General features: G+C 38.9%; 7 protein-coding genes and 1 long non-coding RNA gene across 23 annotated transcripts in view; 4 read left to right on the top strand and 4 right to left on the bottom strand.

The window, feature by feature from the left end:
• The first annotated feature begins 3309 nt into the window (after positions 1 to 3309).
• Positions 3310 to 55199, top strand: RUNDC3B (RUN domain containing 3B). Its single transcript, XM_085050642.1, has 11 exons — positions 3310 to 3666; positions 9875 to 9990; positions 17342 to 17475; positions 19548 to 19633; positions 22724 to 22813; positions 25972 to 26052; positions 27733 to 27901; positions 33026 to 33183; positions 49788 to 49934; positions 50304 to 50419; positions 52821 to 55199. Exons 1-11 carry the CDS (start codon positions 3563 to 3565, stop codon positions 52964 to 52966), a joined length of 1347 nt encoding a protein of 448 aa, XP_084906768.1. The 5' UTR covers positions 3310 to 3562; the 3' UTR covers positions 52967 to 55199.
• Positions 55200 to 55681: 482 nt separating this feature from the next.
• Positions 55682 to 72721, bottom strand: SLC25A40 (solute carrier family 25 member 40). 4 transcript variants are annotated; one of them, XM_085050646.1, is made up of 12 exons: positions 72567 to 72721; positions 71524 to 71641; positions 69406 to 69465; positions 68154 to 68260; positions 65992 to 66059; positions 64238 to 64362; positions 62807 to 62980; positions 59432 to 59448; positions 59030 to 59111; positions 57897 to 57977; positions 56049 to 56275; positions 55682 to 55925 (listed from the first exon to the last, which is right to left on the bottom strand). In XM_085050646.1, exons 2-11 carry the CDS (start codon positions 71615 to 71617, stop codon positions 56160 to 56162), a joined length of 924 nt encoding a protein of 307 aa, XP_084906772.1. In that variant the 5' UTR covers positions 71618 to 71641; positions 72567 to 72721; the 3' UTR covers positions 55682 to 55925; positions 56049 to 56159. The 4 variants fall into 4 exon arrangements, with proteins under 4 accessions (XP_084906772.1, XP_084906769.1, XP_084906771.1 ...); XM_085050643.1 differs by having other exon boundaries at positions 59432 to 59541; positions 72567 to 72720; XM_085050645.1 differs by lacking the exon at positions 56049 to 56275 and having other exon boundaries at positions 59432 to 59541.
• A 17-nt stretch (positions 72722 to 72738) lies between these two features.
• Positions 72739 to 87354, top strand: DBF4 (DBF4-CDC7 kinase regulatory subunit). Of its 3 annotated transcripts, none has more exons than XM_085050639.1 (12): positions 72739 to 72931; positions 74045 to 74223; positions 76082 to 76276; positions 77438 to 77488; positions 78029 to 78098; positions 78248 to 78324; positions 79776 to 79806; positions 80083 to 80128; positions 81831 to 81962; positions 84373 to 84487; positions 84791 to 84918; positions 86116 to 87354. In XM_085050639.1, the coding sequence occupies exons 1-12, from the start codon at positions 72886 to 72888 to the stop codon at positions 87179 to 87181; spliced, it is 2136 nt and encodes a 711-aa protein (XP_084906765.1). In that variant the 5' UTR covers positions 72739 to 72885; the 3' UTR covers positions 87182 to 87354. The 3 variants fall into 3 exon arrangements, with proteins under 3 accessions (XP_084906765.1, XP_084906766.1, XP_084906767.1); XM_085050640.1 differs by having other exon boundaries at positions 80086 to 80128; XM_085050641.1 differs by having other exon boundaries at positions 74048 to 74223.
• An 8562-nt stretch (positions 87355 to 95916) lies between these two features.
• ADAM22 (ADAM metallopeptidase domain 22) lies at positions 95917 to 223685 on the top strand. 11 transcript variants are annotated; one of them, XM_085050647.1, is made up of 33 exons: positions 95917 to 96053; positions 96231 to 96394; positions 112639 to 112715; positions 153689 to 153755; positions 167397 to 167479; positions 171086 to 171149; positions 171772 to 171841; positions 176991 to 177061; positions 177548 to 177622; positions 179694 to 179765; positions 180801 to 180967; positions 182888 to 182972; positions 183412 to 183502; positions 185312 to 185363; positions 187429 to 187528; positions 190548 to 190619; positions 191055 to 191147; positions 193588 to 193668; positions 193895 to 193945; positions 194217 to 194280; positions 194800 to 194905; positions 195991 to 196107; positions 196795 to 196963; positions 197947 to 198055; positions 198945 to 199035; positions 200351 to 200368; positions 203221 to 203415; positions 206223 to 206323; positions 206879 to 206945; positions 209723 to 209833; positions 211917 to 212003; positions 219491 to 219614; positions 220892 to 223685. In XM_085050647.1, exons 1-33 carry the CDS (start codon positions 95996 to 95998, stop codon positions 220910 to 220912), a joined length of 2973 nt encoding a protein of 990 aa, XP_084906773.1. In that variant the 5' UTR covers positions 95917 to 95995; the 3' UTR covers positions 220913 to 223685. The 11 variants fall into 11 exon arrangements, with proteins under 11 accessions (XP_084906773.1, XP_084906774.1, XP_084906775.1 ...); XM_085050648.1 differs by having other exon boundaries at positions 95918 to 96053; positions 203221 to 203328; XM_085050649.1 differs by lacking the exon at positions 211917 to 212003 and having other exon boundaries at positions 95918 to 96053.
• Positions 223686 to 224540: 855 nt separating this feature from the next.
• LOC146440942 (uncharacterized) lies at positions 224541 to 228249 on the top strand. The gene is made up of 2 exons (XR_014849729.1): positions 224541 to 227241; positions 227512 to 228249. It is a non-coding gene; the product is annotated as an uncharacterized LOC146440942 (long non-coding RNA).
• Positions 228250 to 231843: 3594 nt separating this feature from the next.
• Positions 231844 to 239779, bottom strand: SRI (sorcin). The gene is made up of 8 exons (XM_085050660.1): positions 239627 to 239779; positions 238720 to 238803; positions 235522 to 235591; positions 234766 to 234809; positions 233606 to 233753; positions 233337 to 233450; positions 232827 to 232885; positions 231844 to 232102 (listed from the first exon to the last, which is right to left on the bottom strand). The coding sequence occupies exons 1-8, from the start codon at positions 239672 to 239674 to the stop codon at positions 232076 to 232078; spliced, it is 594 nt and encodes a 197-aa protein (XP_084906786.1). The 5' UTR covers positions 239675 to 239779; the 3' UTR covers positions 231844 to 232075.
• A 10553-nt stretch (positions 239780 to 250332) lies between these two features.
• Positions 250333 to 255852, bottom strand: LOC146440944 (metalloreductase STEAP4-like). The gene is made up of 4 exons (XM_085050659.1): positions 255335 to 255852; positions 253451 to 253978; positions 252032 to 252196; positions 250333 to 251053 (listed from the first exon to the last, which is right to left on the bottom strand). The coding sequence occupies exons 1-4, from the start codon at positions 255788 to 255790 to the stop codon at positions 250784 to 250786; spliced, it is 1419 nt and encodes a 472-aa protein (XP_084906785.1). The 5' UTR covers positions 255791 to 255852; the 3' UTR covers positions 250333 to 250783.
• A 29731-nt stretch (positions 255853 to 285583) lies between these two features.
• Positions 285584 to 288358, bottom strand: part of LOC146440945 (sorcin-like) — an 8421-nt gene continuing 5646 nt past the window's right edge. The window contains 4 exon segments of the mRNA XM_085050661.1: positions 285584 to 286356; positions 287063 to 287121; positions 287573 to 287686; positions 287846 to 287993. Coding sequence (XP_084906787.1) covers positions 286330 to 286356; positions 287063 to 287121; positions 287573 to 287686; positions 287846 to 287993 — 348 coding nt within the window. The 3' untranslated portion in view covers positions 285584 to 286329.

The following is a 288358-nucleotide window of genomic DNA, read 5'->3' on the forward strand; positions in this document are numbered from 1 at the left end:
ATACTGATAAATCAAACATTCATAGATATCTGGATATGCTGCTAATTAAAAAAAATTTTAGAAAAGCACAACAAAGCAAAAGAAGCCCAAATTGCTTCAAACCACAAAATTTAAAATAGCAAGCATGTATGCTTCCTACATATATTGAATTACAGAATTTTCAGGGTTGGAAGGGACCTCTGGAGATCATCTTGTCCAAACCCTTGCCATGAAAGGGTCACCTGGAGCAAGAGACACAGGAACACATCCCAGTGAGTTTTGAATGTCTCCAAAGAGGGAGACTCCTCAACCTCCCTGGGCAGCCTGTGCCAGTGCTCTGCTGCTCTCAACATAGAGAAGGTTCTTCCTTATCTTGAGGAAAAATTACTTGTGGTTTAGCTTTGGTGTACATAAAAAGCTAGGCAGCTGACTGGAATCCATGAGATGCGTTCCATACTATCAGTATACTCAAAATTATCTGAAAGTGCAGTAGTAAAATGTATCACATTCCATACCCATTTTTGTTTTGCTTCTAACTGAGGGAGTCTTTTGTGATAGCTTGGTATCAACTTCATTCTTTCCTACCATAAATGACCACAGTGCCAACTTGTGGATTAATCCTGACCAGCAGCTAAGGCCCATACAACCACTTACTCACTTCTGCCCAGTGGTATGGGAGAGAGAATTGTAATGGCAAAAGCAGCAAAATGTGGGCTGAGCTAAAGACAGTTTAATAAGTGATGCAAAGTAGCATATGCAAGCAAAGCAAAATAAGGGATACATTCACTACTTCTCCTCAACACATGGATCTTTAGCCATTTCCAGGAAAGTGGGAAACAGTTACTTGGGAAGATAAATGCAGTAACTCAGATGTCCCTGCTTCTTCCTTCTCTCTGAGTTTTTACCACTGGACACAATGCCATACGGTATGGAACAACCCTTTTATCAGTTGGGGTCAGTTGTCCTGGATTTGCTCCCTCATAGCTTCTTGTGCAACCCCAGTGCTTAAATATCATTGCATCAGGATTTTTTCCCAATATCTATCCCTTGTTGCAGCTTACAACGATTGCCCCTTGTCTGTTTGTTCTACACTCCTCAGCAACGCCTGTTCCCCTATCCTCCCATTAGCTAGTTGAAGGCAGTAAGATTTCCCCTTAGTCTATTGTCTTACAGAGTGGCATTAAAAATTCAGGAGTTACTACAGTAAATTTCCTGATAAACTTATTGAGCTTTCCATGCAGTTGATGATATTCAAATTACTATTATTTTTTATTCTTTTGAAGTCTTCTCAAACCTTTTTACACTTTTTGCTTTGATAAGACAGTAGTGGAAGATAAATTATTATTGAAAGAAACAACAATTTTTAAGAAAATTCATTTTCTTAATAATAAAACCTATTAATACTGAAATCAAAAGCTTGGTCCAACAGATAAGCATGATTCAATATTAAATCTCTTTCAAGTATAAAAATAAAAAGTTGCAGTTCCTGGGGAAAAGGTAGAGGAGAAGAACAGATAAGATATTTTTACTTTTGATATATGTAGAAAATTTCTGCTGTTGTTTATTGGGTTTTTTCCCCTCTGGGTTTTTTGGTGAAGTATTAGTAATTACCCAGTATGTTTATTGTCAGTTCAAGAACAACAGACCTTGCAGCTGAACTTGCTCATCTGCAGAGATTAAATGTAATTCAGCCTTAACTTGACCTTAATCAAAAGTTTACTCAATCTGTACAAATCTCTTAACAGAAATTACAGACACAATGGGCCTTAATAAAGTCTCTGAGAAGCAGAATGAAACCTGAAGACAGGCTCTTAATTTCTGAGAGGAAATAAGTAACACATGCAACATTTTCTCTTGATTGTCTGAAAGAAAAAGAACAAAAGCTTCTTTCAGTCTTGTACTAATAGAGCCATTTAATAATTTTAAAAAATGTGTTAGTCTTGATTCCATTATAGAAGGGATATCCTCCTTCAAGTTTACCTGTGCCCCCAATTCTTTATGATGTTTCTGGAGCAGGGACAAAGAGAGGCAGGAAACAGAATTATGAACTACCTTGCAGTGAATTTGAATGGTAATTTGCTTGGGAAAAAATCCACCCAAGCAAAGAAGAAGCTTTACTTTAGAGAAGGTAGAACTGTTTACTTACCATTTGAGATCAAGTTAAATGAAGATAAAGATTAGTTCAAATTTATTCAGTTACATCTTGAGTTCTTATTTCACAGGAACTGTCAGAAATAGCTTCATATCTACCAGTGATATTCTACAACCATAGTCCAGTAGGGATTTGCATGTCAGTAAGCAGAAATTTTTATACTTCATTAATAGGAGTGGATAGGTTGGAATTAACCTTACACATTTAGGAATATTATATGCATAACTCAGTGGAATGAAGCGTTGTGCCAGAATTTATTTCACCATTCATCCTCAATTTATTTCACCAAACAAATAAAGTGATTTTCTTAGGCTGAAAGGGAACTTCCTCTGATAAGGGAAGCAAATCAAATTAATCCATACAGATTCAAATCTCCCCAACTATCCAGCCAAATCTACTCCTTCGCAGCCACAAACCACAATTAGTTTACCGCTGGGTTTTCTTCTGAAGTGTTGTATCTTCCTGTTTTCCAGTGACTTGAACTTCATGCAATTCTGTGTCTTGACGCTGAAGCAAAGCCCTGTACCCAGAGCCCTTCCAAGCACGCCTTAGCTCAGAGCTGCAACAGCTGCAGTTTGGTGGCAAGGTGTATTCCCACTTCATCCCATATTCCCACAAGCATGGCCTCTAATGCTCACGAATCCCATCCGGCACAGTCCAGCACTGCTGCAGACTGCCCAGGGAGGTGAGGGAGAAATCTCACGGAAAAGTTCAAGAAGCGACTGGATGTGGCACTTAGTGACATCTAGCTGACATGGTGGTGTTCAAAGGTTGGACTCGATGATCTCGGAGGTCTTTCCAACCTTAATGGTTCTGCGATTCTATGGTTCTAATTAACGACTGAAGGCACTTCGAACTCTACAAGCTATAACCAGGGAAGTTCTCACCTTCTGGACGCCAACTCGCTAAGAAGGGAAAGAACTGATAACAATTAAAGGAAGACCACGATTTTCCAGGCGCTCGGAGGGCTGCAGGGCTCTCTGGGGGCTCTGACCGAAGGCGATCCCTGCCGCTCTCCCGCCGCCCCTCAGCGCGGCTCCCCCGGCCCTCTCCCGCCGGCGGCGCGCGCCCCAGACCGCCTCGTGCCTCTCGGGAGCGCCGCCAGGCGGCGCCTCAGCCGCGCCCCTCCCGCGCGCTGATTGGCTGGCGGGGCCGGCGCTCTGCGGCGCTGTGGCGGCCCGGCTGCCGGGAGCGGGGGGGCCGAGCCGCCCCCGCCGCGGGGACCCCGCGCATCCCCGCCCGACCCGCCGCTGCCTCGGGGCTCCGGGACCGGGCGGCGGGAGGAGGAGCGGGGAAAACACGGGGGCTTCCTCATCATCCTCCTCCTTCTCCGCGTGTGGCGGCGGTAGGCGCAGCATCCTGGAGAGCGGGAGGCCGGGAACAAAGGCTCCGCGCCAGCCCCGGCGGCTCCACCTGCCCTGCCCAGCGGAGATGGCGTCCCTCGGCTTAGGGGGTCTCAACGTCTCCGCCCGCAGGAAGAGCGTCCCGTCCCGCAACGCCGCGGTGGAGAGGCGGAACTTGATCACGGTGTGCAGGTGAGCCCCGGGCCGGGGCCCTACCCGCCCGAGGGGACGGTGCCCCCTCGCTCCCGCCGCAGCCCGCGGGGCCCGTCCCGCCCCGCTCCGCACAGGTGGGCCGGGGGCAGGAGCGCGGGCGCTGTCCCCGCCGCAGCCCTGTCCGGGGCAGGGAGGCCGGAGGTGCCGGCCCCGCGGAGGGAGGGCAGCCTCCTCCATCCATCCTGACTCAGCTCCTGCGGGAGCGCTCGCGGGATGGTGTCCGGGCGGTGGGCGAGGGACAGGGGCTCACCGGGCAGTGCCGCTGCCTCGGGGCCTTTTTCGAAGCGGGGGACTGAGGGGTTTGTTTTCGGCAGCATGCCTGCGTTCTGGGGCGAGAGGTGATGCGGGAGCGAGGCAGGGCAGGAGCAGCCCTGGGCAGCGCTGGACTCGTGCTGCACAGCTGCTGTAGCTGCCCTCAGGTGACGCGGTCCGGCCGCGGTGAGGGTCAGAGTTACCGTGGTGAGGTTTGGAGTTAGCGGGATGGAGCCGCCGGGGAAGCGGCTGACCGTGCGCTCCTGCCAGCGCGCCGGTGCCGCAGGAGCATCCCGCGGAGGCTGCGCTCCGGGATATTTTTATCTACGAAATCTAGATCAGGAGATCTGCAGTACGGGCTAGAGCTACTGTATTCAAATTTTTTTTTTTTAGATTTTTTTTTGTTAGCATCTTAGTGCCGAGCTTATGCGAGCTTAGTAACGCTTCCTATGACGTTCCATTGAAGCGTTTGCCCTGCTGTCACTGTGGAATTGATGCAGCATTTCCAGGTGTGCAGCACTGACTTGTAACGTCATGGCAAACTTTCATATTCGTGGATATGCTGGTAGCAATGGCTTCATTTGGTCGTTTGTGTCAATTGCTTGATTTTGAAGTTATTAAAGTAATTTGAGTATTATCTGGGAGAGGTCTTCAACAGATTCATGACTGTTATGATCTAATTGTAGTTCTTGCAAACCTTGCTATAGTGCCAGGACAACTATTAGATAATTTTGTACCTTATCACTTAATGCTGCAGAAGTATTTTTAAAAACCCACAAGACCCCATATTTTCCCTCTTTTTCTTCTTTTTTTTTCTTTTATTATATATTGTTAGCAGGTTTTACAAAGTATGACTGTATCATTCATCTCATTAAAGGAATTTGTTTCAATATTCCTTCAAATCGTAGTATGTGTGTTTGAGTAGCATCAGTACTATTCCGTCTTTTCCCAAACTTGTATGCCTATCTCTGCTCCTACCTGTAAAAAGCTATGCAACAAAGAAATAAAAAAAAGTTTTTTATCAAACCTGCCAAAGCAGATAAAAGAAATAAAAGTTTTCAGTTTTACTGCTGTTAAAGAGATACAGATATTGCCAATCTGTGTGCTCAGGAAAACACTGGTTTTATCAAGTAATGACACAATTTTACAGGATATAAACAGTTCTTTTTTAAAGGAATTTATTGTATTCTACAGAACTTGTTATTTTTTTCTGCCTCCCACTTGAGAGGAACTCTTTTGTGCTCTGTGCTGTTACACTGTTTTTTGGTATGATGTCCTTTTCCTGAAGTTGAAATGATGGTGTAATGTATTTAAAAATGCTTAGAAATCTGGGGGAATTCAGTTAAACATATATAAACCGAGAGCTACTACAGAAACTGCTTGAGATTGGTGTATTTTTATTATTTTCAGTAAAATAATTTAATTTTATCTTTATAAAACCTGAAGTTCTTAGTTTGTGAATACACATTAAAATTTGAAAAGGATGTTGAGGAAAAAAGACTTGTATTATTGTGATGTGTGTACATTCATTTATATTTTTATTTCACCCCTGTTAGAGTAAATGTTTGAAGTATTTCTGTGCTTTATTGCAGTTATTATACATATATTATAGAAAAGTGTTACTTGCTAGGAGGAGCCAAGTTACTATTGAAAAGAGTGAGACTGTAGTCCTTTCCAATCAAAATTCTATGAGAATATGAAATATTTCTGGTAAAAAATAGCTCCAATCAATTGACTCAATCAAATTTGGATGGTATGGCCTGCTCTCCAGTGAAGGGGAAAGGTTACAAAGAAGATACTCTTCTGAGTTACCATCTGTTAACAATCTCTGATAATTTAATGCATTATTTTTGTTAAAGCTTCAATTTAGCATATTTTTGCTTACTAGTTAGACCAGACTTTAGGGTTTTCATCTTTTCTTAGAATAATGATACATAACTGCTCCTGCAGATGTGGATAATTTCTTATGTTTACAGTTTTGGAAGGAACAGTTTGTTTCCACTGAATTGTTGAATGTCACTCTAGCCATAGAAAGTAACATAGATACTGAAGTTCTATGCTTGTGAAAATACATGGTTATGTTTTTGTAACTGTTCAGCCATTATTTAAATTGGAATAATTATTAGGATTTGTTTTTGAGTAAGTAATACATGTTCTAAGCTTTGTCTCTCTCCCTACCTGTTTTCCTTTTAGTTTGGTCCCTTTAATTTTCCAATAAGTGGCACTGAAATTTTGTACTAGTTATAGATTGTTCAACTTGTTTTAATCTAGTCTTTGATAAGGTTCACATATAGATACAGAACAACTGAGACAGGCCTTGGAAGTGATGTTCGTGGCTTAAATGCAGAATGTTAACACAGAATTGAACAACCTTGAGGAAATACTTTTTTAAAACAGTGGTTTTGCTAACATGCATAAGACCTGTTGCAGTTACATTGACCCTTGGCTGAACTGTATGGTTTCATGTCTAAGATGTGTTAAGCATAATCTCTCTACTGGCAGTTACTGTACTAAAAAGAACAAATGCAACAAAAGTTGGGGAGTAAAAGTTGTTGCAGTAACGCAGTGGAAAGTGATTGGTAAAAGACATTTTTTTTAAAAGAGTCTTGAAGCACCAGGTAATATAGCAACAGGAGCTACATTACTCATGTGCTCTTATAGTCCACTAAAAAGTTAACCTCTGGTGTATAGGTAGGCTATTGCTCTGGAGTGCAGTGCTGCTGTAGCAGCCCAGTGGAGAAGAGATGGAGTGAGGTGATGCTCAGGCTCTTTTCCCTGGTAGCAAGTGACAGGATGAGAGGAAAAAGCCTCAAGTTGCACCAGCGAGGTTTAGATTGGATATTTAGAAAAATTTCTTTATGGAAAGGGTGTTCAGGCACTGGAACAGAATGCCCAGGGAAGTGGTGGAATCACCATTGATGGAAGAATTCCAAAAAAGTATGGATGTGGCACTTGGGGACATGGTTTAGTGGTGGACTTCGCACCACTGGGTTCACTCCAGGTTAATGTGGGACTCCATGATCTTAAAGGTCTTTTCCAACCTTAGTCATTCTGTGAAGTTGGGAGCAATAAAGGGAACCAAGGAAACAGCTCCAGCTCTGCCTAGTTGGAGTTTTCTTCTTCATAGCTCTTGTGTGCTTTAGACTTGACCTTTTGTTTCTTGACTCTGAGTCTGCATGTGGCTCCACAGTACTGTGCAAGAGCATGGACTCTCTGGTCTGGGGGGCCAAACACTGGAAACAACACGTGAGGCTTCATTCATGACTGAGGAGAATTGCTTGCCTAATGCTTACAGTGTAACCTTTTTTCAAAGGCATAACTTCTAAATACCTAAATCCTTTTTAGTGTGAATATATAACATGCAAAATGTGCTTATGACTTTTAACTTGCACTTAAATATATGTTTGCCTCTTCGTAGTATTTGGAGAAAAACAGACAACACACAAGTATTTGCCTAAGAGGTTTTTTTTTAAATCTCAAAAATATATTTCTAGTGAATCAAATTTTGCTTGGTAGCACTGTTACCTTCCTGGTCTATGGAAGTAAAGTGTACATACTTGCACTCCATGTAAGTTCTTCTAAAAGCCAGTTTAACCAAACTTAATTATAAAGGTTTAGGGTTTTTTTGTGAAAGGGTAGAGAGATGAAAATTAACATTTCTGTGGAATACATAGTGAAAGTAATATGAGCACTTAAAAAGAACATCTGTATTGATGATGAGCTCTTAGACTGTCTTTTTTTAATCAGACCCTAGCTATATAAAAAATTGTTTCCTTAAAAACGAGATTTTTTTTTCCTCAGTTGAATTGCAGAATGCTTAAAAAATAAAATAAATTGCTTATCTCTGACTTTTAGAAGTGTATGTGAAATTGCTCTTAAGTGTTTATTTTTGCATATATCTCCATTTCTGAATCTGTATCCCATACAATATTACCTAGCTAACTTTTAAATATGACATTGAATACAGGAAAAATAGGCATAGCTATATATTGTACTCTACTTTGTTTTTCAGTTTATGGATGATCATGTCTCTGAGTTTTAAGATGATATTCCTGTATACAGGGCAGTGCATCACACTGCTAACTCACTGTCTATCTTGCGTTTGTATCTGTGAGTGAGTGATGTGCTGCACCTTCTCTTTTTCAGATCTGCATGGTGTGGGAGGAGTGATCTTGTTATCGTTAATATTGGCTTAGTCACGGCATTGCTATAGACATTTGTTTTTCAAAATGAAGAATTTTTTTTTGTCAGAAATTTCATAGCTCTGGTATAGCTTTGAGGAAGCAATGAGCTCTACCATTAGAGGAGTCATAGCAGTTAACTGGTGGGCATGCATGTCTCTCACTTACTTAAAACTGGTTAAAATGTGGAGGAGTTCAAAACTGAGTCATAACTTGGCACTGCAGGAGCAGCTTCCTCTCCCACCCTAATTCACTCCTAATTCCTGTCCTGCCAAAAACACTACAACCATAGAACCCTGCAGGAAAGGTAAAATAGGGAGTCTTTATTCAGAAGTTTACTGAGTAACGCATAATTGAGTGGAAACTCTTGAGCTGTGAGTCAGTTCAGTTTGAGCATATTAGTTTTGTGCATCAAGGCTGTGCAGACTCGACTGTGGAGGCAGTTACTGCTGTAGTACAGAGCATTTGAAAATAGTACAGGTGTAAGGAGTTTTATTCCTACCCATGCCTATATCCTGTGCTGCTTCTGCAGCTGTGCCATAGAACTGCCTGTGCTGAGATGCTGTGAAGGATAGTTATTAAGAACATACCCATATTTAAGAGTCACTTCACGCCTCCTTTCCAGTACTGAAAATCTAGAACAGTTCCTAGTGAGCCCCATAAAAAGTAGAACAGGCAAAACTGAGGAAGCCAGTGTGCTCAGGTAAGGGATCTGGGATGAACAGGCAGAGTGAGAATGTGCTAAGTTGCTACTATTGAGGTTTGGGTGTTGTGAAAACTGTCCTCAAGCTCTAGTATAGCTCTGTTAATAGAAACAAGATTATTGCAAAAAACCATAGTAAATACTTCAAATTTAATATTTTTAAAATTGAGAACATAGGGAATTTGTCTTGAAACTGAAAACTGAAGAACAAGTTGCAGAAAGGAAAATAAAAATGGATTATGATTAAAATTATGAAGGCAAAAGAAAAGTAATTTTTGGTCATGTTTGTTGAGGTTTAAACTATCCTCTGAATAAGAATAAATTTGTATAAATGTAGGTGTAACTAAGCACAGCAGACTGACCAGTTGACTAGTTACATCTTGTCTTTTTACGGTGACTTGATTCAGTCTTTCCAATTTTAAATGTTAGAGCATTTAAATTGATAGCTTGTCTAGCATAATAATGAAGTAATATAGTGCTGAATAAGGATTATCCCCATTCACAGGGAAATCAGCCTAAGTGAATGCAGAGTTAACAATGCATAAAAATTCATTGTTTTATTACATGTCTGGATTATTTTTGCATTAGGATGAAATTAGAGTGTTCTCATAATAGGATAAGTTTATAGTTCAGATCCTTGAACATGGATTTGGGGGATAAAAAGAGCACAGACAAAATGTCAAGCAAAAAATGATTATGTTTAGGGTTACAAAGAGAAACTGATGTTGGATGCTTTGAGTGCTTGTTTTCCTACAACTTTATTAAAAGAATTGAGAGAAGTGTAAAATAGTTAGCTCATTTCTATGTAGAAAGGGTGGGGATTTTTGCTTTTTTTTCCTTTTTTAAGGCTATATCCCTAAGACCAACAATGCTGATTGTACTTCCAGACTACATCACAATGTTTTGTGTGTTTGTGATGATCAGACTGAACTTGAAATCATCGAGGTGGTTTCTGGTTCCTCGTTCTTTTGGTTTATAAAAACTGTTGCCCTGCTATAGAGGACCACTAATTATCCATATAATTTATGATTGTCCTGTACTTTTGCTCTAGGTTTTCAGTCAAGACACTGATTGACCGTTCGTGTTTTGAAACTATCGATGATACTTCCCCTGAATTTAATAATTTTGCAGCCATTCTGGAACAGATTCTAAGTCATCGACTGAAAGGTATGTTAAATAACTTCCTTACTGTTCATGATTTTGCCATGAGAAGTTGTTTATACAAAACCAGAGTACATCTGTCCAAACTCCTTGATGCTGAATGAAAGCATTGCCTTTCTTTGTGTCTGTCCTATTGCTGTTACCTTCCTGATTTTTTTGCATTACTGTGAAAAAGTGACTGCAACTGTTTTTGTGAAACATGTTTCCAATGATCTTGTTGGAAGCCTTCTGGGCTGGTAATTAAGCAAGTGGATGTTGCCATGGTGCTGAGCTCTGTCTGCTTTTCTGCTTTATGATAAGGCTGTCCTCTAAGAGTCTGAAAGACAATTGTGTTATCTGCTTTAATAGAAGCTACAGAGAGCATATCTGTGGTGCTGCTCCCTTTTCTTTCTCCCTTCCTTTCTTTTGTTGCCCTTTTTCCCAGATACTGTGTTTAGGTCTTTTCATTCCATTGCCCCACCCTTTAGTGAAGCTGTTTTTAGCTACTGGCATGTACTGGATTAAATTGCTTTTGAGAAAGGTCAGTTGTTGATTTTCTTCTTGTATCAAGTCAGATATTCTCATTCAAGATAATGTCTATCTGTGTTTTCCAATTGTTCTAGAGGAAGCTGCTTTGTTTAAGGAACAGAGTGTGCCTTAGCAGTAGCAGTCACTAGAAGAGGACTCTGGAAGCATCTTCTCATTTCTCCGTTCTGTGTATAGTTTCTGAAATGATTTGAGGATTATGATGAACATCATAATCATCTAAATATAGATGTGTGATATGACAATCTACTCCTTTTCATACTTTTTAATATTCATAACTAAGCTTTGTGAACAACATTGTGTGTAGGCTGACATTTGAGTAGCACAATTACTACCTGCTGGGATTCTGTCAGAGAAGAAAGAAAGAGTTGCACAGTGGGGTAGAAACATAGGGTTTATCACTTTGTGACAAAGATTTTTGGAGTCATTATGAGTACTTAGTAACTTGACTCTGCAGGGAAATTGCTCTGTTTTCTCCTTCTCCCCCAGCTTCAGTGATGTTTGAGCAAAAATCATTATAATTTCTTTTCCCCCTCAACATTTTTTGCTTCGCAGTCTTTTATTCAGGACAGGCTGTACAGAGAAGAAGTCTTGGCAGGTTGGCAAATGGAATTTGCAAGTAAAAAATTATTTCAAGTAAGAAATAGAAAAATTCAAGTAGCTAAATTGTTGTTTCAGTCTTCTTGTAATTGCTAGTATGATTTTCTGAGTTTGCAGAGTTAAACTGTGGATTGTGTTGCAAGCAGGAAATATTTTGATAATAAGCTCATTGACTTTGTGTAATTCTTTCAGATTTTTAAATAATATAACAGAAATTGAGGTAAGAAATGTACCGTTACAGTACAAATTTCAAGAGTGTATATATTATACAACTCAGGGCTTGAAAGAAATTTTATTTTATTGATGGAATTGCCTAATATATTTTTAATATGTACTTTGTGTCAATACGAACACACTAACAGCAGACTGGTGATTGCAGTGGACTATATAAAGTGTTTTGAAACTGGCAGAATGTATTTGAGCTGTTTGTCTATGGTAAGGTAAATAGTTTTGTTGTATCAAAGTTGTCCAGATAATCCCCTGGCAGTGTAGTTAAATGGATGATCCAGATTTGAGAGTTTAAGTATATAGAATTTTACTTCCTTAAGGCTGTGGCAAACAGCAGTCCTTAATCTTTAGCTTCCTTTGGAAGTACTGGGTGAGGAAGGAGGAATAAAAAAAGTACTTACTTTGTGTTATAAAGTATATAAAGCATGAAGTTTACTTTTATTAGAAAACTTCTGCTGGTAACTCTTTTCTGACATTAAATTTAATATATTTTTAAGGAGCAAAGCATAGTCTTGGTGAATTATAGTGACTTTTTCTGCTTATTGGTTTCATGCTTAATTAGGATCAAGACAAAAAACCCCACAAATAAAATCACAGGAAGAAGGATAGGTATTTTAAGGGAAAAAGAGTTCAACTACAGGGGTTAGAAGTTTATGCTTTTTCTAAAACCATTGAAATGAAGAATTCTGAGACAGTAGTTCTCCAAGCCTCATCTTCCTAGATGTCTTGGTAAAAATGCTCATTCTAGCAATGCAAGCACCATGTAAAATGGATTTTCAATAGGTACCTGATCTGATGTAACCAGCTCCCAGTAGCAAAAGGGTTGTAAAATAGCATTTTTGATTTAACCACGAGTGGTTTTGTTGATTTGTTTTTTTACATTCACTCTCATTGAAGAATTAAGTTTGGAAAGTTTCTTAGAATGTCATCCAGTCCAGCCTCTTGTTCGAAGTAGGGCTGTTGCAGATTACTCATGACATTGTCCAGTTGTAATGAAAATCTCCACGACGTTTCTTAAACTCAGCGCAGTTTGCTGTAGTTTTTTATCCTCCCCCTACTGCTTTTTGTGCTTACCTTTCCTGACTGTGGTCTTCACAGAGTCCTGTCGTGAGCTAGACCAAGAAGTCAAGCAGGCAGAAAACTGATGACTTTCCCCATGAATGCACTTTTTTAGTCCAGCTGCTCATTTGCTTAAGAATATTTTGGATGTGGGTGTTTGCTTAATAATAAAACAAGATTGGCAGGAACAAACCAGCTCACACAACAGAGATTGGTAAATGCTGCTTGAATATCAGTATCTGTTAATATGATAGAGAAGACTTGGCACGTATGGCACCAAAATAGTTCTGAAAAAGATGACAATGTGCTATGGCACTACCTTACAGCTACATGTACACTAATGCCAAAAGTAGCAGTCAGGAATAGGCCACTGCTGACAGTAAAAGCAATCTGAATTGCCGTAAGGAAGGAGTTTGAGCAAGCTGAATTCATTGTCTTTTCAGGGATTGCAAGTCATTGACTGCCTTATATGCTCTAGAAAGTGGAGAGCTGTGTCCCTGTACTATGTAATACTACATGTGCAGTATACCAGGTACTTCCTACAAGTGCTGGATTTATTGGGAATGTGGAGTAGACCAAAGATTGTAATGAGGATATAAAGCATGTGTTCTTCTTGTCACTAAAGTAAACCATGTCTTCTCTGCTGACAAGATATACTACTTGACAGTGCATTTAAAGATCTTTAAAAGGTAGGAGAGAAGAAGTAACAGAAAAAAAAAATAAGTGATTAATTACTCTTTTATTACTTCTTAGGAATAAGCATTTGCATGGTTTTATAATACAGCAGAGATTGTGTTGTTCTGGGGGGATACAAAGTATTTGAAGGTCTCTTGACCAAGTAAGACCTATAGTCCTGAAAGGGATTTTACAAATTTTTGTACAAATGTATATGTGTTTGATAATCTGTAAAGCAAGCTGAATCATTTCAGGAGCCTTTTTCTTCACAGATAGTTGTTTGGAATTTTTTCCATTCTTGACCGTTCTGTATTGTGGAGATGAAGTGGTATCTTGTAGTCATCTGTGTGTTTTCTTGTTTTCCTTTCTGGCCACAGATTTTTCAGGTATATTTCCTGTAAATGTCCTTTTTATCAAATCAGCTAAGTGTATATAGTTAATGCAGAAAAGGTAGGGACATGAAAAGTGTTCATGGAACAGTACTTGGGATTTGATCTCAGGTGTATCCAAACTGATTTAAAACCTGAAGTAATTTCGAAGTGGTGTGTATTTTGTTTTTACTGTATCACTAGGCTGTATTATTTTCTGCCTTTTCCTGTCACTTTAAAATAGTGTTGAGTTAGTACTGAAAAACATGAATAGCTATTGTAGATTTCCATGGCCATCATCTCATACATATCTCTGAAAACTTGTCTCGTGGATGTATTTGCTGACTTACTATGTTTTCAGTGTAATATCCTTTACAGCACAATTTTTTAATATCCAAACTGCTAGCCAGTCTGCATGTTTAGAAGTAGTGTTGGTGTATAACAAATAGCTGGGGTAGCCCTTTATTTGGTGCAATAATGCTATATTAGGAGAATAGCTTTTATTACTAGATTTAATATCTATACACACATAGTGCATGTATGGAGAAAAATTGTTAGTGAATATATAATTGTCTTGGAGGACTGGGTTTATGAACTCTTGTAAATATTTAATGACCTATTCTGTAGGCCCAAAATAAGAGTGGGTATCACAGAAATTCCTCAAAGGACTATTATGCCACTTTATTGCTGCAAGTGGTACTAAAACATACTTTTTGCAGGATAGAAAAATTTGCTGTGAACTAAGTAATATAGGGAAATCTGAAGAAAACCTGCTTGTACCTTAGAGCATCCTAGTCATTACTTCTGTGCAACCGTGGAACTTTGTAAATTAAATTGGACTGTAATTGAGTAGGGATCAAACTGTTTAATCTTATTTGTGAATAATTTTTTGGGCATGAAAAAGATCTGCAATAACTGTGGATGTTTATATCTAGTTGTCAGAACAGAAATGGGTTGATACAAGTAGGTGTGCAGCAGTATGCAAAAATGTGGTGAAAGTGCACATTTAGTTATTTATTTAATTTAGTTAATATTTTGAAATCATAGAACAGCCCAGGTTGGAAGGGTCCTTGAATGATCATCTGGCCCAATAATTTGTGGGAAGGGGAGTCAAGATGAGAATACCTGGCACCCTATACAATCACATCTTGAAAACCTCCAATGATGCAAACTCTAGCACATCACTGGGGATGTTGTTCCAGTGAATTTTGGTTCTTACTGAAAAAAAATTTCTTTCTTGGGGTGAAACCTCTCCAGCGCAACTTGCACTTGCTGCCTTTTTGTCTTCTGTGTGGCTTCTTATAAAGAGGGAACCTTCACCCTCTTTAAATACTGGAATAGTGTGATGAGCTCCCCCATTGCACCTTCTCTTCCCTAGAGAGAAAATGCCTAATGCATTCAGTCTTTCCTCATGGGTCAGGTTCAACAGCCCTTTGAACATCTTTGTGACCCTCCTTTGGACGCTCTCTGATCTGATCTTGTCCTTGAACTGTAGAGACCAGAACTGGACACAGTACTGCAGGCACAGCCTGACCAGTGGGAGCTATTCCATTCCTCATTCTTAAAGAGTTCTCACAGCTGTGTGCATGGAGTGCTTTGAGGGCCAAATAGAATTTCATATGCTGAAAGCTGTTAAATTTTAGTGAATATACAGTTTAATATCTTATTTAGTGTTTCTTAAAATACATTCTCACTATTCTCAGTCAGTCTTTTCCAGCATTTTTCTGTGTATAGATAGGTTGAGAAACCTTTTTTTTCAGGTTAATATTAATTAGGAGAGTGTGGGCAAGGTTTAAAGGTATAGGGACAGAATAGTGAAATACAAGAGTCCTTGGTTTACAAAAGGTGCTGAGCTGGCTGTGAATTTCAAGTGAAGAAAATTCCTACTGTAGTCTGAAACCCACCGTACCCTCTTGCAGAGCTGAAGTGAGATAGCCCACTGTTATGTCAGAGGATGTTGAAATATGGCCAGCTGGCTTTGTTGATTAGTGTAAGCCAAATAAGTGCTGATATGTATTTCTGTTGTAAAGGGTTGTTTTTTTTATTGACTCTGTCTTTTTCAGGTGTTCATTTGTAAAAGGAATTGCCTTGCATTAGCAACTTCAGAAAACTGAAGTGAAAGTGTTTTTTGCTGAATCTATCCTGCCCTTAAGGTAGTTTGAAAAAAGCCACAAAAGTTAATACATCATATGCTTGCCTTTATTAGTTGAAACTAGAATTGATGATACAAAGCCATCTTCACACTCTAACTGCGTTTAATTTTGCGAGTACAATCCCTAGGGCAGAAATATTTGGCTCTGCTTTCATTTGGTGAAGAATATGAAAAATATCCATAGCCTTTCATGTTGTGAAAATGCTGTTGAATTTTTGTTGCTGTCCACTACACTTGGCATTTCAACAAAAAAAAAAAGATTTTTAAAAGCACTTACCTTGTGGAAATTCTTTTATTTTAGTCCTTAGAGCTGAGAAGATCTAAAACTAAAGTAACTGAAGCACCTTGGTTTTTTTTTTTTTTCCTTTGGCATATTGAGTGGTATATATTAATTTGTCTTGCTTGTGTGTTTTTTTAAGCCTTTTATCATGCTTTGAATTTAATAAATACATCTGTGGTGAAGTAAACAGATGGACCATAAAATCAAGTTACATGCACCCTTTAGGGGAAAAAAAACCTGCTGCTGGAATTTCTTCAGATCATAGGGGGCAGATCTTTGACACTGCTTTAGCGATGCTTAGAGCTAAGTCTAGTCATGTCAGATAAAACTGCATATTTTGGATTTTATTTTCAGTATGTATGATTTGCAGTATCACTCTAATATATTCTGTCTTGAAATCTGAGCTTTCTACAGAAAAAGTTAGAAGTCTTTCTGATACATTAGTAAAGCTTTAGAATTGCAACTCAGGACTTGAAATAAGATAAAATTATTTAAAAATAAGATTTCATTTTATATGGAGGCAAGGTTTTGCATGTAGCAATGCTGGCAGTCAGCAGAGGGTAATGCTCACCTTACTTGTTCCATACCTGTTTGCAGGTATGTCCAAAGTGAGAACAGTGTGCTGTTCACTCTGAGAAACGGGGCTGAACTATTGTGCCTCTAATGCAATTTATTTTGTGTGAAGATGTTGCAAGTGCTATGTAGTTTTGCCTTTCATTTTCTAAGTGCAGTTCATTGCAGACTGGGAGAAATGCGAAGGATTTTGGGTATAGTTCCAGAAGGGGTAATGATTTGCTTAATTAATTTCACTCAGCTTCTGAAGGAATGTTCTGTGTATACTCAAAAGAAATTGTGACTGCAAAACTTTTTTGTTTATGCATCAGCTTCTCTTCAAATGGAAGCACATCTTGAAAAATTCCAGTCTGCTCCTAAAATAAGGATAACACTACCACAGCAAAGTGGTATTATATACATGTGTGTGTGTATATATATATGTATATATATATATATATGTGGTTTGGATATATATATATGGTTTGGATTTTTTTGAGAACAAAACTCTCTCTACTTGAATGTATTAGTGAAATGTATGTACTGGCTAAAACAAAATGCATCAATACTTCTTGCCTCATATTTTTAAATAACAAGTTTGTGCTCTTCTGTGATTGAAGAGTCCTGTGAAGGACTCTTGAGTATTATTTTAGCATACTATCAAGAGAAAAATCAAGGAAGTACACATACATACACAAAATCCTGAAACTTCTCTTTGTGCATCACTTTCAAACCAGGGTAAGCTGCATAATGCAACTTTTTTACATCTGTGCCAATTTTCAGTAGGAATTCGTGGACTTGTTTGTATAAAATCCTTTCAGTACAGGAAACAAATAGGGGAGCACTTAATTCTGGTTATCTCCAATGAGCAGAGAGGGAGGTTCATAAATCTTGATGTATCTTGTATTTTGATTTAAGGTCAGATCACCTGGTTCGGCTATGAAAGTCCTCGTAGTTTCTGGGACTACATTCGCGTAGCTTGCCGAAAAGTCTCGCACAATTGCATCTGCAGTATTGAGAACATGGAGAATGTCGGTTCTTCTAGAGCTAAGGTAGGGAGCAGAAAGGCTAAAGTGACTTTTTTATTACATTGCTGTGACATTTCTGTACCTGTAAAAAAAACATAGTACTTAGGTTACTCTCTACATTTTTTCGTTGTTTGCAATACTTTTTCTTTTGTATGTGCCAAGTAAATATTTGCTTTTTAAAAGCCCCACTTTTAAATCAGAGTATGTTTCCTCTAGAATTTGGTACTCAGAAGAAAAAAGTCTCAATTTCTCTATTCAGTGATTGCGTTATATTATAAAATTATTGTCCTCACATTTTTTACCTTACATAATTTTTTGAAAACACAGTATATTAAGGGAAATTAAGTTCTTGTGGACATGCCTAAGAAATACTAAAATTGTAGAAATGTGGTGATTTTTTTCTTTCCCCTTCTAATCATTCTACTTCATATAGAGTTTATGCACTAACAGAATAGGTGTGATAAGCTCTGAAGATTTATTTTAAAGCTCTTTCTGAATTCTGAGATTTTAATAGATATGAATATTTAAATTCAGTAGAAAATAAGATGCAAAGTTATTTTCTGAAATATTCTTATTTATAAGTTAAAACTTTCTTTTACTCTGTGGAATACTTCCACAGATAGTAGACAGAGAAGCTAACTTGTGCAGTGAGTGTGGGGAATGGTGTTCAGTTATTTAAGGAAGTATTTTGGATGTCTGGATCTGAAAAGATGGGAGAGCATGTCAACACAAATACCCATCATGGGCATCAGTTTGACTGGTGGTCCAAATAAGTGTCCACCTCAACCTGGAAGCTGTCAGCAAGAGTTTGCTAGTGCTAGTTGGCTCTGCTTTCACTGGAAGTGTGTAGGCTTTAGTCCTTAGCTAAGCAGTATCATCAGTTTGATGGTTTCAGTCATGTTCTAAACAAATGCAACATAAGGCAGCTATCCAGGTAAATGTCCTTTTAATTTTAGTGCACTCTACGTTAAATTTTTTGCTGTGCTATTGGTATTTATGAAATCAATTTTTTTTAACATTTCATAGTGTCATGGAATGGTTTGGATTGGAAGGGATCTTGAAGACCATCTAGCTCCAACCCCCCTGCTCTGGGTAGAGACATCTTTCTACACTCTTAGCTTGAAGCTACTCCCCCTTGTCCTGTCACTACATGCTTTTGTAAAAAGTCTCCATCTTTCCTGTAGGCTCCCTAGAGGTGCTGGAAGGCCACAGTTAGATCCCCCTGAAGTAGGATTATAATCTACTACTGGTTCTGGTAGAATGTTTTCAGTGATAATCAGCTAGATGCCAATAAGCACCAAATATGTTAAGCATAAAGACATCTTACTACTTATATAAGTGTTTGTTAGTTTATATGGGGTACAGGAAATGTTTCTGGTGTTCTCAGTCAGTCATAACTGTGGCAGCCATTGAAATGTCTCCCTCTTGTAAACTGCAATGCTGTGCACTAGACCTGCAAACACAGCGCAACATACTTTCTTAAGGGTTAATTTTTTAAGTTATTGCTGTTGTTTATGGAACTGTTTGAATGAAGTTTTGCTTTTGGGCTCTACAAGATTTAGTCCTCTGGAATTGATTTCATGTCTGTATTTTATGGGCACTTTCTATAATGATGTTGTTACTGAGGTGAAAAAATGCTGCACAACTCATTTTTTTATATAAATCCCACAAATATTTGAATGAACACAGAGAATCGCTTTGAGGGCAAGTTACTGCTGCTTTATGGTGGAACCAACCAGATGTATCCAATACCATTGATTTTAAAATGAAAAGCTTTCTGCCCTGATCTGCTGCCTCTCACATACGTGAGCTTTTCAAAAGGCTGGCACATATAATTAAAGAAAACTCCCTTCACCCCCTCCTTAAAATTTTGGATAGCTTTACTTCTCAATAAACTTTGTGTCTGTGCGAGAATTCATTTTCTATTTTCATTATTGCTGTAATGGAGTACATCCTAATGTACTCCTAATAGAGCTGTTCAGTGGTAGTTTCATTATCATTTATTTACTCAGGTAAACCAATAGTACTAGTTTTCAGATTGTAAAACTGTTTCTTTCTGTAGTGCTTAAATATTTGATATCTGTATTGTCTTGCAGGGTCGAGCATGGATCAGAGTAGCACTTATGGAAAAACATTTGTCTGAATACATTTCCACAGCTCTGAGAGACTTCAAAACAACCAGGTCTGTAAGAATTTTATTTTTACAATATTTTAGTAAATGTTGTTTAAGTGAGGGATTTACATTTGGAAGTGAATGGTGCACTTGATTTGTATAGTAAAGGATGTCATTAGTAAAAGACCTGTAACCTAGTAAAAGATATCTGGAGTTGGTTTTAGCATGGTTAAAGGTGCAAAATTGAAAGTCTTTTTGTGATTTTAAAAATGTGAAAATAAGCCTGGAATTCTTGAAAAGTCAAAAGCAAAAAAAACCTCTCTAAAGTAGGAATTAAATCTGAAATGGTGGTGTAGTAAGGATAGATATAGTATTCCTTTCAAAATTAGGTATGGTTGATAGAAAGCCTTGAGCAATATAGAATAGCAGAATTAGTGATCAGTCATAGCTGGGATTCTTGATATAATAAGAAAAATATGTAACAGATTTTTGTTGTAACTTCTAATGATAAAAACAGGCACGAGAATATGCTTTGTGATGGAAAATACTCTGGCAGTTTTGGACTGGTTTTAGATAATGTGATTATTAGATGATATTTTATCTTGTAATGAGTATTGCTTATAGATTTGTGATGAAGTCATCTGAATACAGGTGAATCTGTAACATGTAGTACTTTATGTTGAACTCTAAAAGTTTATGCTGAATGGACTATTAAAACAACAAGAATTTTCTCTGTAAGAACTTCTGTTCATTTAGAGTGTTGTTTCTGGTTTAATACTATTTGTCCAGAGTTCTCCATGTATTTTGCCATTATTAAGCTGACTTTGAAACACGGCTCGGTAAACATCCTGTTTCATTGCAGTTTCAAAACCTTTTATTTTACCCAGATTTGCTTGCATTCGTAGTAGACAAGAAGCATGTAAAATGAAGACTTCAGGAAAATATTTATTTGTGCTGCCTCAGACTAAAAAGTCACATGGGTTTTTGAGAGGGAGATGATGAGGAAGAGTAGTAGGGTCACAAATTATGTAGTTAAGTAGTACATTCTTTGTCCCTGTTTTGGTAGTGTAGTTTGTTAGTGGATAACAATGGTCTTATTTGAGTAGCAATTTCAAATTCATATATTTGAACATGTTAATGTTTAATGTATTTGAATGTTCTTTCAGTGGTATAGCTTTTGGAAACAACCTCTCTTGCATTCCAAACATAGTAAGTGCTAAGTTTCTTTTGAAGTAATTTTAAAATACATCTAATGGAAGTAAAAATTACGTTTTCAGGTTTTGGTTGTGTGGATTTCAAAGCCACTAGCAACAATGGACATATTCCCTTTTCCCATGTGGAATTTCAGATACCTAATAACTGACCTGATTTTTTTGGTGATGCTTTGCATCATGTATTTAGCATTTTAAATAATATATTTTTACTGTATGCATATTTAATAATTTTTCGTATAAACTATAAATTTCTTATGTTACACATGGGTATATAGAATATACAATTCATCTATCCTACCAATAGCTCCTTTGAAACCTCACTGTTGTGTTTAGGTGCCTGATCCTGGGGCTAGTACTTTAATGAAGCAGCACATTATTAGTGCTGGATGTGCATATAACACTTGGAAGAAGGGCTGGATTAAGCCTGGGCACAGAATTATTTTGCTAACGAATTGGTCAAACTCTTCAGTTGCAGCAGACAGTTGTGTTGTGAGATGTCAAGTGTATAGCACTGAATGAAGATGTGTGGGTTTTCTGAGGGGACTGTTGGTTTCACTGGATTACTGCAGCTATCTGAAGTATCTTAGCCACTGGCACTGCCAGGCTAACTTCTTCATTTCACCATTGAAGGTGTGCCCTGTCATTTTTGTGTGATTTCTTCCTAGGCGTCATTTTACAAGAACATGGTGCAGATTGGTACCTGGCAGTGGTTTTACAAATGCCAGTGAAATGGCTGGTAATCTGCATGTACTGGGGGCACTGCTGTTTGTTCACAAATAAGAGTCACTGTGCTGAATCAGACTGTGGAGTCCATCTAGCTCAGCACTCTGGCCCAGCCAGTGGCTGGTTTAGCCTCTTAGTGCCCCTCCTGAAGTCAGAGAGTAGAGAGCTGAGTTTGTACATCCTAGCCTCAGTATCAGGACTATAATACCTGTCTTCTGAGAGGAAGTCTTATGGATTTCTTGCTTCTACTGAGAACATCCAAGGTCTTGGACAGCACGTTTCCTTACAGTGAATGGATGTCTGTACAAAACTGCAAAAGTGGGACTTCTCGCAGCATGCATTACAACACAATTCAATTTCTGGAGCTGTGCCTCAAAACATGTATTTTCTGGATGTTCACCATACAGCCAACTGGAAATCTCTGACACATCCAGAATCTTTCATGCAGTTCTTAAAACAGATGGAACTTTTGGAAGGGCAATGCTGCTGGTATTTGTCTGAAACATACGTTGTATTCAGTAATCTGGCACCTTCTTGCACTCATCCATTGCTAGAATGTAAAGGTGAGCTGTGCATCTCAGTTCTCAGTGACATTTCAACCTTGCCTTTGGTAGTGAACAGCTCTTGGTTTCCCTCTTGCCACATGTAATTCTCAGGTGAATTCTGGTGACCTTTCAGCATGTATCTTCCCAACATGCAGTACTTTAAGAAAAGGTAAACTACCTGAAAAATAGCTGATTTATGAAAATATATTTTTTTAAATGATCAACTACTCAGAATGAAATTGAAGGTTGAACTTTAAAAGAACCTGCAAGTATAATTGTGAGAGAAAACTTCTTTTCATGTGATGGAATCATTATTTCTTTATGTACATGACACAAATTCTTGCCTTTAAAGGTAAAGTAATATACCCTCATATAAAGTAAATACCCTTCATAATTTTCTTCGCATTTTATCCATCCTGCTCCATTTCTTAGGACTAATTTTGAAAATTCTTTTTGCTTCTATGTGAATTCTTATGTGTTCTAAGATGGTGGTGTTTCGTGCTATGCAGTCTATTAGTTTGCTTTATTTGAAATGAAATATGAATGCCTCTGGGGTTCACAAATCATTTTTATTTGAACTGGATTTCTTCACTTTTCTGTTAGATATGAAAAACATTATTATCATTATTATTTGAGAGGAAATTATATTGACTGAACTAATTTCTTTTTTATTGAAGGAGATTTTATGAAGATGGAGCAATTGTTCTTGGTGAAGAAGCAAATATGCTTGCTGGTATGCTGTTGGGACTCAATGCGATTGATTTCAGGTACTACATTTGCATACTTCATAACAAAATGCTCAGGAAAAGTACTTATAAATCAGTATATTATGGAAAACATTCTTAAATTCCTGTGGTAGTTTGAGAGACAGAACTTAGGCTGAGGGGAAGAAGAGGGAAGGAGAGATCTTGAATGGCTGTTCTAGATAAGAACAAAGTTATGCTGTTGTTGCTATAACTGCATGATTACGTGGTAGTTTTTTCAGGTATCAAAATCCTAAAAGCAATCAGAAGTATAATTGAAGAAGACATTTCAAACCTACTAAATGAAGCTTATAGACATGGAATCTCTTAAAGTTATTTTTAAATTGTACTGAAAACTCTGTGAATAAGGACTTGGTTATGCCCTGGTACTCAAGGACAGCATTGTAACTGCATATGTAGAAGGTAATCTTTAACTTTATCACTGCTAAATTTTAAAATCTTAAACTGCAAATAACCATTTAATATCAATTCCATTTAATATCAATATGTGTTATATGACCTGCAACTGAACTGCTTACGTTAATTGACCTTTGCATTTTCTAACCAGGCTTTTGTGGGCTTCCCTATATGATTAATTCTGTATTTTGAGGTAACAAAGGTGCATGCACACTCTAGATAATATAAAAACCTCAACAATGTGGTGTGCCTATATATGTATATGTTTAAAAAACCCCATCAACACTGTATTAAGTTTACAGTGCCTATAAAAAGATCAAATGTGGCTGGTGGAAGACCTTGTAAATATGCCTGGTTGGGCCAATTTAGCCTCAGGCAGAGACACTGGTGGAAGGTTTCATAATCCAGCACAAGGAAAAGGAGACTGATAATGTTGTTCTCCATTCTTCTGTCAGTTCATTGTTAATATTTACCTTGCAGTAGCATTAACGCTTGTCACAAATTGACATAGGAGGTAGACCGGCAGAAAACAGAACAGCAGCCTCACTGGATGCACTGAGTGATTGATGGTTGCCAAAAGGCCCTGTGGAGATTTATCCCTGTTTATGTACCTTTGTGCCAGGCTTGTTGGACCCTTCTATGACCCATCTTAAATTGTTAAAGAATGAAAAACATACCCAGTAAGAAGACAGTATATTTCTTTTTTTATTAGCTAGTTTGGTTCACAGAAGCATTGTATTAGTGGCAGAGATGATGGGAGAATAATGCTTAGAGAAGAAAAGGAACAAATAGGAATGAGCAATGTTTTCCCTTTCTGGTAGTAATGAGTATTTAGTTCAGCTGCCTGTGGAACTGCAAGTGGGTGGGAAGAAAAAAAGAAAGCAATCTAAAAATGCAGATCTTGATGGCTGCTGAACCATCATGGAGTCAGGTAAGTGCCAGTACCACTGTAAAGGGGGAAATGTTGTGTTTGTTTGTGTTTTAAAAAAGTGGAAAAAATGGGGAGGGAGAGGTTGAAAACACAGGATAGCTTCTTTTTCCAGCATTTTGTCATTAGATTGACTTAACTACATCCTCAGCATATGTTCTGGAAGAATAGAAGTGTGCTGCAGGGTGATAAGAGTGCTTAGCCTTGTGTAGAGCAAAATTCACATCTTACCAGATTTTATTAGTTTAAGCTTTACATAATGTGAAATTAAACTGCTTCAGTGTTAGCCCTATACTTGGAAGGACTACAGCTATACATGAATAAGCATTGCAAGATTAGGTCTGCAGTATGTAAATCCTCTCATAAATAATTACCAGTTGACTGTGTCTCACATAAGCCTCAGTGGAACATACTAGTGTATGAGGGCTTACTTGTATGACTGTACTTGTTCTTTCTTTGTCCTCTGATTTCTAATACAAGGTATCTGTTAATTTTATTCAGAGTAATGATTGGCTCTTGAAGGTGTTTAAATTTTGTCAGTGCAGCTTTTAAGTGTCTAGGAATTTTCTGGGCAAAATGGGAGCTTAGTACTACAGGAGCATTTTTATTGTGCCACATATCACAGAATGTTTGAGGTTGGAAGGGACCACCATGGGCTGTCTGATCCAACCTCCCTGCTCAAGCAGGGTTATCCTAGAGCACATGGCACAGGATTGTGTCATTGTGTCCAGATGGTTCTTTGGTATCTCCTGTGAGGGAGACTCCACAGACTCTCTAGACCATCTGCTCCAGTGCACAGTCATCTGCACAATAAAGAAGTTCTTCCTCATATTCAGGTGGAACTTCCTGTGCATCAGTTTTTGCACTTTGCCTCTTGTCCTATTGCTTGGTGCCACTGAGAAGAGCCTTCATAGTATTGTGGTTTGAATGGTTGAGAAGCCACGGCCATTCTTTGCATGTTATACATATGATCTTTTTCAGTTCAATGTTTCTTATAAATAATTAGCTTATCTATGTGGAACTGTAAATAAAGAGTTGGGGCTGGAGATTAAAGATCTTATGTGAGAGCATAATCTGATTTTTTTTTTTTTCTCCCCTCACAGCAATATGGAATTAGGTAATTGTGGTCTTGGAGGGGTGCCTTTTTGTTTTCTGTGTTTTTCATTTCTTTGGGGAAAAAAACCTGACAGCTCTTTAGATGCACTCCCCAAATAGCACTTAAGTTACTTCATTGTCAAAAATGGCACTTTGCAATTCAGTTAGCAAAAGCTGTGACTTACTAGCATCCGTTTATCAATGACAGAGATAGGAGGAGTGAGGAATATGAGCCTTGTGGAAGCATGATAATTTTTCACTTCTGTGATAATTAAACATGGTTGAAATGCAATAATTTATATCCAGTACAAAAAAGAATACAGTGTAAATGAAAGCTTTATAAAGCTACAGCCATTTAAGAATATTTTCCAGAAGTTCGTTTCATTTGTATTCCTCAACTTACTGCAGCCCAGCACCTGTAAGTGTCTGAAAGGAGAAAGACTCGAAAACATTTTTGAGAATTTTTTTTTTTTACCTAATCGTTATATAAGCACTCTGCAAACCCTATAAATTATGTTAAATGCAGGAAGTTTCAAGTTCATCCTTAATTCTTCTATTTCTGCTGCTTCAGTTAACTTTCCTGTTGTTCCTTTGCCATTTCTCTGTATTTTTCAGAATAAATTGAATGTTTAAAAATTAGGGTTTATAGCACAAAAAAATCAAATTTCAGGTTGGTAACATTCAACTGTCACTGTCCTTTAATTTTCTTGTAATAAACTTATCATTGTTTCTGTTTTATCAGTTTTTGTCTGAAGGGTGAGGGATTGGATGGAAGCTATCCAGCTGTCATAGATTATACACCGTACTTGAAATTCACCCAAAGGTACTTGTTAGCTTTATTCTGCTTTTTTAAAATTTTATTTCATTGGCAACATTTTACTTTATATTAAGCTACTTACTTCTCATTTCAACTACAAAATGATATTAATCTCTAAGTACAAACCCCTTTACACACAGCTACCTCTTTTTTTCTGACTGTTGGAATTGTTACATGACTCATCAAATGTGAGTCACGCTAACTTTGTTTCCTTGGTTTAGAATCACAGTTCAGAAGAAAACAAATGCAGTATCTCCTTTGATGATCACCAGACCAATCTGTCCTTTCTCTTGTGTTTTTTCTGTGTAGCCATAAAATTAAAAGTAGTTATTTTGTAAATAAAAATTATAAGTAAATGTAAGATATGACATAGGCAATATAACCAGTGGCTATGTAAACTGACTTTCTAGCTACATTTTACTCCTCTGATCAGCCTTATGACTAACAGTAAAAAGAATTCTCACTACATAATAAATCAGGTAGCAATTTGGCATCACCAAAAAGCGTGGAAATCAATGATGTGTGTTCTATTGTTAGGTTTGCCAAAATGAGAGAAGCAGTTAGAAGTACTCTTGAAGATGTACAACATGAAACATCCTAGTTATTCCCTTGAAGTTCTTGCTAGCTTACCCATTAGTGACCAATTACAATTCAGTTCATATCATGGCAGGATCATGGGGTTGTGGAAATCACTACTTAAAAAAACCTAGCAAATTCTGTTAGTGTAGTGGGAAGTATAGTTGTAAAGGAAGATTTTTAAGTGGATGTTGGGGTAAATCAGAATCACAGAATTGTTAGGGTTGGAAGGGACCTCTGGAGATCATCCAGTTCAAGCCCCTGCCAAGACAGAGTCACTTGAAGCAGGTGACACAGGAATGTGTCCAGATGGGTTTTGAATGTCCTCATAGATGGACCCTGTCAACCTCCCTGGACAGCCTGTACAAGTGCACTGCCATCCTCAATTGAAAGAAGTTTTTCCTCATGTTGAAGTGGAACTTCTTGTGTTTTGATTTATGGCCATTGCTCCTTGTCCTGTTGCTGGGCACCACTGAAAAGAGCCTGGCACCATCCTCTTGCAACCTGCCTTTGAGATATTTATGTGCATTGAGGAGATGCCCTCTGTCTTCTCTAGACTAAATTAAATTATTGTCTTTGAGACAGATGTCTGCATTCTCTAGCATGCATTGATTCTGGATGATATGAAAATATTTTAACAGGGAGATACATTCTGTGGAGTAACAGGCGCATGATCTTTGCTATGAACATTGTGATACATTCTTATTTAAAGTTGTCTTGATTTATCTGCTTTTTTTTTTTTTTTTTGAAACAAGTAAGATCTGTTTTTAGATACTACTCTTTGCCCTGAATTTGTGAGGAAAAGGTTAAGTCATCACTTCCTTAGATAGCATATTGTAATGCATTTACCCTTTGTACTTCAGGAGAGTAGCCCACATACAGTTGTCTAACTTGACTAAGATCACAAGCAAATTTTTGCCCATTTGTTAGGTGACTATAGAAACAAAAGCCTGAAATACAAGTTGTGTTTAGTGATCTATCATATCCTAAAATGTCGGGGTTTTTTTGGTTTGCAGAGTATTTTTAAGAAATATGATGCTTCAATTTCAACAAGAATTTTCATTTTTATAAGCACAGCTTTTGACTTGGCTAATAAATATGATTCTTCAGTTCTGACAGCATCAGCAGTGATGAAGAAGAGCTAAGAACACTGGGCAGTAGTGGCAGTGAAGGCAGTACTCCAGAGAACATTGGTCCTCCTTTCATCACAGATGAAAACAGTTGGTACAACAAATGCAAAAGGGTAGAACAGAAGTACCGGCTTGCATTGGAACAGAAGGTAAAAGATTAGTTTTGTGTGGGGGCTATGGAACCAAAGCTCATCACCAGCCTGTTGCTGTTGAGCAGCTAGCAGAGTAAAGAACTCAGTTCTCAGTGGCAAGAAAGAAAGACCTTTATTGTTTTGATTTCATCATATATATAGAGTTTTCAAAAGTCACCCAGATTGGTCAGTCAGAAACCTCCCCCTAGGCCTGATTGGCCAGGCCTGCACCGTCCAGATCTTGGGACACTGTTTCTAATAACATCCAAACTTTATCTTTATTTATAAAACACAAAAAGAATTCTCATGGGAAAGACCTGCGCTAGCCACACCAGCCAACTGGTGACATACCCTCTAAGTAAAGGCAGGAAAATATATTAGATATTGTTTAGCTTTGTGTAAGTGGTCCTAAATTTTATGATCCTCAGAGTATCCAAGCATCTTTACTCATTGATTTGAGGGAAAAGAGGTTTGATGAGATGGGAAAGAGAATAACAATAATTCAGAGATCACATTTCACAATCTAATGTAGAAACTTTGGCTTCTTTTTCCAATCTTGGAGTTACAGACGCTGTATCTCTGATGCTGTTAGGTGGTAAGCTTGAAGTTCACATGATTTTTCTCTTCTTTAGAAGCCACAGAATTTTATTGATGTAGGTAGACTGCCAGTTGAAGGTTTTTGTGATGATAGTGATGTTAAACTTTAACACTTAATCTCAAACTAAACCAAAAGGATCAGCAAAGTAATCCATTTAGATGAAAAGCAAAACTATCTTCTAAGTGATACTGAGATGGGTTTTTACAAGATAGGTAGTTTTATGACTTGATTGAAGCAAATGGGAAAGGCAAACATGAAAGGGTGTGTTTGTGTTGGATTTGAATTTAGGTGACATTGAATGTAACTATAGAAACCAAAGAAAAGTATGTTGAGTGGTAGATGGAAAACCTGAAGTTAAAGGTGAAGAGAAATGTATGTCCACATCTTAGCATTTTCAAAGCAAAGTACTTGTCAATTTTCCATAGCAGTAATTACATCTGCAGTAATTACAAGGCGTATTAGCTAGTGAGAGAAGAGGGAAGACAGTTCACAGACACCAAAGAAGTTGTGCACAGAGAAGGGAAGGAGGGATCAGGAAAAATTACAGGAAAAAAATTTAATACAACTGGTTAAATTTTTTAAAATAACTTCTATTAGTATTTTTAGTATTCTAGTATAAGAATTTGATTTTTGTGAAACTCTGAATAGAATAAACTATATGAAGGGCTGGAACCACACAAGGATGCTTGGAGGTATAATTATTTCCCTGAAGACAGAATAAGTAGAATCAAAATTAATTTATTTTAATGCACTTGAAAGAATATAGCTAAAGTTTTTCTAAGTAACAGTGAAAGAGTCAGATTTACTGTGAGATAATAGATGTTTAATTTTTTTTTAAATTTTTTTTTTTACCTGCATACAATTATTGCTTTTCTATTTTGGGTCCCTTAGACTTCTTGTTTTTGAAATAAGACCTGAACTGTTGCATCCAGCTTGCTGGTGCAATCTTCTCCACTAGTATGATACCACTTTCCATATGGAGAGTTCCTAGGGCTGTTTCTGGTACAGAGGGCATTTTTCCTGCTTTTTTAAAACCAAAATATGCTGTTCAAAAGTAATCTTTTCAAATACATAAATTAAAACCTTTCAGTTGAACCTCCAGAAGGAATTCTCATCCTTGCCAGACAAAAACATAGGATCAGTTTGAACTCACACTTTTCCCTACCATGAGGAAATTGTTGTCAGTTCTGGAGAAGCATTGAAAAGAGCAAAATAGGTGGATGGTTATTTTTCTTGGTACATCCAGGTGGTTCATTTCCAAGGATACTCCATCAAAGCTGAGACATACATCTGTAGAAAAAATACTGAAACATGATGCCCAAATCCACAGCCAGAATCATGAGGAACCTTTATGTTTCTAGCGTGAAGGTTATCAGTGGCTGTTACAGCAAACGGTGATTTTGGTTTATTAATGAGTGTAAAATCCAGAATCGTTCCAGTTCTGTGGAATTTATTTGCTGCTCTGATACTGGCTATTTCAAACACTAGAGACTATTACTTTTAGTAAGTCACATTATTTCTTGTAACATTCTCTTAATGAACTTCTGACTTGTTAAGGTTACTTATGTAGGTGTGAATTTAAATCGGTTTTAGGATAAAGCTTTGGAAATTTTGGTGCATTTAAACAATTTTCGAAATGGTAGCTACTCTGACAGCTGTTGATTCCTTTGGAATGCCTACTTGCAATTGCAGCAACAAAATAACTTTTTTTCCCTACAGTCAGAAAATTTTCCATTGTCTGATTTTCATATGGTGTGTGCCTGCCAAGTTCCTATATAATTCACTTCAACTGTACTACGTCTGTTCTATTACAACTTGAAAAAATAACCATTGAGATGGACTATGCAGTAGAGCTCCTTTCCTGAGTGTTTCTCTCCCTTCCCTGTTTTCATGGCAACAAGTTGCACCAGCACCTTAGTTGCACTCAGTGCAGTACCAGTTAACCAGAAACTTTTTATTCAAACAAAGGAGGTTTCTGACACTCTGTGTGTCGGAAAACTAGATGTTGTGACAAGAAGACCAAGTTGAAAATAATTTCTTTAGTAACTGCTACAGTGGGTCTGATGGAACCTTCTTTTGCTCTGTTGTCATTCATTTTGCCCACAGTGATAAATTCCTTTTGTGCCTCCCAAGTATGTGTGCTGCAGTCATTAATAGCACAGGTGAATGGTATTTACCAGGTCACAATGTAACTAGCAATTGGATTGCAGCTAAGATAAAGGTCTCTCTTCTGAGCCATTTGAATGGGAGGGTAGAGTCGGCTAAATCCTAGCTAGCATTGCTTTACTGGATCAGCTACACTCTGCTGGTTTAGACTTAGAGTCCTTGGTTATCCTACTGGTTATCCTTCCATCTTGGGTACTTACCAAAGTACATGTGAAAAGAAGAATCAACACAAAGCACATGATTATGCACCACTTTTCTTCTAATATATTCTTGGCCAATGTATATCAGCTGAGAGACTGCCTGAAGCTGATAAGGTTTGTCTGTGTAGTAACCTGTGATAGACCTCTCTTCCAAATACTTGTCAAATATCCCCTTGATTCCATGTAAAATTTTACCATCCAAACAATTTTTTTTTTGGCAAAGCATTCTGTGAATCTACCATCTGTTGTGTGAAAAAACACCTCCTATTCTGTCTTTTGAATCTGGCTCCTATGAGCTTGATTTTATGGTGCCTTGTGTTTCAAAAAGTTATGAACAGTCTTTTCCTTTCTGCCCTCCCCAGGCCACTCAGGAAATATGATGAGTTCGTCTTTTCCAAGTTGTCTCTTGTCCAGATCAATGACTCACACTTTACACATTTGTTATTTATGTGGAAGTTAATCTCCTCCCTGTTCTGGAATGGTTTAAACTGTTCACTTTTGTATGGTAAACTCTTGAATTATTTTTGTACAGTTTATACTGGAATTTTTATATGCTGTTACTAGTGGAATGTGCATCTCTGTGTCATTATAGATAGACGTCTTTACTGTACACAGAATTATGTTTCTGGTACTGGTGCTTCACGTTTAAAATGTTTCTGTAAAATGGCTTGACTTTTTTTTTTTGTTTTTCATTTTTTTAATGTTTTTGAGAGGCAGGAAATTTTTTATGTCCTAATACATCATTTAGTACTTTCGAAGTGCTACTTAGAACTCCAGGGAGTATCTTAGGAGTCAAGATAACAGTAATATTTGATGGGGCAGAGCTAAGCATACTGAAAAGCTTTCAAGATTGTTTGGAACTTGTACTGAGACTAAAAAGTCCCTGTCAAATATAGATATATCCAGAGGATAGAACTATATTTAACTATAGGATCACAGAATAGTTGTGGTCAGATGGCACCTCTGGAGATTGTCTTGTCCAACTTCCCTGCTCAGAAAAAGGTAGACTAGAGCAGGTTGCTCAAGGCCTTTTTCAGTCAGGCTGTGAGTATCTCAGGGATGCACTTTCCCCAGCCTGTCTGGACAATCCATTCCAGCGTTCATTTAATGGGGGAAAAAAAAAAAGCAAAGAGAAGCTTTCCTATATTTAAATAGTTTCCTGTATGATTGTTTTTCAGGTTGTGCCCATTGTCTCTTTTCACTGGCTATCACTGAGAAGAGTCTGATTCCTTTGTGCATATTCCCTCCCATTAAGTACTGATGCACATTTTTATGATTCTTTTTCCTTACCCTCTTCCCTTCTCTTCAGCCCTGACCTGAGCAATCCCAGCTCCTCCCTGGGAGGAAACTCCTATGAGTTTCCTCTCATATGAGAGATGCTTCAAACCCTTAACAGTCTTTGTGGTGATGAATTATGCTAGTAACACTTTGCTGCCAGCTAATGTGAACCTGTTTTTTTAATTCAACATGAGTTGAGAACAGACGGACCTGTTCTGTGTCTATGAAAACTATCTTGTTTTTAATACCTTTTTTTTTTTACATGTGGGCACCTATGAAACAGTTGCCTGTTTTTCCACAGGTTTCAAGCAATGTGTACAATTTTATGTAGCGTAGACTTACTGGATCTAGTTTTAACTGACAGTTTCTAAGAAGTTACACCTGGACATGCTGGAACCTTCTTTGTCATTTTAATGTGTGATTCAAAAGTTCAAAGAAACTTTAACATTGGATATTTTATTCATAATAATTCTGGATCCCTTTCATTAACTAAGAAGGTCCATGTAGATATAGTCTACTCTTAGCCTTTTGCATTATCTAAAACCCTGCACCTGTTCAGTTGTAGAATTCTGATCTTTTTCTTGTACTTGTGACAGTTGCTTTTGAAAGATGAATTAGTGTTTATGGCTGGTGGCATTTCTGTATCATTTTTTTAATCCACTTTTATATTCCTCTGGAACAATATAAATAAATATATGATTTTCCTGTTACCTATTAGGAAATCTCAAACTAATCTAAAGTCAATTTACTAGTCTGTTTCAAAATAAATAATTTTAAAAACCCTACAACAAACCCAAAGTAAAATCATATGCATCATAAACCAGAAAATATGAACATATGTAAATGAAAGTGGTTTTGTTAGTGTGTTCTTTAAAATTTTCTAACAACTTACATTTTCAGGGTTATCTTGAAGAATTGGTACGACTCAGAGAAAACCAGCTGTCTGAATCTGTCTCACAGAATAAACTGCTGTTACAAAGAATTGAAGATATGGATCTAGCCCATAAAATGGAGAAGGAGCAGCTGGAATATATCATTGTGGAACTGCAAGACCAGTTGTAAGTTAGCATTAATGGAGAAGCATTACCAGAGCAGTGTTACTTAAATAATTTAACTTATTTGACTATACAATATGTAGAGCTTCTGATCCTATGGAAACAAGTCAACTTCTTAAAGAAATTGATGTATTTTAGCTTTTTTTTTCTTCTGACAAGTCTTACATTTGGGAATGGCTCCCTGGAAACTGCAGTAGTGAAAACAAAATAATTCTGAGATTAGATATTTAAAGTTTTCTTAGATCTGAAATAGCTTACGGTAAACTTGCTTAAATTTTTAATATGTTTTTCTAAAATTTTCTTTGTATTTTATTACTTCCCATTTTAAGGTTACCCCTAAAAGTATTGAAAGCAACTTCCTTTTGAAGACTATTTTTTTTAAAGTTAGGTTATAGGGGATAAAAAATATTTTCTTTGTTTAGACTGTAATTTTGTTTGTGATGGCTCAGACACAGTAGAATTTCATCTGGAAGTCCTAAAACTATTCAAACTGGCGAAACAGTTTGCCATCACTCTTCCTTCATTGTAAGACAAAATGCTAAAACAGTAGAAGGCTTATTTTTTTTTAATAGCGTATGTGATTTCAAATATGATAAATATTTGAGTATCTTATGATCCTTATACACTTTATCCTCTCAGCCCTGTCTGTTGTGTAGGGAGGTGCTCTCCTTTTGCAGAGATATTCCCACATTGAATGGGGCTCTGAGCAACCTGGTCCAGTGGAAGGTGTCACTGCCCATGGCAGGGGGATTGGAACTGGATGATCTTTAAGGTCCCTTCCAACCCAAACCATTCTGTGATTCTGAATACCTTCACATACCTATGTTTGAAGACCCAGGTAGATAGAAGACTCGCTGTCTGGTGATAAGTTGCCATGAGACTGCCCCACTGTGCTCCTGCAGCAGTTGAATGTTCTGTTAATAACAAATATAGTTATTTTGCCTTAAATCTGCAATTGTAAATGTCTGAGCCCTGGAGTGACATGGCAGCCATCTGAGATCTTTGAAACAATCCATGATAATGAGAATATAATGACACCATCCAAAAGGGTCTTTTCTACTAAGTACTTCTAGCTTGTAAACAAAGCTGCCTTTTTTTTTCCCTGCTGTTCTCTCTTTTCATCATTTTATTGCCAGTGCTTGCAATGGATTCTATAAAAATGTTCAGGAAAACAGAACTGGCATTTTATTTAGGCCAAATTCAGAGGAAGAAAAAAAGATGTTTTTCCAAGTTTCTTCTTTTTCATGTCTGACTGTAAGTTGTTGAGAGATACCTCTTCTTGAGTCCTTCTCTGAACTTTATTGATATGTCTAATGATTCATGTTGTAGTATTTTGGCATCCCTGGTTATTTGGGAGAGATTGGGGAAGGTGTGAAGTCATTTAAGCCTACTCTGACACTGGAAATTTTGAATGTTCATACCTGCTGTTAAATTTTAGCTGAGATATATGCAGTCAGACTGTTCAGAAAATTTCAGTCTTTCAGGTTTGATTTTGTTGGATGGCTTTATTATGTAAAGGCTCAAACTGTGGAATGACTTCTGTTGTATCTTGACTGTGTGTTCTTGTATATTTGTTTGTGAGACACTGCAGTCAGGAGTCCGAGCTACACTAGATATTTGGAGAGGTATAATTTTACATTTTCATTGCTGTGAGTATAGCATGCCTGTCAGGTGAGAGACAGAAGAAATATTCTTAGCAGGTTTCTAATGGTCAACACCAGTCATAATTAACTTATTTTAATCATATTTGATATTTATGTTGGGGTTTTTTTTAAATTTCGACTAATAGTGATCTGGCAGCAGAATGTGTTGTATCAGTAATATGTCTGTAATGAGGTGTGAGTTTTGGCCAATTGCTTTTTATGGTCCAGCCGTTTTAGAATGATGTTAATGTAATACCAAAACTTAAGTGTTTTGCTCTCCTGCCATTACTAGCATTTTGAAGCAGTGAATGTACACTGTAATCTCATTGAGTTCTTCATCAGCAGATAAGAGCAAGTTTGGGACTGTAATTCTGCCCAAGGCATACTGCACTGCTGTTTGTAAAACACTTTGAGATCTGGTTTAGGATTGTTTGCTGTGTAATTGAAACTATTATAAATAAACATTCTATACTTTCTTTTTAAGTATGCTCTTCTATTCTACTGGCTGTTTTTAAGGTAGCAAGATCTATGGCTTCAAACTTTTGAGTAAGATTTTGTTGAAGTTTCCAAAATGGTATTTCACAGGCGTGCAAAGTGAAACATTTTATGAATATTCTCAGTGGATTTGGCAGAATCTGAGTCTGTAGCTGTTTCTGCTCTCCACCCACCTCCTCAAAAAAAAAAAAAAAAAAAAAAGTCGTGAGGTAAGGACTTGAAGTCTGACTTTGTTGACAGTATAGGTTGTTATTGTTGCTGATTTGGAAACCAGTTAACACAGGATCAACAGATCAACAAGGCCTTCAGGTTAAAAATTAGATTTTCTACAGAGAAACTTTTCTATAAGCACATTTAATAAGAGGGTTTGCTGTAAAGCATGAAATAAATATGGGGATAGGAGGTCAGAGGAACTTGAATGGAGTTTTTCTTTTACAGCTGTTATGATTCATGTTCTGCAATTTTCAGTATTCTTAACTTTGTCTCACACACTGGAATATTCAAACTACAACGAACAACATAGTTTTCAATTATCTGTAAAAGCCATTTTACAGCTCTTGTGAATACCAGTATCTGGAAAATGCTGAAGCTGAAAATTTATCAGTTAGTTATTCACAACAGAGTAACGTTTTTTTGTGTCTCTCAGCTTCATTGAATTTCTTAGCAGTATGCCCACCCATCCGGGGATTGGGCCTCTTACTTTGTTGGCAGGTGTCTGATGGCAAATCAAGTTGGAAAAGTGAATCTTCAATAGACAACCTGATCATCAGTCCAACACATTTAAGCTAATGCACAGCTTGTCAGGAAGAAGGTTCAGACTGGACAGTGGGAACATCTCTTTACCAGAAGGGAGATCAAATACCAGAACAGGCTTTCTAGAGAGGTGCTTGATACCCCCAGGCCATCAGTGTTCAGGAGGCATTACAATTGTGTAAATTGTGATAATGATGAGCCGCTCAGGGCCTTCATTTGCTTTCTTCAGATGTCATCACTGGGAGGCTTTTTTTTCCTGTGACTTATTGTAGTTGAACACTACAGAACAGTACTCTTGGCTCCACTTGTCTATAAAAATCGTGTATTTTTACAGTGAGGGTGTGGCAGTTCTAAAGGCCTTAATGTGCTTAAAAATAACAGCTCACAGGAGAACAGCTAGGAGGAGACTGTCATCCATGGCATGTCTAGATGAAGAAAACAGTTTAAATTCTGTAACATTTGAATTGTGATGGCAGAGGGATCCCAAATCATCAAGGAACTGCATCCTGGAGTATTCAAAATGTACTGAGGCAGACATTCCTCCTCTATGTTTCTGCAAAGAAATGTTGAATGTCTCTTGAAGCAAAGAGACATTTGATTGTGCACCCCATCAGTAAAAAAATTCTAGGCACCCCCACAATGTAGGTATATTTATTTATAAATTATATAACTGTAGTTTTGTGCTAATGTATTATCTAAATTTTTAAACATACAGAAATAGAAATTGAAGAGTCTAAGATAAAGATGAAATAAACAAAATGTTACATTTTTAAAAATTTATTAACAGTACAAAAAGGACTTTTTCCGGTACCCCAAAGGATTGTTTTGTGCATCTCACTTTGGAGAACACTGCCTTGAAGGATTAGTTAGCTCAGTCAAAGATGTGACTGGGTAAAATCTGGAACAATTTGCCCACAATATCCTTGCATTAAAACTCTCTAGCTCAGCTTAAACCATCGTTTTTCCCCCCCTTAGGGTAATACTTAGTCCTTCTTTTGACTAACACACTACCTTGTTAAGATAAACTCTGCTGACATTTGTTTCTTTAAAGTTCAGATTCTGCATTTGAAGTTGATATTTATATATGTTAAATATTGATGAATGATTACAAGAGAGATTCCATCAATTTCCTGAACCACTCATCTCCTGCGTATTGACTCACTGATGTTATAAAAGCTGATCACTTTAACATAGAACATCTTTTTAAACAGAAGGAAAAAGGAAAGCATTGTATGCAAAGCAGAAAAACTCTGAAAATGCTTTAAAATCTTTTTCTTCTGCTGTGTTTTTTGCTGCAATGAAAACTGATTTGTATAATGTTTACCAGCACAGGTTTCCTCCCAAAGAATTTCCTTAGGTTTTAGGGCTGGTGTGCGTGGTACAGCCCCTTTGTCCTAGCTGTTTTGTTGTTTTTTTTCAATTTATCACATGTATGTGAAATTTATTTCATAAATTCAAGGACTGTGCTGTATTTTATACCACCCTGGTTTTTATCTCCCTCTGTTGTTTCTTCCTATATCCCCATGTCGTTCTGCTGTTTTGTGGAGGGAATGAAAGCTAGGGGGAAGGAAAAAGTCCATTTACTGTTTGGAATTCTGTTACTGGTTAAGGCACAGATAAGTGTCAAATTAAATTGTAGGGACACTCCCATCTTAAATTGAACTAAGCTTGACTGTGTAACTAAGAATTCTTTTCCTGTGTTGTCAAATCTTAGAGATAGGTTTAATTTGTCTGGCTATTTATTCAGAATATTAGCCTTTTCTAGGTCCAAGCTGTCCTTGTACTCCATTCTTAATATCTTAATGTAGCTTATGCTTTAATATTAATAATTCTTAATATTTTAATATACAGCAATACTGCACTTTCTCTCTGGATAATACAAATGTCTTTGTGAAGACAGGCAATGACAGTGTACCTGCAAGCCTGAGAAGCAGTTTTTTTTCTGTGGCACTCTTTAATTGTAGTCGATGTGCTGTGTGTGCGTTTACCCTTGAGATGTGCACAGCCTGTCACACTTCCCTCTTTTCCAGGCAGTGACTGCTGGAATACTCTGTCTGCACACCTTTTTTCCCTGTGTTAGAAATCACTGGGTAATGCTCAGGGTAATGCTCTATGCCTTTCAGAAAGTTCCATAAGCTCATTCTCAGCAGCACCTGAATGTAGCACGATGGTTCTGTGAGAGCAGCATGCAGAGTAAATTCATACATGTTTAACTCCAGGCAAAATTAGCTTCTCTGTTTCAAGCACACCATGCCCTACCAGATATCTTATGGAGTAGGTAAAGGAAGATTTACTATATTCTCTGTATAGCAAAGATGCTTTCTTTTCACTGATTTTTCATGCCCCATTTGGTTAAGAAACTTCCTTATGACAATAGTTTCTCTGCTTGTCCTCACTTTGTCAAGATCCTGTTTGTAAATGCTCTGGAGTCTACAGAGTGCTGCCACAAGTGCTCTGGCCGGGAGCAGGCAGGGGAGGGTCAGAGAGGAAACACAAAGCTGTAGAGGATGTGGGCTTTAGTTGTGCTGTCAGGGACAAAGCAGAGAAAAGCTTCTCCAAGGAAACGGAGGCAGGAGGTCTGAGCAAAGGCTTTGAAATTTAGCTTATGTTTTATGTCTCCTTGTGAGTAAAACTTTAATGTGGGTTGCCTGGCTTTGTAATCCTAGCTCAAAACCTAAATCATCTGGAGAAATAGGAAAGCTGGATCAGTTTTCTAGCCCTCTTGCCTTTATTTCAGATAGTCCTCTTTTAAGACTTTCCTTTTTTGAAGAAACTGAATTCCTCAACTGCTTAAGTACAGTAAATCCAATTTGTTGTAGCTGCTTTATTTCCTCACTGAAAGGAAGTTGAAGATTGAAATTTAATCTTTGATCTTGGCAAATTTCTTTCCTAGAATGTGAAAACTGAGAAGGCTAATCCTTCTTTCATTCTAAAGCTTTCATGGATCCTGCTATCGAACACTAATTCACATTAGCCATGCTTTTATTTGTAATGCTTCCTGTCTGTCCTTTGCTTCTCCCTCAAGTCTGAACAGCAGTTTGAAATCCTTAGTATTGCAGTATGGTCGATTTTCAGGTCCTTCTTTTTATAACTTGTCTGCTTTTTTTTTTTTTTTTTTAATTTTTACAACATAGAAAAAGGATTACATATTCTGACAGATGTTAAAACTCTTGTTTAGGCAGTGTTTTGAGTTTCATTTTTGTGTATTTTTTTCTTTTGAAGTTTGCTGCAATATTGTGATCCCATTCTATTTGGCAGGGGTGTGAGTTGACAGCAAGAAGGGAAGTTCTGTTTCCAGTGAGGTGGAAACCCAAGAAGACATGGGTGTTTCCCTTTTTGCAAGTATAACTTAGGAGAAGTTCAGCTGGGCGTAGTACATAGACAGAGAGACTCCTGCAATTCAGAGTGGAACGTACAGAGCAAGGTACAGAGCTATGCAGAATTAAACAACTTTATAATCAAGCCTCCAACGTGATGATTCTATTCTTAGAATCCACATGGGTTTATTGTGCAAGAAGAAACCAAAAGTTTCTGGGTTGATAGCAGCCTGAAGGAAAGGACTTACTCCACAAGATGCAGTAGATCGGGAGGCGTTTATTTTTAAACCCTGATATTTTAATATCTCATTCAGAACTGTTAGAAAGGGAAGTTAAAAGCTTTATATTAAAGAAAACTTAACATTCTAAGAGAGTTTAAAGCTTTAAAGTTATTGATGTCTTCAAGGATAAGATACATTGATATATTTACAGCAAAATGTTTTCTGACTCCAAAATGAAAAATACTCATTTTTGTAAGGAGTCTGTCTTCTGCTCCCTTCTCCCCTGCAGTCCCCTTGTTAGGTTAGAGATCCATAGAGACTTTGGTTTCACCATTTTGCATCCTTAATGACATCAGCATGGCAGTGTGTCCCCTTCTAGGAGTCTATAATGTGTAATACTAAAATCTGTTTTTATACTGTTTTATAGTTTTTCTCTTTTCTCCTGTAGCTTCACTTCTATGGATGAAGACATTCCATAGAAGTAGCAAGCAAGAAAGCTTTAAATAAGTTACTTGGGCATTAGCACTTAATGCATTCCAAATTCCAGAACATTTATGCAATGTAGAATTATAAGATTGGGAGCAGGGGAAAGTAAGGCCTTTCAAATAATAATAATAATGACAAGTATAGAGCCTCTGAAGGCCTCAGTGCAATGCAGTTGCAAATGATGTGCATTTCCAGTAGGAAAGCATATTATGTGGATTAGGAGTTTCTTCCTGTGTTAATATACCTGAATTTATCTGAACTGTGGCAGAAAAATACTTGCTTTGTCATATTAATACAGCAAACATCAGTGTCTTCTAATTCTACAAAGAGAATGATCTCATATTTAGAACCTCAGGTGAGCCATAGACTTTGTTTTCATAAATGGGTTTGAAAAACTTGATACTGCAAATGGAGGGGTTAGAAAAAAACAGGTAAAAAATATGGTAATCAATCATGGTGCATAATCATTAACTGCTGGATTGCAATCACAGAGACTGAATTTGATCTCTTTGTCCTTTATCTGTTTAGATAAATAACCTTGCATTACCATTTGCTTCTGAGAGTCACAGGGTTTTTTGCTTTATTTCTTAACCTTCACACTTATTTACTGTGTGTTTGCTTCCGTATTCCAGAGTATACTGATGGGAAAAGCAAGTATTTCATATTACTTTTGCATAAATGAGAGAAGTTGAACAGAAGTTAATTTTTATGTTGTTCTAATGTATTTGATGCAAGTAACATGAAGTTCAATACCAAACTAAATGGGATTTAAATGACAAATAATAAAAAATATCACCAGCTTTTTAGGGGTGGAAGAACAGTGCCAAGTTAGAATGGGGAGGAGAGGCTAGTTCTGTATTTGCAGACATACTACTTTATCATTGATATATTGAAGGAATATCTCTGCAATTCTTGAGACAAAAGAAATTGATATTTAAATTATCCTAAACTTTCAATTTATTGGTTTAAATAAATCAAATCAGGAATTAAGTTTCATCCAGAAAAAAAAGATTAGCAAATCCTTTTTATACTTTCGAAACAAAATTACAAGTTTCTTTAGAATACAACTAATTTGTCCAAAAGAAAGGTGAGTTACAGGTCAGTGTGCATGCACACACAGTTGCAAAAAATATTTGAGGTGTTTTAAAATTATGGATGATATTTGTAAATTTAGCTTACAACTTGTTTTTCCAGTTTTAAGGCTACAACTTGATGTCTTGTGTTTCTTCAATATTTTGGTAAAATAAAACTCAGTTTAAATGAGTTCTGGAAAGGCTTTAAATAGATAAAGTGAAATGTCTTAAGTTCTAACCAAGAAAATACAATCAGTGTGTTACCTGATTCTTGAGCAAGAAGCTTTTATTAGCTGCTGTCCTGTGTTGGGTAGCAAGTGCTTGAGATATAGACAGGTGTTTTTTCTGTTTGCCATTGAGATGTTCTTATGCAATCGCTTTAAACTGTAATTTTTCAGTATGTTGTTATCCAAATTATAACTCAAATTACATTGGCAAACATTTTTTTTTTGCCACCAGTTATCCCTTCCCATGTCTCCATTTCTCCTGTTTGTTACTCTCTGATTGTGTATTTTTGTTCAGTTTTTTTTTTTCCACCCTGTTGCCCTTGGATCAGACTTTTTCCCTCCTCTTTTTTTATTCTGCAATTGTCTACATTTTTGAAGCTCTGCCTTACTGTTTGCATCGTTTGGCAGCTCTAGTAATTCACATTCATCTGCCAGGAAGAACTTGCATTACTCATGGCTTGCTGTTAAATTGCTTTTATTTTTTTTTTTGTAATTAAATGGCATTCTGAAAGAGCTTATATGCTAGTTTTGGCAAATACTTGTCTATGTAGAAGATAATTCTTACACTGTTGGATATCTCTGCTGAAACCTGAAACTCCTGCTGGCTTTACATGACAGCAGAATTTTAAAGAAAAAGTGGTTTTTCTGTCAACCACTAGTTACTCAATCATTTTGCACTTGATTCTCCTGTTTTTACTGAATTCAAAGGAATCATGCTGAAATGGCAAAAAAGTTACTGAGAAGACCAGTGGTTTTGGAGAAATTTTCCTGATCTGTTAAGAAGGAAGATCTTCATTTATTTTTTCCCCACACCCTTGTAGAAATGTTTTTTTTCTTTTTAAGGAAGTCAACTATAAATGGATATTTTGTATTTACATCACTGACATAAGGGAGAAAAAAATCCATAAATGACAAGCTGAGTTTGAGAGGATATTTACAGAAGGCAAATTAGACAATCTGTCAAGAAAAAGCTTGTTTGCTAAGAGTCCTCCATTTCCCAGCAGAGATGATCTGAGAGCTGAAGAACTGACTTTAAATCTGCTCTCTACTTTTTCAGTAGTTTGGTTGCAGATCAAGTTCAATATTCTTGTTTTCTGTCAAGACCTATTATCTGGGGAAACTGGTTGTGTTGTGCCTGTTACCCCTCCAGAGAATCACACCTGGTTATTTCTCCAAGGACATGAAGAGTGTCAATCACATGCTGCAGTGCTATTTTAGTGAGCAAATGCACAGTAACCATATTATGATATGTTGTGATCCATTCTGGATGTCTGTGTATTGAAACTAGGTTTCCACTGCAGTTAGACCAGAACTCAAGAGTCAAGCTGCTGGTATTTCTGACAATATAAACTTACCCAAGTTACCCAAAGGTCAAGAAAATCGAAGGCTGTATAAAATTGCTAACTAATTTTGTTACTGGAAGATATAGTTCAAGATCTCTCTAAGAGACAATGATGGAGGAATACTAAAATGCTGAAGAAGTTTAAAGGGTATCTGTTCTGTGGCACAAGTAGTGCCATTGCTCTGACACAGAAAGATCTGTTTGTCAGTGAGAATAAGAAAATGTGTAGTGGTAGGACATTCCTGCTTTTTTTCACTGCAGCAACTGCCTTTAGAAACTCTGCTGGGATCTAACTGCTCTAGCATGTAGTTTGGGGAACACTGTGTCAGTGTAGAGAGCACAAATCTGAGAGAGGTGATATATTGCAGCATCAAAAGCTACTGGTAAGTAACTCGTTTTCATGCCTGCTGATCTAATTTCTCAAAGTCCAAGGACATACCAGTCCAGACAGCTCACTGTTGTGTTACAGTACTGACAGCTTGGGAGTTCCCTTTTTATTTTGGAGTTGCTTTTACAGATTTTAGTTATATTCATGTATGCTATTAATTTGAGTTTGCATTCCATATTTCCTATCCTAAATAAAGGTTTTTAAAGCTTGTTCTTACTCAAATGCTTTTATTTTTTTAAGCTTTTATTTTTACTTTTACTTTTCACTACTCAGGTAGTTCTTGAACTGGAACACTCATCTGATATAATTCCCTTTCTTAGGGAATTAGTCTGTTTGGTTTATTTCCTGTCTTCATCTGCTGGTAGGAGGCAAATTGCCGATTGGACTGGCATTTTCTGGATTTGGAGAAATTAAACTTGCAGGTAAGAAGTCACTGGTTTTCATAGGTATAATTGGAAACAGAACTGACTTTCAGTTTATTAAACAAACTTTTGGAACTTTTGGAATAGGTTTCCAATGAATCTGGATTTCATCCAGGGGGAAATTGGAAATCCAGTCTAGTTGAAATGAGCCTAGAAATTGTATCTGGTTATATGGATTTCCTATAATCCTTTATAGGAAAGGCATTTCTATATTAGCTTGGACTAAATTTGAGATGAAATTTTGTTTACTTATTTATTTTTAATTTCCCAGAGGTAATATAGTTACAGTATAGTAAGTGACCAAAGATAATCACTGTTTTATTTAATTTCTGTTGTGCATGCAGGAACCCCACCTACAGATTGTCTTTTGTCCCCCTCCCTCACTATTAAGTCAGGTCACACATTGAAGATGCAGAGAAGTCTTAGATGTGTTGATTCAAAGCAGTAATTTCCTAGTCTTTTGAGAGGCAGCTGAGCTGCCAAAAGCAATTCTAGTGCAAACAGAACTGTTTGTGGGGTTATCTTAGGAATTAAACATAAACAAACACAAACAACAACAACAACAAAAAAAGCTTCCTTTAAAAAAATTAAATAGCTAATTTTGATGCTCCATTTTCACAGTGGCTCCTAACATGATTGTACCAGAACTGAAAAGGCAGCAGGAGTGGAAATGGGCAGTAATTGGTCAATTGCATTTTATTTTTATGTGTGTACCTTACAAAAATATATCCTGCCTGTGCTTAATAAATCTCAGAATAATAAACCATTAAATAAACAGCTCAAAATAAAAGTTGAGGAAATCTGACCCTGACAAACAGGGTCAGTGAACAGTAGAGGAGAAGGATGTTTATTTGAAGTCTTCACTAATCTCACATTTCCCAGCCTCTTAAATACACAATTCAAGAACTGAAAGTCAAAAGCATGCAGAGATATTTCTGGGAATAGCTGTGTAAACCTGATGAATGCTCTGGCTGCTTCTGTTATTCTTGAATAAAACTAAGTAAATTTACAGGTCTGGAGGGAGCATATATATCTACAGACACTTATTTCCAACTTGGGAGTATGTTAGTATTGATTAGTTAATGACTCATCAGTAGCCTTTTGTAATAGGCAGGAATTCATTAGTAGGATGTTTTTACTGAAGTCTTTTTTTTTTTGTTTTGAAGAGGCGCTTAATTTTAATAGTAGGTCCTGGTGTAGAAAGCAAAAAATACCAATGTAAGCCAAGTATTCATCAGTTTTTAGTGATTTGTTCTAGTATTAAGATGTCCTCATCTCTTTTGCTGATTGTTTTGCCAAACAAATTATTACTTGCAATAGTATTTTCAGTTTCTGTGGAGTTTTTTTTTTTTTCCAGATATTAAAAACATCCCACCACAATTTAAGTGTCATAAATAGGGTATCCTGGGACAACATGGTGAGACTGTATATTTTACTTCTCATATATATATATGCATTATGGAAAAATTTATGCTGTGAAGTAATGAAAAAGATATTTGGTCATTTTAAAGAGACATGTCCTGGTTTCACCTGGGTTAATTTTCTTCCTAATAGGTAGTACAGTGTTGTTTTTTGGATTCAGTTTGAGAATAATGTTGTTAACAGACTGATGTTTTGGTTGTTGTTGAGTATTCTTTCTCTGCCTGCTATCTCTTCACTATTTCATTATTTTTGTAATGTTTGCAGAACTTGAAACACTATATGAAGTTGTCTTACAAAAGTGTTGGTTGGGGTAAGGACTGCTAAGGGTACAACTGTTTTCTTTCTGCAGATTATAAAACAGCTTCTGCTACTTTTCACCAACATGACTGTAAGGAGATAGAAATAATTGTAGACACAGAAGATAGCAGTTAGTTGGATGAGAGAGGGGAAGTTCACAGACGCTGACAATCAAGAATTTTTTCATGCCTAGGTTAGAGAATGTACTGTAAATGGGTTTAACCCCCCCAGTCTGATAATAAGTTCTTACATATTCTTCCTACACTGCACAAAACCTGCACTCTGCAGTCTCAGTCTGTTAGTCCAGGATAACCCATTCAGCTATATCTCACAGACTGCCTGTCTTTCATTCAAAAAACAATCACAATCTCTTACTGAGATCCACTGTTTTCTCTATGTACCAACTGCCTTTCTGAGATTACTACTTTTATCTACTGTTTTTGTCTTCTTTTCCAGATTGAAGAAAAGGAGTTAATGGCTTGGTGTATATGCCTGTTTTCACTCAGATTTAATAGTATTTCCTTATTTTTTTAACTTCTCTCTTTATTAAATCCTTTTGTCTCTCTTACTTTCCTCTTTTCTATTTGGAGTTCTTGCTTTTACTCTGGTATTAAATGGCTTAACATACTGTCTGCAAACCTTATTTTGCATCATCCTTAAATCCTCGCAGCTACAAAACCAATAGAAGCATATTTTATTGAACTTTATTTAAAATGAGAACTACATACTCATTGCACTCCTGGCGATGAGGAAAAGTCCTGCTTCAAACCCTGTAGCATCTCCACCCAGAGCTGGCCAGCGCTGGTTACAGTGTTTGCATTCTGGGGAACAAGAGCACTACTGTAGAAATGCAATATGCCTTGGTAAAATAAGTTGTTGTCCTTTGAGAGCTCCTACCCTCTAGAAAGTGCTTCTTTTGTCTGAACAAGAGCTGGACAGCACTAGATAGTCTTGCACAGGTTTTTCACTTTGAGTTTTGAAATTTGTATTTGCTTTTTTCATTAAAACTTGATGATTAACAGTAAATGTTTTTGTATCCACCTCTTTTCCTGGTTTTGGGTATTTATAGCAGGATCATCTTTCCTCATGGTGATTAAGATTGTGAGATTCTCTATGCTGTGTAGACAGGGCGCTTAGGGACATAGTTAGTGGTGGACTTGGCAGTGGTGAGTTTGTGGTTAGCCTCAGTGACGTTAAAGGTCTTTTCCAACCTAAATAGTTATATGTTTCTGCTGTGACTCTTCAAAAAAGTCTGGTTAAACAAAGGAAGTACCAGTTTTTTAATATCAAGAGAATTGCTGTCTGCAGGCAGTGCCTTTATAATTGCACCCTGCTGCTGTGGAATCTTACAATACTTGAAAAATGGCTGCAAAAGAGCAAAGAGCTAAATAATCTACAAAGCTGATAAAATAGGTGATAACTAATAGCATCTGGTGTGAATATTTTGTCTAACTTTCTGTTGCCTATACTACCATTTTATATATGTTTGATACTGTGGACTGATTTTATAATTTCAAATCTATTTTTACATATTTTTAAAGGTTCAAAATAGAAGTTTTAAGAGGAGAATAGTTAGTTCTGTATCCTACTTGATGCCTGGTTTTCTTCATGAGAGAGTTTCCTACTGGAACTATCTTTAAATGTTATTTTAGAATGCCTGGAGAAGTTTGGTGAGTGTTTGCTCCAGAATTTCTTTGTTCACACAGGAAGTGTGAAATTTCAGGTTACTGTAGTATAAAGATTTGTGGAAAAAGCCTCAATATAGAATGCAAATATCAAGTGCAAGAAATCCACTCTTAGCAACTTGTCTGTAGATGCCTGTCTGTGCTAACATGTCTGTGATAGTGTAGAGGGGTTGGCCAAATGGAAATTTGCATATATGTGTTACATGTGCGAATTTGCATTTAAGGCACCGTGTCCTGTTTTGAAACTTCTGTGGAAACATTCAGAATGTCCTTCTGAATAAGGAGGTGGTATAATGTACCTAGCAAACCTCATAAGAATTTGCTATCTCACTGTTTCAGTTTCCTCAAATCAAACCTGTAACAGGCCTATGTAATGCTTGGTGTTCCCCATGGGATTAGGGTTGTTACATGGCCAGTGTAAACTATACATGATATTTGGAATTTTATTGAGAGCTTTGGCTTAGCAAAGTGGTTATTCCTGTAGATTTCTTAGAGAGGAGGGTGAGGGGGTAGATCCTTGAGTAAAAAAGGTTGATTGTTTACTTGTATGAATGCTGAGGGAATTAGTCATCTTTAGAGAAGTTTCTTGAAACTAGTTTTAATCATGGTGGTGCTTCATCCCCTTCTCATGCCATAAAGCTCTGAATCTGTCTCCTCTTTCAAACTTAGCTGCTAAAAGTTCATTACTGAGCTTACTTCTGTCTTTGTTTTGTGGGAAATGTTGGCTCTTTGGGCACTGTTATATGCTCTTACAGAGATTTTTGTCTAAACAGTTCAGATACCACCAGAATAAAAACTGCATTGTAAAAACAGACCTGTTGACGATGTTATTGGAAAATTCATGTAAATGTATGTGTGCCATGAATAGTTATTTAATTTGCTGTGCAGTTTGGCATTTCAGATTGCAACATGGCATTTGACTTTGAACTTTTGAGTACATTTGGTATGGAGATGAGTAAATTAGCTTTTTGCTTCAGGCCAGAGATAGTAAAACTTGTTGTACAGCAACATTTCATGGTTGTCTCGTATTTTGTGGATAGGAAGACTTACAAAATCCAATTACAAAATGCTATTAATTTTTATTTCTAGTTATTCTACAGCAGTATAAGGGCACGTCAAAGGTTGTCTTGTACTATTGGAAATAGTCTTGTCTTGGAGCCTGAGATGTACTTTCCTTATTTCTGTATGATTTTTGGCAGGTGATTTCCAATATCAGCAGATTAGCTTCCTCATTTCCAGAATTTTAGAAAACTGGTTTGCTTCATTGGAAATATGAGGCAAAACTAATTTGAGCATTTCAGGTATTCAGTTTACACTTTTTCTATCAGTTATAGACATAAGTTACTAGAAACTGTAAGGTGCTAGAAAGCAGAATAACTATGTGTTATATTTTGCCTGAAAGCATACAATGGAGTTAACATGTCTGGTTTTTAAGTTTATTCTGCAAAAGTATTGAAGGGGTCATGAGAGGGTGTTCAAACTGCAAAAAAAAATGAGAGGTGGGTGTGAAGCACATTACATTCCCACAGTGGGCTTGCAAAATAGCTGGCCTGTTAATTACCATTATGCTGGCAGAAAGAACCTTTTAAATGCAGTTACTTTTCTTTGTTGCTTTTGCAGATGGATTTAAATTTCAACTTTTTTTTTTTTTTTGTTCCTAAATATGTCTCAATGTGTTTCTAAGTTGCTTCCCCTAGGAAAAATTAACAGTTTAAAGTGCTTTGTGAAAATTGCAGTCTGTTGGTCACTTAAAGTAACATCCAGATGGTCACTAGTGGTGTTCCCCACCACTCAGTTTCAGGGTCAGTCCTGTTTAATATCTTTATTGATGGATCTGGATGTGGAAATTGAGAGCACCCTCAGTAAATTTGCAGATGACACAAGGTTGGGTGGGAATGTTGATCTGCTGGAGGGTAGGAAGGCTCTGCAGAGGGACCTGGACAAACTTGATCAAGGCTGAAAACAGCTACATGATGTTCAATAAGGTGAAGTGATAGATCCTGCCCTTAAGTCACTACAACCCCATGCAGTGCTACAGGCTAGGGAAGGAGAGGCTTGACAGCTGTTTGGCAGAAAAGGACCTGGGGGTGCTGGTTGACAGGTGGCTAAACATGAGCCAACAGTGTGCCCAGGTGACCAGTGGCATCTTGGCTTGTATCAAGAATAGTGTGGCCAGGAGGACCAGGGCAGTGATCACCCTCTACTAGCACTGGTGAGGCTGCACCTCAAGTTCTGTGCTCAGTTTTGGGCTCCTCACTCTCAAAAGGACATTGAAATGCTGGAGTGTGTCCAGAGAAGGGCAACAAGGTTTATCAGGTGTCTAGAAACCACATCCTGTGAGGAACATCTGGGGGAAATGAGGGTGTTTAGTCTGGAAAGAGGAGGCTCAGCAGGAACCTCATCGCTCTCTACAAGTACCTGAAGGGAGTTTGTACTGAGGTGGGGGTCAGTCTCTTCTGCTTTGCCTGCAGGGACTAGACCCAAGAAAATGGCCTTAATACGAGACAGGGGAGATTCAGATTAGATATTAGAATTTTTTTTTTCATTATTAAGGTGGTCAGGCATTGGAATAGGTTGCTCAGGGAGGGGGGTGGTGGAATCACTATTCCTGGAGGTATTTAAGAGCCATCTGAGTCTGGCACTGGGTGATGAGGTTAAGTGGCTTATGGATTACAGTGGCAATGTTGGGTGATGGTTGGACTGGATGATCTTGAAGTTGTCTTACAACCACGATGATTCTGTGATCAACTTCATGAGGACTATTTGTCTTGGTTTTCCTTTATCTTAACAAATTGCATTTAATAGACTGGGGTTTACTTTTCTTTCGTATTCACAGAACTGTGCTAAAGAATAATGACTTGAGATCAAGACAAGAATTAACTACTCACCTCACCAATCAGTGGCCTTCCCCAGGAGCTCTGGATGTCAATGCTGTTGCCTTGGACACTCTACTCTATAGAAAGCACAATCAACAATGGGATGAGTAAGTTTAATATTTGTTTTGATTCCCCGTAGAGGAACAGGAAAACTGAAAATGACACATTTTCCTTAGCGTATTTTGGAACATATCCTATTGGAGTCACTTGTTACAATGTACAAGGATCAGCTGGTAACTAAAATCACTTTCTCTTCCTTACCATAAAAATTTTCTTCCTTTGGATTAGTTTAAAAAAAAAGGGCAGAAAAGAAATCATTGTTTTAGGAAAGAACTGGCTTAGAAAATAAACAAAAATAGAGTTTAAGAGAAGAAAGATTACCTGCCTAGGTTTTTTTAGGAAAACTTTTAAGGAGAGTTGATGATACCTAGTTAGATCTTTAAATATGTTGCTATCAAATATTACTTGCTTTGCAGGAAAAGTTTCCAAAGTCTGGATCAACTTTCAGCAGAAGTTAGTCTTTCTCAATCCTCTCTGGATCCAAGTCACTCACAGGATGGGAAACAAGATGGAATTAACTTGTTAAATGAAGGTATAGAGCCAGTCTAATGTCTTCCTTTAATTCTGTTCTTCATAGCTCTGAACTTCAGTCTGTGTGAGACATGAATTTTCAGTGATGAATTTTCATATTTCACAAAATATACATTGCAAAAACATATTTTTCATTGTTATGAAAAAGTTTCAGTTTCCCTGAGGATGCTGCTTCAAATAAATTTGGATTTGTGAAGATACTCACCCCACTCCTCTGTATTAAAAGCTAAGTTTTAAATATACTGCATATCTCTTCCTTCCCTGTCACAGAACCAGTGAGCTTCACTACAAGGAGGATCTTCTGACACCTTTCTGCTATAACAAACTCTTTGGTTTTAAAAGTATGATTAAAAGCACTGGATTTGCAACTACCACTGTCATTCTTACATCTTGCATTTAACATTTATCTGTGGAGATACACCCTGATGGTGTTTCCATTAAAACAGAGAGAGGAACATGATATGAACTGTGTATATAAATGTAATCTATGCGCACACTCCTTCCTTTCAAACCTATATGCTTATCAAAGCTTAGCTGCTCCATCTTGTGGGCAATTGGGAAAAACAGGAACATGTTGGAAGATTTGTGAACTAGTATTTTGGGTATAGAATATAAATTGCTATTAAAAAAATCCTTTTTGTATCTTATCAATTGTAACCTTTAAATAGATTTGCCAATACATAATCTTAGTATTATATAACTGCTAAAATTTCTTTGGTTTTAAATATCAAGGATGAAAAATGTAGAATTTTTTAAAAATTGTAAGCAGTATTAAAATCTAATTTAATTAAAGTTATCTTAGAGAAAGTGAAACAGAATCAGCATGGCTATCACAGAGAGTTCTTGTGCAGATGCACTTTCAACGTTTTTTGCAATGTTTGAAGTTGCACTTTATTTTTTTTGTGAATTAAATTGTGGCAAACCCAATGGGAATAATAATTTAGGTTTTGATTTCAACACTGTCTTTAAAGGTAGCATAACATCTTGCTTCTGAATCAGTGAGGTTCATCAGTGCTCAAGCTTTAATGTAATTTTGTAATACGGAGATCCTGCTGTGATATCTCTCATCTAACTCTTAATATGGCAGTTTTAACTAAATGATTAGAAGTAGTAAATCTTCACATTTCTCTTAAGCCCACTCATGTAGACAGATTTTTAGCTTCACAGTTCTTGAAATGGAGGGCTGTGCCCAAACAGTTTTACACTGCTCTGTGTATATTATGACCTCATGTTGAATGTAGTTTTTAAATATCTTTCTAAAAGTGAAGACTTTTGAGAAGAGCTAGTCTAGTTCATTCTTTAGGGAAAGCTATTCAGTCACTTGAAAAAGCTTGATAGAGTTTTTTCTGCCAAGTCTGAAAATCTACTGAAAACTGCTAGTAAGAACCATAAACAATGCAAGAGAACTACATTTTACTATTTTTTTTTCATAATAAATTATTGGGCAGGGCATGGTTTCTGTTGTTTGGGTTTTTATCTTACATCTTTCTCAGGCGAACAAACCTTTTCTGACAGGAATATGTGAAACAATTTTAAGAAATGCTACCTTATAAATGTGATTTTGAAAAATTCAGGTAGACTGGCCTATCAGTAAAATCTTGTACGTGTGACCTTTTTGAGTTCATTTTAATGTCTAGTTTAAGGTGATGTTTCTATTCTATAGCTAGGAGGATGAAATACATAGATCAAATTCTTCGTAATGTAATTTATTAGCAGAGTTGGTACAAAGTGAACAGATATTCTCAGAAGGGAGGACATAAACAGAAAAAATGTCCAGTGCAGTTTCATACCTGTGGGTATGCTTCATTTTAACTCCCAGGTGTATTTGGATGACAGGGCAGATATGTGCACTGCTGCTCCTGTGCTGTAGGGCTTCTTCCAGTTATCAGAGCCTAATGCAATTCAAATTACCAAGGTTTAAAAGAGAAAATGTGTTTATTTTGATACAAATATATCCTGGTTCCAGTTAATTCTACCTCTTTCTGCAAGATTTAAAATTACATCTTTAGTACTGACATTGTATAAGTAATGTCACTTCCATTTATATAGACTGGACTTTATATACAATGAGTTTCCATTTATATACAATGAACTGCTGCTGGAATGAGTAACATCAGTTCACTGTGTAGTCGGTGGAGTCTCTGGATCTGCCTCTGCAGAAGACTGATTACAACTCAGCCTGTAAGGCATGGACAGGGATCTCTGTACCACCTGGACCGGGAAGGTGTGGCATAAGTGGCATAAGCCTTCCCCATCACATTTATGAAACATGCCTGTGCTGAAGCATAGTAAGGAATTCACAGTAGTGCAGATTAAACAGCTTTTTCTGTTCTCTCATTTTTTGTGGTCGAGTAATCTTGTGCTGCAAAAATTATTAGCTTAATTCTTATTTTTCTTAACAGGAAAGGAAGACACTCCATCATTGCTTGGTCTTTGTGGCTCTCTTACATCAGTAGCAAGCTACAAGTCTCTCACAAGTCTGAAATCAAGTGAATACCTTGCAAGTCCCACAACAGAGATGACAAGTCCAGGCTTAACACCATCTTGAGATACACACCAGAAGGAAAAGCTTTGTGTTGTATGCATTTGGTTTATGTTCCATAAAATGACTTGCAGTGAAAACTGCTAGTTCTGAGTTAAAAAATAGGCTGCTTTATTTTTTATTTTCATGGTTACCGTTATAATTCACAAATTTGGTCAGTTTTCATTTCCTTTTTTTTTTTCCCCAGAGGACTTTTCAGATTTTCTATTTATTCTGGAATTATTTAAAGCCTTTGGTCAGGTATAGAATGTATAATCTGATGCTTATGACTGATTTTTAAAATTAAACAGTTGGAAATCAGTCCCATACTTAATTGCCATCAGCTTTGTTTCTCCTTGCACTAGCCTGCCCTGCTCTAGCCACTGTACTCTGCAGTGCTTTAAATATCTATCAACTTTTGCAGACCAGACAGGGAATCCTCAACACCAGTCTTTGTAGGCAAATAAACACCTAACAATCGAGCTTTTCATCTGTGTATGTTGTGTAGGACCTCAAATAGCATATTTAACCTATCAACAGCTTTTTTCAAGTTGACTCAGTGTTAGTTTTTGGATTCCTGTGACTATCACGGCACTTAGGAGATGTCCCAAAGGCACTGAAGAATCACACTGAAATGCTCTTGCAAACTCTTGAAATTGCATGTGAATGACAAATGTAACTTGATCATATAAATCAAACATACCTAGCAATTTGTAAATGGTGAGCAAACTCACTAAATGCTTTTAAGTGGCCTGGGTTACAGATAATGTAACATTATACAAGAAATTTCTTACTGAAAAGATGGGGGCTGTGGATGATGGGGGTTAGCATCTTGTGAAGTTTGGATTCTGTGTTTATTAGCAAGATCCCAAGGAGAATGAAAAAGGGGAAACAATGTAATGATTGTATTTATGTGTTAAAGACTTTTCTCATCCCTGTAGTAGTGCAATAGGTATTTTTCTTGCTTAGTTAATGCAGCAAAACTTATTTAGGTCAGTTTTCTCAAATTACTTGCCGTTGACTTAAATTACTGATAGGAGAAAAAAAAAGGAGGCATTTTTTAAATACAACTAACTTTCCAGATTACCCTACAGTTTCAAAGTTTGCAAAATAATTTTTGAATTGCAAACTATATTCTTAATTCTTTGTAAGATACAATGGATCCTTTATGAATTTTGCTAATCAAGGTAATGCTTATCAGTATGATTAGTAACTTTTTAAACAAAACTGAAATGCATGTAAGTATGTTGTATTTATAAGTGCTAGGGAAAATGCTTTTTTGTGCCAAAGAAGTTTCATAAATTGTTTACATGAGTAGCTGCAATACAAGACAGATTTTTAATTATTGCTTACTCCTAGGTGTTTACAGTCTGTCACTACACTCTGTACAGGTTTAGTTGATTTGCCTCTTGTGATGGTACCTTGGCACTACTACTGTGAACTGGTCATCATAGGGTGGGCTTGAAAGAAAGAGGATTTATCCTTACCGTTACAGAAACTACAAGAAATACTTAGCCTAAGTATGAGGCTATTCATTTCTGGAACTCAAGGCACTGTTGGATTTAGCTGGAGGAGGTTAAAAATCCATCTCCTCAACTCTCTAGTCCATGCTGCTAGAGGTCACTGCATCCATAGCAAGGTACACAACTACTGATGCTATTTTAATGCAGAATTTTAAAACAGTTTAGCAAAATCCACCAGGTCTTTCAAGCCTTCATGTACCCACCCAGTTAATTTCTCTGTAATAAACTCTGACCATTAAATCCTTTCATACACCATCAGAATGTCCATTAATTCATGGAACTGTTTTTTGTTATCACATTAAGCACCTGTTTCTTGAGTAACATTATGAAATATAAATTTGTAAACTAGAGATGCATTTTTACTACAAATAAAATGAGGGAATCCAGATTCCAAAAGTTAAGATTCTACATCAATGTACCGTGATTTAATAGTCTTGTTTGCTGTTAAACACTTCTTACACTACATCAGTATTTTGAAAGGGGCAGTAATCATGATCTTCAGTCATGTTCACTGATGGCTCTTTTCTTAGAGCTATGTGTCGTTTCGCTGAAGTCTTTTATGTAGTCTGACACGTGTTTCTGGGTGTCATTTTGTGCATGGGCAATCAGTTATGTGCATCTTTCTCATTATTCATTTAAAAAAAAATTTTAAACCGCCAGAACTGTATGTTTTGTTGCCTTGACGTTCCATAAATGTTGCATGTAAATTAAACATTTTGTATCATCACTAGTTACAAGTTGTTGTCTCTTTTAATCACACAGGATAAAATAAGACTGTTCAGTAAATTACAGTATTACTGAGCTTATTAGCTCTTTTCCTACAAAATGGGGAGACTGGTTTTCTTGCTGTATATTACTCAGTGGCACCCAGTATCTGCTGTTACTATTTTCTCTTAGGCCTCATTTTGTAAATTTACATTCAGAAGTCACAGTAGAAGAACAGTGTTAAGCATGTCCTCTTGCCAGCACCATGGTACCTAACATGGTACTTAATGTCTTTAGAAGTAGAGTGTTTTTCAGTGTGTGAGGAATTTTCACCATGAACTGAAGTCCATTTCTTTGGTAAAGGACACCCAAATGACCTGAACACTGAGTTGCTTTTGTATCAGCACACCCCTCATTAAAGTACACCAGAAAATTAAATTCAGTAATTTCATTGAAAATGGCTCCTGTGCTCCAGCACACAAGAGGTGGCCTCTACTAAAAAACACATATCAAGGAACAAAAATAAATAAGCATTTATTGAATTCATTCTGTATCAGCCTCCTTACTGAGAAATAAATATATCTTACAATTGGAAACCCAAAACATTTTTAACATAATTTTAAAACCCAACAAGAATGTTTAATCATGACTGAAAATTTAACACAATGGAAGTCATTCTTCATTGGTATGTCCAGCCTCAATTTTTTTTTCTTCTCCTTTCTTTTTTCTTTTGTTCTTCCTTTCTTTTTTCTCTCTAGCTGCAAGAGAAGTCACAAAATCTTCAATGATAGCGTTAGACTGATGTGTATTTTCTTAGTCTTAATAAAAATAATGAATTAATCCTTTGTAAAACAGTTTAAAATGAAGCTTTATTTAGTTACCAAATGTAATGGTAGAAGTTCACTGGGAATTCTAAAAAACATCTTCACAGATTTAAATTTGGCACAACTTCCATCGTATGCTTTGACTTCACACATTTGAATGGAGCAGAATTAAGGACGTTGATTCGTTTTTTCATTTAAATGGAAAAAGAAAGACTTTCCATATTCGTATGTGCTGATCATTATGGCACAAGCAGGAGCAACTTTAAACAGCCGGGGAGTAATACCTGCCCAGAAGAGAAAGGGAAGTATTCACTATTATTTGTTTCCAGACCCAAGTGCTGCAGTACAATTTGTTTATCACAGTATATTGATACCATAGTATATCAGTTTAGAAGTGGGATTCTACCTGCCCACATTCCTCAAAATACTGAATTTGGTGGCTGTAGGTATTACCAGTGTAATGACCTTATGCCCTCACCTATGCCACCTTGTGTGGTCTGCTTCCCTCAAATCCTTTGTGTCTCTGCCCCTTCTGACTCCATGCAGCTGGAGCACCTGGACCTGCAGGACTCCTATGCTCCAGCACACCAGAGGTGGCCTCTACTAAAATGGAAGAATCCTAGTCACATGTATAAATGATAGAATTTAAGTGGTAAATGTCTCCCATAAAAGTCAACTGTGATCTTGTCAGTGGAGGTTAGAAAGTGATTCAGTTTAGAGGAAAAGAAATAAGGCTGAATCCCCTTGTCCACACACAGCCAGCCATCTAGTTCCACTTGAAATTCAAAGACATCTGCAGGGAGCCAGCACAGATGACACATGACCTATGGAAAACTTGTGTTGCTTTGGAACAGCAGCAAGAAGCCAGGCAGACTAACTCCAGTCATCTCAGCTCCATGTGGGCAAACTGAACCAAACTAGTGGCTGATGAAGCAAGTATCTCCAATCTCTGCTACTCATGTGTCACGACCTAAGTGTAAGTGTTCTAATCTATTAACTGAATTCTACCCAAAGTGGCTAATAATATTGATACTTTGTTGTGTCTTGTATTCTGTTGGCACCAGTGCTTTGAAATATGCAAATCTTGTTACCCAGCTACACCCTCACTGTACAGCAAGTAAAGCAGTTTAATCTCTTTCAGCAAACACAAGTCTTGCAAGGATTAACCAACTGGGCAGCCATTCCCACAAGGCCTCCAGTGAACAAGTGCAGTGTGATAAAGACTAGTGAGTATCCTGGGTTAGGAATGTCTCTTGCAGATGGTCTTTTAAGTATGAACTGCTATAGGCTTTTATCTCAGTATCATTTAAATCTCAGTATCTTGTCATTTCCTCCTCAGCCTGCCAGAGTCATGCAGGAAAGGCAGTTGTTTTCCCTTGTCTTCCTCTGATCACCAACATACCAAGAAGCTTTTCTTGTAGCCCTTGATGTCCCTGGCCAGATTTATTTCTATCACTGCTTTACCTTTCCTAACTTGATTCCTGACTGTATGGACCATTTCTCTGTGACAGGTTACCTGTCCTTGCTTCCACCCTCTGTCAGCTTCCTTACTGTGTCTGACTTTGTCCAGGAGTTCCTTCCTCCATACAGGCCTCCTGGATTTTTCACTTTTCTCTTTGCTGGGGTACGTTGTTGCTGAGTCTGGAGTAGGTGATTCATGATTATCAACCAGCTTTCTTGGGCCCCTCATCCCTCCCAGGCTTTATCCCATGGTACTCTACCAAGAGGATCCCTGGAGAGGCCAAACTCTGCATGTTTGTTGCTTTATATATGCAAACTATTGCATAACTGACAGTGTTCAGAGAAATGGAAATATTAATTCATGCATGTCAACATCTATAATCACCCACTAATGATTAGAGAACTCTCTAGTCTGAATTTTTTTAGAGATAGGAAAAAAATTACCAGCAAATAATCCAGTAATCCCATTTCTAGCAAGAATTTTCTTCATAACTGCCCAGGTTGATGTACCGTCCCTCTGTGGAACTCAATATAGTACAAGACAACAGTGAATTAAGCAATCCATACAATGCCAAAAGTAACAATTTTAGAAATCAGAGACAGTCACAGATGTAATTGTTAGGTTTAACTCCTTTTATGTTAATTTTATCCATCTTACAGATACAGTATGTCAAATTAATACAGTATGCAAACACACAAGTTGAAACAGCACGACATGGAAAAGACCTGTAGTAACACCTAGAGTGAGATATATGAACAGCTACAATAGTCCTTACTAGATTGCTGATACAGGTGAAAAAAAGTCAAAAGTTTCACAGAATACATTTATCTGCTAATGAAAGTCCCTCACAAATGCAGATCTCAAGCAATGGAAACAAAAGGTGTTATATACAACTTCAATTTGTGTAAAACACAGGGATGCTCTACTGACCAGAACAAAACAGAAACCTCCTCTTTCATTCTTTAAAGATGTTGGGACATTCACTAATATGCCCTCGAAAATATTTTTTTGGAAATTACATGAAAAGAAGGTAAAAAATACACAACCTGAGCACAATGCTTTCTCTTTCTAGTCTAATATGTATCAAAAGAATATTGTTGTGCAGGAGCAAGTGGTAGTGAGTGCTGTTTTGAAGACTTTTTCTAAGAAGTTAAATTTTGCCTATTTAAATACAACTTACTTCAATCATCAAATAGTTTGGGTTCAAAGGCACATTTACAGGTCTAGGCCAACCTCCCTGCAAAATGCAGGGTCATCTTAAATTTGCAATTGGTCTGCCTAAATCCAAAGCTTTGGATTTGTTTCAATTTTATACTATCTTATTAAGCTAAATTGTACTGAACTCACACCTTTTCCCTCTTCCATGCCATTAATGAAATACAGTATTCTCCCTGGACATAAAAAATATCTTCCTTGATACTACAGTTTGGAGAAGAAAAAATTATTGAGTGATACAATGTTTACAGAGACTTTAGAAGTGACAAATACTTAAAATTCCTACCAAAAGCCATACTCAAACACTAAGTTTTATTTTTAGAAACACTATAGGATTTTTTTATTCTTACCAGCAACTTACTTTTTAAGGTTTCACTCTCCCAAAGTTGAGTCTGCCTATGTGTTTTCACTACATCAAATGGCTGAGTTATGACAGATGCAATCTATCAGGAAATCAGTTTTGATATTAGTGCCCAAACAATTAAAATTTAACCCTAAAATTTTTAAATTTCTAAATAAAAGTGCACACAATTTAAAACTAGATTTGATATTCCAAGCACATGATATTAAGTTTTGTATGTCAGAACACTGTAGTTTATTCAGATTTATTTAGTCAGGTTGAATGCCACACCACATGTGTTTGAAGTACAAGTACCCCAAAATATACAACATTTCTGAGAGAATCATCTAAAATCATAACTTTTAAACAGTTTATTAGTGCTAATAATAAAGAGTAGTACTAGAAATGAAATTATATACTTACCGAGCCAGATGCTGCTCCTGAAGTAAAAGAAATAAAAAATGTAGGTTCATTTGCACCAACTTCCTTGCACATCATCTTCTTGAAACGTTCATAATTATACCAATACAATGCTATGATTACAAAAAAATAAACTTGCATTACAACAGATTTGTATGTCAAATACAAAAATTCTTCATTAAGTCCACATGTAAGAATTCTACTGTGGCAAAAGAAGCAAACAGAAGGAAGAGCTGAAAGCATAAGTATCTTCTGTGATAAGCCATGGACAGATTGCCATGTTCCCCTTATTCTCCATATCCCAACTTTTTTCATATGATAAAGAATTTGTTATTCCCTTAGGTAACCCCTACCTTGACACAATCTAACCCAAGCACTATAAAACTCACATTCAATTTAATATAAATCAAAATGTAGGCTTCTACTTACTATGTTGTCAGGCATATTTCACATGTTTGATAGATCTCACTAATTCTATAAAAACACATTTCATACAAAATGAAATGTTGTTCAGGACTGCCTCACACTTTTATGAGGCACAGTATAAAATTTAATTCTGAGAGAACCAAAAAATATTATTTTGATCCCTAGAATTACTGATATGGGAATGCCTCTGTAGGGACTGTCAAAGGCAAGTCCAGCAAACAACTTTTAGGAATAACATCTGCTTCTGTGACCATTTGCTGAAAAAAACAGCACTTTTTCTGCTTTCTTACTAAAACTCCAAACTATATACTACTGGGCTGAATTATAGAGTAATTCCTCATGGCAGACGGTTGAATAAATAGTGCAAATGACAGCTCCATATCCTGAAAGGTAACTATGCCTCATTCAGCACTGAGTTCTGGAGATTGTGCCAGCAGAAAAAATTCACAGCATTTTCTTGCCATGAAGACTACCAGCACATATGCCTGGCCTCCAACATTTTGCAAAAGTAAAAGCAGCCAGTATCTCAGAAGGCATTCTCAGTATTTGAGGAAAACCTACTATTGAAATATACAAACCCCTAATTTAATACAAATTATCTAAATCCAAAATTTTCTTAAGCACCTTCAGGACTCATTTCCTTGAATACCTGTCTGCATTTGTCTGCAACACTGCTTAAAGGATTCAAATATTATTATTAAACCAGTTTTTGTGTTTATAAACATTGACAGCTTAAGTTTTGTTCAGTCTGGCTAATGTCCCAAGGAACATGCTTGAAGAATGTAATGAACACTTGGGCTAAGAATAGAGTGGTATTCTAATTATCCTAGGCTGCTTGAGGCATGCTGTACTGTTTGAATATTCACAGAGGACCTGCTTTCTGATGCAGTGTAACACTGATTTTAACTCTTGAGATAGCTAACTTCAGCTACCTGCAGCAAAGCTGCAAACTGCACTACAAGAACACCAGAGATTGAGCTGCTGTTGGGGCATCATTCAAACTGAAGAGCTAAGGCTGAAGATACAAAGGGAGCACATCATAGCAGACAGAGAGCATTTATAAGGAAAAAAAAAAATCAGGAAACACAGTTCGAAAAAGCATTAAGCAGTATTAAACACCCTTAGCTTTACATAATCAGAATTTTGTTGCATTTTTTTAATACATTTTCCTTTACTCATGCTTCTACTTGCCTGCTCACTATTGGTTGAGTAGTTCTCAACATGCAGCTACTGCCTTACAGGTTAACTTGTGCCTCTACCTTTCCAGCATACCATCATGCCCACTAAGTACTGGGCACAGATGACTGAATGCACTGGCTGTGCAGGGAGTGCCAGAGCAGTGTAGAAACCAACTTAAAATCAGCAAGCCTGTCTTGGATCAGTGGAAGAACAGCAGGTGTGGCACAAGAATCTGAAAAGGGCTGAGAAGAATGCACATCACCTTAGTGCCCTCTTCCCTGTGCACTCCCTCACAGTGCTCTGATCGTCCCACTCTGTTAATAGCAGCAGAGGGAAGGAAGCTCACTAGCTCCAGCCACACTGCTACAGACAAAAATCAATGAAAGAACAAGAGTTTCTACTTGAAGTCAGACAGCAGGAACGAGATGAAGAATCTGAGAGTTCCCTTACAAATCTTGGCAGAACATCCTAAGAGAAAATTGCAATTGGCAGAAAAGTAAGTAAATTTAAAAAATAAATATTGAGTAGGAAGCACTTCGGACAAAAGATTCAGTTTAATTGTGGCAGGTATTTTCAGCCTTAGTGAAGCCATGTTGTCATAGGTTCAGAAACCTTTCCTATCCCAGAAGACTAAATTAAGTCCCTTGAAGGTACTGGATCTTTAAAGCAGGAAATACATTCCAATGACAATTTTCAAACACCTCCCAGTAGCCAAGTGAAAGAGAACACAGCACTATAAATTCTGAAAAGAAAACAGCTGAAGTAACTTAGTTCTGTTAATCCACGTAGCTACCAACTGCAATTTTTACCTAAATATCCTCATCACACCCCACTTATGTCTCAGTTTGGTTCACAGCCCATTTAACATTTAATCTGGGTACACATATCCCACAACAGCCCAACCAATAGCTGGTCCACTAGATTGTGTAGAAACACAAATTAAATTGGATGTCAGATTATCTTAAGAAGGAAGTAGGAGAACAGAGACAGCAGGTTAAATGCTTCAAGGGTTCTCTGACTCCAAAAATAGGTCTGAATAAGAATTTTTCCAAAAATAGGTTTGAAGAATTTTTGTGGGCCAACATGAAGTGTTCAAAGACGTTATTCCCAGTACTACCCCAATGACAGAAACTGCTTAAATGACAACTGATGTCTGATGATCCAAAAGTGCTCTCACAAAAACAGGCCTTAAAGGACAGGGGCTTTCAGGTCCTTTAGCAGTCTCCCCTGGAACATCTGTCATAGTTATCTTGAGGAATAGCCCTAGGACTAGCTATGCTTTGAATCAGACTTTTCTTCTTCTAGGCTTTCAGTTTTGGAGCTTTGCTAAAGAGCTTTTTGGAACATTTATATGAATTCATTTTGATTTTTAAAAAAATAAATCTTGAAGACACTACTGTGTCACTCTCTGTACGCATTTTCAAAATTATGTAACAGAACACTTAGATACAGCATGTTTATCAGAAAATAGCCACTGTATCTATCACAGAGAAAAATTCCAACTGAAAGTCTTAAAAAACAGTTATTGTGTAAGCTAAAGTTGAGAAGAAAGAGTCTACGTATAGAGAAAGGGAATGTAACAATGAACCCTATCTGGTATCCACAAACAAAACAGGGTGAAAAAAAATCACATTTTCAGAGCATTTATAAATAAAAACACTCAAAAGAGAACAAGTAAATCTTAGTCATTCCTAAAGCTAACCACTAAAATTACCTAAAATCACAGAAAAATAATGTAAAAACATAAACACCTCCACAGAAAATAGACCCTACCTGAGAAAGGTACATCTCTCAGAACAGTAGAACTCCAACCTCCCCACAGGGAGAACCATCCATCTGCAGCCACTTTGGTGCTGACACACAGGTACAGCTGCTTGTAGGACATCTTGCGATACTGCATTTGAGTTCTGATCAGCTCCAGGGGATTCACCACAGTAGCAGAACCAACTGCAAAGGAGGGAAACACGGCTTTTTAAAAAAAAAAAATCAATATTTAATAGTACAATTTTTTGAACATTCAAGTCATGTCTCACCTTTCCTTATATATTTGATTCTTTTCAACTCCCATTTTTCTTGAAGTAATTCCCAAACTAAGTTTCTTTCCAGATAAGAAAACCAAGCCTATTAACAGTACCCACATTTTCTGGTTTAGGGGTTTTGTTCATTGCCAGCACATTGTAATCAACGTGTTAAGAAACCTCGTTTTCAGCTTTAATTCGTAAATCGGCTGAAAATGTCAAGTACTTAAACTCATTAATTTTCAATAGTTGCCATTTTAAAGTGTAACTTGAAGGAAGAGATCCTGAGGTTTAAGGCTTTTTTTGTGTTAAGAACAAGAATTGTGGTTAGAGATTTAAGCTCTTATTGATTTCGAAGCATCTTTGCCATTCTTATTTTAAACTATTTAAGCTATCAAGAATAATTAGCAGACAATATGTATCTGATAAAGTATCTCTTGCAGCTTGCACAATGGTCAGTGAGTCATCATTCAACAACAAGCTACCATCACACATCTAACATTAAAAATTTTACTAGATCCAAGATTTTTTCTTCTGTTGCTGGGATAATGTTTTACACATTAATTTAAAAGCTGGAACAGCCTAATAAGAACAATGTGCTACACCACCACAAAACAACAATTCTTTTTCCACTAGTCTTTCAGTGCCTCCATGGTTGTCACATGTAGAAGATGAAAATGTATCATCATCCCTTCTAAGAAAGCCCTAAAATATATTATCTGAGTTAGTTCTACAAAAATAGATGAGGAAAAGGATGAACAAAAGTAAGAAAATATACAAACAAATTCTGTAACCTCACATCATACAGTAGTAAAACCAATACAAATCCAATTTTCATCTTCCTAACAATTACCTGTGTAGCTTCCATTATACAAAATAATTATGTTTGGTACTAGATTCATGGCAGAACACACTTAAATTAAACTGTCCTTGGTAGAAGTCTAGAAATATAAAATTTTTAACAAATTACAAATGTACTGAAAGTGTAATGGCAAAAACAAATCACATTATTCTAGGCTGGAGGGTTTTGTTGCCTAAGAAATACTGGATAATTACAGTATTCCTTCCTATCCCTCATTTAAAGCCACAACGTATTTACTTTTATTTAAAGTCAATGAAACAAACCCAATAAAACAGCATACTGGTATTGCATTTCAGTTTTCCCTTTAAACAGATGACAACTTACATCTGCTTAAGGAACCTGCAAGAACTGGAATGTGTTTATCATCCTTTCCCAGTCTATTTTTCAAGGCTTCAGACAGTTGGTCATAGCAGGTAAAATAGATTACTGTGGTAGGAACTGCCATTACCCTAAAATATAAGAGAGGAAATTTAAATTAATACAAGGAAAGCAGGAGAATGAAGTCAACTGTCTTGTATGGATATTTTACTTATATTAAAAAAAAATTTCAATCTCCAGCTGTGTGTAATGGATTAATAAAAAAAACCCAAAACATTAATCCCATGGCTTTGATTCACTGCTTCTAGTTCAGAGTCTCAAATCCACAGATTTCGCAGGTTTTCATTTTTTTAGGGAAAACTGCAAGTAAAATGATGGTAGATTATTACAGTCAAAATCTATTTAGTACCAGCTCCAGAACTATTTTGATAAAGATGGGGAATTGAAAGACCTGAATATGAAGAAACCGAACAAAATATAACAGAACTTAATTTTTATTTATGTAATAATTGGAGATTGTGCTCTCGATCTTAATCAACACTCATGATACTCACTACTTGAAAGAAATTGTGGTATGCATAAATGTAAGTTCCTTCCACACCAGCACAGTACAGACTACAGCAACAACAGCTAGATTTAATAATCACTCAGTGTAGGGATAAAGGACCACATCTTACTATAAAATGGCAATTACACTTCTGTGTTATGTCTGTGCCAATACAATATGTAACATCATTACCAAAAAAACACCAAGGAGTGTCATGCTTGGGGAAAGCAAAATGCTTTAGAGTTAAGATCTTCTCTTAAATCTGTGTGTCCCTCTCCACTCAAGATGTTAGTTCTCTGCTTGTGAACAGAACACATATTTGTAAAAACTGTATTGACTGAAACAGCTCAGTCAGGTCCTAAGGGTTTATATTTTGGAATTGCCACATACTGGAGGATAAGTAACAAGGCTGAGCTCCACCATACCTTGCTTTTTTGTGCCTATACGATGAGCACTGTCTGCAAATCGAAAGTGTACCAGTGCTTCCCACTGAGCAACACTTTGTACCTTACAAGGTTAATATACATCTTAGATTTGACAACTTTCTTGGTTTAGGGAGGAGAACATAATCATAGAGGTCTTAATTTCTATCTGTACCAGGTTAATATGAATAAAAAGATAAAACAGTTGGGGGCTGTTAAGACTAAAGAGAAGACCAGGAGGAAATCAGATTACAATGTTTAAATATGTAAATTGCTCTTGTAGAAACAAAATGAATTATCTATTTATCCAGACAGAATAAAACCCCAAAGTTCTTTGAAATAAAGAAGATGATTACAAAAATTAAGTGAGGGTAATGAGGTGCAAAACCAGTGTCTGGAAACAGCTGTGCTGCTGATAGCAAGTCATTAGTAACAAGATACAACAGTAAGAATGTGTCAAAGACTGGCATTCTCCAGTGATCAGGTCTGATCCTGTGATTCAGTGATGCTATCAAATGGTAATAGTACGGAAAAAAAAAAGCAGAATGAGAAGTCTAATGTTCCTGCTTAACTACTGACAATATATATGAAAATTCTCAGATCTGCCAAGTATTATACTGTCCCTAAATGTTTCTGATCAAACTGATTATTCTGTAACTTCAGAATTGACCAAATTTTAAAAAACACTTGGAAATAAGCATAATAATTTGTCTAAATAATTAAGTAATTTTTTAAACAATAACTTATAGCATGTTACAAAAAAAAAAAAAACCAGAAACCATTCAACTTACAGTGTTGGGGGAAGCCCACTCCACAGTGACTTAATTCCCTCTATTCGAATAATTTTCACAAATGCATCCTAAAAATATAACCAGGCAAAGACCAAGAATTAGCTACAAACTTCTGTAGTTAGTAATAAATTTTAGCTGGCAGAACACAAAATTAATTTTATTTATTTATTTAGAAATATAAAGTACATTTCTAAAATGGCTTGCCATTGTAAGATCCCAGTTTTGTAATTGCTTACACAAGCCATCATACTTAATCATGCAAATAGTTCCACTGAGCTGAACAGAATAAATTATTGAAGGAAATTAAGAATTTCCTTCCATCCTTAAAAGACCTAAGTAGTAAGTGTTTATCAGTGACTAATAGCCCTGTAAATAACTATTTTCAGAACTAATAAGGCATTTCAGCATCTTGTGGAAACTTCCCCAAAATAATCCATTAAAATATTTTTTCAATACATAGCAAAATTTCTAGGCATGAAATAACAATTAATTCCCAATGATTCTTCAATACTTGCTTTCTCTGACAATGTGACCACATATATGCAATGTATACACACTATACCATATACCAGCTTGCAATTATTATTACAGCTGTCCTCTATATTCCTAGAAGACTGACAGCAGGGGTGTGGCTAGCACAGGTCTTTCCCATGAAAATTCTTTTTGTGTTTTATAAACAAAGATAAAGTTTGGATGTTGTTGAAAACAGTGTCTCAAGATTAGGACAGTGCAGGCCTGGCCAAGAAAGCCTAGGAGGAGGTTTCTGGCTGACCAATCTGAGTGACCTTTGAAAACTCTCTATATATGTTGGATTCAAACAATAAAGTACTTTTTCTATGACACGCTGAGAATCGGTGCTTTCCTTCTCTGCTAGCGGCTCAACAGCAACACAGGGGAACACTGAACCTTGAAGATCATTCAACTGAAACCACTATCAAAACAACAAACTCTGTAATATCAGGATAGCTAATTTTCTTAAGCTAATTTTCTTAAAACATCTCATTTAATTTTCTTAAAACATGAGATCTGATGGACTAGAATGCTCCCAAGACCAGACATTATCACAGGGCCTCAAAAGATACAGAGTCCGGCAGACCACAAAATGGTCTCAGAGGAAGAAAAAGGCAAATAGCTTTAGAGGAGACAGACTAGATACACTAATCCTCTGAGATACAAAGCTGAATGGGAAAAACAAAGAAACGGTTTATTGTAACAAACCTGACTAGCTTTGAAAGGAAGCCAAGAATCCCTGAATATCCTAACACAATTTGAGAAAAAAGACCCTTTTATACTAGCTAATCAATATGTTTATAATCTAGCTTCAAGAAATTTACAAAACAGGAAGTTATAGACAGAAGATTTGACTAATTTTTTTAAAAAGGAAGAAGATAAAATTATATGATAGTAATTCTTCTTTAAGAATCACCTTGTTACGACAAAAATGGGCATAAATTCACGTCAAACAGAAAACTAAGAAACTTTCTAAAATTACATAGTAAAGCTAATGCAAAAAAAAAATCACACTTGCGAAGTTATTAATTAAAAAAAACAACCTGTAAAACCTGTTGAAGACACCTTTTACATCAACATCTCATTCTCAAGAATTTAATTCTGAAAAATCCTTGATCATAGGTTTAATTTAACAGCAGAGTCAAACAAAATCTTGATTAATGAACCAGCATGACAGTCTTTGCCAGCCAAGTCTGTTTCAAGTGTCTGGGAAAAAGCAAGTCCTACAAGTTTCATTGGATAAAGAGCTTGACACATGAACTTAACTTTAAACACTATCTGCACCATTAGTTCAGCTCAGGAGCATACTGGGAGATCTGTGGGCAGAAGAGCTGTAAGCAGGTAAGAGAAAATTATTACCTGCAATCAGCAACTACTGCTGATATAGCTCAAGTGGGGAAAATAAAATCATAAAGCCAGTAACCTGTGAAGAAAGCTGTGCAGCTGCCTCCTTGTTCTTCTCTAGAAAGGACTATGGATTTTATTGCAGACAGTAGAAGGTATCATCAATCACCATATAAATTACCCAGTCTAACCACATGAAGACCCTTTCAAATGATAATAGATTGCAGCAGAACCCCAAAAAACCCCAAAAACTTTACAGTATGCTACTTTAAAATGTACAGTTTTATATACTTGTAAAATATTCTTACCAATGTCCCTTTGAAATGCCCAGGTTTTTTATACCAGGCTTTGCTGTCCCCATTTTCACAAACACATATATGATCCATAAGGCCATTGGAGTATACAAAACACTTTCCTAATAAAATGGTGTATAAGAATATAGTTAATGCTTGTAAGATTGTTTTTATGCAGCAGCAATTTCAAATTTGATATAATGGCAACACAGATTTATCTCTGGTTAGACACACAGAAGCAAAATAATCTTGGTAAGTCAGTAAAGACAAATTAGGTCAAAGAAAAGAGGGTACAAATGTACCTCTCAGACTGCCTGACGAAATGGAACTGCCTTCACAAGGCTCCAAGAGATTTTTATGTTATAATACCATCTGCTGAAAGCTAAAACTAACACAAGCCCTGAATGTCACTATTGTATGTAACTGTGAACATCTTTCAGAGTTTTAAACCTTTTATTAAGTAGTCTCAGCATCCACTACAAGTGGAGGTATTATATTTTAGGCTGGACTGTATTTATACTAGATGATCCCCTCTACTTTTTTTTCATTTCTTCTACATCATGTACTTTCAACCTATTTGATAAAATATTATTGCCATTACAAACACATACTTTGAGCTTCACATTTGCAGATTTCTGAAGGCTTTAGAATTACTAAAGATGAGGATAGAAGGCACAAATATTTTTCCTAATTTAATTTGCAAGTGTGACTGCAAATACTCACCTCCACATTCAGCATGCAAAATCAGTCATCTTTGTTCCTTTTAAATCTCATTTACTAAGTACAAGTAAATAGTAGGAACCATTAGCACATCTTTGAGAGCACAATGTCTTCATCTATTTAGAACTCAAGTGGCAAGTGACTTAGGTAAGACTTCTCCTTTACAAAAATCTCTGTATTCTGGAGGAGATGAACTTTGATATAGCATCCTGATCACATAAATCCTCTGATGAAATATTTACTAATTTAGGAATAGCTTTTTACTGTTTAACTCAACTCAGCATTAATTGTACCATCTTCCACAATGAAAATATTAAGACAGACAGAAAAAAGAAAAGCCTGTTTAAAATGGTATGGATGTATGAGATTTTTTCTACTGTGTCTGTTTGAATATACTCGTGTGTTGCTTTCCCGCCTCCCCACTTATACTGGAGAAACAAACTGTTGTGAAACAAACACAAACATTCTGCACCTCAGCACTATCAGCTAAGTACAAGAGCAGAAAGCAAACTGTGTCCCCCATTACACTACAGATTTTTTTGTTTACCTTTATGGAATGGACTGCGTTGGGCCTGCAGTCGAGTTTTGATGACATCAAGAGGAGTTACTAAAATGAAACAGAAGTCATTTAGAACACCCTGCATGACCTGAAAATGTAGAATTTCACGGATGCCTTATCATGAACTTCTCCAGAGGACAAAAAGAGACCAGTTTTTACAATGTTATCAGGCAGAGAGAAAAGGGATATAAAGGGATGTTAGCAGATAGAGACAATTTTATCAGAGACAAATGAGAAGTACACACCCTGTATGGTTTGCAAGACATCAAATGTGTCTTTTCTAATTTACTAACGGTTGCACAGGCATCAGATATTAGAGATACACAAAGCTCATACAAAAACCACTGTGTCATGTTGTCTGAAATTGCTAAAACTCGCTAACCTTTCATAAGTAGCACACCACAAGGCATACGAAATCAGATTTTGGCCTCCAGCATATAAAACAACACAGCATTCTTCAGTTGTTTATTCTTTTCCAATAAACTGGCCATAATACAACATTCAAAAGAAAAATGTTAAATTCATTACGTACTTTTCTTCTTTGCTGCACATAGATAATATCTAAAACTTTGGGGCTCTTGAAAAGTTAATGAAGGTTTAGTGAACATTTCACTGCTTCCACTCCAGCCCTTACAACTATCACAGCCTAGACATGCTCAACGCTACAGTGGTTGGGCAGCTGGACCACCTTCCTCTGATTATATAGGCTGAGGGCTTGATTCAGTTGCCTGCGTACAGGCAGCTGACGCCATCTGAGTCTCTAAGGTATCCAAAATACATACATGGTTGACAGAAATGACACAGGAACTTTGACCTTACTTATCAAGTGTCAGCCAGAGCCTAAAGTCAAACCCTCTAGTCTGTATCTCGCTGAAGACACTACTATGCACAGGCAATGCAGTCACACCTTAGCTCTCTAGTGCTGCCTCTCAGCTCACTAACAGGAGGTTGAATACTTGGCCCACTCTGGCATCTAAATGTAGGCATCTAAATGTGACTCTTGCAGTTTAACTAAAGTCCTTAAAGTTCTCCATCTAGGAGCATCTCAGCCAGTTACATATAATCTAGCTTGTCACAGGCTGGCACTTCAGAAAGGTGCCAGTCTCCTATACCTCTCTAGAATACCAAGACCTGTACTAGAACTGTGAGTATGTACACACAATTGAAATCCATCTTGGGAATCCCACAGGTCGGATGTACAAGACACATACTGAAACAGAACAAAAACACTATGAATTTGACAGGTTCCTGGTAAGATCCTATTTCGTAAACATTTGGAGATTTTGTTGGGGGAAATCATGCTTAGAAAATTGCAGCAGCTTAGCCCACATTAAAACCAAAGTCAAAACCAAAGGTTATCTTAAAACAAAAAAGTAACAGAAACACAAAGTACGAGCTAATGAGCTTGGAGAATTCCAAGAGACATGAAGTGCTGAAAGTAACCAACCAATGCCTCCTTAGGTACACATGGGAAATCACATCCTGAGTGATGTGACTGAACATGAAGCAGAAGATGAATTCCATCTACTATCCAGAAGTCTAATAGAGTAACAAAAAGGTATCCTTAAAAGCAATGTTTAGAGAAAGAAAGAAAAAACCAAACCAAACTCAGCAACAAAAATCTTTGACAGGGTAAGACTTCAGAGCAGAATAAATTGGTACTACGAAAGTGGTAACATGAAAGGGATGGCTCACACAGGGACCAGCCTTGCAGGATTTGCACCTTGTACTGTAAAGCAGACTTTTATTTCAAACCTTTTCTTAAGCAGCAGGAAATACATAAATTAATTTTATTAATAATTTTGGTTTTTCTCAACAAAAAGCAATTAATAACAACACCAAACAGAAATAAAAAACAGAAATTAAAAGTTAGTAAATATTATTCTTATTTTCAGAAAGGGTTAGAGATTATCAGGAACAGAAAATATTTAAATTAACCATGCTTTTTAAAAGACACACAAAAAAAAAAAGAGAAAACTAACAAAAAAATATCTTTGTTGAACACATTAGTCGAAACATACATAAGCAGACATCATGCTGAGTCAAACTGAAGAGTAATCACTTTGTAAAGATTCTCTCTGTGGCCAGCCTCATAGTTTGCCTTACCAACTAATGATGTAATTATAGCTCCACAACAAGAGGATATTGCTTGCTGGACAATGGTTAGTTTTTTTAAATTGATATCACTCATTACAGCCATGGTTCAATCCCCGGAGAAGAAAACCTGTTGAGGAACAGAAAAACATATTGTAAGACTATGCTCAAAACTTGCAGAAAGAAATCAATGGAAAAATGTTTTAAATTTTTATTACTAAGTTACGTAGAAGCAGCAATATTAGTTTTCTACGTATATACAAGCATCTCAGTAATTTTTGAGAGTATATGAGCCATGTTTTGCAAGTAAGTTTTCTAAAGACAGTATCAAAATCCTTACATAAATTACAACATTTATATATTCTTGCAAACTACATTAAATATTTAACACGTGTTACCTTTAGTTGCAATGAAGTGCTTACGAACATGCAAATAATCCCTACAAAGATGAATTCCCAGCCTGCAGGCTATAAACTGAAGCACTGCAGAACCATTCCCCCAGCCCTTCTCTTGCTCCCACTTCTCCTGAGAGAACCAGGATGGTCTCCTGGTTGATCCAGGAGGCACAGCATGCTAGTGATGACTGTGTCCCCTGGCATGCTCCTCGAGGAATAGACAGGGACGGACCCGTGAAGATGGTACCAGCAAATATTAACTCCCTGAGCAAATCCTGCTCTGCGGCTGCACGGGCATGGCCACAGCAATTGAGGAATGCACTCACAGCATCTGCAACTAGCCAGGACAGGAGAAGAGAAAAAACAAAAATATTGCGGAAAATAAAATCCCCCACCAGAGGTGTCTCTTTCAAAATACACCCCTGTGCCTAAGTGCAGCCCTAACTTCACTAGCCGACATTGATCTAAGCTTTTCATTGGCTTTACAGGAATGTTTTGTTATTTTCACCAAGTCTTCAGTTAGAGATAAGAAAGATTAAGCTGCACAAAACAACTGTGGCCTCTCAGGTGCTAACAACTGCAGCGGGGGGTGGGGATACTGTCTATTTTTCACGAATCTTTAACTCCGAAGCGGACCGCTGCCCCAGATCGCGTACATACCCGTTTATCGGTGGCGCTCGGCCGCGCTCCCGGGGGCAAAGGTCTCCGCGATCCAAGCACGGTCCCTGCAGCGAGGCCAGGAGGGAAAGGCGCTGCTACGCCTACCCCGCCCCCCGAGCCAAGGCCGCCGAGCTCCTCGCCCCGGGCCTCCTGCCCTGCCTTCGTTCCTTCCGTGCCCTGTCCCGCCCCTCGGCAGGAGGGGCTCGGCCGCGCGGGCCGTTGGTGAGGGCGCAGCAGCCGCCGCGGAGGCGGGAAGGGAGGCATGGAACGCTGATCGGGGCCGCCGGCGGAGCAGAGCGCGATGTGACTCCGCGGGAAGATGAAGCCGAGCGCTGCCGAGGCCGCCGACAAAGGAGCGCGTCCCGGTGAGCGGCGGGGGGCTGTGGGCAGCGCGGGGACTGCCGCCGCTCGGGCCTGCCTCAGCCGGTGCCGCCATCCCGCCGGGCTGTGAGGCGCCGCAGCCCGCCCGGTGCCGGCTGTGGGCCCGAGCCGCCCTCGGGCTGCCGCTGGGAGCTGGGGGCAGCTGAGGGGCCTTTGTGTGGTTTGGGAGTTAAACGTAAAAGCGTGACCCTGGTGTGTGGGCGATCGCCGGGCCCTGCTGTGCGAGCAGCTCCCCGGGTAGAGCTTCGCTAGGATTCGCGTGGAAGGCTCCTTAGGCCCGAGGTGTGAGAACGCAGCCGCTTTGCAGAGTAACTGCATTGTTATTGCAGTCCTGCCAACTCGCTCCAAACTTTTGATTATCCCTGAGAAGTTTATTATGCGTGGTCCAATACTAGTTCCAGTGTTCAGTGTGTTCATTTTAAAACTGCCCTGACTTGTGTGTGCTGAATATAACACCATATTTTTGTCCCTGATCATCCACAGAATTTCCTTGCATGCTTATCATCCATCTTTTCTGTTTAGGTTCTAGATCAGATACACCAACCTATACCTCCCCATTTGCTTATTTCACTTGGATTTTTTGTCTTTCAGATCCTTCAAAGCTGGCTGCTGTTCCTGCCTCACTTAGTGTGCTCATAAACCTTACTTAGAGAATTTTGCAGCATGAGTAGTGGTTCTGCTCCCTTTCCTAAGACTGTTTCAGGGAGGAAGGGAATACTTAACAGAGGCAGTGTTTTGCATGTTGCCTTTCTGTCTCCAGAAGAGGCCTGCTCACTTTCTGTAGCAGCTCCATTGTCTTGAGCTTCTCCAGAAGAGGAGCAGATAGGGGCAAGTCAGTGAGGAATTAAAATATAATGTAAATCTATCATGTGTAACTGTGCTTCGAGCAACATGGTCTAGTGGAAGGTGTCCCTGCCTGTGGCAGGGAAGTTGAAACCAGGTGATCTCTAATGTCCCTTCCAGCCCAAGGCATTCTATGATTTTATAGAAGCTTGCTGCATCCATTTCCATAATTTAGGAATTTTCCTTTTTGAAAATAAAACCAAAACCCAGTACTGTTTAAATTGACTCTTCTTTTCTTTTTTAATTTTATGTAGCAGATGAAATACAAGCAAAAACAGAAAAGACAAGATCTTCCCTGAAGAATGTGAAAAAAGATATAGGAAAACCAGAGAAACTCAACTTTAAGCCACTCACCGGGAAGGTGTTTTACCTCGATATCCCATCAAATGTGATCTCTGAGAAGTTAGGAAAGGACCTCAAAGAGCTGGGAGGGGTAAGTTAATAATGGAGACCTATATGAATCTAGAAGGAAGTTACACATGTGGAATACCTCTTTTTGTGTTCTTTGTGACTGCATTTTGCTGTGTTTGTACTTTACCTGAGACCTTTATTTTTCTATGTTTGTCTTAATGTTTAGTACAAACAATGAGCTTATCAACAAATTATTGTGTTTTTTCAAGAGAAGCTGCTTTGCTGATTGTAACAAAAGTTCTTATCAGAAAGTTTTCAAGCCAAATGAATAATCAACTGAAAACAAATCTCTGAATTTGTTGGGTTTCGTTGTTTGAGGTGATTTTTCTTCTGCTTCTTCTGACTGTATTGACATATTTACAAGTTACAGCTAATGGTTCTCAGCTGAGCCTGAAAGAGATTAAATGAAGAGTTTTGCATATGTCAACTGTAAGTCAGTAATTTCACTAAGTACTTTTTGCAGAATATCTTAGTATTTTGGCTACTTTTACATTAAGTAATAAATTCTATAAGCATCCTACTGTTTTTTTCCTAATTTTCTGTTCTGTATGGAAGGAACTCTGATACAAGCAAGTACAGGATATGACAGTAACACAAGCAATGCCATTAAAAGTGTTAAACGCCTTTTAAGCACAGAGACAGAAGGGATCTGCTTAAATTGCTATCTGTTCTGAACATTGCTTTGGCAATACTTCTTGACCTCAGAGGGACACTGAACAGCTTTATGAAACTGGTGCTTGTAAACCAAGGTGTTGTCTGAAATCATAGTAGCAGTAAGGATTGGCAATAACATGGTTTTGGGTTAAGCACATTGTTTTACACTACAATGTTTAACATAATTTTAAACACTATATTGTTTAACATCAAATATAAGTGCATGCTGTTGTTTGTCTTTCTCTCTAAACCAGAACTTTAGGAATTCATATATGGAAAAATAAGGTTAAAAATCAAAGACTGAAAAGGAAGTTTTATTGGCTTGTTCTGGGGAGTAGATGCTTGAATCTGAAGTGCTCAACACCCTGAACATCAATTACTGTTCAGTTGTTGCTTGTGTGGAGTGCACTCAGAAGTGCCTCTCTCTGAGTGTCCTGTTTCTGTAAAAGGTACATAGAGCAGAATTGAAAGGCACACTTTCAAGCTATGTGATTTGTGCTTTCCACGCTAATCAGTGGAAAAGAGGAAAATACGTCAAACTGACATAAAATAACAAGGTAAATAGCTGATAATCACACTGTAGTTAGCAACAGAAGACTGAAGGAGCAAAATGGAAGAGAGTCTACACAGAATAACCACATTTTGATATTGCTGAGTATGAGAATATGAATCTACTTAAGACTTTACTTTTCTGAGAAGTGTTATGAATACTATAGGTGTGAAACATGGTAGCTGTCCTGAAATTTTAGTTTTTCTGCTGTTCTAAACTCAATAAATTTATAGCTTCTTGCATACTGTAAATTTCATTTGCAACCAACTGCCTTTGACTTTAGGTGAGCACTTGTGTGTAATTTCTGTTACGTGAAATTATAGACAGTTGTTTTCCTTGAATTAATTTGTTATTTCTTAATGTGGTGTTTCAGTTCTTATGTTTAGAAAGTATTAAAGCTAGATAATACAAAAATTACAATAATCAAAGCAAAGATCTTTTAATGAAGATTGCAAAATTAAGAAATTAAAATTAGAATTTGTGACTGGTAAGGCGCTAGTACAACTTAGTTGTAATTGTCATCCAGATATTTAGAAAATACATTCTTCTTAATTCAATGGTTTTGAACTTAATTGTTTTAGGAGTTTTATCACTTTCCTTTAAAGTATGCAATGTAAAATTGACTTACTGATCTATTGTCCTGAAATAATTATTTGCTTTATGTCTTTATATTTAGAGAGTGGAGAGTTTTCTTAGTAAAGATATCAACTATCTGGTGACTAATAAAAAGGAGGCAAAATTTGCATCAACTCTTGGCCAGATTTCTCCAGTTCCTACTCCAGAATCTGCACCTAATGGAGGAAATGGTTCACCTCATCCTAGCAACCAAAAAGATCAGCATGATGGAAGTTCATTTAAGATAGTAGATACAGTAAGTTTCATAGTAATAGTACTGCAAATCAGGTGTAACCCATGGGATATGTCTTAAATTTTTTCTCCTATTTTGTTTCCTAAAGGTGGCAGCAGTTACTTGGGTGAATAAGGGCTTTTCTTTCAAAAATATTTTTAAACTTATTTAGGCTGACTTGTTAAACTTAACTAACCAAACAAATTCAGCAAATTTTCGGAAACTAATTTTAAAAAAGAGTCATTTTTTCGAATAAGCAGAGTACACTAAAATATTTTCTAATGGGGTATATCTGACTTAATAACATAGATGTCGCATTCGACAGCTGCATCAGGCATATATGGAATTCAGTGATTGCTGTATTGCTAAAGAGACAGCATATTAAAATCTGACTGATGTGGTGTTGTTAATGCTGATATCTACAGAAACTCTCTGATAGTAGTAGGAAATAATTAAAATTGAGCATTATGAATATTAAGTTTTTCTGAGCTCATTCTTAGAGGATCACATTAATTGCAACAGTATGTGAATTTATGCAGGTTTATATGAAGTTTCTTACATGGGCAAGTCTTGCATCCTTTCAAAATACAGTTGAAAATAATTAGCTGTACTACGTACATAGTGCTTATTTAGAAACATGACTGAGTCAGGCTGCAGGCTGGTCTTTGCATTGCATAGGTAAGGTCAGCTCATTTTGCAAATAACCTGGATAGGTAAAGGCAGCTCATTGTGAATAAACAGCAAAAAACAAAAAACAGATGCACTGGTGATAGAAAAGCAGGGGATAAGACAGAGGCTATGATTATATTAACTGTTAGCTTTATTTTCACTAGCCCTGCTGATGAAAGCTCTTCTTCTGGTGCATGCCACTGGGTTCTTATTCCCACCATTAGTTATTCCAGTACTAATGCTGGAGCAGCCTGCTTTAGCCATTTAGCAGCTAGTTTAGGCAGCCATTTTTAGCAGCCTTTAGCCATTTAGCCATTTTTAGCAGCCTGGCTAAAAATGATTGCTTGTTGAGGTTATTTTGGTGCTGAGTTTTTTCCCCTTTGATTGTATCAACCGTAATCCTGTGAGAAAGATGAAAAATTAGCAGTACAGTGAACAAAAGGAGACTCTTACAGCTAACATACGTATTTGTAAGTTGTTTTACTTTGCTACAAGTGTGTTTTTGTTTTAACATAGGTACGTATGAGCAGAGGAAAATCCTTGGTTGAAAAAGCAATCAAAGAACAGGTAAGCCACATAATCAAAAAACTTGTGCTTCAGAACCTTTGGTGGTTTGTTCTTCTAGAAAACAAGCAGTAGTAAAAGTGTTAGTGGTTTTAGAGAAAAATCAGTCATGGAATGCTCAGGCAGAAGTTGAGGGATTGTCCGAAGTAAAATGTCAGGTTTGTTTTGTGGGTACTTCTGGAAGAATTGAAAGTCTGTGGAGTCTTAGGATGAGTATTAAAATTTGTCAGGATTGCTAATATAACTAGCATTTGAGAGATGCTCATGAAGTTAATGTATAAATTCACTGTCTTCAAATTTTACTATAAAATGTGACTATGAAGAACAGCTTTGGCTTTCTGAAGGTTTGAATATATTCTTTTGATGGTGAGGTGCTGTAATACAGAGAAGAGGAGTCTAGGAGAGTTCTAGTCTTTTGGCTAGAAGCAAAGCATCTGCATTTTAATCTCAGTGTTCATACTACATGTTATAATAAATTCATAATGATTTTAAATAATCTACTATGTATTGCTTAAGTTTATTAATATAATTTGTTGCTTGCAGGACTTAATTCCCTCTGGTAGTATACTATCCAATGCTTTGAGTTGGGGAGTGAAGATACTTCATATTGATGGTAAATATTTTCGTAAGACGAAGCCTGACTTGAACTTCTTGTAACGTTCATTTTAATTATTCTTTTGTTGAATTCAAAATATTAAAAATTACATCAGACATACAAAAATAAAGTCTACTGGGTATAATTCTCCTTCTTTCCTTTGCCAGATGTTAAGAATTGCATTGAACAAAAGAAAAGAGAGCTCTATCTAATCAAAAGAGCAGGCAGTTCTTCTAAAGATGTGGTAAGTGGCCCTTTGCCATTTGTGAAAATGCCATTTGTTTCATTAACTAAGAAAACAGTAAGTACTAAAGTACTAAGTACTGCCTACTGTGAAGCTTGCAGATTTTATTTAAATGAAGGTATTGCTCGTTTTCAATTTTTCACAGACTAGTATCTTTTGTGAGTTGATTTAAAAACCATCTTTCAAAAATACGAAGAATTTGCTGTATATTTCAATGTTATTTAAAAACAACTGTAATAGTAGCATTGATTCCATAATGTGTAGACATGTGCTCTTGCAAAGGACATGTAAGAATCAGAAGTGCTGAACTGTTGGAAATTTCCATTCTGCCTGCCTCAAAAGTAATAAATAATAAAATGTATTTTGGTTTTAGTATGATGTAGATGGTGGCTAAGTTGCTTTGTATAATTTTCCCTGCAACACAGTTATTAGAAACTTTCATTTTGATGGGCTATTTTGAAAAATCATAGTTATGTTTCCTGGAGAAGCTGCCTCTATGAGGAATCTGCAGCTCTCCCTTCCCAAAGAATGAGCATGAAGCATCTTCAAGCTATTCTGCCAATCATGTGCAGTTGGCATGTGAATACCCCCTTTTCGCAGGTTTTTAGTCTATGATATAGTGAGACATTAAAGCTCACAGTTCTTGTGTGCTCCATCTGCAGCTGCTCTGTAATTTAAATGAAACACGTGAAGTTGTACAATTGACTAGTTTAGCCGTGGGGCCCTGATAAGTAAGTGGAACCTCAGTGTATATTATGTTGTTTTGGAATACAATATTGGCTAGTTACTCAGGCCACATAAAATCCTCTGCCAAATCATCATTTTGTTCATGGATAGCGGGTGAGGTTTTTTTGCAAATAGTATAAAATGAGTTTGTACCTCTGATGCTTGAATGTAGACTTCATTTTTTTCTGAAGACAAAATATTCCTTTTAATTTTAGTCTTTATTGCTAAGAATAATAAAGACCCAGCCTGTGTAAATCCATTCAAATGAAAGAATTGCTTTTATTGGAGATACTTGCTGTTCTACAGGTTTTGGTGGCATTTTGCAGCTTGCAGTTAATTAGGATTTATAAAATGTTGTGAAAATGTTAATCTGTATTAAAGACTGAACTTTCAACCATGGCAAGGTATTTTCAGGGTGGAAAGAGTAAGTGTATAAATTTACCTTTCTGAGTTTCTTTGTTTAGATATGCTTTTAGAAAAAATTACTGAGGCATCTGAAGGAGAACACTTCTTTTTTTCACTGTATAAATAAATATTTCTTTAGAAACGTTACCTTATTTCAAAGTACTAATGAGCTTAGGTTCCTGCAAAATTCATCGTGGCTGTATGAAGTCATGATTAACACAGGGAGACTCTCATAACTTGAATTATCTACAGCTAAATCTTTAAGTAAAGTGCAGAATAATACTCACGGGGATTTTATACTGTCTCTCTTTTTTCAATAGGAAAAACACGTCACTGCTCAAAAGTCAAAAAGTAAGTACTTCAGTAATTGTAGAGGTTTCTGGCTTGACTTATTTTTTGAATGCTTGAAAATGTGCTACACTTCTCGTGTGGTCAAATGTGGTGCTGTACTCCAATTGGTATGTCCAAGAAAAGCATGTAGAAGAACTTGGTGGAAATCAAAGGGTTTGTCAAAACCTTTACATAATGAGTTCTAAAATAAGGTCTGTTTATTTATTAAGCTACTGGAGTAACTTGATAAAGGATGAAAAGTAATTCTGTATTAATTTCCTCTTCTTCCCCCTTGAGCAGGTAGACTGAAAAGACCATTTATCAGGGTGGAAGATAGGAGTCGGTAAGTGTTCTCTTCGAGCATTCAGTAATGTGATTCTCAAACTGAGTAATTCAGAATTACTTGAGGAAGTGTGTCCTTAGATCTCAATTTCTTTCAATTTTCTGACTTCAGATGTCAAGTATACTGCCCTCTTATAACATGCAAATGTGTTTAGCCACCACATTAGATTGAGCAAGTAGTAGTATAGTAGGGAATATTTGTAGTTGGTGATGGAAGTGGCAAGTTAACAGGTAACTCCAGTTTGTAGGTCATGAGAGTTCTTTGGGTTACTTCCTGCCAACGGCTATATGAATGAAAGGGAAACCTGAACCTTTACATCTTTTCTTAGATCCAAATCCTGCAGCCCAAAAGGCTGATAAAACTTTGCATAATATATTCCAGTCCTGTAGTCCCAACTCAATTACATTCATCTCCTGCTGAGACCCTTTAGATGTAAGGAAAGAGAAGTTTTTAGTTAAAATAATTAATTGACATTAGGTTTAATTTCCCATTCAATCACTTCTTTTTAAAAGGAAAAATTACAAGCTATTAATCTGATTTCAGTATCCACAGTAGCATGAAATTTGATACTTTCAGCCTTGAAAAATGTCATGTCTTTCTGGTCCTGTAATCAATCAGTCTTGGTTGTGTAAGAAAATGCCAGTTAGCCAGAAGTTGAGAGAACAGTGAATTGTGAAAAAAGGTTCGGTTCTACACAGCATGATTTGCACCTTTAAATTCCTAACTAATTTCTGAATTATGATGTTGTTTATAAGCGCTAAATTCTTTGACCTGATTTCTGACACTTTGCTGAATTGAAAGAGAGATCTAAACCTGTACACTGTGAGTTGGTGCAATAGGTATGAGGGACATGAGTGTAGTGGGGGGAATTGGACCAACACAGTTGTAAGGACAAGAAATAAATATATAAATATATGTGAATTTGACTTCAAAATGTAGTGGAGCACTAAACACTCAGGCTTCTAAATATTTGTGTAACATAGTTTTTTAATGTTTATGCAACGTAAGTAACGGTTCAGAAGCAGAACGAGATGCTTAGCTGTCACTATTATGTTTTCCAGACTTACTCTTCTAACAGGTTTTGCCTGGGTAGCTTATAATAGTAATGTGGGGAAAAAATCAGAGTGAATCCTGCCATCAGCATTTCAATCAAATGATTATTCAGTATGTGAATTTTCAACATGCCCTATTTTAATAGTTCTTAATTTTTTCAGAGGTCTGGTATGGGTGCTGGTTCTGGTATCTCTCAAAGTACAATGGTGTACAGGATGACTATTTTTCTGAAAAATGAAGGGGCAGTTTTTATATTTTGAATGCTTAATTGATTAATTTTTTAAAAGAAAATGGTAAAATAAAAAAAAAAAAGAGCATTGTATGTTGGGAACTGCTGTAGCTACTTCTCAGGAGCACAAATGCATTGTTGTCCAAATTGTTCTTAGGGTTATTGGTTCCCAACTCACAAAAACTAGTATGCACACAAGTCATATCCCATAGAATGTGTAAGATAGCTATGGAAACTAAAAAAAGGTATCAAGGAGGGAATTAATGACTTATTCTAAGATACCTGTCTGCTTAGTGTTCTGTGTATGTCATATGTAGAAGAGAAGCACTTTTTCAAGATTGTGGACCTGGTGTGATGTATGCAATGAAGTCCTTTTTCTGTTTTTGATGGTTCTCATGTACTTGTTTTGTCTTAATACAGCCAGTACCGGCCATTTTATCTGCAGTTACTGAGTTTTCCATTTCTGAACTACTGTGTTCCAAAGCCATATAGTCCATTTGAGGTGGATAAGAAGTATCCTGCTGGTCAAAAACAAACTCAGTCTAAGCAAAGGTTTGTTGAAAACTTGTTATTGTGGTGTAGGTAGAGGAGAGGGTTGTTCTCTAAATTATTTCATAAGTAATTTTGTTCTAAAACAATTGCTTTTCTTCTAATTTTCTGTGCTATTTAATACTGTTGGTGTCTGTCTGTCTATCTGTACCCTCTTTATCCTGTCTTTAGTCCTTTTTTTTGGGCATACAGATGCATACATCTAAAATGTGGCCTTCTCCTTTCGCTGTGGGTCAGCATAAGACTTTTTTTTCCTTTCTGCCACTGGTTTCTTCTTTGTCATCATCTTGGATGCTATTCAGTAAGTATTTCACAGGAAGTGAGTTTCTTACGACTTCTTTTGTATTTGTCCATATAGTGCTGAAGTAGGTAGTTAAATTTTTTAAAGCAGTGATATTCAATCACAGTGCATAACCATTGTTGATAAAAGAGCGTGTTTTGTTGATAAATTTATAGAAATTAGACTGCTAATACACCTTCAACTCTCCAGAGATGAAAAGTGGATGCCAGCCGCCCATCTATTAGATGCAGTTGGTTTTACAGCGTTTATGTAGCATTTTGGCATTCAGGTTCTGTTTGAGTACTACAGATGCAGTTAGAACTTCAGCAAGTCAATTTTATGAATTGGAGCTATTTAAGAGTCTTAATTAACTGGTTTTAGTGAATCAGTGTGGATTTTAAAAATTTTTTCTACCTAGCTTATTTCATTGACTTCTAAAATTGATTCATGTGAGAGAATCAAGATATGTAGGGGAGAGATAGCTTTGCTGCATGTGCAACTTTCTGTATTTAGTAAGTTGCTGCCTTTTCTGTTCTTGGGGCTGAAGGTTTACCTAGCTGTGATACCTGTTTTCTTTATAAAATGGCTTCTCCAGAGTTCTGTCAAGTCTTGGCCTTAATATGGTGCTGGAGGTTTCAGCAGATGTTGCCATGATGCTTTTTTTTTTTTTTTTCTCTAATTGCAATGAAGGTAGCAGTATGAAAAAGCGAAAAACATATATTGCAAGGGTTACTGCTGTATTAGTAAGGCAATTTCTGATTGTGTCTCTTCAGAGGAGATTTGGAAGGCCCATTCTTTCTAAAGCATTAAAAAACAAGAAGAAAAGGTTTCAGGATTTATGTTTGAATTAATATTCTTAATTAATATTTCACATGGGCACATACCAAAGAGATGTTTAGGTGGAAAATTGTTCAATACTCAGGAGGTGAATGTGAACATCAGTTTTGGGAGGGGGGTGGGGGGGAATGTTCACTTTTTTTATCTTTACCTGGGAGAAAAGCTTGTTGAAGCAAAGTTGTTAGTTCTACTTGCTTCTGCATTGGGCAAGACCTGCAGACTTACTCAGTCTTCAGATGATACATTCTATTGCTTATATCCTGCTTTACTGGTACTCTGTGAGTTTGACTGTTTTCCAGAGGGAAGGTGTGAAGACTGGTGTAACAGTAAAAGCACACGCTAGGGTTCCCCATCCTGGGGAACGCAAGAAATGCTGGGGCAGGTGTTAACAGTGCATTCCTATGCTTTGTAAACTAGAGATTTTTCAAGACAGACTTTTTTGGTGTAAAGTCCTGAGCTTACATCTATGCAGATACTTGGTAAAATCTGTCAGAGTGATTTTTGGCTAAACAGGGAGATGGCACTATTCCTTTAAAGTGAAAGGGAAGTAGAGACTAATGACTTTGCTTTACTGCTGGCATATCAACCTTAAGTGGTTTAGTACTAGATTGCTGCAAGTAGTAGCTTTCCCCAGATGAGGACTCAGATGATCATGGAGCAGCTGTTGAAAACCTCTTCATATTTTAATCTCCAGGAAGAACTTTAAGTTCCCTTTTTTGTATTCCCACCTAGCCTGTACCTAGAAAAATAGGACAAAATGGCATTTGGCCAGCATATTCAAAATCTACTTATAACCAACAAATATGGCTGTTACTTTTGCCACAGAGTCAGGGGTCATCTGTTAGACCAGGTGTGTATTTTCTAGGCTTCAAAAATATTGACAGTGGGTGTTAAAATACTTTTTTTTTCTGTTTCTAGTTTGGGTTTTTTCATCTGTGCACAGAGATTTCTAAATGTCCTTTGATTATTTGTTTAGCAATCTTGTATTATTTATTCTGAATCAGTAGTAGTACATCTGTAGTAACCTGGATGTTATTTGCTTTCATGCCATTCCACTGGCTCTGCCTGTCTTCTTGCAGCAACTGTTTCTGTGTTTTGTTTGTTTGATTTTAAATCTATACATAACTTTTCTCTTTGTTTTTTCTAAGTGTTGACTAAAATAATGTCAATAGTTTAAGGGGAAATAAAGGTTTGTTTTGTGGTTTTATTTTTTAAATGAATAAGGAAGAGCATACTGTGAGGGGCAAGTTGAGCACTCAGTTCCATATTTAAGACTCATTAATATTCTCTTAACAGAAACAAAATAAACAGTGACAAGGACTGTGGAATACCTGCTCAGTTTCCTCAGAAGGACAAAAAAAAGAGAGGATATTGTGAATGTTGTGGAAAGAAATATGAAGATCTGCAAACAGTATGTGAAATGTCAAATATATGCTTTGATACCATCATATCTCTTAAGTGTGGTATCTCTAGAGGTTTCTTTATAATGTTTTATTTTAAAATATTTTTCTGAATAACCAGTAAGTGGGTATTTTCCCCCATGTTAGAAGTAGCAATTAGGAATTAAAACCTGTCTATGATGGCTGAAGGCACTAGTAATTCGTGTACTGGAGATGCTGGTAGTAAATGAATGATACTTGCTTGCTCCTTGTACTGATGACTTATATATTCATACTGTCTTCATATCTTGTTTCATGTTTTTTTTTCATTGCAGCATCTTGAAAGTGAACAGCACCAAAATTTTGCACAAAGCACACAGTATGAAGTTGTTGATGATATAATCTCAAAGCTAGTTTGTGAGTTTGTGTCATACAAAGATGATGATACAGAAAAAATTAAAAGGTGAGTTGCATGTTGTAAATTTCAAAGATTCTGTGAGTCAAAACATTGAACATGAAGATAGTTCTGAAATTCTTGATCTGACTAGAGTGGGATAAATTCATGTTTTAAACTCTGAAATAAATAATGGAAATTTGCAATGCAGCTATACCTGGCAAATCAGTTCTGTAAAGCTGAACTTAGGAAAAAAAAATCAGAAATGCAGATGGCATCAAAGATGAGACTGAAAGTTGCCAGAAGTTGTCCTACCTATCTGCAGCTTTTGGAAAGCAATATCTACTGTGCTGAAATATTGCTAACAGAAAGACAGCAACGTCTGGACATCTTGCTCTGAATGCCTTCTGTCACTTTTAGTCTAGGGACAGCAAATCAGTCAATCTGATCTCCTTACCTGTGGAAAAACTTCCTTCCTATACTCTAAACCTCTTAGCTTCTGTGCTGCCTGTGCAGGACAATGAAAACAAATGTTCCTTTCTTCGTTGTTGCTCAAGAACTTGAAAGGATGAGAAAGGCTTGTTTGGTGTCTTGGACTGTAGGCACCAGGGTCTTTGTTGTGTGAAGCAGTAACACTGTTCAAGGGTGCTCTGATTTTTTGCAAAGGAATCAGCACATAAGGAGTAACTTCCTTTTTTATTTATATTTTTTAAAAAGAAAAATAATGAAGAAATAAATATATTATTGAAATCAAAGGAAATGCAAATAGAATCAAACAATTGATAGCCTAATGAAAACAAGCCTCTTTCTTTTGTGATTTCAAAATACTCAGATTTGTTGGGCTTGAAATCCCATCAAGAAAACAATGTTAATTTTGTGTGTATATATCACTGAATATTTGTAAGTATTTATAGTCATTGCATTGTATTCATTAACTTTTTTTGTTCTCAATGCCACTGGAAATTGAGATTTACTGAAATAATTCTTTGTGTGTTTTTAGAACAATTTTATGGGATGTAGAAATCAGTAAGAAAACATCAAAACTGTAAGGCACCCTGCTGCTGTAAAATAGTGTTACTACCTTAAATACATCTTTCCTTGTGTGTTGCTACCCTAAATATATCTTTCCTTGAAGAGTAAAAACAAAAACTCCTTTGTCAGTTCAGTTGCTTTTCTAGAATCAGTTGCCTATGGAGTTATGTTGCATCGGGTTTTTTATGTTTTGTGTTTTATGTTTTTTAATATTTTTAAACAATTTCATTGTAGGACAAAATGTAGCACAGGATGTTTTTCTCCTATTATTGGAAAGATAACCAGACCAGATGAGCTGAAAGAGCGACTGAAAAAGCAACGCATTTCTTTAAAAACTTATTCATGGAAGGATACTGCATTGCAGGCACTCAAACTGGATTGCCAGCCTGCAGAAGTACAACTGAATTCTGTGCCAATACCTACCCCTGTTTCTGCATCTGTCTGTTCAGTTCTTTATTGTCACCCATCAGAACCTTTGGAACCAAAAAGTAAGTTCAGAATTAATAATGAAAAGATTCAGACTGATTGCTCCTGTGCTGTGAACTCAAGAGAGACTGTTGTAGCATCAAATTCCATACAACCACCCCTTCAGAAAATTGACAAAGTGTACACAGAGAGCTTGTCTCGAGCTTCTGAGCCATTCAGCAAGGAAATACTGGAAGCAGATGTAAGTAAAAAGAATGTACAGTGTTTTCAAGAAGGAATGTATACTTTATATTCTCATTCCCAAGTTACAGATTTCAATGAAAAAGACAAAAACTTATTGCAGCAAAAACGAAAATTAAATAATTCAGTAGTTCTACCAGCAAAGTGTTTGAAAAAAACAGATGCCAATCCTACGTTTGTCAAGAAACATCATGATTTATGTGATAATCATCAACAAATGCAGCACAATATCATTCTGGAGGCTGAGGTATCTGACACTGCTGTGAACAAAGAACTTAATGCATCAGCTGCCAGCAATGCCCACAGTTCACCGTCTGGAAAGCTGCACAGAAAAGTGAAGCCTAACTTGGGAAGGAACAAAAGAGAAACCCAGAAACATAATGTGGAGTTATGTGTAAAGAATACAGATGGACTGTCTGTTCCTGAAGAGAAGAGAAGCACTTGTAGCTCACCACTGCAGACCCTATTGGAATTATTTCAGACAAGTGAAAGAAACTCAGAATTTAGAGGTTTTTCAAGTTACACTGAAAACAAATGTTCAGTGGGCATAAATGATGTATGTGAAGGGCAGAATACAAATGTTATGTGGTCATTATTTTCCTCTTCATCCTCATCCCCGTTTTTTGGATTTTGATACTGGTTTATTTAATATAGTGATTTTTGTAATTGACCTGAAAATTTAAGATTCTGTTCATGAAGACTTAAATTGCTGTATTATATGTACAGGTTTTTTGGTTTTCGAGTTTTTTAATGCAAAACTTCTGCATTTATATGTAAATATAAAAAATAAAACAAAGTTTGGTTTTGGTCATGTGTATTGGAGTTTTTTGGTCATGTGTTTTGGATATTGCTTTATCATGGCTGCTAAAAGTCTCTGACCCCAGATTTGGATTAAATGAATTGCTAGGCAAAGCATGATGCAGCTGCATTTAGATAGAGTAATTTTCTGAAATCCTTGATTATTATACATTCCAAGTAACCACGTTAAAAATAACTGGATGTTCCATTGTAAATAAGGTAGCTCATTACTCACAGACCACTGGGACATTTGGTTGCTTCCCTTCCCTGTTTCTTCTGCTGCTGCTTTAATAGAGAACCCACTAACAAAGATGTATTACAGTCTTTGACTACTCTGATGTATTATGATAAAATTAAAACTAGATCTAATGTCTATTTCAGTTAATAAGAAAGCAGATGTATATTTTCATTGGCAGGAAACAAAAAACCAACAGGGCAGGTAGATTTCTGATCGACTTGGGTTGTTTGGTTGATTTTTCTTTCAGGGTAGCCAGCCTGTCAGACTGGCTTACTTGGAGGCTGAGTGAAAGATACAAGTGAGAGTTGGGAAGAATTTTTTTTTTTTTTTTTTAAATAATGCAGATCTTTACCAGAGCTGATTTCTTTCAGAACTTCTGTATCTGTAAATCATGAGAGAGCACAAGTATGAAATTACAAGAGGCAAAGCTTTATTAATAAATGTAAAGTGTCTTGAGGTCACGTAAGAGATCTAAACCAGCAGAAATTACTTCCATTATTTTTTGTGTAAATTACTTCTTTGCATTTTCATCTCTTGCCCATTTAATATTCTCAAACCTAGTGCTCTTATGGTTAAAGCGCTTTAATGTTGTGTGCTATTGTCTGTTCTTTATAGGCTTTTTTCTGTGAGGGGTAGGTAAAGCTGCTTGGAGTGCAGGAATGGGTGAGGGAAATTACATAAAATTACTTTCCTTTAGAGAGCATATGAATTGGTAGCTTAATGATGAAAGTAGCTGCTTAGGGAGTTGCTGTCACCGTAACGGTGACGTTTCTTATTCCCCTGTTAATGCAATTTCGTGTACAGTCTGCTAAGGACTGCTTTTGGCTTCTCCACCTTACTGGTCACTGATCTGGATTCACATCCAGAAAATATAGAAAGCCATTACAAAAATGAGCAAAATTAAGATTTTAAAAAGGAGTTGATCTTGCATGTGTATGTCTGTATTTATTTTTTGCCTGTAAATTACCAGTATGTAGTGTTCTAGGACTGGGATTTTAAAGCAGAACATTGAAGCAATTACTTTGTTCTTCATTTTGAGTGACACTTTAATGATTGCTCTCTGGTTCAATGAATGCAATATATTTTAGGAACAAGTGTTTTGACTGTTTTTCTTCTATTGAGATAATTTTGTTTGTTTGGATGTTTTTTTGTTGGGGTTTTTTTTTTTGGTTGGTTGGTTGGAGTTTTTCTGGGTGTGGGTTTTTTCTAGCTTTTGGTTCAGTCTTAAAACTAAAATTAGAAATATTTGCATTTTCCCCCAACACAATCTGCAACCATCTGCCAGTGAATATCTCTTGTGGCCACATCCCTGCTCCCATCCCTGAGGCACACACTCCTTAGCTGGTGTGGCAGCCTCCCTCTGACTGGGATGTATGTGCAAGGCTATTGACAAACAGAATGTGTATAAATATGCCATGTTAAGTATGCAGGGTAGAAGAAGTCACTAAATGAGTTGGTAAATCTACTCATCAGATAAACTATGTTTTGTGTATGATTAGGTGCAATCCTAGAACATGTTAGCTCAACGGGCACTGCAAAGAAGAGTTTTAAACATGATGGAATCTGGCTTTAGAATCTTGAAGGGAAAAAACGTCAGAGATTTGTCATTAAAATATGAAGAGTATTCATTGCAATCCAGAACAAGACAGGAGAGTCACTACTACTGGTTGCAAAAAGCAGTTTTAGTCATGATGCAGATTTTTTTTACTGGTCACTTTAGTGTGCTTGTTAAGAGTTCCCTTCGTAGTATATTCAGATGGCATCACAAGCCACAGTAAGCCTATTAACTATTTCCAAAACAGATTTACTCAGCATATTTAATTATTTTAATGTATTTATTATCTTTTAAGCTTGTTTGTAAAAAAACCAACAGTTTTTACAAAAATTTGAAAATATGTCACAATTTGAAAAAATTAATATGGAAGGGTAGTTACTAAACATCGGCCTCGACTTCCTTACAGAGAAGAGAATTGAGTATTTTCAAAACATGGGGCAGTGATTCTGAGAAATGTCAAACAGTTCAGACAAAGACAACCACAAGTACCTCTCTGGTCACTAAAACCACTTCTAATGGCAAGCCTTTATTTTTTGGTGAGTACGTATTTGTGATAATTTGATATTATATAATTAAAGTTTGAAGTGTTCCTAAGTACCTGCATTTCTTCTAATGCACTTCATTTTTTAATTGTCTTGCTTTCTGTGGCTTTGAGAAGCAGGTGTAGGTAATGTTTATATTCAATTCAGATGCAATCGTTAATATTGTAACTTTTGCTTCCTTTTTGTGGTGGTTAGACACATTTGGAGCTCTATTCCCATACTCTCTGCAGCATACACTGATACACAGTGTGAGATTCCAAGTTTTAATGAAGCACACAAACCTTGAGTACCAAAAGAAAAGACGGGAAAGCTTTAACCCTTGTGTAGAGCAGACACTACTTTTAAGGTCTGATTGAAAAAATACCCCCTAGAATTTTAGATCATAAAAGTACTCTTATTTAAGTGATTATCTTGTGACCAGGGATAGTCCTTGTTTCATAGGTGTGGCAAGCACATTTCTGGGGATTTGAAATGTTTTTTGATATTTAAAATGTTACATTAGGAGGTATGTGCAGACACACATACACGCATGCCAATGCTGAAAGTCTCTGCAGACTGTTTAGTACTTCAGTGTAAGGTTGAGTTCAGACCAGGGGAGAAAGCAAAATGATCTTCAGTTAAAACTTTTAATGTGGGAACTGTAACTGGAAAATGTAAGGTTGGGATGGTAGTAAGAGCATCTAAAGAAATACAGGTGTTGAAAACTGCTCTTAGAAGTGTAATAAATGCAGGTATGATTTGTGTCAAAAGAAACACGATATCTCGAATGTTGATGCACTGAGTGTAAATTAGCCCTAGCACCCATTGGCACAGAGGACTGCCAGGAGGAATGGGAGATTGAGTCGTCCTTATAAAGCATGAAAAACTAAATTAAGATATGGACCACAAAGATTGCATTGGCTATTGTGTAACATAATCATGTGCTAATATTTTGGCTATTGTTAGATTGTATTGGCTATTTTGTAGCTCAACCGTGTGCTAATATTGCATTGGCTGTGTGCTAAAATTACATTGGGTATTGTTAGGAACACAATGAAAAAGGGGGAAAGGGAGCGATGAAGACCCACAGCCTTCCTCCTCAAACGACCACCAAAGGAGTGAAGCAAGCAAAACGACCCCCTAATAACAGTGGACGCAAGCGCAGAAGACAGGGCATGGCATGGAAAAGAAGAACTTAAGAGGGTGGAGATACTGGAGAAACAAAACCTAATAATGTATAAAATGGGGAAGGTTAGACCAAAGTGTCAGTGTCGTTGGCAGAGCGAAGACTCCCTGGCACACCCAGTGCTGCTTCCTTATTGCCTTCCAGCCTTATATCCTAAATTCTTAATTTCAATTATTTTGTAATCTGCTTATTATTAAAATTTTGCTGCTAAATTCTGATTGACCCGTTGTCATTTATAACAGAAGTGAAGCATTGGAAGAAGTAAGTCATGCTTTACTTGAATTACACCTACACCCCAGGCTTGGGTTTTTGCAGTGGATGCCCAAGCACTGCATAAGGCTTTGCTCCATAGTATGTGTTTATCTGGAGCAGAAATGTGTCTATTCAGGTAAGTCATAGTGTAGCTGAGAGGGTAGAGTTCCCGATCCATGTGTGTGTGCATGGGGTGTACATACAGACAGTGCTCTGGGGATTAGCAACTCCAACACCACGCAGATGTGAGGAAGTTCTGCAGTAACTTCTGAGATTCATGCGTTCAAGTAAGCCCTATGCTCTGCAGCAGGATTTGTGAGCAGTAATCTCTCTTGCCCAACATCCAGCTGCAGATCATTTGATGCCAAGCAACAGGTGACTGCAAAGCCAGCTTTCCCATTGGCGTTGCAGGGAAGTTAGTTACAACCTGACCTTGTTTGAGTCCTTAGATGCACCTGTGAACGTGTGTGCATCTTCATCCTGCATCTGAAGAGCCTCAGCTCTGAAGCACTCAGCTGATGTAGCTGGTGATGGTGTCTGTGAAGCTTTTGTGGCAATCTCTGAGTGAAGGAATGATGAAAAAATGGTAGCTGCTTTAACTGGTGTAATTACAGTGAGGCATGTAGACACAGGATAAAAATAGGAATCCTTCCATGTTCTCCAGCTGGAGAACCTTTGTGAGCTATGTGGTCCATGTGGCCTCTGGGCTGGTGGCTCATTAGCACCAGGGGCTGATAAAGGCTGATCATGGTGGGCTTTGTGGTCATGTTGACAGTTGATACCACAGCAACATCAAATCACAGTCTACCTTGGACTTACACTGAGTCTTCTCAAAGGTGGAGAGCACTTCCTTGCCCTAGTTTCATTCTGTAGGTGCTTAGACTCTGAGAACTTTAGGACATGCAATCAGATTGTATAAAGAATTATGGGAAGTTCCTGAAATAGTGAAGTGTAAGACAAAACTACAATCAAACGTGATCAAGTGTTCATATCCTTCTTGGGTGACTAGTTTAGAAGTTACTTGCATCACAGCAGGAAATGGGTGCCCCTTTATCCCTCTCATTTTTTCCATTATGTTTCATCTCATGAAAATATTCTTCTGGAAAATAAGCTATTTTCTTTCAAGTGCTTACTGCCACTCAGATTTAGCTGTAACCTCTGTATGCATCTAATCACCACTCTTGAAGGCAAACGAGGGGAAATTTTAGCAACCAAATAATCCAGAGCAATTGTACAGCTTATTTGTACAGAATGTATGGAGGTAGACTAGAAACTGAATAGAAAATTTATTTCTTAGCACAACTAGTCCTCTGGACCCTGTAAGGAGATTGTTTTTGCTATTAAGTGCAAACATAAATAAAGGAAAATCCTGTTGATAATACCACAGAGTCACCATTGATACCTGTAGCAGGTGAAGGTAAATGTGAGTAAAGTTCATTAACCAGCTTACCATCTCTGAAGGTGATATGAGATGAATGTTTTGGGGTATTTTACCATGAATTCTGCAAATGTTACTTTTTGTTTCTTTGCTTTAGATAGTGCAGCTATCCAAAATAAATGCTGAACACCCTAGATATAGCACTATAAAAAGTCATGACATGCAAAGCAGGTGTAGTCCAACTTCATTTGTGAAAAAGAAGCTGTAGATTCAGGTGGCTGGCTGACATACTGTTTGTTTTTCTTGTTTGGGCTTTTGTTTGGGTTTTTTTTGTTTGTTTGTTTTGTTTGGGTGTTTTTATTTTTAGTTGAGGGGAGATCTCACTTCAAGATTCAGTGTCTTGAATATTTGTGGAGTGTGCAAATAGCTGGCTGTAAACCCCAGACTTCCTCTGTGACCTTCAGTACTGCAGGCAGTGGAATGGAGATGCTGATCTCCTTCCTCTCTCTGGGGCACAGAGATAGGACACAGGGAAATGGTAGGAAGCTGCAATTGGTGATGTCCAGATTGGACATCAGGAAAAGGTTCTTCACTGAGAGGGTGATTGGTCACCGGAACATGTTCCTCAGGGAGTGGATGACACAGTTAAATGGTGTATTTTTAGGTAGTCTCATGAAGACCAGGGCGTTGGACTTAATGATCTTTACAGCTCTCTTCCAAAGTGAGATATCCTATGAGTTGCTAGAGGAAGAAAAAATCTGTCCCCTGATGTGAAAGAGCTCACTGCTCAAAGGTGGATAGTCTGCCACAGTCCGCAGCAATGTTGAGGAACTCCTAGGAAAGTAAAACGAGGAGGTGAATTTTGGTCTCTTACAAATTAATGTGAAATCACCATCGATAAAATTTAAATATTATTTCTCTGAAGGATTAGGCCTGTCAAATCATCAATTTCTAATCCATGTATACAATAAGAAGGCACTTCAGACATACACATCAGGATTTACTTCCTTGCCATTTAGATCCTTCAACATGATATAGAAATTTTCTGCAATTTAATTCTTCTCTTTAGAATTAATTTTCAGTGTTTACCATAGAAGTGATAAATAAGCCAAATAGTAGAAGATGTAAACAAGAGAGGTTTGCAAGGAGAGGAATGTGAAACCTTTTTAGGCTCTGTTTTGGCTAATTGCTTCTAGCATGCACACTTTTAAAATGCCTTTATCTCTGTATTAGTTAACTGTGTTTATAAAAAAACAAAACAAAAAACCCCCCAACCAGTTATAAATATTATTCTTAAAATTAGTGAAGAATTTGACCAAAATAGAGTTGGCATACTAAAAAAAGGACTGCATTTATGAAGCATATGTATCATACCTCACCATATCTGCTGAGCACAGACTGAATAAAACTCTGCATTCATAGTTAGCTTAAAGCAGCCAAGCCTTGGCTGGTGCTGAATTGGTGAACCTTCCATGTGTAACACCTACACTAAATCTTAACACTGGTGAGCAAGGGAAAAAAAGAAATATATGATGTACTGATCGAGGAAATGAGTGTATAACTGTACTGTGTATCTACTGCCTAACAGATGTAATATATACCCTATGTCATGAATTCTTACAGAAATACTGACAGAAGCAGCTGTGAAATAGTGGGCAGTGGGAAAAGTTTGGTCTGACTGAAATAACTGCAGAGGTTGGCTGCAGCCTGAAATGTAAGGATTTATGACTTTTGTAAGAAGATTGAAACATCATACTATAACACTGATTTTTCTTGCTATAAATAGCATTTTCTCATTTTCTTTACCCAGCACATGCATGGTCTTTTTGACACCCCACAGCACAGTTTTATAAACTAATTTTGCACTATTTCAACAGCTGCTTCAGGATTTAATAGATACTGTGAGGTAATATTCCATCTTGCCTGTAGTGCCTGATTGCAGTGTAAGCAGGACTGCACAAAACTTATTAGCTGATTTCTCCTCGAAGTTACTATATATTTCCAAATGCAATCCTCTGCTCTTCATCTCGTTGGACTGTCATTTTGTCTGTTTTAAATCACGGGAAAAAAACCTGTGAGAAACTAAATTTTCTTCATCTATCCTCTAACCGGTTCCTTTAATAAGATGGTATGTGTAAGTAAAGTAAGCCCTACAGAGAAATGGGGCCAGGAGCGCCGGCATTCCCTGGCGGGTGGCTCCGGGGAGCCAGGCAGCAGCTGCCGAGCCGCTGTGCCCGGAGCGTGCTCCTTCCCGCGGGGAGCCGCGCAGGACAGAAGGCAGCGCGGCGGGTGGAAACGCTCCTGAGAGCAGAAATGGAGGTGCCGGGTGTCCTGGCTGTTGTCAGTGCAAGCAGTGCAATTAATACGGATCAGCATCATGGTTTTAAGGCGATGAAAAGAAAGGTTTTGTTTGTTCTTTTAATCTTCGAGGCTACAACGACCAGCAGCTTTCACATCATTATTTGTGATGCCACCTCTTCCTTCGTTATGTGCTTACAGCTGGCACAAGCCTTGCAGTGAGGAGTTACACCTTGTGTTCTCTCGCCTGGGTCGGTAGAGAGCTGCATCTGCCGATGCCCTGACATCCTCCTCCTCTCTCCCCTCACCTCCGCTGCGTGCCACGCCAGTCCTTGCTATCGCCCCTTCGGAAAACGGCGGGGAAAGAGGTGCCCTAGGCAATCGTCACTTTCGTCCCATTTTCATAAAGAACTGTAGTTAAGGAAGGTGCGATACACCGTGCTGAGAGGCAGCACTGCTGCTCTCGGCTTCCCGGTAGGTGGGAGTGTAGAATTGGGTTGCAGATGCAGCCATCCCTCCGCTGAGGGAGAATAATTCTCGCGTTTCAGGGAACGGACATCGTGGGGACTCCTTGACACTTCTGCCTCTTGCTTAGTCCAGGAGAGCGTGTTGTAACGCGAAAGGAATGATTCTGCGTTGTAATCCTTTCCTACCCTCTTTGTTAAAAGAGCGGGGAGGGAGTAGAAATTTAAGAAAGGGAAAAAAGGTCATAGAGAAGGAAATTAAGGTTTGCTCTGAAAATGATCCCTTAGAGGAGAGAGGGGCTGGCGGCGGTACGGGCAGGGCGGGAGGGAAAACGCCCCGGCTGCCTCCCCAGAGAGCCCCCGCCCTCACCGCGGCTCCGGTGGAGGCAAGTTCTGCGGCGGGGGTTCCCTCGGGCCCGGAGCAGTGCGGTACCGGGGCGGTGCGGTACCGGGGCGGCCCCACGGGGCGGGGGCGACTGCGGAATCCCTGCGGCGCTCCCCGGCCTCCGGGGCTTCCCTGCGGTCTCGCCCCGCTCTCTCACGCCCCGGCGAACGACTACATTTCCCAGCACTTCCCTCTTCCGAGCGGGCTCTGCGGGGAGCCTCGCCGGCTCTCGCCATCTCCTTCGCAGGCAGGGGGCTCGGCGCGGCGGCGGGGCGGAGCTCGGCAGCCCCGGCCCCGCGGCCCCGCAGCCCCCCCGCCCGTGCAGGCGCGGAGCCGGCGGCGCTCGGCGGCGAGCGGGGCGGCGGGCAGCGCCATGCGGGCTGCCGCCTGCCTCCTCTGCCTGGCGCTCGGCGCCCTGACAGCGGCCCCAGGTGAGTCGCGGGCGCGGGGCAGCGCCGCCGGGCTCGGGGCGGGGGCGGCGGTGGCGGTGGGGAGGGGGGCACGCCGCGCCGAGGCTGCTGCGGAGCCCCATGGAAACGGAGCTCCGCCGCAGCCTGCGCGCCGGGGGCGAGGGCGCAGCCGGGTGACGGTGCCTCTCCCCTGCGCAGGAGGCGCCGGGCCGGCGACGGCGACAGCGGGGCGGCGGGGCCAGAGCCCCTTCGCGGAGCGGGAGAGCATCAGGCCCCTGCGGCTGGTCTCCGGCGAGGGCGGCGGCGGGGCGCGGTGGCCGGCGCTGAGCACGCGGGTGCGGAGCGAGGCGGCGCGGACACAGGTGAGCTCCGGGCGGGGGGACGGAGGGGCCGCGCAGCAGGGCCGGCCGTGCGGAGCCTCGCCGCGCCCTCCGCCGGGGCTGTGCGCGCCCGAGGGAGCCGGCGCGGAGCGATGCTCGGCGAGACGCGCGGCTGGCTTTCCCGCAGGAGCGCCGGGAACGCCAGCCCTGCTGCAAGGGCGCCCGAACGAGTTAAGATGGTCCCCGGGGCTGTCCGTGCCTCCCGGCTGTCAGCGGGGCCCGGGCGGCACAGCCCTGCCTGCGGCGGCCGGGCGACCCGAAACGAAACTTGCGGTGCCTCTGCGACAGCGGGGCTTGAAACGCTGCGGCTTCATTCCGGCTGCTGGCTGAAGCGTGGGCAGGGTGGGTTTGTGGTCTGTGGACTCAGATGTGATTTTAAAAATAGAAATTGGATATCGGAAAGGGATTGCCTGAAATGTAACATGTGAACTAAACACAGCGATTTAATGTACATATTGCTTGCTACCCAACCCGGGGTATATTTTCAAATTCCACGGAATCATAGAATCGTTAAGGTTGGGAAAGACCTCCAAGATCATCGAGTCCAGTCATTAACCTGACACTATTTGTGTTACAAAATATATTTCTATTATATGAAGACCAATCCGTATAACTTCTTACAGTCCCATTTTGTATTAAAATACAGTAATTTTCATATTGACCCCTTTTGTTTGAGGTGATACATGGCTGTTACATCCAAAGGAAAAAAAAAAACCGTTGAGTCTATGTTGTTATAGAAGAACATAAAATTTGAGCATTTGAGGTAACTGCTGACATCCAAGATGAGTTGCAGGCCTGTGTTTCTTCTTTTTCCAATTGAGTACTGTGCATTTAAGAAGCAAAATAGGTGAAAAAATTGTCTCATCTTTATTTTTTATAATCCATGAAGTATAAGCACTGATAACTTGCATTCTCTTTGCGCAGTTAAATAATAAACAAGCTTTTCATAGCATATGTGTTTGCCCCTGAATGAAACTTACTCTATGTAAAGATTTTTCATATATGAAAACCACATTACAGTACAATAAAACAGGATTCTTAAAGTTCCATAATGCTTTGTTTGCAAAAGGAAAAAAAAAAACCAAAACCATCCTGTAGGCATTCAGGATTCTTTGAAGACCCTTGAAGAGTCACCAGTTCAAACACTTTGTGACATGTCTGTTTAAAACTTAGTAATGGTTGCATTTAGCTTTAGTATTACTATTAGTATTAGGATCAGTACTGGTATTACAGAACAAATGGCTAATTAATGGTTTTTGTGTTTCTGAATGTCTCAACTTTTATTCACCAAATTTTATGCTCATAGAATTTTCAAGTCCTGGTAATCTAGTTAGGTTGTTAGTATGAATATTACTCTTAGCAGAAAAAAATTATGTATGAATATTACTCTCAGCAGAAAAGAAAAAGTAACATGAGTGGTTTGAAAAGGGTTAAATGCATTTATTTCACAACAGCCTCCAGAGTAAACCACTGTAAATGTGTAAAAGCTATGATGTAAATGTGTAAAGCTACTACAACTTTTCTTCCTGATCAAGAAGTTTCTTGCTGCTGCTTAAAGAATTTGCACCCTTTCCCATGGTATCTGATGGTTGTTACTCATGGAAGGATACAGTAGCTGACAGTGCTTTGGACAAAGAAAATTGCCAAGCAGGCCAAACCGAGTGAAGCAGTACAGATTTTCTGTGATTCTGGCACTGAGCATGGTTACATCCTAATTGCAGGATATTGCATCCCTTGCCCAGGGATCTGAGTCAGCTCGGCGGTAATGGAGCAGCAGCGTGGCTGACTTTGCTTAACTGAAGTTTTGTAGGAGCTGCATTTAGGAAGGTACTTACCAAAGTTATGGACTGACTGCACAGAGTTAACTTTGTGGTTGCTTTTGGGTGTCTGGTGGATGGCACATGAAGTATAAAGGTGCTGGGTTCTGCTGGTACATGAAGAGACACCTATGCCTGCCCTGAAGGGTTAACAGTCAGTGGCATATAAAGCCTAGGGAAACAGAAGTGCCCTCTCCATCAATAACATTTCCATATGTATTTGTTTGTGTTATGATTAAATACACTGTGTCTCTGTGCATTGTTCTATCCATTGCTAATGGTCTTTGTATAGCTGTATATGAGAGTTAAAAAAACTGGCCTTGAATAGCGATTTCAAACCAAAGCCAATGGCCTTCTGGATTAGTTAACTGAGGATGCTTCTTTGAGGAGGTAAAAGTGTTCAAGAATAATCTCTGGTGAGTGAAGGACTAGCAATCATGTCTAGAAAAACAATGATACCTGAGTGGGAAGGTGCAGTCAGAGAACTAGACAACAAGGCTGTAGCTGAATTAATGTTGAATTAATGTAAAAGAGTGTAGTTGTGTTTTGAATCGGATAAAGATAAAAGGGGGAGAGAGAGATAAGCTGGGGAGAAGGAAGTCACATTAAATCGGATTGGATTCCTTTAATTCCTGGATGAAAGCTTTAGCTGCAGAAAGGGCAGAAGTTGAACAAGAAGGATGCAAGCCTGAGTTCAGAACTGCACAAAGGGAAATGAAGATGATCATGCAGGGAAATGCAGAGAAAAGCGTGGCCTTTGCAGATCAGGAGTTTTACAACAGGCTCATGATGGAGTTGAGCCAGAAGAGTGTAATATGAGAAAAGGGGGTGAAAGGAGATAATTGAAGGCAGAAATTACTGGGAAGTGATGGATGCCAGATTTCTAAAAATTGATGGTTTGTTTTCAGCATTTGTTGAGGTTTTTCTCTACCAACCTCCTTTGCTTTGTTTGTTTCGGGGTTTTTGGGCCATTGCCTTAAGAGTTGAGGGACTTCTCTACATGCATGCTTTACTATTAAATAGTAAAGGAAATAGTCTATACACTCATCCTAGAAACCCAGAATGTAATTGCTTAAAAAACATAATTAATGTGCTCACAATTGTGCTTGTCCAGGATTGCTGTACTTCAAAACACAGCACAAGGCAAATGTAGGCTATTACATGTTCATGTCATTTATGCTTTAATGTACAGAGTATAGAGTTCAGATATGTATATAGTGGACAGTGAAGAACTCATGTGACTTTGGGTTTCTGCTTTTAATTCCATTGCAGAATAGAGTCACTGCTAGTATCTGTGACACTCCTGTATTTCAATTTCTCTGTTCCTCCAAGGGGTTCCTGTTAGCAGCTGCACAGCACTTAGTCTATAGAATAATCAAGATAAGATATAGCTAAAAATACACTTATATTATATTATCATTAATGTAATCCAGGATCTTAGCAATGGACACGTAATTTACTGTTGCATAAATAAGCCTATTAGAAGATGAAAGTCCTCTATGTCAGGGACATTCAGTGAAGGCTAATCTAAGATTTTTTTGTTTTTAAAGGAAGGGAAGTTCCCACCTGGAATATTTGTAAGGAACCTTTAACTCCATGCCTTAAGCCATATTTTGGTATTGTAAGAAGCACGTGGGAAACCACGAGTTTTGTAATATTTTCCTTTCGTCAATACTATGCAGGCATGTTCTTTGTTAAAATGTGGGAATGTGTAAGCATCCCTCCCCACTGCCTGTATTTGTTCTTCTGCCTGAGAGCAAAACAAAGCACAAAGGACACCTTTGCAAATTTGGGTTTGGGTTCTACATCAGCACCTGGCTTGGGGAACCTTTTTCTTTGTAATATTTATTGGATCAAGTGTTGTGGTTGGGAAGATGAGTTTCATTTTTCACCTGACGATTAGAGTGAGATTAGAGACCATTACATGCCTTCACCCAACAGATGCCTTCCCTCAGCCCTGGGTGTAACTTCATAGGGATCTTGCTCTCAGCTGGAGATTGCCCCTCAACCCCAGCAAGGGTCCCAGTTCTCCTTAAGGCCAGCATTTTGTGGTCATGTTGTAGGTCTGCACACACAGTCTAAGGACAGCGTTGTTCCTCTTGCAGCTTTCATTGCATTTTCCGTTTTTGATATATCTAGGTGTTACATGGAAATTTGTGAGATTTGCTGTGATTTTCAGTGGGAACAAGATTCTGACTTACTGTGGACAGAGATTCACTCATCTCTGCTGGTTGTGCAGGACATTCCCGATATAGCAATTTCTGTTTCAAAAGCTGTTTTTCACTTGCCCATTGCCTCTTGATATGAGGGTATGCTGTATTCCTTCTGAGAGAGTAAAAGGGGTGACCTGGTTGTGGGGAGCCTGCTCTGAAGGGGCTCCAGGACTGAGCTGTGTCTGGAGACAGAAGTACATGTTGTTTGCAGTCCAGAGTGAGTCAGTAGTTTTCCGTAAAGAACTTATTTGTTTTCCACAGCCTGCATTGTTTGTGACCAAATGATACAATTGTGTACACTGATTTGGAATCATGGCTTGCAGATTTCTTAAATGATTTCTTATTGCTAATGATCAATTTCAGAGAAGCTTTGCTCTGTCATGCTGAGTTTGCATAGCTCTGCTTGCACTTGGATTTGAAATCTTCCTTAGTTATTCAGGTGTTGCCTAGTCTTTGCTATTGGATTCTCTGATTTCTTGTCCTCTCCCTCTAGTCTTCAAACAGGATATCCCTGTTCTTTGCAGGTGCTTCTGAAACTGCTGACTCTTGCTTTCTCTTCTGATGCTGTCAACTTCGGTTGGTATTTTAAGTTACTGTGTTTGGTAGCTCAAATGAACAGCAATTTTTTTCTTTAAAAAAGAGTTGCTTGTAAAACATCTCTGGAGTTTAGGACTGATGGATGGTGACTGTTGGAAAGAGAAGTATCATGAGAAATTGCCTAATTTAAAAATTCTTTTCTGCCCACTTAATCAAATGACTGCTGTCTCTTAGAGAAACATAGGCACAATTTTCGATCATCCTAACACAAAACTAAAGAGGAGGAGGCTAAACTGGGAAAGGGGTTATAGTGAATAATAACATGCATTTGGTTTATTGCTGAATTTGGTTTTCTTCCTGCCTTGTTGCCTCTTCTCTTAAGGTTTGTAAGGCATTAGGCAAAATGTGTGTGATACTTTATGTTTAGTGTATGCAGTTCTGCAATATGATAATTCACCAACATAGCAATATTTTATGAATACATGAATGGTGGTTAGAATATTCATATTCTTGATGAAAGTCTTGCCCTCTTAAAGAGGAAAAGAGTCCTGAAAGTCAAACTTTGGCATAGATTGTGTTTCAAATGATGTAAGAGCATTGAGAGTGTCCTTTGATTTCTGATAGAGGAGGCGCTTCCAGGAGTACCTTTTTATAAAGTATTCATAGCGTCTTTTGGTATTTTATAGGCAAAGACTATTTCAGATTCCTAATTTATCCTTCTTTGCAAGCTCATATCAGGAAAAGTATTTCCCTGCTCAATAATGAGATTTGTTATGACAGTAAATGTACAAGTCCAAAAAATCATTGAGCAAAAAGTCTCTGTTAGCTGCTGCTTCAGAGTTCGTGTTGTTTTGTGTCATCTTCTCATGCTTGTGTCATAGCAGAGTGGAAAAGAGAGATATTCCTAAAGCTATGGCTGATCCTCATAAAACAGGCTTATATACAGCCAGAAAGCATCTTAAAGGCTCAAATGTAACAATTTGTATAGAAGGTATTTTCTCAACATTTGCTCATTGCCATGATCAGTGTTGTAACTGCAAAGGCTGACAGAGGAGTCCCTTCCAGCTCTGACGAATGTATCAGTATTCACTCCTGGTCTGTGCTTGTGCCCCTGAGTATGGGATCACGCTGAGTATTCTTTCTGCCACAGTTTCACTGTATACCTGTTTTGGGACCCTTACAGTGGCTAATCAGCTATATCAGCTACAACACATTCATGGTGTGGAAGTGTGTTGCATCCTGAGTGGTGTTGTGATAAACTTTGATGAGATTTAGCCATATTCTGGAGGAGCTACATGTGAAGTTAACGTTCACTCTAAAATGTTTGCCGCAGGAGCATTATGGACATATGTGTAAAAAGGTCATGGTAGATACATTATCTGTCTGGTAGTCCAGGTCCCTTTTGTAGTTTTTCCAATAATCATACCAGTCTTTAAGTGACTCAAAACTAACAACTTTTTTTAGGGCTCTGCTTGTGAAAACATTATCACAGTTATCCTGTCAAACACTGCTTAAAGGTCAATCAAACTGTATAAAACCTTCAAAAGCCTGATAAGGTTCAGCTCTGTAAATTGTGGGCCCCTCTAGCTAGCACTGGCTCAGTGCTTTTCCCTCTCCAATCAGCTCAGCTGAGGTTTGTAGTCCTTCCACTTGGTGTTGCCTCCTGCTGGGTTTCTCTCCCTGGAGAGGATGGGAGACAAGGATCCTTGTCTTCCATTCCCATGGATTGGGCTGCATCTCCTTCCAAGCAGACTGTTCTTCTGCTTCGTGGGAAGTAGCTCACATGTCAGATGATTTGGTTGCCAGTGCAGGCCCATGTGTATTCTCTCAGTCTGGGTAACTATGGATGTGGAGGGTGAAGCCCAGTGCTGTCAGAAGATCAAGACTGGACAGAGGATTGTGGTGTCTTCCTATGCAGTATCTCTTTCTCATTCATCTGATATGGTTCAGTGTTTTTGTCATTAGATAATATTTTTCCACAATCATATTTTCAAGAAACAGTGTAATTGTTTGTTTCTTGCATGTTAGCCAAAACTGCTGTGTTTAACATCCCCAAAAGTCACTGTGACTCTAATCCTGTCTTCCTTTTCTCTAGTTTTGACTTAAGTAATTTGTTTTAAACAATGTCAAACTTGCTCTGATTGTCTGTGGAAAACTTTCAGACAAGAAAGCCTTCAACGCCCTCTAGTTACCTTCTTTCCTTTGGCTTGCCAGTGCTCTCCTAGATAGTGTGAGGCTATGCTGTTCTGTGCAGTTGTCTTTTGGAGCACATATAGGATCACCGAGACCGTCAGATGAAATTGTGCTTGTCATAGCTGCAGATGCTCCCTGATAGCACTCCTCTGAAGCCACTGCAATAGTTGCACACATCTGCAGAGGAGAAATCATTGCTGCAGGGATGAACTGTGCAGCAGCAGCTGTGCTGAGCCACAGCCAAGTGTGGATGTGGAACAGCAGCTCTCTCCTCAGATGGAAGCATGTTCAGTACAGATAAGAGCTTTGGACACTGAAGATTACATCTGTGCAAGCTTTTAATACTTTAGTGGGAGGACAGTGTTAGGGAAGGCTTATGTTTTTTTCCCAGAAACCTTATTGTTAAGCACTGAACAGCAAAGGTGGCTGACGTGCACATGCACCTGGACAGGATGTGTTCTGCCAGGCCAAGCATGGGTTGCCTGGTTGGGTAAGTCCAAGTGGAAAGCCAGTGTCACCTGAAGTTAAAGAATTATGTAGAAATGAAAGAAAGTGGCAAATGATGTAGAGCTGTTTTAACCGTTGAGTCACCAGGACTCCAGCTTGCAAATTTGATTTAGTTAAAGTTAAGAAGCATGGCATTGCTGTTGGGCATTTGCCCTCAGACAATGAAATTTGGTGATTCATCTGGTAATTTGACCAGCTCTGATTTGTCTCCGTACACTAAATTCACTCTAAAGTTTCTCTCTCTTCCTTGTTTTTAAATGAAATGGGTGTTACTAGACCAGAAAACCGTAGCAAGGCACCATACTTCAGAAAAAACATATTGCAGACTGTGGTAGTCTTAAAAAGTTTAGAAAAAATCGTGTAAATTTGGGTAAATGCCTTTTAATGGAAGTGTGATGTATAGGAGCATGAAGGCTACAGCCCCGACTTTCAGCTCAAAAATTGCCCAGAAGAATAGCAGTATGTAGGAATACACTCTGTTCCAGAAATGTCTCCTTAAAGTATTTCAACCCCTGAAATTCTGTGGGAATGAAAAAAATCCATCCATCGCTGGTTTCAGAAAATATATACAGTGAAAATGTTGATTCATTTTGATCTCCTAGGCTGTATCAAGGGGAAAAGGAGTTTTGAAATGTGCTTTTCTTGCATTTTCCAACTTTGATACTTGAATGTAGAGGGTGAGTCATATTTAAAAAGTATTATCTGTGGAATTGATTGAGCAATGTATTGGCATGCCTAAGAGTCTGCAAGTTTTGTCAAGCTCTTCTTAGCCTCTGATGCTGACAAGATGTTAATAAACTTGGTAGGCTTTAGGTGTCAAAGAGGGATTGTCACTTTCAGTGGGCAGAGCTTATCTTTTGGTAGTAAACTTTCATTTGTATGTGAACTAAAGGTAAGACCAGTTGAAAACATTTGGAATATGTCAGTGTTGCTGAAAAATGTTTTGGTCACTGTTACTTGTGTAAAGGAGCAAAGTTAGTGTGGACTGTTTTTACTACATTTGAATGCTTTATTTGTAGTGTAAAGGTGTCTTAATGGAGGGTTTTTGTAGATTCCTCTTGTAGTGGAACTCTGTTCCATCACATCTGAAGACTACAAAACATGCTGGAAAGGGGGCCTTTAAATGCTATTGATTCCTTCCAGAGCTTGGAAAACACACAGCTAAAAATGACCTCAAGGCACCATCTGCTTCAGCAAAGGAAATGCCTTCAATCCTCCTGACTGTTGGATCGGTTGAGTTTGCCTTCTTGCCTAAATGGTGTTCTTGAGACAATAGTCCTTTCTCCAGAGAGATGACACAGTGATCCAGATGGGTTCATGCTCAAGTGCTGCCCATGCCGTGTGCGTCACTGCCCTTGTTTTGCCTTCTCTCCCCCTGCAGATGGGTGATGGTTGTTTGCCTCTCACACTGCAGCTGTGCACCAGTAGAGCTCATTTGGGTTCCGCCCACCTGAGACTGCCAGGCATCCCTGGGAGAGGGGTATTTCACCAAGGGTAGATTGTCCTTGTTGGAGTCCTTTCCCTCTGATCTCATGCTTCTTCACAAGGAAGTAGTTTCCCTGTCTGATTGCAGCCAGCTCCAGGGCTGCTGACTGGTACATTGCACTGCTGCTGTTGTAGTATTTTTTCTGACTCCTAGACGTGCTTTTCCTGTTGGATCTGGCTTTCTGAAAGCTACAGTCACTGTGGGGAGCAATGGAAACTGGTGTTTCTGGGTCACAGGGTGAGTCTCTGTTTGCTCTGCTCCCTCTCTTAGTTTTAGAAGTGTGATCTTCAATGGCCATCAAAGTTTTTACGAATTATGTCAGGAAAAGATTCTGAACTTGGCAAGTTTTCATTCATGACTTTTGTTTTCTATATGTAACCCTATACTTGATTAATCATGCTTATAATAATCTATTTTATCATACTTTCCCTAGCCATTAGTATTTGATGAAGAACCTTACTGAGTGCATTTTAAAAACACGAGGTTGAGCAGTCAGCAATTTTTCTGGTTTTGCCCCAGTAGTGATATATTAAAGACCTCTTGCACATTAGTTGTATGTAACCTTTTATATGTGAATCTTTGCTGCTTCCCTTTCAGCAAAAGAGGAAAAAAATAAATATGTCTTCCCAAAAGTTCTTGCAGTTCTTCCTTTCACAGTGATTTGAAGACTTGCAGTAATTAGTCTCATAGGAAATCAAAAGTTATCAACAAAATTTTAGAATCAAATTAACATCATCCTCTACACTTAAAAGCACAACGAGTGTGAGATCCGGTGCCACGGGGCTTTCCTGCTGCTGGGAACAAGTGTTAGATTGCCTCTTGGGAAGCAGCTTCTTGCCCATTCAGTTACTCAAATTTGTCCTGTTAGATTTGTGAGATCAAATGGTAACTCTTGCTAAGTTTGCTGGCAGTGACAGCCCAATAGTTTTCCTATCTTCATTGTTCCATCATTTAACCTTGTGTGAATTTTCAAGAAAGATGAAGTGGAGGTGAGGAAGGAGAGGAAGAAGAGAAGCTTTCAGGCATCCTCTGCAGGATCTCAGAATGATCCATGCTGCTCCCCAGGCACTTACTCTGCAGCAGTGACACCTGGGTAACACCTTGCATCAGTCTGTGCTCGGGACTTTTATTCCTGGTGCTGTTCCCCCGTATAAATTGAGTAAATTCAAACAGTCTCTTTTCAAAAACACAAATAAAATTGGTGTGGTTTGGGTTTTTTTTAGTTCGTTGTTTTTGTGAGGGTTTTTTGGTGTGGGTTTTTCTTTTTTTTTTCTTTTCTTTCTACTAAGAAGACTAATTACTGGCATTTTAGAAGAACAAGTAGTTCTTCTTCTGAGTTTGAGTTCATTGATACTATGATGTTGATATGAAGAAAAGCTATTTTAGGTCATGTTTACGACCGCAGTGAACTGGGCTTTGGCACTACACTCCAGCTGATGGTGTGTAGCTCCCCCTGTGCTCCACCCTCTCTTGGCATGGAGAGCAGATGTGTGATCCAGGATTAAAAAATGAACATGGATCTACTAAAATATTTTCTTATTTCTAGCTTTTCCTCAGAATAAATAACTGATTTAGGAAATGTGCCCCAAAGAAGTAGTTGTAAAAGCATTTTCATCAAACCGTGATTCTATTCTGCAGTTTTTTCACTAAATAAACTCCTCCTCACCAAATGCCCCAAAGATATTTAGATTTATGCATTGGATAAAAAGATAGAGAGCTTGCATGAAGAATGTCAAACAATGATGATTAATACAGTAAATGAGTGCCTATAAATATGAGAATGCTAGAGAAAGTAAAAAAAGAGATTTTGCAGTTGTTTAATATGCTGTGATGTGTGGATCCAGTTCAGTGATCCTGAACTTTTGATTAAAATTAGATATTTGCAAATGGCAGTAGAGAAAGCCTGAGGAAATAATGTTGCAGTTATATTTTATTTTGTATTTTTTAAAGAAGATTCTTTCACTTGGGATATATATTTTTAATATTAGACCTAGGCTTATTTCTGAATTTTGTCTCTAAGTAAATTTTAAATTTTTTTTCTCCCAGTACAAGTAAAAAAGTAAGTTTTTAAACAGATTTCTTATTTTACATAAAGCAACAATATACTGTGTAACTCTGGATTTATTACAACACTGAAGCTGAAAATTGTCCTTGCAGAGTGTGTATATTTTATGTGTCCTTTTATAGTGTGCTGTTTGGCACTGTATTTCTCTAGCATAATTTACTCTAGCATAAATTTACTTGTAATGATTATTTTCAAACCATCAAATGTAGGTAAATCTACATAAAATTTTTAGCATATTTTAAATTTAATTTAATGAATATATTTAGTTTGATTTCCCATTGGCTTATCTGTGTCCTTACTGAACTTAAGAAACAGTTGTTTCATACACATTTAAGGGATTGTTAGCAAGCTGAGGTTTCTGTTCTATGACATAGAGGGGGGAAATTAAATTAATAGCTTAGGAATCTATTATTTTGTAAATGTGACTGGCTCCCCAAATGTCTCTGCTATAAAATCTCATTGTTCTCACAAGCTCTGAAGCACACATTTTAAGTTTCTTTTTTTCCTTTAACATCTTGTATTATTTTATCACTTGATTCTCTTGATGCTTTTCTTTCAAGTCTACAAATTTGATCAGAATCTTTTAATTAGAAACTACAGTGCTATAAATAGTAGCAAGTATAAAATTCTTTACATCAAAGGACAAACATATAAATATGATTTTCTCCTCAAATTTTTTTTATGAAAGGCTTTGTTCTTTTTTGACAGAAATTTTTGTAATCACTTCCAGCAAAACTTCTTAAAAAGCATCTTAGTACTTTATTAAGGATACTTCTGGAGGAAGAAACATGTTATGAGGAATTGCAAATTGCATCACAGCACGTTTTAAATTATTTTTCCTTATTTTCTGAGAAAAAATGTTAGTCATCATGTTACTGTGTTGCTTTCAATACTCAGCTAATTATACACAATATGAGGAAAATATCTAAATTTTTCCTTTTAAAATTCTTGTTGGTTTGATTATTAAAGAAAGTGCATAGCTCGTAAAAGTGGTGGTTAAGATATTTGACCTATTTGAAATGAAAATCTCTGAAATGTATTTAAGGTTACCTCCAGAGCAGTGCCCTGCTGTTGATCTGCAATGATGTGTGTTGGTTGCTGTTGATGTACATTTGTTCCCTTTGCAGATGCTCATTCTTTGGGGCCAGTTTCTGGAGAAAGCTGATCCCCAGCAGGAGTACTGAAGGGACATCATTATCCTTTATGTTTCTTAGTAGTAATAGATAGTGATATTTGGTACTGATTGTCCACCTCCTCTATTAGTGCAGTGATCCCTGAGGCATGGAGCAGGTGATTTAAAATAATTGGAATCATGTTACTCTTGGTTTGGCAGGAAGGTTTGCATACCACTTTTGTTTTTGTAGAAGTCAAGCTTTTAGGCTTTGTTTTAGATAAAATATCTTTGTGCTTAGTGATTTGAAATAATCTTTTCCACTCCATTTACTCTTAATTCCTTTCAGACATTCACTGAGATGCTTAAACTTCACAATCTTTTACAGAAGTTAGCTCTTGCATGGTTGAATTAGGTGCATGGGATGCACAGTGTTTTCTGTAGCGGGGCTTGCAGAGCTGTGCAGTTTATGTACCACTAGAAATTGCATCTGAAAGTACTGCAGCTGATTTCAGAGCTGTTATTGATATTTTTCTTCTTCAGTTGCATGACATTAAAATTTCAGAACTTTTTGATTCTGTTGGAGGCATGGCATTGCACTCTTCCATTAAGCTGTTAGAGTTTCCTTTCCTGGCTCTTGTTCATGTTCTGCATTGAGTGCATCTTCTGGTCTGCAGGAACTCCCCTTTAATTGTCAGCTGTTGATGTGTCAAGCCGATGGTTGTTACAAAAGCCTCAAATTTTCTGAGAAAGTCCCTGCGTTTGAGAACTGACATAATTGATTGTCTTGCTTCAGTGGTTTAGAGAAGCCTTTACAGGTGTCTTTCTTGTTACTTCTGCTTGACTGAGGTGGTATAGATGGAAAAACACACATTTCCTCTCTTTGGGTTTTTTTATTGACATATGACTGTGGATGTAAGCTCCTTTGCAGCTGACATTTTACCTGTTCACTGAGCGGGCAGGTAGATGTGCTTAAAGATAATGTGGAGCTAACTTTTTAAAATCCATTTCTTCGTTTTGTGGCTCTTAACCAGATATTTAGAAGAACTGTTACTCTAAAAAATGCACAGTCTGGAGTTCTTAAAGTGCAGTTTTTTGTTAGGCTGGATGAGACTTGTTAGCTGGAAGGGGCAATCTGTCTTCCTCTTCACTGTCTCTTGTGTATCTCCCCCAGCTTCCTTCTATTGCATCTACCTTGTGGTTTATTTAGATCAGCTGATTTGGGTGACAAAAACCAGGCCCACTCTAAGTGGTGATTAATTTTCTGCTGCTGATGTGACTTCCTGGCTAGCCACATGAGCTGACAAGGGAGAGTAGGTGGGAACACGTGTCCAGGATGGGGCAAACTGTTTGTTTTTGGCAGCAGCCTACGGTGTGCAGTGTGATGGTGCTTCACAAACATGTGTCAGGAAGGGATGCAATTTCTGGAAAGGGATGAGTTTGTCAGGCTATCCAGAATGTCTTGGTATCTTGGTAGGTTTGAAATACTCTTGAGATACAGTTGATTGCCCTTGAGCTTAAACTTAATGGTGAATTTCTGGGTTTGCACCATGTGTCTTGGGGAGTGGTTTCATCTGTGTAATGTTTTTCGTATTAATTTATTAATACTTATTTTCTTCCTTAGATCCACATTAACAGTTTCTGTCAGAGAATAACTGTGGTCCAGGGTCACCTTAGAAATACATTAGCCTTGTAATTGTTTATCTTGGAGATGTGTTCAGGAGAGGAAATCTCCCAGACCAAATCGATATGGTGCAATATACCTGGCAGTTAGAAGCCAAACCAAACCAAAACAGTAGTCATTTTTGCTGTTATGGTCTGTGAGGTGGATACATTTTAATGACAAATGTTACATTTAATATATGTACATTTAGAAATCCAAGTTAGGCTTTTTATATTCTTTCTTACTCGCTAATTCTCTTCTGGTACCAGCATATGGTCATATAGAAGACTTGGTTATACTGTAGATGGAGATCTAAATGATGGCATATGTAGCTATGTTGTTAACAAACAGGAGTAATAAAGTGCTGTAGAATGTTCTTTGCATTTAATACTGTAATGATGAGAATCAAAAAGCTGGGCTGCTGTTACTGCTTTGATCAGAAAGTAGTTGTTGCAGTGCAGGTGGATGAATGAAGGTTAGTTAAGGTTAGTTAAGGTTAGCAGACAGGCTGCAGTGGAACAAGGGAATGACAGAGCTACCATTGGTCCCTTGTACCTGACTTGATTCTTGCCCTGTCACATCCAGTTTGTGAACAGCTGCCTAAAAACTCACATCTAGCAAGAGAAGATGAAATTTTAAAATCATTCAAAGCAGACTCTGCTGCCTGAGAGGTGGAAAAGGAACAGCAATGGTAATGTGATAATTTGTTGATGGTTGTTTTTGCTGTATTTGTGGTTGCACTACTGCTGCAGGCCAGAAACAGTGAAGTGATGGTCCTGCACGTGGGTCCCATGTGTGCTGTGGGTGTCTGTCATCACAGATGCCAGCTGGCCATGTCTTTGTTTGTTTATTTGCTTTTTTAAAAATATTTTTTGATAGAAAGTAGGCTTTTAATTTTGGTTATAATTAACCACTGGAATTATTTACCCGGACAAGGTAAACTATGTGTAAAATATATATTCAGTTGGTCAAAAACTATACATTTGTTCAAAAATTATGATATTAAATTTTCCAGAAATGACAAGAACCACTTAGCATGACTGGGTGGTCTGTTCCAAAGCAGGTTAGATGTGGTGGGGATAGCCGAAAGGATATCTGGCAGTGAATTATATCTATTGAGGAGGCTTCTAAGGAGCTTTCCAGTTTTACTGAATCCTTCTGAAGTGTAATGTAAATGTGTGGAGTTTCTTGTCAGGCAATTTTGTGTGCACATCCACTGGAGTGACACAGCCAGGCATTTTTATAGAGAGCCCTCAGCCTGAGCATCCCCTTGTAGGAGAAACTGTCCTGACTTACGTTTTATTTTAAAAGGATTCATCTCTTTGTGGATATGTATGCATGGTTGTTGTCTTTTTTATTTATTAATACTTGTGCTTATATATGTAGACATAAAAACAAAGTTTTGTTGTAGGGCAACTAAAAATGTAATAAACAAAAAAGTCATGACTCCCTCAACTTTCCTCTTTGTTGCTGCTGTTCTTTTCCAAGGAAGTTGTATTCTCAGCTCTTCTGGATTTAATGCCTATTGAAAGCCTGCCAGTAGTTTTAGAAAGAGTGAATTTGATGATTCACATTATCCCATCCTGTCCCATGTTTCCCAGAGTTTTCAATAAATCATTTGTTACAGTTGTACTGTCCTGTATTGTGTTTCTTTGGAGAAGTGTAGTTTAGAGTTCTAAGTGGTTCTTCAGTGTTTCCTCTTAGGTCCTCTGTCTACATGCTTCGAAACTTAATGTGCAGATTTCAATTGAAAGAAAATAAGAACAAAGTTGATACTGTTCCAAAATGTCTACAAGTAGCTTTCCGTATTAATTAGTTAAATAACATGGTTGTTCTGTTTCTTGGGAGTTTTCAGGTCTACAAACAAGTGTTGCATTTCTGTTGGATGGCTGAGTGTTTTCTTCCACTACTACTAGAATAAAACTCTATTTCTGGCAGTTGGGAGTTATGAAGTATTCCCATGTTTGCCCTCTGCAGGACTGAATTAAAGGAACTGCTCTGAGGAGAATATATGGCAAAGAAAGGAAGAAAAGAAAGAAAGCTGTTTCTCTACCATCCATTTTTCTTTGGTTTTAGTAGCTGCTCAAGGGTTTGGAGTTTTGGGAACCTTTTAGAGGCTTGTGAGTCAGAGCTTTACAGAAAATTCACCACTGCTATCCCCTTGCTATATGGACTTAAATGAGAGTCTGTCTGAATGAACAGTCTTTCAGGTAGTGTTGGTGAGATTTGTGCATCTATAGTTGTCTGACCAAGCCAGTAATGTCTCAGCTGTTCTCTCTGGTCTGTGTCCAGAGTCAGGGTAGGGAATATATAAGCCAGGGGAGATCTCACTTCTCTTTGCTCAGTTTTGGCCAGGATGGGAGTTCAAAGAGCCATTTCCTCTGGTGTAGAAGGGTTGAGATGGGGGATTACTCTGAGTCACTCTGTGTTATTGGGAATTCTTGAATAAGCCTGTAGATTCAGAAAACTGATCTTTTATTCATTATCATAGACTGCTTTGTCTCTTTCAATGCAATTTAATTTGGTTAATGACATATTTTTACTTAGTGTATATGTTTTGTTTCTGCATTCACAAACCTGTACAACAGGTTTTGCCATGACTTAACAGTAATTCCAGTCTTTTCCATATTGCAGTCTACCCACATTGCTCGAGCCAGCTTCCAGGTTGATGCTTTTGGATCATCTTTCATCTTAGATGTGACGCTAAACCAGTAAGTAATGATTGTATCTTACTCTGCATTTGTCCAAGACCTGGTGCCTGTGAAATGTAATTTTTCAGTGGATGTTTTAGAGGCTGTACTATAGCAAAAATACTTTTTTAGGTATTGAGTTCCTTTGTAGAAGTATATTTTAGGTTCTTCTATTGCTTTCTTGAGTATCACTCCAGGCTTTGATATTCCCATTGTTACTACTTGGTAGCTATTCCAGTATGACTAACATTTTAGTAGTATAATGGTTCAGGTTGGAAGGGTTCACAGTGGGTTGTTTGATCCAACCTCCCTGTCCAAGCAGGGTTATCCTACAGCACATGGCTTAGGATTGTGTTCAGATATTATTGAATATCTCCAGTTAGGGAGACTCCACAATCTCTCTGGACAATCTGTTCCAGTCCATGGTCACCTGCACAGTAACAAAGTTTTTCCTCATATTTAGGTGCAAATTCCTGTGCATTAGTTTCTGCCCATTGCCTCTTGTCCTATTGCTTGGCACCACTGAGAAGAGCCTGGTCCATCCTCTTGACACCCTTCCTGCAGACACTGGCAGACACTGCTGAGGTTCCCTTGCAGTCATTTCTCCTCGAGGTTGAAATGGCCCAGCTCCCTCAGCCTTTCCTCCTAAGAGAGATGCTCCTGTCCTTTAATCACCTTTATTGCCTTCTGCTGGCCTTGCTTCAGGAGCTCCAGGTCTCTCTTGCTCTCAGGAGCCCAGAACTGGACTCAGCACTCCAGTATGGCCTTGCTTCTGCCAGTTTATCATAAAGGCAAATCACTACACTCACACAGAGCCTCACTGGATATTAAAGGATGGATTTGCCAAAAACTGGTAGCTCTGAGCATTTTAATATCCAAGTGCAAAATACTGAAGATACAGCAATTTCACAACAGCTAATCCTCAAAAAACAATGAATAGCTGGGAGTGAAGTTTCTCCAGGTGTGTTTACAGCCTTTTGGGAACAGAGAAGCATTATAAGGCAGTAGCACTGTGAACTTCAATCCATGAGGCAGGATTGAATAACAGTAAACTTACAGTGAAATCTGGTGTGTGGCTTTCAGTAGTGAGTTTTTGAAGTAGTGTTTTAGCACAGCTGTTTTAAAATAGGTGTTGCTTTGCTTTTCTGTTCTGAAGTGAAAAGAGAATAAATAATATAATAAATAGAAATGTTTTGTTGAGTAATTCAGTGCCTAATAATTGAAGACAAGGTTTTGTGGTTTGGTGTAAGAGGTTGTGTCCAATAGCTGCAAATTTTTCTGCTGTAAAGATGAACCGTTCATGTTGCAATGACGCCTGCTCTAATTTCAGTTTTTTTCACTTGTAGACATACTTGAAACAGTGGCAATTTCTTTATATGCACTGACCTTAGTTAAAAAGCACATGTGAATCCCTGCTGGTTACAGACAGCGGAGACACTGTGCTGCTGGAAGGAGCAGGAAAGAGGCTGTTTTAGAAGTATGATTTTATAACAAATGTATTTTAAAACAGTTACAGAGGGAACATTTTCTGCTGAAAAGCACCAAATCCTCAACACTGAAATGCTTCTTGGAAGTAGCAATTTTGTACACATATTTATACCTTGCTGAGAGTGTGCTGCACAAACCTCTTTAAATTTGGCAGGTTAATGGTATGGTCACGGTTAGTTTCTAAAAGATTGGTATTGTCCTTACAGTATAAATTTCAGGTAATCATCCTAAAAAAAAGTAAAAACATTTACTAATGGTCTGTGAAAAGCGAAGTTAAGGCAGTGATTTTATGAGCTGCAGCTCTGTATGATAAGGAAATTTGTAGGTAGATTTTTTTTGTGTATGCACATAGACACACAAACATATGTTTAACATTTTATTTGTTTTGAGCTGAGTGCTATTTTTATGTAATTTCTTTATTGTCTTTGATTATATTGGACAAATATTTGTTTGGTAAGACTGTCAAAATGCTTTCTTATGGTTATTAAGAGTGCCAGAATTCAACTAAGTATGAACTTTTCTTGAAGAGCTACACTTTTTACAATATGAAAGAAGCTCTATCACAAATTGTGCAAAATGAAAAGAAGAAGGCTGCAAGGAAATCAAGATGTTTGGTTTCTATCATGATATCTAAATCAACTTTTTAACTACCTCTGAATTATTTGCAGATCATCAAGTAAAAGGAGTGCCAGGTATACCAGAGCAACATTTAAAATGTATTTTTAATTATCCTTCCTGTGAAAAAATCTGTTTCATTCAGAAGGTTATAAATATTTTTTTGGAGTTCTGCTCACCATGTTATGTTCTGTGTGTATATTTAGACCACAGTAGCTCTGTAGTTGAAAAGTGGTTAAACTCTTTTAAGCAGCAAGGTTCAAGACTGGAGTTATCATCTGGAAAAAATATCAGTTTAGTATTTATAATTGAACCTCTGCTAATATCTAAAGCATACTGAAGCAGGCCCCTATGGTAAAGTTCTCTCTTACATGTAGTACATGTTTGAGAAATGTTAAAGGAGGTGTTGGGGACAGAGAGGGGAAAATAATTAAAAATACATAGGCTGTCAGAAAGGAGGGACGCTCCCTGCCTATGTCACTCTCCTTTCTTGCAGTCTTCATGCTGTTTAAAGCTTGATGTATCTGAATGTGTCTGAGCATCTGCGGTTACAATACCAGTGGTGGTCAGTCACAGTGAAAGTGTTCATTCTCCCACATGGCTCCCCAGTCTATGGAGCAAAAACAGTTCAAAGTAAAAATGAGAGTAGCAAACAGGGAGCTTAAAAAAAAAATCAGAAATTAAAATATGCCCCTGACTCCTGATATTTGTCTGCAAATAGTTTTTCTTCTTTTCTGCTTTCCATGTGGGCGGTATTTTCTCTATTCTCTTCCAATCCATCTTTTTATCTGTCAGATTCTCCGTTCCCTCTGCTGCATTTGCCTGTGCTATTTTATATATACTCCTGTTGTATAGCCTGTTTTATTTTAGGTTCTGTTGTGTCTGTGTATTTTCCATCTCTGTTCTTGCTCAGTTCTCTAGAGACACACATTTCTTTCTCGTCTTTTTCCCCCAGGAATAGTTGTCCACTTTGCCATCACCATAGATACTGCACCAATTTCTTATTTTTCTTCAGCTTTTTCCATGTCATCTTTGTGCACACTCACAGTTGAGGCTGGCAGAAATGTTTATGGCCTCCCTCTTTTCTCTCTTTCCCCCACTGCCTGATACCTTCTGTTTGACCTCTTCACTTCACTTGCTACTGTTGATTTGGGGTGTTAGTTGAAGCGACTTTCCCTTCTTCTGCCACCTCTCACAGCAGTGGCCTGCAACCAAAAGCTCACAGATTGCTGCAGTGAAACAAGCTGGGAAGACACAGGAGCTGGGCAGGAAAATAAAGCAGAGCTTACACCAACATTTCACACATCAGGAAAACTGAGGCCCAGGACTGGAGCATTCTGCAAGTCCTGGGTGCAAGTGAGAGGAAGGAAATGAAAAATTTCCAACTGGCATTGAAGTGTGGCAGTCTAATTTAACACTGAAATCTGTGTGCTTTCTTCTTGCTCATTGTGGGTCTCAACCAGTTTTAATGTGCATTTGTTCACATTAAATGCAGATGTAAAATACACTGAAGTATATCCTGGAATGATAATAAAAAGTAATAATAAGCTGTTAAAATTACAATGTAGTTTCTTTTTTTTTTGTTCCCAGTGATGGTGGTATTTTCTCCACATAGATCACCATTCTTTCTCTCCTTTTTTCCCCTGAGTTGCCATAGTGTCTATAAAATAAGCTTTTTTAAAGATACAATGTGTCTTTCTAACTTTCCTTGCCTGTTCAACTGGCTGAGGCTTTTCCAAAGGAGCTTTCAGATCGAATCAGCTGTATTTTTAAAAACGTTCAATCCCTTAGGTAGAGGTTAGGGATGCATTAGTGGCTTTGGTGTGTTTATGAGTCTGTTGCCTCAGTATCCTTACGCGTTCAGAGCTGCACAGAATGGAGCTGATTTCTCTGGCCATCCTCATTAGTGCTGCCTGAGCACTGGCAGAGCCAGGGCTGGTCAGTGGCACAGGCAGGTGCTGCTCCAGCCTTCCCACCCTCCACATGTGTCCAGCAAACATGCCTGGGCCAGGGCATGTTTGTTGGTGGTGAAGCAGCTGAGACCTGATGCTGGGATGGCCCAAAGCAAGCTGTGCTCATGGGCTGGGCTTGGAAGGAGTGTGCTGCTGGATGGTAATCAGAAAAACTGCAGTGTCTGTGCTTGTCTGGAGGGTGGATGGGCTCTGGCATGGGGGGGATCACCCCAGGTTCACTTTGTGAAGCCGTGATGGGCAAGAAATATGATGCTGCAGCATCACTCTTTGGATAAAGGTTGTGGTGTCTCCCATCGTGGAGACAAGCAGAGAGTATTTCTTAAGTGTGAGTTTGAGACCACACTTTAAGTGTGGTCACTTCTGAAGTGCAGTGTGGACACTGAGGAGGTGCTTGGCCTTCAGAAAGCTCCCTGAAGCATTTGACCAACATGCATGTGTCTTGGCTTCTCATTTTGTAACAAGAAGAGCCCTCCCTGATGTCCTTTTTTTTGTGAGAGTGAACACATTGATACCCTGGGATCTTCGTGTTTGTGGTGTTGGGGAAGTGCTCTGAAGGGTCACAAGCTTATATTCAGTGCTTCAGGGCTGCTCTGTCCTTCCTGCTGACAGATGGAGCATAACCATCAGCTGCTTTCTTTTCTTGCTACACAAATTTCATTCCTGTGGTCCATGTTTTAGTGGAAGATGATCTGTACAGAAGTAGTAGTCTGGCTGAGATGTGGTCAGAAACTCTGCCACTTCAGGAAGCTCACACATCATCTGTTCCCACTGAGCACCTGGCCATGTCCCCAAGGAGTACCAGCACACACGTATAAATTGATGGTTGTGATGATCAACTACTTTCAGAAGGCAGAAGGATTACATATGAGGCAGTTTTTAAAAACTCTTCAATCATTCTGTTCTCTGTGGGGAAAACAAACACCTTTAGTTTATCAAAAGGTAGGCAAAACAAAAAAGGCTTATTCAGAAAATATTGGTAGATTTTTTGTGTATGTCAATCTTAAATTATTTCTGGTTACTGATATTGGAAGCTTCCTGGTACTCCAGGAGTTGAATTGTTTCGCTTTGCCACTGAATGTTTTTTACTGCTTCAGCTGAGAAAGATACAGACATTCCTCATGTCTTGTGGGGAATGTTTATTAGGAATGTCTTTTAACTAGAGGTTTGCAAACCTTACAGGATCAGATTGTAAACTCCATCAAAAAATCCTGAAAAGAAAAGCAAAAGGCAGCTTGACAGACAAGTGCCAGTTTTTTCATGAGACAAACTGCTGAAACTTTGCGTGTAATTTCTCTTGGCAAGTGGTCTCCAACACTAATATCAATGTGTCATGTAAGCTGTAAATGAAAAACATATTCCTGAATTTGCTCTAAATTGTAAACATTTGGCTCTGTGGAATTAAAATGGATTAATTTGCTCAAGTGGTTTAAGAAATGCAGTTGCACTGTTTGTAATTACTGTGGCTTTTGGTGAGTTGTTCTCGTATGCTGCACCTGTGAGTCTTGTGCTTCTGCTGGTCACCCACAGGAAGGGAGTGAGAGAGCCCTGAGAGAACCCTTCTGCCTTTCCTGCTCTAAAAGTGCTCTGTGCTTTCTGGTCTCTGCTACTCTTGTAGTGATGCCTGGGAACTGTTTGGGTAGCTGTGTGTGGTAAGCGATGGTCAGATCAAACCTGAGGAGGAGCAGCTCTTCCTTTGAGCCATTTTGGGTTCCCTACAGTCCAATTCAATCCCTTATTAGTTACTTTAATGAATGTCTTGGCTGCACGCAGTCCCAATTTTTCTCACTAGTGGCTGGAATTTACTGGGATCAAAGCAATGCAAGCTCTGTTCACTTTCCTTGTTCATGCTGCATTCAGGCTGAGAAGCCCCACTTGCGTATGATCACATTTTAGTAATTGATTCTTACTTTAAATAATGGCCTTGTCACCATATGAGAGTACTCTGAAGATTTAATAGTAATATTTATTACCAGTTTATGCATAGCACGATACAAACTGGGTTCAGGTCTTCTGAATGAGGTACTGAATTGTGTTCTGCACGATCTTTGAATTATTTTTTAAGCAGTGTTTATCATATGCTCTGTGATCAGGACCCCAGCTAACCCAACAGGATTGTTTTTTCCCAGTCCTCTTTTGAAGTCATTCTTGCCCCATCTCAATCTGTGATGGAAAAGCATCATGTAAGGTCATAAGTGCAAACCAAACTTGAGATGAACTTTCTTGCTGCAACTATTCAACTGTTGCTTAATTTCAAATGTTGGTTTTGTTCTCTGGCAGGCAATTATTCTGTTTGTTGCTAACACATATTTTGTACAAACTGGTTTTGAATGACTTACAGGTTTTTTATGCTTATTGAAAAATGTTGATTCTGCAGAGATTTCTGACAACTGATTCTGTTTGGGCTGAAAGACAAAGAAGGGTTAGGAAGAAATTCAGGGTTTTACTAGTGTATGACTAAACATCCTGAGACTGAGGAAGATGCCTGGGATTATGCAGTTAGACCTGTTTGTAGCATCATCACTCAGGGTTTTTGTCTTTTTTTTTTTTTTATTTTTGTGTTTAAGACATATGAGAATTAACAACTTGTCACAATGTAAGTTGTTTTGATAGCTAATTACCCTAATTGCTAAACATTTGAACCATAGTTTCATTCTGAAAGAGCTCTGTAGCACTGAGTTTTCCTCCCACCTCGGTATGTATAGTGTATCGGTTCTTTTGGTTATATTCAAAAGCCTGAGCTCTTGGATCTCTGATAACATGGCACCTTTTAAGTCCTTTAATAATTTCTGTGCCTTTTTGATGACCTCCCCAGGGTATCAGTATCCTTGCTGAACTGTACATTCACTACTGCCTTTTGGCAGTGTCATGTATAGAGGTAGCACAGCTGTTACACTTCTAATGGATATCCTTCTTTGCATTGTTCCCAAAATTTGCCCAGGACTTAAACTTTTTTTTAAACTTTTAAACTTCTTTTTCCAATCTTAGAATCGATTTAGGAAGTATTTAGTAAGCAATTGTTTAGTAAGTATGAACTATATTCTTTGATCTTATTGTATAATCACTATGACTATTGAATTTGTGATTCCATGCAAAAAAAAATTAACAGGTTACTTTGACAAGAAAAATTTTCAATAAACCTATGTTGATTATCAGTAAGTTAAACATCTTCCTTCAATTTATTTTGTACATGGTTCTTTTATGCTTAAAACATCTCTTGAAAGGGTAAATTGCTTTTGATAACTCAATTACATTTTATTTTTTATATTACAATTTAGTTTTAGGTTAACAAATTTCTGTTCTCCATTATTTCCCTGTTATTTTCACTAGATTTGTTGATTTAGTACCAGGTACTGGTAAATGCTGTTGAAATCAGCACAGGATTGCTGCTGACTTCAGTTGGATATGAAAAGTTCAAGTGATGTCTGTGAAATTCCTGTGAGTGCTTAATTGGCATCCTGCTTAAAATGAGAACAAAAAGTAATTTATCTAATTTACCTGTTATTTCCAAGTGTGTCACTGTGCATCCCCTCATAAGATACTTCCCTGGCCAATTAAAAAAAGATTCTGAAAAGGTCAGTCCTTTGTTTTCCTCTCAGTGAATGTGATATTCACTGAATGATGAATTCTCAGTGATGAATTTTACTGTGTTTAGGCAATTGCATTTACTGGAAGCAATGTTTGTTGGTTGAGAGTAGAGTAATTAAACATATGGAATTATCAACACTAAGTAAATTGCCTTTCCGTGGTCTGAATTTTTTTGACCCAAAAATAATTATAGAGAATGTATTACTGTATATTTGTGAGTGTGTGTGTGTGTGTAGGAAAAAAAGATTAATTACTCTGGAGAGATATTGTCATTCTATTAGCATAATGTTTTTCTTTCATGATGATATACCTTAGATTACCAGGTTATTTAGGAGAAACATATTTCACAAACAGTCGAATAACTTCTAGGCATTGTGTGAGATTTTAAAAGAAAAAATGTATTTTTGATTTAGCCTGTAAAAGGGGCTATGGTAGTTAAAGTGTAATTTCTGGATTTAGTGTTGAAATGGAATTATATCTTTATATGCTAATATGAGTTTAAGCACCAGAATTTTTTCTTGACTGTTTGGTTTGTATTTAGATTACTGCCACATTTGTAAACAATACAGAACAAGCCTTTGACCTTTCCAACTATTTCTTTATTTGGTTATGGTTTAACAGCTAGAATAGGATTCATGTTTACAAAAGCAAGTAGTGGCCATACAAGTTGGTCTAATAGGAACAATAATTTTTTTATTACTTGCTTTCTGCCACATAGATTTTCAGACCATTGTGACTACAACACCACTACAGTCCTGTGAATTGGTACTTATAAATAGTTGGCAGAGTAAAACATAAGAAGTGGATAGTAAAGAGGAAAATGCATGAAATGGAATGTGAATAGCAGGTATTTTCTCTACTATCATTTATAGGGCATTTCTTCCCTGACTCAGCAGCCTTCCTGCTGATACAGTTCCCTTCATATGCCTCTACTAGTGCTGTCCAGCCACTCTGCCCTGTTTTTCACTTTCTCCTTGAGAACTCCTTTGGCATCATAACCTTCTGTAAAAATAGCACTTACAGAAACAGAGGAAGTGCTGGAGGACTTTTAGCTTTGGGCTTAAATAATTTCTTCAGCTAAGCAGTGAAATGAATTGGAATTTACTTTTCTAGACAAGGAGTCAAGGGATGCACAGAGCTATGAATGAAGATTTGAAGAACGAAAATAATAAAAATTATTAGACTTTCTAGCAGGGAATTGGAGGACCTAATAGATGGCTGGAAAACCATCAGCAAACAAACTCATGGTCTTTAATTCTGTAAGATCATTGTATGAGGAATAGGTTACTCAGTGCTTTTCCACTCAGGATAGTGATCCTTCTTAAGAAATGTGTTTTTGGTCTAGAAACTGAATCAACAGGTGGTATTAAAACAATATGTTGTTAACATATGGAACATCTGATCCAGCAAACAACAGTGCTCAACTTGCACACACAAACTCTCCTGTACCTGAGCATTGGAATTATTTGCTTTCTTTGCATATTTATTACAGATGTAAGGTGCACCTCCAAAGCCTACAGCTATTTCTTTCTGTGGTTGTGTGAAATGTATACAGCATTTTTAATGTGTTTTGTTAGTAAGATTCAAGATGGGCATGCCCATGTTGCCTCCCTCAGTGGCTGGAAACAGGCTTTTTTTGGCCAGACATTCTGTATGGTGTGGTCTTTAATGTAATTGTTTGCATTTGGTTGGGACCTGCTAGTGGGTAAAACTGCATTTGCAGACAATTGTATCACCTTAATGCAGAAAGAGTTTCCTTGAAGAAAACCACAAATCAAATTCTGCACTTTGCTTTGTCAGGCTTCACACACAGTGCTCCAATTTTCTCCCTGTATTAGCATGAGAAGCAGCAGGTAATAACCCCAGTGTAATAAACCCTCTATGTGGGTAGACTTCTTTCCTCTTCCAAAATATGGTCAAAAATCAGGTTTTCAAATCCCAAAGCACCAATTATTGAATGCAAATCTGGCAGGCAATAGTGCTCCTGCTCATTGCCCTGTTTCCCAGGGGAGCTATGGCAGAGGAAGGCAGAAGCTCCTCTCAGCCACTGTGTCCTGTCCCACTGCTCCCACTGCTTCCAGCAGCTCGCTGGGCTGAGGCAGGGGCATGGCCTTTTGTCAGAGGGTTTTCACCCTGGAGGATGCTTTGGAATTGTAGACTGGCTTGTGATAGACAGATATTCTACTGGTAAACCTCTCACTTCTTTGGTATGACCAAAAATACTGTGTTTAGTACTGTAGATGAGGGTTGGCTTGGCTATAACATGATACTCTCTCAATTCAAACCCCTGGACTCTTTTGATGCCTTGCTGGCCTTTGAACTTTACAGTTTATGGTTCATTGTTATTGTGATTCTCCTCTAAGGGCCCATCTATTTCTCTATTTTCTTTCAATTGTATTATAACAAAATCTTCCTTTTAAATAATCTTCTGATTTGAACAGAACTCACCATGTCTCCAAGAATTCTTCAGATATCTAATTACTTCCTATTTGGTTTTAGTTCTTTATTGTCCAAATTGTATTATGAAATAGTAGTAGATGAATGAAGCAGTGAGAAATACCTTACTTGTACACCTTATCAAGATAACTCTTTTTTAGCTTTTCTTTCTTTTCAAGTGTTTTAATGAAGGGTTATGGAATCTGCTAGTGTTACTAGGAAATCCAAATAAATTCCTGTAAGCCAAAAAACATCCCTTTATCAACTGACCAAAGTACTGGTTGTATGATAATAGCTCTATTTCTTTAAAAAAAAAAAAAGGCAAAACAGTGTTACAAGAGTATTTATCTTGTGTCCTTATTCTGTTCCATTTACTTTATTTCTAGCATCCCAAAGGAAATAAAATGCTGTCATCTAGTGTGATATACAGTGAGATAAAGAAGAATCATCTTGTACTTTTATTAAAGATGACCCACAAAGACATATTTCTTCTAAATTGGGCTCCTGCCCTTTTTTGAGATGTAAAAGGTCATTTGAAAAGAAAAAACATTTTTTCTCTTGATCTTCTTCCCATCTTTTTCCAGACAAAGAGAACCACTTAAAATACAGCTTTTTAATAACTGAGCTTATTTTTATCCAGAGTTGTTTACCTCATATCAAATCTCCTTGTTCTTGCTGAGGAATCTATTGGGAAGGGATAAACATACAGGAAGAATTGCAAATGCATGGGCTGTGCTCATCTCCCAAAGTAAAACCCCTCCTGATGACATGCTAAAGGTTGGCCTAAATATCAAAGATGTGAAATTTGCTTCAAAAGAACAACATTAAAGCATTCACGTCCAAAGGGCATGACAGATTTTGGGCTCTTGGTTGTGTGTTATCAAATACACCATAGTGAGAGTTCTGACACTAAATCATGGTAGAAATAACTAAATACCTAATCTTAAAGATTTTCTCTCTGCAAAACAGTTTGGTTAGAGCAAAACTGTGCACTTTCTGACTGTAAATGTGGTAATTCTGTGTGGCACCCATTCAACCTTCCTTTCACAGAGACAGCCTTGGTGGCGACAGTGAAATTGCAATTGTCTCACTGGTTATTATTGCTCTTGTAATGAATCACACTTTCCGTTTGGTCTGTCAAATTTAGATAGCATTCAATGAGGTTTTGATGAGGGAAAGGAGACAAAATGAGCTTGATGTAATATTTCTATAATAGAATAGACTTATGCATGTTTTCAGAGCAAAGAAGTAAGGAAATTCTGATGTAGCTCTGCTTCCTGAAGGGACAGCTATTTCTGCATATCATTGAAGGGACAGAAAGCTTTTTGTTTTGTAGCCATATGTTTTAGCATCATCTCTGTTTTTTCTTAATTATAAAAGCAAGGGAATTCTCCGAATTACTTGAGAGACAATAATCCATCCAAAGGCATCAGGTTATCAATGAATTTCTGCCTATGTCCGGTGGCCAGTTTGATTACAGAGGAAACTTCCTAGAAATTAGCCAAAGAAAAATAGTATATTGTACTTCACTCTGGAAAGCTGCTCATCAGTAAGTGGCAATAACGAAATGTGAAACTGCAGAGAAACAGCAAGATTGAGCTGAATATGATACTGTAAAGAAGCTGCCAAGTCTAGCTAAAGAGATTAATATAAATACATTTCCAGTGTTAATGAAAGATGATGGCTGGAGCTTTTAATTTGTATGTGCACAGCCTTTGCTTTGGTACAAAGTTAGACGATTTCTTTTGTCCTTCTCTTTTTGGAAGAATAGTTAAATCTTGCATTACATTGTATTTTCTGAGTTTGCACACTGATCTTTAGCCTCTACTTATCCCCAATCATTCTTTGATCTTCATTTCTTTTTTGCTATAAGAGGATGTATTTCTCTTTGGTGGTTTGCCAGAACGTCACTGCTAATGGATTTCTGGTGTGCTAGAATTTTTACAATAGACAGAAAATTATTCCAATGGCTGCAAATATGTAATGTGTTGCCACTTGAATTAGGCAGCTAAACTGTCATCATATTTTGCCATCACTTCTTATGGAATGTGGTTTTTTTCCATATTTGGTGATATGATTGATACAATTTTGCATCTGGGAATCTGAAGACAGGGAGCTGATACTTCTGAATATCTGCCTTTCCCTTGAGGACCAGGTTCTTGCATGTGTTTTTAGGGGTTTTGAGCTGTGAAGCTCATCTGAGTTCACCTTAATCCCAGTCCTGCTCTGTCAGGACAGCAGAAATGAAACATTTTAGGCCTAAGCATTCAGCTTTGCTGTCTGATGTAATTTCTGCCCTTTAAATACAGATTTCACTGACATCCTTTTTAGTTTCTTCCAAAATGTCCTGTCAAATTTTTTAATTCTTTTTTCTTCGCAAACTTACTCTTATTCCTAGATGGACTCATTGTTGAAATATAGTAATAAGAGTTTGACATTAAATGTTTGAAAAGTTTATTTTCTTTTCCTCCTTCCTTAAAATCTCATATAAACATCCACTAAAACAAGGTTTTCATGTGAGTACAAACAAGGGAGAAAACTTTATTGAATGTCCCCTTAAGCTGCAGTATAAATTAAATTTCAGGGATATAGAGCACTTGCTGCTTCTGTTGACTTTTTGGACTTTGTACAGAAAATGACCTTCAATCAAAGAAAAAAATAAGGCAAAATTTAGCGTATTAATATATTTTTATCTTGGAATTGCTGTGATAGCCTTCATGTTGGTGCATGGAATTGTCTAGACATTTCTGAATGTGCAGACTGTAGAGCAAGGTAGGTAATGCAAATTCTGGACTTGGCTTCTCATATGGGAGATGAACTTGAATATCGACCTCCTAGTGGGATTTTTTCAAATTTTCTGCTTTCTGTTTCTGTCCCACTCCTGACCCCAAATGAGCAGATGGAATGAGAGGGCACTTTGGCACTTTATGAGGAGTAAGATCTTTACAACTTTTGTTTCTTTTGGAGATAAATTCTAAAGGGAAATGTTTGTGGTATTTTTTTAAAATACTCTGCTTTTATTTTGGTTTAGTTTTTCCACTTTGATAATCATGCAGATAATTCCTGAGAGCAATTCTCATTTCTCACGAAGTGAACATGAGAAAAGCAAGGCTAATACTGCATGGTCCTTGCAAAACTTGTCATAAGAAAGGGTTTGACTTCAAGTGCAATAGTTTGGCATGATGTGATTGAGATTTTTTTTGAAATTCTCTCTACACTTCTTTCTGCTACGGAGAAATCAAACCAACAGTATGCTGATGCTTTACTGTGCCAGCAGGAATAAGAAAAGTATTCAAGCTGACGTTCAACAAGGAAAAGATGTGGACATTTTCAATATTTTTGTTATATGGAAAGCAGCTTTAAACTGTTTTCAGAATCATTTGCAGGTCAGTGTAAATCACTGAGGACATAATCCCTTCACCCCATGTTGCTGATACCATAAGCTCCTTCCACATGCTGGGGGAAGGAAGACCACCATGGTGCTATCTAATTGGCAGTGTGGGTCTTGGGGGAATGGTGGGGAATCAACAAATCATGAGTTGTTCTCTGTACTGTTGGCCACAAGTCCTTCAATATCTCTAGGCAGAAATCTGTGTGTGATTCAAACCAAAATACTTCAAAAGATGTATTAATACCCTTGTTTCGGCTGTGTCACCCCACGGAAGAAGAGAATGGTAATGGAATTGCACAAGGGCTATGGCAAAGTACATCATGCTCCTGCACCTGAACTGCTGCCTTTCAGTTTTGCTTTATCCAAATCTAGTAGCTGGTTTTCAGTTATGCATTTCATAATATCTCTATTTAGACTTGTATATAGCATAAAATCATGTTATATGTCAAATTTTGCCCTTGGGTGAACATTAGTACTTCTGGTTGACTTCAGCAGGAGCTGCAAGCAAACATCCTAAAAAAAGAACTTTGCCTTGGACCTAAAACCCCTTTTGATGCATTGCATGTTCCACAAATGTGCATCTCCCTGCTTTCAAAATACAGAAGTTACAAGAATTATGCTCACTTGGGCACTGTGTTTGTATAATTTTTAAGCTGTATTTTTTAATTGTTATCATATTGTAACTATGCAGTCAAGTTTTCCCATGGGTTTCTGAATTCAGCTAACTAGCTCTGCTGTGGATTATTGTTGTTACTTAGGGGAAGAGGCAGAACCCAATCTGTGGGAGGCACCTCACTGCTGTCAGCAGTGGAGCAGGCAGAGGAGCATTTCAGAAATCAAGAATCCTTTCCCCTCCACTTAGACCATATGGCAACCAAAATCTTCCAGTTCACTACAAAGGAGCCATGAGACAAAGGAATTTCAATTGCCAGGAAAAGACTAAGCCAGAGCCAGGAATAATCAATATACAGAGAAACCACCTGGAGAAGCTAAAAGGCTGAAGCTGTGTTAGGTATTTCACAGCAGATTCTGATGATATTTTTATGCTGTTGTAAATAGGTAAAGCAGGATTGCCTGCTTGCTGGTAAGCTGGGGATGCAGCTGTCACTAAACTGAAGCTTCAGTGAGAAATGTTTCTGTGTTTCTACAAGTTTCTTCATTAATGGGAAGGAGAATTCCCAGTGCCTGATGTAGAACTTGGACCAAGTTTGCCATCCTGACTGGGGGACCAGAGTTGCTGGCTGCAGAATTTGCCTTTCGGGCATGATGGTTCTTGAGCATATATAGCAAATCAAAAGCTTTCCAACAGCCCAGTCTTTAGAGCTACCTGGGATGTGAGAAACCTGATTTGAGGGGGTTTTTTCCCCAGCAAATCAGCCTAAGTAGGGATTTTTAAAAGAGGTCTGCTAGCTGTCTTGTTTCCTTAGGTGTCTGTTACTGTGTGAGAATTGACACAGCATGGATTCTGAACTGAGATAGAGAAATGCTTCAGTAATCTGTAGTAGCTGTTTAGTGATTAAGCTTCAGTATCAGTGTGAACAACAACAAGAATTTGCTACTTTAGTGACTAACAAAAGTTGCATTCAATTAGAGGGTTTGAACAGGTAAACTCCTGTTTATTAATTGCTTTTTTTCTTGCTTTTCTTTTCCTTACAGATACAACAGCTGTGCCTTGAAACAATTGTTAATATTCAAAATATGACCCTTTTTAGTAACTTGCAAATAAATGGACATATTCCCAATTTGTATAATAAATGGGTAATGAGATTATTTTAATATAATACCAGGGCTGGTTTTAATGATGTGCATGAATGCCACAGTTTGTACTCTCATTCTATAGCCATCAATGAGTGATTGAGTTATTATCTGCCAATGAATGTTTTCAGAGTTTGTTATTCTGGTAAGGATCCAAAGACACCCTCTCCCTTTAGTGCAAGATCGAGTAGTCCTGTCTAGTCCCCTTTGTATAAAGGTAGTTTTCTTCCTTACAAAAAAATTAATGTCTTCAGAGTTATTGGAGTTTTTAACTGCAAAATGTTTTTTAAAATATTTTTTTAAATTTAATTTTTTTTAATTGTTAAAAATTTAATTTTTTTTTATTAAACACAAAATATAGATAGAAAAAATCAGCATTAAAATAATATCAACAGCCCCAAAGTCTCAAGCTGAGCACCTGGTAAGAAACCAGGAGAGGTTTAACAACTTTCAGAAAATGTCATTGTTTTTCAGCTGATGTCCAGTTCTGAATGAACAGGATCTTATAATTTTCAGTTGACTTTTCCATTGTCCTTTAAGGAGGCTTGGTAGCCAAAATATCACATAGCTTTTGGCCTCTTTCAGCATCAGGGCCCCTGTGCTACAGAGGAGGCAGCTGATGCTGCCTTGTTGATCCTGTCATCTACTTTCTCACTCTGGTGTTGCTAGATCTCAAAAAGTTTGGAAAATAGCTTGCTTTTTCTGTCCTTGCTGTAACTTGGTGCAAGCATTTACCTGCCACCACTATTGCTCTTTTCATTGCATCCTTTCTATACCTGTGTTGCTCCCATTGATTGAATTTGTCATTATTCGGTATGAGTTAATTTTACTTTTTTTAGAGAGAGAGAGTACATGCATATTGCTCTCCTGGTATCACACTGAGCCTGGCTGGTTGTTGTTAACCCAGGCACAGGTTTTCTGCTTGTCAACAGTCACATGCACATGCAGTTGAACTGTATAGCTAGAAAAGCGTTAATTTTCAGTGTCACACAGGTGTGCTGTCTTTGTGATAAATTTTTCTTCAGCTCCATGATACTGAATGTGACAGGTCTCTGGAATTAGACACTTACCAACTGTTGTGAGAATACTTGATGCAGGAAAGTATATTTTTTATCAGGTGTCCCTTTGAACTCTACCAGTGTGAGTACTGCAGTTACTTGGCTTGACATCAAGAGCAGCATGACATTGCTCTTGCAGTCCCACAAGTGACTTTTTCAGCAATGCCTCTCCTCCTCTTTCCCTTGGGACTTTGCCTGACTGTCTTCTTAGCTTGTGTGTTGCCTTGTATCTTCTCACATATGGTTATTTTTGCTAAGGACATCAGGTCCAGGACATTTTTGTCCCTCAATTTTATTGCACATTAATTTCAAATTGCATTTGCACTTGGAAAGAATGAACTGTCTCCACACTGGGGACATAGGGCTCTAAGTAACCAAAGGGGTTTTTCATCTTGCCCTCAACATTTGCTTAAAGCTTTAATGTGGTTCTCTTAAATTTTAAATTTTCAGGTACCATGTGGTATCAGCTGCACTCTGGTGCTGCTGTGCTCTGTGCAGATCTTAGTCCTGTACCAATTCTGCCAAAATACTGCAGAGCATATTTCTGTGTTCAAAAAGAGGGGATTTCAAGGTGACCATACAGGTATATTTATACACAAACATTGTTTTTTCTGTTCTGTTTTTTCCTTACCTACTGTTATGTTTAGCAGCCTCATGGTGTTTCACTGCATGCTCAGCACTTCTGCTACCCCTCATAACTTGGGGGTGCCTCTATGACAAGGGGTGACTTATGAAACAAATCACCTATTAGTTCAAGGTGACAGTCTCTATGCTTGCAAACTTGTGTAAGGAAAGGACTCTCTAAGACTCCTCAGTGCATAAATATCAAGTCATTATCATAGCAGCAGCCCCAGTGCTTTAATCCTCATCATCCTCCCTTGAACTGTCCAAGACCTGTGTCAGGAGCTTGATGGTGGTGGTGGGTTTTTTGTCCTCAGAAGTCTTGGGTTCATTTGGGGTTATTTTTATGTTTTCAGACTGTTAGAACAGTCTTGTTGTTATCCACGGGCTTATTTACATAGTGGTAGCTTTGTTTTCTTGCACCTTTGTCATATAAGGTGTTGCCCATACAGGTTTCTATTACTTAATCTTAACAGAAGGAATACCTATCACATTATGAACTTTGAGGTATATGAACACCCTGCTACATTTTAAACAGGATAACCTTTCCTGCCTTCCCTGCTCTCCCCTTTTCTCCTTTTTCTCCTTTCTTTGGGAGTAAACATTCACAAACACCATTCAATGTAGTGTATAAGATCAGTACACAGCTAAACTCCAGAGAAATGTTTTGGACTAAAATCAACATATTTATGTTTCTCTTGCAGTGTAAAACAGTCTTCTAGTTCTGACATGTACATGGTTTTAAAATGAGGATTGCTCTTTTCCTGTTGTGGAGATCATTGCTGCTACTTTTATAAACAAAAGGTTATTAAGTACTGCCAGGCCTGTCTTCTGGATTTCAATTTACAAATAAAATAGAGAGTCAGGATCATTGTTGATTTTAGATTGGTCTCAGATACTTCTAATTGCTTCCTGGTGCCTCAGGATGTTCATATTCTGGTCCCACTTCTGTTTCCTGTCTCCAGTGTCTGAGGAAGGCTTGGTGCTTGCCCCAGGTAGCTGTTTGTACAGAGCACAGTCAGTGTGTGCAAGAGCTTCTGGGTTTGAGCAGAAGCTTGCCTTGGCAGCCCATCCTGCATGTCCAGGGGTTGTTTGCAGCTGAAGGGAGAGCAAAGGGGATCCAGGAGCCAGAAGCACCCCTGGGGTGGGCAGTCCCCAGATCTACCCCTGCTTCACTTACAGTCTTGGGCAAATCACTTCACCCTGCTGTGGCTTGGTCGGTGTCAGTCAAGCAGGGTAGTAGACAATCTGTAGCTTGAAGGGTTGTTGTGGGCATTAACATGTTAAAGACTGTAAGCTGCTCACCTAGGAGGTGAACACAAAACATCAAAACATGGGGTTGAATGCAGACCTTCCAAACACAAAGGCTTTAACTTAGAAAATCTGTCTGTCTGTCTGTCTATCTGTTTATTTATCTGTCTGTCTATATCTATCTATCTATCTATATCTATCTATATCTATCTATCTATCATCTATCTATCTATCATCTATCTATCTATCTCTATCTATCATCTATCTATCTATCTATCTATCTGTCAATCATCTATCTATCTATCTATCTATCTATCATCTATCTATCTATCTAATCATCATCTATATCTATCCCAGGACCTAGTGTGGTAGTAGTTTGCTGTCTGAGTGGTGCACAGAGACTTGTAATATGCACCCTCAGGAATGAGCTGTGCTCAGATACTTTGATGGTGAAAATGGGTGGGCATATGTCAAATACAACTACTAAATTGAAATGAAAACGGGAGAAAGCTGTGATGTCTTGCATGCTGAAACAATCGGCGAGAGAAACATTCGGGCTTTCAGCTCACTGCTTTTTCCATTTTCCCTTGGCAGGTCTGAGCTATTTTTAAACACAGTATCTTTTAAATAATGCATAAGTTAACAATAGAGAGTTATAGTACTGGAAAAAACCACACGAGTGAGCTTAAAAAAACCCAGAAAATCCTACCCAGACTGCTTCCAGGAGGGTCTCTGGGAGGAGCAGAGCACACTTGTCTCTTCAGTTTCCAGACATCTTTTGCAAAATTCCTTTTTTAGAGCAAATCTCCTGTCTTTCAATGAGATTTTTCATTTACAAAGTGCCTTCCCAGTCAAAACAACCGAATAAACCCTCTGCTGAGAGAGGTACATCACTTTGTGGGCCTTAGATTTTGACATAGCACAGCCCAATCTGGCTGTGAAAGTACCTTGGCACCTTTGTATGTCAGAGGGAAAAACCTTTTCCTCAGGGAATAGTACGCTTGGATGGTTCGGCTGAGCTCTGCAGCTGCAGCTACTCTTGTTTTTCCAAGCAACACCAGATCTGTGGTCCATGTGCTCCGTGGCTATCCCATGCACAGGCAGCCAAACCACCACAGCTCGTATATCCATGAACCTGAAGCACTAAATGGCTGCCTGTGGAAAAGGAAAGCCTAGGAGAGATGGCTAGCAGGGGTGGTTACATCCACATGGCTTTTGCAGCCCTTTTCCAGTGGCCACGCTTTTGTCTCTGTAGCTGGCATGCATCCATGGAGAAGGATCAAGGGAGAGTGGTGGCTGTGAACATTGTCTCCAGCAGACCAATTTATCTGGCCCTGATGGCTCTGAGAAGCAAGGGGCTGCAGGGACTGAGCTGCCGGGCAGATTAATTGTCCTGGCAGCTCAAGGATGTGTGACCTCTGCGGTCAGAGCCCAGCGGAAGCCACAGGAGCCTGAGTGTGAATCCTGCCAGCAAGCAGAGACCTCACTGATCAGACAGGCAGCTGATTTTGGTCCCTCTCGCCTGTAACCCCCAAGAGCTGCTGGACATGAGCTGCAGGGATGCAGCTGCTCTGCTCTGCCCAGCAGGGCTCAAGCAGTGAAGTTAGAGGTGGAGGAGGACTATGAAATTAAGAGCATTCCTGGGGGATTTGGATCTGCTGCATTTTTCATGTAATCCAGATCTAGTTTTGCTAATGAGACCTCTAAGTGAAGGAAAGGGAAAATGTCAGTTTCCAGTAATCCTTGTTTGCTTTTTTTTCCTAAAAAGTGAACTCTAATGATCTTAAGGGGAAAAGAGGGAGAAGCAGAGTATTTAGGGATCCAGTATCAATCATGTGATTTTATTCCCTTTCACTTGTGTCAGTTTTATATTATCTTGTAGAATGTAATAAATATTCATGTGGGTGGAAAGATAGCACTTTTTTTTTTTTCCTCCAAGTACATTTGGAAATAATTTGCACTCTGGTTGTCTGAAAAATTACAGTTCTGTGCTGGTTTTCAAATACATTATTTTAATACTTTGTGAGGTACTTTGGGTGAAATGGTTAGTGACTTGGAACTGTTTCACTGTAACCATTTCACTTTTTTAAATCTCTTTCCTTCACTTTCCAAGAATATCTAATATAGAAGATTTTACTGTTGATTGTCTTTGGAAGAGAAGGCTTACTAATGAATGTCTGTTCTTAAGATAGTAATGAATTAATATTAAAGAAATAAAAGGAGTACCAGTATGTTAGTCATAATCCATTAATTGATGTAAGAGATAAAAATAATCATCAACCTTATACCAGCTCAGCAAATTCTTTTAAGAATGTTTGTAATCCCTTTTTGTGTCACTGACAGGGGTGGCAGTTTGTGATATCTGTTTAATTTAGAAAAATTAAGCATAAAGTGGTGGGTGTAGTATATGTAGTTTTTCAGGATATTGCTCATGGTTTAGTGTCAAGGGGAGAACTCTGAAGTGTTTCAGGATGAATCTCAGTGGAGAGCTGGAGAACATATTCTTTTGTTTGTATAGTAAGAGTAAGGAACGAGGGCTTCAGTTAAAAATCATGTGTCAATTACCAAGTGTTTTGTAGAGGTTGTGAGGAAGGGATCAATTTGACTCCACGTTGCAGAATGTCATACTCTGTTTTTGTAGCACTGCATGTATGTTTTTCCTGTGAGTATTTACCCAGCTATACCTCTGGGCACCTCAAACAGCTGTAGTGGGTGGGTTTTGTCTTTTGTGTCTTGCCTCTCCTCACACTGGAGGGCTAAGGACACAAAAAAGTGGTGAGTGCTCCCCGCTGTGCCTCTCATCCAGCTTTGCCTGTATTTTAGGATGCCCAGCTGGTCTGCAGCTGTTCCCAGAACCTCTGCTTTTCCTCCCCCTTTTCCTGCCCCTTTTTGTCTCAGAGAGTTGCACTGTTGTTTCCTCTTTCTTCAAGCTTGTGGCTACAGGTGAAGTGACACACAGCAGTCTTGTGGCCCCTGCCCTGTGGCCTGGAGAAAGACTTGACACTCCACTTTGGCTTTTCCAGGTTGCTTGCCTTCAAATGGAGCACTAAAAATTGTTTAGTGTCTTCAGGTTTTATGTTGTTTGTAATATTTTATTAATTTTTAGACCTAGAGAGATGCTTTAGACCAAAGTCCAAGTTTACCTTGAGGAGAAATCCTTGCCCTCAGTCTCTAGTCCCAGGACTGTACACAAAAGCTAGAAGAACATTAATGCCTTCATGCTTGGAGAGGTCTTTTTCTCTGAGGATGTTCCCAAGAAAGAAAACTATCTGCAGCATCTTTGGGAAGGCTATCTTCATTCTGTTCTCACTTCCTAGGCGTTAAAACTTTGCAGCCTCACAGCAGCAGTGTCCATTTTCAGCAAGCTTCTCTCTTGGGGCATGATGCATGGACCAACAGCACAGGCAATGATCAGATGCCCCTGAGCCTGTGCCCAGCCCTAGTTATTCCCCTAGGAGAGACATAATGTGGCACCTCACACCTGCTGCTGCTTGCATCTTCAGAGTCACCCTGCAGTGACTCAGTGTGCTGGGGGGATTTCTTTCACACACCGTTTCTGAATAGACATAGATGGTATCACATAGCCATTTCTTTTTTATGACAGACAGATTGAAATTTTATTGTTCTTATTTAGACTAAAATAAAACCCACTGTTGATGTATTTTTTTTTTTTTTTTAATGGAAAGCCTTCGGGTCCTTGAAGATCTTAGAGGTACAAATCTGCCTCACAGTTCTGGCCAGCTCTGAACAGGTCATGGTAGAAATTTTCAATCTGTAAGATAAATGGTTAAAAGTTGCAGCAATTTAAATTGGAATTCTGTCTAATTAGTTTTTGGAGTTGTGTGAACTCTGTTGTAAAATTCTGCAGTAGGCTTGCCAGTGATAATCTGTGTTCTTATCAAAGCTGAAATAAATAATTGCTGTAAAGCGAAGATGATTTCTATTAGAAAAACAATGTGTATGTCTGCCAAAATACTATCTAATTTATCAGCTTTTCTGACAAAACCAGCAGCAATAATGGAGTTTGGGCTTATTTTTGGCAATAGTTTCTTTTTTTTCTTGATGAGTGAGAAACAGCAACAGTGGGAGGAAAGGCAAACAAAAACATTCCTTTAAAAATTGCAAAAGCTTTTGAAATCTTGACCTAATATATATATATATATATAACATTTTAACACTTTCACAAGTTTTGACTTAATGAACTAGTTTACTTTTGTGCTTATTACTCTTTTGGTTGTATTCTATTTCTTCAAGCTTTCTTTTTTTTGTGTCTGGATGAAATATTGCATTCTGTGCTTCATTTGCTATTTAGTCTGTTGTCACCCAGTCACTGACTTCTCTTCAGTTGCAGTGTAGGGTTCTGTGCTGCACAACTCTGAAAAAATTCAGTTTGAGACAAGAGTGTTATTGTGCTTTTGGAAATGATATTTTGTGAGCCTGGGGTAGTAACTCATGATTTTTTTCAATGTCCTTTTATAGATTCATATCAATAGTACTGCTAAAATATGTATTTGTATCCTGAATATGTTGCTGGGCCTCAAATGGGCAAGTAGCAAAGAATAATTGCTTATTTTGAATTGTTTTCCAATTCATTACAACAAGTTGCTCATTTAGCAAAGATGAATAAGTTTCTATTTTGGTGTATTTCTCTTATTTAAGTATCTTTGAAGATTAAAAAAGGGATTGCTTTTGTAAAAAGAGAAAACCGATTTGGAAAAAAATGTTAATACACTCTTTCTCATTAGACAAAGGGGTCTGGTATTTGTGCTGAATTACCACTAGAGAACGGAAACTCCTGATTTAGCTGATAAAACGTAAAGCTTGTGTGCTATTTATGGTCCATTTCAGGCATGGCAAAGATGGTAACAAAACAGAACTTTCTGAGCTCTCACTGTATGGTACTGTCTGTGTTTTAAAATACACTGGAAAATGAAATGATTTTGGGATATAAAATTATGGTACTGCACAGAACTATATCAATATACTGAGGGCAAAAGCCTTTAAATACTTGGACTGTGTTTAGACAGTGGGGAGAGAGAATGCTGGTCAGATAGCTTAGGGGGTTTCCTTTGGCTTCAGGAGTGGGGTCACCCCTGGGACATGGAATGGGTTTGCTCTCTGCTCCTGTCTTTTCCCATTTTAGTTTATTTGCAGTTCTACACACCTTGTCACCTTTCTGAGGTGACAGTATAAATAATACTGCTTTATTATAGTACAACTGGAGTAGAAATAATATTATAATAAATATATAAACACAAATAAATATAGATAATAGCTGTACAGTATAAATAATCATTCTTTCACCATCATTTCTGTTGAGTGTGAGGCTGAGGTTCTGCCTTGCTGCAAGGAGCAATTCCCATGCTGTACTGCACACAGTGCTTTTGAGTAGCAAGTCTAAGTTTACATTTTCTGAATAAGTGTCACCTTCCATTTCATTTTCTGTGAATGAAGCTAAAGCACATGGGTGCTTCAGGCAGGCATACCCAAGAATGCTCACAGACCCATTCACTGTAACCTGAAATTAAACTGGCATGAGTGTTGCCTCATCTCAGAGGGTGCAGGTCTTCCAGGGCTGAATGCCCTTGGCTCCCACTCATTTAAGTGGGAATTGGGCACCTTCACGTTGTGCATGCTCAGATTACATGGGCTGAAGTACGAACTTCATGTCTCAGAACAATAACGTCATCCTGTGTATTAAGAAAATTTCTCAAACAGCTTGCAATACCTAGAATAACACTACTTCATCTCCTGCTCAGCTACCTCATTCTAAGATGAAAATGTTTTCTCTTTTCACCTTGTCCTTAATGTGTGCTTCCTGCTGGTATTACATATTAATTCTGCAAATGCATTATTGAACTTCAAAGAGCATTTTAGGCTGCAAACGGTTAGCATTTTCGGCTGCAAAAAATGAAATGGTGTGTGATAGGATGTTTGAGTTATGGGAGAATACATCTGCTCTATTTTTAATTTGTTTAAATCATGTTAATTTTATACTATTTGTATATATGGATTAAGACTTCGTGGAGAATGTATCATTGCATTTCAGGAGTTTGCTTGTGTAAATTGAGTTCTATTTGAGGAGATTTTAAACTCAAATTCAATACAAGACCAAACCCATTTATATTTGGATAGTTTCTCTGCTATTTTTCATGCCTTCCACAACAAAAAGCTGTAGGGTTTATTGTCCCAAAATGAAATAAGCTTTGAAAATGCTGGAATTCTCCATGAGAAATTTGCCTATACCCCAGAGACTGTGCACCTCAATGAAGAGAAAGCCTGTTGTATGTAGAAAAGGGTTCTGCTCTGTTAAGATTTGGCTCCCTTAAAATATTTCATAAGAAAGTGTAATGTGAGTAGATTTCAGTGATGACAGGCATTTCTTGTAATGCAGAAGGTGTAGCAGGTCTTTGCTCTGCTCTCATAACCAAAGTACAAACTGTTGTGCAAAGTCTGAACTCAGTGAGGTGATGATACAGATGTTGTAAGAGCTGGAATCCCCCTGTTCTGCAGCACATCTGCCACTGGTTTAACCATATTTTCCCACAAACTCAGTTTCCTTTAAACTTGGGTATATCTCTAGGTTTCCCTTACACCAAGATTTTGAATGTTTTAGCACTTGCATATTTTGGCCAAAAATATAAGTCTGATATGCACAATGCTTATTCTGGATAATGAGCTGATTTACAAAAGTCCCATGTTTTCAAAAGTGCTTTGTTAATGGATATAATGAATCCTTAGCAGCTCAAAATATCTCGTATGTGTTCTTGAGAGAAAATGTCAATTGGGAACAAAGAGGGAAGAAACCTGACAGTAAGTCCAGGAGACTTAAAGCAAACCCTGTTGTATCTTAGATATGCCAACATTTTCCAGTTAGTCTTGTTTTTGCTTCCTTTAGTCCAATGAATCACTTGTATGGGACGGAGTGGAAATCATGGAATTGATTACAATCCAAGTGTAGTCTGAAGAGCAATGATTAGGTTACACATCTCTTTAGAGATACTCTAGTTATACTCCTTGATCTGAATCAAGCAAATCAGGGCTTTGAATGTGAGTGTACAGAGTGGGTTCTTTGGCTACATGTTTTTTTTTTTTTTTGAAAAAAAAAAAAATTGTTTAATTGTTAACATTTTGGATTAAAGTTTCAGTCTGGAAAAGCTGGAGAATTTTTTTTTGTGAAAAACCATTTGTTGGAAATTCCTGGCCAGTGCTAATTAAAAGATACGTTTTCAGGGCATCTGAGGTGTCTCAGACATCTTGCTATCTGTCCTTACACTCTAATTCTCTAACTGCTATACTGCATAGTTGATTCCACCTTCACACACCACTGGTCTGTAAGGAAAACAAATCTAAAGGGAGAATGCATTTATTCCTGTGAAGGCATTCCTTAAACTTAGGCACTTTACTTCTGGATTATCTTTTTTGTAAGTTTCTGATTATGGCAGTCAGTGTTAGATTATTCATCACCCCTCCCCAAACACTGACAGCTATATGCAGGGTCAATATGCTTGGAAGAAAATATTCATCAATGTGTATGTCTTTGTGATTTAAGAAACATCTATATTTATTTTTCTGAATTGGAGTTTAATTCTCATCTCCAAATATTAAGCTAGAGTGATGCAGATTTCAGTTGTACTGTCAATGTTACCAGATGTACTGAAAATATTCCTATGAAAAAGCTTTACAGAACTGATTAATTGATAGTAGAATTGTAAATATATCCAGCTCTGGTTTTTTGAGGGGGGAAAAAAGTCTGGGTGTATGAAAATATATATGACCCTGTATGTTTTCTAACATAAAAACCATTAGCATCCTTGAAGGTTGGTTAGCTTTAATTTATAGTTTAGCTCAGAATTAAATCCTACAATATTACGTGGAGCTTTTGGAAGACTTTTTCTTGTTCCCCAAGCCACATTAGCCTCCCTGATGATTGCTTATCAAATACATTGCACTCTAGAACTTGAGTATTAAATCCAGCTTTTATTATAAGTAACACATGACATGTTAGGAGAATTATTTTTAGAAGTATAAATAATTTAATGTAGAATCTGAGCAAGACTCTATAAATATGTTGTAAGGACGATAATAAGGATATCCTTATGCATTTTTGTACTGAAGAGGAGAATACAGTTTTGAATGTGTGCTTGTCAGTGTGAGCTGTAGCTATAAACTGTGGTGCTCTTTATCTAAATTAATGTTGTCAAAATCTCACATGATGTTCCTTAAGAACTGATGAGCACTGTTGTGAGAGGCTCTTGAACTCTGCTGAGGTGCTGGGTTGTATTCCCAGGGTATTCCCCCTGCCTGATTTTCAGAGGTGCCTAAATTAGGAAGCACTTCTCCCAGGATACTTGTAGCCAGCAGGGAGAGTGTGGGCTCCTGCAGAGGTGGTCAGGGCAGGAGGCTGGTGGGAGGGTAATGCCTTGTCTTTGTGAACAGCTGCTCTCTGTCTCTGCTGGTTTTGGATAAGGGCATCCCATAGGGACCAGCTCCCAGTTGGTTGCCCTGTTTCACCATGGCTCAGCAGAGTGAAGAAAGGGGAGGATGATTTCCTTGTCTCTTTAAAATGTCCTTCTTTATCTTTGTTCTGCTGCAGAGGTTCCTTTAGGACATTGGCTTACCTCAGGATGAGGACAAGGGAGGAGCTGGAGCAGTTCTTTTGTTAGAACAGCGTGAGCACATCACTGAGATTGCCAAGCAAAGATGACAGGAGATTTGAAAGTAGGTTTCTTGTAAAAATGCTTGGTCAAACTCAGACTCGTCATTCATTGAGCTGAAATTTTAATTAGAGCAGCTGTATGTTCAGAGGCAGATCATGGCTAGAGCCCTGTGCCTGTGTCCCTGGCTGAGGGGATGCTCTGCAGAGGCTGGGTGCTCCCATCAGCTGCCTGAGTCTCACAGCTCACTGCTGGATTCGTGAGTGCACCCCCGGGTGAGCAAAAGGGCAGGACTGCAAAGAGGAATGGTGACTTTCAGAAGTGACACTGAGGTCTCTATACCCTGTCTCTTTGCTGAGGAGGCTACTAGGGGCCTTGTGATGAGGTGCTCTATGGAAGTAGCCATTCAGGATTAGAGCAAAAGGCTCTGAGGGGGAATGTATTATTCTATGCTCTTCAGGGCAGTTATTTTGTTCTTTCAAGGCTTTCTAACACACTGCTATATAGCATTTAAAAGGGTCTGCAGATGTTCTGCACATTTAGCCTATTTTTTTAATGGACAAGCATCTGGCTATGCAGTTGCTTTATGAAAATTAACTCTGTCTAAACAGACTTAAACATCTTGATTATATTCAGCTGTTTAGAAAGCCATGAACTTGGAGCCCTTTGAAAGAAAAAAAGGCATATGCCAGAATGGCAGAATATGTTCCTTCTCACTTCTGCATCTGCTGGAATTGATTGCACACTTCATCTCCTCCTGCAGGATGCACTTTGCACCATCACTGTAGTGCTTTGCTATGCCTCCTTCAAAATGTAACTGTTTGATGTCAGATAGTTGCCAGATTGCAAAGAATGCCCAGGTCTGAAAAGCCAGGTGCACAGCCTGACCTACAAAAAATATGACAATCCTGGGAAGGAAAAAGGAATAGGTAAGTAACCTCTAAATGAAGAGGTTAATTCTTTGAAAAGTAGTGATTGGAGCTGGCACACTCAAGAATGAAGATCCCTTTTCATCCTGAAGAGAATACTTCACGATAAAAATAGATAAGATTAATAGATAATAATAAATAAGGTATTTCTTGGAAATCTATTCTCATTATAAATGGGTTTATAATGTCTCTGTCTATAGCCATACCATGGCTGAAAGATGAGAGGCTACAGGAAAAGACAAAATAGTCATAAGGATTTGCATTATCACAAAAAAGAAAATGTTGAGTCTCTGCTGGAATCATAAGCCTCCTTCATTGTGGCAAGCATTCTGGAGATGTAAGGAGGTGGTGATTCAGATTTAAAACTCTGTGGGAAGAATTCAGTATACTTGGATCTGCTTTGACCTGCCAGTTTTTCTATCCTGATATATGTATCTTCTGAAATTTAAAGGCTTCTCATGGCTTAGGTGGCAGCATGAGAAGTTACAGGTGGCTTATTTTTGAGCATGACTGAATAAAAGATGTCAAATGCTGAAAATGTCTGTTAGCACATTAGACACAGTGGTAGGTATGCAGGATAAAACAATTTGGTTTGTGTTTGAGTCAAGAAAGGGAGCATGTAGTCTGCTATTTTCTAATAATTAGAATTTTGAGCTGGAGTTCTCCATACAGACAGTTCTGCAAGCAAGGCTATGGATTGGTCCTTATTTAAGAGAGGATGACATGAAAGATGAGGATAAAGGGAGAGGAAAAAGATTTGCTAGAGGAGCAAGAGAAAACAGATAAACAATCTGGATGTCTCACTGTATATCAACATAGTGTATTGTTGACAGATGCATCCTAGGAAGGTAAAATCTATCCTATATAAATTTATATGGATATATAGTGTATAGAGGACCTCTGTGTGTGTATATATATATATATAGGAAATATATATATGCATGTGTGTGTAGAAGAAATGGATGGTAGCAGCAGAGCATCAGTCAAATGAGAACTTGTGCCAATGCTGTGTGACTGAACTAGCGACAAACTTTAGATTTTTAACTTCTTTTACCAATTAATGCACCAATTTAGGTGGATATATGATCACCACTAGTAATGCCAAGGATTTCATCCTGTTCCCTTTCTTACTGCTTAGAAACCAGCCATAGTTATGCCAGTTACCAGCACAACTGGTCTTAATACAGGGTTTTGTTGTCTTTGAGGGTGTGAATATGGGGAGTTTTGTACATAGAGGAATGACGCTTGTTTTAGGGTAGGAAAGATGTGATACCTATGATAAGAAAAGGGGGAGATATTTGAACCTGCAGGAGTTTTGCTGTAGGATTGTCAGTATGAATTGAATCTTTGTCCCATCCATGTAGCAGCAGATGGAGAACTGTCCTAGCTGCATTTACAGAAATGGATCTCCAGTTCTAGGTGTGGAGCAGTCTCTGCAATGGATGCAGCCAGCAGGGTGGTGCTGTTCACTGTTGCTCTGTACACCTGTGGAAGGTTACATGATATGCATATGAACCATGTATTTAATGTCAATCCTGTGCTAATATGTGGAAAAGCAATTTGCATCCTGTAAGCACAAAGGTATTTTCTCTCCATTTCAGAAAATGACTTTGGATAGAAAAGTAATTTTGAAATATCAAATTACTGCATTCATTTCAACTTAAGGAGCAGTGACAGTGAATAAACACGAAGGAAATGAAACTGCATCATACCAGTGGTCCATCTGTCCTGGCACTGGAAATGGGAAAGGCTGTGAAAGAGCACATGTGCTGGGCCACTTTCAGGCTCCATTCCACTCACCCCCCAGCATTCATGACTGTTTGGCAGATGCCAGAAGGCATGTCCCTGTGTGTGCCTTTTGTAAAGTGCCTGTTTATGTACCTGTTGTCCATGACTTCAGTCCCTTTCAGAGATACCCTCTGATACTGTTTGCCTGTGCAGCCTCCTGTGGCAATGTGATGCAGAGCTTCACAGAAATTGTTGTGTGACATAGTGCCTTCTTTGATCTGTTTTAAATTGGTCTTCTAATTTCTTCAAGTACTTCCCTATTTTACTAATGTGGAATTAGGTGAATAACAGCTTTGCAATAATTCTGTCTATGGCTCACATGATATTGTAAACCTCTATCATATTCCCCTATCCTCTCTTCAAATTCAAGAGCCTTTTGAGTTTAGAGAGGATGATTTACTGGTAGGTAAAACAAAGGGAGGCAAAGTAACCTGCTGGGTCATCAGCAATGCCAGAGCCATCTGGCAAGCCAGACAAATTTGACTTGGAACAGCATTAGAAAATGGATTTTTTTGCCTCTCTGAAGCTAGCTGTACTCTTGTAGTTGTGTATGCTAAATGAAGATTGATGATTGTAAGTTTGAGGGAGCTGTGATGATTCCTTGGACTGTGGTTAAGTGATTAGTTTTTGTCTCAAAATCTGGCTCCTGAGGATTTGGTGGTTAAGGGGCTCTTGTGTTCCCACTCTTCATTCATTTTTAAGATGTGCCATGAATTTTATTTCACAAACTTTTGTGTCATTTGTCATGTGTGGATATTTTGAGATTATTTTCCCAGTAATGCAGCCTACTTCTTCAAGACACTCTTTTCCTTGTCTCTCTTAACTGTGCAATTGAATTTTTTTTGCATAGTTTCAGGCTAAAATCTTGGTTCACCCACAACTGAAGTGTGAGACCTTTGACTTCTGATCCACACAATGATCTGTGCTATTAAAATTGACCTTCCTTATCAAAATAGAGACATTACAGTGCTACAGGAGGTAATTTCAGCTTCTTGCTCTTTAATTTGCCTGTCATGACTCATTTTTTCTTAGTCCCTCTGCCAATAAGAGACTTCTTCAATGTCTTAGAGTTTCAAGCCCATTTCTGTCTTTTTGAAATTCTTGCATATTGCCTTTTTCGGAATAGGTCTGGAAACTAATCAAGTTCATAGATTTAAGGTTTGCTGTGTTTCAAATTGAAACTCTTTTCAGGTATACCCTTTTCTAAAGTTAACATATTTTGTGAACAAAGATAAAAGTAGTGGTAAACATGCTTTTCTGACCTTTTTTTCCACTGAAACTTCTCAGGTACTTCAGCAGTTGATGCAATCACTAGATTAACAAAAAAAACCTAACTTCTCTATAATTTTTCAGTCCATTTATGTGAATACTCCATAATTATATAAAAATTCACATTGTTTAGAAGAAATTATTCTTGATGACTACTACATAAAAGATTCTTGGGGCACAAGCAGCGTTTCAAATATCAGGATAAAATGCAAAGTTCAGGCAGCAGGTAACCATGGATGTTAAGGGGGAAATCATCCTAAATGCTTATAAAAGAAATGACACCACAGAGGGGGAAAGCTTTGCTGTCATTAAGGGCACACATTTTAGGATGGATATGTTCAGTTTTAGTGCCAAACTGTATCTCCATTGAAAAGATGCTGACTCCTTTTCTGGTCTTTCTTCTGGCATCATGCAGAAGTGGGAAGCAGTGGCATGGAGATTCTGATTGGTGAGAAGGGGTGAAGGGCTGGGGAATAAAGGAGGCAGAGGAACATGACCAGGGACAGGGAGGTATGTATGGCACGGGGGAGTTTGGAAGAAGGGGATGAAACAGGCAGAAGTTGAAGCAGAGCATAATTTGCCCCCTTTGTATTCCTATTTTCTGCATCTTAAGGTTTTCTGATTTTATTTCTGTAATCATGCACTGTTAGTTGCCAATGTAAAGTAGTCTGGGAGTGAAGCAAGGCTGTGCTGGCAAGGAGGTGGTTTGCTGGACAGCCCCAGTCTGCCTGTTACTGGGTTGTAAATTATGGATGTGCAGAGCAAGTGGTGATGCCTGGTCGCTTTGCCAGGGTTTTTCTGCATGGCTCTGGACAAACATCCCCCAGATTGGAGCCTTCACCATGTGTTGTACTGACAGTTCCTTGTTCTTCATCTGCACCATAAGGAGGACACTTGGGATCAGCTCTGAAGAGCTTCTGGAGCTCCAGAGTTGTCCAGGCAGCAGCACAGGGCAGGACACATCTGAAATGTCTTGAGATGAAAAAGACACTGTATTTCTTCAATATATGTCTCTGTCAAGTTTCAAACTGGGTACTTGAAGCAAACAGAGACTTCACAGCTTTTCTAGTATTGAAAGAAATGCTAACTTTCCTGAAGGGCAGTATGTGGAGGACTCAGTGTCTGTGTTGTGTGAATAGTTTGAGACAGCATCATGGAAATTTCATGAGTGCAGGAATAATTTGTGTATTTGCTCCAGGGTACAACCATGTATACAGTAACTAAAATTTGAGGGCAAATCTTAAAGGAAGCTACCAAATAAAAATATTTAATACAGTCCATTCACTAAATAATACAGGTGTCCTGTACAAAATGTGTGCTTGTTTTTAATAACATGGAGTAATGCCAGGGCCATGTGTAATACACATTTAATTCTTCAGTTTTTCTCTTTCAATATAGCATTTGTGGACAACACATAAAGAGTTGGAATGAAATGTGGTTGAAATCACAAGTGAGTTTACTTGAGAAATGATTTTCCATGTAGTAGAAAACAGCTTGGCTGTATGCAGAGGCATATTAAAAACTAGGATTAGACTACACTAGTACATTTGTGCAGGAAAATATGTAGCCTGTGCTTCTCGTGTGCATTCCTCTTCCCTTTCCTATTAATTTACCATGCTCTCAAATACTAAAATCAAGTGGTTTTATCCTGACTTCTATGAAACGACTAAATGAGCAGAATGGCATTGAGGAAACTGCTTTGTAGTAAAGATATGAACATGATCAAAAAATATCTACCCATTTTAATAGGACTTCTTCTGAAATTTTTGTAAGGAAAAAAGAAGTAATTGCTTGAAGAAATACTGGTGTAAATTATTCATCAACAAAAACAGAGTGAGGTTTTATTGATACTTGCATTGCCATCACTACTGTAAGGAAAACTGGGTAAGAAGCAAAGTGAACTTTACCCAGACTACTTTCAAATCTACCTGTGAAAACAGAAATTTAGAGCTAGAACCTTTCTGCCTGACAAGAATCTTACAGAGACCTGCTCTCTGCACTTTCTGCTTATTAAACTCTCTAGTTTAGCACTGTGGCATCTTGAGTAGCAGTGTCTTCCCATGGACACAGAGAAGGATCTTTGTGTGTGCAGCTTCCTTGTTAGGACAGTAGATTAAATCTCTCTGTTGTCTGAAAGAGAAGGCTGTAATCACCTTCCCTCCATCACCAGCAGCCTGAATTAACTGCCCTATTGAATCTGTGCACTTTGCAGTGCTTGTGCCACAAAGTATTTTAAAATACCTTATTTTTAAAAAAAGTGCTCACAGCATATCGTATCAGATGCTATTTGTCAATTTCAGTATTTGTGTTAGGAAGCATTAATACTGATGCAAGAAATAGAATCAAATTTTTATTAATATTTAAGTCACCATAAAAAATAGAATTTGAAATTATAATTTCAGAGCTACTTCAGCTATGTTTTGCTCTTTGCTTGTTGGGGTAGGGAGCATTATTCAGATTTCCTTAAAACATAGTGGTAAGAAACTTGTGGTGATATGAGTAAATGGTTAGTTTGTAAATATGGCTCTTCCTAGCTGCAGAAATGAAATACAAGCTTCTAAGTTTTTTTTCACCTGGAAAATGCAAGCAGTATCTGTTCATCATTATATTCTTATAAAATTGCCTCTGTGTTCATTTAGGAGAAGTTCAGACTGAGTTGCAAAGATTGTGAAGGATGGGCCAGAAAGTCTGTGGTGTGGTGACTACAGATGGAGAATGGCACCATGGAATGGCACTGGATGTGCTTCAGGTGCAGCTCACCTGCACAAGACATGTCCAGCAGGATATGGTCATACCAGCCTGAGCCTTCCAACTACCTCTGTTGCTTTACAGGTTTTCCTTGCAGCTTTTCTTGTGTACTCTCTCCTTTTTTGTGCTAGTAATAGGAGCCATGTGTGTAACAGAAATTTGGTGAAACTAAGGCAGAATGTCTTCAACCTGCTTAAAACTTTCCTCATCAAGAAACGGAGCCAATTCAGAAATGAAACACATGCTGTTAGCAAGCCAGAACCGTGAGACTCCTTCCCTAAAGCCAGAGGTGGAGGCCCTGCTCAGGGCTGCAGAGTTGCTCTGCAGTTTGCTGTCTGCAGCAGAGCACAGGGCAGTTACTCTCCTGTCCTGCAGGCAGAGTAGCAATTAGGGGATAAAGTCACCAAGTGCATTTTCAAGTCAGATGGCATTAGGGATCGAAGTGAGAAGTCCTGGAGAGGAAAAAATGTGAGCAAATGTTGGTATTTGGAAGAAACATCGCCAGAGATCCAAGCTGTGTAATATTGTGAAACATGAAATTAAACTCCAGGAAAGGACTGAGACTGGGTACGACTCAGCATTTGTATATAATCCTTTGAGGACTTAACCCATTCTTAAGTCCCAAATTTCTTTTTTGAAGAAAGCCCTAAATAGTTAGTAGGAGTAGAAACATTAAGAAATTTCTTTCTTCTTTCTCCCTTTCAGAGTAGCTGCAATAAGGACAGAAGAGTACTTTAAGAATATTCTAAAAAGGGGTGGAACTTCAATTTGTGCAGACAAGAACCAGCTCTGTTTTTCTCGGTTGTTTTTTCCTTCCTCTGAGGAGACACTCTGAAAATTGCTGCCGTTATCTATGAGAAGCTATCTAATTCTGATTGATTAGTCCATTTGACTAACTTGACAGATACAGTCATTAATTAAATTAACCAAGCACATAAAAAGAAATTCAACAATTCTTTTGATGGGAAGGAGGAGATGAAAGTTTCAGAGCTGTGGCTATTAAAGCAGATTGGTTCATGGAGTATGGAGATAGCTAATCCCCTTGAAGTGCAAAGAAAGATCATGTATGAGCAGAGAGGAGGTTTCTGGGTAGACTTGAGGATAAAGGAGAATTAAAGTGTCCCATGTAGTGAGATACTAGTGAGTAATCGGCCCGCTAAGTAGCTTTTTTGAGCTTATTTTGCTGTATGTTGTAGTTAGCTCATGGCTGATACTGAAAGTGTTTTAGGACCATAGTGTAACAATACGAGTTGTCCTTTGTACTCTTACTGACTGGCAGATAGAAACATCTATTCTGTTTCCTCTCATCCAGTTTTCTACTCTCTTGCTCCTTGTTTTATGATAATCAACCTGCCTTACCTTCCTTGGTGTACAAGATGGGCTGTACTAAAAATCTCTGATAGACACTCCTTTCATATTTATTATTCCTGTTAATACTTGGTAGAGGATGTACACCACTGGGGGAAAATAGTTCATTTTATGGGAAGCTTCCTCATCCTCATGTGCCTGGTACCCAACAATGCCCATTCCCTTCACTGCAGCCCTCTCAAGCACGATGTTGTGGGAGGCTTCCTTCTCACAGCTTGCTCTGCCACATGGGCTAGCATTAATTTTGCAGTTGATATGGCATCAACCTCTTATCAGTGTCTCCATCATTTCCCTGAACCTGTTGTTTTCTCTTGAAGGTCTCCATATGTCTGTTGATAATTTCCTGCTGGCATTGAACCCATCCAGACCTTTCTGCTGATATCAACTAAAACCCTGTCTCCCTTTTCAGTAATGCATCTTACCTCAGATCTCTCATTTGATGTCCTTGTCTGGCACCATATTTAATCTGAAATTTCAGGTGTACATAATGGAGAGTTGTGGAGACAAAAATCAGGGTGAATAAATGATAAAGAATTCCTACAGTGTTCAAGGATACACAGAAATGGTATCAGATATCATGAAGCCAATAATTTCTTTAATTTGTAACTGTGATGCTGACAAACATACATTTTAGTACTATTATTATAAGCTCCTTTATTTCTTAACTTTGTAATTCTTATTGTCTTTAAAGAGGACCCTATAATTTCTGCTCTTTTTTCCCCCTAACTGTTACTCTTTTCAGTCTTTTAAATCAGGACAGTTAATTTTTGTTCTGATGCTGACGATTGGCATTTTCCTTCTCTGTTTAAAAGTGGAAGTTTCTATTAAATTTACAGGGATAATTCCCAGGTTTTTCTCAATTTCATATTCATATGCAAACCTCTTCCATTTTCAAAAATCTTTACTCACCTCTTTTTTTCTTCTTTTGACTTGAAATGCTTTGTGATCACTTGTTTTTCCTTTCTGTTCCTTTAAACACTTGACCTGTTCTGTCCTCTTTTCTCTTACCACCACATTTTTTTAACCTTTTTTTCTTCCTTGAGCAGCTTCTTTCTGTTGGGAAACCCTTCTATATCCGAAGCTGATCTGTTTTCCTGGGTTCTCAATCCCAGCTTCATTTTGGTAAACCTCAGTTGATTCAAGTTGATTCAAGGTAGAATTTAAGTGCCTTTATATGCATCATCTTGTATAAGGATAATTTCCTTAGTTGGGACCCTATTCTGTAATAAAATTCTCCCAGCTTCTGCCTCTTGTGTTCTGTTGTGACTGGGAAAGTTGGAAGAGCAAAGAGGAGCTTGCTCATTTTTTTGTTCTGGCCCTTATGCTGTTGAGTCTGTAAGGGATAGACTCATATGGACTTAAGATAATGCTTAAAAAATGCTGCTGCTGTAAACAAGATGGCACTACTTAATTTGTGTACACTAAAATAACAGACTTCTGAAAATGGAATTGCCATTATTAGCATAGCAGTTTTTTCCCTTTAAAAGCAACAGATCACATGTGCTTTTTTCCTGTAAATGTTTTATTTTTAGGTCTTAACATATGCAGGTTTTTGCCATGCCTTTTCAAAAATTTTGTACCAATGCCTCAGCAAATGTTCTGAAAATCTCATTCTGCAATATTGTCAATTATAGTGTTGGTGTTTTTTCTCTGTAATTTCCTCCATCCCTTGTGTTTCTAAGTATTTTTCACAATCTGGTTTTTTTTTAAATTTTATTTTAACATGCCAGTTTTATTTATAATTAATACTGAAACTACCACTTAAGCCGACAAAGATGGTTTCTAGGATAGATTGGCAGGCAAGCTAAATTATTCCTGTTTCATTTCTACCATAGGAAAGGGTTTATTTATTTATGGTGAAATGCATATTATTTTAATGCTGATTATCTTATCTTGCTTAAATACTTTAAATCATGTTTCACAAGTATTTTAATCTAGATTTTTGTTTGTTTTAAAGTAAGGACTTGATTTAAAATTATGCTGTTATGTGTCTGTACTGTTACTGCAGACAAAACATGACTCCACCTATGAGTTGGTATCTTTTGGCCTGAGTTTCCAAGATTGTGTGTAATGGTTGCATTGTAGCTTAGTTTTTAATAGCATTGATTGCATTATTGAATCTGCAAGAGTGTTGTTTTTTTTATGATATTTTCAGTGCAGTGAATCATAATAGTAAAGCATAACATGGCTTCATTTATGGGTTTTTCTACTCATAAAATCTTCTCAGACATATCCTGCCATGTTACTTAGGATAGGCTTTAAAAATGTCTCTAAATTTCAGATCTGTGGTCTGTTTGCAAGCTCCGGACTCAGCTCCCAGGAGCTGTGCAGGTTGGTGACCCCGTGGTGTTTCCCTTCCAGACAGTCTCATTTTGGGAATCAAGGCACTTGTGACAGACTTGAGGGGTGGGGAAATGCCAGCAGCTCCCCAGCTGTTCCCAGTCCTTTTGTCCTTAAAGTAAGGACTGAGCAGGAAGACAAAATAGATGGAGCTGTTTGGATATTTTCTCTTGGTGTACTTTGAAAGTAAATACAACTTCAACAGGCTGGGTATGTCCATCACTGGGTGGTGGGTGGGAGAAGAGCAGCTGACTGACCATCAGCAGCCCTGGAGCTGGATGCCATGGACCCTGTGTAACCTCCAGGAGAAATAGGAACCTTCCAGGGTGCAGGCAGAGCAGCCCAGGTCAGGTCAGAGGGGCGCTTGGCCAACCTCCCTGTCCCAGTAGCCCAGGGCAGATGGTGAGGGAAAAGTGGAAGAGCTGAGCAAGCATGTGTGAGGCTCCTCCAGAGCCCTTTTCCAGGACTCCAACACTGGGAGTCAGGTAGAGTTTCTGTGTGTTTGGCAGCTCCCAGTTTCACCCAGTAACTTGTCTGTTCCCAGCTTGAACCAGTTCAGACCTCTAGCGTTCATGCTTTCCTGCAACATGTTGCACATTGTAATCAGCAGCTGTGCCAGAAAAGGGTCTTTTTAATTAGTTATCAGCTTACTGACCTCTTTTGTTGTCTTCTAATTACTGTGTTGTACAAGGCAGAGAATGATCAATGTCTTTGTTTTCTCATGCCAGACACAATTTCCAGATTTTTGAGAATGTAACATATGATCTTCCGGAACATTAAAATATTAGCAGCAGTATCTTTTAAAAAGCAGTAATTTTTTCAGACCCACATGAGAAGAACCTGTGCTTCTCCTTGTCATCTCTCCAAATACAACTGTAAAGTCTCCCTGAGTTAAGCCATTCTGTTTGATCTCAGTCTTTGTACTATATTCTTACTTCACTATCTTACATTTTATAATCTCTTGCATCTCTCTTGGCATGAGAACCTTTGTGTCCATCAGATAAGGAGGATGACATTAGTTTAACTGAGTCCCCCTGAAATAATGAAGAGTAAAAGTAGAGCCCTAAGCTATAAAGGAATCCTTATTAAATTTATGGAAGCATAAAATTTTGCTGAAAGAGTGTATGTGAATGCTGGGAAAGTATATATCTAACTTCAGCAAGCTAAACTAAATACATTTTAGGAGAGCATCTGTCTAAATTTCTAAATCTGGAAAATGCATACAAGACCTTATAGAAGTCTTTGAGCTTCCCCCAGGGCACGAGTATCCTAAGTGTTTAATATTCACTTCTAAGAAGAACTAGAGTATTGTAATCAGTAAGTCAACAGCATCTCTTTGAGGTGCTCCTCAATAATGGATCATCTGCAGGCAGCTGAGCAAAGCATCAATATGGATATTGGGCCTGACCAGAATTAAGGGGGTTCATGCTGGTTCTGCAGTGGCCAAGGTAGTCACTGACTCTTTCTTTCACCCTTATTGAGAGCTGCTCATTCCCTCTTTTGCATCAGGTCTGGAGCTTATTGTACCTCTTCTCAAGGGATTTCAGTTACCTAATGCAGCAAAAGCAGGGGTTTGTTGAGCCCTCCCCAGTGTACTGAGAGTGTTTCGATGAGTGTTTGTGCTGACACAAGGTGGGTTCAGTGCTTGTTCCTGAGGGGGCATTGAGACTCTCTGCTTTCAGCAGCACCCAACTGTGAACTCACTGTGGCTGAGGAACCCCAGCTCCATGGACAATGTCCATGGATACTCCCATTCAGAAATTTCTTAGCCTCCCTCTTTTTGTTGCCTCTGTCCCTTACACTTTGATACAAAGTCTTTTTTTTTGTAACATCAAATTTCCATTGACATGTTGACAGTCCTTGTACATTTGAGGTTCTGCTATCGTCTTCTATAGCCTAATTAGTTCCTTTTATATCTTCGTGTTTAAACTCTGATGCATTCACATTCCCTCACAACTCAATTTTTTGCTAGAGTTCAAGAGCCTCTCTGTGCTTCCAGGTAATGGAACTTTGTAAGCAAAGCTGTCCAGTACCTGTCTGCAGTATTTGAAAAGAGGTCTCCTTTGGGCAGTGATATTAATCTTACCTCAGTTTGACTGGAAATACATCTTCTTTGATGTATTCTGGGATGACAGTTGTGTTTTTCAGGAAGACATTCTATTGATCTGGCAAATCATTTTACCAGAAACAAGTGTGGTCATGTCTCTCTTCCTTATAAACTAAGCCCTCCAAAAACATAATAGAAATTCCCTCCAGCCCTTAAGTGCATAAATTTGCTGTTTGTACGATTGAATTTGATCCTATTTTCAATATCCAGTTCTGAAGATCATCCAGGTCTTCTCTATGGGAGTTGTTTTCGATCTTCTTTATTCTCCATGCTTTCCAATTTAATGTTATCAGCATATTTCATTGGAATGCTCCTGGGTTTTGTGCCTGGGTAATTAATGCAAATTCCAAGCTGGCAGTTTTTAGGGCTGATGTTGGAGGACCCATATTTCCAACCTTGTCTTGCTTGGGGCTCACTCAGGGCAGTCACCAGTGCCTCTGTGAGCAAAAACGTCCATGGTCCTGCTGCCTGTTTGGCCAGGGTGAAGCTCTGGAAAGCTGAGCAGCCACTGCCCTGAGTGCTGCTCTGCTGTTCCTGCCCTCCCTCCCCTCAGCAGGTCACTTTGTGTCTAGCTCAGGTGTTGTTCTGTTTGAGGGAGAAATACTCAATTTTTTAACCTCTTCTGCCCAGCAGGTGTGTGTTCACTGCCTCCTGCTGCCGTGGCCAGCCTGCCTCTTGTCAGGTTTTTTTAACCAATTCTTCATCTTTTCCATCACCCCTGAGGTGGGACAACAGCAAGACTATACTGATTTAATCTCAGTAAAATTTTGTAGTCTTTGAACATGCTTAGTGAAATTTATGATGTAGATAATGTGTTTTCTCCCAACCTTACCAATTCTGTGATTCCGTGGTTTGCTTGCCTAGAAAATAACTATGAGGAAAAGGATTTGACTGGTTTGGCATTCTAGTGTCTTAGTAAATACAGCCTGCATTTAATTTATATATGTTTGCCTGAGGTCTGATTGTTTTTTCTCCTTGGTGTTTGTTCCAAGTCCTTGTGTTCATGGAGGCTGGGATTGCTGTTGCCCAGAGCCTTTTCCTCTGGCATTGCTGGAGCTGCAGAGCTCCCAGGGAGTGTGTGCACCTGCACTGTGAGCCTGCCTGGACTACAGCTCCTGCAGCCACAGCTCTGCCTGCCCATGCAGCATGGACCTGAGCTCACCATGTTGGTGTTACAAGGTCATTCTTGTGCCACTGTGTCCTTTGAAGCCTGCCAACACAGCTGCTGCTTGCCCTCAGATTCCAACTGGTTTCTCCTCCTTCTGCTTTTTTGTTTCTTTTGAAGTTCACCTAACTTTTGTGCTGTTCACTTTTGGCAGCAAATAGAAAAGTCTCTTGAATTACAGTCAGTGTCAGTGGTTGGTTTTGAGCCTTCCATGAAGAAACTCCCCTCAGTTTTCCTTGTTCCACCTTCTGGTATTAAAACTCAATGTATCCCATGAACTGTGTAACTCCATTGGAGGTGCTTGTTTCAGTGATTTTTATGAAAATTTTAGGGAAAGTATCCTGCAGGTTTTGCCCTTTTTAGATGTAAATGTTTAATCAGTGCTTGCTGAGAGGAAGTACAAGAACACATGCATGAGGCTTATGGTTCTTTTCTTTCTTCTTCTTTCAGTGACCTGCTGTCTTCTGAATATCTTGAGAGGCATATCGAGCAAGGTGGGAAGACAGTGGAAGTTAAAGTAAGAATTTCCTTTTTATGCTTTTCTTTTTTAATTTACTTGGCTTTTGATGTTAATGCAAACTCAAATATTTTTGTGAAAGGAGAGAACTGATTTTTCAAGTGATTTGTTTTACTATTCTGAGGCAAGCATGTTTCATGTTTTCTAACTTTCAGCTTTAAACAAGGCAAATGAACTCCATTGTCAAATTTAGTACATTAATGTTTATATCAAAATGATATCCATGAAAAATGTATACATAATAGTTCTTTTTACTAGCAAATATACTCTACTTTTGATGCCTATTGAAGAAAATATTTTTGTTTTGGTAGATAGCCTTTTCTCATTGTACTAAACCCCAAGTTTGTTGGTTTGTTATGAGCTTCTTTGTAAATTTGAGAATAGCAAGATTTATGGTATAATATTTCCAAATATCTAGTCACCAGTTACAGGTTTATATCTCTGTATGTTTGTTGGCATGTTGACTACAAGATGTTATTTGTTGCTGTTGTCTTGCTGTTGTCTCGTGTGAAATGTCCCACAGCCTTTGCAGAAGTGTTTTGTTGTTTGCATGCAACATGGGAGATTTTTCTTGAGGACCTTCCATTTATTAGGACTTACTTTGTAGATGTCAGCTATAATTTTTGTATCAGTTGCTGTAGATTACATGCTGTGTATTATATGTGGTACAAAATGGAAACTCTAAATTTGCCTATTGGGTAAATACCAGGTAAAATTTTGTTCAAAGTGTACATTTTATTAAAAAAACTACCCCAAATTGTTTTACCAAATCTGCGATCACTTAAATACTTTGAAACAAATGCATTAACCTCTGCAGCAAGAAAATGGTAATGGAAATGGGCAAAGCAGTCCTTTATCGACTGGGTAGCTGAAGATACACATTTCCTTTGGTTTATCCCCTTCTGTCATTTGCAAATAGGAAGTCTGCTCTTCCACTATTGTCAAGATAATAGTCTGCATACATTATCAGACTGAGGCAAACACATACGTGTTCCATTAAATTGTAAAGACTAATTTCTCAGTCAGCTCTGCTGTGCAGTCAAGAAATCATGCTTGACTGAGATTCAGAATATGAGTCAAAGTAGAAATAAAGATAATAGCTGATATTAATAAGAGCAAAACAACCCATTTGTCTGCATTGAGGTATATATGTAAATTAGCTAAGTTAATCCATCCAAGCCCCATCACTGAATTGTTCCTGATGAGCAAGCCTTAATCAAGCAAGGAAATGTTTGAAATCAGTGGCTCTTCACATCTGAGTACTGCTTAATTGAATGGGGAGTTGATGGGAGGATCAGGCCTTTCAGAGGAAGGGTCAGAAAATGTTCTTGGCAAAACAGCTCCCAGCCTCAAGGGTCACAGAGATTATTTCCCCTTCATTTAGATGCTGAGCCAGGGTCAGGGTACACCTTCAGGGATGGTATCACTGCCTTGCTTAGTATTCTCAAATCTGCTTTGAGTAGAGAACTAGCACTGCTGCACTGAGCTTGATACTCAAGGTGAGCTGAATTGGGAGTGAAAGCAGCTGCAAAGACTCTTCTGCAAAGGAGAGGGTTGCTGCTCAAGTGATGAGTTTCCCTCTCCATGCTGCCTTGTGCCTTGCATACCCACGGGGCAGGGGTGCAGGGGTGGCTGAGCCCTACAGGTGTGCTCTTCTGCCCCCTCCTATTCCACTGCTGCAGGAGTTCTGCAGGAAGCACGCTAGGAAAGATGTAAATTTTTTGCTTGTTTTGTTGCATCTGAGTGTGTGGGATTGGCAGGGAGGGAAGCAGCTGCTGTGACTAAATGACATAAGAGCCTGGTGGCCACAGTCATGGGAACATTTTAATTAAAGTTCAGATATGAAAAGATTTTTGGAAAAGTGCAGGCTACCAAGTACATTTTAATGCCAGACACTGAGTGAGGCTGATTTCAGTACTCAATAGCTGTTTAAAAATAAATCTGGTTCCCTCTGACCAGTCACTATTTTTCAGAGCACCTGTAAGTGCATAGGAGAGCTCTGTTTGTCTGTCAAAAAATTTCTGAGAAGACTGACAGTATCTATTTTGCATTTGAGAAACTGAGCTCTGGTTTTACATAAAATGTTTTGAAAATCTTACTGCAACTACAAGAAATTTCCACGATGATGTTTTATTACCTTCGATTACTGTAGGAATTGTTTACCATAACTGGTAACATAGTTATTATACTCAGATTTAGGGATTGTGCAGATTGCTTAGATACTTATTTAAAAATAGCTAGTAAAAGGGTGCAACTTATGAATAAATCACAAAATATGCAGTCTGCTATGCAGCATACTCTTTAGCAGAAGCTGAAGAGGTATTTCAGAGAGAAGCCAGGTTTCTCTCAGTTGCTTCAACATGCTGCTCTTCACCCACCTCTGTGCAATTTGTCTTGGGCTGTAGGCAGAGACAGAGGCGGCCTGGCAACATCGCTCTTGCTGCTTTGTTGGGAGAAATGGTGGCAGAAAGAAAATGTCCATCTGCCATCCACTGCCAGCTGCAGGTTTTGAGCAAGCCTGTTTATACAGCAAAATAGCCTCCTCTGTTCTTGGCCTTCTTACTGGAGAGGTGTATTTTAAAACACATACATACTCCCCCTTGCATTTGTCTGTGCAGGGAGACTGCACAGACTCACAAATCATCAGTGCTGCTGTTGTGCCATCAGCAGTATGGGAGAAGCCAGGAGCTCTGAGTCTCTGTGAAGGCAGCTGTACAGCACTCAGCAGCTCAGCAGTGTTACAGCCATGAATGTGTCTGGGAAGCGGATCCTGCCTTGGCTCATCTGCAATGTGGAGTTGATAACTACTTTTGTCACTCCTCCCCCTCTCCTTCCCTCCCAGCAAAACTTCCTGTGCTATAAAGTACATATGGATCTTCTGCCATTACTGAGGATGCTTCACAGAGGAGAGGGGGGCTGGGGAAGGGAGAAACATTCATACCATAAAAAAATACCACTTTTAAGTGGCAAAGGCATTTTTACTGTGGGATGAATCCTCAGTTTAACATAGCTTTTTCATCATAAGAAGTTGCATTACATTTGATTTCTGCGTAATAATTAATACTTTAGACCATTGTGAAGGTGGAACATGTTACACATGTTTTTGCAGGGAGCTAGCATTTAGCTGCTGCAGAGGAGAGGCTTCTTGTTAATTTGGCACAGTTAGGCAGCACCTTAGGCATTCTTACTAAACCAGTAGCAGTGTGCAATGCCTAAGAAAAACAAAAGGAGGTAGATGTTTGAATTATTTCAGTGTTTCCCCCACACCCTCCTTTACTGTACATCATGTCTCTAACTACTAGGAAAGCAGCAGTGTTGGCCTAAATTCCCTCTGGTAGCAAAGGGAATAATCAATTAATAAGAAAGAGAAAAACCCTTGTTGGCATTGCCTTTTCCTGATTGTGTCATTCCAGATCATCCTATGCTCATAGCACATCAATACTCAACCTGTGTATACCTAATGTTGTTGCAGTATATCTCTGTGTCCTTTTATCTCTCTCTCTCCCATTTTTTTTGGATGTCATTCTGCCACTGATGCTGTCAGTAAGATGAAAGGCAAAAAACAGCTATGGTGCTGAGTAATTCACATTGCTGGATTTTTCTCCCTCAGAAGGAACAACTGATATCTATTCAGTGATATTTTCTCAATAAAATGTTTCAGTTTTCCTCTACAGAGTGTGTAGAAATAAATATTTCTGCTTGTATTTCCCCAAAACATCAGACAATTCTGTGAGTCCTTAGAAAATTGCTTTCTAAAAAAATTAAGCAATGAAAATAATTCAGATTCCCAGTCAGAAAACTTGCACAGGTAGAGATGTAGTAGATAAATACCAGAATTTTTTAATGGCCTGTTTAAATATGACTAGAAGGAACTATATTTCATAGGCAGTCCTTAAACCCTGAAATTCTTCAGTGTGGTGGTGTAAACACAGCATGTGTGTTATGGGCACAAAATTACAGCAAGAGTGCTTTCAGCATAAACCTCTGCTTTTTGCTTCAGCCTCGCAGCATGTTCATACCACAGCATTGAGCAACATGAATGGAGACACACCAAATGCTAGGTTCTGTTTGTTGTAGTGTTGACAGAGAAGCTTTGGCTAGGCTTGTCTAGTGTGTTAGGATTGCCGTGTGGCTGTGTCCCCAAGCTGTACTGCTGGTCCCTGCTGTGCTCACACCCTGCCCAGTGGCCTTTTCTCAAGGTGCCCACAGCCATCCTGTCCAGCTGGGGTACCCAGCACAGCCTCCTGCTCTCTGGGGCTCCAGCAGAGGGACCATCATTGTAGTGTGGGCAATGGGGGGTTTGTGGCAAGTGTGTTTTAATGCTGCACAGCAAAGCAGAGATGTTAGCTTGCAAAAATAGTCATGTTCTGTGCATTGTTTGACTATTAGCATGTTCAAGATGCCTGTTACTATAGCTTACAGCTATTTCAATGCCTCTGCACAAGAGGGGAAATGATTTTTCTCCATTGCCTTGCTGTGCTTAAAGCCTTGGCTTGTGTGTGCCATGGTGTGTATTTGAAGGGATATTTAAATGCCCCTTTTTAGGAAAATAATATATAAGGGAGAAAAATACTAAAATCTTGGAAGACCAGAGGAGTCTGAGTACCCTTGATGTGGTAGATACTGCTTTTTATGTTAAACTTTCTCCTTCAAATCTGGTGTGTTCGAAGAGCTGTTGAGGTACAGTCCCTTTGCTGAGGGCAGTGTGTGTGTCACACCTTAGTGCCTGTGTTTGATCAGACCTTATCCTAAGCAGCATTCCAACATTTCGTTGTTATCTCCACAGGTACAAACTGATCCTAAATCTGCAATAATTTGTGGTGCAGCCAGAACAAACACTTAACCAGTGAGCAGGTCATTTTAACAATTGACTGCTGTGTTTCCAGTCTTACAGCAAGGCGCTTCTACTATCACCTTCCATTTAGGGCATCCACTGCCTGACAAGAATCTCTTATTTTTGCTCAGGTTTTGGTAACTCACCCTTTTTGTAACCAATGAGGAAGGTGTTTCAGTTGCCAGAAAAGCATGTATGCTAAGCAGGCTTTCCTGTAAGGGATTACATTTTCTCTTGAAAAGCAGAGTGCCAGTTGGGCTGGCAGAGAATGGGATGGGAGAGCAGGAACACAGCCCTGGGAGGCTGGAGCCTGAGGCTGGTGGGGAGCTCTTTGTGAATGTACCTGGAACTTGCACAATTTGGTGATGAAAACTGAAAAGGAACAAATCATAAATAATGCAGGAATTATATATGCCTGTTTCTGGCAGAGCTTTTTTGGCTGTGTCCAGAGATTAGAGAAGCCGTAAGTATCAGAAAATCACTCTCTAGCTTGTTTGAGAGAAGACTTTGAATAAGGGTTCCTGTAATGTCGTCAGATTTCCTCTCTCTTACGCCCTCAACAGAGCTCTGCTTGCCTCATGGCAAATTATTAAAAAATCTAGGCCATAATCTACTTTTTAGTGATAGCAGTAAACTAGCTGAAGAAGGGCTGACAGGGAGTCTCTGAGTCTGACGCAGTTTAGCAAGGGGCTCCTGCAAGACTGATCTTCAGAGTGCTCTCATCAAATGTTTTCATTAACGACTTATGTAAAAAAAAGGTATGTGGATGTTAATGAAGTTTGCCAACAGTGCAAAACTGAGCAGCATTACAGTGCACAGAAGGATCAGCTGGAGAACTGGCTATCTTTGACCAATAGAGTAAATAAAAACTGAATAGAACGAATGGCAACTTCTTACACTTAAGGACTAATTAGAGATGTTTTTACTGTACAATGAAAATTCATAACACAAGAAGGGGAAGATTAGAGTGTAGTAGTGGAACAGGGAAGGGGAGGATGGAAGCAAACTGCTGTCCCAGAGTATACTGGTCAAATTACTTCCTGTAGGTTTTGACTGGAAATAATGTATGTGTCTTGATGAAGAATTGACTTTTTTTTTTTTAAATTTCTGAGTGTTTTCAGTTACTCTGGACATCTTTTGTTTCAGCAGTGTCATGCTGTCACATTGAGTCAATAGGCACTGAGAAATATCTCACTTTCCTGTTGTAGCATTGTTTGAATTCCGGAGACCAGCCCTTTGGGGTTTAGAAAACATAATATCCTCTGTGGGATACCAGGGCAAGATAATCGACCCTCATATACAATGCATTTGCCTGACCTAATGATCCTGCAGGTCTGGCACTTTTAATGTACATTTACAGTAGTTTTTTTTTCTACCTGATTATCTCCCAGCTATTTCTAGCTTACTTTCTACATACATCCTGCTACCAAGAAGGAAGAAATTAAAAGCAGCAGCTTTCCATATTAGGAGTCATTCCCAGGTCACGGTTTTGAATATACTACACTAGAATGAATCCCAGATCATGATTCATGTAGGATTTTGCAGGTTTAATTATCTTGTCTTCCTTTTCTTTATGACATAAAAAAAATAATCCTATGGGTTTAACTAGTCCTGCAGAGGAAAAAAATTGTCAGAAAGTAGGAAGTCTTCCAGATCTTAAAAAGTACATTTCACTGATGTGGACCCCAGTGATGGTAGGTGGTTCTGCTGAAGTGAGAAGTCGAGTGACTGTGTGACCATCGGGAGTCACCTCTTGAGTACTCTGCTGCAGTTTTCTCATGTTCCAGAAGGAGGACAGCTTGAAAACAAAAGTCTTGCCTGACTTTGTGCACCTCACAAGTTATTTTCCATGAGCTACAATACACAGCATACATACCCAGAGAGTGGTGGCAACCAAGTGTTCTGTAATCTCTGACCATACAAGGACCAAGTATGGCTAAGAGAAATTAATTACTGTTATAACATTGAAGAACATAAAAACACTTTGTAGATACTCTTATTAAAAAAATAAAAGTATCTTTTTGGGTTTAACTTAATCCCTTTGAGGGGGAATTAAGCTAAGCAAACAGAGGCTGCTGTACTTCTGAAGAAGCGCTTCCATGCAAGGCTTCAGTGTACTTTAGTTTGACATCTTTACTTTCTTCATCTTGACTTCTGTAAATAGCTTTGCCTAGACATGTCTGTTGTGCCCTATGGATACCAAACCAGCACTGTATTATAAACAGTAGGTTAATGTTTCTAGACACAGCCTCAAGCACTCTGAATTTTCACTTAAAGAGAAAGTTCTGTCATTCAGAAATAATGAGCCAATAAGGATATCAGAGTGGTATTGTTTTCTATTTTCCTCAGAACTTTATCTCCTGCTGACTGATTGGTATCCATGTAGGTGTTGTGTTGTGTTTATAGTGATCTTGTAAATCACATTCTTATACCTTGGCTTCTGACTCAGGGTAGGCTGATGAACTGATATGGCAGATTAGAATGGGTACATTATAAGGACTTTTCATACTGTCCCTTAAAATGTTTGATCCCATTTCCCTGGAACAGGCATGAAGGAATGGGACAAAATGACTGTCATTAAAATGAATTGTATGCCATGACTAAGAGACACTAGCCACTGCTACAAAAGCTGTCTTAAAAACAACATCAGAGTAGGCAGGAAGATGTAACCTGTTCTCCTCTGCCTCATATTTGTCTGGCAGCTGATGAAAAAAAATTTCCCTAACACCAAGGTAAGTCAAGGCAAGTCAAGAGGCTGCTTCCCAAGCAGATGCCAAGACAGCTTCCAGAGCAGATGGTGTTGTGTTGGCATGAGCTCTCAGTCCACGCCCTGCAGCTATATTCATGGAGCATCTTCCCTCCTAGCTACTGGGCAGTAAACACAGCCCTCATTTGGCCTCTGAACCGGGAAGCTGGGCTGATATCTTGTGCCATCTGCTGAAGGCTCCTGCTGTGAGTCACTGATGGCAGTTGGAGCGAGTTGCCTGCGCGCAGGATCCTCTCACGTACATGTGTGTCTCTGTTTGTTAAGAGTGCTGCCAACAGTCTTTAAACATGGGCATTTTGTGGAGAAGGCTTGGAAGCGACTGTGCCTTATCCTAATTTTGGAACCTGTATCTGTGATTTCAGAATCTGAAACAGTGTTATAACCTAATGTCACTACGGCGTGCCGGCTCTGAGTTACATGAGTACATGTGCCAGCCATCCTCCTACAAAGGGAGAGCACTGCTCACATTTTTGGAACATTTGGCTTTCAGGCGTCTCCAGTCCAGAGACTGCTCTGCAAAGAGGTGGTGCCAGGTCCCTGGAGTTGTTACTGGACTGAGTGAGAGCAGAGCCCAGGGCTCAGCACAGCCCCACAGCAAGGCCCCTGCCAATTGCTGAAGGATTGTCAATTAAAGAATGTTTTCTTTTGTTGCAGTTACACAGGTCAAAGTGCCATTTTGACTTATCTATTTACAAATAGAAACACATCCGTAAAAAGTTGTTTTTTGCCATGGAAGCCAGTGAGCAAGTGTGCATTTCCTTCTCCTGTTGCTATTTCTCATGCAGTCTTAGTTATGCAGTTTTGTATCTAGTGGGCCCACAATGGGCGACTCCTTAAGCAGTTTATCATTATCTGGCAGCTAATCATTATCTGGCATTTGCAGAATGGTGGCTTGAGCCTTAGCTGGCCTTTTGGGAGCTTTCTGCTGCAAGGAAAGAGGGAGATATGTTACTAGGATTTGAATTAGACCAGCAATCTCCTTTCCTTTGGATTAACGAGTGTTGAAATAGGAATATGTAGGAGAAGGAAGGTATTAATTTTAGGGCCAGTGCCCAACTGTCGCATGAGTTCTACTGGCCAGCACCTCTCTTAATTGCAGAAAATGGCTTACTTGGAGATCCAATGTAGAAAGCAGATGAATGTGCATCCTTGTTTCTCTCCCCTGGGAAGGTCATAGTGTCTGTGAGGCGAATAACAAACCCTGCCGGTATATGGTCAGCAGATGCTTTCTGCACTGTGACTGCAGAGGAGAGGGAACTGCCACCATTAATGACTGCTGGGGCTGTTCTTTTGCTTTACTTATTTCACCCTTTATTAGGAATATTGGTTAATGTGTTTTTCATCTCTTTTGTGTCTACTCAGCAGCTGGTGCCTCTCAAAGCAGGGACCAACTATTTTAAAGGATAAAAATGGGGATGGATTTTACTTGCATTGCTGACATCTGTGTCTTATAATTTTTTAGTATCTTTGCCACACTACCTACCCAACAGGCTGCAGAAAACTTGTACTGACATGGACAAAATGGTTGCATCTGGTTAGAGATGAGCTGTAGCAGTTCACAGGGCAAATATTCCTAATTCAGAATTTTGCTATAATTATCCAACTTAAGCATCAAGGTGAAGACTGTCTCATGAACTGACCACAATAATAATGATTAACTTATTTTAATTGAATCTGGGTGCATTCTGGTTTTTATTATTTTTGTAGGATGTTATTACATTTTTGTCTCTCCAAATCAATAAACTTCTTATGCATTTTCTGAACTGCCCTTGGACATCGCCAGTAGGCTGTCCATCACACTGAGAAGGTTCATGCAAGAAGGATAACTTACTGATCCAAGGAAATGGACAACAGAGTGTCATGGGCATTGGCAGAAAATTTGTATTGCATGGTGCAAACCACAGCATGAACAGTGGCTGTGTGCCTTGTGGAGGCAAAACTGTTGAACTTCTCTCTGCTGGAGCATTTGGATATGGCATGAGTGTGTGCCTGTGTGTGTTACAGGTTTGTGTTGCAGCCATTGTCACCAGGCTGACCTTGGCTCATAGGAGATGACATTTAGCCTAATTTTCTCCCAGACTCTATAGTGACCAGATTCAATTTTAGAGCAGAAATGGGTAAATGTTGCTCATGTTTATCACTGGCATATGTTAGAAGAGTGGTCTGATTTCCTCTCATCTTACACTGAGCCAGTAGCTGACAAAGGCCAGTGTGTAGGTTAGACTTGCTGACATGGGCAATTCCTGCTTTTGAGAGAGCAGAGAGAGGCTCTATCAGCTGCAGGAAGCTAACAGCGCTTCACAAAACACCCCTGATGTTCTTGACTGAACTGTTGTTGGTGCTAATTTCAGCTCTTAAGGGAAGTCTTAATTTTCATACAGGAGCAGAATACTTTTAGGAATTTTTTTTTCCCAGCTTTTGTCTCATTGCTACTGATACCAGTAGGTAAGAGAGACAAACCCAGTCCTTCAGGGAGTGTTTCCAAGAGCAGAGTAAAAGAAGATAGAAATGATGATTATGTTTAGTCTTTTGGTGGTCTTAGATCTACCACATACTGCGATTTCTTCTCTAATACAGTGTATTTTATTACAACCCCCACAATAAAACAGCTTTAGTTCATGTCAAACCCAGCACAATTTCAGCCTCAGCATTATAGTGAGGCAATAACAGTAAATTTCTTATGATACATGCGCTCCAAAAAAAAAAATTGACCTGTAGAGTCTCTTCATGTGTTCTGACTCTCAGTACAGAACCATACAATCATAGACTCATTAAGGTTGGACTCATTTAGTCCAGCCTTTGACTGAACACCACCATGCCAACTAAAGCATAGCACTGAGTGACACATCCAGTGGTTTCTTGAAGACTTCTATTCCCAGAATTTATAGCTTTAAGTACCCATATAGGGTTAAAACCCACAACCTCGGTGTTATTAGCACCATGCTCTAACCAACTGAGATAATCTCATGCATAAAGTACTTGGAAAAAAAACCCCACCTTCATTTAAAAATATGAAAATAATTTTAATTCACTTAAGTTAGTTTTATTAACTGATTTGAAGTGACTTACGTTATAGTGATAGGAACATAAGTACATACATGAAAATATCTTCCAGATGTTAGCATATAGAAAGGAATATTTTGTAGTGATAAGAATTGGTCTGTGCGACTGAGATCAGAGTTATGTTTCTGTCTCCACCAGAATTTTCATGAACTCTAGTAGATTCTTGAGTTGAATTAATTTGACTAAATAGCATAGAATTTGTGTTTCTGAGTTGTATTTCTCCCAGACAAGAATTTAGGGCTGTTTTTCTTATATTTTTCTTTTCTAGATCTGTATGCATATTTTTTCCCATGGATTTATTACAGAATAAATTAATTTGGAGGTACTGTCATGGGGCATTTATTTGATTCTCATTAGGAAGATCAAAACACACTTTTGAGCCACAGACTGGATTTTTAGTATGAAAAAATGTTCCTCCTGGTTGCAAAGACATGGTTTTGAAAACTAATGGAGCCTGAGATTCTATTTCTGGTACATATTAACTACATTTTCTGAGAACAAAACAATTTGTGTAATTACTCCAAATTCCTTCCACAGCTAGAAGTCTGTACAACTCCCTACTGATAGTCTTTTCAGTATTATTCCCATATTCATGCATTTACTCCAGTTATATCTTTTACAGGAATACTACCTCAAGAATTCTCTTTTGAGAGTATTTTATTGCTCACAAGGTTTTAGATCATCCATATAGTTTGAGTGTTAGTTTTGTTATTTGCTGACTGGAGTCTCTCTTAGTTCAATTCTTATTCATGTATTCCAAAAGGACCTGAAAGCCTTAAGCAGTCCCATGATCCTGTAGTGGGGGACACCCTACAGACTGAAAGAAAGAAAATCTCAAGTGAAGACAGCTTAAAGTAGCTAAGATATAGGAAATAAATAGGTGTAGAAAAGGATAAAAAGCAGAAAATGAGCCAAGGTTTCAGGAAAAACAAAGTAGGAAAAACAAAGTCTCTGTAAAATAAAATTAACATAGGTGGCTACAGTGTACGTGAGTGCAAAGCAGAAATTAAAACCATCTCCTTCTCACTGGTACTTGATCTGTGCCCCAAATTCTTGATAATCCTGAGAAATGCTGGTCCCAGGGTGATGAGTTATACACCTCCTGCCAGACAGCTTGTTGTAGCCTGCTGTGGGTCAGCCCCAGAGCTCCTTACCAACGTGAGACAGGGAGTCCAACATTGTCTGTGTGGCACCAGCTTCCCTTCAGACACGGGAGCAGAGAGGTGCCCACGGTGGGAGCATGGTGGTGCTTACTGTGCAGGTCAGTCTGGTGAAGGCATTCTCTGTCTGCACCAAAGACAAAGACTCCAGGGTGGATGGTCAGGGGAAGGGGGCTGCAGTCACTGCAGCAAGCAGAAGGAAAAAGTGGTATGTCAAAGAGAGGAAATAATGAGATTGAAAGAAATTGGCGGGGAGAAAAGCTGTAACACTTGTGATTGAAGATACGCTGCAGGGATTCTCTTGCAGAGTGAAGCAACAAGCCTGGCAAGGAGTGTCAGAGTCACAGTGTGAGGGTCAGGGGCTGCATTTCTCCACAGCACTGCTGCTGTTACTGGTTGTGGCAGTGGCATCTGCCCCAGGTGTGCTGCACTGCCTGCCCTGGGCTCCAACAGAGAAGATCTTGAGGAGCAAATAACCATTTCCATTGACCAGGCTGAGATCAAGTCTGTTTCCCTGTGAGCATCCATGCTCTGACAAACAGGCTCCTATACTCTCTTAAGGAGTGCACTTCAAACCAGAGGCACCCATACTTTGTAGCTGCTTTCAACAATAGTTTCCACATTTTGTAGAAAATAGAACAGGATTTCCTGATCAAAACATGAAACTACCAACATATCTCACATATTTTCTTACCTTTAGCCTGATCTTGATTAATTTTTTTCCTATTTGTAAAATAAAATCCAGAAGCATTTAATGTCAAAGGTCTAAAATGACTGTGCTATGCATCATGCAAGAGACTGCTGGCTTCTGAAAAAGCTGTAATTGTAATGCCTTTCCCTCTCTGCAGTAAATGGACATAAATATTCACAGGGCTGGGTACATTAGGCTAGGTAGATTCATACATTTGCTGGAACAAGTATTTACAAATAAATGTATTTTTAAAAAAAAGCCCTGAAAATCTCCTTCATAGTCCTTTGACCGATGTTAGTGCATTACAACATAGCTGAATTTGGCAAGGCACAAATAGGGAAGTTCTTCTGAAGAGTAGATGGCAGTGAGAATTTAAGGGATGTTTGAATTGTTTTTCTAATTTTACATATAAATATTGACATTGTGCAATACTGAATACATTTCTTGTATTGTATGCAGTGCATGTGCAGTAGGGCTTACATCCCTATCAGTGAAACCGGGGGGGATTTTTTGAGTAAAGTGTGCCAGATTTTATTTGAAAGGTTTACATTTTATTTGCAGAAGAGAAGAGGCAAATATTCATTTTCATTGTATTCCTTTACTACTAAGTTATTTTTAGAGTTTCCCTTAGTTTTGGAGCACTAGTGACTATTCTGATTTGGTCTTTTTTGTCAATCAAGCATTATTATTATTTGGTAAGCATACCTTTCTCCTCAGAAGAAGGAAATTGCTTCACCCTCAGAGCAGAGTTCATCTTGTCTCATGTAGCCATATGCAGAGCAGATGTTGAGTCTAAGCCCCCTACTTCAGCTCTTTTTCTAGTCAATGAAGAAATATGAGCACTTCTGGAGTAATTTGTCTCTGAAATCCATTTCAGGATATCAGGGATTTTGCACTGAAATTGTGAAATACACCATTTGGTGTAGAGTGTCAAGATGATGGTGTTTGTCTAAGTACCGAATCATGGCTCAAAGAAGATGGGGTGAACATCCTTATGAGCAATAGTCAATTCTTGGTGGCATGCCAATGGCTTGGCAATGTGTTTATGAAAAAGCAGTCTTTGACTGGATGGAGTGTGATACTGTGAGATGTCCTGTGGATTTACAGTGTCAATTTCCAATTACAGGGAGGAGAACATTGCTATTATCAGGGAAAAATTAGAGGAAATCCTGTATCATATGTTGCCTTGTCAACATGCCATGGATTACAGTAAGTCTGCTGTTTTGTTTCTACTGACCTTTGTTTATTACTCTTTTAAGCACAATCAAGTTGTTTATAATAATACATGTACATAGTAAAATAAGTGCTGTTTATTTTCCTACTAGTTTGTCACCAGTATTAAGTACCGAACAATCTTCAGAATTTCCTTTTTTTCTCTAAAGTGAGGACTTATGGCAGTCGCCAGGTATTATTTTAAGATAATTTATTATAAAGATAGCAGAGTAGAAGTAGCTGAAAACTTTCTATTCTCCAAGAATAAAAATAATGCCAATGAATCATTTGGAAATTGAGTTCTTTTCTTTTTGCTGTAATGGTATATATTTTATTTCTTTTCTAGTCTCATTACAAAGAGAATGTCATTTTAGAGTTTAGCTTGCACTGTCCATTTTTTTAAACAGAATTTCTGACCTTAAGCTGTGTGTATGGGATAATATCTTGGATATAGTAAAATCTTGAAAAATCTAGAAGAAAAGGTATAAGAGGGTACAATAATTTTTCTTTGAAGTGCATAAATTTACTGATAATTAAATTTACCTCTGTCAACTGAAGGTTACGTGAAGCTGTGTATTGATTGTACAGCTTTTGGTACAGCTTTTGGACCTGTCTATTTTTGGCACTATTGAATGATGCTAGTCAGGTTTTCAGATCAACCAAGTGCCTGTCACATCTGGGAATTCCAGGGTCTCAGCACTTTTAATACTGACATCAGCTTGAAAATTCATGGCTGCAAGTGAGCCTGTGTGGACATCACATGAGCTTTACCTTTTTCTGTGGAACCAAGTTTTAGCTGATGGAAATCTTCTTCCAGCCTATTGTCTATCTGCAACTATTCTGTAGTTATGGTATCAGCTATATAAGTACTTTTATTTGAGTAGTGTCTTTCTTTTATAGTTGTATATTCTTTTTTATGAAGGGGAGAATGCATGCAGAAGGCTTGTCATCCTGCACTTGTCTGATTTACAGCTGTGCAGCTCAAGAAACTTGAGCCCAATTTGAAGTATGGACAGTGAGCCTAAAAATAGTAGCTTCCTAATGCATCCTGTGCCACTGCATGGCTTCCATTATCAGTGATCCATTAGGTCTTGGCCCTGCTAACTCCTAGGAGAAAAAGCAGATAGGAAGGAGAGCTTGCATATGTCTTTCGTTGCCCTCTTTTTGTGTGTTTGTGCTTAAAACTAACTGTTCTGCTGCTCTGTATTCTTAAATGGCCTGATATTCATATTGGTCCCTTCTGAAGTTGCATGATGAATGAAGTATTTTTTCATTGTATAATTGAGCTCTCCCTTGAGAGGCATCTCCCTGTGTCCCTCCCCAGGCTCCCCCCCCGCCCCCCCCTTTTTTCCCTGATATAATAAAGTTTCAGCTGAGTTCCTTCACCCAAGCTTACACTAATCAGGCTGGTTTCCTGTTATTGTTTCCTGCGCTGTATTAAACTCACATTCTCTGACACTGCATTTCCATCATTACAATTAGCTCCTACACAGTCGATTTTAAATGATAAATAATTACTAGAAAGTCACACTGGCAATCAGAGCTCCTTAGCTTCAACCACAGTTTGGAGCATCTTGCTGGAATAAGGGTAGCTGAGCAGAGTTGCCTTTTATAAAGTCTGCAGGGCAAGACCTTTGCTTTAATGAATTTTAGGAAGTGTATAAGACAGAAGAGATGCCTTTAAGAGAATAAAATGCTTCATAGTTCTAAAGGTCATGCCAGTCTCTCTTTTGCATATCAGTACCTTTAGATCTCAGCCAGTAACAGCAGAATTTTTCACGCATATGAAAAACTGTTGGGCTTCTTAATCATAAATTATGGATTCTTGTGTTGGTAATGTCTGCTTTGTGTCCTTCCTTTTATTAGTTAAATTGATCACATGACTGGCTGACAATACCTGAAATTATGGATGTCTTCTTAATGACTTGGCTGATGACAAGTGTATCTCTGCAACCTTAACTTGGAGCAAGCCATTTGGCTTAGATTTTTGTTTTGTTTCTGTGGGATATGCAGTAACCACGGTTTCCTATGAGTTAACACAAAAAAGGCTTGGAATGCAGACGCCAGCGGTTGCTGGGATATAAGTGAGCTGTAGTGCAGGTTTGCAGCCCGGGCTGGGAGGTGAGGGCACCTCTGGGATCTTGCTGCCGGCTGCTGGTGAATGGAAGAACTGCCGGCACTGCTGTGAATTAGACTTGCACGGCTGCAAATGGATTGTCTGAAGAATACACACCATCCAAATGCAGGCTCTTGAAATGTTTTGCTATTGCTTGGTCTTTAACACATCCATGAGACTGTGGTTTATTCAGAGCACACTGGGCTGTGGTAGGTGGTTGGGAAAGAGCCATGAATGCTCTGAGTGGGCAGGTCAGGTCTGTAGGTCAGCTGTGACTATTATTCTTGTCACTGTAGAGTGACTTGATCAGAGGTCAGTGCTGCTGGGAGAAGCAGTCTCACGAGAAGCTCTTTGCTGACAGAGCTTCGACTTGCAGACTCTGCTTCACTAAATCTGCAATTAGAGGGAAGGAGGTTTTGCCTGATAAAGACCTACAGGATCTTCCCCAATCTCTTCTTATTCCCAGGCAGAGAAGCTTCATCAGGTGCTAGAATACTTTGCTGAGGTGTATAGACAGTATTTATTTATTTATTTATAAAGAACAGGCAGTTTGAAAGGTGAAACAGCTTTACATTGTCGTTATGGTCACTATATGATATATGCTATACAATCAGTAACCCTGGTTACTTCTGTGAATGTCATCTCTGCTGATTAAAAAAGATGCTGCATAAGAAAAAAGTATCTGGTTTTTTTGCTTATAATTTCTTTTTGTTTTGGGTGTCTTTAAGAGTAATGTAAATAAATAAATGATCTTGCTTTAATGCTGTTGTTGTGTGCCATGTGCCAAGTTTGATCGTACAGCTCATATTTATGGCCACGCTTAGACACCTTGGTAGCTGCCCTTTGAAAGGGACATGCTGATACAGCCTAATCCCAACCATGTGTGTATGCCACTGCAAGAAAGGCAAAATTATTTAAAAAATATTCTGGTTTGGTTGAAGATCAGGATGTATTGATATAAGAAATAACCTTTGTTTTTCTGCTTTTACAGAGTAATACTTTTATCAAGACTTTAAATGAAACACTAAGGAAAGAGTAAATAAAAAACCCATTAAAACCCAAGGATAATTCAATTCAATTCAATAAAATTTTTATTTGGGGAAAGCTATATGTATGGTCCAAATATGTGTGTTCCTAAAGACAGGTCCCTTATTTATCTGTTGCAAGTAGTTATCTCTTGCATGGGAGTGGGGAAATTTAACTGGATTTTCAACTGGCTAATTAGTCCATTTTGTGGTGTTTATATGTGTTGTAGAGCAGGTTTGTGGAAGAAAGAAGAGCCTGCTTCACCACAGGAGAAAATCTTTCTTTTTGTAGTGAAGAAAAAAAAGATTGATCCAGAGTTGCATACAGTTTCTGAAACCATTTTTAACTCTTCATTTTCTAAATATTTAAATTTTTAAGGTGTATGAACTTTAAGAAGTTACTTCCATGTAGCACTAGTATTTGTTTATTAAATCTGTATTTGCATTTCCTGCTCTTGACAGTGGGATGTTCTATGATGGAAATCATACTTACCTTATTGAGCCAGACGAAAACTACACTTCAGATGTAAGTAGAACTTACAGTAGTCCTGCTGTGCTTGTTAACTACAGTCATCCATGGGTACAGGCATAAGGCCATTGGACGAAAGGTTCATCCCCTATTCCCAGCTCATGTACCTTGTATGTGAGACTTCATCTTCACCGATGGAAGTAGATCTCCAAAAGTTAGGCAGTGGTGTGTCTCCATGTGTGTGCTGGGTAGTGCTTGGCGGTAGAGCAGTGCAGCACCAGATGAGGGTCCCTTGGAGCCAGCAGCAGAAGCCTGTGAGTGCCCTGTCCCCTTCGCTGGCACTTCCTGCTCTGGCTTTGTTATATCACTCTCTTTGTGGTTCCTCCTTGACTCCAGTTCTGCAGCTCCTGTGGCTCTCACTGACTCTCCATGGGCTGGAAGCCTAGCTCTAAGCGTGCTCAGCCACTGTACTTAGATATTTCCAAAAAGATGATTAACTGTGGCGTTAGCAATCTCGTTGTGGTTGGGAAAAGAAGAATGTAGAGTAATGGTGCCTTGCAACTTGCATGTTCACTGGTGTATATGTTGGCTGGCGAGACCCTTTGGAACTGTCTGTTTAATGCTCTTGAGATGGATTAATTTTGCCTGGTTTAATATGTGCAATTATTTACAATTTCAGGATGACTTCCATTTCCACTCTGTTTACAAATCCAAGTTGTTTGAGTTTCCTTCGGTTGACCTGGAATCTGGTATGATTTTTTAATATTCGTGACTTACTGAGTGTGTTAGTCCAAGGCCAAATTTGTTGATTGTATTTGACAGATCATCTTCTGATAGCATATTTGTTTTTTTATATATACCTTTGTTTTCTCATTTAAATAATAAAGCACTGAAAAAAAAAAATTGAAATGGTGGAAGCACTGGAAAAGAACCTGAAGTGCTGAAAAAACCCTGAATAAAATGAATTAAACTTCTCCTAGACCTTCATGTTGTTTCTCTTAACAAGTCATGTGGTCTATGGGCTGTATTATGTGCTGGTAGTCACAGAAAGGAAAGGACTGATGTAGACTAAAGATGATGAAAATAAACACCACATTGCTAGTGGTTAAAAACTCCTAATGGATTTTTCCTGTTTTGAGATAGAGGGTGAATACCATGGTGTGAGCATAAGCCTGGGAGACAAGAAGTTGCCAAATGTCATTGCTGTTCAGTGACTTTCATCTCCAGTCCTATCAGCATCTTTCACAGTACTAGCTATGATGAGGGTCTTGCATTTCAGTGCAAATGAATTTGGAGGCAGAAGTGGTTTCAAGTGCTTGTAGTGATGAATGCCCGTATTGTGTGTGGAGGGGGAAAGGTTTTTTAAAAAAATGGGTTTTCATCTGAGAGGTTGGCTTGTTAATTGAAGCTAAAATTACAGTATTGATGACATATCCCCATTATATCAAGGATTTGCCAGTTTTACAGATGTGTTTTCATGATCTACAGTATATATCCTAGATAAATATAACTGTCCTTCATAGACACTGACATTTTCATAGAAACCACCTCTCAACCAATTTCTTCAGGGGAGTTACAGATGTTTGGTCATCTTGTTACAAACTCTTTGTCCTTTGGTAACATTTGGATCTGAGATCTTATGGTCCTGAGTACTGCACGTAGATGGGTCCATCCCTGGGGCACAGTTTGTGCAGGTTTGCCAGTTTTTAAGCGAAGTAGAATCATTCAGGGAGCTAATGAGGAAAAGAAAAGGGAAATTGCTACAGCTGGGCCTCCTTAATTTCAGTTCTGAAGAAGGAATATGTCAGAACCTAAACAAAACAGTGTCCCAGTTTGGTGCCTCCTGTCCTGTGATGATTGCCCAGGCGAGGTGGAGGTGACGTTGGGGTGGAGGGACAGCACAGAAAGCTCGTGCATTGCGTGCCATTGATATCTGTGTCACAAAAGTTCCTAAAAAAAGCCCACAAAACCTTCCTACATAGCTGCACCTTACACACATACCATGGTTACTACCTGGGCTTGCAGGGATGGTAGTTTAATGAGAACAATTTATTGAACATAAGGTCAAATAATAGAGTGTATCTTTTATCACACTTTCTTGAGGACATATCATTTAAAAGATTGGAAATAATGCAACCAGTAGTGAGTTTTAAATAAATCTTCTGTCTCAGGTAGTTAAACTGGGAGATTGCTAGCACTGGTACTTACTGGATATCTATAAGCTGTTTTATAAGATTTCCTAAAAGTGAATTTTTTTGTTTTCAAGGTTTTGGAATAGGACTGTTTTCTACTTTTAAAATTATGGAAGAGGATTAATTGCAAGTAAATGCCCCAGTTTCACCTCCACCAAAGCTTCTTGATTAAAAAACCCCCTGTGAAACTAGAGCTTCATTGTCTGTTTTGTTTATTTGTTTGTTTATTTGTTTTCTTGCAAAAATACAGACATTCTTGTACAGTTTTGATTTTACTATAGATAACAAATAAATAGTTGCTGGCTTTGCTGTACAAAGCCCAGCATGTGACATAATGGAATACGTAGCCATTAGATTGAATTCGAACCACAGGATTGTAGAAAAGGTTAAAATGGAAATTCAGTTGCAGAGTTCTAGTCTTCTCAATTATACAAGTATTTGTCATGTTACAGGGTGCTAATCTTCCATCACATTATGTTTGGGATCCCAGGTATGGAGAAATAAACTTTAATTCTCAGTCTGTTCTCCCACATGGCCATACTTGTTTTTGTGAAATAGTTTGAAAAGGTGTTTCTGATGTTTGTAGTGAAAATTACAGTAGATGTATTATATTATATCCTCATTAGGAAACCTGCCATTTTTTCTCTAGCTGTGATTATTCAATTTATCTCTGTCTAAGTCATCCTCCATGCACAGTCACAGCTCCAGAGGATGAGAGCTCCACCAGTATCTCTGCTTGGTTCTGCCTCTTCTCCACCAGTCTGGAGAGTGCTGACTGCTGTCTTGACTTGACTTTTTTTCTTAAAATAACATTTGCAATTAATTGCTAGAAGTATTATTGTGATTGGTTTTTTTTTTAAGGTACTACAACAAAATTATTATGAATAGTAGCTAGCACTGTCCTGGGCTGTGTCATCGGTTTTTTTTATATTCCTTACTACTCCCATAATTTATCAATTTGACCAGCCTAAGGAGATTTTCCTTGAAGCCAAGATTTTTCTCTTATCTTTGAAAGAGTGTGTGTGTAAGGTAAGAGTTCCACTCAGCACTGCATTAGGAATGAACTGAATAGATCACCAGCTTCAATACTGGTTTTAGAAAGGGCAAAAATTTCACGTAATAGGGATTACTCAGTATCAGTGGTAGTAAAAGCACACACTATTATATCATGGTTCAATAGCGATGTACTTTATATGTTCTTTTGCTCCCTGGGTATGAAAAAAACCCCACAAGCTGTTGCAGAAAAGAATTTATTGTACTGTACTTTGCAGTGGTCTGAGGAATAAAGAGGATTTTAAATAAGGAAAGCTTGGACAGATGATTGGTATGTTTAGAGCATTTGACTTTGTGTTTTTAGACTGTGTTTTTTCTCACAATCTCTGTTGAGATCTACAATGTCCTGACATGGTCTTAGATAACAATATGTTATCAAAGGTGCTGTTTTTCAAATAATACGTAACAGGTGTCCTTTTCTTTTGAGGCCAAATGAAAAATATGTAGACAGGACACTTTTTAATGTGTTTTAGTGGGACTTGGAACTATTGGGTTTATGGTTGGACTTGATTTTAGCAGTCTTTTCCAACCAAAATGATTCTGTGATTTTGTGAATCTTCATTACTGTTTTTCAAGGTAATATATTCCCATCAAAGTATCTGCTAGGCTCTCTCAACCAGTAACATTCCCTGTGATTTTGCTGGTCATGTTCTTTTGCCTGAGGGCTTGGCTGGAAATGCACCCTGTGTGGGTTCATCAATCTTGTGGATTATGAGGCTAATATGTGTTAAGGTGTTAATGGTAATGGCTGCATCATTTCCCTCTAGAGATGACTGACTTCCGACGGTGGGTAAAACAATCACATTCACTGGTGAAGTTATCTGTACCCTATATACATACTGTAAAATATGATTTTATTGATTGAAAAGTGTTATTTTTACCAGCTCCATTACCCATGTTATAAAACAAAAAATTACAGGTTGAGATCCAGTTGTGTGGCACTAGAACACAGTCTAAACTAATTAACATGCATAAAGCATAATCAAAAACAACACTGTGAAAATGTATTCAAGATTTAGTTTTTCATCATTGTAAGCTCCAGGGTCTGCAGGTCTTTAAGCAATAAATAGGGAGCTTTGGGTGTGATTTTATTTCTTTTTGGTCTTTTTTTCTAAAGAAAGTCCTCAAGTGCATTGGTGTAACCATGAAAACATTTTTAAGCAGAGAGCCTTTTACTGTCCAGGTTGCCCCATAAAAAGATATCTGCAAATGTCACGTACCAAAATGACACTATAGTCATTAACCAAATTACCCAAGACAATACCATTTAGTCATGCTTCGTTTTCCTGATTTCTCTTATCAGTAATTTGCCACTCCTGGTTAAGATTAGCACTTAGGCCTGGCCATGTCATGTCAGATGGGCAACTCAGCTTTGTGTTTCAAGATTTTGCTGATGTGGCAGCCCCAGTCAAATTCCTATCAGCATTGTTTTTAATCCCATTTTTGAACTTCATGCAGAAATTGTACAATTAATGTACAGCAGAAGAAGTGAACCTGTGAGAAACCTTCCTATATCACCTATATCAGGTGCAACTGTACTGGCCAGGAATTTGTAGCACAACCAAAAGCTGTGTTCAAATATATGTAAACTGAGAGTCCCATAATTTACACAGCTCCATAAACCCTATAGCACTATAGGGGTGCTCTGTAAACCCTATAGGACTATTTACTTCTCTGCAGGACTGGTAAAATCACTCTGGCATACTGAAAGTTTTCAGTTCCTGGAGATTGAAAGGATGTCCAAAGCTTCAGAAAGCACAAAGGAGTGAAAGCAGTAAACGGAGAAAGACATTATTACAAACTAAGCAACTGCAAATATTTAATTTACATGTCTCAAAGAAAGATCTTCTTTGGGGCAATAGCAAACACATTTATACAAGACAGGCAAAGAGGTTTATTTTGTATAGGGACAAGAGAGGTAGGGACTATGGATCTGAAATTAAACATGGAAAATTACTTCTTGGACATTTGAAAGGGTGAGAGTAAGTGTTCTCTTCTGCTTAGTTTATAATGTGTCCTTTCCCATGAGTGGTTAGTAATAAATTTGGTGAAAGGAATTGGCAAAAGAATAAACTACTTGATGCTTATGATTAGAGGTTTAAGAAATTAATGACACAGTGAGATTAGTGGGGAGGAATATTGAATTGGTAAGTGAGCACTGCCAAAATCTCATAAGGTTTCTCCCAACTCTGACATATTTTGCTTTGTGAATATAATCGTCTTAAAGCATTAATTCTGCCTTCCATGCTCCTCTTATTAATTTAGGTAGCTATTGCAAGAGCTCTGTGAATGTCTGCTGAATTCCCAAAAATGAGATTCACTCCATGGAAGCACTATGCTAATAATATTTCATACCCAGTATTGGTGAAGTTTTGGCATAGAACATCTGCTGTGCTTTCTGAAGCATGACACCCACAGATCATCTGTTTGAGCAGACCCAGATTATCACTAGCAGAGTTTTTAATAAGAGCCATGTTACTGGGAAGCATCTGTAGCCTTGCCCCCCTTCTAGCTGGAAACTTGAAAAAATGAGTTGTTGCCGCATCTGAAGTGCTAAAGAATACCATGCTACTGTCATGCTGCATCAGGGTCACTAATTGCTGGGTTATATTTTTGTAAATATTCAATGTATTTGTCTGTGTTTTCTGCTTAGAGTTCTGGCAGATGAATACTACATCACAGAGTTTTGTTGTAAGGCCAAGACACAAAAGAAGGAAAAGGCAGGTATGTGCCAATATGCTTGTTTTTAAGTAATATGCAGTCAAGTTTGTTTCGTGTCTGCTAAGTTAATTTGTCCAGATGGAGCTCTGCTCCTCCTACTGGTTTGGCATGAGATCTCTATATCAATACAAAAAGAGATATCTAGTGTAGGCTAAACATTGATGGGTTCTCTTGGACATTCCCTACCGGAAGATTTATGAAATTTTCAAATACTGCTACTTTGCAAATGAAAAATTAGGTAAAATATTTTTGCTCATTTTGAGTGTTGATTTATCAGAAACTCCCATTTATGAAACATTTTTTTTTTTACGTTGCAATGGCGACAAGTAGCTAGTTTATCTCACTTTATTTTGTTTCAAAATAGGTATTCTAAACAGAGGCTTCATTCCCTGTTTATTGAAGTGGGGGAGCCACTAAGTGCAGATGTTTGTTACCAATTACACTCTCTCTGTATTGTTAGACTCTCTTAGAGTTACATTCTCTCCGTAGGTTCGTCAGATTCCACGTAAAGTTGAAGAGGAAACAAAATACATTGAGCTGATGATTGTAAATGATCATCTAATGGTAAGACTGGCACATTTCAGCATCTTACAATTATAATTAGCATCAAATTGTCTTAATTTGTCCAGAGAGCATAACAATAAAGAACAATATAAGGCCAGAATAAATTCAATAGTATGTCCTTAACAGAAGAGATTATTGTCTCATTAATGATTGATGAAGTTGGTTTTGAATTTTGGCAAGTTAATTTCACCAAGAATGCAACTAGGCCTGAGTATCAGAAAGGGTCATAAAGTAACTAATGTCAGTGTGACTTAAGCTGATGATTTTCTTTCTGGCTTTCTTGAGCATTTGTCTTAGTTACAACCACTCAGCAATCAATAGTGCAGTTATTTCAATTGTGCAGCAGCTGTTGACAATGGAGAGATTAATCATGACTAGATTTTTTTGATGTGTCCCAATCAATGTAGAGAAAATTATTCTGTTAACTTGTATACTTTCTCTGGGAGAATACAGTAGGGTTTTTAACATAGTGGAAAGAGACATAATGGTTAGTGTATTGAAGAAAAGCCAGACTCATTCGAGTGGGAAAAGGCACAGATTTATGACAGTAAAAATGATTAATAATTAGTGAAGGGAGTATCAAAGGAAATGGTGAATTCCTCATCACTTTTACTGTTCAAAAGTAGTTTCAAACACAAACAATAGGATTCAACCTTGAAGTAATTGGATAAGGTTCAGCCTGGTAGTGCTCATACGACTGGTGACGTTAGACAATTTTATGGTCCCTTATGGCTGTAAAATCAAAATATTTATGTGAATTTTGTCTACCCTTTCTGCAACGTACAGCAGTTCTCTCAAGCAATACCTGAATTGCCAAAAATAGAGATGAGAGTGTACAAGTGTACAAGGAGTGTGCAGCTGTCCTTGGACAGCATACTCCTCCACCAGCTCAGTTTGGTGAACACAGCAATAAATTACTGGATTAAAGCTAATAATATGGCATGCAAATCCCTAAATTGGTGTAACTGTGTTTGAACCTAAAGACCTGAAGTCACAACTTTTCCCTTGGGACCTTATCTTTTCAGGCAGATTTTCTTCAAGGACACTATTTCCTAAATTTGTCTAATCACAGTTACTGCAAGAGTCAGTCCAGTTAGGAGTTTATTCTCTGAGGCAAATGCCAGTGAATGTACATGATCGAAGAAACCAAATAATTTCCTCCTGTGAGAAGGAAGTATCATTTGCTGTGGGCTTAACTTTCTTATTTTTCCCCCCTAATTCTGATTGAAAGGATGCCTTTCCCATGCCCTAGTCATGGGGAACTTCTTGCCCACTAAAAGATCCTAATGCCCAGAAAATATGGACAACTTTAATTCCAAAACCAAGTGTTGTGGGGCACAAGATGGTTAAACATTTTTGAAAATCTTGTACACTTGGTCCTAAATTCTTCTGACATACCTGTGACTTTCATACCCATGATGCTCATTCATAACTGCTTTTTTTCTGCAAATAGTAGCACCTGGACAGCTGTCTTCAGTGTCATTTTTATAGCACTGCATTACAAATTTCAGTAAAGGTGCCATTGGAGTCTGATTGCGGAAGTGATTTGAACAAGTTACTGTGGCGTTATGGGAGTGTGAAATTATACAAGAAGAAAACCAGAAACAGCTTAAGAGAGAAAATTGAGAGAGAAGGGAGTCTGGTAGATTAAAACACAGATGTAGATATTTCTGTAATAACATCTCTAGAGGAGTCTCAGCTATGGAAGATTTTGTTGCTAATTTATGCACAGGCATTTGTGATTAATTTTAAAATTGCCAACAATAAATATAATGAAGGGAGTAACAATGTATTCCTATTCTTGTAGCATTTTCCAGTAAAGATCCTAGGGTACTTTCCACAAAGGAATTCATAAATCCTAACAACAGCTGTTGTAAAGTATATCAGTAATGTACATTTCTGAGCAATTCCCTACTATTGCTTATTAACATTGCATTCAACACTGGAGACAAAACCTTGCACAGGGGTTGTATGGTTGATGCAGTTGCTTTTTTTTACTTCATGGTGTTTTGGAAATGTACCTTGTTTTTCTGAAATCTGTACATGTTACTGGTCTGTGCTTGTTTCACAGTGTAAAAAGCACCGCTTGTCAGTCGGCCATACTAACAGCTATGCTAAATCAGTTGTGAACATGGCAGATTTAGTAAGTATCACTCAACTATGTGTTCTTTTACATGTGAGATGACTCATAAGATTCTCCTGGTGATAGATGCAGGAGTTGTCAGTTCATGGTATACCAGTGTAATATATGGAAGATGACAAATTTTCATCTAGAGCCACAGTCAATCACCTATAAAGCCTTTGTCTAACATAAAGCATTAGAGTTTTTTTTTTTTTTTTGTGGCTTTAAACATTTAAGTATCCTGCTGGATCAATCTCTTGAGTCTGAGCTTTAAAGAGTGCCTTAGATAGGACAATTTCTAGCACAGGATCCCTGTGTTGACAACTTGGAACCCAAAAGACAATCTGAAATTCTGATGCATTAAAATTTCTCCAGAAACAGTGCACTTGAGCAAATGAGTTAGAATAGGGACATACAGGGGGACTATGTGGATTATATTTGTTATGCTGTATTGGATGAGATGCTGGCTCTTGTACCTCACCCCAGGAAAGTATTTTTAGACAAAGAAAAGTATTACTAGAAAAAGAAAATGCTTGAAAGTATTTGGTATGGAGTATTAACACTGAGCATTGAAAGGAGACCCTTTTTTGTGATTTAGCCAGCATGAGTTGAAATACTCCAGTAGATGTATATAACAATGAAAAATACGGTTTTATAATTCATTATTCCACATAAGAGAGCCCTCATGTGTCTTTGGGTGAGCTGGAAGTTATAAAAGACCCATTAATTTAAAATCTTTGAACTATTTGAAATGCAGTAATTTTTCAAAAATCCTATCTTTCTTCTATGCACCTCTGCCTGTGTGGGACCTGCAGGGGATCTTTTTGAAGGCTAAGAGAACTAATTGAAGAATTAGGCATAAAATTTTGGTTTTACTATGTTTTTGTGTTTGTTTGTTGGTTTTAAGGCAGATAAAATCACCTAGGAGAACCTAAAGTGTGCTAGAATAAGCTAAATATTTGGTTACGTAAGAATACAAGCTATTACAAAAAAGGGGTAAACCTCACGTTTGTTCTATTTGACATAATATATTTGTTCATTCTGTTAATGTACTAGATATATAAAGAACAACTTAACACCAGGATAGTATTGGTTGCCATGGAAACCTGGGCTACTGATAACAAGTTCACCATATCTGAAAACCCCTTGGTGACTCTACGTGAGTTTATGAAATATAGGAGGGATTTTATCAGAGAGAAAAGTGACGCAGTTCACCTTTTTTCGTACGTAACCTCGTGTGATGTTTTATTACTGGGGATTTTTCTTTCCTTGGGGGTTGCTTCTCACAAATGGCTGATGCATCTCCTTTCTGTTGTGTGTGTAATCCACGATAATTCAGAAAAGAATGTGTTGGATGGGGAGGTGGGAAAAACTTAATATACAAACGGGCTGCCAGTGCAACTAGACATTTGACTCTCATTTTAGTTTTAACATACTAAGCCTGAGCTGCATGCGTTCTAATCCTTTGTTATTCTGTGCAATCACCTACTCCACAAGCACAGCTACCTGAAGGGTCATGCATGATTCCGCCTTCAAGGTTGGCTTCTTCAGCAGTAGAGCACAGATTATTCAAAGGAGGAATGTTAGTTTTGAAACCAGTGAGGTTTTTCTGCTTAAGTGCACTATGGCCTGCTTTACTTCATTGAATGACCTGCATGCTGCAGGATTACTGAAGTGTTTCAGATCCTCAAAACAGTTTGTTCTCCCAAGATATTTGAGCTATAAGAAGACTAAACTGAGAGGAATGTTATTTTCTCTAAATGTCTTATTTTTTTGGAAATAAGATTGATATAATAAAATATATCTACAAAGATACAGGAGAGGTTCATGCCTGAGATTTTTGATCCACATGACAGAAGAACATCTCTGTTGGAGTCCTTTTTTCTCTCTGCTGACTGTTTTAGAAGCCTATAAGGATAAACTTAACCTAAACATCTCACTTCCTGTGACTTCAGTAGGGTTCCAGGATACCCAAGCCCAATATCCACCCTCAGAATTTTTCTATGTGCCTAATTATTGCCATTGATTTCTGCCTTGAAGAAAGCTAGTAAGGCCTGCAAGTGGTGCTTGCAGATTTTGGTTTCTTTGTGTATCGGATCTTCATCTCTTAAATGGGAATCAGGTTTTCTCATATCCCTCGTGTATCTTCTCTGGTGACATTGTAAAGTCTTTGGGGGGAATTCCTGTTCTTGTAAATGTGCGTGGATTGACTAGGACAAAAGAGTGCCCGATTTGGCCTGTGGGTGGGACTCTGGATACCACTGAAATGATAATTCCAGTGCTATCCACAGCACCACCACCAATGGTGTTTGAGGTATTGCATTCATAGATTGTTTAGAAATAGCAATTTCTGAAATTGTGTCTGTGAGTGAAACACAGCTAAGCTGGGAGGTGAGGGTAGCTGGTGTGATAGTACGGTGGTTACAAATGAGCTTCCACCTTTAGCACGGTTAGCCCATTGTGATACTTCTTGATGTTTTTCTGTTCTCACTTGAGAAAAATAATTTGCCCGGTGGATCAGTACTCTCAGGTGGAGCGGAGTATATTTTGTCTCCAGTTACTGGCAGTCATTCATGCTGATGTGGTCAGCCCCAAAGTGGTGATTAGATTTAGGCTCAGAGTCCATCTGTTCCTTGGATGGGATTGGCTGTAGTTTCAGAGTTTTCACATATCTTTGCATCTTACGCTAATGCATCTCCCCTTGAGTTTTACCACATCAGCACTGCCCAGTTAGATGTGTGTTGTTTCACTAGTCCCATGCATTGGCAGCATGGTGGCCTCTCCTGCACTCTGCCTGGAGCATGTGCCAGCAGAAGGCACTCGCTGCAGTAGGATGTCAAGAAACAAAAGGCTGGGGGAGATCCAGGTGGTTTGGCAAAATAGTCCCCTTCTTATATTAGGTAGTCTGAAGAGGTGGGAAGTTGTGATAACTTTTCTGGATATAATTTGTCATATGAGGTTTGTGAGTGGTTTTCTGTTTTTCCCATTTGCTTTTGCATAGTTTGCAGCGTAGTGGTGGCATCCAGCATTTGCAAATGCCAGCTTCTCATTGGGAAATTAGAAGGGCAGATACTGGAATAGGCAGGTGCAAAACTCATGGACTGAGCAGAGTAAACTTCCTTTTCTTTTCCTTTTTGCCAAAGGGGGAGTCGATTTCAGAGCAGTCGAAGTGGTGTAGCCCACACTGGTGGAATCTGCTCCTTGCTTAAAGGCGGAGGTGTGAATGAGGTAGGTGGGGATACTGGTATGAGCAAAAAGTGGAGGAAATTTATCTGCACAGAATTTATCAGTGCAGACATGTTCCTCAAAATATTTTGCTCTTATTTTATTGATGCAGAATCTCAGTGCAGCTCTGTAGAAGGGACACTTCAATGAAGAGTGATGAGTGAATAAAGTCAATATGGATTCAAATACACATTTCAGCAAAGTCTGCAATATTCTGTCATTCATATTTGCAGCCACAATGCCAAGAAAGAAACAGATTTTCTATTACTTAGCTTGTCTATAAGCCAGGGTTTAGTTTTCATCTAGCTACCCTGAAGTAAGAATTCTAACACTATGTATCTGATTTTGCATTTTTTTTGCCTTGATATGAGAAAAATTTTCCTTGGATCTGAGATAGCTGTGTATTACTGATTACTTTTCCTACCTTGCTTGTTTCTTTCAGTTTGGAAAACCAGACTTAATGGCAGTTACCCTGGCACAGACTTTGGCCCAAAACATTGGCATTTTCTCAGACAGAAGAAAACTTCTAAGTGGTAAGTTTATTTGCTTTTTCACTCTGTCTCAAGAGGAAAATCTTAGGAGGTGGAGGATCTTATTACTGTCTTTCTGATGTGTACTTTTTCCTTCTGTTTCTCACAGTGTTGAAATATTTTTATTTCTTCCAGTTAAACAAGAAGGGACTGACATAATACTTTTTCCTCTATTTGAATAAATACATAATGCTTTTCCTTATAATTTCTGGCAGCACTGGTGTCACCATTTCATCCAAAATAGACCATAAAGGTGCCTGCCACTTCCATTCATCTCAGGGAGACTGGTGTCCCACCCACAGACTGAATGTTGCCGTTTTATGACACAAGGGTAGAAATATACATTAGACCCGGGGATAATGAGGAGCCCCATCAGTGTTGTTATATAGAACAGTTCTGACAATACAACTTTTAATCTGTTTTCCTGGATTGATTTCCTCTTACAGATTACCCAAATCCCCTGTTTCTCTTGTAGATTACCCAAATCTCCTGTATTTGCTACCCTACTACTACCATTTCTCTGCTGTAACCTTGGTATTCAACTTTTAGTTATCCCTGTTTACCTGAAATGCTTTAATCTCCACCACTCTGCCTGCAACAAGCACCTCCCCTTCCTGCTTCCATGTTATATGAAGTCCCAGCTTGATATGATTAAATAAAAATACAGTTTTGAAACAATTTAGGTAATGAACTGGAGTGCTTACTTACTGGATCATGTGTGCTTATGTGGCCTACATTTAAAAAAGATAAATTACTATATTGAGTAGTGAAACTCTGCTTGGGTGGATTTTGTTTTCAGGCATTGTAAAGACAATATATAATGCAGAGATATATCTGCATTTAAAGGACAGAAATGTAGGATGGATGCTCTATCCTACAGACATGTTCAGTATTCATTTTCCAGCCACATATTTTTGAGCTGATGTAGGGGCACAGTAAAAGTGAAAACTATAGTAGTGATGATTCCCTTTCTTTATGGCTGAGAGGGGCAGGACATGTTTTGGTGGGGAGAGAGGAGAATGCAATTGTTGGACAGAGCTTCATTTCCTTTCTAATTGTACTTTTAAAATGGAAGCAAGAAACTGATGTTCATGAGCCCAGTAGGACAAGTTACAGAATGTGTAAGTGGGGAAGCATTTCTCCTGAAACTGAAGCAAGACAGCTTTGAACATGGAGGATTGAGACCAGGGCAAAGTGATCCCAGTCAGCTGGCAGGGCAGAAGGGAGTTTTGTGAGGGAGGAAGGGAGGGAGGGAGAGCAGAGGAAGAAGCTGATAGATCCTGCTCTACTACCTTGTGTTCATTGACCATTCCATGCTTTTTTTGTCTGAATTATTGTTTGGGGTTTTTCAAGTGAAAATTTTCCAAATCGCATTAGTATAGTCAAAAAAGAAAACTAAAAAAAAAAAAAAGAAAAGTTAAAATGATTCTTTTTTCCTAACTCTGAAAATCTGGGAAATGAGTATCATCACACAGGAGAAGATGAGAAAGCTGACTCATGATTTGCAAGTGCTGAAGGCTAGCACTTTAGTTTCCTCTAACTTCACTTTAAGAGAAGGAAAGAAAAGCAGGACATGTTTTCAAAGCTCAGGATTGCATAGAATCTTGTAGAGTTTTTAAAAAGGGTTGGCAGGGTGCACTGATACACTTAAACTAAGGTGTGCAATAAACCAGCAAATTATTCTTTTCAACTTGTCTTGAAATATGAAATGGAATTGAGTACAGTATGCTTTTTATGATAAGAAATTTATTATTTTGGAGTCACAAGACTCAAGATGTAACTTTTTATTTTATCTTTTTTTTTCATTGTTAGGTGAATGTAAGTGTGAGGACATGTGGTCTGGATGCATAATGGGAGATATGGGGTAAGGCATTTCACTAGAGGAAAGTCATGTTCTTTATACAGTGACATAAGTGAAAGGTGTGAAAATTTTTCTCTTTTGTGGTTCAGCACAATATTTTCGATGACTCATTTTTCAGAACGTAAGGTATTAGCCTATATACCATACAGAGACATCTTTGAAGAAATGTGAGAATATGTGAGTTAATGAGAAGGGTATGTGAAGATTTTTGGTGAATCCTGATTTAACTTGCAAAGCACAAGGCTCAACAGTCAAGCCAGGTTATTGCAGAGAAGCAGAAGCAGGTGTGGCTGCTTTTCTCATGCAAGTTTGCAATTGAGTTGTGGGAACAAACAGTGACACACCCTAATTCTTGAAATCCTATGATCAAATTTCTGAGTTGGTGTGATATTGTTAGAAAAGCTGCCCTCATTGGAGGCTGAGTATGTTCATACCCATGTGTAGTGTCACTGGAGAGATTTTATCCTAATGACTGGTGAATCAGCAAATTTTTGCTGCTGGATGAAATTTGATGCTTTGTAAAGTGTATTCAGACCTTAATGCTTTTTATTACAGGCCTGTCTTTCATCACGTGATGAATTACATCGTAGTCTAGTTTAAATATAGATAATGCCCAGTTTTTAATTAATTAAAAATGGATCCATAAATTTTCACAATAGCTTCGTGGTCAGGAAAATTTTGAACAAAGAAGTATATCTCATTTGAATCTCTTTGAAGGTGTGAATGTATGCCCTTTTAATCTTGATATACCTGAAAACATACCCGGTAGGATTTTTCTGATTTTTCGTATGTTTAAAAGCCAGTCTGAGAAGCATTTTTGATTCCTATAAAAGTTATAAATTCTTATGTTAGGGTCTTTAAATTATTTATCTGAAGTTCAAACCTTTCAAATATCTGGGTGCACAAAAAAACCTTGTATTTACCTAGCTTATTGCTGAACGTTGGTGAAATCCACAACCTCTGTAGTGTTTAGACCTAATTCATGAGCATTACAGATGGAAAAAGCCAATTATGTTTTGGAAGCTATTCCTCCCAGCATTGCAGGATAGCACTTTGGCTAATATTTTTATATCCAGTGGTGAGCTGATAGAGGAAAGCCCTTGAGACTCCAAAATCTCCTTGAAGCATAAGTACTTTCATGACTATAGACCTGAATAAAAAGATCACTGCAGTTGTCTTGGGAAAAGTTATTTCCCTGTGGAAAGGATCCATGCAAAGATTCTCTGCATCATGTTGTTTTTAGGTGGGGCACTGCGTCTCAGGGGGACTCTGTACTCAGCTGAAATTTACTGACTGGGACACATGACAGAGAGAAGCTGAAATGTTAGGTGGTGTTTGTTAGAAGCATGTTTAAAATGCTATAACTGTACTATATAAAAATTCTGTGGGTCAGGAGAACCATTTCCTCTACAACAGAAACAAACTGTCTTTGTCTCCTGCAATGTGGCTAGCACAGACCTTTCCCATGGGAACTCTCTTCGCTCTTTTTCCTGTGTTTTATAAACAAAGATAAAGTTTGGATGTTATTAAAAACAGTGTCTCGAGATTTGGACAGTTCAGGCCTGGCCAATTGGCTCAGGGGGAGGTTTCGGACTGACCAATCTGGGTGACCTTTCAAAAGTCTATATAAGTTGGAATTAAATAATAAAAGACACTTTTTTATGCCATTGAGAACCTGGTCCTCTTTACTCTGCTAGCGGCTCGACAGCAACACTGCAATTTGTATGGGAGGAAATGAATGTATTTCTGAGATCAGACCTGTTAGTAGAACAAGTCATACTTGTGAGAACTACACACTGTAATCAGATTTGTGGTGTTTGGCATGTAAAAACTTAGTGAAATGTTCTAGGCCTCTCATTTTCCATGAGCTCTCTGTCATTGTTGAAATTTCCTTGTTATTTACTGAAAGGATTTTCAAATTAGACTTACAAACAGATAGTCACTGATTCTGAGCAGCATGCTTTAATTATTTTTCTAAAGTATAATGTTATATTTCTCCTATTTTGAAAAAAGAAAATACAGTGCAAAAAGCACCAGAGAAAGTAATCCTGCTACCTTTTTCTGGTAGGTACTATCTTCCAAGCAAGTTCTCTGAATGTGATATTGAAGAGTATCATGAATTTTTAAACAATGGAGGTGGAGCCTGCCTTTTCAATAAACCAACCAAAGTAAGTATTGCCATTATTGTTGAATATTACTTCTACTCTATTGCTAATTTAGATGAAACCAAGAAAAATGAAAATTATAATGTTGGAAAAAACACCTGTGGTTTTGATAGTTCTGGTTCTTTCTAAGTCCTAACTATTCTGGTAACATATGGTTGTAAGTAGATTATTTTAGTTCATAGAAATTTAGAAATTATGTTTAAATAAATTTTTATTAAAGTGGTTTCATGTCCAATAGAGTATCCACAACCTTTGACCAAGAACCATCCCTCATGCAATTTATTCTGAACATTTCAAATACAATACAATTTTGTATTATACTATGTTATATTATTAAATTAAATTATATGTTACAACTGAATGTATTTGCTGAGATTTCAAGTGCCTTGGTAAACTTTTGCACAGCTTGAATTCTAATTTGCATTGAATCAGTGTCTTTTGGTACTAATCTCTGGAAGCTGAAATGGGATTGTTTTTATGTCACATCTGTCCCAAGATGCTTTTTTAGCTTCTGCAGGGGGGCCAGTGCCCTACCACCAGACGTTTAGGGGAGATAAATGCAAAGCAAGGCTGAAAAACTCCAGCCAAGATGCAAGGTCTGCAATGGAGGATTTTCAGCAGTGGTTTGGTATATTCCTGCTCCGTTTACTGAAGCATGTGTTAAAATGTAAAGCAAGCAAGATAACGGTCTTGACTCTTTACTATATATAATAAGTGTTACCTGTATTTAGTGGCTGTCTTTCAACAAGCAAAGGAAAGAGGCTAAGGCAAAAAGACAGTCCAATGTGGGAAAAAAAGCCTTATCTGGTAGCTGAGGTGGTCACAGATGTAAAAGAGAAGAAAGTCAATTCAGAAGTGGTGCATGCTCCTGCTGGTGAACCTGAGAAAAAGCGCATCTTCTGACAATGACAGAATTTCAATAAGTGTTAAAGAAGGGAAGAGAAAACATCAAATCTGGACAAGCTGAGCCTGCTTATCTCTTAAAGGTCTCTTTTCATGAAAGAGTATATTATTAAAAGTGGACAGAAAGCATTGTAATTCATCAATAAGATGTAAGACTTCTTACTTAAAATGCACCTGAATTTTAGAAGTTTGCTCATTTCCATCTCATTAAAGGTGGAGAGAAATACTGGTAGATTTATTTATTTGCTGAGTTTATTGTTTATATAGTGCAATGTGTCTTGTTTGGTTTTATTTTAGTAATTATGTTCATTTACACATCTGTCACTTGGGAAAAAACCCTATTACTGTTCTTTCAATTTAGTTTGGCAGCACTTACAGGTTTTTGTTTTTGGTTTTTTTTTTTTTTTTTGATGGCATGCAGAAATGTGAGTTGAGTGTGGAAACCAGGCTGATTTAGTCTCCTTTATGTATTGTGGTTTGGGTTGGTTTAAAAGTTTTGTCAATGGATGTCTGTCTAATTAACAAAGCTGTCAAAGACATGTTTCTTAGCGAGGGTGGTGTGACACAGACTTTATTTTGCTTTTCAAGCACTATGAGATAAAGGAAAGCTGATGTGACAAGGTGCAGTGCTTGGCAGTGCTCCACTGTTAGATCAGCTATAATCTTGAAAATCACATCAATGGCTGCTGGAGCAGATTGAACATATGCTCTTTTCAAATGAATGGATGAATTATATGACTTTGGGGAAAGGTGATCCAATTTGCTTTAATGTTTGGGGCTTTTTTTCGGTTTCATCTTTAGCTGTCCCTATGTACTGCAGCAAATTGCCCCAGTTTTTTAAGGCAGAATGCTCTGTTACTGCCATCTCCTTGTCTCTGTTGTGCAGCAGACCAAGAGATATTGAAGAAGTTAAGATATTTGGAAAAATACATAGGAAACAAGCAGCTTTAACAACTCTTTAATAATTCCAAAAGCTTGCATACATTTTATGTTAAATTCTACATATGCACTGCATGCTGCTGTCAAATTTCCATTTCAATAGGGGGATCTAATAATAGCACATCAGCCTGTGGTGTGTGGCACAGTGAAGTATGTGGGGTGATGCTCCATCCTGTGGGCTTCTGACAGAAAGGCAGCAGCCAGAGAGAAATACTCTACACCATGAACCATGTATTTGGGCAGATGGCTCATGAGCAGAGTGTTTTTGGAATGGTCCTAGTTTAACTGGAGAACTCAGAGGACAATCTACAAAATTTTAGTCTCTTGACACATGTAAATGCCTTCACATTTATATAATGAAAACTACTACTATGTTTTCTTATGTCCAAAGAAAAAAATATTATTTTCTTTTAGAAGAGCTACCTTTAAAAGTTTTAGGAAGACAGTAAAAATTAAGCTGGAAAGAACAGAATTTAAGTGTCCCTTAGAAGAGGTTATAGCATACAAATATACAAATTTTGATATTTTAAGTTACAGTCCAGTGGCAAGGCTGAAAGAAAAGGGAGGAAGCCTCACCAGCAATACTTCCTGTGCACATCTGCCTGTCATACATACTTACAGAAAACTGCTGGAAGTTCCCAACTCTGGTAGGGGAAGAGGGAAACAAAAATCCAACTGCAACAAAAATTGACAAATCCAGTCTCTTGCCTTCCCAAGCATTTCTGAGCCACATAAAAGGACAACTTTTCATGGCAATTCCTTCTGAACTTATAGTGCAGGCTTTAACCTTTCAGCCCTCATCACATGAACTCCAGAACAACAGCAATTGCAACCACTGTGAAGATAATGAAATTGTCATATATTTTAAATTTTTTTCCTTTATTATCACACCTTTTCTTTTTCATTGTAACTTCTGCTCAAACTGAATTTACTGTAAAGCTGACACCTATGCACAGAAGAGACCATGTGACTCAGCAGTGCTGCTGAATTAATTTGCAGTAGTGTTCATTCTCAGTATGCTTCAGTTGTGTTGTTTCAGTCTGTGTCTCCCTGAGTCGTGGGTACTGTTTTTCGGTAAATGCATTTGGAGTGCTAGCTTAAAAACCATGTTGCACAGAGTAAATATGGCAATGATTCCCTTAGGAGAGACATGCCCTTTGATTTCTGAATTTCCATGCAGCTTCTGGATCCTCCAGAATGTGGAAATGGCTTTGTGGAAGATGGAGAAGAATGTGACTGTGGGACAATAGCGGTAAGTGCAATATACTTTTAAATTAGCAACAAGATTTGTCCAAGGGTTGGTGTACCCATAGCTGCCATTAACAATAAGTGGAGGAAGACAAGCAGTGGGAATGTGGTGTGCCAAAGGATTCATAGTAATAGCTGCCTGTGCAGAATCAGGCCTTCAAAGACACTGAAGAAAGCATTTTTCTAGATGGAAGCACCGGTCAGTGCTAAAAGGTTAGTATTTAATGATTGCACTATGAAATAAGAAAAATTATTTTCTAGCTTGCACAGGAAGCAGCAGTTTCATACCCCACAAATACGTACCTCTTTCTGCCTCCAGGTGGCTAAAAACCTGAATAAAAATCCATTCAGGTAGCGTGCTAAGGTGAGAAGTAATAAGAGCTTGGGGTTCATGTGCTTTTCCCATGTCTTGTGTTCTCTGTGTGTGTGTGTTCCTCAGGAGTGTGCCAGCGAAGGAGGAGAGTGCTGCAATACCTGCACCCTCACCGCGGGCTCCCAGTGCAGCAACGGGCTCTGCTGTCGGAAGTGCCGGGTAAGGCTAGTGGTGACCTTCACTGCAGAACCCGGCTGGGAATGCATCCAGGTGGCTGCAGGCACTACAGAACATGTGTTTTGCCTTGAAGACCTTGTGATTACTCTTCTGAAAGCTTACCTTTTAAAACTGGCTGAAATCTGATTTTTCTGGGGCTGTACTCTGTCATTTAGGCATGGCTTTTTGGGGCAGGGACTGTCATCAAATGCAGAGTTAAATTAAATCCTTCCAGTTTTAGACAAGTTTGAATCAGGTTGAAGTTCTATGAGATGCCGTTGGACATCCTTGTTTAAATATTAGATTAATTAGCCATAAAGATTTTGTTAGATGTCCTTGTTTTTTCACTGTGAGAGTGGTGAGGCACTGGCACAGGTTGCCTAGAGAAGTTGTGGATGCCCCATCCCTGGAAGTGATCAAGGCCAGGTTGGGTGGGGCTTTGAGCAGCCTAGTCCAGTGGAAGGTGTTCCTACCCATGGCAGGGGAGTAAGAGCTAGATGATATTTAATGTCCCTCCCAACCCCAACTATTCTGTCATTCTGTCATTCTGTCAAGATGCACATCCTTATCCATGTGCCACTCCCAAACCCATATGTGTTGCTCTGGATTTGCCCCATGAGACTGAATAGGAAAATCATACCACAGAGTGTCTGGGAGAAGGATATAGTAAGAAACCCAAAAGTGCAGCCAGCAGAATTACTCGGAAATGTTCATCTAAAAGACACCTGACTTCAGTTTCAGTTTGGTCTGCCTGTGTCTCCTTATGTTTGGACTGACTGAAATCCTGTTGAGTAAAGGGAATCAAGCCTTATGTAAACTGTAAGGTATTCTTCTTGATACATCAGTAAATAGTAAAAGGAGGTTTAACCAGATTGTGGCTGTAAGGGATCCCTGCTAAATATGACTTCAAATAGTTGTTTGTGCTCATTTAGTAATTAAGATAATTAGTATTAATGTAATTAAAACTGTGGTGTACTATGTGTGATACTTTTATCTTTGTCTGTGCACATTTGACGGTTTCATTTCCTTAGGAGGATCATTAATAATAACTGTGGACCACGTTCTTGACTTTGTGCTCATCCTAATGTTAAAAAAAGAAAAAGCACAGATTATGCTGGAACAGATCACATTTCCCTAAGCACATTCCTTTTTTTAATATAGTAAAAAAAGAAAAAAAACCCAGCAGATTGCCAGTGTGGGTGAATTTTGTTTAAAAATCCAAGTCACATAGACACCATATTAAAGACTATCAGAACAAAATGAAGCTTTTGTATACCTATCTTACTGTTTTGCAAATGAGAAAAGGATTTATCTGCTTACAGTGTCACAAGGGTAAGTGAATGAACAGAAAAGTAGAATTTTACAGAACATATATAGCTAGGAAGTATTAATCAGGACAACTCCAAAGACTGTGTATAACAGTTCCCAAACCTGGGGTTACCTTCCCCTGTAATACCCTGCCTGATGGCAGGAGTGAAGGAAGGATTGCAAGCAATACATGGTGATTATACATCCCAGCATCCTGTAATGTCTCCGACAATGTTCATGTCTGTCTGCATTTTTCCAGAGATTGGTAGAAAAAAGAAGCAGAAAACTGAGAAAGTACCACAGTTTAGCTCTTCCACTGATGTGTGCCTGTTCGCACCAGCTGTAGAGTTAGCAGTTGTTCCCCCAAAAATGTATGTGCATGTAGATAAAAAAAAAAAAATCACAGGGCTGCAAAATGAACTGGGTATCACAGTCTTAAGAAAACTTTGAGGAAAAATAAAGAGCCTGTAGTATGTCCATGACCAGAAACCCTAACAATTGCCTCAAATGAAATGTTTTCTTGCTTTTCTAGGTCTTGAGGCAAACCATTCTTTAGCCAAAATGTCTATATTAGGTCACTGGTACATTTTTCATTGTTAAATATCCAGTTCTTTAGAAACTGGTGTCAAACTGTGCAGAATTCAGTACATTTATTAATAGTTCCTGTTCTGCAACAACAATGGGGGATTAAAATAACCAAAGTGTTTATACATAGAGCTCTGCAGTGTTCTTCATCCCTAGAGAGAAGATTGGGGTCACTCCTATTTTATAAAGAAGAGTAAAATGATCATAAAAGGGCACAGTGACCTGGTAGGATAATGCTGCAAGCCACTGCAGTATTGGTTTGATAACCCCCAGGGGTCCTGTGTCCTGGGAGAGACTTCTGCTCAGCCCTGCAATTGATGCCCTTGGGAGGAGGTGCCTCAGAGAGTGCTACCACTTGCACCAGTAAATGGCTCCAGTGGTGCAACATGTACACCAGGGAAAACCTTCCCACTTCAGTCATTGTGGGAAATTTCCCATTAGGAAAAAAAAATCCCATTTTTTATTTTAGATAAAATTATAAGGAAGCATTGCATTTAAGGCAAGATGTGGAAAAGCCAAGAAACTAATTTTCTGTCCTTTTTTTTTCCAGTTTGAACCTAAAGGAGTTTTGTGTCGAGAAGCAGTGAATGATTGTGATATTGCAGAGAACTGCACGGGAAATTCCAGCCAGGTGATTTTTGTCTTCTATCCATGAGACAAAAACCCTCACTTGTAGTCTTGAAATTACTAAGAATGTTACTGTTTTGTATAGTAAGGTGTATAAAAATTATGTAAAACCTGTTGATGTTGAAAAAACCAGAATGATACCGAAGTAATTTTTCATATGACTTTTGTTGTATACTTTGCTTTCATGCCTGTCTGATCTATGATCTATTACTTATTTTCTCTTTCTATAGTGTTCTCCTAATATCCATAAAATGGATGGATATTCATGTGATAACAGACAGGTAATTAGGACTTCAGTTTGTTTTACATTCTTTCTGCTGTTATGGATTTTTTTTACTGATTTTCTTTGAAGATCTTTGGAAGTCACCTGGGACAGTTCTGCTAACATTCATGAGTTTTGGGTGCTAGTCACGTTTTGAGTGAAAAGAAGATAGGATCACATTTTAGTTGCCTCAATATAAAGCATGTGAAAAATCTTTATATTAAGGAAATATGTATTTTGGAAAATCATGTAATTTGAAATATTTTCTGTATTCTTTTCTTTCTTTCTAGGGTATTTGCTTTGGAGGAAGATGTAAAACCAGGGACAGGCAATGTAAATACATCTGGGGTGAAAGTGAGTGAATGTAACTGTTTCTAAGTTGGTTGTAATACATGTGGCTTGAAAACCTATCTTAGCTAAAAAAAATTATGGATGAGACATGTTGAGAATCATTGAAAACTTCTAGAACTGTATGTCTTCCCCGTCTTCCTCCATCATTTTGTCTTTCCATCGTCTTTTACAGCTCCCCCTCCAGTGTTGGTTAACTTACTGGTGTTTGTTCTGAAGGCTTAAACCACCTGGGGAGCTTATACTCATGTTCATTAGTTTATTTCAGTGGCTTCTGGACATTTTTGACCAATAAACCCTTATCAATCTGAACAAAATTTTAAAACAGTCCTGTGGTGCCATCATAAAGCTTTTAACTGAGAACATTGTGCAGAGTTTCATGGGCCACCTGCAGATCATGGTGCTTCAGTTGTCAAATTGGGAAGCTATGCTTGCTTTGATTGTGTATCCCCATTTCCCATGACATGGCTTTTCAAAGTCATCATCATCATCTTAGAAGAGATTTGTTTCTGTTTCTGTTTTTAGAAGTGACGGCTGCTGACAGGTACTGCTATGAGAAGCTGAACATTGAAGGGACTGAGAAAGGAAACTGCGGAAGAGACAAGGACTCTTGGATACAGTGCAATAAACAGTAAGCTGATTCATTTAGAAAGCTACTAGTATGAGGTTTCTTACCCCAATCCATTTCTTTAGCTGGTGTGTAGAGGCTCAAAAAGCCTCTCTGTGGATCAGACTTCTGGCCGTCTTCTGCAGAGCTTTGTGCAAGAAATTCTGGAGGGAGCAGGGTGCCAAGAAGAGATGAGCTCTGACAAGAGAGCACTATTTGAGCTTGGGAGAGCTTGGACCAAAAGTGGTCCTAATACTCTTGGTTAGGCTTAGCAGTGCAGAGGAGAGCAGCCTGTGGTTTCACATCTTGGTGTGGTGTTCACTTTTTATGCTGTGCCATTGCATTGCTAAGTCGTGTTCACTTTTCACGAGATTGTAACTTTCAAAGTATATTCCTGCAAGCTGCTGCCTAAACTATGTTTTTTGCATTCTGTATATAGGCAGTTGATTATTTCTGCGTACTTCTGAACCTTTTACCAGTCCTTATCAAACTGGTTTTTTTGAGATTTTTCCATTCTGTCAATGACTTTTGATTTCTAGTTCTGCCTACAGGTGAACTAATGTCCTTCCCCACCTTTTTATGCAGATTTGGTAACGTTACTTCTGTTCCATTACAAATTCATAAGTAAAAAATATTCAGTAATATGGGAGATGTCTGACCCTGCTATTCTATCAGTGCAGAAGTCTCCACACATGAGTAGCAAAGTCCCTTCAGCAGTTGAATTAAACTTGGTATCTATAGTTCTCTTACATATGTGTCCTATGAGAGTATAATTAAAACCAGTATCTACTGTTGCTCCTCTGTGGACCAGTTACTGTATCTTAATAGATCATTAAATCAATTTGATGTGGTCTGTTCTTGACAACTCCCTGCCTTTTATTACTCCGGGCATTTTTGATAATGCATTATAAAACCAGAGTTTTCCCAATCTAAGTTCCAAGGAGAGTAATTTTATTGGGAAACAGTATTATTTATGGGGGAGTTATTGTCTGTGGGAGAAAAGCAAGGAATAACAAATAGGTTACCAAGCAAGTAAAGAAAACCTCATATTTTTGATTGTCCATTTTCATTGGATTTTTTATGAGTACCTGTTTATTCTTTCAATGCAGGGATGTACTTTGTGGATACCTTCTGTGCTCCAACATATCCAGTGTGCCCAGACTTGGAGAACTTGATGGTGAAATCACAACATCAATCTTGCACTATGGAAGAGTCTACAATTGCAGGTAATTGCAAATCCTGAAAAGAGAACAATCACTATCCATCTTGCATAGAGAAGCAGCTTTCTCATTCTTACTGGAGAAAAATGGTTTCCGTTAATTTTTTTCCTATTAACACATAGCCATTACTTCAGTTCAACCTTTGTTAAGCTTCAGAAAATTATCTGCCTGTGGGGAGTGCAGCCGTTTTGCAGTCCCCTCTGTGCAATAGTTAATTTTGCCTGTGGAGATGGAATGCTTTTCTCAGGCCCTGTGATTTTACATTCTTTAATATTTGCAAAGTACTTCATGTACCCAAAATACTTAGACATATACCTGCACGGCCAAAGTTAACTGGCAGCTAATTTGTTGCTATATTTTAGCTGAATTCTAATTACAGATGTGGTATGTTTTCATAGCTTCACACAACCATAAGATGAATGAAGTCCTAAACAAGTAACTTAGGGTTTTATCTAACTATAGCTGTTTCACAGGAAAAGTGGTCTTTGTTTTCACCACTGCATTTGTTTGATGTAGAGACACTGTTTTGGTTTGTTTCACATTTGGCCCAGTGAGATCACTAAGCTAATGCTTAGTCTTATCTGGTCGCGGGCCTGTGTAACAGAAATAAAGGCAGCAGCCCAGCGCCCAGTTTCTCAAGCAGTCCCATCTAATCCCAGCACAAGTCTCCAAGTCCCCTTGGCTGTCTTGCAGTGGTGGCCACGTGAAGCTGGACGAGGACACGGACCTGGGCTACGTGGAGAATGGGACGCCGTGTGGGCCGGACATGGTGTGCCTGGACCACCGCTGCCTCCCCGCCGAGGCCTTCAACTTCAGCACCTGCCCGGGCACCACCGACAGCCACATTTGCTCAGGACATGGAGTATGTTCTCTCACTCTTTAACGCTTTTTGCTGCTTTTGCTGAGTGCCTGGCCTTGTGTAGTGTGTGAGATAGACCTCTCAGGAAGCCAGCTGTGTGACTCTAGAAGTCATAATACTGGAGAAGTTTTTGAAAGGGAAAAGGGAAGGAGGCACATAACGTTCCAGTCAAGGCCTCTTAAAAAATGAGTCATAGTTAGTGTACATTTGCTTTACAGAAGTTTGATCAATCAATGTTTTTGCTATCAGTTTTGCTAACTTGATGGATATTTCCTCAGACAATGTGCTGGAGAAGAAACACAAAGGTTTTATGAACTGGGAAACTTGGGTCTCTGTTCTTCCAGAGACCTGCTCTTTCTAATTCCCTCTTTCTTGCATAAACAGCCAAGAAGATTCATCAAGCTGTTGATGATGTTGGATTTTGTTGGCTGGGAGCTCCTTTACTCTGAAAAGAGGGCAGTGAGCTCGCTTTTGGCTGGTGGCGGTTACTCTGCTCAGTGTGCAGTCCATGGCTTTGCTGTGGCCCTGGCGAGTCCCCTTGTCCCTCACACAGTTTGACATGATGTCCAGGGCCCTATGACTGAGCTTAGAGCAAAGCCAGTTGTTCTCTCATAATGTCTTTTGTCTTGTGCACTGCATTAAAACTTCCTTTTTTAATCTGAAATCGCCCACTTCATCATATTTTGAAAAAAAAAAAGTCGTTAAGATCAGTCTCCCAAAGTAATTAGAAATGGCTCTATTAAATATAGATTACTTTAAAATATGTACTGAATAAGTATTACAGCTATTTATATAACATATAATAGCATATTTAATGCATTTATATCCAATATATAAATTAAAAATCGCTGTATATTAAAAATTATTTTGCAAAATTTTGTGAGCAGTCAGAATCAGGGCTTTATCAGTGTACCTATACTTTAGGTATTAATTACGGGAATGGATGAATAATCTGATTTTTTTCTGAGCTACACTTTTGACTGCAGGTTTGTAGCAATGAAATAAAGTGTGTCTGTGACCGATTCTGGGGAGGAGATGACTGCAGTTCTCACATCAAAGACGATCTATTTTTTGATAAAGATGCCATCAATAAAGGTATGTTGTTATAATTTTAACCAACAATGGAAAAAGCTTGGATTTGAGAAAAGTTCATTAAGCAAAACCAGGTCTCCTACTCTTTCACTTAGTATACCACAATAAGCTGTAGCATAAGGAGCCTCTTTCCCCTCTCCTCCTCCCACAGCAGAAGCACTCAGTGTCTGTAAATGAGGCCTCAGACAGTGCACCTTTGAGAATTGATATCTACCTTGCTTGTCCCAACCATCTGAGTGGACAAGCAAGAACTTACTGGGACATATCATATCTAGATGGAAAGGTAATGCTACCCACATGACTGTTTTTTATTTGTAGTGCAAATTTTTTATTACATGGCCAATACGCAGCATGTTGGCACACAAATTCTTGACTTTCACATTTTTTGAGTGAAAGTTTTTATTCAGCTTTAGTCTTAGATACAAAAGAAAGATATATTGTGGAAAAATGAGCTTGTAAATGTTTGTTATTAGAAATCCTTGTTGGGGGGATGTCTTCCAGAATGTCTCATTTGATTAATTTATTCAGCTATGGAAGAGATTTGAGTAAAACCAAACAAGTAGTCACTTTTAGTCCAGGGTAAGCATATATTTGCTAGGGCAGGTTGTAGGGATGTAATCTACAGCAGTTAATTGATAATATTGTACTGACATACCTGGCACAGGTTTCCCATGTAACAAGGGTTCAGCTAAGGGAAGCAGACACAGAGGTCAAAGCATGACTTACAAGTGATCTTTTTATGTCCATGCTATACTTCAAGAGTGTATCACTGATTACAGTTAATCAGCCTAATCTGTTGTTCAAACTGGTTATTAAAAGATGGTATATTTACTGGTTTTGTGTATTTTTCTCCTAAAACCATGTATATTTTTCCTCTTTCTTATGTTTCCAGGCGTGGTTAGCACAAATATAATAATAGGGGCTATTGCTGGCACCATTTTAGTGTTGGCTCTCGTTTTAGGAATAACTGGTTGGGGTTACAAGTAAGTAAATTTTGTTCTTCTTATTACAGTTTAAAAATATGTTTATTTCATTTGATAGCTGATTATGTTATGAAAAGAACAATTAAAAAAATCGAAAAAATCCAAATTCAACAGTATTTATACAGTAACGTTTTTATTGTATTAACATTTTTCAAGCAATTCTTACATTTTTATGTGGTTGTAGAGAGCTTGATTCAAAATTTGAAATTTAATTCTCATCTAGTATTTTTTTTCTTTTTTTTTTTCATGATCAGATTATGATTTTACTGTATGTGACAAAGGAAATACAACAATGTGATCTGATTAAATTATAAATGTTTCCTCATGATGAGGTAAATATAGCAAGATTAGCCTTCAGTCAGTCAGCAAAGCATTTAACGATAGGCTTCCTTAAACAGATGATTATATTTAGTCATCTTAACCTGAAATTAATTCAGGCACATTTTTTAGTAGGAAAGATCTACAATTTGCAAATAAGGCTCAAGTTGTCTCCTGGATTAGAGCTGTCAGTGCTTGCTGAGAGGCAAAATGGATTATATTAGCCTGACTGGTCTCTTTCAGTTTTACTTCTTTTGTGAATTTCTTATGAAAACAGAGGCATTTATGTTTTTTGCTTGTAGTACAATACTGACTTTATCATGTGTGTTTGGGTGAGAGTGTCTCTCAAAGCCATTTTCCCCCAGGTCCTTGGTGTGCTTGGAGAGCAGGCCAGGTTCAGCTGCAGGCAGTGCTGGGGCTGGGGCACAACCCCAGCAGTTTGGCATAACCAAGTGGCACAGCCCATGCTGGTTTGCTAGACTGAGGTAGGCTGAAGGCAGCTCGGAAATATGTAAGGAAAGAAGCATTTGAAAAAATGAAGATTAGGATAGTAGAAAGGTAGGTTATGGTGTCTTGCTATATCACCCTCAGCTTCTGGTGGTATCTGAAACTCCAGACTTTTAATTAGAGCAAAAGTCTAAAAGTTAAATGCTCATTTTGAGATCATGTCTAGCCAGTGGGATTAGTTTTTGGAGGTTCAATACAAGAGTGCACCTTTCACTAGCAGCTTCTCAATGAATAGGCTTAAATCCATCATGAACTGCACCTTACCCTCAGCACTGACTTTAGCCATCAAGACGAATATATTTTTCTTGTTTATTCTGATTTTGTATATAAGTATGCTTATTTCAGAAGTGATTTTGTAGAAATATTTTGAGCAAAAATTTCATTCTGTATACAGTGCTTTTCTTTTTACATTTGTTTGGTCTTACTGACCGTGTATACCTGCATACTAAAAACTCATTCTTCTCCCTTTCTCTTCTGTTTATATGGAAAGAAACTACAGAAGACAGAGGTATGTGATAAAAGTAATGGAATGTATCTTAGAAGTCTCTGAACATAGCTTTTCTTCTCTTGCTCATTTACATGCTATAAGGAAAATATTGTGATGGATTATCATATTTTAAATAATATATGAAATCAGTATTCTATAAATGCATTGCTTGAAATCCTGATTTCACTGGACTCAGTAGCAAAAATAATGTTTTTTTAATACTTCTGCAATAGGCTATTTTATTTAGGAAAACAGGAGAATATTTCCAATAAGAGAGACTGAAAATCGGCTATTAGAGATGAAAGTGTTCTTGGGAGGCTAAGAACTGAATAATTAATATTAACATGATGTTCAGGAGCCTTTTGAGACAAATTAATTCCTGGAGCTTCTTTGCAGTTAAAAATATAATGCAGTTAAACTGCTGTGTAGACGATGAGCCCATTTTTTCCCATCACCTTGTTCGATTGATTCATAGCTAAAGCACAGGACTGGCTTCAGCACAGGGCTGAGCTTTCACCATTTCAAGCTTGTGGCCAAAAATAAACCATCTTCCTAGTGACTTGTGTTTGGCTCCTGGAAGACCACCTCCCTTTGATCAGGCATCTGCCTGGCAGATGGGTCTTGTGGGAAGGAGTTGGCTCCTTCCGCTCCCAGTCCCCCACAGATAAGAGGATTTCTCAAATTCCCCTGTTTTCTGCCTGTATCTTTGCCTTCTGGTCCAAGCTGCTGCTTTGTTTGTTGCTGCTACCCGTTGTGCTTGTTCTCCATTTCTCCTTGTGTAGCGCTTTCTCTGCCAGGCTCAAAATACTTGTAAAAAGCAGAAAAGCACTGCCAAGTGCTGGTTGTGTGCTACAAGGTCAGACAGGCCACAGGTACAGTAACAGGAGAAAGGCAACGCTATTGAAGTCAAGCCTCATGCAGTGATTGGTGGGTATGGAATGCCACCCAGCACAAGGAAGGCAGAATTTAAGGGTTTGGTGCTGCTTAGTGGGAAGTGATGTACCTATAAATGCAGACTAACATGGCCATCAAGTCATTCTGCTGTGAATGTTTCAGTATTGGCTGTGGACAGAGCAGACAAAACCTTGAAACAGAGACCACCTCATGTATGTTTGCACTGGAATATTAGAGAATTTAACTTCTTTAGATATCCTCATCTCCAGAAATTATTTTTTGGCCTGAGAACTGTGAGTGTGCCGCTGGTCTGTAGCTGTGTCTGAGAGCACAGGCAGAGTGGAAAACAGCATAAGATGAGGCTTCTGAAGGTAATAGAGGACTCCATCATTTCAAAGGTGGTGGAGATATTTAGTAACTAAATCTCCTTCATGCAGAAAATGAAGTTCTGTAGGCTGACTTCTAAATAGAATAATTTTGGATAAGAACAAGCAGTGCACCATAAATGGAATACAGACATCCACCAGATTGTCCAGACTATCCCTTAAAAAAAATTGTTTATGATTACTCCTTAAATAACAATGAAAACAAGCCATTATGATATTTTTGAGCATGACATAAGGATGATACTTGGTACTAATAAGCAACTGAAAGAAATAAATGAAAGTGGTAAGAAGAGCCAATTAGCAAGGATTCTGCCAGCTGGGATAGTGTGGCTTTAAAGGGCACAGCTACATGGGAGAAGTTATTTCTGATGGAGTAGCAAGAGAGAAGTTTGCTAAAGGAACCCTGGAGAGCAGAGCTGCCCACACTGAGGCAACTCTGAACACACCCATGTACCAGCTGAGGAATAGGACGAGAACTCAGGAGGTGTTAGAAGATGGAGTGTGGAAGTACTGCATTGCACTAATGATTGATGTGCCATATAGTTATATACTTCAAATACTTCAGAAACATTAGAAATTCAGCTATGGAGTGAAGAAATCCCATTTCAGGTCTGTAGTTGGACACAATCTGAATGTGAATCAATCTGATAAATATGCATTGTAATAGGGGCAGACTGAAGCAAAAAGGCCTTGGAGAGTGCAAAGTTGAATAAATACTGATGCTGATGTTATTAAATAGTCAACTGTCAAAGTAACTACTTGTACTTGGGAGGATTTTTAAACCTGGTGGAACTATAACTGGAATATTTGCATGGCAGTTTTTTTCTGCTGGTGATGAATTCACCATCTGCAAAAACTTTGCATAACTTGATTAGAAATTTCTAATGCACAGAGTTTTATGCACCATAACTGAGCTTCTAGTTCTGGAAAAGGATAAACTATGACATTACTTCCGTGTGTCTTGGCAGATTGAGTCTACTGCTGTGGTAATCAGGAGTAGCTGAGAATCTCTAACACTGGCATTAGTTCCCTTGCAAGAGAAGTCAGTTTAAAAAACTGGAGGTTTTTATCCTCCTGAGGTTTAAACAACTCAACAGGTTGCTATTCTTGAATTCAATAATGGTCATAAAAGTTAAATGGAAAGCATCTATCTGAGAAGGAAAAAAGCCTTCACTTTTCCTGAACTCCGATGCAGGCATGTATTCAGCTCAGGCTCAGTACTAGTGCTACACCTGAGGGTGCTTTTTGCAACCAGCATGAAGAGCCATGTGAAATATCTGAATTGGTTATCCAGTGTCTCAAGAATCACAAACTGTTCACTTTGAAAGCTGTGATCAAAGTTTACCAGTGAAATATTCCTTGTTTTCCCTTTCCAAAACCACGTAATCCACTTTTCTGCACATAACAGAAGCGTGTGGGAGTTTTCTCTCAGATGGTTGAATTATTTATTAATAGCCTTACTGTGTGTGGTTAACAGGTTTTCTCAAGGATTTCTATCCTTACCTCTTTCTTTTAAACTAATGTTCATGCATGTTTGTGTGCGTGCTAGTTCCTGTCATGTTTTCTGACTCTACAATGTTTATTATACTTTAGACAAATACCCCAGGGAGATTATGTAAAAAAGCCGGGAGAGGCCGACTCTTTTTATAGCGACATGCCTCCTGGAGTCAGCACAAACTCTGCATCTAGTTCTAAGAAGAGGTCTGCTTTTCTGTCGCATTTTCAGATTTCTACCTGTTCCATCACCCATTATTCCATTAGTCAGAACATTTCATTGTTTTGCAGCAGGTTTGACTCTTTCTTCTTTCTTTGTGGAATGTTTGAAATAGCATCCTTTTTCCTTTGATTACTGATTTTCCTCCTATGTCCTGGGCTGGTAATTATTATGATTAAGCCAGAATAAAAAATTCTGCATTGTAAATTAATTTTTTTAAATAAAATTTTCATAATCTCCCTTGAGACTTGATAATACACTTGAAAATTGATTTCAAATAGATAATCATTGCTGGCTGAAAAAAAATTAAATAAAACTCCAAAAACTTTTAAAATCGTGGTCATGTAATCAAAGAAAAGGAACATTGTCTTGCTTCAATAATAGTTATAAACATAAAATGTTCAATATGAATGTTATTTTTATATCTTTATTTGTCAGTGTCATTAATTCAGTGTGTTGACTTAGACTTCTGCTGTCTCATATTAACAACGGTAGTGATTGTATTTTATTCCACTTACTAGACTAGTATACTAAATGGTCACCAAGCATTACCATAGAAAATAATTCTACAAAGACTTTCTGTAGTTTTCTGCTTGCTGTCATTAGATTAGAGAGAATTAGATTTTGCCCTTGATCAGATTTCACTAATTCTGTTATTGTTCCAGTTGCCTAAGAAATCCAACATTTTAAAAGGGAAGATTCACTAAAAAGCATTGAGAACCGTTTGTAATTACTAAGATAATGATGCTCACTGTTCCTCTGCAGCTAGAGATCTTTTATATTAAAATCTCCAGCTAGCACTGTAGAACAATTTGTGAGAAGCACTGTGTCCTAGGAGGGATTGACAGTCGTGAACTGCTTCTTAGGAAAACTGCAATTCTCAATTCTTGTCTCATTAAGCAGCCTACAACTATGCTGTTGATGAAGCCATTTTCTTTGCTGTTATTTCAATGAAAGTAAAGACAAATGTATGGAAGGGACTCATATGCGGTGACATTTGCTATTTTGGTATAGCAGCTTGATCTTATATGCAACTTCATTTAGTTTGTCTTAGTGAATGTTTTTAGGAAAACTCCAGCAGTGATTACTTAATGATTTCAAATTTTTAAATTCAGCTTTTTAGATGTGTGGGTTTTTTTTTTTTCAGGAAGCAAGCATTCACCTTAAATGACACACTGTTTGTGTTAGAGAATCTTTTTTAATTCGGATAAAATTTTGAAAAAGTCTTGGAAAAGCAAGTTTTCATAGCTTTGTGTATCAGGTTTAAATACCAGTTTAAAAAAGTTGTTTTTAAATGACTGTAATTTAATATGTTTCTTCTTTCATTCAGTATCTGTGTTTCTTTTCATACTTCATTTATTTCATATGTCTCTCTTTATTATTTGTTCCAAAAAGCTAATGGTTTCTAAGGTCTGTCTGTACTAGAGAGTTTTGTTGTTCCCCACCACCAGTTCAGGTATGTTGTGCCACTGTCAAGTCTGGAAAAGTAAGTCTGACAAATATTCCATTAACGTTGTGATACAGCTGACATAGTCCTTCCATTTTAATTCCCAGAGTGCTACTTTCTACCTTCCAAGCTGGTTCTGGTTTGCTCTGTGTGCCGGTATGGATGGCATCTCTTGGGAGATGTTAGAGTGACTGGGCCTGCAGCTGCCTGGACTTCTCCATGCTGGAAAGCATTATGAAATATTATAATAGTTGGTATTCAGAGGATGTTCAAGGACTAAGACATAAATTTATGATAACTCTTGCTATTGTGAAATAGTGAACACCAAAAGCAGTATATGGCAAGACATTCCTGAACCTGAAAGAGACCTTGAGGACAGGGAAATGTTTAAAAATCTGTCAGTGAATCTATTGTTTCTCAGACCTTTCATTATGTGATTAAGTTTGAATTAATGAAACCCTGAGCTTACTTCAGTGTGGCTATGATTAGCCTGATCTTCTGGAAACTGAAGAGCATCTCTTATATGCCTGCCCTCCAAGGAAGGCAGAGACTGAAAAATGCGAGTATCCAGACTTGAAAACTACAAAAATTGTTCCTTTAAGCAAGACTTTTTTGTAATAAGTAAGCCATCTATTAATGAATTTTTCAACTTCTTCTTCTCTTTTGGAAATAATTGTAGATCTTTTGGCAAACAGCTGAGTGGCAGCTCTAGCTTGACAAGACACAGCATGTTGCAAAACCCCACATGTTGGACATCGCCACATACATATCTGGCTCTTAGAGGGAATACAAGAGGAAAGAAATTCTTCTGTTTGCACCAAGCACCTAGATAAAAAGACTGGTTTTGGCTTTGAGTTTAGCATTAGAAGTATGTACTTCAGCAATTGGATGATGAAAGTTCAAAATTAGCAAAAATGAGGCAGAGTTACCTCTCCCCTGGCACTGCCAGCTCTGGGTGGGAGGATGCTTGTCACAAACTCCTGAGCCCCTGGGACTGATAGCAGTGGGGTGAGGAAAGCTGTCCAGGCTTTCCTGCAGCATCACAAGGAGGGAGTGGGCAGCCTGCAGGCAGGATGTGCTTGACTGTGAGATGAAAAAGCCTTGAAATGAGCACAGTTGTAAGAGCATCTTCCATCTAGGAATTGAGGCAGAGCTGCAAATCCAAAGGAAATCTGGTGTGTGCCAGTGTTTGTGCATTCCGCAGCAGACAAGTAAGAAAGCAGTGCTGATGCCTGGCTCTTGAACGTGGGCACATGGTACAGCTGCAAGGCATAACCGCAGGGTTTAATCAGAAATCCTGGGTGCTCTGCTAGTGCAGACAGACCTTAGGCTGTGTTTTGTCACTGGCCTCGGGAATGTGACCAAACCGCTGAGCTAACATTGATGTGAGACAATACCCTTAACAATAACCGCATCTGAGCCCTCCTATTCCAGGTCAAATGGATTATCTCATTCCTGGAGTGAAAGGATCCCAGACACAAAACATATTTCAGACATTTGTGAAAATGGGAGGCCTAGGAGTAATTCTTGGCAAGGTAAGTGTGAACCACTGTGCTGGCCATGGTGGAAACCAGCCTCTGGACCATTGCTGCTCTGCTGAAAGTTTAGCTATCTTAGGACAGCAGCATGACTCCTTAAAATTGTGGTAATTGTTATTAAGTTGGAATTAGGATTTAGCAGCACCCTGCATAAGTGCCGTTTTTGCACAGTGCTTTGTCACAAAGAAATTACATTTAATTTCTCCCTCCAGTGTGAGCTAACATGGAAAACTGAGAGAAGTCTATTCACTATTGCCAACTTCTGTGATTTCATCAGGCAGTGTTTAGTGTTTTTCTTGAAGTGTAGTGATTTTGTCAAATAACAGCTGAAATTAAGGACTTTTTTGCTCTGCACAGTTGCAGCAAAAAGTAGAGAAAGGTAACCTAAGTGTCTGAGGTAAATCAAGAGGAATGAACCTGTGAGATTTAAATGGTTAAAGTTAATGAGGTAGCAACTCCTTTGCTATGGATGCAAAAAGAATATACAGTTTGGCATGGGGCGCAGGTGAGTTTCAAGTTGTTTTACTGTCTTTGTCCTTTGATTTCTTTCAGGTAATATAGGAGGAAACAGAAAGAAAGTCAGAGGCAAAAGATTTAGGCCACGGTCTAATTCAACTGAGTAAGTCTGAATTTAAAAAAGCAAAGCCAAAAAGTAGAGTTTTCATATTTGTGTTTTGTAGATGGAAATTAAGGGTACTGAAAAGTAGACAGCTGCATTTTTGCTCTGTGGCCCATTCTGGTTGCTGACTGATCTGGTAAATGGTTTGGCTAATGCATTTCAACCTTTTTTTATGTATTCTTTAAAAATTAACTATCAATTTTCTTTTTTATGTAGGCTTCCTCAGTCGTTCCCATAGCAATTCCCAATGATGGTGGCAGCCTGCACCATCACCGCAGGCTTTTGTCTACAGTAAACTGCCATTGCTGAATGTATCCTGGTTCAATACTGAGTTTCTGATAACCTGTTTCCTGCCTTTTTCCTCACCTTGGGTGGGCCATTGCAGAGTTAGGATTTGTATCTCTGCAAACATTCCTGGAGGTTTTAGGAGAGGTATCTGTCTGCTCTGAGAGTACCTTGAAGTTTGCCACTGTAAGCCTGAAACAGCCAGTCTTGAGTAAGGCCTGTGATGAATGGGTAATTAAAATATCTGATCCCCAGTGACTGATCCCCAGACTTTTCCAGTATGGCTTAGAGTTGCTGGCTTATTGATTTACTGGTTACATTTCCTGAAGAGCCCATGTGTGCAGTGCTCCCCACACAGAAAGAGCCTTCCTTATGTACTGAAGCCTGTTGGTTCAGGCCACTCTTGTGAATGAATGGTGAATGGCTGGAAACCTCTGGGCTTGTCAAAAGCACTGGCCTGCTCTTACAGCACTTATGCCACATGGGAATGGCCCCTTCCTTGACCATGGTGGCAATGACAATGCCCCTCCCCATATCATGATTACTAACTTTGCACTTTGATGGGCAAATGGGCTTGATACCAACCCTGCTGGAAACTAATAATGCTAACTGCTCTCTGGGCCCCACTTTCTTTGGTTTGGGGATTTTGAGTTTGTTCTGAAACTTTTCTTTCACCTGCAGTGCACTGTCTTGAGGTGAGTAGGCTCAGAAAGGGTTCATAGGAAAAACCCTATATTACAAGTTACAGAAATAATACTTTGATGCACATTGCAATTATAACATTGCATGGTCAAAATGGCATCATGGAACCAGAAATTTTAGCCCTTGGAGGAGTTTATCTCAAGGGTCTCTATACTCTTTGTGCTGATAAACTCTTACTGAAATGCTATTTTGCTCGTTTTCTTTTCTCCTTGCATGAGATAGTTTGAGAAAATCAAAATTAGTCAGGCCAAACTGCCAAGAATACAAATGAGATTTGCTCTGAGAACTTTGGAGCACTAAATAAGTGGGCAGACAGAGCTATTGTGAGTGGGAAATCTTTCTCCCTGTATATTTGTTTCTCTTTTAAAGGTGCCCCTGAATTTCCACTGCTTTCCTTCTTGCTGCTTCTTTCAGTGGTCTCTCAGCCGCAGCAGCCCTGATGCTACAGGGAGAACGCTTATACTTCCCAAGGGCCATGCAGCAACCTTTTGGGGATGAAGCACAGCGTGTGTGTGCTCCTGGGAGAGGCCTGCCAGGCAGGACAGATCTCTTTCTCCTGGTCGGGTCTATCCAGGACTGCACAGGCCCAAATGGCTTGTCTGAGTCTCCTTGGCAGTCCTGTCACCAGCTGGAGACAGAGCTCCCACTGAATGATCCACATGCTGTGTCAATTCAGTGGGGAATGGAGAGAATCGCTGAGGGCTATTAGAAGGCAATTATCTCCCTGGTTAGAGGGACAGCTTGCTTTGCAAGGAGAGAAAATTGACTGAGAATGATACAACTGTGACCAGCATTTACTGACTTAGGGAAAAAAAGGCAACACCAGCTGCTTTGAGGATGCTGCAGAATACATGGAGGCTTTTCCCACACCAATTTACCTTTCTGCCTTCTCTGGGAAATACCGAATAATAATGAAATCTGTTCTGAAGCAGTATTTGGAAAGTCTGCCTGTATGGCCCCTAGGAGTCCAATAAAGCACACTTGTTGAGATGGAAGAAAAAGGATAACAGTGTTGGTCTCCTGTAATTAGCAGAGTGTAGTTAACCATTAGACTATTGGGTTCATTAATGCCATAACTTGGCCAGAATTCAATTTTTTTAAGCATTACCACACTAGTGTAGTTGCCTACAAAAATACTTGTTGTATGCGTGAGTCTGCAGTAACTGCGCACACTATGCACAGAGTTCTTTTTTTTTAATACAGCCAAGCATCAAATAGACTTGTGCAATTAATCATTTATTCAAAATTTCTTAAAGACTGAGCAAGGTTTGAAGTCTGCAGCCTTCATGAGCAGGACTGACAGGGAGTTGCAAACACATTGGGCAGCTCCTGAAAAAGTCCTGCTCATGCCTTTGCAGGACCCTTGAACCTAACATACATGAACAAGGCTTATGCTAAGCATAGAGCTCTGAGGAGACTGCTAAAGATATTTTGGGACATTTTAAATTTTTCTTGATGTTTTAAAACAAAATTAATGTTCTTTACTAAAGGCAGATGGTTCATTACCTGTAGAAGGAATGCCAAAAGGCCAAATGCTTTTTCAGAAACATGATGAAATGGCCTGATAAATAGTTCTCTGTTAAAATCAATTAGAATTATTCAGGAATGATGAGAGTTTTCTGAATAAGTTGAATTGGGAGCTTGTGTTAAAACAGGTCCCAGGAACAGATAGCAATTCCGACCATTGTTAATTTGCACTGCTTTTCCTATAAGCATTTGTCTTCCTCATTGTTGTAAATGATACAAACATCTTTGGTTTAGACTTTCTATTATATATTGTCTTTTTGCAGCCGGGTAACCCATGCATCTGAGCCTGGGCTTTCTCTCGCCCACCAAATCCCTGCCCAAGGCATAAGCCCAGGGGGTTCCGACCACCCCCAAACAGGGAGTCGGGATCACAGGTCAGTCTCACCTGCCCCTGCATTCTGGGCTGCTGTTTTATCCTGTCAAAAGTCCCTTCCCTAGTATCCAATAGTTTCACTGTGGCAAAACACCGTGACTGCTTGGAGGTGCTCCTGCTGATGCAGCGCTAGCTACCCTTCCTCCTCGCCAGCCTGAGGAGTATGAGTACTCTTGAGCCCAGGTCTTTTGCCTTGTTGCATGTTGCGCTACGAGCCAAATGGAGCTGTCGGTCTAGCTCTAGGTTTATGTGTAAGGACACCTTGTTTTAAAGCAGAATTTCTCACTCTAAGGAAATGCGGATTCTGGCTGTTACTAATGAACATGTGGCCAGAAAGATCAGCCTGAGAGCTTTCCAATGGTATCACATAGTGGTCTGCAGTAACTCGAGTTTAACCTTTCTGTAACAGATGGATTGAGGTGGTGAATGATGGTCTGTAATACCCCCAGACCCAGGAAACCCTGCCCCATGGTTGCGCAACAATTGCATGCTTTGATACCACCTTACACTGTTTTCTAATACAGGAAGCCAGATTGGGAGTGTTTCATGGTTACCAAAGGACACTTTCAAATGAAAAAAAGAGCAAGTCAAAAGTATTGCAGCGAGTACAAGAAAATGTACAATTAAAGCTAAAGCAGAAGTTTATCAGTTCCTGGTGATGCTGGCATCGGCCTGTTGCTTCACTTGTGGTTCATCTCTTTTGCTGCACTACCACTTTTGACGTTTTCTTTCTCTAAGATCCCAAGCTGGAAAGCATAAAGCACTCCCGATTCCTGATAAATAAGCAAGCTGAGGAAGCTAATTAGAAGCACTTGTGGCTGAGGGCGAGTACTTTCTGAGAGCTGTGGCTGTGCTTGCGCGGGGTGGGGAGGAGACGTTCCAGAGCAAAAAAGGAGCAAAAGAAGTTGAAAAAGTGCTGCTGCTTTTGTTGTCATCGTGGTTTGAAATATGGAGGGGGTTGAATGACATGATTTGGCCCAACTTTTATTCATCTGAGCAATCTATTGCAAGGCCTGTTCCCATGTGTGAGGTTGTTGGAGTCACTCCCATAAACAAGGGTGGCAAGAACTGGCCCAGAAGTATCAAAAATAACTTCAAGAGGAAGTTTCTTTCCCATTTTCCTTGGTTACAATTTGTTTCCTATTTCACTGTGTTAGTCTGTATTATATAAAGATGGTGATCACAAATAATCATTTAATTCTTGCCATTCGTACATAACAAGAACAAACTTTAAGTTGGACCAGGCAGACTCTTGATTTCTGCATTGCCCTTTTTTCTTAATGTGGCAGAAGGGGAGGAATTTGTTTATCTTGTTATTGGGGAAAATTTGTTAAAAAAGTTTTTCCTCTTCCCTGGTAATTTGTTGTCAGATAATTAAAACTCACCTTTATTTCACAATTTTTGTGTAACTAATATGAGTATACAGCTCAGACTTTTTTACCTAAAAAATACGGTTTTGGTATCAAGATTGCTTCTGTAAAATGTGAGATAACTCTGCAGCCCACCTCCATTAAAGCCAAACTAAATGAACATTGAAAAATCAGAGGGTTGTTTGCCTATAAGTGTAAAAATTGTCACTATAGTGGCAAAAAATTCAAGCCTTTTAACACACTGAGGCTGAAATTCATTCCTGTAAAAAGGGTCAAGCCCAAGATTCTGTGCTCATTTAGCCATTTTCTTGCAATTTATTCTAGATGGGTGTGAAAGTGTGTCTTTGGCAAGCAAACTTCATGACAGAAGCCAAAATGCCCCCTCATCATTATTTTGAGATCATGAGGGAGTTCATACCATGAGCTTAATGCTGGCCCTCTGCATAGGAGTGAATTTTACCCTTAAGACATTAACTGAATGATGCATCCCAAAGGGCTTCCAAATTAATCAAACGTGAGAGTCTTGTTGTAGGTCAGATTTTCTCATGCAGTTGTACACATTGCCTAGTCCTCACCCAAATCCATACTGATTTATTTGCCATATTCACTTGCATTTTGGGGATGAAAACATCCTTGCTAAGCTTGTGCTGTGTGTTCTCAGATTTTCTATTCTTGTTCTTCTGCTTTCTCTGTTCCTTCCATTGCTTTCTGCAGGTATTTAAACCCATGGTTCAAAAGAGAATATAATGTAGCTAAGTGGGTAGAAGATGTGAATAAAAACACAGAAGGACCATACTTTAGGTATTTTGTAAATTAATTCTATAATTCTCATTTTTAAGAGCTATTACAGCATATACAAATATCTTGAGACTCCTACCTTGTATAAATCAATACAAGTTCCTGTAGGTGCAAAGGGCCCCTCTTCTTTTGCTGCATTTTGATGTGTGTTTTTGGCTTCATGTGCAATTTACGATTCTTTTTCTGAATGTTTTAATGAAGCCATTGAAAAGGGTGTGTGTAGTGCATGCGTTCCCACCATCATCTATAGCTTGTAGTAGCTTTCTCATCATTTTATGCCAAGTAGTGTTTTATGGGCATGAGACATTTTTCACTAATAAAGTAGTATTAACTTAAATAGAATGTTAATTTACTGAAGCAAGTGGTTTCATAACATATTGACTCTATGTACTGTCTTATATAGTGCATACTAAAATTTAAATGAAAAAAGAATAAAAAGTAGGGGTATTTTACCCTCAGCCTGCAATGAAATAATTTGTATATTGTAATTGGAAAACTAAATATATGAGAATATACTCTGTGCTCTAATTATCAAAGTGCTAATTAACTTGTTACAAGTGAGATAGGGTTCAACCAAAAACATCACTTTTTTTTGAGAGGGAAAAGTGTGCATTACCTGACACATTCCAAGTTACAGAGAAAAAGCATGCATGAGGCTAGCCCCCTGTTGGACATGAATCAAGAGACTGAGAATGTTGCAGTAGATTCCCAAAAGACACAGTCCCACAACTGAGACAGATCTCTGCGTGAGCTGAAAAAATCAGCCAACATAGGAGAGAATGGAAGACAATTTATGACAAATAACGTAAAGCATGAACAAAATCCATGAAGCTGTAAGTTGACATATCAAAAATGAAGATAATTATAGAAACATAAATCTAAGAATAATAAGCAAAATCTACAGTGAAAACAGTGAAGGATGGTACAAACAAGTAAATAGAATCTTAATAATTTTGCTACATGAGTAGGTGTAATAATAGTGCAACAGGGCAGAAACATACAGTAAATGTGTCCAGTGTGCATTTGGGGAAAAACTGTGATGGGAGTTGTGTCACAAGATACTAATGAAACACTTTAATCTAACAGTAACACTGGCAGACGTTAAATTGCAAGGTAGGAATTCAGTCATCTCTAGAACTAAAAATGTCCTGAAGTCTTAAAAGACTATAAAATAGTTACTTTTGAAAACCATCTATGTTTGCTTTCAACACCTCATAAATCCCAGAGTAAGCTGCAAAAAAGCTTTCTAGTGAACAAATAAGGAAAATGAGTAAACTTCAGGTTGTCAGCCCTGATCTCAGTCCGGAACAGGGAGTAGAGATCCGTGATGCAAGAATCCAAGGCTTACAGGAGGTTGTTGTGATTGTGCCAGTCAGTATCAGCCAGGTCTCCATGTTGGTGCTTGGACATTCTAGCAGGGAGTTTTGTGAGTCTGGCTGTTTTAGCACTGGGATACAGAGTCCCCTTCTGGTGTCTGCAATTTGGCAAGCACTCTCTAGAACTGGGGAGATTTAAGCCTAGAGAAACCACAGAAAGGGCTGCAGGGCTTCAGGCTGTTCAGTTTAATGGAGCAGCTGAACACTTATCTGATCATGGAGTCCACATTGCTGCAAATGGAGCAAAATCTTTGTGGGTCGGAGGTCCTTTAGGCTAGCAAGCTAAGACTGAGAATGACCAAAGGTCACTGGAAGGTGAAATTAGGCAAACTCACATAAGAAGTGAGGTGTGTTATTATTACCAAACCTTTTTCTAAAAATAGCCTCTTGACCTTTTATTGTTCAGGCACCGTAATGCAACTCCATAACTGTCTTTCTGGGCTTTTTTATCAGAGGCCCTACAGTAGCAATAAACAGAGACATCGATGCAATATGAAGCTAGCGCTGTTTTAAAATAGGTTACTTTAAATGGTTTAGATAAAGAGGTTTAAAATTCTGTGTGCATACTCATGATTTGGTTTTCATCTTTTAATATCAGTATATCTTGATTTAGTAACTAAATTAAATTGATGGAAGTGTACCCTGCCCCCGAGGGTATTCAGCTGTTATGCTGAATGAGTCACATTTCTAATTGTATTTGAGATAAACCAAGCATTTTTGGCATGTAGATGAGGATTAAGCTGACCCTTGTGAGTTTTAAAGACTATATATCAGCAGAGATGAAACATAAATTAAAAATTTTGCACCATAGAAGCTTACTAATTACTGTCTGCAGCAGTTACCTTTAAAAATGAGAGAGCAACTGGAATAAATTTAGAAACCTGTATTGTCCTAATTAATTGAGGTAATCATAGGGAAGTATTCTGCAGACACATTATGGAAGACAAAGGATCAAATCTCCTGAGATGAGTTGCCCTGGGTTTACAAGAGTTTGAACTAACAGTTTTTCCATGAAAGTCAGGTGCAATTTTGTTTAATGATAACATGGACAGGAAAAAACCATTCCTAAGCATGGTGTTTCAGAACATCTTGTGGCTAGGTTTTGAGTTTGAGGTCGTGAAATGATTGGGAAACAGAACAAAACAGATCTTGCTTGATAAACCAGAAAGTCAGACTGTCCAGCTGGCACTGTATTTTAGGAGTCAGAGCCCCAGGATAAGACATTTACACCAGATACTTCTGAGTAATATTCACGTTGCTAATAATCTTTGATTTCTCTGTTTTTTAAAATGTGTCCTGAAAGTAATACTGCTGTATTGCTTGTTTCTCTGTAGTTTTAGGAATAATATGGTGCTGACTGGTGCTGTTGTAGGATTAGTTGAAATAGAATGAGGAAAAATGATAAAAACACTTCCTACAATTCCTAGGAATGTTGCAGATTTTCAGAAAACAGAGATATTAGTCATCACAAATATTTTTTCCCTCTGCTTCAAAAACCCTGTAGAAATCATAATTTGTCTCTCTAACACCTGATTTCCTAGTTAATCTTTTTTCTAGACTACAAGTCTGATGGGTATTTCTGTATAATTACTTTTTATTAATGACAGTATTAATATTAGCTGGTGTCTCTGGCACCAGAAAGCTCCCAAGTGGGATTCCCATCTGTATGAAAATAAGATCTGTGAAGAAAAATGTCTTTTTCCTGCTCCAAGTCTAGTCTAGGTTTTAGTTTTGCGTACCGGGGTATAACTGCGTAACCCCAGCAATAAACTCAGACAGGAAGCGTTTTCCTGATTTTGGCTTTGCTGTAAGGGGCATTATTTGATGAATGTGCTACTAGTGCTTATTCTTGTTACTGCCAATTACAGTGTTCACTGCACAGGCTGACCTTGTGAAGTTTGGGTAAGGATTACTCAGAATTCTCATTGAATCTTGAAAGACTTGGGAGACATGATGGAATCAGAAGACAAACTGTCAGAAGCCCCAAACATGGCATTTCTGTAGGTAATTATACACAAAAAAGACTAGAAAGCACCTTCTAAAGCATTGAGCTGCCTACATTTGATTTAATGCAAGTATTTACAATAAGTTATATTTTATGAGAGTTATTTAAATACAAAAGTAGTTTACAAATAAAAGGGTATTTTTAGAGAGTACATAACTAGGAGGAAAATAGCCATCCCATATCAGAAGGGCACCGAGAAGGGGCATGGAAGGAGGAGACAGTAGGCTGTCATTTCCCTTCTATTTCTAATGTGCTTTTGTGTCCTTGATTTTTTGTCAGTTCCTCTTCAGCTGACCATCTCCATTGCCTTCCTCTGTGAGCTCGCTGCTCTTGCTGAGGCAGCTCTAGACTATGCCTAAAGTAAAAAACAAACAAACAAAGCTTTTCCCTATTACAACCAAAGCAAAATACTGGTATTGTTGGCAGACAATGAAAAAATGCCTACTGATGTCAGTAGGATCAGGATCAAGACTTAGGTTGAAGAGTTCAATAAAGCATGTGAGTATAAACGCCTCAGAGCTTCAATAAAGCTTCTGAGGCATTGTTCACTGCTCCAAGTGACAGCTCAAGCCATGGCCATTGACTGTTCTGCAGCCCCTCCATGAGCCTCCTCTCCCCTCTGCTGCTGCTCTTTCTGAGGAAATGTGTGCACATCTGTGGCTTTTAAAAGTAACTTATTTTAAAATATTTATCCACACCAGTGTTTTTACAAGATCCTAACTTCCTAATGTAGGATAATGTAGGCTGATGATGTCCTACAAAGAGCTGAATCCACAGCAGCAAAGGTCAGATTAGGCTGATAGTATCTATATTTGGGCTTGAAATGCTTTCACCAGGTTAAATGTTAATTGAATTTCATTAAATTATTTCAGTCTGCAGAGGAGAATCATGCACAGATCATGAACAGTTCAGATCTGTCAGGGCCTTGAATTCAGCTAAAATGACACTCCAGATTGCAAGATGTTTAGTTGTGTGACCAGGTCACACATTTGGCACTGTTTTTTGTGGGCCAACATTCCCTGTTTAGGGACAAGAGGCAGAACAGACAGGCTGTGCAGGGATTGCTTCCAAATGTCTTCCTGGTGCTACAGTGCTTTGTTGTGAATCACAGAATGGTTTCCCCACACTCTTAGTTTTAGATTCCAGGACAAAAAGACAGACAGAAGATGGCCATTTTATCTTGCTTTCTGGTCAAAAATTGGGATTTTTGCAGTTGAGGTGCATGGCTTCATTTGGGGTTGGCAGTAAAACCTCTGAGTCTCTGTTGTGCCGTGTATTGGTTTCTTGTGTAATTTTCAGCTGGAAGCAACATTTGGCATGAAAGCTAATGGATTTGATTGCAGGAGAACTAAAACCCTAGTGAAAGCTAAGTGGATCCCACCCTTGACCAAAACTGACAAGTTTTTCCTACCTTTAACCCCAGCATTACCTGCAAGTGTCCCTGAATGCTGTCTCTCCATCCTGTAAATGAGAAAGAGCCAGACATGCCCTTTCTCATTTAAAGTATATGTAAATCTGGGATACACAGCACATACACAATTGCAGGGCAGAACTTTAAAGGTGATCAAAACCATCTCAAACAACTTTGTTTATCACAGAAGACGCACTGTAAGATTTGTGAGCATATGCTGAGTCGTGTATGTTCACAGTCTCAGTAGCTGGCACTAAGGATGACAAAAACCAGCACGTAACTCTATAGCAAACGTAAGTGGTGAGGTCCTGTGAGGGGAGGGCAAGGTGATTTCTGTAAGTGTGCAACTGCATTCTCCATGTATTGGCTGTAGTGTTGCAGGTGCAGCTGAGCAGCAAAGCTCACATCAGTTAGACATGCAAACTGCAGGTCAGCAGGCAGTACACAGGGAGTTTGAAAAGAAGGAAATGTAGGCAGCTACACTGGGAGCCAAATCTTTGGAAAAGACAGCATTGTGTTTGAGTTATGGTGCAAATTTTCCTGGCTAAAAGGCTCAGTTAGGGATCCTGGTCAGAGGATCTGCTTGTGCAGGGAAAGTGCTCAAAGATACCCCATCCTTTGGGGAATTATTGCTCCTTCCAGGATCATCTGCTCAGATGGATGGACAGGTAGATTGGCTGTGGCTTTTCCTCTCACTGTGGTCTTCTCTTAGAGTGTCTAAAATATGAAGAAAAGCCTGTGGTGTGTTGGAGGTGTTGTGCCTGGTGTGGTGAAAGAGATGGGAGATGCCTTCATTCTGTGTGCCACAGCCTGGCTGTGCTATCTTAAAAACAGCTTTCTGATCGGGCTTGTCAAGTCAGATTCCACAAACCTAGTTCCTTGCTTCTAATCTCCAGGTGCATTGTTGCAAATTTTAAAACGATAATTTAAAATTCTACTGCAGCAGTGGGGCAAAATTTGTGAATAATTGAATTACTAATAATATGTAAAATCTGCTGTCCTTATTTTCCCCTCTCCCTCTTCTCCTTATATTTTTCAGTCTAGATCCAGAAATAGTTTATTAGTGATCCATACTAGTCCAGGTGGGGGCAGAGATGAGAGCACTTGTATGGGTAGTGAACAGCAGGGCACTGTTGACAACCTTTCCCTGGATTTTTTTTTTTTTTTTAATTAACCTGTTGGATGCACAGTTTGGTGCCCAGATCTATGATGCTGGACATTAAAAAATCTTGTTTTATACTGCAATAACTGTTTCAGGTTTTTTTTCTGAAAACATTGATGTATGTCCAGTTCATCTTAATGGGTGATCAATGTGCACATGCTGAAGATGTACACTTCCATGTTTGGATAATTGTACCAATGTAAATCTTTTAAGTGCTGTTGAACTTAGAGGCTACCATGTGAGGCATTAGAGGATCATGAGCCAGACTGGAGAGCTCTCATCATATAATTTCCATTGACACCTTGTTGCTTGTGTCTACCATCAGTCATTGTTGGTATGGGAGGCAAGAGAATGTGCTGTTGTAGGGAACTACAGACACAACAAAATGATAAGATAGTCCAAAAGAAAAGTACAATTATTTAAAGGTTAATAAATTCCATTTATTATGATGGAAACTTTCCATCTTCAGGGACACATTAACTCAGAAGACATTAGATAGCAGTGCACAGGGAGGGCTGAGTGATGTGCCTGCAGTAGTAAGAGGCCTCCTGTAGTAAATGCCCTTCTTCTGCAAAAGAGAACAAGGTGGCCAAGATAGCTCAATTTTTCTACTGTGAGGCCTCTTTTTCATTTTACTCTGCCCAGATTTAGAGCCTTATAGGAACCTCTCAAGTGGGAAAAGTGCAGAATCTCAAAACAGAAGCTCAAAACATAAGAGTTTTTCTTGGGTATAAAATTTCAGTCAATAATGTGCTACTGCCTTATTGACATGAAAATAATGCCTTTCATGTGATACAAACATTTACTTGCTCCTGCTTACTCTACTCACCTTGTACAGAAATGCTGATTGCCATTGACTAATCAGTCCATTTTTGTATATTCTCATCAGACTCTTTCTTTGGCTGGAACAATATGCACTGTATGATGCTTGCATGTATAACAATTTGTTATTAGCACTTTGTATATGCATTTGTTACTTCACAACTAACAGTTTGGCCTCCAAATGCATGCATTTGTGTAAATTAATGTTACAAAAATAATAGATTTATTTTCTATGTTTGTATCAATTTAGGAGATGTGTAAGATATGCATAAAGACACTGATAATTGCCATTTAGTCACTGGGAGGAACATTTGTTCAGCTTCTATTTATACAATTACTGTATCTATTTAGGCTTTATAATGCCATGTTTATCTTTTAGTTCTGTATTTATTAAATTGCAGATTTGTTTTATTAATTTTATAATGATTAATTACAGTACCATATAAAACAGTTTAAGAAATAATTTTTGTTATGCAATACAATTCTAATAAGAAGTAGCAATTTTTTTTCATCCAGCGTTCCTGAAATCTATAAATACCTTTATTATATAATGAAATTATTAAACTACTGATCAAGCAATTTTATCCTCCTGATATTGAGCTAATAATAAGCTATATACTTGTCTCTGAACCAAGCTTCAGAGTAATGGCAGTTGCTGTTGCAGTGCTAGAATGCAAAGACATCACATTTATTTTGTGTGTTTCAACATCTCAGGACGCTGTCTCCTGCAAAGTCTCCATCTTCATCCACTGGATCTATTGCTTCCAGCAGAAAATACCCTTACCCGATGCCACCACTTCCTGACGAAGAGAAAAAAGCCAACAGGCAAAGTGCCAGGGTATGTGTCCCTCTTCTCTCTGCATTTGATCAGTGACTTGATTTACTGGTAGTTTTTCAGAAGGAAACTGTGGCAGATTAACACCTTTGACCAACAGGGAGAGCTGGAGTGGCATTTCCTTTGCACCCTGAAGTTCTGAAGCTGCTGAAGGCTGAGCCTCTGGCAGCAATGAAGGCCTGGGTGGCTATGTTTACAGACAGCTTTTCAGGTTGCTCTTAAACGGGCCCTGAAGCCCAGATTTCACTACTTTTATTATTTCAAGCTGAGAGTGTGCCTGGGGCAGCCTGTGGGCTGCGGAGGACAGGCAGCCCTGGAGCAAGTGATACGTTTGGCTCTCCTTTCTTACCTCCTCTCCCAGCAACTCTCATTCAGGCTGTGGGGATAGCTGCTTTCCAGCTTTATGGAAAGGTAACAGAGTTCCCGTTATGGAGTATGTGGAGGGCTTGCAGACCTGGAGGGACTTCGCTGCTGTGTGACCTGAGCCCACCCTGGCCCCCCGACAGGGAGCAGGAACTGCTGGAATGTATGGTGGATAGTGATGCTCCATTCAGAGAGATTTCTAGCTGCTCCAAAAGGCTCTTGCTTCCTTTGTGTCAATTCAGACACAGCAGGTATTTGAATAAGCAAAAAACTCCTGAAATTTGCTTTAGGAGCTTTACTTGCAATACCTTTGGTTTGTGTTGCTGATGCTGATGAGATCCTCATCACTGTTCTCTGTCTTTTTTTGCCAAGAAAAAAGGAGTGGAGTGCTGCTGAGGGAACCTGTGATCTGCTCCCCCAGTGCTGCTTGGGGCAGAAGGTTGTGTGAGGTGCAGCACAGGGCATCTTGGAGCCTGGGCTGTACTGATGTGTCTCAGCCCTGGAGCTGCTTTGGCTGCAGCTCAAACCCACAGCAGGAAGTCATGCTGCTCTGAGCAAAGTTAGGCAGATGAGAACGGGAAGTTATCTCTGCGCTGTGTTAGTGTAGTAATATTAGTGTAACTGTAAGGTAAAAGCTGTCTAGTCAAGTTTGATGCTACACTGACATTTTTCCTTCAAAAAGAAAACTTTGAACTCCCAGCCATGGTCATTTACTATGCCGACTGCAATTCATGCTGAAATGCTCAAGACTGTCTGCTGACTTGGTGAACAGATACCCACCAGAGGCTGGGAGGAGATTTGGTGACCCAAGTGATGTAGATGCAGTTCCCCAAACTAGCTCTTTGCACAGTTTGGGTAACAGCCTGTTTTATCTTGGTATTCAATGTGTGTTTGTGTTCATTTTCCCCCATCTCCAGCTATGGGAGACGTCCATCTAGATGCACTGTTTTCCTGGGGTCACATCAGAACTGTTTACTTTGGATTTTATAGAAACTCAGCATCACTGAGTCACTGCACATTCATCTGCTCTTCAGACAATTTGAAAGATCAACAGAGATGCCCATGATATCGCAGTGAGGACCTCCTCTCATGTGGAAAGGAAAAAAACAGTCTTTTTTTTCTTTTTTGTTGACTGTGTTTTATGGATTTGATGAACAACCAAAATCATAACATTTGACAGAGAATTATTAGCCCAGATGTGACAAGGCTGCTCCGCATGGTGACAAATACACTTACCTAGAATCCCAACTGCAGTCTATTTGCCAGTCCTTTGTAAGAGGTTTTTCTCTGGTTTATTGCAGTCCTGAGTCAGACCAGAGTGGAACTGGGAACGTGCCTCACGGAGAGCCCAGACGATGTAAACTTGTACGCTGTGTGCATGAACCTTGTGTTCTTTACTTTCCACATGTAAGAGAAAAACAACATACTGTAGTAGAGAATAGCATGCAGGAGTAAGAAATATAGGATTTTTTTTTTGTGACAGGATTTCAAGCTTTGAAAGGCAACTATTTGACACAAATGTCAAACAAACAAAGATTATATCTTCTTTTTTTTACCTTACATGTTTATAATCTCAGTATACAGATTGTATATATGTAAACATTAAATAATGTCAAAAATAGCTGTTATACGTAAGTGTATTTTGCCAAATGCCTAAAGAAACAGTCATGACTAACATCATCACACTTCAGATTTTCTAATATTATGAGCAGACATCCTTGGAAATACTGAAAGTACAGTACTGTAAAACTGTGTCTCTCAGAAACTGGTGTTTGACCAAAATCTATACAATTTTTTCAGCATCTTATACTGTCTTGACAATCTCAATTGTACAGTAGACTGTGTAAGCCAGTACAGCAGCACTTTTTCTTAAATCATCATAAGAGAAACCAGCCAAAATCCTGTGTTTAGTGAGATGACCACTACATCCTCTCACAGATGTAATCAAGAATGATTCAGCAGACAACAGTCTTAAATCATGTGCAGCCCAAACTTACTGGACGTTTGGGAATACTTCTAAGTAGTCAATTCAGGATGTGGTGATGTGAAGTCCGTCTGTTAGAGTTGCTGTGTATTTTGATAGAGCATTTCAGAGACTGTTTTAGAAGGCAAGGCATAGGCTTATGGGACGCATAACAATTTCACTGCACTAGGTAATAACAGTGCTGGGCAAGTGGCCAGTTTCATTGCTGTCTTTTAATTTTTATTCTTTACTGGAATCGCCTTTACCATGTGCTTGAATGCTATGCTTGCTGCCCCTCTAGCCCCCTTTACAATTATTTGGGGCATTAAACTGAGCACAAGTGAATTTAGCTTAAAAAGAATGGGGTGGGGGGAAACTACTCTTTACCATGTTAATCTTGTGTGTAAGTTGATGGTTATATTTCTAACACTTGAGACTTCTAAAGGTTGTTGTAAAACATATACCTTCTGATTGGGAATTTTAAGTCAGTAAGAAACTGGACCATATTAAATCAGTTTATAATTCTCTGGTTTTTCAAAATTGACTACTTCTTAGCTTCAGGTAGTACCATTGCAGAATAAAACACCCAACTCTGTGTGGTGCAGTTGAATACCCTACCCAACAGCTGTGTGATTAATTAGATATTATTGTAATGGGAACATCTATGGTGTTTCTGAATCTTCTACCTCTTTCATGTATTTCCTTTAGTAAGTGAACCCAACACTTGCAGCCTTTTAATGTATTTTTTTAACTTTCACGTCTCTCAATAAAGTCAGATATATGTAAGATTAAATTAAGAAATGTTTAAAGATGATGGCAGCTGTAAAGTATGTAAGATTTTTAGAAGCACTATATTTTATGATTAGGCTGTATGTTGGATTATGACAAAATATTGGCCTTGGTGTTCAAATGATTTTCCTTCACAGTCGACAGGTTCTGGTAAGTATTTGGAATAAGACAAATATAAGTGAGCACAAGTGGGTGCAGACTGACCATCTGGAAGGAGCCAGTCACTTGTAATTGCCTTAGGGAAAGATGCTGCACTTTTGTGAAAGGTAAATATATCAATCAGCACTGAAGAATATTTTTTGCAAAGATGTAGATATCTGGATTAAAGATCGTTGGTAGCATGTAGCTCATGAAATTTGGGTCTGAGCCATAACTTGAAATCAGTAAGTCTTTTGTTGATTTTGCTGGACTTTGAGCAGGACCCTCAAGAGGTTCACCCATATTAGGACATTATGCTAACCTGATAGTCACTGTATTACTCTGTTACCTGGAAGCTGGTTTTCCCTCCCATATTCATATCTTGTCTTTAGTAACTGGACTGTTCATCATGTGCCTTTTATGGTATTTTTTTGGATACAAACTGGCATGTAAGTTTGAATAATCCTGTTAGATTTCTGTGTATATCTTATGTTTACCACTGTTTACTCTTCCCTTTCCATTTTGGCTTACCAAAAAGCAGCAAGATTTGGCAGACAGAACTGGATATAACATACTGGCTCTTTCTGCAATGTTCATAGCTTCTTGTTTTGCAAACAAATGGCCCTCCTGACTGTATTTTCAATGTAGTATGTACTTCCAGCTTCTTTTGTTTTGGTATAATTCATTTGTAGCATATGATGTTCCAGTTATGTGTGTAGTGTACCTTTAACAGTCACCTTCACATTTGGAGATATGTAGTGACTTGAAGTCTAGTGGTGAGCACCAAGTTTAAGTTAAATAAATGTTGACTTTCACTTTGATGGTCTGGAGTGAGAATATCACAGGACCTGGGTTTTTGCAAAATTCTTCTGCAGAGAACTTTGCATCATGTTGGTAACTTGGGAGACAAGAACTGGCAGAGCTGTGTGAGCCTCCCAAGGCAGTAGAGGTTGGAGAGAGAAGTTGTCTGCTTACAAGCTGTCATTTCCTACTTCTAAAATGTAGTGTGTTGGAAAGCTGCCAGATTAATAACCTCGGAGATTGCAAATATTTTTATCCACTGTAGTTAGTTACACTGGTGTTTTGGGTTAATGATAAGATTCTCTTTTCTGAGAGCGAAGGGTTCTGACACTCTTTTTCTTACCCACAACAGAACTTTTTAGATGGAAGTGAAGAAAAAACTATTTATTTAACAAAACTACGCAGAGTGCTTTACAAGGCACAGGGGAAGGGGAAAAAACAAGGTGAAAGGTAGTTATTTAACTTGATTAAAAAGTCTGTTTCTCAGACGCAGCTCTTCTCCTCCTCGCCCCCCACCCGGGGCCGGGTGGAGCTCCTTGGAGAGCTCTGTTGTTTTTTGGCTTTCTTGGGTCTCTGGGTGGTAAAGCAGATTGAAGAGAAGGGGTTTGAACGAGGAAAAAAGAAGAAGAATGGAAAAAACGGGAACAGAGCTCACTCTGACCCCCGTCTAGCACGCAGTCTTTGCCGGGCGACGAATCTTCTCTCGGAGCGAGGTTTGGAGAAAATGTTTTTAAAATAACTCGCGTTTTTTTCTGCGGCTGGGTGCAGTTAAAGAGACAGGACTACACATTTTTACACTTTTTTTTCTTTCTTGGGCATATAAGCCAACGATAGGGGATAAAGGATTATCATATCATCAATCCAAGACAACTGGCAATAGCAATATAAACTGCCACATAATACCTCATCCAGACTAAAACAAGTACTTGTCACTATGATAGCTCAGTCATTTTGACTCATGGAGACTCATGCTTTTATTTTGGTTTTATTTTAATAAAAGAAGTAGTTATTACCAGCTATGCTGTAGATGTCTGTTGAAGTAGGGAAACTATCAGTTCTCAACTAGAAGTAATTGTTCATAGGAGCACAGGACCTGTAGGATGAGCTATACTTAAGTTACCTTTATGTATTTCAATACATAATGTGGAATCTTCAATGTGGGAGAACAATCTTGTGTAATTTATAATAAAATTAATATGATTAACTGATGGAGACTGGAAAGTTGAGATTGTATCTAAAAATAATGTTGCACAATGATGCTACAGTTAAGCAAGTCAAGATTTACATACTAGTTCTGGATTTATTGATTTAAGAACTTCAGTAATCTCAGGCAGTATACCAGAAATGGTAGTGATTGGTAATTTTCATATAGTTTTGTTATATTTAAGTAGATTAAAGAAGATTATTAATTTTATACAGCCAATCTTTGCTTAAGTTGTGAACTTAAGTCACTGCTTGCCAGTCACCTGAAGTGTGACTTGATTTTGAAGATGGCTTCTTCCGAATGATTTGAGTTCCTGATTTATAAGATGTTGAACCTGCTAAGCTCATGTGCTCATGAAATAATTTTGATTGTGCTACTGAACAAGTGGACCTTTGAGCTATAGCCTGAATTAAAATCAGAAAGAAATTGTGTTAATAGTGTACTGAAATCTTCTTACTCAAATCCCAATTCCTGGTTTGGACTGTTTGGTCTCGTCAACAATAATGTGACAACTCTTTTCAAAACCAGAGCTAAAAATGGGTACATACACTATTATAGACGTGTATATACTACAAATTCTGACTGAATTTGCTGTAATTTCATTAATGAATTGATTAAGGGATAGGATGTAATGTGAAAGAAGGATGAGACTCCATAATCCAAAAGCATTATGCTCTTCAATTAGGCCTTAGGACTTCTCTGTCATTGAATCCCATACCTAGTTGTTGCAAGCAAAGTTATCACATTCCATTGTGGAACTTGGCGAGCTCCTGTACTCTTCCATCCCCTTTTCACTCCTACTGAAAAGCATTTTCATGAAACATTCATTTACTAAGCCTCTGTGAGTTGGCTGACATCAGAAAGCTGCTGAGTTGGTCACCTTTCCACACTATGTCCTGGATAGCATCTTTCCAATGCTGTTAATAATAGTAGGTTTAGATGAGGTATTTAGGAAGGAATTCTTCACTGTGAGGGTGGTGGGTCACTGGAACAAGTTGCCCAGAGAAGCTGTTGATGCCCCATCCCTGGAAGTATTCAAGGCCAGGTCAGATGGGGCTCTGAATGACCTGGTCTAGTGGAAAGTCCTGCCCCTGGCAGGGGGGCTGGAACTAGATGATCCTTAAGGTCCCTTCCAACCCAAACCATTCTATGATTCTGTGATCTTTTGCTCTTGCTATAATCAGATGATGATGCCTCATATCTCATGGATTTTGTACTAGCGTACAGGTTTTGCCTGGGGATGAGTTAATTTCCTTCACAGTAGCTGGTACGGGGCTGTGGTTTGAATTTGTACTCAAAAGTGTTGATAATGCAGGGAAAATTTTAGTTACTGCTGAGCAGTGCTTTCACAGAGCCTAGGCCTTTTGTGCTCCTCACACTGTCCCCACCAGTGAGTGCTTGGGGTGCACAAGGAGTTGGGAGGGGACACAGAAGACCCAAGGGATATCCTATACCATATGATGCCATGCTCAGCAATAATCCAGGGGGAAGGTTGGCAGTGAGGAACTGCAGCTCAGGGACTGGCTGAGAATTGGTTTGTTGATGGTGAACAATCGTTTCCATTTGCATCACTTGTCTTTCTTGGGTTTAATTTCTGTTAATTCCCTTTTCATTAATTTTTTCCTTATTATTACTACTATAATTATTGAATTGTAATTATTAAACTCCTGTTATGTCAACCTGTGAGTTTTCTCACTTTTGCCATTCCAATTCTCTTGCCCCATCTCACTGGGGGTGGGGACTGAGCTTTTCTGGTTTTGGGCTTAGTTACTTGTGGTTAAAGACTACTGGTAAATCACTTAGTGGCTCTGCCATCCTCTGTCTCTCTCACCTTCTAGCATTGTTGAAGACTAAGCCTCTAATCACCAAGTCTGTGAACCTAACAGTTGAACTGTTTCCTGTTTCTCTTGCTTCAAGTGTGAAGATCACCTGTTTGTTTCTCTTACATTGAGTATCAGTGTCACAGGATAACAGTGGACTGTTTGGACCACTGTTTTCAACCACAGTGTGATGTTATTTGCCTCATTTTTAAAGAGCTTGTGCATTTTAGTCTCCACTGCATACTTTTTTCCAAGAATGGATTATCCGTCCTACTGCTGAGCTGATGACCCACTATTTGCATGGCTTTCAAATCATATGACATTTATCAGCAATGTGGGATTTGACTTTGATCACAATTTGATGCGCTCAGTTGGTCAGAGCATGGTGTTAGTAACCACAACCCAAGGTTGTGGGTTCAATATCCACACAGGCCATCACTTAAGAGTTGGACTTGATGATACTTGTGGGTCCTTTCCTCAGAATATTCTGTGATTCCTGAAGACAAAATTTAATAAACTGCACAAATACCCATAACTGCACGGTGGGGTGATGTCGCTGTTGAGCCGCTAGCAGAGAAGGAAAGCCCCGATTCTCAGCGTGGCATAGAAAAAAGTACTTTATTGTTTGAATCCAACATATATATAGAGTTTTCAAAGGTCACCCAGATTGGTCAGTCAGAAACCTCCCCCTAGGCTTGATTGGCCAGGCCTGCACTGTCCAAATCTCGAGACACTGTTTTTAATAACATCCAAACTTTATCTTTGTTTATAAAACACAAAAGGAATTCTCATGGGAAAGACCTGTGCTAGCCACAGGGTGAGGTTTCTGTGTGCACATAACTATTGTCCTAATAAGGCAAGAAAAAATGAAACAGTGAAACTGATTGTGTAAACACAGCTGCAGTACAGACAGGACTCTCTTAAAAGTGTGATTTCACCAGAAACAGGAAAGGAAGTAATAGTTTCTATCATCTATGCTAAAAATCTCTTTTGACATGAGTATTTTCTAAGTCTGCTTATGAAAACAATTTCTGGTGTCTCAAGTATGGATGCTGATGTAAACTGGAGCTTTGGAAACAGCACATGGTATCTTGTCATTCCACAAGTTTTCTGCAAGTATTTAGAGAAGCACTACAACAGTCAACATTTCTATGTTATCTCAGCCAAGTAAGGAAAACAAGCAGTAAAAATAAGTTTAGAACACAGAAAATGCTCATACTTGACACAGTGTACCTGGTTTCAAAATTGGCTCACCTAGCCAGGTCTGGCAGTTCTCGCTCTTCAAAATCCAATCTAGATCAGTTTCAAAATCACTTCAGCTAAACCAGCTTTAAACTGTTTAAAAACTTTTGCTACTTAAGACAGGCCATAATTGCAATATAACTCAGAATGAGATGAGGAAATTTTGGGAAAATAAGCACAGAGCCATTAAAAAGAAACATGTTTTCTAAGGGAGAGGTAAAGGTGTCTTAAGACAAATTTTAATTGCTAGAGCATAAAATGTCAAAGCAACAAGCTTTTGTTTTTCTGTTTCTGTATTCCTCTGAATAAAAAAATAAAGTTTTTGTTGATAAAATCAACATGAGGCCTTAAGACCTTATATATTCTAACTTTAGCATGGAGAGTCTATTTTTACAACCATGTTAGAAATTCTGTATATAGGCCTGACTGACCTTTTAAGTAGAGTGGTGCAAGCAGCTAATCATGCAATATTGTAAGGCTCTATATAACAGCAAATGCTGATTTAGTTTGATTATTGGTAAAAGAACTCCTGCTCACTGCCTGTGTAGACTGCATAATTTATGCTTGGAAATACAGTCCAGAACATACTCAAACTGTGAATATATAACCTGATTTTTCTTTTCTTAAGGATAAAAATATATTACAATAGGTAATGTTTTATATAGAATACAGTACTTATTTTTATTGTTGCATAAATGCAAAATATTTTTTTCAGAATAGCAAAGCATTACAGAATTTTTAATCTGCTGGAGAAAACACTATTTACTGTATGACCAGTTCTTTCAGCAAAGCTTCTGGGGTGGTATATACCAACTGGCTCTGCCAGCTTCATTTTGTGCTAACGTTTAACTTGGGCATTGCTGTAAAAAAAAAAGCTATTTTTTCACTCATACTAGCCATTATTGAGAGAAGCAATGAGAATTGTTTCACCACTGTGGCTGGGCTAGTATTGGCAAAAACTATGATTTGCATCATATCGTTGTCTTTGCTGGTTAAAATCCTTTAAAAATCATAGCTGATGTAATAAAAGCTTAAGATTTTGAGAAACATCAAAATGAAGGATTGCAATTTACAACTTTCTAGCTTTGAGTGTGATATTTTTGTCATAAACTTTACAGGCATTGGGCTGTTGAATGAATTTGGCTTTCATGTAGCTAAACAAAATGTTGCTTTTTATAAAATCAAATCAATGTAATTTGGGGTTCTAAATTCCTGCTCACTTTTAATAATAACAGCGTCACAGTATCCACTTCTACAAGAGTATTTAATACAAATGCCTGTTGTTTTCAATGTTACTAACATATTGTAACATCAGTAAAGTGACTTTCAATGACAAAGCCTGTTGTGTGCATTTTGTTCTTCCAGGCTGTTGTATTTAGCATTTTCTATTTAATAGGTCTCCGTTTAAAAAAAAAAAAAAAAATGTTGCATGCACGGGAAAAGAAAAGGCTAATAGTTGAATATAGGTGTTATTTTTCAAATTCCAGGTTTGAAAGTGATCCAGTGAGCTTCTCAAATCTTTGTCTTAGGGGCCTACTGTTCTCAAAGCAAATCCAAAATTACTACTCCTTAGTTAGTGTTTTTGAGAGCAACCTAAAAAAAAAAATCTATTTGAAACTATGCCCAGTGGTTTGCTCAGAGGTCGAGAACAATCACCCCACTTGGTGTCACATAAGTATCCTTCCCAGTATACCTTGTGGAAAAGAGAAGCCATTAGTTCTGAGAATAACTGTTTCTCTAAAGCAGGTAACTTGCATATTCGATCTGTCCACTGAATCTGCTCTTAATGGGGAAGCAATTTCAACATAGGCTTCAGGTGGCTTTTTTTTAGCTGTGACAGCAAACTCTGTAGTAAACCCTTACCATCTTGCAGCATTTCACTGCCCAGTCTGCTGGGTGCTGCCAAAATACCAATTCAGCCTGGGGCAATAAACTGAGAACGACTTCAGTTTTGGGTCCCTGAATCTTGAGTGCTTTGGCCCACTTTAGTCAGCTGTCCTCATTGAGTTCCCTCCCCACCTCTTGCCCACTCAGCCTGTTCACTGTGATTGCAGTGAGAAACTCAGAAGACCTTGATGCTGAACAGTGCTTTCACAGCAACAGCTGAAACACTGCTGTGTTATTGATGCTGATTAGTCACAAATCTGAAACACAGCAACCTTTGGGCTGCTGAAGAAAATTAGTTCTGTCCCAGCAAAGCAACTACAAGACAAGAAACACAACTAAGTAGAAAAAAAGCTGTGTGTGTAATTACATTTTGGTAAAGATGTCTTATCATTTTTAGGGTAAAATTAACAGTGTAAGGAAAAGCACTGTATTTATACAAAATACTCTCATCAAATCCCTAGAGGAAGAACAGCCTTTCCTCCATACTCTTACTAACCTTGTCAGCTGTCAAAGTTTTAAACTGCAGCAGAACTGATGTTGGCTGCTACACTCAGACCCTCAGTCCTTTACAGACTTCGGTCATTCCATCAGAAATGCTTTCTGTAGTATCCCATCTATTTCAAACTTTATGTGCAACAGGACAGTGTACTTACCAGAACGTGGATGTATAATGCTGTCTATGCCTTTGAAATTTCATTTTTGAGGGTGGAAAGAGAACTAGCTTCTGAAATGAAACTGCATGCAATATCCAAAGGATTCTAAATTTGAGCAGTAAGTACAAGTTGCATCTTTAGGTGAGAACAACCCACTTTGAATTTATAGCCCAGAAACTAAAGACCTGGATTTCATAGTCATCTCCACAAATACAGTATTTTGACTGAGATTCCTGCTCTGAGGAACTTGTTTGTCCAATAATGTACATGAATATGTACCTATATATATGCACACATGTATGGTTTTGCTTTCATTCCTTGATGCAAAGGTTCCTCTCCAAAAGTGCCCTAAACTACTAATTTAAGAAAGATATTTCTTTTAACATTCTTGTAGCATTCTTTGCATTCACAAACAGTAAAACAACATCTATCACTCCTCTGTGGTAAGAAGAAGTGACCAAAATTAACAATAGTTTCATTAACTTATTTCATTGGAAAAAGGTCTAAACTACCTCTGTACAGTTATGCTGCTCCCTCTTTCCATCTTCCCCTCAAAAATCCCTACAACAACAACAAAAACCCCACCAAAGTACCATCAAACAAAAATCCCATTTTTTTTTTCTCCTGGAAAACCTCAGGCAAGTCAGTATTGTTTTCATGAACACTCTGAAGCATTGGTAACTACTGCTGTGATCTGAAAGAGTGATGTGGCAAGAATTTTTTCCAAGTGGGTTATGGCCCTTGTATTTGGCATACTGAGGCAGGAAGGCCACTTGCTAGGGGTTAATGTGGAGGAGACAGAAACATTAATTTCCATGTAACTGAAGTCTGTCTGTTTGCCTGTGAAGGGACAGTTGATGCACAAACTGACACAGCACAGCTTTTGTATGGTTAGAAGTGTTTTATAAAGTGACACAAAGAAAGCAAGATTCCTACAGAACAAAGACCCCTGAACCTGAGCACAAGGCTAGAGGAGTTCTCTGCTATGTGTTGTCACATCCCTGCTTGCAAGAAGTGCTAGCAGGAGCCTTACCCTCAGTGCATGGTGTCACAGGCTTCATCTTCAAGAGCTGACAAAATAAGCAACTGAAACTTACTGATGTTCTAACAGAGCAGTGCAAAATGGCCACTCCAAAAGCCCTTTCAGTTTGTACACCTGTCTTACGTTGTCAAAGACAAAAGAGTGTATCCTCTGAAGTCATACACATGCTACTGTTGGAGTCAGAAAAATGTAAGTTGCATTCCAGAAACTGATTTTAGTGAATCATGGGAAAAAAAGTGGACACATTACTGAAAATCTTACCATTTGCATGATTTGAGTTATACATAGTGAATTTCAAGTTTATGAAAATAAAAGCATCTTTAATAATCAGTACATGGGTAGTTTATATTAATTATCAAGACTAAAAAATGTGTGTAAAGCAATACCTTCATAAAATATGCCATTTCCAATATTAAGATACACAATGATTGGAGGACTTGGCAAAGCAAAACACATACTGGAATGTTAAATCCTGATCATCCATGGTTTGCTTCCTTTTGATTTAGATGCTCATAAAACTGGAATGTTAAATCATGATCATCCACGCTTTCTTCCTTTTGATTTAGATGCTCATAACACACTGTATGAACTGAAAAGAGAATAACCACTTATTAGATGTATGGCAGAGAACGAGTTTTTACTTTTTCTCCTACAATGCTCATTGTCACTACACTTTTCTGTAAAGAAATTCAGTCCACAAACAGTAAAGCGTTAAAATACATATGAAAATAAGCAAATGGTTAATCACAGCAAAGAATCTCCTCAATGATAACAAGAGTAACAAAAACTAGCACACAAGACCCTCATTTCCCCCCCCCGAAAAAACCCCCAATCCTCAAAACACCCAGATCCAGGATGACTTGAATCTAGTGTTCACTTTCTGCTGTCCAGATGTGGCTAGGAAGCCAAGACCTAAAAGCCTAACTGAGTGTGATTTGTGTCTGTTCCCATCAGACCTCCACCAACCTTTCCTGGGAAGAATGCTTACCAGGCATTACATAAAAAATGAAACAAAAAAGAAAAAGAAAAAAAACCACAGAAAGTGATGCTAACAAGTGATGTAGCTTATTGGATCCTCTTGAACTAGGCTGGTAAGAAGTTCAGAAAAAAATACACAACATTTTATAGAACTCTGTAAAATACACCAAGGCTTTTTGAGACAATACTCAACAAGCTCCAGAAGTTTTGGATTCTCACTGTATATGTAGGCAGAGAAGCACAGACTCAAATCATTAATGATTGTCTTCAGTTTTAAGTTTTTCTTTCTTTTGTTTTACCCTGGAATTTTAATAGATTTCTTAAAATTCACTCACATCATCATAGTGGAAATTCACAAACCCCTGCTGAGTTGTATCCCTTCTTCTAAAGCAATCTGCAAAAATGCATTAAGAAAACAGAAACCAGGTAAGAAGAATTACAGAGAAACAATTTTTGTAAAGTGTATAGTATTTTCCTAAAATTCCCCAAATCACATGAAGGAGAACTGATGAACAATAGTGCAATTCCTTCCAAGACTTAATTTCCCATTCTAAATTTTTGTATTTATCATATACAACCCTTTATGTTCTGTTAATAAACAGTTTCCCACTTTTGGTAAAATAATTCTTGCAGTCTCTGGAGTAAACCCAGCATTAGTCTAAAGTCCTTTACTCACGGGAATTAAAACAATCCTTATCTATAATTGTTGCAGTTCTGCCTGTAGACGACTGAAAGAAACCTCTTGTAGTACACCAAAACTGAACTTGAGATAAGTGAACAATCAGGTTTTATTAAATAAGAATATATTATGGGGATGACAGGAACCAGGCTATAATCCAGCATACCAGTGAGAGCTCTGAGTTTCACACAGCAGGCAATGTAATCATCAAATGCAATCTTTCCTTGAGTGCTGTATCGCTTTGTGATTGCAGTCACAGCCTGTGGGCTCAGTCTAAATCCTGTTTGAAAATAAAAAGTCTTATTTAGGAAAGACAGGTAAGTTAACAGAATCCAACACATGTTGTCATTGGAAATATCATGTGTTAGTTACTGCAGGGTAACTGTTACTGGGAAATGGTATAAGTGTCAGAAGCAAGACCATTTCACAACTTACCCATAGTCATCAAGGCTTTCTCCAGTTCCTGACGATCCACTGTGCCACTTCCATCAGTGTCAAAGCTTACAAAGTGTTGCTTCCAGCCATTGACCACAGCCCAGAGCTCTTTAAACTCATTAAATCCCAGTGTGCCAGACATATCCCTCTGATTTCAAGGCTAAGAAAAACATTTCTTTACTAAACAAAAACAACAAAGACAAACAAAAATAAGGCATCTCTCTGTAGTTAAAAATTCTTACTTGAAAGTCAGTATTAGTACGATCTTACTATTATTAATTTTTCTTGTAGAAAACCAGCTAAAGCATCCCCCAGCAGAGATGGAGGTAATACTGCCCAAAACCTAAGGTCAGAGAACCTGTTCTCCCATATCTTCCCAGTAAAACCTGCTAAAGCTATTTTCTCTTTGTGAATTCTACTTAGTTCACACACTTCTCTTTTACCTGCTGCTATAGAATTGTAACCAATTAAATAAATAGCTGAAATAAAAATAGATGCCAAAGAATAAATTGTTATAGTATCAGTTCTCTCGTATTCTAAGCAGTTTGTTCAAGACAAGCTAAGAGCCCTTCCAGTTTCATTTCTGCTTTTTCTTTTTTAGCAGTAAAACTTTCAACTCTAGTTTTGGCTAAAAAACCTCCAAAGATTCCAACCTTACACATTGTACCTAAGTCTTCCATAGGTCCTACTGCTGAATGCCATATACCATTCAATTAGATAGTCAAACCTGATTCATTCATGGAACAGGATTTAGGGGGAATTAGATTGTATTCAGGCTGAGTAGTACAAAATGCTTAAAACTACCCATCCTTCAGCATTAGGACGGATGAGAAATTGGAAAGTTGTCCTATTTGAAAAGCACAGTAAGTGATTTGCACAAAACTGTTCTGGGCCACTAGACCTGAACCTTGATACATTCAATGCAGAAACAGCTCTAGCTCCTTGCTGTAAAAAGATTGGTCACCGAGAGCCTCATTTATTATTTCTTCATTCTTCAAAAGTAGTAAGAATGGAGTTCTGTAGCTCCCCAATCACAATGATTACAAGAATTATCAAGTAAAGTCTGAATGGGAACTACAAAGCATTTCCCAAATTTTTTGGCACTCTCTTATCTTAGCTTACATAATGCAAAAATGTTTACATTTTGTAGAAAAGGATACATCCAGCATTGAGATCATAAGTCTGCAAGTCTCTAAGTTGAAAGCTGTGAAAATTAGAAAAAGGAAAAATGAATTATGTTAAAACCCTAATTTTCAGTGTTGTCTAAATACAAAATTTCAGGCTTATAATAAATTTAAATTATATATTTATAATATATTATAATGTATAAAGTATTATGTAATTGGTTCCCCTGTATACAGCCATACCATATTTTGATCCAAGTAAGAGCCATTACTTGTTAGAAAAACTGACAGTAGACAATCTGGAGGTGATTCAAGTTATATTTTAAATTAACTTGCTCTTATCTTAATCCACAACAATTTTGGGTTTCAAAGTGGTCATTTACATTCCCTGCCACAGACACCACTTGAGCAAGCCAGTTTCAGTCACAGAAGCTGTAAACTGAACAGGAGCTATCCTAGCAGAGGGGTTCCTGCCACAGATTTTGGTCAATATCAAAGCTCAGTTGAAAGCAAAGCAAAGCACTTTTGGAAGAACTGCCCATCCATTTCAGAACAAACCACTTCAACTCTGCAGCCCAGCAGAGGGGGGAACTAAGAAGGCTGAGAAGGCAAGTCTTTGGCACACAGAACAGAATACAGAGAATTTACATTTCCAAGATGTGGGAAGAAAACCCATTTGCCATGCACAGAAAACCCAGCTCTGCAGAAAGCACAACTACAAGCGTTTTCTAGTAACGGGCAGAAGAATTAGAGTGCTTTAGATGTGCTTGTTTATTTAAATCATGAACTTACGTTTATAGGATCCTGCAATCCCTGACTGGGTGAGACATCTCTGTAGCTCATCAGCATCTATTTGTCCATCCTTTCGATAACAGAACATGTATCAGCTATTGTTTTAATATCCTCTCCCAGGCTGCTTATTCCCAGTACCCACTCCCCTTCCAGTGGCATTCCATTAGTTACCCTTCTCAAGACATCCTCATAACTGACAAATGTAAAAATTCCTGGGTTTTTTTAAATTTTAAGTTGCTAGCAGAACAAGCAAAAGCAGAAAGCAAAGAACTTTGAAAGAAAACCAAAACAAACCCAAAAAAGATACCTATCTACATGGTTTGGAAAATGCCTCAGTTCCAACAAATCCTGCTCAGGGCCAAATAGAGAAAACAACTTCCAATTCAAGGAAAGCAATGAGCTGCCAAAAGTGGAGCTGGAATTCTAAGTTTTATTCCTCACATCCCCAACATGAAGTTTGGTTCACACAGAGTTTAACTGAACCTCATTCAGGAATGGAACGTTTTATCTGTAGACATAAAAAATGATGCCACTTCTGTAAAGCATTAAAAGATGACAAGTTGACTCAGGGGAGATTTAGGTTGGATATCAGGAAAAGGCTTTTCACCCAGAGGGTGGCTGAGCACTGGAATGGGCTTCCCTGGGAAGGGGTTACAGCACCAGGCCTGACAGAGCTCAAGAAGTGCTTAGACATTATGCTTGGGCACTTGGTGTGACTCTTGGGGTGTCCTGTGCAGGGCCAGGAGTTGGACTCAGGGATCTTTGTGGGTCCCTTCCAACTCAGCATATTCTATGATTCTGTCTGCTACAGCATTTTCCTAAAGTTTTTAAACCCACTTTTGAAAGCTCTTTTTTATTTTTTTTTTAAGAACAGAGATATACTACTGAATGATATGGTGGGAAATGCACAGCCTGATAACTTTCAGAAATGAAGTATCATTGGTTCTAGGAAAAACAGTAGTTCTATGTTAAATGGTATTTCACAAAATTGGGGGGAAAAAAGCAATGTTTTGATTCTGTGTAAAGTTAATGGCAGCTACACCCAAAATTGCTTCCAATCTACTCCATCAATCTAATTATACAGATTTATTTAACACTTTACATTCACAAGGGGAAAGGAAAAGAGATTTGAAATAGCCATTAATATTAAGTACCTAATCTCTTCAAAGGCATTGTACTTTCTGAAATAAAGAGAGGAACTACGTAAGTTTAGAATAGAGGAAGATAGAAAAGCACGACTGTAATCAAGATTAAAATTACCAAAATATGCTTGCCTCTTTTTTTTTTGTAGAACATAAGCAGGTAAACTAGAGAATGCATGTGGGCTTTGCAAACAGGCTAAAAAATAAATTACTACATCCTAAAAAGACAGAATTAATTGAATAAAAATTTGAAACAATAATTTTGACTTTCTTAGGTAAACAAAGGACACTAATTCATCAAGTCAAAGACAAGATTCCTGTTGTAAACTGCTTCAAAGAACGCTCAGAGAAAACTTTATGTATTATATAGGCATAAAAACAACAGAGAGAGCAGCAAACCATAACCAAAACATACTACTTCTACAATAAGTACACATGGATAACTGAGATGTGGCTTTTTACAGAGTTGCACAGATGGCCATAAAAGCAACTGATAATTTATCTGTTCCATTTTACTGTCCCCTTACAGGGCTTTTACTTCTGCATTGGTCCCTGAAAAAGACACCTCCAATTTCAAGGATGACTTCAAAAGCTACCAAGTTTATTTCAGTACGGAATGATTTCTACCAACAGAAGGTGTTTCGGAGTATTAACTTCAGAATACTGAAGTGCTAATTGATCATAGCCATCAACCCACAGGCTCCTCAGCTTCCAGCATCCATGCCTCACTTGAGAAGCCTGGGCACAGTCTGGTCTTTGCTGAGGTCTAGCTGCTGCCACCTCATCTCCCCTGGGCTGTATCCTGTTTGCTGCTCCCTCCCTTTCTCTTTACAACAGGAGCTTATTCATTTCTCCAGCGTCAGCTTCTGCCTCCACTGCTAACTGCTGGCACACATCCAGAGGCACCTGCACACAGAGGCTTCTCAGCTGGCAGACACATTGTCAGCACCTTCAGCACAACTCAGCTCTGGGCTCACCCTTCCCAGAGAGGCCTCACTACACACAGGTCATTCCAGTGTCCTCCTTTATTACAAAACAGATGGTGCAACATTTTCATAAGCAGTTAGAAGGAAGTCAGATATACACTGCAAGGTGCATTACTAATTCAAAAGAGTAACAGAGAAAGCAAAACTACTCCAAGTTACAGTGGGAATCTGAACATCAACTAGTATTGCTGAATTCAATTTTCATGTTGTGGTTGTATCTACCTGAGGATAACAGACCCAAGAGCAGAGTTTCAGATCTGCACACACCCTACAAGTGTGCAATAAATAGCTAAAATATAGCCAACAAACACAGAGCTTCAGCTCAATAAACCTAACTTAATTGCTCATAAACTATGCAATACACTTCAAACAGCACTTATTTCTAGTAACATACATGATCCTACAGAAACAATATATACCACAAAATAACAGGAAAGAAATTAAAAATGCAGTGCAAAATTACAGGGAAAAAAAAGTAGTTGTGAATGCTTTTCCTCAAAAATAATAATCACTCTATGTTACCAGTAAACCCAGAAGCTGGCCTAACCCATGAGAGCTTTTCCATTTGTGAGTCCATTAAAATCATGTAATGACCTCTTTCCTAGTAGCATTTCCTGCTCTTAGCCAGGCCATCTCCACAGCCCACACTTTCCACTGTTTCTGGTTTCTTTCTCCTGAATCTGGAAGCATTTACCAGCACAGAGCTGAGTCACAATTCAGTTACGAAATTTTATGCATGTACATATTTCCTGTATATACCTACACAGGAAATATAGGCATACATGCAGATGTTTGTGTATGTATGTATGTATGTATTTACACATACAATATAGAAACTAACAGCATTATTCAATCTGTATAGTACCTGTATGTGTACAGCTACAACACAGACCAAATACAGCTATATATAGCAAACAGGCTAAATAAAATAATTTTGGACTTGTTTTTTTTTTTCAACTTGAACCATCAGTTTTTCTCACTGCAAATACTAGGCATTCCTCCTTCCAGAAGTAGAAAGTATTCCCCAGGAAAAAAAAATGGAAGAAGTAAATAACATTTTATAAGTTTACCTGGCCTCCTATTGCAGCAAAATAACCATACAGAGGATCCTGAGCTTGTCCAGGGAATGCTGGTCCTCCTGGAGCTCCTCCATACTTTGGAAATCAAGAAAAAAATTAATTTTAAATCAATGATTCAGTTAAGGATCTGTACTTATCAACTTATGTTTTTCTGTGCACACCACGCCAAAGGGAAAAAAAAATCAAACCAAGCAAAAAAGAAACTCCTTATGAAAAAAAACCAACCCAAACCCAACTCTCAATTTCAGCATTGATATACTAATTTATTGTAATGTAAGCAGATCAGTGTGAAACCTGGCACAGGAGCAATCCACTGATCTAGATACAGCCTAGTCTATTTCACCTAGGGTTAATTTTATTCTACCACTAGCAGAAAACGGCGTGCTGAAGAAACACTGAGGCACTGCAGATTTCTCTTTCCACTTCAGTGAAGTTGAGCAAAACAGTTCTGTAGTGGAAATACTTGGAAGAATATCCATTAACTGTGAAAAGCTTTATGTGAAACTGATTCTTAAGTGAAAATCATGGAATGACACCCTCAGCACCCTCAGCAGCTGCGGGATTTGCCTCCTCCCTGCCCTCACCCTCGGGCACAGCTCCGAGCTGCCGCCTGAGCTCCCGGCCGGCGGAGCGGGGCTGGAGGCGGGCAGAGCCAGCCGCACACGGCTGCCGCCGCTTCCCCGGGCCCGGGCACATCCCCCGGGCACACCCCCCCGGGCTCCGGGCACATCCCCCCGGGCTCCGGGCACATCCCCCGGGCCCGGGCACATCCCCCCGGGCTCCGGGCACATCCCCCCCGGGCTCCGGGCACATCCCCCCCGGGCTCCGGGCACATCCCCCCCGGGCTCCGGGCACATCCCCCCCGGGCTCCGGGCACATCCCCCCGATCCCCGCTCACCCCGCCCTGGTAGAAGCCGCCGGGCGCAGGCTGCCCAGGAAACGCCATCTTCGCCTGGCTCCGCTCCGGCAGTCCAGCGCCCCGGCGCAACCACCCGGACACAGGGAGGCGGCGGCGGGACGCGAGCTCCGGGAAGGGACGGCGCAGGAAGCCGCCGGGCGGGCGGGGCGATCGGCGACCTTCAGTCACCGGGGCAGCGGGCGGTGCCGGGCGGTGCTGCCGGGAGCTGAGGCACAGCCCTGTCCGACCTCCTGCCTTTCAGGTTCCCCCTCCATGGCGGTGGTACAGGCCTATAGCCCCGCGGCGGCTTTTCCCGGCGCTGCCTCAGGCCCGCCCGGATCGGGAGGTGTGGCGTGGTGCCGGCAGGGCAGGGCGGGGTGCGGGCCGGGAGCGCTGAGAGCGCTGCAGTCAGCGGGAGGTTGCCGGCGGTTCCCGGCCAGCAGCTCTCACACACCCGCGGGCAGCAGCGGCCACGGGGAGCAGCGCTCCGCTGAGGGGGCGGAGCAGGCTGCGCCTCAGGAGCAGCGGCCGCGGGCAGCGGAGGTGTAGCCGATCGATCCGTGGCGCGTTTCGGGACTGCCGCTCTGGGGAAAGCGATGTCCTGTGGCGGCTGTGGCCCTCTGAGGGGGCAGGAAATCTCCTGACAGGTTCATCGGTGATTCGGCTCAGCTGATATCAGGTTGTTTCAAAATCACCGCCTCGTGATATACTAAAAGTCCTCAAGGCTCATAAGCTCAGTAGCTCGCACATCTGTATTGTGTTCACAAAACACGTCCTTATATGTTCTCTTTTGGTACCGCAGCACTTTCTTCAAAGTCTGTCCCTGTTCCCAGAGACAGAAAACAGGCTATTTTCAATTCAATTCAACTGTTAACAATTGCTGGTGACATGAAAACAAAACGGTGGTGTTCTGTGTAATTTAACAATCAATAGAGTTGCCTAATGAGACAAATATTTAGTACCTTCATCATACAGAATAGCATATACGAAGCTATGAAGCAGCTGAGAAAGTAGTGACCCTGACTAGTTTTTTGGCTTAAGAAGTGCATATCTCACAAGGGTATTTAACTAAGCATGTGTTGATATCAAGCTGTGTGGTGGTCAAATAGTTTATATGACCAGAAATAATCACATGCAGTGCAGGATATTGGAGACTCTGAGGTGTACTCTGTTAGGATACATATATTAATGTCTTGGCAAAAAACTTTCCTAATTAAAATAGGATTTAGGAACAGTGAGAAAAAATATTAAAGACTGAAAAGATTGAAAATAAGTGACAAAGAATATAAGTGATAAGATTTGAAGAGTTATATGCTGATAGGCAAAATGCCAAATCGCATGTATGTATTGCCAATAGCTTAATAGGAATGAATTTTTGACTGCTTGAGTGAGAATAAAACAGACATGATTCAGAGAAGTTTGTAGATGAAGACACTAAACTGTACAGCTGTAAATGTATAGAAGAGGAAGATGTGTTTCATAATTTTTGGTAGGGTGTTTTTGTACTTTAAGTCAGTGTAAATATGTGGTCATCCTCCATGTTCAGTACCTCTACTGAGGTTCCTGGCAGTCATCAAATCACAGATTTCTTTTGGTTGGAAAAGATCTCTCAGAACATTGAGCCCACCTGTTAATGCAGCACTGCCAGGCTCACCACTAAACCATGTCCCTCAGTGTCACATCTTCAGGTGTTTCAAACACCCCCAGGGATGGTGACTCAGCCCCTTCCTTGGGCAGCTTGTTCCAATGCTTGACAATGCTTTCAATAAAGACATTTCTCCAAATATCCAAAAACCTGCCCTGGCACAACCTGAAGTCATTTCCTCTCACCCAATTTTTTGTTATTTGCAAGTAGAGACTGACCACCACCTATGACAACCTTTTTTCAGGTAGTTGTAGAGGATTTTACTGTCCCCTTTCAAGCTCCTTTTCTCCAGGCTAATCACCCCAGGTCCCTCAGCTTCTCCTCACCAGACTTGTGCTCCAGACCCTTCACCAGCTCTGTTGCCCTTTTCTGACTTGCTCCAGCACCTCAGTGTTTTTCCTGTACTGAAGAGCCCCAATGCACTGCACTCAGTAGTTAGCATTTGCAAGATTATTTATATTTAAACATACATGAGCAAAAGAGCTAGGAGAGAATGTAACCACGGGGTGTATTTGAAATAGATTGTTGGGTAGGCATTTTGTTTGCACTGGTGCATTTGCTGATGCCTTATCTGCAGAAAAGGAAGGCTGCACAGGAAGGCTGTTTGAGGAGATTAATGAGTACACATCTGCCTTCTGAAGGGCTGCTGAGCTGTGGTAACCTTTTAAGTTAGGATAAGATCATCATATTAGAAATACACCAGTAAGAAATCTGTGTAGAATAAAGCATTTCTGATTTTGCAGATCTCAAAGAGTGTGTAATCCCTCTAGTGGGAAAACTGAAGTGAAGCAACACAGGATGCTAGTACTATTGCCTTTTTTTTTTTTTTTTTAATAATTCACAGTATTTTCCTAAGAAAAGCCTAGGTAAATAATTTTCTTTTAGAAAGTGAAAATTATGTACATAGTTTTCATTCCATAGATTTTTCTGGATTCTTTGTAGTAGGATTTTAAGAGAGAATTCAGAATGGAGCTACAGTGACAGCATTACTGCCTTAAACTCTGGTCACAAGCTACATTCATTGTGTGTGCCTTGCTTCCTCACCATGAACCAAAGCTAGCAAAAACCCACGACAAGTCACAGACTTTGTTTGCCCATCTGCTCTCCTTCTGTTCCTTCTAGGGCTGGGTACATTTAACCCTGACATGAGCTCACCCATGATGTGGGAATTTGGTCACCCTGAGCTGAAAGCCTTGAGCCACATCATGCTGCCAGTTAGATTCCCATCTGGTGCAGTGGCTGGAGCTTGGTGCTGCTGTGCTGGTGCTGCTGTGCTTCCCTGGCGAGCTGGGTGTGGAACTTTTCCTTTCCAGAACTGCAATAAAAGAAGCTAGGGAGGAGACAGGGAATTAAAGTGGAAAATTAGGTTTTCTTGAAGTGTTTACTTAGCACAGCTGAGGGGATAAAAAATTTAGAGTAAGTATACTGCTTAAGAAAGGACAAGAAATAATCTCCTTATCCTTTTAATTGCAGTAACTTGAGAAAAGGCATAATTTCAAACAGTGGAAAGATAAATATAGTACAGACCGGACATCTCTAATATAATGACTGACTTGGTGCCCAAAGGAATGGTGTTCCTGTGTTCTGCTGCTTTTTCTTCCCTTTGATGCCACCCTCTGATTTTTTATTTACTGCACATTACTTATACTCAGTTCTGCAGCCAGGTATTTTGTACAGGATTTTATTTAATAGCACAGTTTTATGCTGAATTCATCACATAATGTACTTGAAAGGATAGGGGACAGGGAGAAGGCATTTCTGTCCCTTTATAGGTACAGAGAATATGGAGATCAAAATTTTCTATAGATTTGAGTCATCCAGTTTGTGCTACCTCAGTTTTCTGCAACTTTATCTGTCTTCCAGCCATCTCCCTGCCAGCTGCAACTTCTTTAAGAGAAGATTCAGTGGTGACCAACTTCATTATTCCATACTCATTCCTTTCTTTCTTTCATCTATGTTCAGGGTTGTGGAAATCTTTCATCATTCCCTGGGCATCAGCAGGAATATCACTGAAGGCCTAAGACAAGATAACCTTAATTGTGGATGACACGGCTAGTGAGGTTTTGATATTGAGATTTTTGAGGCTAACAATCAGCTTTTATTCAATGTAGTACAATAACACAACTATCCACATCCATTTAATTATAAATACAACAGTTTGTGCATTCCCCTGGCAGGAGTTCTTTACAGAACAAATGCTGAAATGGAGTTTTTCAGTAATGACATTAATTTCTTAGATCTGGTGTGTTGCAGTCAGATTTCTCCGAAGATGGACTTTAACTAAAGATATAATTACAAAATAAAGATATCTGATGATCACAGTGATACATGCCTGTGACTTGAAAAAGACATTTGCAATACTCCTTTGTATGTCCCTTTTCAAGTGATATTTTTTCCTTTACCATCCATGTACCTTATTTCAAAACCTTCAATACCAAAGGCTTGGATAATTTAAAACAGAATAATGACAACCAAAGGAAGTCATGCAGGCTCTTTTAGTCATTCTGTTCAGTGACATGGGGTCAGGATCCAGGTCTCTGTTTTTGCCAGACAGAAGGCAGAATATGAAAATGAACTGTGTATAAATGATTGAAGCACAGGACAAGTTCAGCATTAAGGCATCTGATTCTTTCTGTACAATAGTTTTGCAATCCTTTGTGTCAGCATATGTATTCATATATGAATCAGGATATATATTGTGCTACTTTACCTTCTGGAAGGCTAGGATTCAGCTGTTCTTGCTGGATGGTAAACATCAGCTTATAAAATTCCCAGGTGCAGATGGAAAGGAATTGCTTTGCAGCCTTATTCTTCTGAAGTAGTGTTGTGGGTATCCAGCTACAAAAGGTATATTCCTGAATCCACCCCATATTTTCTAAATAGTTTCATTATAAACCTATTGAAAAAATGGACCAATAGTCCAGGAGACCAAGCATGAAATGAATAATCTGTGGGATAAAGTAAAATATTTTACTTGTTTGCTGTCTTGATTAAATTTTCAGTTGCACAGTGGCCTATGTGAACTGAAGCATGTTGTTTGACAGAATTCCTTTGAACTAGGACTTTGAAGGATGGCTTGTTGTTAGGCAGCCTAACACTGATTTTTACCACTTGGTGGGTGAACCCTGCAGCATCTGGAGTAAGTTAAGGAAATTAACGAAAACCTGAAAAACATTGTGCTATTCTTCCCCCCTTGTGTTGCAGTGAGCTTTAGTTGTGCCAAGTCATCTGGTCAGATGATTTAGGAATTATGCTCTGCACCACCATCTCTGATAGGTGATAGGTGAAAAATTAGTTCACAGCTAGTTAGTCAGCTGTGGTACAGGGGCAGTATTTCTGGGCAGAAAAACAGCAGACAGAGGTTAGAAATGATGTTTCAGGTGTCTGAATTCTATGATTGTCGCCCATTAGGTTCCTGCTGTCCATTTGGGCTCTCATTCTTCCCTCCAAAATTTGTTGGTAATCTAGGCAGATAGTGTTTATTCTCTCCATGTCTGGGGCCTGAACTGAGTTGACACCATTGCAGTAGTACCAGAATTCATTTTTGTTTGCTGATCTGTAATTTCCAAAATCAACAAGACTGGCGAAATTATTGGGGAAATGTCTTGGGCTGGTTTGCATGTGACTCATGTTGTAGAAGTGACATGGAAATGAACAACTCCAGGAAAATAAATTTTAGTTTTTATTTGCTTATTTTTTTATAAGTGCCCCACTGCCGCCTGTGATGCAATGGAGTTTTTAGCATTTGAGGGAATCCCAAGATTCAGCATACTGGAAGTGAAAGAGATGTGCCACACTCTGTGAAGAAAAGTCTCTTTCCTAATCATGATGTCTCCTCTTGGGGCCTGTTTTGGTTAATGCTTCTGTGTCAGCATGGGGTGTGTGTTGAAAATGCCTCAAATATTGCAACACACATCCCCAAGTGGCCAACATGAGATATATTTTCATTTCCCATCACTCATCCTTGAGTACACTGTGAAAGCAATAGCAGGGAACACAAATTTCTTCCTCCACCTCTGGCTTTTGTAAATATTTTTTCCTCACATTTAGAGCCTGTGGCTGTTTTCTTTGTTCCTCATATTAGCTTCTTTTCTATTTTTATTCAATTTCTTAAAACCCACCTCAGTTGGTAGAGCATGGTGCTAATAATGCCAGGGTCATGAATTCAGTCCCTGTATGGGTAATTCACTTAAGAGTCAGGCTCGATGATCCTTGTGGGTCCCTTCCAACTCTGAATATTCTCTGATCTGTGAGCTTTATGAGTTGCTAAGAAGGAAACAGCCCATTGCTGTCCCAGAAAGAGCCCACTAGATGTCACAGTGCTACTTCTGATTCAGGCACATCAGGCCTTGCATGTTGGCTTTCTATCCTATACCTGTTTTTTAACCATATACAGATGTAAGTTCTGCCACAGGTAGGAACAGAACCCACCTGGACAGGCCTGAGGTACAAGCTGCAGGAGCAGCTCCTTGGGCCCCAGTGCTCATCTCTGACAGGAGATGTAGTATTCCTGAGCCTAAAGAAATTGTTTGTGCCAAACTCCCCTTTTAAATGTCTAACAGTGGTTTAGGAGTTTATAAATAGGTTTTTCTACTTGAAAAAATGTAACATATTCATGCATATATTTTTGGAAATCCATTCTGAAGATTTTGACTAATATGTAAACGTTTGAGTATGATAGTTTTTCAGTTCTCATTTATCTATTTTCTGAAGACTCTAAAAGAGGGGTTTATAAAGATTACATTTTCCCATGTTCCTTAAAACTGGGGCAAAAATTTAAAAGATAACTAGGAAACTAGGAAAGGCCTCTTCACTACTACTACTACTACTGCTACTGCTACTACTACCACCACCTTGGTTCTACTTACTTCAGTTACACTATTCCTAGTTTAAATCTGAGCACGTGACGAGAAGCAAGCACAGTGAGGGGATTTTATCTGAAATAATAAGCAAATCTGGATGTGGAAGCAAAAAGAGAGACTGGAATAAAATATGTGTGTGAAGACATATTAAGAAAATTTATCACTTGTGTCTTGCAGCATTTGGAGATGTTAGCTAAATTTCAGTCAGTTCTGTGAGTTGCATGTCCTGTCAAGATTCTGTAGTGTATTTTTCTTGTAGCACTGAGGTTGCTTATAAGAAAGTAATATGTAGGGGTCTAGTCTTGCCAGAGCTAGTATTTATGTCAATTCTGGGTTCCCAAAGTAAAGAACATTAAAGAAATGTGCAAGAATAAGAGATGTGTAGTTTTCCATGGTGATAGATAAAAATTATATTTTGTGGAATGTCAGCCTTCTTGAGGGAGAAAATCACTCATATTAAGGTCAGGAATTAATGACACAAATGGAGATCCACAACAAAAACCTGTATAATGCAGAGGAAAACCATAGTCTCTGTAGGAGAGAAAAGCTTCCAAACTGTGTGGAAGAGAAACCATATTTAGGCTGTTATGGGAACAGAATGCTTATTAAATATGCTAATCATCGTAAGGAAGAACAGGCAAACAAGAGCTATAATAGCTATGGTGAGTGTTCATTGTATTCCCTAGTTCTTTATTTGGGCCAGTGAATCCAACATGCTCAACAGTGCTTGAAATGAAAGATTCTCTTTAAATCTTGTGTCTGGTAGGAGGTTACAGGAGTGAAGCTGCAAAAACCTGATACACAGGACTAAAGGGGCTTTGCAGAGTGGTCACAAAGTGCCATGTCTTGGAGTGAAAGGTGACTGTTAGATAGGGCAAAGAAGCCTGAGAGAAGGTTGTGCTGCAGAGCAAAAATCATTTGAAGATCTCAGGATTTGCAGTGCAGTGTGGTGGAACTCAAGGGAATTGCTCAGATCTCTGTGGTTCAGGATCCAGCAGTGTCTGTGGTGTTAGCTGCATCCTCTGGGGCCAGCTGAAATCTCAGTCTGTTTCAAGGAAATCTAACTAATTAAAATACTTTCTTATAACTAATAAGTATTTTTTTGTTAAAATAGATATTCCCTGGGTGTAGGAAAAAGGAAAAGGGAGTTAAATTAGCCATATCATGAGGGATGTAGAGGCCTACTCATGGTATGCTGTCTATCCCACTATGCTGCAGTGTATGAGAATAAAACTTTCTTATGTAATGAAATCCAAACTTAGTAGTTACTGTGACAATATCCATGTGACTATTTATTTAAAATGCTGTAATTTGTATATTCTAAGTGTTGACTCTGATTTAGAAGTAGATCTGAGAATCAATGCTTTATTCCTGCAGGAATTCTTAGAATGGCATGAGGTACATATGCACATAAAAGGTTTTCTTGGCTTCTGGGAACCATGTGGAAAACCCCCTTTCCAGAATTCCTTTAATGATCCTTCTGATCTCCTTTTTGACCAGGCTTTGTCACTACATACACAAAAATCCCAAACCAAGATCTCAGCCATGAGTAAAGCATACAAGCTACCAACAGGTTTCCTGGCACTGACTATTGTTTTCATAATATGGCATTGAGTACTTTAACTACCAGGTAAGATTACTGAATTTGTTTTCTCTGCCATGTTCAGGAAGTAAATGTGTAAATTTCTAAAGCAAATACTCCCCAGCTGCCCAAGAATAAGAGGATATGAAATCCCTCACTCAGACTGGAAAAACAAGTGCTGATGAAGATCTGACCTGTTATCTACTGAAGCCAACAAAGCACCTGCTGCTGAGTTTGGATGCAAGAGCTCTGGATCTGCTCTGAGAGCTGCTGCACAAACCCCATGCAAGCAAACAGCATTGCCTGCTCAGTTTGTACACAGCAGATCCTGGCCCTTTGTCCTTGGAGTAAACAGCAAATTGCAAATCATAGCCAGCTGCTTAGCATTTCCAGTACATCTTGGCCTGTTTTCACTTGACAAAGCAACGTGAGATCTGTCCCCAGAGAAGTTCCTTTGTGTTGCCTGCAGGAGGACAGTCCTGTGGGTGTTTGAGGCTATGCATTAGCTGTGAGTGAGTGTACAAAGCAGCATTCAGTGAGGCCATGGGTACTTTGTGCTAGTTCCTGGTGAGGGTAAAGAAGACTTGGTTTGGCCTCTTTTAGCACAAGGCCCTCAGAAACCACACAGGAGCCTGTTGCTGGGGGGAAAGGATGCAGAGCACTTGCACAGTTTGTATTTCATAAAGCACAGCTTTTAAATGGGACTTGCCATGGCTGCTGCAGTTTAAACTCCAACCCACTGGCTCAGCTGTGAGAGAGGAAGGGCAGGTTTTAAATCTGTATTGGGATGGGCAGAAACCCCGAAAATAAATCCTTTATAAAGTAATATCAAACCCCAATATGTGTCAGTGCTTTGGAGCTGTTGCTACTGGTAATAACACAAATCTGGAATAACTGTCACTGAGAGTAGGATCTACCCCCAAAATGGCAAATCTAGAGGATATTCACTCAGACTGCTGCTACTTATTTTCTGCTCTTGTCTGTCCCTTTGTACACACAAACACAATCTCTCTCTTTCTTCTTCTGTCTTGTTTTCCTCCTCTCTGCTACTTCCACCTGTCTCTCCTCTTCTCCAGGGAGGTGTAAAGAGGTGTTGCAGGCATCCTCCCAACATTGTTGTCACTTGGGCCCATTGAGCCTTTACCTGATCTCTTCTGCAATAATTGATTCTGTGCAAAATCACTGAAGGAAGCTTGAAATGTAGTACTGCTCCATGATGGCACAGGTCAAGAACATCTTCTGTAAAGACTTATATCAACACATGTATATCAGTTTAGGACAAGTATAACAGATGTACCAGTGCTGGTTTGTAAGAGTACTTGGTGCCAGAATTATTTCTGAGAAGTCTGGCTCCGTCAGTTGCTGATATCCCAGATTACTTCACCATGCTTTTGGATATAAAGAACAGATTCTGGGACAGAAGATGACATGAAGAGGGGATGTATGCCCAAAATTAAAAAAAAAGACTCCATTACTGAGAAATGTTTTCAGAAGTATTGTTCAGATGGTTGCTTTGGATTTATTTGGTTGGTTGGTTTTATTTTTGTTGTTGGTTTTTTAAAAAAAAATTTTTAAAAGCTACTTGATAATGGTTATTTGAAAGCACAGCTGTCTATACTAAGTTAGCTTGCTTATACTTTCATGTCTTTAAGTGTTCTTTGTATGGACAGGGAGAACAACACAGAGGTAAAAAATAGTAAGCAATTCTCTTCCTATAAAACCAGCACATTCTGTCTTTTCTTTATTCTCCAGTCCAAAGGAGACTGTTGGATCTTCTGTGTGGAATTTAACAGGAAGTCACCATCCCAGCTGCATCCTGTTTCCCCAACATCCTCAGTTTAATGGAATGACTAAGCCAAGATCTGCTTATGTGAGCATCCATGGAGCAAAGAAAGATGGGGCAAGGTGAGTCCAGGCAGCTGAATGAAGACAGGATCCCATTTGATTGTTTGTCCCAAGGCTGCCCAACACCTTTGTGCCACTGAGCACACCATCAGCTGCATCTTAGCAGAAGAGGTTCCCGAAATGATGACAGAGCTCAACAGTGTAAAAAAAAAAAATTTATTGCCTTTAAAATATGTGTATTTTCATAGAATATTTGTAATATCACATCCAATGATTTATATTTTGAAATATTTTTTGAAAAATCAACAGTATTATCTTCATCAACTATAACTATGACATATAATATAACCCCCGATATAAAAGGATTTTCCTTCAGTTTCTTTTCTTACAACTCACTACTTACACAAAAAATCACACATCATTTTTTGCCTATACTTGAAAAGCTTAGGCTTGTAAGCACTTCTCACATCTCTGCCATTTTGGTCTCTACTCCTTCCCCTTGTCCCTGAATTTCTGGTAGAGCAGTAGAAGCAAAGATTCATCAGTCCTTGACCCACACACTTTGAACATCAGAGCTCCTGGACATAAACTAAACAAATCATACTCAACTATCTCTAAGGCATGAACATAGCTCTGCTTGGATCAGATGTTAATGTAGGACAAACTCATGCTAGGAGGCAAAGCTCTGTTCCTCAGCTAGCATCCATCATACACCTGTTGTGTTAGTGCTGGTGGCTTCTGGGGGTAGAAACAGAAGGTAGAATTGTGGGGAAACAAAAAGAGATGTGTTTGGGATTCTGTGGATGTGTGTCAGTGCACGTAGAGCTGAGTCCCAATGGACAGGGTGGGAAAGAGGAGCAGACACTGTCTAACACCAAAGGTTACTGTGGTTCTGCCCAGCTCTGTAGGAGTTTGGAACAACAGGGGAGGGACATGGAACACAATCTACTTCTCCTAGACCCTCTTGGGAAAGGAGGGTGAATAGGCAAGGGGAAATCCACAGAGCAAAAGAGAGGATCTGCACCTGTGTGAAAGCATGCCTGGGGTGCAGAAACTCAATGGCCTCATTTGAATGTATTTTAAGCTTGTCATTGAGCTGGCTCTGTTTTACACAGAGCTTGGCCAAATTTTCACTTTTCTCTCCCTCTCCAGATAGAGTAGGCTCAAGATGTCATTTTGATATGCCCTCATGATATTTTTTTAAATAATACAGTTCAGTGTAATTACACAGCAGACTTGTTGATAATGTAGTTTGACTGTTCTGAGTACTTGGGATTTCTCTCCCAGCCCTGTCGAATTCGTGTGAGAGGTTTGTCTACACAAGGAAATATCAGCACAAATTTGACAACCAGTACAGCACATGGAACAACAAGGGAGATCATGTAGATGTTTGGAAGATACCATTTGTATGCTGATGGGCTCAGGAACCATTTTCCACCATAAACCAGCACATGTGCAGTGCAGAAGATCAGTGCCAGATATCCCAGTTTGGACTAAAGGAGAATGGAGGAAAGAAAGAAGTGGAGGAGGTTAAAACAGCAAATTAAACCAGAACAAATGCAATTTTACGGACATGGTAAGATTTGTGGCATGTGCCAACTTGGGAACTGATGAAATGAAATAGTTTTATACGATATAAAGGCTCTTATTTTTAAAAAAAATCCATTCAAATGGATATAAGTGAAATACAGGGTTTTTTTCTCCAATCATAACTCTGATAATTTTTCCTAGCTGACACAGACTGCCTAGTGGCTGTCATATTTGTGAAAAAGAAGAGAAAATGCTGACATTCAGTGGAGAGATCCAAGATTTTTATGCTCTAGTGCTAATCCATCCATACTGTGCAAGTTTTTTGCCTTGATAAAACATTCATTGATAGTAATTTCCCCTTCTCTTGCCTCCCCTCCCCTCCAGCCCAGCTCCTGCAGAGGCATGGCAGCTTGCATGAAACTTCCTCCAAAGGCAGAGCTGAGATTATGGTGTTACCAAGGGCAGCCTGTTTATAGTCACAGTAGTTTTTACAGTCTGCAGAAAATTGCAGATTCTCTTTGGCATTCTTGCTTGGCATTGAGTTATAAAGTAATTTTCAGCCCCATTTTCACTGAAGTATCTTGTGAACCAAAAAAATTAGCCCAATAAATAGCTAAATTATTTTGTGACTTGGTACAATTGTGGCATTTGATGTCAAAGTCAGCTGTTTGTGATGTAGGAGATCACATCTTCCCAGCTTTCTCTTGTTAATGCACTATGCCCAGCTGAACAATAAGATGCCCTCAGAGCAGTTGTGGGTTTTTACAACTATATGGCCATGTGGATTTTTTTTTCACTGTGTGAAGATGCACAGTGCACAGATCTCATTTGGAGATATTAGTTAAGGAAAGCCATGAGTCTCTAGTAAACCTGCCCATGGCCATCGCTTATGAGGGAAGAAGGCTTTTTAGAAGAAGTTTTTTTAGAGGTCCTCTTCTTACCTGAACAAATCGAAATTCTCGCCAGTTGACATTGTTGCTGACTGAAGGCAAGGAAGTTATTCCCAGAAGAACAAATAAAAAAAATCCTAAAATTCCCAAAGCCATATAAGAGTCCCTAATCCAGGCAGCAGTGTTGTCGAGTGGTTCTGTTTTATTGTTCAGTGCCTGAAGGAAAGAAGATCAGGTGTATTTTAGTGACAGCAGTTTTAGTATCAATAAGTAGAAAAAAATTCCTGGCAGGTAAGTAGGAGATATATGTTATACATTAACTCTCTGGAAATCACCAGAGATTTACTTTGAATGCTTAAAAGCAGAAGATGCATTATATTACATGTGGGCTCTATGTAACTGTAAGTGTAGTATCTTTTTTTCTGTAGACGTGTTGAAGAGAGGTATGTGATCCTTTGTTAAGTAAGATTAGAAAGTCAAAATATATTCTATTCTTGAAGGTATATGGAGATAGAGTATTTACATTTTCCCTGATTATTTTATTAATATGTCAGTTATCTAGGAGGAAAACTGAGGCCAGAAATCTCCTCATCTCAGCATAATATCAACAAAACATAGGTATATCAATGTTTAAAAGAAACACAGAAGCTAGGAATATTACTCTATTTTAAAAACATTGGACTGTCCACATGGATTTCTGAAGCTCAGGATAGAAGGTAGTTTTAACAGGGCCAGAAGTAAGGATGACATTGTGGGAGGACGTCCTCCCTCTCCCCTCTCTCCTTCTGCTTCATGGCGGAACACAGATAGCTCCAGTGGGGTCAGAAGCCTAGCAGGAGGTTATCTCATGGCGCCCGAAGGTCTGAGACCTCTAACCTTGAATTCATATTTTAGTAGGAAGAGAGGATATGAAAAGAGAAACAAAGAAATTAATATGTGACTTAAAGGCATGCTTTTACAACTATAAAACTCACAAAAATATCCCAAAAGCAGAGGTTTCCTACGCATACACTGAAGATGTGCAAGGAGCTTCTCCCCAGAGTCTGGATGCAGACTCTGTGGTTACTTTCCTGGGAATTGCGTGAAAGGATTCTCAAGTGTTCTCCACCACCAGTCGGCTGGTAAGATACTTTTGGTTCCCAAGTTATATTATTCTTGCTAGCTGTTAATAAGAATAGGTACCTTTTCATAATTGCAGTCTAGCTACTCATAGTTTGCAATCATTTTATTCCTGTAAGTATGTCCTAAGTTTTTATGTCTGTCATTTTCTGTCAAAGAAATGATAATTTATATCATATTAGACTTAATCGGCCATTATTAAAGGACCTTGTGAACGAGACTGGGTCTTGGGGTGCTAGGCACCCTAATAAGAGTTACTGCCTGTTGCTAGAGGCCTGAGAAAATGGCAGAAACTCATAAAAACTCCTGTCTCCCAGTCATGACAGACAAAGAGCAGGGAACAAAACTTACCTGGGAGATGATTTCTTCACTGGTTGTCCACTTTACAAAGGTGCGGAGTGGAGTAACAAGATTGAACAAAACATGCAGGCAAGCAAATGCCAAGGCTATTAGTCCAAGTTGTTTCCTACACAGCATCCATTTGTCCAGCCAGTCTGGGAAACGGCGGTATTTGGTACCTCTGTATAACTGAATAATTGCAGCAAATATACCAGGAAGATAAACCAAGGCAAGAAGGGTGAGTGCCATTACTGGGCAGACCCGATTTGGAATGGTAATTGCAATAAAAAATGAAAAGTCATTGTTTTCGTAAATGTAAGGGTAAATTACATCAAGAGCCAAACAGTAGAAGAAGAAGAATGCAGCTAGGCCAAGGGACAAAAAGATGGGAAACTTCCACATTGGGAAGAGTTGCAGAGGGTAATTTTCTATTTCCTGAGCAGCCAAGAGGGATCCCTTATCTACTGGAGTGAGACCCAGTGCACGAACAATATTCATCACCATTTGTTTAGCTTCCACATCATCTCCACAGACAAACACCTGCAGACAAAAACAAACAGAAGTTTTATTTTTACAGAGTTTTATGACATTCTCTACTGCCATCCTTCCTGGATATGGATAGTAAGCTTCCTAGGCTGCTTGTTGGCTTCCCTGCTGACCTTGATTAATATAGGCAAAAGGTAGCCTATAGGTGCTTTTGGCAAACAAGTCAAATGATTTCTAATATGATTCTTTACTTTGGGGAAGGAGATTGTTTCAAGTGGCAAAATTTTATATCTGGGGAGAACAATGTATAACATGTTTAGTACATGTCTTTGCATAGAAGACTTGACATACTTTTGTGAAGGTCTACAAGTAGTTTGTATGCACAAGATTTTATAGGACCAAACTGAAGCAAGATTTTTAATGGCAGTAAGTAAAAGCAAAATTGTCAGTTGCTCCTATAGCGGTCCTTAAGTACTCCAGGGAAGTGAGGACAGAGATCTTTAAGACACAATTTTCCTGTCACAGAAGTAACTATTAGTTCTTTCCAGGTCTAGTAAAATAGTGAAAAAAACATTTTTTCTGTGAGTGAGTAAGACAATAGTCATTTTGGAACTGGGAGAAAGGGGGATATTTCTGCTCTTTTTGAGATGATGAAGGCTATAGAGCCTAGGGCTGGCAGCCCTTGGGTTTTTAGCCAAAACTGTTTATCTGGCAGCAGAGTTAGGAAAGGTTTGAGTAGCTGGGTGATTTCATGCGTTGTACAAGAGCACTGTGCTTTGAAGTGGCAGAAACCAGGGTAGTAATAAATGATTTGTCTCCATGTAAGCTGCCGTGTTGCTTGCTGTGGCCAGCTCTGTGCTTGCTGGCCTGTGGTTAAGGAGCTGGTTAAAATGGTTTGTGCACACTGATGTTGTATTAAACTTTGGTGACAATGATTTAGAAACCTTTAGTACCTTATTCACCTTTTAGCTTACCTCCTTTGCCCATACTCATTGCCCTGTCATATCCCTTGCCACCCTTGTTTTGCTTTCTTCGTTTTATTCTCACTTTGAAAATTCCTCCTATCTCATTTCTGTTGAACTTTACAACCCCAAGGAACAACAAACAACCCCAACAATCCTCCTGATTTGTTGTCTCCCTTTGTACCTCTGCTGTCTTTCTTTCCTTGCTTCTCTGGTGTCTCTAAATACCTTCCTGAGTTCAGAGGGAAACAATTGATACTCCTTGTCATGCCATAATAATAACCCAAAGTAATTTTAGCTCCCATTTAGTTTGAAAAGGGAGATTATAGTGAAAATACCATCTCAACCCTGTCTGATTCTGATGTCCCAGCTGTGTTTTGTGTAGCTGACAGGAAGCCATGTGATGTGTGACTCAGTGACAGAGGAAATCCCCGCTGCTCAGCCTTACCTGCCGGCTTGCATCCAGCGTGCCTGACTGCAAGGCCCAGGCTGACACGGTGTTAAAGCCTTTCACAACCTTACTGCCAGGCAGCAGCTGAGCCAGGTACTCTGCGTTGGATTCAGGGTACTGGTTTAATTTCAGGTTGTTGCTTATGTCCACCAGGACTTTTCCATGGAGAGTTTCTGCTAGCGGCGTAAGAAAGTTGTAATGTTGCCTCTGGATTGCTATGATGATGACAGTGGCTTTCTGTGCTGCCTCTGCATGGCTCAACACCTCTGCATCCTTGGGAATCAGGTTGGATATCTGGGTGCTCCGGCTTCCATACACCACGGAGTAGCCAGACTGAATCATCTTATACCCCAGAGCTCGTCCAAAATCTCCGGTTCCAAATATGCATACTGTCTCTCTCTTGTTAGAAGTGCTGGGAGCCAAAGCCATTATGTTGGAAGAATTTTTATTCATCTGTTAAAAAGAAAAAAAGTCATAGGAACAAATTAAGCAAAACATCAATCTCTTGAAAAGGAAAGGTTTGTATTCACTCTGGGTGTACAAAATAGACATCTTAGCATCTTTTTGTCCTTTAATGTGATTCCTGCACACTCTTCTGAATACACACTCTCAGCAGATTTATGTCCAGTTTTTAAAAAACCATTCTGACTATTCAGTTCTCCATCTCTTACAGCACCCTCTTTTCCATCCTTTTTATGGATTTTAACATCCAGCTGAACTGTTCCAGTTTTCCTCTCTCAAAGACAAAATAGGAGGAAAAGACACAGGAGTACAGAGAGCAAGTGTAGCATGCTTTTCAGTGTAATTTTTGCTTACTTATGCTATAGAAAAGCATTGAGGAGGAGTGTGTTTCTAATCAGATTGGAACCTGGAAGGTGATTTTTAACATACTTAAAGAAGGGCTCCTATAAAAAGTAGCTATAAACCTGTCTGTTTTTCTCAGTATTTCCTTAATGCAAGCAGTCAGTGCCAGTTTGTTCTATTATTTTTCTTCATTTTCCTGAAGACTGTTCCATGAAGCATTTGGACAGTGGACTTGAATATTTCATGCTGAAAATAGACTTTTGATATTTATATATTACTCATAGTAAAATTCTCTTTGAGGTTTTTTTCTATCTTCCTTTATCACTGTACCTGGCAGCTTCAAAGTCTTTAATGTATTATCCATGCAATAGCAGTGTGTTTGCTCTGTACTTGCAAAGTGAGACCCCTGATAAAAATACAGAAGCAAAAAGATCTGTTTCAAAGGTCTTGCAGTAGGTCTACATGCTATTCTCCCTAACCAAAAAGTGAACTCAGAGCAGAAGACCTAAGACCTCCAACAGGAGACCCTGAGACACTCCTCTCTTGGGCTGTCCACTGGTACTTAGAGCAGCAATTTAATTTGCAAGAGTCCTGATTCAAGTCTTTTACTGCATCAGAGCTAACTGTCTTAATTAGAGCTGTGGGAATAACAGATTTTCCAATTTGCAGGAAAGAAATGCATGAAATGGTTAGCTAGAATTAAAACAACTGCTTTGCTCCTGCTCTTTATGAACCTTTTGCTTACGTTATTGTGTGAAGCACCATTCAGAAGGCTGCAATTTAAATGTACTGCCTTTTAAAAACACTGAGATGATGTTCTTTGCTTTCTTTTGTATTCTTCTCTAGCCAGAACAGTTTTTGCTTTTTGAAAATCCAACATGATTTTAAATTATTTGACCCAAAACTTGCATTTGTTTGTGAATGAAAACAATCAAGCCTCAGCTTCCCCCTAGCTGCCATGACCTAGGGATAAGAGCTGTGAGTCAAGGATGCAATTATCTGTGGCCTATGCTGTGGGGGGTGCAAGCTTTGCTAGCAAGATAGACACATAAATTCTTGTTCTGAGAATGCCATGGGAAGATTTTGGCTTGGACTAGCTGTGTATGCAGGTATGTAGCCCTCAGCTGGCATCAGAGCCTGCCCAGCAGCATTCTTGCACTGAGCTGTGGGAGCCCTGGCTTAGAGAGGTGCCAAGAGAGTTCCTGTGGTCATTAGGGGAGGTGAGGATTCAGGCAGAGCAGGGCTGAGCCCCTGTGTGCTGGAGGATCTGTGTGCTGGGACAGGTGCCATGGGTGTTAATGCAGTGCAGCAGGGTGTTAATCCTGGCTCTGTGCAGCTGGACTCCATGGGCTTTGTCAAGGAGTACACTGAGCATGGAAATAGATCCTCAAAGGGACCCATCTGAATGTGTCTTGCATATTTGTGTGCTCTGACACATGCATAAAATTGCAGAGTCCTTTGACATATTTAAAAATCATTCTCTGAAGGTTTTATTAATGTCCCACAAGGCTCTAATGTGACTAAAGCTATAAAGTTCCTTTCTGTAATTTCAAATAGAACAGAACAGTTGCCTCTGTAATATTAATAAATGGTTCAACTCAGTACCTAATAATACTCAAGTCTCCTTAATTTCAACTTGTAACAAAGTAGCCTCCTATCAAAAATAAAAAGTAAAACTTATTTGTAACATGCAATCATCCAGCTGAAAACATCTGTATTTGTCTTCAAGAAATCCTCAAGTTATTGCTGAGTGAACTTTGCAATTTATTCTCCTCTCCAAAGTAAGACTGGAAAAAATAAAACTCAGATGGATGATATCAGGTATTATATTTGGTAGATCAGTCAACTTATGTTTTGTTTGGGCTTATAAAAATATTTAACATAGAAATGGATCCACCAGCAAGAAGTAAGTATATAAAGTACTTCCATTGTTCACTATTACTGAACATGTCATTTACTAGTGAATACTGAACTCATTTTGCAAAAGAAGAAAAAAAGAGGGAGATGAAAAGAAATATTAATGGAAGGAATATTTTTTTCAAAAATACGTTTTCTTGAAGTGCTATTGAAGATGTAAAGGGAATGTACAAGGCATGGAAAACTGATGAGAGTTAAGATTTTCTTTAGTACTTGTGGTCTGATTTAGCTTAATATCATTTTTAACAAGAGAGAAAATTTTCTTGAATAAATTAAGCAGAATTCACCTTTTCTTTCCAAGAGTTACTTAATAAGGACACCCACAGCTGTTATGATAGCACACATTATATATTAGACATAAACTCTTCACCAATGAACTTTTTAACAAATAAATTACATTGTAAAACTGATAGTGCATCTGCTATTTCTGAGAATCACGTGAGACAAGGCAAATTTACTTCTAAATTCCAGGTTTTCTGGACCATGTCTTCTTCTAAAAAATGCAGTAATTAAGTTAATTTTCTCCATACAATCCTTCTTTTTCTTCCCTTCATCATGTCTTTGTGTCAGTTGGCTCTTATTGAACTAAAAGAAGGTTGTAGGCTTAGCAATGAACGTCTGGAGTTTAATTCAGGCAGTAGGATATGAGCATATAGAGAGTGCATAGACATGTTCTGGCATTGCTGTGTGTACAAGAAAATGCAGCATCTCATGGAAACTGTGTGGTTGCAAAGTCAAAAGAAGGAAATTGGACTCCCAGATTGATGACAGCTGGAGCTGGAATGTAAGAAGATAGTAATTTTCTCTAGGACAAGGTTTTATTGTCATGTATCAGTGTGAAAGATGGGAAGCAGAAGTATATCTCACAAGACACAAGGCTTGTTTGGTGAGTGGGAGCTGAGCCCAAAGGCTGACACTGGGCTATCACTCAGCAGCCAGTAGCAGTGGAGCTCTGCTCCATGCCCATGGGTTATGCTGGGTGCTCTCAAAGCACCTGAGGAAAGCAGAAATGCCAGCAAAGAAACATGCAGTAATCATTGTCTGTTCTTTTACAGATGTAGCCATATATTATCTGAGAAAAAGCTATAGAGATTTGTATGCATACATAATTGTTTTGTTCATATCCATCCCCCTTACATTAGAGCACTAATAATGCCTTTTGTTATTTGAAAGATAATCCGTGTAAGCTTCTGCAATGATTAACTGTGTCTTTTCTCATCTGCATTATTGTTGTATTCTTATACACTGAATTATCCTGTTTTAAGGAAAATGGTGGTCATCTCTGAGTTTAAATTAAAAGGAGATACTGAAAGAAAAAAAAAGAAATCACCTGCAAGACTGTAATTTTTCCTCGTTGCATAAACACTAGGGGAAGTGAACAAGGGTACAATGTTTAGTTAAGCAGTTATATGCAAATACTTGATTACATAGGAAATTGAATGAAGGCAGGCACACTGCCTTGCACATGGAATGAAAGAGGGATATCCTAATAGAAGCAATACCACAGATGAAGTCCAATTCCAAAAGTGGAAAAGTGGAGATGGGATGGATAATGGAAATAGTAGAAAGATGTAAAATGAAATGCAGATAGAAGATCAGTGGAATGATTTGATTCAAAAGTTAGAAAGACAAGATGAAAGGAGCAGGAAAGAGTAATATTGTTATTTACATTTTAAAAATGAAGAAGACAAATAGCTCTGATAGTGATCTCAAGAGGTTATCTAGTCCATCTCCCTTTCTAAGGCAGAATCAACTGTGTTTAAACCAAGTCTGGCAGATGCTTGTTTCACCTGTTTGTAAGACCTTCCTGTGTTGTGTATACTGAAGCTCCTTGCTTACTGCTTTCTCAGCCATTTTATTAGGGAGAGTTTCCTATGAGCAATCTGTATTGCCTCCCCCAGTGTATACACAGCCATCAAAGCTGTCAATTTCTCCCCCTTCTCTTTACAGCAGCCTTTGTTGGACATGAAAGCTGTTACCATTTCACCCTTTTCTTCTAGAGATAAAACAGTCTCACATCTTTCCTGCAACTTGTGTTTCTGAGTGGTGATCTTTCTCATGGCTTTCTTCTGATCTTCTTAGACCAAACTGCTGCAACTGGTAATTAAAAGTGTGGTGCTAAAACTGACTGCAGTACTCTCACAGAGATCTTACCAGCTAGAGAAGGATTGCTTCAGTTGCCTCACAGAGCACATGCAATCCTGCTGTCACATTTGTCTCATTCACAGCACAGCTGATTTGTAGTCAGCTTGTGATGCTTTAAGGTGATGAGTGCTTTCACAAGTAGTGTGTGGCAAGAGGGACCAAGATGTGGAGTGCTACAGCTGGTGCTGAGCTCATGATTTGCACACCATCCACGTGTCAGATTTCCACCTTGGACTAACTTCAGTCTAGCACTGCAGCCTGCATGCCAGTAGCAGCTGAGTGCATTTGGGTTCACCTAAAACACATCTTCTGGCTCACCTTTTGTGGTAAGGAATCTAGTATGGTCCAAGATCAGTCTGAAGTGTAAAACAAAGCTTGAAAAGTGATGATCTGCTTCTGTATCTGATCAGAAACACTAGTGCAAATGCATCCTGTTACACCCAATCCTTTAACTGGACTTCTCCCACGCCAGTTGCTCCAGTCTCAATTTCTGTAGTGTTTTCTGACTCAGAGCTGTATTGTGCACTTGTCCCTGTTGAATAGAACCATATTGTTTCAAACTGTAGCTTCAATTTGTCAAGATCATTCTGATTGCCAGGCTGTCCTCTAAGTTGCTTGCAGCCCTTTTCAACGTTGTCAGAGTGTCAGCTTTAATGAGTGGAGTTTCTATTTTGGCATCTACACCATTGAATGAAATTCAGGAATAGGAGTTTTGCCAGGAGAGACTCCCTGTATACCTGCAGTAAATGCAGTCTTTTATTTTGACCATGGTTCACTGAAAGACTGAAAATATTTTCTTTTGCTAGTTTCACAGAACCCTTCCTTATATTAGTTTAATCTAAACTGCATTTTCGTAGTTTGCTTTTGAAATATTTTTTTTCACGTTTACCATGCTAAAAAGTTGCTCATGTCAAGCTGTATCACCTCTGTGACTCACAAGGCCTGTTATCCTTTTGTAAGAAATAATGGGGTTGGTTTGGAATGACTTATTTTTGATTAATCCATGTGCCTAGAATCTGTTTCTTTCTTATCTTCTACTTGCTTCCTCTATTTGTTTGAGAATTGTATTTAAATGGATTGGGCCATAATTCTGCACCTCCTCTTTCTTCTTACACTTAAAGATATCTGTTACTGCCTCTCCAGTCTTTCAAAGCTTTAGCTCTTCCCCACAATTCCTAAAGACAGTTATTTAAAACCGTGGATATGCTTCAGTTTCCACCTGAATTGTGTGAGGTGAATTCCATCAGCCTCGCTGATCTAAGGTCGTTTAACTCACCTAAGCCCAGCCTAATCTCATCCTTCTGTTGTTCAGCAAGAATTTCCAGCTTTTTGCTACTGATGTAAACCCTTCTATCATGGTTGACCCTTCCAGTGAACAAAAAGTGAAATAGCCATTACAGACTTGGCTTTCTTGGAGTCATTAGTCCATAGCTTTCTCTCAGCTGAGTGGTGGATCAATCCTCTCCTTGATTTTTCTTTAACAGTTTTGTTTTTACAGGAATTTTTTGTTATTCTATATGTACCTCTCTAATTATATTTCCTTTTATGCTGTGGCTGTTCAAATCATATCAACATATTAGCACAATTCTGTGCTTCTCCATAGATTTTAGCTTATGTGTATTATTTGAGTTTGAAGTTTCGAAGAACTGACTGCTGTTATGGCAGTCCTTGCTCTGCATTGCCATCTTTATATTTCTGCTTTTAGCAGAGTTTCTTTAAGCAGCTGCCAATCTCCTGCCCTCATTTTCTTCTCAAATTGATGTTACTTTTCATGGAACATCACCTTCCCATCTTCAGAGTCTATTGTACTCTGCTTGTTGTTCTTCTAGGGGAACAAATCCATTTTTTATTGTGGTAAGATGAGAAAAGCTGTGAGTAACCTAAATTTAAATAAGTTAAAGAAATAAACAACTTTGTTGAAGAATGAAGCAGAGAGTGCGAATGTGTGTGACTGATTGGAGGAGGCACCTGCGAATGGTTTGCTAACCAACTATAATGTAATAAGAAGCACCTGCTATGCATTTGAAGAAAGGGTGTAAAAAGGTATACCAGGCAATAATAGGAAGCTAGTGCTTGCTGCTGTGGTTAGTGTCAGCCATGACTCCTCCAATGGTGACCCTGATGTCACCACTGTGTCAAGACTGCGGATCAGAGAGCAGCTGGCAGTGGAGCACAGCCAAGCGAACAGGCGGAGTGAGAGCCTGAAGAAGTCTGGATGTTTTAAGAAAGAAAAAATCAAAGAGACACCCGACCCCGGGTGAGCAGCTGGGAACATAGAAATGGGGACTCAAATGTAAGTAGAAGAAGACCTTATTTTGAACATTCTGCTGTGAATTAAAAAAAAAAAATGTTATTTGTGCAAGGTGTGAAAGTTATGGTGAAAAGAGAGAGGCAAATTGGACCTGGTATGGTACAGCAAATCCAAACTGGGTGTCCAAAATGCAAGGACCAAGTTGAAAGAATAAATCCAAAGGACAGGTGTGACAATTACAATGACTGTAAAGTTATAAGAAAGAAAAGGATCCGTTTACAGAGCACTGTTACCTTCCAAAAGAAAAACTGGTAGAAATTGATGTAATTTACAATGTAAGTTTTCACAGTGAAAACTGTGTACCTATAATAGCCACTGGTTTTGCATTCAGCATTTGTAGTTAAAAAGCAAAAAGGGGGAATTGTGGTAAGCTAAGAAAAAGCTGCAAGCGAAACCAAAATAAGTTACATCTGTGCCCCTAAAAAAGAGAAATAAACAACTGTGTTGAAGAATGAAGCAGAGAATGCAAATGTGTGTGGCTGATTGGAGAAGGTACCTATGGATGGTTTGCTAACCAACTATAATGTAATGAGAAGCACCTGCTATGCACGTGAAGAAAGAGTATAAAAAGGTTTTTTTTGTAAATAAGACTCCTGCTTTGTCTTGTAATCTGTGACCAAAAGGTGTATATTAGACAAAAATGGCCCAACACAGTAAAATAACACATAGCAACCCATTAAATATAGTACAAAAAGAGAACCTATTACTTCATTTTTTGCATAAGTAGTGCTGCATCTTTGGAATAGTTTATGAAATATTTCACACATGCTTAATATATGGTGATCCTGGCGTAACTTGGAAAACAGGTGAAATGAGACTTAAAAATTCTCCTCAGAAAGGCATGTGCACTACTCTGAGGCAATCCCATTTACTTAAAATTTCATTTTTCTATTCCCAAAGAGAGAGAAAGAATGTGCTCTTGTCTTGGGGTGCTTTTATGATGACACTCTATTCCTGATTGTCTGCTTTATGCCCAGAAAGAAGTCCTGTTGCTGTAAGTTGAATCTGGGGACGGGGCGGGAGCCGGGGGAACTCCATGGTGGGTTTTCTTCAAACCCTCACTTCCAGCATGCTCGGGGTGTGCTGCAGATCTTTGTTATGTTATTGCTCTTAGCTAGCTCAGTTCCTGTTAGCTGAGGCAAGAAGTTTTCCCCTGGACTGCAACAGTAACACTTTGGTGTCTTTTGTGGGTTTTTTTCTGGAACTCTTGGGCTTAGCTCTTGTCTGAGATTGTCCCATTGGCAGGGGCTGCCTGGCACAGACTGGCAGGGAAGCTGTGGGGACACCTCACCTTGGCCAGACCTCAGGAAAAGCTGAACCAGTGAAAAAAGGGACTATAACATCCACCAGTTTCCTCTGCAATAGAGACCAACAACATTGGAGTTCACCAGGTTCCCATCTGTTTTTTCTCTCATTCCTGACGTGCTGTGTGGGCTCTTCTTCCCTCACAGGAGACAAAGCCTTCAGCCACTTTGTTGTTCCCTAGCACATGGCCAGTGGAGTTTTTTTCCCTGGCACTTTTGGGTTTGTTTGTTCTGCTGTGGGTGGGGCTGTGATTGTGTGTGGGTAAGGTTCTGAAGGTTCAATAACTAACAGTTATTAATTTCTTTTGTGTCGTGTGGGCACTTTGTCACATAAACTTTTTTTTTTTTCACTTTCACCACCAGTATTTATTTCATATCGGCCAGAAGGAATTGCTAAAACCCCTTTTCTTAGAGGAAACACTCATTCCAGAGTGCTTTCTCCCAAAAATTGTCTTTAAACCAAGGCAAAATTTGGTGCCCATGTGAGGCAAGAGAAAGTGAACAAAAAAAAAAAAGGGACAATAATTACGTTCTGGTTTTAAACACTTTGTATTGGGGTACAGTAGTCAGTGGTTGCCATGGTGCCTGATGTAATAATGTCTTTCTGGTACCTAGGCATGTTTGCCTAACCACAGATAGGGGCAATTTTGTCCCTGGCATATAACTTTTGCAGATCAGGGACATGAATCAGGTTTGCCATATTGATGTTGTGTTAAATACATATTGTAGTATTGGCTTTTTGCAAATATTAAAATGGATGCTATGTGTATAATAATTCTTACTGAAGTAGCTTTGTTATAAAGATATAGTTGTGTAATAATAATTAATGCCTTTATTTTTGTGACTAACTTGACTTAGACATAGTTGTGAAACAGCTGATATGGTTGTGTTAGAGTACTTACAGTAACTGAAATAACTGCCTGCTTGGTTGAATAATATTTGAGGAATGGGTGTGATGAGGACCCTGCCACTGACATTTCAACTGTCAGCAGCTGTCACCTGCTGAAACCACGGAACAGGGGGCTGTTGGGGGGGGGATACACGACCCTCAAGACCACAACCAAGAGGACAGTGCATGCTCTAAAAAGGTGGCTCAGAGGAGGGGCATGCAAAAAAGTTCCTGGAACATGCAAACTAGTTTGAGGGAATGTTTGAATATGTTTATAGTTGTTTACGGATCTGTATTTGTCTGATACAGTAGGAAGGGTATGTAAGGAATGTCACCATTGGTAACAAGTGTGCCTCTGGCTAAGGCTAAGCACCCAACACTGTTATTTTTGCTTCATTCCTTGTTTCCCCTATTGTCCTTTTCTAAACTTTTCAAATTCTAACAGGAGAGTGAACTTTGTTTTTCACAATGTGCCTGGTAGTACTGATATATTGAACTTTAACAGAGGTACTGGGAGCTGTTGAGAATGTGCATGCTCTGTTGTTTCTCCATCCTGGTCTCAGCAGCCAGCTTTTAGGGTTTTTTAGTAATTACACCCAGTCTGTTAGGGGAAATAGTAGGGGATGATGTTTCCAGCCCTTCATCTCCTTCTTCCCCTTCAGATCTGGCACATCACCTTTTGTGAGTGTTCAGTTTCCCCTGGATGTTAAAGAGACCTCCTTCCTGTTGTTTTAGCTGGCAGCTTTCCTTTATATGGTCTGCAGCTTGTCTAGAATCAGGGCTGAGATTTCCAAAGGGGCTGTCCAGACACCTGCCCCAGTTGTGGAAAATTCTGAGTGGTGTGGGGTATGGAAGAGCATAGGACAAACCCTGAAAGAATTCTCTGCCCTGATAGCTTGGAACTTCCCCCCTGAATGAATTCAGAATCCAGCTGAGGTGGAGAGCTACCTGAAAGAGAAGTGCAATGACAGCTCTAATGAGGAGAAGAAGCTCATTGCAACATGGTGGGCCCTGGCTAATGCTCATTGCATACTACTAGATACAACCAGAGGGGTTGGAGGATAAATCAGCAGACACCCCAGTCACTCAGGCTGCAGCTAAACCACACACAAAGCCTAAACCAATAGCAGTTGCTCCTGTCCAGAAAAGGAAACACAAAACCAAATCTATTTGCCCAGTGAATGATGGGGGGGAGCCAGGACCCTCACAGCCAGCAGAGGAGTCTGATCCAGAAATCATTACTGTGTCTCTGTCCATAGAAAACCTTTGTGACCTAAGAAAGGATTACACCCAATGGTCTGTTGAATCTATATTATGTTGGTTGGTCTGCATCTGGGACACTGCAGGCGATGGTACGATTCTGGATGATATGGAAGAGAGGCATTTGGGATCCCTGTTGTGTGATGTGGGTATTGACCAAGGGATGGCAAAGGGGCCCAAAGCTCTCAGTCTCTGGACATGGCTCTTAAGAAGTGTAAGGGAAAGATACCTGTGCCCAGAAGATCTCCAGGTGCAGTAAAACTCATAGAAGACCACAGAACAAGGGATTCAATGCCAGAGAAAACTGGCAGTGGTGGAGATAATTTTCTCATATGACCAAACAATTAGGAGTCCAGACATGGTAAAATGCACACCAGTGATGTGGCTTACACTTGGTCAACTTGGGCCACAAGAGTATGCCTTGGTCTTTTGGACTACGTGGATCCTGGCACATCAGAACCACAAAAATATGAAGCTTTAGTTGACACTGGTGCGCAGTGCACACTAATCCCATTGAGACATGTGGGGGAAGAACCTGTTTCTATTGCAGGGATGACAGGGGGATCACAGGAGTTGACCCTGTTGGAAGCTGATGTATGCCTGACTGGAAAAGAGCGGAAGAAACATCCCAATGTGACTGGCCCAGAGACACTGTGCATTCTGGGCGTAGACTTCCTCCGGAATGGCTATTTCAAAGACCCAAAGGGACTGAGGTAGGTGTTTGGAAGAGCTGCTGTGGAGGTTAGAGGGCATTAAGCAATTAAAAAACTTGCCTGGGCTGTCTGAAAATTCTTCTGCAGCTGGACTCCTGAAGGGGAAAGTGCAATGTGTACCAATTGCCACCTCGACAGTGCACCACCGACAGTACGGAACAAATCGAGATGCTGTGGTTCCCACCCACAAGATGATCCATGAGCTGGAGAGCCAAGGGGTGGTCAGCAAGGCCCACTTGCCCTTCAACAGCCCCATCTGGCCTGTGCACAAATGTGGAGAATGGAGATTGACTGTGGACTATCGTGCCTTGAATGAGGTGACTCCACCTCTAAGTGCTGCTGTGCCAGACATGCTAGAGCTCCCGTATGAGCTAGAGTCCAAGGCAACAAAGTAGTATGCCACTACTGACATTGCAAAAGCATTTTTGTCAATTCCTCTGGCAGCAGAGTGCAGACCTCAGTTTGCTTTCACCTGGAGGGGAGTGCAGTATACCTGGAACCAACTGCCCCAGGGGTAGAAGCACAGTCCCACCATCTGCCATGGGCTGATCCAGGCTGCTCTGGAAAAGGGTGAGGCTCTGGAACATCTGCAGTACATCAACAACATCGTTGTGTGGGGGAACATGGCAACAGAAGTATTTGAGAAAGAGAAAATCCTCCAGATTTTCCTGGAAGCTGGCTTTACCATCAAAAAGAGCAAAATCAAGGGACCTGCTCAAGAGATCCAGTCCCTGGGAGTGAGGTGGCAAGACAGGCAGAGTTAAAAAAAAAAAAAGCATAAAGTAAAGCACACTGAAATATTTCAGTCAATGGTCCAAAGCAAAGCCTAGATTATGATCTTCTGACTGACCCATTCTGGAGTTGGAAAGGTGTATATTCCTTGGGCTATGGGGAGGCATGTACACTGCACAAAAGCAATGGTGTCATACAGGGAGGGCTTTATTTCTGTAGAGTGGCCTCAAGAACTGGAAACACCATAGTTTGAAGCTCACGGGAATGGGTGCTCTATTTTAGGTTGTGTGTTAATGTCCAATAATATTTCAAAGTGAAGCTTGGAAAAAAAGGTGAATTTAAGAAATATTTACTTACAGACCATGATGCCTTTGAGCTGAAATCTGTCTAGGCTGTGTTGAATAGATCTTTATGGTCTACAAGCCATATGTGTCCAATAAGTCATTCCAGTATATCTAGTGATTTTTCTTAGAAGAATTTACAAATATCCATAAGTCAGGGATGACGATTCTTCCTGCTTTGTACTTCTAGCTGAAATTGCTTCCATTTCATGAAGCTGAACTGTCATATTTAGAAGAGGTTAACCAGGGATGTTTGATGTATTCTGAAAATATGAATATCTCTTTTGGATATTTATATACTGAAAAGATTTGTAGATCCTTCAACTGAAACTATTTTTAAAATTTCACTTAAACACCCCTCTTCCCGCACAACCATTGTATCCTTTCCCCACTGTGTTGGTTTGGAAACAAACCAGTGGGAGATCACAAGTCAAGATTGAAATTAAAAATAAGTGAAATAATACAAGGAAAAGCACTGACAAAGTCAGATACAACCTAACACCCTGTTAGGGTGGTAGTAGCAGTCCAATTGAAGTAGTCCAGTTGAAGCGGTGATCCTGTGAAGGTCTAGTCCCCAGCTGAAGATCCAGTAGTAGCTCTGGTCCTCTGGGAACCCAGTAGACAGGGCCCCCTCAGGCACTTCCAAGGCCAGGTTATATCCAGGTGGGAACACCTGGCCCCTCCTTCCTGGGCAGAGCATCCCACAATGGGATGAGATAAGTCCATGAGTCACACGGTGGGTCCCTGATGGCCCATTGCCTGTCATGCGGGGTGGGTCATTAGCAAGTGATAATAGCTAACGGATGGCCCATTGCCTGTCATCCGGAGTGGGTCATTAGCAGGTGATAGCAGCTAACGGCCCACAGCTGGTGGTAATAGAATACTTAACTACATCTGTATTGCAACCTAGGACACCCACATTTGGGATGCAACAGTATTCTGAAATTTAGAACTGCTTGTGAGAGAGAAAATAGGCTGTAGAACGTCTGCCCCTAACCATACCAGGTTATTCTGTCCTATTTATGTAATGTCTTTGCAGCTCCTCTCTAGCTAATAAAAAATGAGCTACAAGGAGAAATGTAAGCCCTAATAATAGCAGTGTAGAAAATGCAGAAAGATCAACCAGCCAATTTTATAGACTCAGGAAGAATACAAAATCCCCAAATCCATTTGGAGCAACTCACTACAGCAGCAAGGTACAGCACTGGCATAGCCAGACTTTTCCCTGAGTTCCCTAGCTGACAAAATCACCCCTACTGCCAACATGCTCAAACATATGACTAAGTCACAGGAGCTGAAAAAATTCCTCCATATCAGTTTGTCCACACTACCTCTGCATGTCTTCCTCTGAGCTCTGAAGGACTAAGTCCCCATCTGACCAACTCTGGCTGCATGTGCATGGTATTTATGTTCTGTTTTACTCCTTCCTGACACTTTGTAAAAATGAATTTTCCAGAAACAGGCTTCTTGATATATATTCCTTGGTATCATCCAGCACAGGAAGAGCTTGAAAAGCATCATTTTTCTTCTAGGCTTCTAGTTAGACAGACAGCATCTATTCTTGTTTCCCTCCTTTTTCTTTGATTTCCTTTTGAAAATGGGGATTTCGTTATCGTGTGAGCAATAATCAAGAGACACAGAGAAATAAAAGTTATCATTTATCCAAGGAGAAATAATTTTTAGCTATGCTCCCTTTAGAAGGCTAGAACTTCTTTTCCAGTGCTACATTTATGATATTATAATTAATCAGAGAAAAAGAAATTGTACTGCATCATGACAGAGAGCAATAAGTGGGCGACATGAAGATGAATAGGCTACTTAAGTGAGTAGATGATTTCTGGTTCCAGCCTGATAATGACATAGAGGACTTGAGTGTCTATAGTGCTATCAGGTTCCTCAGACTCCTCAGTAGTTTTATTCAGGGCTTTTGAGGGTTCATGATATTACTGTCATTATTGCTATGCTTGGCCACCAAGCAGACAGGAGAGGAAGTTATTTGAATGACACAAGGTGCAGGTTTCTCTGAGTAAGATGAGTTTCAGTGGAAAGGATGAGTTTAAGTTCTTCAGAAATGATTATGAGCTGTTATTAAATGACATCTTTCTTCCAAAAGCTCTTGCTTTTGATCATGGCACAACAAATGTTCAGTCCTCAAAGTCTCTTCCCTTCACAGTTTCTTCTCACTGACCTCACAGCACTGACCATCCTTGCTGCTCCTCTTCTCTTTCTGGTACATTCCCTGTCTTTTCAGCTCCTTTTAAAGTATGCTTATTAGCACTAGTGATCTCCCTGCTTTCTTTGAGAGTATCCCAGCCACATTAAGGTTACTTTTTGTGAAAGTGATGTTTACACCTAACTCAGTGAAGTGGGAATGAGAGGTCTCCCAGAACAAGTAACTTTCAGGTTTTACAAGCAGCATTTCACAGGCAGGTGAATATGGACAGAAAAATATGCTGACAGCAGCTCTGTATAAGAGAGACTGTATATGAACAGTGGGAAAATTTCTGTCCTCCATTCCCTCAGTCCACTTTGTTATTTAGAAAAATGAAAACACCAACAGTCAGAAGGTTCAGGTAGACTGTCTTTGATGCTAATAATGGGACTGGAAACACTAGCATGGATTGCAGTAAAACTGTTTTCATCTTGACCATTGTCATCTACATCCTTTTATTTCTGTGAGAAGTTATTTAAAGGTGTGCATATACCTCAGAAGAGTACTCTGTGTTTTGCATTTTTTAAAAGAATGTCAGGAAATTACAAGAAATCTCTCCATGAAATTTGCTTAATAATAATTTTCAGAAGCATTTGTCATATTTCTGCTGGAAAAGTCAACTGAAAGACTAATTTTAGCAATGTGAAAAGCTGCTTCTATTGTGACAAAAATTATGGCCTAAGGGACAGAGCCACCCCCTCTAGAAATTAATACTTACAGAACCACATTTCTGTCAGCTATCTGATGGTAATGTCATGGGAAGCTACTAATGGGAAAGCAGAGCTGTCAGAATAAAAAGTGTTCACCTTCTCTGAACCAAGGAGGCCTTATTTATTCTTCCAAGCAATAGGCACAATTGAACTGTCTCTCTGAAATCTCTGTCTCCTGTAGATAATATGCTTGGTTTAGTACTAACTCGTACTTCAACTTCTGTCTCGTGTATTTGGTATTTTTTGGCATCATGTAGAGATTATGCTCTGGGGAATAACAACTTTCTCAAACTATTTTTGTGTTGCATTGACAATTACAACTAAGTAGTATAGGTACCAAGTACACAAGAAAACTCCCCAGACCATGAATTTTATACAGGCTGTAAAATGAAATTGTACATGTCAATACAAATATTAATTCAGGTATTAGCAGTCTAATCAAAGTGTTCTTATTAGTCCCAATTTGTGAAAACAAGCACTTCAAATTTTCTAATTGTTAGAGCTCACTCCCAGTCATGATGCAATTGATGCTAACACCCTCCAATTTCCTCATCTCCACCCCTTTCACCAGAATTCTGCTCACCCTTCTGTTGGTCCTCAAGAAGCATGGGAGAGGGTTATGGTGAGTTAGTAGTGTCCTGGTTCTTCACTGGGAGAAGTAAGGTGTTGCTGAGGATTTCTTCCATCTTACTCTAGGATCAGTTTGGGGCTTCTTTTATATGGTCCTTAGCAGATATTGCACTTTACTCTTTCCTCATTGGTCCACAATTCCACTTTATATCTAAATGTACAATGTTTTGATTGCCTGTGTTGAATATTTGTTCTTTGTTCCCTTTTTTATCTCCAATGGCAGTTTTAACAGCCCTCCAATGGCTTAATGACCAGTAACTGAGTGTTAGCAATTTGTTAAAGCCGTGGAGTGTCTGGTTTCATCCTGTCTCCCCAGCTGGATGAGCTCTCCTATAATCTGTTATTTGTATAATCCTCTACACCAGTTTTATTTCAGATCATAGCTGCCATTATGCAACGTAGCTACTTCTCCTCTGCTATCTATGACATGCAGAAATGGCAAAAGTATTATAAAAATAGGCATTAAAATACACAAACCTACTAAGTTAACCTAAAACTTAAACGAACTGGGTGATATTCATCTGGCAGGTAAATAATTTTTGGTACAGCTCGCCTTGGTAAAATGAAGAAAGTGGCAATCCAGGATAATTCAAAGTCATTCTGACATGTCCTAATGCCAAGGCTTTGAAGACATGGCATGAAATTTTTGGGCTCCTACTGGCAAAGGCAATGCCCTGCTTGTCAGACTGTGCTGCTCTGTCCTGGGGAACCAAGCAAAGAAGTCTTGGCCATGGGGCTCATCAGCCTTACGAGGTGAGACCCAAAGAGAAGACCCTGGAGGAGTTGGGGTCCTATGTTCTGGGTTAGCTTGTGTTGTCTAAGAACTGAGAGCTGTGGTTCCTCAGTTATACAGCAAACTGCAGGCAATCAAGCACCATTCAAAGTAAAATATTAAAAAGGTCTTGCTTAAAAGTAGCTTCATTCTCATGCCTAAGTCCTACTGATATCTATAGCTTATCTCTTCTGAGGAGTCTGATTTGACTGAAGGACAAAAAAGTGAGTCCAGATGTCATGGTCATGAGGGCACAAGGGGTATTTCTAACCACGTGCTTTATGGGAGAGGATTCCTTCCAGGCTGGAGCTTTGTGTCCCAGTTTGGCCTCAGGCTGGTTCAGTGCCTGCCCTGGGAGGGAAAAGGCCAAGTTTCACAGGGGGAAGAAGGAACACTTTCAGGTGGAAAAGAAATATTCTCTGTCAACACTGACTTGTCACTGTCTCCTGTCCAGAAGTGTTTGAATCAAACACAAAAGGAAGCAGAGTTAAGTCTATTGGTGGTGCTTTTTTAACTGTTTCCAAAAAATCATGTTCCTTCCCTGGGTTTGTGCTGTCTGAAATGCAGCTTTGTTTTTAGAATTTGGGTGAGAGCAGAGGCAGACAAGAGGGTGGCAGGAGCATTCCTGGACACACATCTGTGCATCTCCTGGTTGTCTGGATGTGTGCTGGATGGGGGAGCAAACTTCCAACATTTCTTCACAGTGGTGAAAACCCCACTCTTTGCTACAGAGCTGTGAGCTGAAAGCACTGTCAGGGCATCCTCAGGTGGATTTCTTCCCTTCAGATGTATATTGTATCTTGTGCAGCCTGCAAAAGCACCTCACAGTAAAACTCTGGTGTGAAAAATGACACCAATCATAAAGCATGTGCCCGTAAGGAAAGTAACAGTCCCAGCTCATTATTGCAGAGACTCCTGTTAGTTTATTAGAGCCAGTTTAAGGGATTTATTTCTGTTGGACACTGCAACGGAAATATCTAAACCATGAGCCACTTGTGCCACTATTCTCTGGGTGTGACAAACACTTGTCCTCAATCAAACCAACAGCTACATATAAATATTTTATAGCTATTTCATAGCTGAAGGAAAGCATTCATAATAGCCACCTTTCCTTTGCATTTTTTGTACAATTTATTACAGAAGGTGCTTAGTCACTTTTTTTTTTTAGTATAACTTAGCAAGATACTTTCTCTCTGGCCTTATATTGCTCTTGGACTCTAATGGGTCTCACTAGCATGACATGTGGGAAGACCTAATTTTCTTAGAAAGGGTCCTTGTGAGATGTCAACTGTGAAATCCAGCACAGTGTACACTTCAGAATCAAGAAACAGTTTAAATGAAAAAATAATTGCCATTCTCCATGACAAATAGAAAGCTAAACCTTTTGGCTCCCAGTGTTTTAATAGTACCTGTTAGATCTGATGACTTAGTGATAGTGTCACTAGTACTGAAAACTTTGGTACATGTTGGTATTGTTAAAATTACATTAATCAGTAACCTTTCAGTCAAAATTGATTTTCCCCTTTATCTATGTCTTTTAATATTCCAAACATTACAGTGTATAAATTGTCTTTAATGTTAATAATATGGATATGACATATTGGCATTAATAATGTACTGGTTGAGTACTTATCTTTTAATTTTGCCCAAGGATGCAGGTTGTTTAGAGGCTTCCATAAAAGTTCCTATTGATTTCAGCTATATTATTTGGAAACACTAATATATGTATCCACGAATTACACTGTCTGGATTTTTTTCCCTGTGAGTAACTCAAGGGTTCCTGGGTTTTCTTCTGTTCATGGGTGTAAGTAGGGCTGCAAGATCTAGCTCTAGGTAATTGTATTATCCCAGCTTTAAACTGGCAGGTTGATATGAATCAGGAGTCAGTTTCACAGCAGCAGGCAAAATCCTACTGGATTTTGCTGGGACTCTGTTAGCAATCCAAATAAGGATAAAGGATATATTCTTAAGTCATACAGCTGTGTGAACAACTGAAATTGACTGGAGTAGTTAGAGCTCACTTGGATCCCTGGTCACACAGATATTTATGGAAACGATTACACAACTGAAGTAGAAAAGAAAGCATTAAGAGGAATTATGCTGATATTCCAGTTTCACTGTCTAGGGGTGAAACCACATCTCTTATCCATTCTTGAGAAATAAAACCTGCTCTTTTAGAGAGAAAAAGTGATCAATATAGAAAATGTTTTATTGTATAATGTGTTTAGGTGTAACCCAGAGATTTGGCATGAAGAAATGTAATAGAAAGGCTCATGACTAATTCATTAGAAGAAAAAGTCTTGTTATTTCAGGAGGTGGGCCAATTGTTCACTCATTTTTACATTGCAGATGATTTCTTATTTGTTTATGCTATTCCATTATCTCTCCTGGAACTCCTTACTCAAAGACTGCTGTTCATTCCCTGTTTGCCTAGTCCCACAGCCTGCTGTACTCAACACTGCTATTGAGCTTTCTGTTTACTACTGGCTGAGGTGGCACTGTGATACAAAGATATGAGAATATTCCATGTCAGCAGATAAAACCCACATCACATAAAGACTTTTTAAAGCCTCAGTAATCTATTTAAATTGCCACTCTGGTGGCTTAAGAGACTCTTATTGCCTACAGCTTAATTGACCTAATATGAAAGATTTGATTTCTGTTTATTGCCCTGTTGTAGCTGGATATTGCTCGAGCTGTCATTATCGATTGTCAGCGCTGCTGTCAATAATTAAGGCTGTTTGTAGGGAACACCCTGTGGCTCCAGAGAGTGTCTTGGAACCAGCAGGGTTTCCCTGGCAGCAAGGGGCAGGGCTGGCCCCATGGCCGTGGCAGGGCACAGGGACATGGGTGGTGGCTGGATGGGCATAAGGGCACGGTGGCACCGTGGCTGCTCTGAACGCCTGGGCTGCCTTTGACTTCTCCCTTCACCTGCATGCAGAGAGGCACATGCACACCATCATCCTTTCTCCACACAGGAGCAGAGTGCAGCGAAGGCACAACCTCAAGGATGAAGGCAGCCCTAAGGAGATTGCAACAGGATATATTGCAATACATATCATGACTGTATAATTGGAGAAGTCTTTGGCATCTCCCTGTCTCTCTGTGTGCTGTTGCAATCAGCAGTACTTTGCCAAATCCCTTTGTAAACTTTTCAATCTCCACCTGGCTGTGGATTTGTGTTTGCAATTCTCTATTTAAGGAAGCTGCTACAGTACCTTATTTTCTAATGTGTGGGAAATTTGGGTCCTATTTCTAGCCTAGGCAGGACAGAGTGTTTTCTAATATTTAAAGAGTTATTAGTTGTTAAGATATAAAAGTAGCAGTTCTCATTTGTGAGAAGTAGGCTCAAAAGAGAAGAGAATAATAAAGAACGTGTGTGTACCTGTTTTCTTTTGGGAAGAAAAATGTGCATAACTCTGCTGTGATTGATATCAATGCATAATACATAAATATTTGTGGTTCTAAAAACTGACACCCTTGCCTGGACTGATGAATGTTCAATTTCTGTAGACATAATATATTAGAAACATCCTTTAAAATAATAATGTCTGACTCAATTTGAATGATCTGAAAGCCTTAAAGAGGGAACAAATGAGTACTGAAAACCCTACAATGTTTCTATGTTCAACAGTTATAAATGTTTTTTAAAGATCTCAACTAGTTTCTTGCCTGACAGTTCAATTATTCAACTTTGTGCTGGAGAACATCATAACAAAATTTGTCTCTGTACTGACACTGTAGTAAATCTGAAATAAAAGATATCTTTGGGATGAACAAAGAATCTACTTGTTAATTTTATTTAAATGATATCAAAGGAAAAACCAGCCAATTCACCTACTCATGTGATATCTCAGCAGCCTAGCCCACTAAAACATAGGATTTTTGTTGTTCCATGTTAAGAACTGCCTCTTTTCTGACTGCACAGTAGTTCTTTGCAGTAAAGTAGTTTTTATACAGTTTACACTGGATAAAAGTTGGGAAATTAGCCCTTAAACATCAGGAGCCCCTAGGAGGATCTGTGTGAAGCTGCTGGAGACAAAAAGTTCCTGTGGTGCTGTGGGGCCTGAGCTGGTGCCTGTCCAGCCCAGCCAGGAGACACGTGGCTGCAGCACTGTGGATGTGGTCAGTGCAGTGGCAGTCCTGCAGGGTTTCCTCTACAGACAAATGCCCCTTCTCCATGCATGGGGCAGTGAAACACTGACACAGTATCTGCTTTTTATTTTTTCCTACAGCAGCCAGCTTCAAGAGGAGAACTGGTCGTTATCACCATGTAGGATGGGATGCATCCTGGTGGCAAGGGCACAGTCCTACAATGGGTACCAAATCCCAGAGGTTTGGCAGGAAGTGACTCAGATATCCTGATTAGATTTTATTACACAACAGTTGACCCTGGGGGTGTGACTGCTACCTGAGCAGATGTGGCCCAGCCTGGAGGTCAGGCTGGGACATGGAGAGTCTTGGCTTGGGCTACACAGCTGCATCTGAGACAGGCAGTTCAGGTCAGATGGAAAACTGAAATTTTTCTGAACACACTGCCCTGGTAAACTCAAACCTTTCCCAGGAATTTCAAACCCTGTGTTTCTGAGTCCTTCACTCTCCACTGATAGCATAGGAGCTAGAAACAGCACTAATGCCTTAAAAGACCTTCTCAGTGGCTGAGACACATTTTCTGTCAGTATAACACGTAGCCATCACTCTGGGACCTCCATTAGCCTTCCTAGCAGGAAGTAATGCACAATCCTTTGTGATTGCCATCCCTGGCTCTCACTCTTGGTAGTCCAGCTCTGTTCTCCAGGTTGCTGTGGAGAAAACAAATGGATACACTCACTTTGAAATGTTTACCAGCCTGTGCTTTTGACTGTAAGGCTGAAAGGAACACTGGCAAAGACCAGGGTGCAAAATTGTAATTGAAATATGTTAAATTCCTACAAAGGTTTCAATTATGGCCTTAAGCTCACAGATATGAATGGCTTCCTCCAATTCCTGCACTTCCATTTATGTGGAGGGAAAGGAAAGGGGAAAAAAAGATAAAAGTAATTCTTGAAGAGTTGCAGAACTTTTAATGGAAAGGCCATAAGCCATTGTGGAGAAAATAAAAACCTCAGGTGTTAATGTATTCTTGAAAAGTCTGAGTGCTCAGACTTATGCTCAAAGACCAAAAGAGGAAGAAGTCACAGTGATATAGATCAGTGTGAAAGGGAAATCCAGAAGAGAGCAGTTACAGGGAAGTAACTAGCTGGTGACTGCAAGGAGTAGAGGACACATCTGAAACTCAATGTGCTTTGTGTGCTTTTTGTAGAAGAGCTTGGTTTACAAGGGGCAGCCTCTACATTTTGCAGGGGAACAGATATGGGCAGATTTCCAAGGCAAAGGAGACAAAATGAAAGAGTTTTTGGAAAAATTGTAGAGATAAGGCATATCTTTCTGGAAAGTTCTGTCTTAGGACTTTGTGTGCAAACACTCAGATCTCATATTTGAGATACATAACACAAAGCTTCTCGGTCTTTCCAGGACTTAGTCATGGGTCAGTGTTGCAGACTGATAGACCTGACATACTACGGGGAGCATAACTAATAAGTTTAGCTGCTCGTGGCATGAACATGGCAACACTTCTGGAGCACTTTTGCACTACTTTCTGTTTCCTAGTATTGCTGTTTCACCCATACCACTCTCTGCAAAGGCGTTTTATTATTTGCATGGATATGACTCTTCTGGAAAGCATTGTGCAGGCAAAGATTAAAGGATTACAGTGTAGATGAGATGGGAAAAAGGAGTAAAAGGTGTGTTTTGAGAAAAATGCAATAGTTCAGTGCAAGCCATTTTCAGGGACTACTCTACTCACACTGATAAATTATATTTCGTGTATGCAAGAAATATAATTTGTATGCAAGTTATGTAAGACATGTATGTCTTGTATGCAAGATAATAAAGTGATAAGCTTAGAACAGTGCTCTCCATGTATAAAAGTTGGACTTTAACATTCTACCATATCAGCAATAAGGGCAGAAGCCAAGGACTGTATTTCTGTTGATTGCTGCTCAAGTACTGGTGAGAGTTAACTTTACAGGTGCTGCCAGCTCTCCTTTTGCTGGAGGAGGGATAAAAGCTGTGATAAAGGCTGAGGATGAGTGAGGTGTGTGGAAGATGAGGGATGAGCCAAAGAAAATGCTCCACACGTCTCCAGAGACAACGCTCTGAGGAGCATGTAGCTCTCAGTTCAGCTCAAAAGCAAAGGTGACCTTTGTGAGCTCAGTGATCTGAGGTGAGGCAGGGCAGACAGGGACGTGCAGGACACCTCTCAGTGCTGAGACCCTCAACCCACCTGCAGTGGGTTGGTGCCAGTGGTGCAGGGCAGAGCTCCAGTGCAGCCACTTTAGCACCTTTCTGTATGTAACAATGGCCTTGTTAATGACCTTCTTTTTGGCTTTTGAGAAACAGAACTTGCTGTTACTCAGTGCTGTACAACAGTGCTCTCCTGGGCAGGGGAGCAGGTCAGGGCAGGACAAGCAGCAGGGAGTAGGGGTGACAAGGTTGGGAGTCTCTGGGCTGCTTTTCCATTGCACCTCTGTGCTTTCAACTGCCTTTGGTGATGGTTAATGTGAGTGACATGCACAGGGGGATGAATCACAGAGAATAAAAGACTTGCATATTAGCTTGAAAGAGAGTTTGGTGGTGCATGTGGAAGCAGTCTGGGTTTCTCACTAGCCTCCTTGTTCTGTGAATGCAAATTATTCTTTATAAATCCTTAGCTGCACCACATAAGGGCTAGGGTAATTGTTTTTTATTTTCTTCAAGTGATTGCTCATCATTACAACAAGAAAGCGTGGGATTGCTTAAAAGGAAATCCAGTCCCACTAATTCTTTTCCTGATTGTGTTAGCACATTCTTTATTTAGGCTTTTGTCAGAAACCCAGCTTATTGCTTCAAATAATAGTACGTTAGCCACACCGGCAGATAGTAGTTCAATTTGCAGCTGCCACAGCATGTTGGTCAGGATTTCCAGCTTAGCATGGGCAGAGAGACTCCTTGAAGTGGCCCATGGTGGCCTTGCAACCACTCCAGTTCCCAGGATATGGGAGACGAGTGCTTAGCGCTCCAAGAACTCTGAATGCAGCACAAAGCACAGTGGAAATGACTGTTTTTTGTTTAGAGACATGACTGGCAAGGGAGTAACTCCTGCTTCCAAAACAACTTATGAATTTTCCATTGGAGGAATTGTTGCATAATGCACAATTAAGATTGTGCTGGTAGCTTGTTGAGAACATCAGTGTCCCATGCAGCACTGTCCAAGTGAATGTAGATATGGTTAGCTTGATGTTTTTCAGAGTGTTCGTTGGTTCTTCCCATCTCATGTATTTGTGTCAACTGCAGTCATGCTGACCTGCTTTCCTGGGGATTTGTGCTGGTTTGAAAACAAACCAGTGGGAGACCACAAGTCCAGACTGAAATTAAAAATAAGTGAAATAATACAAGGAAAAGCATGGACAAAGTCAGATACAAACTGACACCCGGTTAGGGTGGTGGTAGCAGTCCAACTGAAGTAGTTCAGTTAAAGCAGTGATCCTGTGAAGGTTTGGTCTCCAGCTGAAGATCCAGTGGTAGCTCTTGTCCTCTGGGAACCCAGTGGACAGGGCTAGCTCAGGCAGTTCCAAGGCTAGGTTAACATCCAGGTGGGAACACCTGGTTCCTCCCTCCTGGGCAGAGCATCCCACAATGGGAGAGATAAATCCATGAGTCACACGGTGGGTCCCTGATGGCCCATTGCCTGTCATCCGGGGTGGGTCATTAGCAGGTGATAGCAGCTAATGGCCCACAGCTGGTGGTAATAGAATACTTAACTACATCTATATTGCAACCTAGGACAGGCTTAAATGCTTATATAAGACAGATGCCAAGGCTGTAGGAGAATTACAATACTAATTACTACTTTTGACATAAATTTCTAGTGATTACGATTGTTTCCAGAATGCCTTTGATGCTGTTTTGCAAGGGCACTGAGCTGAGATTTTATTTTTCATATTATTTCTCAATGCTGTCGTTTGCTTGTTCTGTTCTTTTAGCTGTAGGAATATAACAGCAGACAGTAAAGCAAATTCAGCCATAGGTTTTCTATGTAATAGGAGGCACAAAGTAAACCAAGCAATAGATTTTTGCTACAGGGAACAGATATTTCTGTTTTTCTCAGTAGTTTTGCTATGCAATACCCCTATTTAATTTACTCTTCTTATATCCTTAAAAACAGGACAAGAATCACCTAAAGGTAAAAGAAGTTAAGAAACATAACTAAACAGGATCATATATCTCTTGCCAGTTTCCAGCTGCAGCCTCCTTGTCAGTAGTTCTTTCATGGCTTTGTTATTTCTGCTCTCCTTGTTAAGGAGAGAGTTTGTACACTTGAACTGTACTTGTCGTGGGGGAGAGGCTGAAGGAATGGCACTGGCTCAGCCTGGAGACAAGATGACTTTGGGAGGGACCAAAGTGCCCCACTGGAGACAAGGAGGTTGTGAAAACACAGAGCCACCCCATGATGGGGGTGTGTGGTGGGAGGGTAAGGACAGTGTAAGCTGAACAACTGATCCAGACTGGATAACAGTGGGAATCTTGTTCCCCATGGGGACAGTGGAGCTGTGGAAGAATTTGAGGATATAAGTTGTGCAACCTCTGTCCTTGCAGGTTTTCAAGACCTTACTAGACAATATTCTAAGAAAGCTGTTCTGATCTCACTTTATCCTTCCTTGAGCAGGAAGTTGGACCAGAGAAGCCCAGAGACCTTCTGGGGCCAGTTCCATCCTGAACTATCTATGAGGAATACTTGATGCCTGTTCAGAGCTGTTATTTGAGGGAAGTAGGAGAAATCAAGGGGTCATGATGGGGAACATGTGGTGAATGCAAGGTTGGCTGTCTGTTTTAAAATTTCCTCTTTGAAATGGACTTGACTCATCTTACTGTTTCAAACAGCATTGATCTTTACAGTGTTTATTCCTTTGTAGGATTTCATAGGCAGGTGAATATGGAGTGCCAGATGCAGCACAGTTTCTAGTGGAGCTGGGTAGAAAAGCAACAGATTGTCCATTGCTTATTTTTCTTTTGTGAATAAGCAATGGGTTTTTGAATGCCTAACTTATTTCCTAATGAGGTCCATGGAATAGCATTTCCTGCCTTTTACAAATAGTGCTGAAATCCATGGCCTAATTGCAACCAAATCTGTTGGAGCAGCCTCAAATATTATGTTTCCATGTGTTTAATGAGAAGAAGAAGTTAGGCAATGGAGAAAGGATCTGTTAGTGTCTCTGTCACCAGTTTAGGCACTAACTGGGATGAAAGTCTGTGCAGGGGAGAGCAAAGGTAAGTACAGGGAGATAAGAGCCCTACAGGTGATGTCAGGCAGAGGCCATTCACCTATCAGTACCAGACACAAAACTCTGCAGGGGCTCTAAAACTCTAAATGGGCCCACAGTTCTTCTGCAGCTGGTGATGTGGACTGTTTGGATGTAGAAAGTCCATGTTCCATGTTCCAGATGGAGAGTTTCTTGAAAATGGCATTTTTCATGCCACTGAGCTTTCCATTGCTCCTGGTCTCTCTCTGTAATGGGTGCTATATCTGAAGATTGTTCTGTTAGTTCACTGAATTTCTCCATATTTGGAGAAAATGCAAGCATATTTGCCATTCTTTTCCTTCTGGGTCTTGGCACTGAGGTTCCCAGAACAGACTTACCTTCCTCTCCTTGATCCTATACAGGGTGTATGTGCAACCCAGGGCTGGCTGTGGGTATTCCTTGTTCCTAACCAGGAGCAAGTGGACAGGCTGATCTCTGCTCAGCTGAGTGGCTTTGTATGGGATATGAAGAGTGAGAAAGAAATCAGTATTTTTGGTTTGGGATCAGAAGTTAGGCAGAACCAGAAGCCCCAAAGGTACACCTTGTAGGAGGATTTCTTGCCCCTGCTACCCTGAATCACCAGATACACTCCCCAGCACAGGGCCCATGCCATATGGCATTATCTCCATGCTAGTGAAAGGCTCTCTTTAAAGGCCTCCATCCCAGTATTCTGCTTTGTTCTGGCCCCAAGGATAAGTGGGAGCCTCAGTGATATGCCACCTCTAGATGGCATGATGATACCATAAAATGTTCAAGGTATTTTTTTAATATACTAAGCAATCATTAAACTATTGCTGTGGTAAAGACATATTCCAAAGACCAGCTCTCAGGACTCATATTGGATGATACTGATTCTTAGCATGCTTGGAGTGATTATGATATTAATACTCAATATGGATTTAAAAAGCCAAAAGAAAACTGGAAATGTACCATAGACACATTTTCAAATATTACTTATTAATTTTTCAAGTGCTAAGAGGGCATATCTCATAATTGATGAAAGCATCAGCTCATGATTCAGTTTTTGTAGCAGTTGTGTTTGCATTACAAGAATGCAAAATAAGATGCAATAATGTCTGAGCATACTGGTCATAAATTCTAGCATGTGTGCAAATAAACTCTAAGAGGCTCATAGAAAATTATTTACACTTCACTAAGCATATGAAACTCCTTACAAACTTCAGTGGGAGCTGTGCACATGTGTTTGACTGCATTCCTAAATTTTGCTTGTGGGCATGAAAGTTCAAATGATAATTTTAAAGAGAAAAAAAATCCCTGGTGTTGTGTTTTGTGGGTCTTTTTTATATTGCATTATTTTTCTGGTTGGTGCTTTTTCTGAGCTCTTCAGTTTGTAGTTGTCAAAGAATGCGCTAAATGTCAAATATCAAGTAGTCTTCACTTACGAACCATGAGTGAAATGAGTTCCATAATAAAAGAATTTACACTAGCTCAGGAGATCCCCTGCCATTCTCTGCTCTGAATAACAACAAAACCAGGACTGAGATAGGTAGATAAAGTATATTATTTGACAAGGCCAACACTGTGCTGGTAAGAAATTGCTTATGGAAGCAGTTGAAGAAATGAAAAGCAATTATATACTGAAGAAGAAGGAATAGTTCCAAAAACAACTTTCTTCTCTGCAGTCTCCTGTGACACTAGGCAGCCTCTTTGGGTCCTGTCAGGTTTTGCAGAAGCCACTCTACATCTGCTCCAGCATTTGGATTGGCACTTTTAAAACCAGATCTGCCAGGCTGGAGATGAGATGCCTGGTTTTGCAGAGCACTCAGTTCCTGTGTCTCAGGAGACACAGCTCCTTACACTGTAAGATAACTTTGAAGAAGAGAAGTAGTTCCCAGAAATTCTTAAAACTGTGGTGCACTGACTCTCAAAATGAGCTTGTAACTTCCTCCTGCAGTAGTTAAAAATCTTGGTCTTTGTAAGAAAGGCAATGAGATGATCCCTGTGGCTTGTGCACCATAGTTTGGATAATTCCCTTATTCCGTTACTCAGTAAGTAAATACTAAAGTGCAAGTCAGATTTGGGAAAGTTGTGAAATTCTAGATTGAAGGTTTTCTTTGCAAAATAAATTCAGCTACTTTGGATTTATGTGGCATGTTACTGCCTTGAACTGCGTGCTCCTTTCTCCAACAGGAGCCTTTGTTCATTCCATATACAGAAAACTATTGAATATGGCTTTTAGCTTTCTGGTATTAGGTTTTTAATGCCTAACCAACTAACTAAGAAAACCAAAACCCCCACCAACCTAAACACACAGAATATTCAGTCATGCAATATGTATGGACTTATTCCTAAAGTCTGCCAACATAAATGCATCCTCATTTGTCTTCTAGCCACTGTAAAATCCATTAATATTCTGAGTGCCTGGGTGATGGCAGACCCTCACAAGGCATAATCATGCAATGCAGCTCCCAGTCACTTGCTCAGCTCACTTATGTGATGGATTTTAGATGAGTGGCCCCCAGGATAGGCCCATATGGTGTGGTACAACATGCCTTCTGTTTTTTCCAGCCTGGCTGAGAAAAGTAGTAGAGGAAAGGATTAAGGATATTCAGAATAAGTGGCTCTGGTTTGTGGTTTTGGAGGAGCATTCTGTGCTGCTCTGCCCCCTCCTCCCATTCCTGCAGGACCCTGCCCTGCTCCCCATCACCACTGCCTCCAACCCATCCCCTGCCTGAGCTCCTTCCCCACCTCTTGCCCACACTCAGCCTGCTCACTGGAATAGCAGAGTGAGAAACTCAAAAGACCTTGATACTGTGCAAGCACCATCCCAGCTGAAAAACTGCAGTGTTATTGATAACAAATCTGATACACAGCAACCTTTGGGCTGCTATAAAGAAAATCAGTTCTATCCCAGCAAAGCAACTACAAGACAAGAAACACAACTAAGTAGAAATAAAGTTGTGTGGGTAATTAACATTTTGGCAAAGATGTCTCATCATTTTTTGTTTAAAATTAACAGTGTAAGGATAAGCACTGTATTTATACAAAATACTCTCATCAAATTCCTACAGGAAGAAGAGCCTTTCCTTCATACTCCTACTAACCTCATTAGTTGTCAAAGTTTTGAACAGCAGCAGAAGTGATGTTGGCTGCTACACCCAGACAAACCTTTAAGGACTTCGGTCATTCCATCAGAAATGCTTTCTGTAGTATTCCATCTGTTTCCAACTTTATGTGCAACAGGACAATGTACTTACCAGAATGTGGATGTATAATGCTGTCTATGCCTTTGAAATTTCATTTTTGAGGGTGGAAAGAGAACTAGCTTCTGAAATGAAACTGCAAGCAATATCCAAAGGATTTTCAATTTGAGCAGTAAGTACAAGTTGCATCTTTAGGTGAGACCAGCCCACTTTGAATTTATGGCCTAGAAACTAAAGACCTGGATTTCATAGTCATCTCCACAAAGCAGGGTGTAATAGAGTCTCTTTGACCGAGATTCCTGCTCTGAGGAGCTCTTGTTTGTCCAATGATGTACATGAATATCCACCTATATATATGCACACGTGTATAGTTTTGCTTTCATTCCTTAATGCAAAGGTTCCTCCCCAAAAATGCCCTAAACTACTAATTTAATAAATATACTGATTTTAATATTCTTCTGGCATTCTTTGCATTCACAAGCAGTAAAACAACACCTATCACTCCTCTGTGGTAGGAATGAAATTACCAAAAAAAACGAAGTTTCATTAACTTATTCATTGGAAAAAGTTATAACTACCTCTGTACAGTTGTGCTGCTCCCTCTTTCCATACAATGTCCATCTTCCCTTCAAAAATCCCTACAACATAACCAACCACAAACCCCCACCAAACAAAAATCCCATTATTTTTCTCCTGGAACACCTCAGGCAAGTCAGTCTTGCCTCTCTGTATGTTTTTATGAACACGCTACAGCATTGATAACTACTGCTGTGATCTGAAAGAGTGATCTGGCAAGAATTTTTTCCAAGTGAGTTTTGGCCCTTGTATTTGGCATATTGAGGCAGGAAGGCCACTTGCTAGGGCTTAATGTGGAGGAGACAGAAACATTGATTTCCATGTAACTGAAGTCTGTCTGTTTGCCTGTGAAGGGACAGTTGATGCACAAACTGACACAGCACAGCTTTTGTATGGTTAGAAGTGTTTTATAAAGTGACACAAAGAAAGCAAGATTCCTACAGGAACAAAGACCCCTGAACCTGAGCACAAGGCTAGAGGAGTTCTCTGCTATGTGTTGTCACATCCCTGCTTGCAAGAAGTGCTAGCAGGAGCCTTACCCTCAGTGCATGGTGTCACAGGCTTCATCTTCAAGAGCTGACAAAATAAGCAACTGAAACTTACTGATGTTCTAACAGAGCAGTGCAAAATGGCCACTCCAAAAGCCCTTTCAGTTTGTACACCTGTCTTACGTTGTCAAAGACAAGAGAGTGTATCCTCTGAAGTCATACACATGCTACTGTTGGAGTCAGAAAAATGTAAGTTGCATTCCAGAAACTGATTTTAGTGAATCATGGGAAAAAAAGTGGACACATTACTGAAAATCTTACCATTTGCATGATCTGAGTTATACATAGTGAATTGCAAGTTTATGAAAATAAAAGCATCTTTAATAATCACACATTGGAAGTTAAAGACAACAGTACATGGGTAGTTTATATTCTTTATCAAGACTAAAAAATGTGTGTAAAGCAATACCTTCATAAAATATGCCATTTCCAATATTGAGATACACAATGATTGGAGGACTTGGCAAAGCAAAACACATACTGGAATGTTAAATCATGATCATCCACGCTTTCTTCCTTTTGATTTAGATGCTCATAAAACTGGAATGTTAAATCATGATCATCCACGCTTTCTTCCTTTTGATTTAGATGCTCATAACACAGTGTATGAACTGAAAAGAGAATAACCACTTATTAGATGTATGGCAGGGAACGAGTTTTTACTTTTTCTCCTACAATGCTCATTGTCACTACACTTTTCTGTAAAGAAATTCAGTCCACAAACAGTAAAGCTTTAAAACACATATGAAAATACGCAAATGGTTAATTACAGCAAAGAATCGCCTTAATGATAACAAGAGTAACAAAAATTAAAACTAGCACACTTTGGCTTCATTCCCCCACTCCAAAAAAGCCCCAAACACCCAGATCCAGGATGACTTGAACCTAATGTTCTCTTTTTGCTGTCCAGATGTGGCTAAGAAGTCAAGACCTACAAGCCTGACTGTGATTTGTGTCTATTCCCACCAGACCTCAGCCAACCTTTCTTGGGAAAAATGCCTACCAAGCATTGAAATAAAAAATGAAAAAGAAAAAAACCCACAGAAAGTGAAGCTAGCAAGCGATATAGTGTCTTGGATCTTCTTGAACTAGGCTGGTAAGAAGTTCATAAAAAATACACAACATTTTATAGAACTCTGTAAAATACACGAAGGCTTTTTGAGACAATACTCAACAAGCCACAGAAGTTTTGGATTCTCACTGTATATGTAGGCAGAGAAGCACAAACTCAAATCATTACTGATTGTCTTCAGTTTTAAGTTTTTCTTTCTTTTGTTTTACCCTGGAATTTTAATAGATTTCTTAAAATTCACTCACATCATCATAGTGGAAATTCACAAACCCCTGTTGAGTTGTATCCCTTCTTCTAAAGCAATCTGCAAAAATGCATTAAGAAAACAGAAACCAGGTAAGAAGAATTACAGAGAAATAATTTTTTTAAAGTGTATAGTATTTTCCTAAAATTCCCCAAATCACATGAAGGAGAACTGATGAACAATAGTGCAATTCCTTCCAAGACTTAATTTCCCATTCTAATTTTTTGTATTTATCATATACAACCCTTTATGTTCTGTTAATAAACAGTTTCCCACTTTTGGTAACATAACTCTTGCAGTCTCTGGAGTAAACCCAGCATTAGTCTAAAGTCCTTTACTCATGGGAATTTAAAAAATCCTTATCTATAATTGTTGCAGTTCTGCCTGTAGACTACTGAAAGAAACCTCTTGTAGTACACCAAAACTGAACTTGAGATAAGTGAACAATCAGGTTTTATTAAATAAGAATATATTATGGGGATGACAGGAACCAGGCTATAATCCAGCATACCAGTGAGAGCTCTGAGTTTCACACAGCAGGCAATGTAATCATCAAATGCAATCTTTCCTTGAGTGCTGTATCGCTTTGTGATTGCAGTCACAGCCTGTGGGCTCAGTCTAAATCCTGTTTGAAAATAAAAGGTCTTATTTAGAAAAGACAGGTAAGTCAACAGAATCCAACACATGTTGTCATTGGAAATATCATGTGTTAGTTACTGCAGGGTAACTGTTACTGGGAAATGGGTTAAGTAAGTGTCAGAAGCAAGACCATTTCACAACTTACCCATAGTCATCAAGGCTTTCTCCAGTTCCTGACGATCCACTGTGCCACTTCCATCAGTGTCAAAGCTTACAAAGTGTTGCTTCCAGCCATTGACCACAGCCCAGAGCTCTTTAAACTCATTAAATCCCAGTGTGCCAGACATATCCCTCTGATTTCAAAGCTAAGAAAAACACTTCTTTACTAACAAAAACAACAACAACAAACAAAAAAAAAAGGGCACCTCTCTTTAGTTGAAAATTCTTACTTGAAGGACAGTATTAGTACAATTTTACTATTATTAATTTTTCTTGTAGAAAACCAGCTAAAGCATCCCCCAGCAGAGATGGAGGTAATACTGCCCAAAACCTAAGGTCAGAGAACCTGTTCTCCCATATCTTCCCAGTAAAACCTGCTAAAGCTATTTTCTCTTTGTGAATTCTACTTAGTTCACACACTTCTCTTTTACCTGCTGCTATAGAATTGTAACCAATTAAATAAATAGCTGAAATAAAAATAGATGTCAAAGAATAAATT

This window comes from Lichenostomus cassidix, chromosome 2 (genome assembly GCF_008360975.1).
Source record: "Lichenostomus cassidix isolate B80296 chromosome 2, HeHo_3.0, whole genome shotgun sequence".
Lineage (NCBI taxonomy): Eukaryota > Metazoa > Chordata > Aves > Passeriformes > Meliphagidae > Lichenostomus > Lichenostomus cassidix.

Excerpts from the sequence above, each read along its gene's own strand:
- ADAM22 (XM_085050647.1), top strand. The coding sequence starts at position 95,996 with ATGCGGGCTGCCGCCTGCCTCCTCTGCCTGGCGCTCGGCGCCCTGACA. Across the intron at positions 171,842-176,990 it reads TTCGGTTGACCTGGAATCTG|AGTTCTGGCAGATGAATACT; the intron begins GTATGATTTTTT and ends TTTTCTGCTTAG. Across the intron at positions 194,281-194,799 it reads TAAATACATCTGGGGTGAAA|AAGTGACGGCTGCTGACAGG; the intron begins GTGAGTGAATGT and ends TTCTGTTTTTAG.
- SLC25A40 (XM_085050643.1), bottom strand. The coding sequence starts at position 71,617 with ATGGCTGTAATGAGTGATATCAATTTAAAAAAACTAACCATTGTCCAG. Across the intron at positions 66,060-68,153 it reads GGCATTTCAAAGGGACATTG|GATGCATTTGTGAAAATTAT; the intron begins GTAAGAATATTT and ends TTATATTTTTAG. Across the intron at positions 59,542-62,806 it reads GAGAGATGTACCTTTCTCAG|CATTGTATTGGTATAATTAT; the intron begins GTAGGGTCTATT and ends TTGTAATCATAG.
- DBF4 (XM_085050639.1), top strand. The coding sequence starts at position 72,886 with ATGAAGCCGAGCGCTGCCGAGGCCGCCGACAAAGGAGCGCGTCCCG. Across the intron at positions 76,277-77,437 it reads CATTTAAGATAGTAGATACA|GTACGTATGAGCAGAGGAAA; the intron begins GTAAGTTTCATA and ends GTTTTAACATAG. Across the intron at positions 77,489-78,028 it reads AAAAAGCAATCAAAGAACAG|GACTTAATTCCCTCTGGTAG; the intron begins GTAAGCCACATA and ends TGTTGCTTGCAG.
- SRI (XM_085050660.1), bottom strand. The coding sequence starts at position 239,674 with ATGGCGTTTCCTGGGCAGCCTGCGCCCGGCGGCTTCTACCAGGGCGGG. Across the intron at positions 238,804-239,626 it reads GCGGCTTCTACCAGGGCGGG|TATGGAGGAGCTCCAGGAGG; the intron begins GTGAGCGGGGAT and ends TGATTTCCAAAG. Across the intron at positions 235,592-238,719 it reads TTGCTGCAATAGGAGGCCAG|GATGGACAAATAGATGCTGA; the intron begins GTAAACTTATAA and ends TGTTATCGAAAG.
- LOC146440944 (XM_085050659.1), bottom strand. The coding sequence starts at position 255,790 with ATGAATAAAAATTCTTCCAACATAATGGCTTTGGCTCCCAGCACTTCT. Across the intron at positions 253,979-255,334 it reads CGCTGGATGCAAGCCGGCAG|GTGTTTGTCTGTGGAGATGA; the intron begins GTAAGGCTGAGC and ends TTTTGTCTGCAG. Across the intron at positions 252,197-253,450 it reads GTGAAGAAATCATCTCCCAG|GCACTGAACAATAAAACAGA; the intron begins GTAAGTTTTGTT and ends TCTTTCCTTCAG.
- RUNDC3B (XM_085050642.1), top strand. The coding sequence starts at position 3,563 with ATGGCGTCCCTCGGCTTAGGGGGTCTCAACGTCTCCGCCCGCAGGAAG. Across the intron at positions 9,991-17,341 it reads TCTAAGTCATCGACTGAAAG|GTCAGATCACCTGGTTCGGC; the intron begins GTATGTTAAATA and ends TTTTGATTTAAG. Across the intron at positions 33,184-49,787 it reads GTGGAACTGCAAGACCAGTT|AACTGTGCTAAAGAATAATG; the intron begins GTAAGTTAGCAT and ends TCGTATTCACAG.